Below are 288,358 nucleotides of genomic sequence, written 5' to 3' on the forward strand. Positions count from 1 at the left end.
TGGTATGACCTTCCCCTTTGGGCAGACGCTCTACCGCCTGTCCACGGAGGCGGTCCTGACATTCATAGAATACAGCTACAAGTAATTGCATATGTGTGATTTTATTGTTTATTGTGGACAGGAGAATGATTAAATAATAATGTTTTAGTTTGTGGAAATGAATTAATCTTATATAGGATCAGCATAAATGATTCAAACCAAGGAAGGCCCATTAATCCAACATTTTGTTCTATTTACAAAAGTGGTAAGATGAAAATATACGGAGGCTATTTCAAAAAGAAAGGACAATCCACATGGCAACAGCACTCCGCATCGTCAAATGGGTTTTATTTGTAAAAAACTCCTATTCTTATGACAACAAATCGGGGGAAAGCTCGAAATGTATTGCTGTGATGAAACCAATGGGCACGGGTATGGTGCTGATAAATCTAGAACCACGTACCAATGAACAAAACCAAGTGGAATCATGAGTTTAAACAACCGCACAGAGGATTCCAGCACACCTACGGGACGAAACTACGCAGCATATTGCGGCGCCTTAGACCACTGGACCACCCGCAAAATCATCTTGTTATGAAGTTACATAACCATGTATGATAATGCAGCATCGCCTAACGCTACTTCTTCTAAGAATAAACATTAAACAGCTGTAGCATGTATTTGCAGACCATTAAAATTACTATTAGTGAGTGAGTTACTGTTTAACGTCGCATCGGTATTATTTTAGCCATATAACGACCAGAAATTACTATTAAGTACGTGAAACAAAATTATTTCTGTATTCAGGTCAGTTAATTTTCTGTTTAATGTTTTGGATAAGATACACATTACATCACCAGTGTCAACTACAAATTAAAGCATGTCTTGTTTTCCAGTTCCAAATAAGTATAATGGATTCAAACTACATGTGAATGGCAATAGTTTCATGCCGCTTGCAGCAATCGTCCCTCCAAAAGCAACAGACTTTACACATTGTACCCAAATATGTAATCGAAACCGGACCATCGGCGTGACGAGCCAAAACCTTTACAACACTCCTACCCAGCTGGACCCCCACCTGTAGATATATGTTGTGCATGTGTATATTTTACTGGAATTTCTAGCTAGCTAGGCTTTCAGGGCTAGTGTGTGGTAGATCTTACGAAATGTGTTTTGCATTAGCCGTTGGCATGAAACATTATACCATACCTTTGAAACTAATCGCTATTCGATTCCCTGCAATTTGCATCTCAAATTAAGTTTGTGTATTGTATTATACTCATAGAAACAAACTCATGAAAAACGTTCTAATCGTTTATTTTTTACAAAGAGTTGCAATATTGCATGGGACATTTTTACATTTTGTATTAATAACTTCCTAAATGCGCGTTTAAGTGTTACAGTTCCAGCTACAGAAATGATCAAAACAATATGAGAAGCGTATACGTGCATTAAGAAATAAAAATAAACATGCCTTTATTATCAAAGGGAAATATCAAAGTAGCATAACATAACTTTGAGTGCTTTCCATATAAATTTGAAATGTTTCTGCTTTTTATCTCGATCAATGAGCAACATTCCATTAAAGAAAAATACTTTTCACTGACACTGTGTACTTTTTTCCATAATTAAACATTCCTTGCAATTTCATTTCCCTACTCAAATAGGAGCGACACAGCTTTTTGAAGGCGTAAAATGTTAATGTCTGGTAGCTAGTCCTTAATGTTTGATACTTTGCTCTTTCATAATAACCAGGACACAAACACTCCCCGACTGTTCATTACGCCCGCCTTATCTGTGTATGTTATCGCATAAAGCTGTCACACTAATGTTGATACGTTTCTATTGCATCCTTTATCGGTCTCAGATGTACCCTCAGAAACAAATATTGGTTTCCTATAATCAATACATGAGCATGTCTAATGCAAGTGGTGGATAGATGCTTTGATAGGAAATCTGTATCTTGTAGGCACATGGGTGTTCACTGCCTGTGTACATGGTGAGCATAATGTATGCAGTGAAGAAGATAGAAAAAACATTTTGGTAAGTATAGATGCTGCAACGAAATGAATAGTTGTCCTTTGACAGTGTGGGTGTTCTGTGCTTAATGTTGTGTCTGCTACGTGCATTACACTGCGAATACCAGTTTAAGGAATATAGAGAAATTGTGCACAACACACACTAAGCCACAGACACACGTGTCCTGAACAAAGTGAAACTTCAAAAGAAAAATAGAAAACCAATTAATTTAGAATATCCGCAATCTATGGGGGAAATGCTTAAACGAACTGGAAGAAAAAGTTACCTATTACAACGCCCAAGGGAGAACATAAGGATCAATTAGCGTTGAAAATCAATCCTGGGAAAAACCATCTCTATGATTACAAAACGCAGCTCTAGATACGTGATTCTAAATGAATTTCTACGTTGGTACATGTACCTATAGTTAAAAAGTTTCATTCTAATAAATTGTAATGGTGAAGTATACAAGTTTACGTATTGGAAAATAGATGGTTTTAGTTCGATATACATGTAGTTGAAAGGCATATCAATATTTGTGATCATTCGATACAAATAATCTTCACATATTTCCGTTGACAACATTAAGATTCCCTTCGAATATGGCAATATATTTAATATGAAAACAGAGCTAAAGTATTTCCTATCTGACTTACAGGATGTTCAATATAGTTTTATGGTTTATTGAAAAATAGAACCCTCCGTCTCCCCAAGCAGATAACATTACTGAACTCTGACGCTTCGTTATACCATGGCTCACGTCTCTTTCTCCATCGTATAAGTCGTGCAACCTCTTAAAACTTTTCAGAATAAAAAAAGCAAGTCCATTCCAATACTTTTGGAGTCTCCATTGATCATGACCTATCTCTCATATTCATATTCCCTCTCTATTTCTGAGGGAATGTAATTCGTAACGGTAATATATATTCTCCTAAGGAACCTGGAGATGGGTTAGAGGTACAGACTTGTCTGATCAGAGTGTAGAATTGCCGAGACTGTGTTATTACGCGTAATCAATACAATAATGTCTGAGAGATGAATCCCTTGGGGAATTAGCATCATTTCCCAGGGACACTGTTGCTACACGGTTTGTCTCTATTCATTTCTTGGTAATCTCATCACATTACCGTGGTACAGAGGTCGGCTTTGGTTGCAGATATCTTTTGATTTCTATTTAGAATGTCAAGTGAAATCAGATCGTGGAAATCAGTGAACGGTTGCAGTTGCGTCTCGTCTACCTGTCGGAGCAAGGTTCGGGACATATATTGATCATGAGCCAATTTGCAAGTTCCTTATCCTTTAAATAGGGATTTTGTTAGTGTATGCATTTATTCCGAACGTACATTGCTGGTGTCTTGGAAATTGCAAACAAACCACATGTAGAGAGCAATATAAATGTCCGATGTTGAGCTGTGGCTTACTCAGAATGACGCAATCGTGATGTCAAGATGTAAAATTGTTGATGTGTAAGGAGTTCCTGCGAGTGTTGTATAACATGCCGGTTTTAGGTTTGTTTGTTTGTTTTCTGTTTTATGCTGCACTCAGTAATATTCCAGCTGTATGACGGCGGTCTGTAAATAATCGACTCTGGCCCAGACAATCCAGTGACTGACATCATGAACACCGATCCACGCAATTGGGATACGATGACATGCATCAACCAAGTCAGCGAACCTGACTACCCGATCCCGTGAATCGCCTCTTACGACAAGCATAGTCGCCTTTAACAGCAAGAATGGGTTGCTGAAGACCTATTCTACCCCGGATCTTCACAGGCCCGATGTTAGGTAAACCAACTGATGTGTTTGTACTCATAAAACACGTAGCTCATAACAGCTCAACGAAAAGTGTATTTTCATATTTATAGAAGTAACCCTACAAGGGAGGGTTTGTTTGTTGTTTGACAAAGGTATTGTTGCAGCTATATGATACCGGTCTGTAAAAGTAGAATCTGGACTAGACAACCCAGTGATGAATATAATGAGCAGCATCTCACGTCGGGGTACGATGACAAACATTAAACAAGTCACTGATACTGACCACCTGATCCAGGGTACGGCATGCACAGCTAGGTTACAGGGGATCAATCAAATCCCGGAATCCCCAAGGCGATACTGAGTACTTATAAAAATATTTCATTAAATCCATGCATGAACACGCAAATATACTTTAACAATAAATTATGATTTCGTTATAGTGAATAAATTGTCTGGAACATATACGGAATTCATATTGAAAATGCCTCAACGAGATACGGGTTCCAATAAAACTGCATTGATGTTTCGAAAGGCACTGGGTTCGGCCCATGTAGTCCTGTCGCTATCTATGCCTCAGACAGGGCAGGTTCGATCGATCATTGTCGCATTTGCCGTTTTTCGGTGAGCTGTAATCTGACGTCTAAAGACGATCAATTACAGCAAAAGCTTTTGACGAATCATTGTCCTGCTCAAAAACACGATACAACAATTCCGAGTTTTCGTTTTCTTTTTAAGAACCGTTTATCAAGTGAGTATTGCATTCTGATATTTAATGCTTCTAATATGTACTCTGAGATCTACTAAACATGCATTCTATGACCATTTGCGTGTTGTGCTTAGGAACAATCATATCACTTGATATGCCAATAGGCATTACGTTAATGCTTCAGATCCATATAAATGCTACACCAGGACAAAGGACAAAGATCAATCTAATTCCAAGCTCTCCAACACTGACATGAAGTATTGAAATTTAATATTTCAAAAATGTTCAGGAACAATTCCCTTGGTGAACAAATAACCGTTTCCTAACGTGCCCCGGTTCAATATCACCGAATCAGCAATAACTATAGGTGAATCAATGTGTAGAAATTGGTGTTAACCGTTTTCCCAGACGGTCCTAGCTTCTCGAAAAGGACAAGAGATTCCAATTTCCTGGTATGGCTCCGGGCTAATACAAACCACCGTATCTATAGCCATAGGGCATGTAGTCAAGTTGAAAGACACCAACACCGTTCGTCAATATTTCTTTCGAACACTCCAAAGTTCTGATTTAATGGACCGTTTCGATTTTTGAAATGAACTTTCCGCTGTATGATATCAAGTTGAAATTGACGAAGGATATCTGTAAAGTTAGCTTGTTGCATTCATCCGCGGGATAATGCCGAGTAACATCTATCTTCCTTGGCGCTGCAAGATAAGGGTCAGGCAAAGCTCTCAGGGATTATCAGCGATCAAGGCTAGGAAATGCCGAATTGAAGACAAACAATGCAAGGTGAAGTACATTGATCAACGCTGTAATGAAGGACAATCTCTGGATTTTCTTTGTCAGTCATTTTAAAGGAGAATGGATAGCTCGGATTTCACACCACACTTTCGAACATTTGAGCCTCCTCCGGATCATATCAATTGCAGGAATTCTATCAGGACTTTTTGCTGATCAAGCATAATGATTAGCATCTAATGCAGCAATTTTCTGCTAAAAGGCAAAAAATATATTTTCGTAATTGATCTGTTTGAGCCTCTATAACCAGCATTTAAGGCTTTATTCACTTTAGCAAGGTTCTACTGTTCATGTTTTCTTACCGGATTTCATTAGATCACTGAGCGTAGATGTAGTACTAATGATAACCTGCATAGACGAAAATGGTCACCGACCGGGCTAAATTGCCAGATGTAAACTTGTTAGCACGAACACAACAAGATTTGGCAAAAGATAATTGAAATGCACAAATGGATTTTTCTCAATCACCCGTAAGCATATATATTCAGACAACGGAAAGTCCTTTATATAAAAAAAATATTACGACACTTCTTTTTTGAAAGGATAATAAATTCATGCTTAGCCAATTTTAGGATTCACTAAAAAATGGATTGTTATTCATAATAATATAATATTATTTTCGTTTGTGTTAATGTGTCTGTGCAACACACGCCCTCAACTTCTCAATTTTACTACAGCGACTAAACCTCCACCAAAGCATATTTTGTGTTTATGAAAAACTATCAAATAGTGATGATACCAGTTGTTCCCAAAAGGTGAGTAGCGGATCCTGCTCCACCTTTATTCATTCAAAAGGGGTAATTACAATTTGTTCCTGATTCGCCGGTGGTCATGGAGCACCATGCGTCAGCGTACATCACCATTTTCACTACATCGTTACCAGACTGAAAGCTATGATGGGTACAATTCCCAACATCGAGGCCATGAATATACATGCCACGGACATACGTAAATTATGTACATTTATAAGTAAAACATTAAGAGACATTTGAGAGTTGTGTCACAGTCAATATTTTCCCTCTACGTAATCCTATATTTCACAAGTATTCATTTTGACGCATCTTAGACAAAATGATGTCTGATGCAAATCCCTATTTTGACTTTTGCCTCTGCATGTGTTTGTAGCGCGTGCTACCGGTGGAGCAGGACACGGTATCATTTTCGCGAACACCTGGTATCATCATTGTGATCATCATATTTGATTGTGATCATATTGTAGGATACAGTCGGAATCGTACAATGGATTCCTATGATTATGTCGATTTTATTTTTAACCAGATCAGTGTTTCTTCAAATATACAAACTTATAAAAATAAATATGAATATAAAAAAGTATGATTTTTATTTAGCAACATTAAAAATTATTTACTCCATGAATTAGTCACCTTTTCGCTTCTCCCATATTATTAAATGAACAGTTAACTTTCAAAATGATGCTGAATTTTCTACCATGTTATCATAAAGAAAAACGCCGCCATATGCTCATCTGGTTTACAACATGCCTGGCATTAAAGATTAGTTCACATGGCTCCGTACATTCGATTTTTTTTCTCTTCATGTCCTTCACTCTCAAGCTTCCCCAACCCCTCCCCTAATTTTGGAGTCCCTCCTTTCCAACCAGGATCTCTTCATTTGCTGTCTCTTCACGTGCTCATCTTGAACCCCTTTTACTCAAAAAGGAGGTAATTTTCAAATCGTTGGCTCATTACGGCGTTGAGCTATAATTGCTTATATTGGCCCATTATTTTCTCGCCCAGCAAGCAGATTGCCACATGTGCTTGTAATGGCGGGGAAAATCTGTCAGGGAATATCACATTGGTCCAATTGACTGACAATAACTGCAATTCAGGATAGCGATTTCATGATTAGGTGATAGACTAGATTGCTATTAGTTAAGATTGGGACCAAGATATATCGTTTCTATGGGGAATCAATGCTTTTCGGGCAAATTTGTACCGAATTTCATGCCCATGTAATCTGTTCGTGCTACTTCATTGTAGAAACTTCAGAGTCCAGTAAAATTAAACTGACGGGGTGCCAACGATAATACGCCAAACACGGGTCAAGTCAATAAGCTGATCTTGAATCTAGCTCTTTTGGTAAAACTAACGAGTCAGCATATTGTCAGCTCAAATTTACATGCTTTTTTAACAGATGAAGATAGGTGAGAATTATGGTCTGAATAGTCCTTAAGGTTAGCGGGCACTTTGAATCCTGTTCAGTTTAATATGGTTACAAGCTTAAGGGCACCATACACGTGCAGGTTCTCAGAAGGTTATAATAATATGACACCTTTTATCATTAAATGAGTTTTAAACGTTTATTACATAGAATCGTTTTTTAATTTTTAGTTCTGATTAGAAAATGCCATTACGAACAGGTTTTTTTTCCGTTTCTCCATATTTTTTTCAGTTGTTTCTTGTAAGGCATATATGACAATACGGTAACATACGTGCATGTACCACAAACACAGTCATACAATCACAAACGCGTGAATAGTGTCACTCATTGATGTATAGAGTGAGTGCATTTGATAACACACAGTTTTGACCTATAGTTCAGTTTTAAGATGACAGGGCGTGGGATGAAATCCTGAAACCCCTCAGACGTTTACCACTTCGGTGAAGCTAACGAGCACGGGAATGGTGGTGACAAACCTAGAAACGATGAGATATGAGATATGAGATATGAGATAACCACCCCGATTACATGTTTCTGGCACGCATAAGGAACGCAATACGTTTAAAATGATGAAATCAATGTTAATACAGTAGATTACACATAGTAACTGATTCCTCGCACAGGCATTCGAATATTGGGAATATGCATGGTAGTTATTTTATTTTGCCTGGTAGGTATAAATCTAGTAGTAGTGTTGTATTTCGAAACCATCAAACAAATACAAAAAGTAAATTCGTTTTTTTAGTGTCATTGGTAGCTCTGGCGGCTGGTATCGGTATTTCCGTGGTTGATCATATCATTTCAACATTCGTTTGTGTACTTTAACACTCAACACTTGGTTAAATCTCGTTTGGTGGTCCCGTAGGCTACACGATGTGCGTACGTTGCCGCTTGTTTCAGCTCGAATTCCGATTTGTCAGCAATGCAAAACTACATGTACCTTTGAATGAAACAAAACTTGGTATTGCTTGTTCCAAGTGTCGATAGTGCGTAAAGATGCTATTTTATGGTATGTGTGCCATATACTCAAAAAGAAACGTAACTTTCATCAATCTCTTATGCATCATATATCATGATTCTTTATGTACAATCAAACAGTTAATGTCGACGTCATAGTTATACTTTCAAACTCAAATGATTATAACGTGTGTACTTATCGAAAAGAGACTATTTTGCAGTGGCTATAAACTAAGTAAGATCATACTATTTCCATATATACTGAACCACAAAAGAAACGTCCCCATGGATAGATATATAAGAAACCTTATTTTGTCCAAACACTGTAAATATACTTTGAGACATGTTAAAAAGAAGAAACTTGGCAAAACTGATCATCAAGGTTGTATGTGTCAAGTGTCAAATGTACTTAAAGTGAAACACAACACGAGTCTCTGAGAAAATCTCGTATCTCGTGTGTCCGCCATGTGCATTGATGCCTGCCGTGCAACGTCGAAACATGGAATGGATGAGTGAGTGAGTTTTACGCCGCTTTGAGCAATATTCCACCAAAATCACGGCGGGGACACCAGAAATTGGCTTCACACATTGTACCCATGTCGGGATTCGAACCCCGGATCTTCGGCGTGACGCTATAATCACTAGGCTACCCGACCGCCACTGGAATGGATGAGGCGGTTGAGCGGTTGATGAAGGTCAAGGGCACTTGAGCCCACACTCTGAGGAACGCCTGATGCAGTTCAGCTGCAGTTGTCGGCCTTGGTCGGACGTCATTTGCGGTTCAGTATATAACGCCATTGGTTTGTTATTTCTCTTGAAATAAGTTAAAGCATCTACAAAACTTGCTTGATCGATTTTTTGTTCGATATATTTAGGCGATGTAACGTATATGACAGAACCGTTATCCGGATTCAACTTTCGGCTTGTCTCGAACTTCGGATATCTCGGGTATTTGCGTGCCATAGAGGTTTCGATGAATTCAATTTCATACTTAGTCAAAGCTGAACAGGGCCTATCTCTGTTTGTAACTAAAATACTATTGTCTGGAATTTTGTAAGTTCAAATGCTAGATAGAAATACACGTATATATAATTAAATTTTCGTTGTGTTCATTGAAATTCCTGCATTTTGATTAGCTGACTTGGTCACGTGTTATTCATTCATTTCATTGCCCACCGAGGCAGACTACTTTAATTACAACGGAACGTCGGTAATCCCACAATTACAGTCGAAGGAATTCCCTTTCAGCTCACGTGTATTGTCATGCACAGGACATTTAGCGAAATTCATGCTTAATCATTGTCCAAAACACTCTTTGAGACCGAAGGCCGAGAGGGAATGAAATAGCAAACGTGCAGGCTCGCTCGCCAGTTGTTTCCTGCTCGCCTTGGTTCCGCAACTTTCATGTCTTCCGGTCTCATTTCTAGAAGCATTTTTCTAACTGTGTCTTCCCGTTCTCATGGAACGTATGTTGGAATCTGTCATTTGAAACAGCCGCCTTCTCCCAAACATATTTGTTCTCGTTCGTTACCGTTTGACTGTTGCAGTACTTCGCGCTTCTTGTCTTGATTGACATGTCCTATGAATTTTACTTTTATCATACTTCCCGTTGATTGGCTATTGACTTTGTAGGCATGGCATGTTATGTGCATAAATTAAACAGTGACCTGATTCATATCACGCCACAGTATGTATTCCAACACCCAGAATGTTTATCAATCTCGTCATTTTTGTCTGCTTTGATATGTACAACTTGTTTTGGTAAAACTATTTTTGATAAAACATTTTTTAGTTTTCGAATTTAATCATAAGCATTGACTGTGTATTCATACACTTTGCACATCGGTTTTTCGATTCATACCTCAATGAACCGAAAAGAATACACAGTCCATCCTTTAATATGTGGTAGATCAAAATAACTGTGCAAGAAACATTACGCCATTGGAATACTGTATACATGTATGTAAACAAATACACCTGTACATCATTTATATATTAGATGGGACTAGCCTCGGGAACATTGGCAAATTTGTTTTCAGATTAGTTTATGTTTTACACTAGCCATAAAAAACACATTAAAATACATTTGCCATGGATTTTTCCGAATCATTCATGATAATCACATGTACAAACACTTCGTCATTATTGCATAAAATCACATGAGAACAAAATTCGGTATATGTGGGAGACGAGTCAGTTCAAACACGAAGTACATCGTTGACTTATTTGAAAATGCACAGAACGTCGTTTCGTGACGTTTCAACGTAACATCACGCCGTCACTCTGGGTCGACACCAACAGACCTGCCCTACCAGGGACCGACCACGTTTTGGACTTCCACAAAAACGTCACGTCGGCACGATAATCATGTCCGTCTGGTTCACCTGCGAAATCGGTTTCAGACTACAACTTTGCCAGCCCGCGGCATCCCTGGCTTACGTTCGATTAGTGTAAGGACTGTGAAGAATCGATTACAAGGGCATACCATACGACAATGACATCCAGCTGCACGACCAGTTTTGCTGGTTCAGGTTACAGGACTGGATGTAAGTTCACTTCACAGATTGTTGAAGTTTCATCTTTACAACAGTGATGGCTGTCAGCGTGTTTATCATCTTCCCGAAGCAAGGGAGTTAACTGACTTTAAAAGTCCAGTTTCCACCCTTGCCGAACTAGACTGTAATTCCTGGGCTCGATCGTAGCGCCACCAGTGGTTATTAGGTGTCATGTCCCTTATGAGTCTCTCTTATGTACCAATCAGATTCCACCTCTTGTATCACTTGCATTTGTATCAAACAAAATGGCGACGCCCAGTCAAGATGATCTGATCGAAAATCCAGGTCTATAGTGTGATAAAACGGGCCTTACATCTCGAAGTGCATCAAGTTGCGTGAGCACCTTGATTAAAAATATGAAAAGATTTGGAAAATATTTGTTGACAAAGAGTTGGCGGTGTACATGCTTTGCAAATCCTGCAATCGACCGAAATCTACACGACAGTTTACTGACCGGATTTCGATTTCGTTGCGCGATTTTGATTAGACTATGCATAGACTCGTTAGTCCAGCCAAAATGTTACTCCATAATACCAGCCTACATTGTAGTTCGACAAGGGTGGAAACTGGATTTTTATAGACAGTTAACTCTCTTGCCTTGGGAAGATGCGTGTTTATCGGCGTCGGATGTAACGTTACGAAGACGTGTGTGTTGTTGAACGTGCTGCATTCGGGTCTGCGAGCGTGAGAGAGTGGGTGTCATCACTGCACATAAAATGCACAGGACCTCGCTGGTGGTCAGCGATGGCAATTTGGCAGAAGTACATGTACGTTACCGTGATGAAGCTTTTCCTTCTCACACTCTCCCGTTCTTTCAAACCCATGGAGATCACATCATTTTACAACAGGACAATGCACATCCTCACGTTGCACGTGTGGTCACTGGATAACAGAACATTCCCACACTTTCTTGGCCTGCTGTGTCGCCAGATCTGTAGCCTATTGATCATAAGTATAATGAAATGAACTTTGACGTTAACAGGACATGTGTTTGCACTGTCATGATGAATTCATATTTCATGGACATTAATATACAAATGTTTCTTTGCTTGTGTTTGTTTATTGTTTCCAATAATAGTCAATGATGCACATGAACTCTTACCTGCTTGTGTGACCGTGGCACGAAAATGTTCATTAAAGTTGAGGAACATGTAGACAACTCTAAGTTTGCTGAGGGTCAAGGTTTGGAGATAGACAAAATCATCCATCAAATGGAGATTGAAATATCCCAGTGCACAATGATAGAGTAACACCTGTAGGACTTCAATGTCTTAATGGGCAGACAGAGGCATGCAGTCATGGTCACAAGACCTGTCTTTGGATGCATCCTGACAGAATCGATGCAAATCATTTACAGAAAGCACAGCAACATTTGCTTCTGAGGATTGTAACAACTGAATGCACTTATGCCCCCTCAAAGATGTCGTTTGACGACGGAAGAATTGTGACCCTCATAGATGTCGTTTGACGACGGAAGAATTATGCCCCCTCAAAGATGTCGTTTGACGACGGAAGAATTATGCCCCTTCAAAGATGTCGTTTGACGACCCAAGAATTAGGCAGATGCATAGGCACACTGGAAATTTGGTCAACACAACATCACGTTGCAAACGTCTTTGGTGTCAGCCGAATTGTAATCAGCAGAGCATGGAATCGATACCAGACGTTTGGATCAGCTACCCACTGACATGCAGGTGGTCGACAGTGTTCAACACACAGTGGGAAGACCAATGTCTCGTGACCGCAAACACACTCAGAATCGACCTGGGAACGTCATTGGCGTTAACGTTTCTACCCAGGCAGTGCGTAATCGTCTATGGTCACGGTAGGCATTCATTCATATCCCAATTGGTCCAACATCACGGACAGGCTCGTTTGGATTGGACTGAAGATTACGTCAATTGGAAAGACTAGGACTGGGGTCCAGTAATTGTCACTGATGAATCGAGATGCTGTCTAGACTTCCCAGATCATCATGCCCGAGTGTGGCAAAGACAAGGATTTCAGGATTCCAAGACTGCTGTAGGGGGATCCCAATCAAGATTTGGGGTGGGAACAGTAGCTCTGAAAGAACCGATCCCCATGTCCTACAGCGGGGCACGATGATAGGTATGGGCTACAGGGATGACATTCGTGATCGGACTTCATCCTCATGGACGATAACGCACGACCTCATCGTGCCAGGGTCGTTGATGCCTACTTAAAGTAGGAGACCATTGTCCGCATGGAGTGGCTAGCCTGGTCACCAGACTCAATCCTATCGAACACATGTGGAACGAGCTGCAGATCTCCCCCTCACGACGCCCTGTCCTTCAAGCAGCTCTGCAGGAACATGGCAATGATTTTACTGAAGAGTGGAAAAACCTTCCCTCAGCAACCATCCAGACACGTATTCTGAGCATGAGACGACCGTGCCAGGCGGTAACTTCATCACGTGGAACACATGCGTGCTCCTGAGCGTTGTTTTTAGGACAATGAACATGTTTTCGTGATATGTTTACGTTTTCGTTTTGGTCAGATAACTTGCATGGGGACGGGTGATCTGACTGATTAATGTCCACACGTCATTTGTTGGCATTATGTTGAAAGTCTCATTAAAGGACATTACTATATTGTTCTGTGGCAAAATCGTTCTTTGTTTATTTATTATTACGCATAATTGTTCGTGATGCACGGGAACGTTTTACCTTTAACGTATACCAAATTAGCAGCTAATGTTTATTGAAATTACAAACAGACAATGTCTAAGTTCCCCTAGGTATCACTTACAAGATCAAGAGCTTGGCAGAAAATGGCCATCATATAACTCTGTCTTCCAGCTGTCATCACATTTAAATGGAGGTTCATGCACATGTATTTTGGTATAAGGTGCAGTTATAAAATGAAGTCAAGACCGAAGCACTATACTCGAAATGTGTCAGTAAAACTTGACATCTTCTGTCTCCATGACTGTTTCCTCCAGTGATATACTTTATTCAGCTCGACTTAACATGCAGTCGTGATGTCATTGAAACGTGACTGAAATAAGATACTTCTGTTTCTTCCATTTCGTTGAAATGTGACTGCTGTCTTCTAGCAGTACAACCATCGTCTTGGGCTGTTTTAATTAAAGATGAGGATGTGGCTTTAGATGCGGGGGCTTACTGGAGTTGGGTTTGTGTCAGGTGTTAACGATGACGCCGCCGCGTCTCGCAAGTGTCATAAGACGTTTAGAGCGGACGTAAGTACACATGTGTGACTTCAAAAACTAAATAAATAGACAGACCGATTAGATTGTGGCGCATTTAGAAAGATAAACCAAAAGATAGCTTAAGGACTGATTAACACTAAGCTATAACAACCAAGATAAAGCAGTGAGCTTTTAAGTAAGCATATGCCAGTTGGACTCACACGGCGTGAGTTGGTCTTACAGGCGAAGAATGTTAAAGACATTCTAGCTCCAGCTTCACAAGTTAGCTGCATTGACAGTAACTTGTCATTTCCAATCCACAGCTGACCCGATATAAATACACCGAGGTCAATATTATCACGATGCCCATCTACATAGATCAACAGACAACGGATCAAACCACCTGTTACGCAACCAGCTTCAGTCTTCAGTTTCAGGCACCGACGCTGCCGTACAAACTGGTATCCTCTTCGGGAGTATTTCCCAAAGAGTATGTAATAATGAACTTCTGTACGTGAGGTGGTCGACGTAGGTGACCCTACTCTCAGATAGCCTTTAACCCAAACCGGCATCCATGCTATCGAGTGTGTGTGTTTTTAACTTTATTCCGATACCACGGATTAGCATTTTAAATAACACAAGAAATATGACTATCATGATAAGGCGCAGCGTTTGCACTCTGAGAAAATTTGTTTCCACCACACGAAGAATCATGTCAGACAATAGACCCAGAATATGTAGAGGGCGTCATGGAAAGTGATTAAAACAAAATTCTTTGGAATATGCTCGTATACAGCCTCAGACCTATCCAGGCCAGCAAACCTGATCGTGTCCATTTTGGTAAAGCCAATGAAGTCATGTATATCATTGATTTTTTTGTCCCTTGTCCCTTTTCTTTCCCTTCAGGAAAACATGGCAAATGTTGTCACCTACCTATATTGAAGAAGTAAAACTATCCTTAACTGCAGGTGTAGTAGAAGCAGTACACTGGGTTATACTGGGAATATTAGTTGTATCACACGTATTTCGAAGATGAAGATTTCCACAAAAGTGTACGCTGTTTGTCCCATTTTTGCGCTGACTCTTCATGTGACAAACCATGTCATAAGATAATCGATTTTTCTTTCTGTATTGCAACACGAGTATTGTTGTTGATATAAGAAAGAAGTGTGTTTCGTCAGAAAATGAATGCAGAATACGACCGTTTTAAAAGGCTCTTTTACATGAAAATATATGGCTGGCAGTGCTGAACTTTTATCCAGTTACATATATGGATACTTTGTGTTGCGTCACAACTGTTAAATGTACATAGTCGTAAATGAATTGCATGGAAGTGTAACGTTCGTTACCGGGACGAGTCTGTTAGTGAATTACAGGAAGCTTTTAGATGTAAGGGCCCGAGTACTAGTCTTTCATTGATTGCTCATCTCGATGGAAGTAGCATATTGATTTCCACGCGCAAATGATATGTCTTAAGACTAATTACTGTAATCCTCTTTCAATAACATCCTTATAATCAGTTTCGTTTTTGTCATAAATTTTCATACATCATCAACGTCTCTTAACGTCAAAAGACAAAAGTAACATCTCACGTCCTAATTAACTACATACTAGTATCCATCTTGCTCACCAGGACAATGAATGAAAAATGATGACAGTAAAAAACGCGTTATCAGGGTTTGCGTAATGGCGGAGGAAAGCTCTAAGAAACACAAGTAGGAGACTGGTGAGTTCTGGTGAAACTCAGATTCTAGAAGCACAAGGTACATTTGAGCTTCGAACCTACAGCCATCGAATCCTGATGGCCAAGGTGTGACTCTGAATAGCAACATGAGGCGCCTTAGACCTCTTGGGAATATTTCCCTCAAAGATTTGAATAAAACCAGAATGATCATATATGGTGCTTCGAGAACAAGGATCAAAACAGTCAAATTTGGTATTCGAACCAATAACTAGCGGTTCTAAATTACTTAAGGAAGCTCTCACGAAGAGAACTGGTGCTTCAAGAACAAGGATCAATTCAGTCCAATGTTCTATTCGAAACCCAAACCAGTTTCATGAAAGCACTCAGAGCAGGGTTGATTCTACGAACGATCGATACAGCCGAATGTGGGATTCGAACCCCAAACTAATGGACCTAAGTGGTATGGAAGCAATTACCAGAAGTTATGGTGCCACGAGAACAAGGCTAAAAACAATATGATTTGTGATTCACACCTACAACCAGCGGTTCTAAGTAACTGAGGGAAGCACTTACGAGTAGGAGTAGTTTAAACGAGAACAGTTACCAATGCAGCCGATTTTGGAGTTCTTATCCAATATCCATCTCAGCGATTGGTGACGCTAAAGACGATTTAGCCACGATTTAGTAAAAATATCGCTGGAAGAACAATTGCACCAGGTGTTCCGTAATGACAATGTCCTGCCAGCATAACCCTTGACTTTTGAAGGCGTATATAGGTTACTAATAGGACGCCCCCAGGACATATTCCACGACCAGCAGACATAGCTACTATGTGGTGTGGGCCGAACCATCCTCACGTGGTCTGTTTCCTTGTTCCACCTGCATCAATAACTAATAGGCAGCAGTAGTGAATAGTCTGACCATCTTGTTCGGATGCCGGTTCAGAATACGTGCTCATGGTCAGTACTTCATGCTTGTCGTAATGGGAATCAGGCTCTGTTGATCGGGTGGGCAGCCCAAGGTTGTGTTCTTGGACGAGCCTCAAGAACTCCGTGATTGTCGTTAGACTGACCAAATGGTGATTGGGTGGTGTCAACTTCAATATGTTGACAGCAAAACGAATAATGACTTGAGCCACAGAATCGCTCTCGAACATAAATTAATATTTTTGAAGGTCTATCTTATTACTGAAATATGCTCTATATATGTAGATGACGGTGTATATACAACCGCCAATTCCAGGTGTAAAGTCATAACGAACCACGTTAAATCCCTGAGTAGTGGAATGGATTTTTGTTCAGTGAGTGAGTGAGTGAGTGAGTGAGTTTTGGTTTGGTTTGTTTTTTAACGCCGCACTCAGCAATATTCCAGCTATATGACGGCGGTCTGTAAATAATCGAGTCTGGACCAGACAATCCGTTAGTCGCCTTTCACGACAAGCATAGTCACCTTTTACGGCAAGCATGGGTTGCTGAAGACCTATTCTACCCCGGAATCTTCACGAGTGAGTGAGTGAGTGAGTGGATGGACGGGTGGACGAGTGAGTGAGTGAGTGAGTGAGTGGACGGGTGGGTGGGTGAGTGAGTGAGTGAGTGAGTGAGTGAGTGAGTGTTATGTCGGTCATACCAGCGTCGCGTATTGATTCCAGAGCAAAGTCAAGGCAGTAGTGTACAACACTGCACAACGCACAACAGGCCTGATACCGTTGTTCAATACCACATGAGCATTCCTAGAATCCATTGTTATGTTAATGATCACAGTAAGTGTGAAGAAGCCCGATAAGTAGAAGTCTTTAACTTGATGTGTCGATATATTCATAACAATGAAAGGTTCAAGTCTCAGCGGAAATCCAATGGCATTATGGGTTAAGTGCGACTATTTCTGACCGCCACCATTTGGCAGACGAAATGGAAAGTTTAAATACATGTTCACATCTTTTTAAATTTCTCAAATTTGTTTTTATGCGATAGGAATGGTCTTTTCAAACACTATTAAAGGTATTTACCTTTAGAGAATCCACATTGCTATGTATTATCAGATTAATATTTACACAGCATTTGGTATTGTCAGTGCGTCCTGAAACAACTGAAATGTTGTTTGAAACTAGGGTAACTCAACCAGTACCTTACTACTACTAACTGTGAAGCCCATTTCTGGTGTTCCCCGCCATGATATTGCTGGTATGTTGCTAACAGCGGTGTAAAACCATACTCACTCTCTCACTTACCAACTCCCTCCTGGGAGCGATTCCACCAAAAGATTCCACTCAAAAGTAAATGCTCATGGCGCTACATTATTATTACCCCGGTCAATGGTTCAGTAGACGTTCGAATTTCATTCTCTGGGAGTAAACAACCCAAACTGCCTCTGATGCTGAAGAAGGTTTACATCCACATCACCTCACCTACTGGCTCTTACCTCAGTTTTGAAAAAGACTGATCTATTCTTAAAACCATTATAGACTTTTTATGCATTAAAATGACATACGTTTGGAAAGGGCATTGCTATATTTGTTTTATGGAGATGTGTGTGTGTGGCTGCTTGTTCTTGTCCGGACTGATGCCGATTTATAGTGCCAGCACACTGAGATACCATGCTGCAGTTTAACATGAATACCCCATCCAGACACAGTATACTCCGCGCCGACCAGTCTTGGTTTAACCCCTTAATGCCGAGCGCCAGACAGGGTAACAACAAGAACCATCGTTTAACGTCTTTTAGTATGACGAGGACGGGGATCGAATCCCGGACCTTCCGCTCTCCGGTGGACGCTTTACCACTAGACCAAGAAGGCGGTCATCTGTTTTATGGGAGTAACATTAACACTACTCTTTTCCCTCCCTATATGCTCGTCGGTACTAAATATAAAGTTTCGCCATTTACAACTTTGGGACCGTCTAATTGCTGATTCTGTGCAGACTCGCCTATGACCCACCTTATGATAAAGCATTAACATTTTCAGAAGAGGTCTTCATTAGTTCTGCACCTATCCTGAACTATTGATTGGAAGTTGTCAAGCGTTGATGTATGGCACTCCTAGACGCCGTTGCTCAATGGCCAAATAACGAAAACTGCTTCAGGCGATGTCAAAATGTCGGTTGTAAGTCATGGTTTCTTTTCTCGGAGAGAAAGATGGAAACACTTGAAAGTGACATTTATTCATAGGTTTAAAAATTTAGTTGAAGGCAATTACTCGCGTGTAGTTGCTATCGTAAATCAAGCTGTATCCCTGCATTTAGGTCTTGGTGGGATATGGATATCCATGCGAAATCGGGGATATCCTTCGCCATGGATGGAGAAAGGTCAAGCAAACAGCCATGATATACAGGAGGGGCCCTCGTGGTCAAGGTGGCGTATGCTATTTGGGTTAAAATTAGGGAGGAAGTGAGTTTGGTTAACACCGCTTTGAATAGTATTTAAGATATATCACGGCGTGTCAGCTTGATGTGGGAGGAAAGCCTGCTGTGATGCATGATCTTAGACGTATACTACTTTGGTGAGACCCACGAGCTGATATTTGATGCTGACAAACCTAAAATCACAGTACGTTTCTGGCACGATTGAGGGACACGTCCTTAGACGTCTGGGCCATCTGTACCCTTGTTTTTTAAACTATATAATTCATGCTTCTGGTGCCTGTGACAAACGTCATTACTCTTATATACTCAAAAACAAAGGTTCCTGTGACACCAATATTTTAGTGTATTTTTCAAACAAGTAAAGTTTTGTTTTCAATGTTGTAGTACATGTATGGAATCAAGTCACGAAAACGCAACTACTACAGAAAAGCACGCATTCCATGCAAAAGTTTACTTTTATGCAAACCCCCTGCATTTCACTATCCAAGAATGGGTATAAAAACATGTGATTTAACGGGATTCCATATGTATTGTTTAGCATCGTGCTGACAACAACCACTCAGAAAAACAACAAAATTACGCAATTTTTCAACATTACAAAATGCCACGCATGTCCGAAAATGAGCGTCTGCGAGCCATTGGTACGCTTGAAGACGGATCGAGTCAACGTGATGTTGCAAGACAATTTAACGTCCACAGAAACCCCATTTGTTGTTTATGGTAACGTTGGCAACAGACGAATGCAGTCAGAGACCATCCTCGGAGTGGAAGGCCACGCATAACCAATAATCGACAGGACAACTTGATTCGAACAACACACCTACGAAATCGATTCCAGCCAGCAACAGTGACTGCAAGAAGCATCCCTGGCCTTCGACGAATATCTTCACAAACCGTACGTCGTCGCCTCAGATGTGCAGATTGTCGCCAGAAGACCCGCCAGACGTCCCATTTTTACAAGAAACCACCGTCAAGCACGTCTACAGTGGTGCAGATAGCGTCTACGCTGGACGGCCATGCAGTGGGGACAAGTTCTATTCACTGACGAGACTCGTTTTCACCTCAGCCACAGCGATGGACGGATTCGAATGTACCGACGTCGAGGTGAACGTTACGTCAATCATTGTGTCATGGAAGAAGATCGGTTCGGGGGCGGCACCGTTATGGTATGGGGTGGGATTTCAGCAAGACAGAGGACCCGTTTGATAGTGGTAGAGGGAAATCCCAATGGACAGCACTACCGCGACGAGATCATCGGCCCTGTTGTTCTACCGTTTTTGCATCGTCATGGCCCAAGCATTACCTTTCAACATGACAACGCCCGGCCTCATATTGCCCGACTTGTTCATGAATCTCTTCAACAAAACAACGTGAATGTCATCCCCTGGCCGGCTCGCTCCCCTGATCTCTCACCAATCGAGCACATGTGGGATGAGATGGATCAGCGCCTTCGACGTCAACCACGTGTTCCACAGACACACCAGGAACTTCGAAACATGCTCAAGCAGATATGGACAGATATCCCACAGGACTTTGTGCGACACCTGGTCAATTCCATGAGACGAAGATGTGTATACACACACGCTATTGATTTGTAAATTGACGTTTTGGCATGTTCATGGTTTATTTTTATGGAATCACGCATTTTCTGAAGTCAGTATGTCAAATTAAACTATTTGAACACTTACAGGAGTCTTTTATCTGTTGCAAACCGAATTTTTTTCAGATTTTGTAAAAACATAACTTTGCATTAAATCTTTGTCAGTGTCACATGAACTTGTGTTGTTTAGTATAGCACTACATGTACAATCACATTTCTGTCACTATAAAACGGAGTCGAAACTTAAAAAAAAGAGATTCATTCTCTGGACCCAACCTCAAATCAATATCATTTTAAGTCAATGTAGTTAGCGCAACCTTCTGTATTGCTAAAGCTTTACCAGCCTATAAAAGATCAAGTCTGGACCAGGCAACCCAGAGCCTGAAAGCATGGGAATTGATCCACGTCATCGGTACAGCTGACAGGCAAGTAACAGAGCCTGGGTATGTCATTCATATTAGAACGACCAGCAATGGGAGCCACGCCACAACGCGCCCATATTGAGGATGATTAATTCACGCATTGTGAGCTGCACCACACACGGGACACAAACAAGTTCAACATTTACTTTAAATTGGTTCGATATTGACGTTGTATTCATTAGTATTTCTAATTATCCTGACTTGTATTTCAGATCAGGCACCTTCGAGACCAAGACTATCTTGTATTGGAATAACAATTAAAGTTTGACTAGTGTTACTGAGGAATCAAAAATCCGTCTACAAAATGCAGATATGAAGACAGTGATGTTTCAAAACCAGAAAAGATAATAAGTTTACTATAGAAGAGGAACTAATTGTAATCATTTTCTGAGACACTTCTTTTGACAATGTTCCATTTCAGCTCCAATTAAATCTACAAGCTCGGCCAAAGAATATTTGTATTGACGTCACATGCCGCCATCAAAGGATGTTGTTTTCATTATACATATCTGAATAATTCATCCAGAAGTCCCTAATTATATCGAATGACGCTTGTACATTCGTATTTGTTCACAATCATTGGTATTTATGTAGAAGGCTGTTTTGTCAAGACTTTTGAAAGGACATTCACGATTTGATATAAATACTTCCAGAAAAACGGTCTTCATTGTTCGTTTGCATGTGGGCGACGTAATGAGTAAATATTGTTTTACCTGAAAGTTTTCCCGCTTATCAAGGTTATCTGTGAATACGTGATTCCTTACGGCAAAGCAGTGGCTGACGGCACAAGTAACGACCAACGACGTCGGGGTACGCTAAAACACAATCAACCAAACATATTGCATAAGCTTGATCCCCATTACAAACAGATGTGGGGAACTGGGGACCTACTCTGACGCTGTATCCTCACGGAATGAAAGTCAATAGCTCGAAGGATAAATGAATGCTACACCAGGCATCTATACAAGGTGCACATCGTGTGGCAGTGAACTGTGATTCTTATTATTTGAAAAGCAGATGCATATTGTTACACTTGAAAGCAATACTCTTGCACTGTTATGACGAAAGAGCACCAACACTACTGCACGCATAACTTCACGCACTAGTGACAAAACTGATGTCTGGTGCAATTCCCTATTTTGACTTGTTTAGAACCATATTTATGTATTCTTAAGTCTTTTTCGGTGAGCACACGACTTGCCTTTGCATGTGTTTGTTACGTGTACCGCCGTTTGGAGCAGGAAACGGTCACCTTTTCGCGAACACCTGGTATCATGTCTACTTGACAGTAATTAATGAACACATGCTTTTAATACATGGCATAGACATATGTTTGTTTGCTGTTTAACGCCGCACTCAGCAATATGCCAGCTATATGACGGCGGTCTGTAAATAATCGAGTCTGGACGAGACAAGCCAGTGATTGACATCATGAGCATCGATCCATGCAATTGGGATACGATGACATCCATCAACCAAATCAGCGAGCCTGACCACCTGATCCCGTCAGTCGTCTCTTGCGTCAAGTATGGGTTCCTGAAGACCTATGCTACCCGTGGTAGCCACCAGGGTTAAGACCTAAATCATATAGCGTGAGCGGGAGCCTGGTTCGCATCCCCATATGGGTACAAGATATAACCATATATTCTTATCTTCACGGGGCGGTGGGGTAGCCTAGCGGTTAAAGTGTTCCCTTGTCACGCCGAAGACCCAGGTTCGATTTCAAACATGCGTACAATGTGTGAAGCCCATTTCTGGTGTCCCCCGCCGTGACATTGCTGGAATAGTGCTAAAGGCGGCGTAAAACAATACTCAAACACTCTCATGTTCCCACCTTGGTACGGCTTGGTAAAATTGATAGATTCCGAGAGATATGTATCATATTTTACGAATGCTTCTAGCGTTCATCATTGGACATATTCTTATATTCTTGTCTTATTACTCAGGGGAAATGTCCGAGTAACACTCCATTCCTTAAACATGAGCCACATAACCGCACGATTCCACTCAGTGAACATTCAGATACATGTAGAAGCGGCAACTTTTTAGTTTTCCCGCTATATAAGCTTAATTTTGATCTTAAACCTACATTCACAAAAGCAACATTTCATTCATTAATACGGCGTTTTTTAGTGCGGCGTTAAACAACAAACAAAACACACAAAACCCTCTGCAAGGAAATGCTGTTGACATAAGTCACGAAATATACCAATCAACGTGACCCGTGAAGACCGGGGTAGAATAGGTCTTCAGCAACCCTTGCTTGTTGTAAAAGGCGACTATCCCCCCTTCAAATGTTGTATATGTAAGCATATTTATACATGTTTGTATTTGAGGGGGGATACGGGCAGAAGTATTACCTGAGCGTTTAATGAGTATACAAATATTTGAAAATACTTAATAGTTTTTTCACACCGTACTGTCACGTGTCGCCGAAGCTGAGGTTGACAGTTAGACGTCCTCAAATCAAACGATGAGGGTTAGAACCCGTGTAAAAAATGCACCATGAATGGAATACTGTCAGGGAAAGACTCGCGATATCGACCTTCAAAACGAGCTAAATATACCGAAAGTGAGAGAATTCAAGATCGTGGGAATGTCCCTTAAAGTATCCCACGTTTTGGAAACCTTGTGTCGAAGCAACCTGACAATAAGACCAAATTCCTGGCATAATAGAAGCACATTACTCGGTGGTATAATGCAGTGTTTTCCTTTGCACCAATAGACATACATTATACAGTGCACCTCATTAAACCGGACGGTAGCCTATCTGGACGGTAGCAAATCGTCCGCATATATATATATACGAGACAAGACATCAAGTGATTGACATCATGCGCGCAATTGGGACACGATGACATGCACCTGCCAAGTCTGACCACAGTCGCCTCTTACGGGTCGATATTGAATTGTAATGGCTGTATTCAAGTTGACGTTCCAAATGAAAGTCGACCGAATTGCGGATTTTTTTAACTCATGGAGTGCGGATTAACGAGGTTACACTGAAGTCTTTTTTTAACACTCAACAATACGGAGAGGTGTAATGGGGTTTTACTTCGCGTTCACTTATATAACGACGTGCATGCACATGAGCGTGCGCGTATGCCCGCTTGTGTGTGTGTGGTTGCTTGTACTAGTCCGGACAAATGACGCTTTTATACTGCTAGCCCACTGAAATGCCATGCCGCAGTTTAATATGGATACCCCACTCAGACACAGTGTACGTACCGATTCGTCTTGATTTAACCCCTAAATGCCGAACACCAGGCAGGGTAAAGACAAAAACCATCTTTTACAGTCTTTTGGTATGACGCGGCCGGGGACCGAACCCCGAACCTTCCACTCTCCGCGCGGACGCTCTACCACTAGACCACGGAGGCGGTCAAGTTCTTCGGGAGGACAATCACTTGAGAAAATGTTATGGTGAACACTTCAAAAATGACTTTTATTTTTGTCCAAGACAACTTTTCATCCACTCGTACACTCGTTAGTCGTTAGTGTGGTGTATGAGTTCGAATTTAAACACCGCTTTGAACAATGATTCCGTTAAATTATGGCGTGGATGTGGAAACTTAAGTGGATCTGAAATTAAAACACATACCAGCAAAAACCAAAGGGTATGGCGCTGACAAACCAAGAATCAGAATATATATGGGATTCGAACCCACAATCGCAGGTTTCTGGCACGTCCAAGAGACGCAACTCTGCACGGGGAACTTGGACACCTGTTAGAAGTCCCTTAGGCGCTCCTCAAACCTGAGGGTTTGAAGTCCAGTTCGAGTGAGGGATTCAGTTTTGGTTTAACACCGCTTTTAGCAATATTTCAGCTTTGGACACCAGAAATGGGCTTCACACATTGTACCAATGTGGTGATTCGAACCCCGGACTTCGAACGCTTTAACCATAAGGCTACCCCATCGCCCCGAATTCCAGTTCGATCGGATTACACGCTGTGATCCAACTGAGATACTGTTCAAAGTTGATTTAAACTCATTCACACACACTCTAAAAGTGATCACGAGTAATATATCTGTTTCTATACAGGGTTGCATCAAACTCCAGATTCCCACTCTTCTCCAGATCCACCTTGTTGTGGTACCACTTCTCCAGACAGTCGTACGCCAGGGGGTGGTGATCGTAGAAGAACTTGTTGACGAACAGCTCCGGGGCCTTGACAAGATTTGACAGGTCCCGAACCTCCATTATGCATATATTCCTGGCAATCCTGCCAGAACAGGTGTCTTGAGGGTACCACAGTTTGTAACGTCCTAGGAACATACGCTTGTCGTCATCCACGTCACCTGGGAAATAAAGATTATTACAACTCGTTAAAGGATCTAACTTGCCGTCTTTTAACAAACCATATTACTCGGTTGGCCAGCTTCTAAGACCATCATGAATTATATTGTTTTATGTGACGTCACTTGCTTGTCATGTCACAACTCGAACGTCGAGAACCACCTCCGTGGTAGGGTGCTAGTGTTTAAGGCACTTTAAACAAGATTTCGTTATCACTTCTGATATCACAGGGGGCACGGGTGGCCCAGTCGCATGAGGCGCCGCGATTCGCTGTGCAGAGTTGCGACCCTTGGGCACGCCAGAAACCTATGATTGTGGGTTCGAATCCCGGTTCGCCCCGATTATGTTTCTAGGTTTGTCAGCACCATACCCGTGCTCGTGGGTTTCACCGAAGTGGTAAACGTCTGAGACCTGCATCACTTCGGGCTTTCCTCCCACATTAAGCTGACACGCCGTGATATAACTGGAATACTGTTAAAATCGGCTTTAAACCAAACTCACTCACTCACTCTGATATCACATAACGTATTCACTGTGGTGTGACCCGGTCTTCCAGGACAGACTATTACTCATCTAGGTCGACCAGCGTTAGAATCAAAACAAAAGTGCTGGAGAATTTCAAAGAATAGTTCGTGGGTTAATACCAGTGTAAAATACACTCATTATTGTTCCAATATTTTCTTTAAATATAAGAGTTTTTTTCTGATATAATTATTAACTAAAAATATATGGAATGAAAATATGGATTAAGTTTCCATAACGTAGAGTATATCTACAAGCAAATCTAACAGTATCAAACTCATCGCACTCGGTGAATTCTATTGTCAAGCGGCCGCAGTACATAGCCGTACAAGTTATTATTATGTAATAATACAGCATCATTACCTTGTGACGTATCGTCGGTCAAGATTTACATACAGTAAACTACGGTTATAACGAACACGCTTATAACGAACTGACGGATATAACGAACTTACTTTTTTGGTCCCGACTATTTGCTGTAGTTATGCTGTATATATGCTTATAAAGAACCACGGTTATAACGAACTAAAATTAGTAGTCTCTTGAGTTCGTTATAACCGTAGTGTACTGTACACAATTCACTGACTAAGGAATCACCCAAAGTCAAAACGAGGTAAGTACAAAAGTCAGACATTCCCACCGGTCAATACCAAACGGCTTGATTGTAATCGTCCCTCTTCTGTTATTAAGGTATAATCAAGTTCCCAAACACGGATCAAAAGCTTGATGATAGTTTACGCGGCTGATTATCATCGTATCTCGACGGCGTATGCCTTTGCTCCTGCTGCCTTAGACGCGATAATAATACTATACAGATCAACGTGAAATTGATGGACCATTGATGATTGCGGCCTAGAACATCATTCACTCATTTTCTGGGTGAGCAAAAAGCCCAAAGCCACCCATAATGGTTGAAAACAGACGATTTTGATCGGGTGGTTTCACCAGGTGTCTTGGTTAACTGTGTGTCATCGTAACCCGACGACGTTGGTCGTTCAGTCAGTGGATTATCTGGTTCAGATTGAATTATGTCCTGGCCGCCTCCACCTGCATGTAGCTTGAATATTGCAGAGTTCGGCGTAACAAACCAAACCAAACAAAACAAACAACATACATCCTACCTGTGTAGGATCCCGGTACTTCCAGATGTGGATTGTAGTTGAGCATTGAGAAGAAAGCCTCGTCTGGGATCTGGACCTTCTTCACCCACTGCAACAACAACATCGCAGTGTCGTTGTGTAAGACGTAGTCGACGTAGCCACGGGATGCGACGATATGGACAGCGCCTTTCCGTGGCTTCAAACCAGCCGGAGGTACTCCTGCACTCGCCCACCGATCCATATTGGCCCTTCAATACACAAGGTGCGTGTGATCAAGTTTCATTTATTGCCTCATTGAACAGCATGTTAGTTGATCACCATAAACGATTTTGACATTCTCTTGTCGCTACACAGAGCTAAGGGATGACCTAAAACATGTTCTTAATATTACGATACATCCGATCCAAATCTGAATCGCACTTTATATGCTTGCAAAGTGCTTGCATCGCTACAACAAATGCAACATGATTCATTTCATTCGACACTTGTCTTCAAATACGAATACATATAGCTTAGGAAGATCCGGGTTAGAATAGGTTTTCAGCAACACATGCTTGCCGTCAAAGTCGACTGTTCTTGTCGTAAGAGGCGACTAACGGTATGGGTTGGTCAGGCTCACTGACTTGGTTGATGCATGTCATCGTATCCCAATTGCATGATTTCAACCGCTGGCTTGTCTGGGCCAGACTTGATTATTTACAGACTTCCGTCATATAGCTGGCATATTGCTGAGTGCGGCGTGCAACAACAAACGAACAAGAAAAACATATAGCTGAGATCGTGAAACCATGTATTTACTGATCGAGCTGTAAACGACCGATGACGAGTTTTTATCCGCCATTGCGCTGAGCGATGGCGGCCAAAATTCCACACCCTTTCGATGTATCCAACCTGATGAGTAAATGGAAAGTTGATCGAAAATATAAGTAGACATATTTGAAATGTGTGTTAGGAATTGTGTTGCAGTTTTTGTAAGATTACGATTCATGTAAATTATAGCAGGGTTGGTGGTGCGGTATATGTTTCCAATCGGGAATCTATTAGGAAAATACTATGGAACAGCACAGAGATACGATTACCTCAAGACTTGCTTATTTACAGACTGTCGTCTTACAGCTTGAATATTGCTGAATGCGACGTTAAACAACAGACACAAACAATGTTCAAGATTCTAACTACAAAGTGAGATTTTACCAACGCTTCCTTCTCATTTTCACCTTCACGAACCATGAGTTTTGCCTGAATGCATTGCTCCAGTGGACGTTTGTCATTTGGGTTACGTGTCGTGCAGTTATTTGCCGATAATACAGTGCGGCTTCGACTGCTCGTGCCTCAAGATTTACACTGATCCCTGGCCCAAGCTATTCGTGAGACGCGAATTTTAACATGGAAACCCCACTCCGGCTATGCTTGTCGTAAACGGCAACTGACGGGATCGGGTGGTCAGGCTCGCTGACTTGGTTGTTACATGTCATCGATCCCAATTGCGATGCTCATGATATTAATCGCTGGATTGTCTGGTCCAGACTCGATTAATTACAGACCGCGGTCATATTGCTGGAATATTTCTGAGTGCGGCGTTAAACAACAACCCAACAAACCTACCAACCTAGTTTACCGACACACCGACCAGCCCTTGTTTTATACCCTAAATGCAGACCGACGGGCAGAGTGGTATCTCTTACTGGTTTTGGTATGCCGCGACCGGGGATCGAACCACCGACCTTCCGCTCTCCAGGGAGATGCTCTAGACCAGGCTATGCTCGAAAACTCGTGACTGTACTTACGAGAACAATATCGTCATTATTATTTTTTGCAATAGTACTGTATATACTGATAAAGAATCGTGCAGTTCTTTGTTACACGTTATTTTCCCGATTGACATTCAAATGAGTCTTATATGTCCGAGCGAAGGTGCTCGAAATTTTAAGAACTGAAGCTTCGTGTTCAGCATGTAGCAATTTGATGTATATGAACGATCAGCTGGTAAAATCGCAGTGTATTATTTGATATACAATACAAGAGAGCCTTGAACGTGAAGCGAAACTTTAGCATGACGCCGAATTCTATATTGTATTTTAAAAAAGAAAATCTTAGTGTTTCAAAACGCAGAAATATTGTTTAAAACCCCCGAACGATAAACTGTTGCAATCAAGCGCACTCATATCATGACTTGCCCATACAAGCCGGGTAATGTTCCCTATCGACGGATCTTGCCGCGTACCCCGAAATCAGGGCTTTGGATCTATGACAGCCATTTATGTACAACTGATATAGATTGGTATATTTACTCACTCTCTGAACGTTCCCTTTATATCATTGGCACCATTGTACACTTTCAGAATCTGAACAAGTTCGTAGTTGGTTTTCAGGGGAAATTCCTGCCCCGTCAAATTAATGAAGTATCGCCATTTTCTGTTCTGCTTCCATAGCAGGTCCATGCAGAGCACATCTGGCTCCAGGACCGAGAAGGTCCCCCATTGCACATCAACCTGCACTGGGTGAACAAATACATTATCAAAACACTTGGCTATAGATAAAACCGCCTCTACGAACTCTTTTCTTGTCTTGGCGTCAATGGCTATACAGTATACGTTGTTCGGTCGCCATACCATGCGTAGTAATCTCTCCACCTGCTCAATATGTTTGTACACCATCATGCTAAATGCAATAGGGAAATCCTCTTCGTCTTTGGTCATTGTGTGATTGATATAGCCCGCCTTTTGCCTATATTCATGACATGCCTGTGTCTTCAAAGGATACATTTCATCCATGAGTGTGGATTTCAGAGATTTTGACATCAAATATTCAGCTTTTACAAGTTCATGTTTGTCACCTAAGATTATTTTGTTGCAAGAAACGTCTTCTTCTGATGAAGGGTAAAGTCCATGTGGTGTTCTCGAACAATTCTTCTTATGCAGACATGAACTGGTCTCCATACGCGATTGTGACTTATGAGTAATTATTTCCTCAGTGGGCGATGTGGCGTGGATGTTATCTAGGACAAAGAACACCGGTAGTGTGAAGACGATTGTCGTCACTATGGCTGTCTGTATCATCAGTAGTTTCATTCGCCGTACGAACATCCTGGCCATTTCTGGAAATACATATTTGAAACGTGTTTTTATTAATGTTTAATACATGTTATATCCTTGAGGGATTCGGATTAGAAAACGTCAAAAGCATCCTGTGATTGTCCTTGGAAATGACTTCATGGGTTGGATGATCAAACTGCGTGACTTGGTTGATTGAGTGATTAAGCGAATGGCTGCTTATAATATCAATCACTGGTTTGTCTTCCATACTTTATTGTTTACGGGCCGCCGTCATATGGCAGGAAAATGGTGCGTTACAACATTAAAAAACATTTTTTAACAGATTGATCACATTGCTGACACTGGCTATTTGTTGGCCATGAAATTGATGTACACATGTCATGGAAGCGATATACATGTATATGCCACCTGTGAAGATCCGGGTAAGAATAGGTCTTCAGCAACCAGTGCTTGCCGTAAACGGCGACTATGCTTGTTGTAAGGGGCGACTGAAAGGATCGTGTAGTCAGGCCCGCATGCATGTGATCGTACCCCAATTCCGTAGATCATTGCTCATGATGTCAATCACTGGATTGTCTGGTTCAGGCTCGATTATTTACACACCGCCGTCATATAGCTGGAACATTGCTGAGTGCGGCGTTAAACAACAAACAAACATGTATATGTAACTGTAAATAAAATTAATATTCTTTTCAACCTACAAGATATTGAAAGTAACACACGATACATGTAGACATTCAGGCAACATTAACTAAAAATAGTAGTAGAGCGTATTCCCATTATACAGATACCTGCAGATTATTACATATATTTCTGTTTATTATTAGAGGAGTCAGTTTGGTTTAACGCGGCTTTGAACAGTATTTCTTTTATAGACGTAGACATATAGTCACACGAATATTGGATTCGAACACATCAGCTCGCCTAAGGGAAGCGGCGCCTTTGACGTCTGGGCCACCCTCTGATAACATGAGCGGTGAAAAATGTTCACAGTGCACGTTGACGCGCAGTCAACCAGGACGCGTAATGCATCTGTCCGAAACTTATTTTCAGTGATTTTTTTAATATTACGACATCTATATTTCGGTACAATGAAAAACAATAACTGCACCTACCTACTTTCCGAATAAGTTACACAATGCTGAATGTTCAGAATGAGAATATGTCTCCAACCCCAATCCTATGCATGCCTTATAGAATCCGTATATCGCTTAAAATACATTGTAGAAGCGACACAATGTACGCGGTAGTGTGAAATCAAATCAATACTAAACGACGAAGTGTTTACACATTCATACTTCTGATTACACACAACAGAAGCAGCTTATGGTTAAACTTTGAACAGTAAAGGTGCATCTAAAAACGTCACGCGCAATCGATGCCAAACAATAAACCATAGCATTAGTTCCACGTGTTCACGGCAACCCCAGGGCAAGGTTGGTTAGCCCAGTGGTTAAAGCGTTGGCTTATCAAGTCTAAGACCAGTGTTTGAATCCCCACATCTATTAAGACCAACTTGGTGTCCCCATTTGTTTGTTTTCCAGTCAAGAAAGTTTGTTTTTGGTCGTTTGTTGTTTAACGACGAACTCAGCAATATTCCAGCTATAAGACGGCCGTCTGTAAATAATCGAATCTGGACCAGTCAATCCAGTGATTGATATCATGAGCATCGATCGACGCAATAACATAACATGTCGTTAGTCGCCTCTTACGAAAAGCATAAAGACCTATTTAACCCCGGATCTTAAGGAATCCCTGATCTTGGCTCAATTTTACTTTGGTTTTTATGAATATAACTTTAACTTTTAACTTTTTTTTCTGGGAATAAATCTTCGTGTATTCCCTTTCTAAAAGCGGCGTTAACTACCTTGTCTTTTGCCATCACGTTAATCAATAGATCCAGATTAGCTGAATAATTCCATTTGTAAAAGAAAATAATATGTCTTTTACGTACTGACAGGGTATGGTATTCGTACACAGACTTAAGCACCGTCAATGTTTTAAACAAATCAATATAAGAACGCCTCATGAAAACTAGAATAAGAATTGTCTTCAGCAATCCATGCTTGTCGTCAGAGGCGACCAATTGGATCGGATGATCAGGCTCGCTGACTTGCTTTGGTTGATGCATGGCATTGTATCCGAAATCGATGTCTGATGATGTCTTGCAATCCCTGGAATATCTGGTCCAGACACGACTACTTACAGACCGCCGTCATATGGATAGAGTATTTCTGTTAAACAACAAACAAACACACTACAAGAGCAGTTGATGAGTGAATGAGGTTACACATGTCAGCTGCAACAGTGGTTCAGTTCCATCTGTTGGAAGCGCAAGTTGTTTTTTCAAAATTTGAAAATATACAGGACCATGCCGATGGGCCGGGTTCGATTTCCCCATATGGGAACAAGGTGTAGAACTCATTCTTTCCATCCATCTGTATATGTGATCAACCATGAGATAAGGGACCTTACGGGAGAAAAATAACATATGACTTTTTATTTTAATCAAAACTACATTATCTCAGAACTATACAAAAACAATTCATAAGCTTCAATTCCTATTCATTACAGATATGCATGGCATCAAATATTGGGACTCATTTTCTGCAAAGTCCAATTTCCAAACTTATAACTGTTTATATAATGATTCAATTTTTAGATATCATGTCTGATTATTTAAAAGTCTACATGTATGCTGTAATGTTAGGAAATCATGTTTAATTACGTTACGTCTAACAAGAGAAAAATATGATATTTTTGTACAGTTGACACACATGGCGATTTACACGCAAGTAATTTGACGTTAAAAGCACGTACGTTGATAATATACACAATAGATTGTGTAAGTTAATATGACTTTCACGTTTACCTCTTAGTCCTGTTGAACGAGGAGAGGTTGCCACATTCGTGACTTATTAAGCCGAATAGCGACTCGTGCCCCTCTCGTGGGCATTTTTGCGATTGGGTTCCGTCTCATCGCAAACGGGCATAGTTAAACGATTTGTCAACTCGTTGCGTAATTATTCACGTATATTTTCCCGATGTAATATTAATACATTCCAGATGCTATTTAAAACAAAAAGGACATGGGCGCAACATTTTATTCATCGTACAAAATACATTTATCAAACATAAGTCGGCTGCAATAAATCGTAGTTTTAAAGGTAATATTAACGCATGCATTATTTAGCATTATATGTCTATACGACGTAAATATATTAAAAAAAACATCCTTCAAAAGAAAGTATAGTTACGCAATCTCCAGATTGGTATTGGACCAACACATTATATACTTTATCAAAACGTTACTAGGCTAAAAACAGTCTCTGAAACATTGCAAACCCAACGTCCAAAACACAACTATGATACCCGTATCAAATACATCACCATTGAATAACCGTTTTCGTGTTTGCTTCATTTTCAGACACCCTCAAACATGGGTGTATACTTTTTCCCCGGCCGTTTACATGAGTCTTAAGTCATTATCAACGGTTATGATATTATGTATAATTCTATGTTTGGTATAGTTGTGTCAAGCTTTCATTGAAATTAAGGGAAGACATCTCAATGATGACATATAGATGCGAGATATGTCATTTATAACACAAACCTACATATTATATGTTCAGAAATAAATAGATTAAACACATTTTTCAACAACATGTTGATTTGCTATACTACTTGAATAGACATTGTCCAATAATATGTTTAATCTGTAATTAGACATGATGCTATAACGTGGAAATGAGAAACGTTTCAGGTCAATATAGAAGCCAAGGCTTTAGTGACTCACATTGGATACATCTAAAATTCAAACTAAGTTATTCCTACACCAAGCACTTCAAGTACAATAGCAACGTTCTGGTATAGTTTGCGATAGAAACTAGCATCTTATGTATACCAAACGAGTCTGATACCTGATTTATTAGTTAAACAAAAATATAAATAGCTTTACCGTACATCAAGAAACATTTATGAAATTAAAGGTCATTCAATATCATAGCTTCTCAATATCATTCGGTAATCATCCAAAACTAATATGAACACATCTATATCATACAATATCAACATTATCTAGTTAAAGTAAACATACATACAACTGATGACACAAAGTATATCTCCGGGTGACATTGCACAAGGTAAAAGAATATCCTGAGCTATGACTGATTGATACAATGGATGCATGACACAGCATGTTCAGACCTTGTAAAGTTATCATAGCAAAATACCATTTTTATGATATTAGCATCATATTATAAGATAAGGCACCATGAAGACTAGCCAACTGGACGGTGTTCTCCAATGTCTCCTATATTAGAGTTAGTATATGTTCTGAAGACGGCCTAGTACTGTATTGCAGACATGTCGTGGACTGAGAACGGTCCTTCCTTGTTTTGTAACACATCAGGGTATTCTCCATAACCCCTTGTATCCAACGGTTGAAGGTCCACACTCACTAAACTGCTGTATGTAGTGTTGAGATCATTGTCCGACCAAATGCTTGACTCATTGTCAGGCGGTTCAGAAGTTGGAAGGTCTTTCACTGACGCTCTGAAAATATAGATTGGTGTTTGTACGCCGTGCAGTAAAATGCAATCATACGACCCGATCTAAATTTTGAGACAAATATAATTTTAGCAGAGCTGTTATAAAAGTCTTAAAATGACCCATGATTACTGTGATGTCGGGTTGGATGGTTTGTTGTTTAACGCCGCACTTAGCAATATTCTAGCTATATGACGGCGGCCTGTAAATAATCGATTCTGGGCCAGACAATCCAGTGATTAATATCATGAGCATCGATCCACGCAATTGGGATACGATGACATGCATCAACCAAGTCAGCGAGCCTGACAACCTGATCCCTTTCGTCGCCTTTTACGACAAGCATATTTGCCTTTTACGGCAAGCACCGGTTGCTGAAGACCTATTCCTACCCGGATCTTCACGGGTCTGTGATGTCGGGATGCTTTAATTTCAAAATTGCAGCCACCAGAAACAAAATTTCATGCGTGATCTTAACCTTGCCCTCAGCATATTGCGGGCGGTCGGGTAGCCTAGTGGTTAAAGCGTTCGGTCGTCACGCCGGAGACCCGGGTTCGATTCCCGACATGGGTACGATGTGTGATGCCCATTTCTGGTGTCCCCTCGCCGTGATATTGCTGGAATATTGCTAAAAGCGGCGTAAAACCATACTCACTCACTCACTCACTCACTCAGCATTTTGTAACGACTCATCAAGAGGGACGTTTATGTTGATGAATAGTATATAGTCTACCCGCATTATATATAATATAAAAACAAATACTTAAGGTTCGCAACCGTATACAAAGGTTGTATATTGAAACTGTTAGCTCGTACAGCTGAGAATTTGAGAATTGAGATTTTTTTGTCACATCATACGAAAAAGCCAATAATAATCACTAAAAATAATGTATTAACTATCAAGGTTTATCATTATATTGTATATATGTTTATTGACATACAAGGTTCGAATCCCTACTTCTCCCTGTATATAATCATTGGTTTGTCAACACCATACCTCTGGCCATTGGCTTCAACTCGTTGACGCACTCACTTATCATTGACGCACAAGCGTTAAAAATACATGAACTTACCCTTTCTTGCGACAGTAGATGACAGAGGCTATGGCGGCAATAGCGGCGATTAACCCTGCCCCCACTGTGCTGCTAATGCCGATAGCGAGATAGCTCAGAGTTGGTGGGATAGCTGAAATATAGATGATAGAATGCTACCGTCAAGTCTAGATTGAATGTAATGTGTATGTAGGGTTATGCTCATGGTAAGGTGTGGTTAGGGTCGATAGCTATCAGCATATTTTCCATCTTCATTCCGCTTTTTGGGGCGGTCGGGTAGCCTAGTGGTTAAAGCGTTCGCTCGTCACGCAGAAGACCCGCGTTCGATTCCCGACATGGGTACAATGTATGAAGCCCATTTCTGGTGTCCCCAGCCGTGATATTGCTGGAATATTGCTAAAAGCGGCGTAAAACCATACTCACTCACTCACTCACTCATTCCGCTTTACCGCTATGCGTTTGCTGCAACGTTCAGGGATAGCGGTGCAAGGGTGGCCAAGTCTACTAAGGCGCTATAAATCGCTCTCCACATTTGCCCCCCTTGGTCGTGGTAGGATCACGTGATACTGGATTCGAATCCAAGGTTCGCCTTGATAATGATCCTTTGTTTGTCAGCACAATATAACAATGTACAAAAAACAGACAACAAGACAACAAGTGAAATAAGTCGTAGAGCCACTAGACATCGGTTACTGCTGATAGTGACAATCTACAGCAATCTATGAGGTAAGAAATTGTTATAAAAAGTTATAAGAATTAACTTTCACTTTGTGTGAGTTCATTGGAATATGAACCTTCACAGAGTGAGGGCCAAACATTGTATGAACGTCATCGCAAGTGAAAGTCAATTCTTAAGTAAAGTACTAGATCGGACATATGATATGAACATCAATTTATACACGGAGCATGGCAAAGGCATGGTGTGACGATTGACCAAACAAACGGACAAATACACCTTTAAACTGCCGGTACGACGGCGCTACCGTCAGTATCTGTTGTGACCACCAATCGCCTGTAGCACATGGATTGAATAAGTGTCTGCATTCGAGACTGTAGTACTCTTGGCCATCCATCAAGCAGTACCTCCTCAAACTGCTAAAGTGTTTGAATGAGTAAAGGAGGTTTTACGCCGTTTTCAGCAATATTCCACCAATATCACGGCGGAGGACACCAGAAATGGGCTTCACACATGTACCAATGTGGGGAATCGAACTCGGGTCTTCGGCGTGACGGGAGACCACTGTAACCACTAAGCTACCCCAACGCCCCGTGAAGCGTTTGATGTAACGGTTATGCACTCCAACAACGTCGTCTCACAAATGTTCGATTGGCCTGAACGGCCACTGAAGTACATTTTTCATAGAACGTCCATTGTCACACGTGCATGACAAGCCTTGAACTATCTTGCTCTGGAAAATGTCCCTCTGAAGGCGTATAACTGGAACTAGTTGACGATGGAAACAGTGACGTTTCATTGCTTAACGAAATTCGAACAGAGGAAATAGTTTTAGATACATTGAAACGGATTCCTCAATTTTACAAGTCATCATCTCACCGGCTCGTGCGTACTGCTTAGAGTTTTGTTTGCGGTTTGTGACGAGGCAAGCCAACGTTTTAAACTAAAAAGGGCAAAACCATTTCCATGTCCGCAAGAAATCTTTACTGTCGAGTCGATTCCACGATTCCGACTGTATCATGGACATGTGTTTATGAATCCCTATCAAACAGTGATGTAGCTAGGTGTTCGCGGAAAGTTGAGCGAAAAGTTATCAAATGGTGTATCAAATGGCATGGTAGCACTTGTGAAATTCAATACTATTGATATCTACTTTGCCACAATTGTACAAATCATATCACCTGTGCGTTTCAATTTAGGAAGAGTATAATTGACTAGAAAAAACGATCAGTCATCTTGTCGGCAAACTCGACCAGCCAGATGCGCTGCTACTCACGTGGGTCTTCGCAATCAACTCCACCACATGTTCCGATCTTTGTCTCCAAGAGTGGATCTGTACAGTTCCGCCCACCATAGGCAGGTTCTGGGTCTGAGCAGTTTCGTTTCCGCACCAGATGTTTCGTTGTTACTGCTCCGCATGTGGCAGGACAGGGAGGGTCTATCCACTCCGACCACAGACCAGGTCTTCCGTCCACTGAACATGGATTCATATTTATCTTAATAATCAACTACGTCAAATATTTATAGAAGAGTGACTGTCAGACACCATTTGTTATTCCTTACTTCCACACGTGGAGAGGATTCTAGATAAAATTGATTAAACTTTACATGAATTAAATACTCATCGACAAAGGTTAACATAATTATTCATGTTGTTTTCATTGTATGAAGCGTAAATATGTCGACATAACCCTTTCTATATCCAATAGAAATCCCTGCTTACAGCAGAGTCGATTGTACAATTCCGACTATATCATGACCGTGTGTTTATGAATCACTATCAAATAATAGTAATGATACCAGGTGTTCAGGTGAGCGTATCCTGCTCCACCGGTGGCACCCGTCACAAACACGGGTAAAGGCCATTCAATTGTTCCCCCAGAAAGTCACAAGTCAAAATAGGGAATTGCATCGGACATTATTTTTGTCACTGATGCGTCAAATTTGGAAACATCCCATACATGTCTACTATACAACTTTTTGAAACGCTTTACTTAGGCTATGTAACCTTGATCAAACAACATATGTGCAAGAGTCGTATGTCGCTCTTTAAAATCTTAGTTTATTTAAAATAAAAGTCTCAAAAGATGCGAAATGTAAACACCAAAGCTGGAGCTAGAACTACTGGAATATTGCTCGACATGAAAGCATGCATTTGAGACGCGGGCATATTCTGGAATAAAAAGAAGCCCCAAATGGGAAGGGGCACGGTGGCCCAGTCGTCGGAGGCGTCTTAATCCGCTGTGTTTTCTTAGTTGTGCCAGAAAACTATGATCGTGGGTTCAAATCCCAGATTAACACAGTTTATGTTTCTAGATGTGTCAGCGCCAGCCCGTGCTCATCAATTTCATCGAGGCCGTTAAGACCTGACCACGTTGGATTTAGATCCAAATCAAGGTGACAGGCTAGCTTTATCGCGTATGCCCGAAAAGTATCAAGCCTCTGTAGTGACAACAGTGGTTGGTTGCGGGGACTATGATCCACGCCGTCAAGGAAGGATGACAGAACATCAGCCAAATCATGATCACACCTTACAACCAATAAATCTTATGAAAATCCACTCTGATGCTAGTCATGGAATAGCAGGGAGCTTTTTCACCCAGTGAGGTCGATTTATAGTCGACACACGTAATTCACGCAATATTCGCTGAGTTCATTGAAAATAATATTAAAAAAATCGTGGCCGATGGTGTAAGAACATTTCCGCGGTGAGACGTTTTGCTAACCTGGACATTCAGTAAAACTGCAGTCCCGAGAACGTTTGTCTTCAAGTGGTGCTGAGCATGTTGTACCATTTGCTGGTTCGAGGCAATCTCTGGTCCTTGTAACGACTCCCCTTGTTCCTCGTCCGCAAGTGGTGGGGCAGGAAATATTGCTCCACGATGACCACTCAGTTACGTTGTCATCGCCTACAATGTAAATCAAAGTGAGTGAGTGAGTGGATGAATGGGTGAGGGAGCGAGTGAGTGAGTGAGTGAGTGCATGTTCCAAAAAGAATTACAAGGAAGCTCCTAAAATACATTCTTTCTTTTAAAGAATTTTTTTTTTATTATTTGTAATAGCATTATTTGGAACCAAAACCCTGGTAATGTTGAAGGTCTGGGTTTTATTCCCAACTTGTACAAAACATGAAGCCAATTTATAGAGTCCTCTTTTTGACATTGCAGACATATTGCTAAACGTTGCGTAAAATCACACTCAGGCACTCACTCGCAATAACGAATTGTGACGATACAATGTGAGTAATTTAAGTTGTGTTAACGCTGAACATTGCAATCACATACCGATGCACAGCGGGATCTCACAGAAAGTTTGCTGGGTTTCAGATAATAGTTCTGTACAATTGTCTCCGCCATACATTGGAGAAGGGTTTGTGCATGTCCTGCGTCTACTCAGACTTGTTTTGGCAGAAATTCCGCATGTTCTTGAGCAGGGAACAACCGACCAGGCCGTCCACTTTGACCAACCGCCATGAACTGTAGAAAAATGCCCTGCTCTCCTGGTTACATAACAATTGGTGATGACACCGGGTGTTCACGAAAAGGGTAAGCATGCCCTGCTCTTGAGTAAAGAGTGAGTAAGGAGGTGTGAAACTATATGTAACAATTATATAGCATCGCGCATTTTGACAAGAGACAAACCACGCACCGTTTCCAATCTGACAAAACTATTAGAACACAAAGCGTGACGTCTTACTCCTACTCCAACACCACACTATTGTTTCAACCAATGATCTGTCTAAAATTATCATCGCTTTGCCATATCCACATGACATATCAACACATGGAGGGAAATTGCAGAATGTCTGACTGCTTTCCGTTAATGCGCCTACACAGTTCTGGCCTCCTTCATTTCGAACAGGGTTGTTGCAATCCCTACGTCTGCTCCAGAAAGGCAAAGTTTCGTCCTCCGATAATTGATAACTGAAAGTTGTATATGTACACTACAGAACTGTATGGCAAATTCGCCTTCACATACCACTACATGCAGGGACATTGCAGTGTGTCTGACTGGTTTCCATCAGTGCACCTGTGCAGTTCTTGCCACCAGCTTCCGGAGCTGGGTTGTTACAATCCCTACGTCTGCTCTGATTTCTCATGGCATCTAGTCCACATGTGACAGGGCAGGGTACGATTGACCACGATGTCCAGTTTGACAGCCCTCCATCAACTGCGAAGTATCAACATGGTCAACACAGTGATATGCTACCAATCCATATATTATCAATAATACATATAACAAATGTGTAGCAAATGCTGATGTTATGTTCATCCGACTATTTGCTGCGGATTGGGAAATCAGGAATGTTTTTTGTTTTGCACATAGAAAAAGAAACCAGTGTTGTTTAGTCACTGCCATTCGTTTTGGTGCTGCCCATGTCTCACCTGTACAGGGTGCGTCACATTTAGCAAAGTGACGATCTATCTGATGCCTTTAGAAATTGATACATAATGTTATCAGAATAGTCCAGGTATTTCAAAATGTAGTTTCATGAAAACAGTTGGCGATTGATTTACAGCATAAAATGGACATGGTTTTTAATATTTTATTTTGAGAACATGTGTCATACGAGCAAGTGTATCGGAGGCGGATTTGATATTCCACTCATATTACTTTGTTAACTTGTAGAAGCACTATTAATGCAAACAACTTTTACATACAAATTCGCTTTGTCAGAGCTGCTTCAGTCAAAGAGGAGAGGCGTTTCTATAATCCGATGGTGGACATATAGCACACACAATGTACATGAAATGAGTTTCTTCTCTGGGTAGAGTTGCTACATTTTATATACTGCAGTACATGAAAGTGTTACATTTATACATGGCTACACATTTACCTGGGCATTTAGGGAGGCCGCAGTTTTCCATTTGGGTTTCTGTTAGTGCGGCTGTACAGCTGGTATTATTGGCTGGCATAACACAACTTCTGCTTCTTTCCACGCTTCCCTCTTGGCCTTCACCACAGGTGGCTGTGCACGCCACAGAACTCCATTGGCTCCACTCGGTCACATTGTCGTCGCCTAGTGGTTGGAAAAAGCGAATCGTTTCATTGTTTTGTGCAATGCTTTTATATTTCTCTTGACAACATTTCCAGTATTTCTACACCAATGAATAAACATTAGAAAGTCAGTACAAAAGGCTTGGTCTGACATACATAATATATATGATCAATATAAGGAATGTGAATTTCTTCTTAAGGTTTGTCATACTCTTGCTTTATTTAGTTTAAATACTCCTGGTATCTTTACGACAGTCGCTCTACACGTCCAAAAGTTATGCGTATTTTAACTACTGCAAGTTGTAACAGACACATATTCAACAAACATATGAGAGTGCATAAGATTGTGTGTGATCATACAACTCTTAAGATGTCATCTGATCTTTGTGGTTCGACATATGACCAGAAAGGCAAAGTTTCGTCCTCCAATAATTTAACTGAAAGTTGTACATGTACACTACAGAAGTATAAACTGTAGGAAAAAAATGGCCTTCACATACCACTACATGCAGGGACATTGCAGTGTGTCTGACTGGTTTCCATCAGTGGACCTGTGCAGTTCTTGCCACCAGCTTCCGGAGCTGGGTTGTTACAATCCCTACGTCTGCTCTGATTTGTCATGGCATCTACTCCACATGTGACAGGGCAGGGTACGATTGACCACGATGTCCAGTTTGACAGCCCTCCATTAACTGCGAAGTATCAGCATGGTCAACACAGTGATATGCTACCAATCCATATATCATCAATAACAAATGTGACAATTGTGTAGCAAATGCTGATGTCATGTTCATCCGACTATTTGCTGCGGATTGGGAAATCAGGAATGTTTCTGTTTTGCACGTAGAAAAAGAAACCAGTGTTGTTTAGTCACTGCCATTCGTTTTGGTGTTGCCCATGTCTCACCTGTACAGGGTGCGTCAAATTTAGCAAAGTGACGATCTATCTGATGCCTTTAGAAATTGACACATAATGTTATCAGAATAGTCCAGGTATTTCAAAATGTAGTTTCATGAAAACAGTTGGCGATTGATTTACAGCATAAAATGGACATGGTTTTTAATATCTTATTTTGGGAACATGTGTCATACGAGCAAGTGCATTGGAGGCGGATTTGATATTCCACTCGTATTACTTTGTTAACTTGGAGACACACTAATAATGCAAACAACCTTTACATAGAAACTCGCTTTGTCAGAGCTGCTTCAGTCAAAGAGGAGAGGCGTTTCTATAATCCGATGGTGGACATATAGCACTCAGAGTGTACATGAAATGAGTTACTTCTCTGGGTAGGGTTGCTACATTTTATATACTGCAGTACATGAAAGTGTTACATTTATCATGGCTACACATTTACCTGGGCATTTAGGGAGGCCGCAGTTTTCCATTTGGGTTTCTGTTAGTGCGGCTGTACAGCTGGTATTATTGGCTGGCATAACACAACTTCTGCTTCTTTCCACGCTTCCCTCTTGGCCTTCACCACAGGTGGCTGTGCACGCCACAGAACTCCATTGGCTCCACTCGGTCACATTGTCGTCGCCTAGTGGTTGGAAAGAGCGAATCGTTTCATTGTTTTGTGCAATGCTTTTATATTTCTCTTGACAACATTTCCAGTATTTCTACACCGATGAATAAACATTAGAAAGTCAGTACAAAAGGCTTGGTCTGACATACATAATATATATGATCAATATAAGGAATGTGAATTTCTTCTTAAGGTTTGTCATACTCTTGCTTTATTTAGTTTAAATACTCCTGGTATCTTTACGACAGTCGCTCTACACGTCCAAAAGTTATGCATATTTTAACTGCTACAAGTTGTAACAGACACATATTCAACAAACATATGAGAGTGCATAAGATTGTGTGTGATCATACAACTCTTAAGATGTCATCTGATCTTTGTGGTTCGACATATGACCAGAAAGGCAAAGTTTCGTCCTCCAATAATTTAACTGAAAGTTGTACATGTACACTACAGAAGTATAAATTGTATGAAAAAAATGGCCTCCACATACCACTACATGCAGGGACATTGCAGTGTGTTTGACTGGTTTCCATCAGTGGACCTGTGCAGTTCTTGCCACCAGCTTCCGGAGCGGGGTTGTTACAATCCCTACGTCTGCTCTGATTTGTCATGGCATCTACTCCACATGTGACAGGACAGGGTACGATTGACCACGATGTCCAGTTTGACAGCCCTCCATTAACTGCGAAGTATCAGCATGGTCAACACAGTGATAAGCTACCAATCCATATATCATCAATAACAAATGTGACAATTGTGTAGCAAATGCTGATGTTATGTTCATCCGACTATTTGCTGCGGATTGGGTAATCAGGAATGTTTCTGTTTTGCAAGTAGAAAAAGAAACCAGTGTTGTTTAGTCACTGCCATTCGTTTTGGTGCTGCCCATTTCTCACCTGTACAGTGTGCGTCAAATTTAGCAAAGTGACGATCTATCTGATGCCTTTAGAAATTGACACATAATGTTATCAGAAGAGTCCAGGTATTTCAAAATGTAGTTGCATGAAAACAGTTGGCGATTGATTTACAGCATAAAAAGGACATGGTTTTTAATATCTTATTTTGGGAACATGTGTCATACGAGCAAGTGCATTGGAGGCGGATTTGATATTCCACTCGTATTACTTTGTTAACTTGGAGACACACTAATAATGCAAACAACCTTTACATAGAAACTCGCTTTGTCAGAGCTGCTTCAGTCAAAGAGGAGAGGCGTTTCTATAATCCGATGGTGGACATATAGCACTCAGAGTGTACATGAAATGAGTTACTTCTCTGGGTAGGGTTGCTACATTTTATATACTGCAGTACATAAAAGTGTTACATTTATACATGGCTACACATTTACCTGGGCATTTAGGGAGGCCGCAGTTTTCCATTTGGGTTTCTGTTAGTGCGGCTGTACAGCTGGTATTATTGGCTGGCATAACACAACTTCTGCTTCTTTCCACGCTTCCCTCTTGGCCTTCACCACAGGTGGCTGTGCACGCCACAGAACTCCATTGGCTCCACTCGGTCACATTGTCGTCGCCTAGTGGTTGGAAAGAGCGAATCGTTTCATTGTTTTGTGCAATGCTTTTATATTTCTCTTGACAACATTTCCAGTATTTCTACACCGATGAATAAACATTAGAAAGTCAGTACAAAAGGCTTGGTCTGACATACATAATATATATGATCAATATAAGGAATGTGAATTTCTTCTTAAGGTTTGTCATACTCTTGCTTTATTTAGTTTAAATACTCCTGGTATCTTTACGACAGTCGCTCTACACGTCCAGAAGTTATGCGTATTTTAACTGCTGCAAGTTGTAACAGACACATATTCAACAAACATATGAGGGTGCATACGATTGTGTGTGATCATACAACTCTTAAGATGTCATCTGATCTTTGTGGTTCGACATATGACCAGAAAGGCAAAGTTTCGTCCTCCAATAATTTAACTGAAATTTGTACATGTACACTACAGAAGTATAAACTGTATGAAAAAAATGGCCTTCACATACCACTACATGCAGGGACATTGCAGTGTGTCTGACTGGTTTCCATCAGTGGACCTGTGCAGTTCTTGCCACCAGCTTCCGGAGCGGGGTTGTTACAATCCCTACGTCTGCTCTGATTTGTCATGGCATCTACTCCACATGTGACAGGGCAGGGTACGATTGACCACGATGTCCAGTTTGACAGCCCTCCATTAACTGCGAAGTATCAGCATGGTCAACACAGTGATATGCTACCAATCCATATATCATCAATAACAAATGTGACAATTGTGTAGCAAATGCTGATGTTATGTTCATCCGACTATTTGCTGCGGATTGGGAAATCAGGAATGTTTCTGTTTTGCACGTAGAAAATGAAACCAGTGTTGTTTAGTCACTGCCATTCGTTTTGGTGCTGCCCATGTCTCACCTGTACAGTGTGCGTCAAATTTAGCAAAGTGACGATCTATCTGATGCCTTTAGAAATTGACACATAATGTTATCAGAAGAGTCCAGGTATTTCAAAATGTAGTTGCATGAAAACAGTTGGCGATTGATTTACAGCATAAAAAGGACATGGTTTTTAATATCTTATTTTGGGAACATGTGTCATACGAGCAAGTGCATTGGAGGCGGATTTGATATTCCACTCGTATTACTTTGTTAACTTGGAGACACACTAATAATGCAAACAACCTTTACATAGAAACTCGCTTTGTCAGAGCTGCTTCAGTCAAAGAGGAGAGGCGTTTCTATAATCCGATGGTGGACATATAGCACTCAGAGTGTACATGAAATGAGTTACTTCTCTGGGTAGGGTTGCTACATTTTATATACTGCAGTACATAAAAGTGTTACATTTATACATGGCTACACATTTACCTGGGCATTTAGGGAGGCCGCAGTTTTCCATTTGGGTTTCTGTTAGTGCGGCTGTACAGCTGGTATTATTGGCTGGCATAACACAACTTCTGCTTCTTTCCACGCTTCCCTCTTGGCCTTCACCACAGGTGGCTGTGCACGCCACAGAACTCCATTGGCTCCACTCGGTCACATTGTCGTCGCCTAGTGGTTGGAAAAAGCGAATCGTTTCATTGTTTTGTGCAATGCTTTTATATTTCTCTTGACAACATTTCCAGTATTTCTACACCGGTGAATAAACATTAGAAAGTCAGTACAAAAGGCTTGGTCTGACATACATAATATATATGATCAATATAAGGAATGTGAATTTCTTCTTAAGGTTTGTCATACTCTTGCTTTATTTAGTTTAAATACTCCTGGTATCTTTACGACAGTCGCTCTACACGTCCAGAAGTTATGCGTATTTTAACTGCTGCAAGTTGTAACAGACACATATTCAACAAACATATGAGAGTGCATAAGATTGTGTGTGATCATACAACTCTTAAGATGTCATCTGATCTTTGTGGTTCGACATATGACCAGAAAGGCAAAGTTTCGTCCTCCAATAATTTAACTGAAAGTTGTACATGTACACTACAGAAGTATAAACTGTATGAAAAACAATGGCCTCCACATACCACTACATGCAGGGACATTGCAGTGTGTCTGACTGGTTTCCATCAGTGGACCTGTGCAGTTCTTGCCACCAGCTTCCGGAGCGGGGTTGTTACAATCCCTACGTCTGCTCTGATTTGTCATGGCATCTACTCCACATGTGACAGGGCAGGGTACGATTGACCACGATGTCCAGTTTGACAGTCCTCCATTAACTGCGAAGTATCCGCATGGTCAACACAGTGATATGCTACCAATCCATATATCATCAATAACAAATGTGACAATTGTGTAGCAAATGCTGATGTTATGTTCATCCGACTATTTGCTGCGGATTGGGAAATCAGGAATGTTTCTGTTTTGCACGTAGAAAAAGAAACCAGTGTTGTTTAGTCACTGCCATTCGTTTTGGTGCTGCCCATGTCTCACCTGTACAGTGTGCGTCAAATTTAGCAAAGTGACGATCTATCTGATGCCTTTAGAAATTGATACATAATGTTATCAGAATAGTCCAGGTATTTCAAAATGTAGTTTCATGAAAACAGTTGGCGATTGATTTACAGCATAAAATGGACATGTTTTTTAATATCTTATTTTGGGAACATGTGTCATACGAGCAAGTGCATTGGAGGCGGATTTGATATTCCACTCATATTACTTTGTTAACTTGGAGACACACTAATAATGCAAACAACCTTTACATAGAAACTCGCTTTGTCAGAGCTGCTTCAGTCAAAGTGGAGAGGCGTTTCTATAATCCGATGGTGGACATATAGCACTCAGAGTGTACATGAAATGAGTTACTTCTCTGGGTAGGGTTGCTACAATTTATATACTGCAGTACATGAAAGTGTTACATTTATACATGGCTACACATTTACCTGGGCATTTAGGGAGGCCGCAGTTTTCCATTTGGGTTTCTGTTAGTGCGGCTGTACAGCTGGTATTATTGGCTGGCATAACACAACTTCTGCTTCTTTCCACGCTTCCCTCTTGGCCTTCACCACAGGTGGCTGTGCACGCCACAGAACTCCACTGGCTCCACTCGGTCACATTGTCGTCGCCTAGTGGTTGGAAAAAGCGAATCGTTTCATTGTTTTGTGCAATGCTTTTATATTTCTCTTGACAACATTTCCAGTATTTCTACACCGATGAATAAACATTAGAAAGTCAGTACAAAAGGCTTGGTCTGACATACATAATATATATGATCAATATAAGGAATGTGAATTTCTTCTTAAGATTTGTCTTACTCTTGCTTTATTTAGTTTAAATACTCCTGGTATCTTTACGACAGTCGCTCTACACGTCCAGAAGTTATGCGTATTTTAACTGCTGCAAGTTGTAACAGACACATATTCAACAAACATATGAGAGTGCATAAGATTGTGTGTGATCATACAACTCTTAAGATGTCATCTGATCTTTGTGGTTCGACATATGACCAGAAAGGCAAAGTTTCGTCCTCCAATAATTTAACTGAAAGTTGTACATGTACACTACAGAAGTATAAACTGTATGAAAAACAATGGCCTCCACATACCACTACATGCAGGGACATTGCAGTGTGTCTGACTGGTTTCCATCAGTGGACCTGTGCAGTTCTTGCCACCAGCTTCCGGAGCGGGGTTGTTACAATCCCTACGTCTGCTCTGATTTGTCATGGCATCTACTCCACATGTGACAGGGCAGGGTACGATTGACCACGATGTCCAGTTTGACAGTCCTCCATTAACTGCAAAGTATCAGCATGGTCAACACAGTGAAATGCTAGCAATCCATATATCATCAATAACAAATGTGACAATTGTGTAGCAAATGCTGATGTTATGTTCATCCGACTATTTGCTGAGGATTGGGAAATCAGGAATGTTTCTGTTTTGCAAGTAGATAAAGAAACCAGTGTTGTTTAGTCACTGCCATTCGTTTTGGTGCTGCCCATGGCTCACCTGTACAGTGTGCGTCAAATTTAGCAAAGTGATGATCTATCTGATGCCTTTAGAAATTGATACATAATGTTATCAGAATAGTCCAGGTATTTCAAAATGTAGTTTCATGAAAACAGTTGGCGATTGATTTACAGCATAAAATGGACATGTTTTTTAATATCTTATTTTGGGAACATGTGTCATACGAGCAAGTGCATTGGAGGCGGATTTGATATTCCACTCGTATTACTTTGTTAACTTGGAGACACACTAATAATGCAAACAACCTTTACATAGAAACTCGCTTTGTCAGAGCTGCTTCAGTCAAAGAGGAGAGGCGTTTCTATAATCCGATGGTGGACATATAGCACTCAGAGTGTACATGAAATGAGTTACTTCTCTGGGTAGGGTTGCTACAATTTATATACTGCAGTACATGAAAGTGTTACATTTATACATGGCTACACATTTACCTGGGCATTTAGGGAGGCCGCAGTTTTCCATTTGGGTTTCTGTTAGTGTGGCTGTACAGCTGGTATTATTGGCTGGCATAACACAACTTCTGCTTCTTTCCACGCTTCCCTCTTGGCCTTCACCACAGGTGGCTGTGCACGCCACAGAACTCCATTGGCTCCACTCGGTCACATTGTCGTCGCCTAGTGGTTGGAAAAAGCGAATCGTTTCATTGTTTTGTGCAATGTTTTTATATTTCTCTTGACAACATTTCCAGTATTTCTACACCGATGAATAAACATTAGAAAGTCAGTACAAAAGGCTTGGTCTGACATACATAATATATATGATCAATATAAGGAATGTGAATTTCTTCTTAAGGTTTGTCATACTCTTGCTTTATTTAGTTTAAATACTCCTGGTATCTTTACGACAGTCGCTCTACACGTCCAGAAGTTATGCGTATTTTAACTGCTGCAAGTTGTAACAGACACATATTCAACAAACATATGAGAGTGCATAAGATTGTGTGTGATCATACAACTCTTAAGATGTCATCTGATCTTTGTGGTTCGACATATGACCAGAAAGGCAAAGTTTCGTCCTCCAATAATTTAACTGAAAGTTGTACATGTACACTACAGAAGTATAAACTGTATGAAAAAAATGGCCTCCACATACCACTACATGCAGAGACATTGCAGTGTGTCTGACTGGTTTCCATCAGTGGACCTGTGCAGTTCTTGCCACCAGCTTCCGGAGCGGGGTTGTTACAATCCCTACGTCTGCTCTGATTTGTCATGGCATCTACTCCACATGTGACAGGGCAGGGTACGATTGACCACGATGTCCAGTTTGACAGTCCTCCATTAACTGCGAAGTATCCGCATGGTCAACACAGTGATATGCTACCAATCCATATATCATCAATAACAAATGTGACAATTGTGTAGCAAATGCTGATGTTATGTTCATCCGACTATTTGCTGCGGATTGGGAAATCAGGAATGTTTCTGTTTTGCAAGTAGAAAAAGAAACCAGTGTTGTTTAGTCACTGCCATTCGTTTTGGTGCTGCCCATGTCTCACCTGTACAGTGTGCGTCAAATTTAGCAAAGTGACGATCTATCTGATGCCTTTAGAAATTGACACATAATGTTATCAGAATAGTCCAGGTATTTCAAAATGTAGTTTCATGAAAACAGTTGGCGATTGATTTACAGCATGAAATGGACATGGTTTTTAATATCTTATTTGGGGAACATGTGTCATACGAGCAAGTGCATTGGAGGCGGATTTGATATTCCACTCATATTACTTTGTTAACTTGGAGACACACTAATAATGCAAACAACCTTTACATAGAAACTCGCTTTGTCAGAACTGCTTCAGTCAAAGAGGAGAGGCGTTTCTATAATCAGATGGTGGACATATAGCACTCAGAGTGTACATGAAATGAGTTACTTCTCTGGGTAGGGTTGCTACATTTTATATACTGCAGTACATGAAAGTGTTACATTTATACATGGCTACACATTTACCTGGGCATTTAGGGAGGCCGCAGTTTTCCATTTGGGTTTCTGTTAGTGCGGCTGTACAGCTGGTATTATTGGCTGGCATAACACAACTTCTGCTTCTTTCCACGCTTCCCTCTTGGCCTTCACCACAGGTGGCTGTGCACGCCACAGAACTCCATTGGCTCCACTCGGTCACATTGTCGTCGCCTAGTGGTTGGAAAAAGCGAATCGTTTCATTGTTTTGTGCAATGCTTTTATTATTTCTCTTGACAACATTTCCAGTATTTCTACACCGATGAATAAACATTAGAAAGTCAGTACAAAAGGCTTGGTCTGACATACATAATATATATGATCAATATAAGGAATGTGAATTTCTTCTTAAGGTTTGTCATACTCTTGCTTTATTTAGTTTAAATACTCCTGGTATCTTTACGACAGTCGCTCTACACGTCCAGAAGTTATGCGTATTTTAACTGCTGCAAGTTGTAACAGACACATATTCAACAAGCATATGAGAGTGCATAAGATTGTGTGTGATCATACAACTCTTAAGATGTCATCTGATCTTTGTGGTTCGACATATGACCAGAAAGGCAAAGTTTCGTCCTCCAATAATTTAACTGAAAGTTGCACATGTACACTACAGAAGTATAAACTGTATGAAAAAAATGGCCTCCACATACCACTACATGCAGAGACATTGCAGTGTGTCTGACTGGTTTCCATCAGTGGACCTGTGCAGTTCTTGCCACCAGCTTCCGGAGCGGGGTTGTTACAATCCCTACGTCTGCTCTGATTTGTCATGGCATCTACTCCACATGTGACAGGGCAGGGTACGATTGACCACGATGTCCAGTTTGACAGTCCTCCATTAACTGCGAAGTATCCGCATGGTCAACACAGTGATATGCTACCAATCCATATATCATCAATAACAAATGTGACAATTGTGTAGCAAATGCTGATGTTATGTTCATCCGACTATTTGCTGCGGATTGGGAAATCAGGAATGTTTCTGTTTTGCAAGTAGAAAAAGAAACCAGTGTTGTTTAGTCACTGCCATTCGTTTTGGTGCTGCCCATGTCTCACCTGTACAGTGTGCGTCAAATTTAGCAAAGTGACGATCTATCTGATGCCTTTAGAAATTGACACATAATGTTATCAGAATAGTCCAGGTATTTCAAAATGTAGTTTCATGAAAACAGTTGGCGATTGATTTACAGCATAAAATGGACATGGTTTTTAATATCTTATTTGGGGAACATGTGTCATACGAGCAAGTGCATTGGAGGCGGATTTGATATTCCACTCATATTACTTTGTTAACTTGGAGACACACTAATAATGCAAACAACCTTTACATAGAAACTCGCTTTGTCAGAACTGCTTCAGTCAAAGAGGAGAGGCGTTTCTATAATCCGATGGTGGACATATAGCACTCAGAGTGTACATGAAAAGAGTTACTTCTCTGGGTAGGGTTGCTACATTTTATATACTGCAGTACATGAAAGTGTTACATTTATACATGGCTACACATTTACCTGGGCATTTAGGGAGGCCGCAGTTTTCCATTTGGGTTTCTGTTAGTGCGGCTGTACAGCTGGTATTATTGGCTGGCATAACACAACTTCTGCTTCTTTCCACGCTTCCCTCTTGGCCTTCACCACAGGTGGCTGTGCACGCCACAGAACTCCATTGGCTCCACTCGGTCACATTGTCGTCGCCTAGTGGTTGGAAAAAGCGAATCGTTTCATTGTTTTGTGCAATGCTTTTATATTTCTCTTGACAACATTTCCAGTATTTCTACACCGATGAATAAACATTAGAAAGTCAGTACAAAAGGCTTGGTCTGACATACATAATATATATGATCAATATAAGGAATGTGAATTTCTTCTTAAGGTTTGTCATACTCTTGCTTTATTTAGTTTAAATACTCCTGGTATCTTTACGACAGTCGCTCTACACGTCCAGAAGTTATGCGTATTTTAACTGCTGCAAGTTGTAACAGACACATATTCAACAAGCATATGAGAGTGCATAAGATTGTGTGTGATCATACAACTCTTAAGATGTCATCTGATCTTTGTGGTTCGACATATGACCAGAAAGGCAAAGTTTCGTCCTCCAATAATTTAACTGAAAGTTGCACATGTACACTACAGAAGTATAAACTGTATGAAAAACAATGGCCTTCACATACCACTACATGCAGGGACATTGCAGTGTGTCTGACTGGTTTCCATCAGTGGACCTGTGCAGTTCTTGCCACCAGCTTCCGGAGCGGGGTTGTTACAATCCCTACGTCTGCTCTGATTTGTCATGGCATCTACTCCACATGTGACAGGGCAGGGTACGATTGACCACGATGTCCAGTTTGACAGCCCTCCATTAACTGCGAAGTATCAGCATGGTCAACACAGTGATATGCTACCAATCCATATATCATCAATAACAAATGTGACAATTGTGTAGCAAATGCTGATGTTATGTTCATCTGACTATTTGCTGCGGATTGGGAAATCAGGAATATTTTGTTTTGCAAGTAGAAAAAGAAACCAGTGTTGTTTAGTCACTGCCATTCGTTTTGGTGCTGCCCATGTCTCACCTGTACAGTGTGCGTCAAATTTAGCAAAGTGACGATCTATCTGATGCCTTTAGAAATTGATACATAATGTCGATGTATTTCAAAATGTAGTTTCATGAAAACAGTTGGCAATTGATTTACAGCATAAAATGGACATGTTTTTTAATATCTTATTTGGGGAACATGTGTCATACGAGCAAGTGCATTGGAGGCGGATTTGATATTCCACTCATATTACTTTATTAACTTGGAGACACACTAATAATGCAAACAACCTTTACATAGAAACTCGCTTTGTCAGAGCTGCTTCAGTCAAAGAGGAGAGGCGTTTCTATAATCCGATGGTGGACATATAGCAATCAGAGTGTACATGAAATGAGTTACTTCTCTGGGTAGGGTTGCTACATTTTATATACTGCAATACATGAAAGTGTTACATTTATACATGGCTACACATTTACCTGGGCATTTAGGGAGGCCGCAGTTTTCCATTTGGGTTTCTGTTAGTGCGGCTGTACAGCTGGTATTATTGGCTGGCATAACACAACTTCTGCTTCTTTCCACGCTTCCCTCTTGGCCTTCACCACAGGTGGCTGTGCACGCCACAGAACTCCATTGGCTCCACTCGGTCACATTGTCGTCGCCTAGTGGTTGGAAAAAGCGAATCGTTTCATTGTTTTGTGAAATGCTTTTATATTTCTCTTGACAACATTTCCAGTATTTCTACACCGATGAATAAACATTAGAAAGTCAGTACAAAAGGCTTGGTCTGACATACATAATATATATGATCAATATAAGGAATGTGAATTTCTTCTTAAGGTTTGTCATACTCTTGCTTTACTTAGTTTAAATACTCCTGGTATCTTTACGACAGTCGCTCTACGCGTCCAGAAGTTATGCGTATTTTAACTGCTGCAAGTTGTAACAGACACATATTCAACAAACATATGAAAATGCATAAGATTGTGTGTGATCATACAACTCTTAAGATGTCATCGGATCTTTGTGGTTCGACATATGACCAGAAAGGTAAAGTTTCGTCCTCCAATAATTAAACTGAAAATTGTACATGTACACTACAGAAGTATAAACTGTATGAAAAACAATGGCCTTCACATACCACTACATGCAGGGACATTGCAGTGTGTCTGACTGGTTTCCATCAGTGGACCTGTGCAGTTCTTGCCACCAGCTTCCGGAGCGGGGTTGTTACAATCCCTACGTCTGCTCTGATTTGTCATGGCATCTACTCCACATGTGACAGGGCAGGGTACGATTGACCACGATGTCCAGTTTGACAGCCCTCCATTAACTGCGAAGTATCCGCATGGTCAACACAGTGATATGCTACCAATCCATATATCATCAATAACAAATGTGACAATTGTGTAGCAAATGCTGATGTTACGTTCATCCGACTATTTGCTGCGGATTGGGAAATCAGGAATGTTTCTGTTTTGCACGTAGAAAAAGAAACCAGTGTTGTTTAGTCACTGCCATTCGTTTTGGTGCTGCCCATGTCTCACCTGTACAGTGTGCGTCACATTTAGCAAAGTGACGATCTATCTGATGCCTTTAGAAATTGATACATAATGTTATCAGAATAGTCCAGGTATTTCAAAATGTAGTTTCATGAAAACAGTTGGCGATTGATTTACAGCATAAAATGGACATGGTTTTTAATATCTTATTTGGGGAACATGTGTCATACGAGCAAGTGCATTGGAGGCGGATTTGATATTCCACTCATATTACTTTGTTAACTTGGAGACACACTAATAATGCAAACAACCTTTACATAGAAACTCGCTTTGTCAGAACTGCTTCAGTCAAAGAGGAGAGGCGTTTCTATAATCCGATGGTGGACATATAGCACTCAGAGTGTACATGAAATGAGTTACTTCTCTGGGTAGGGTTGCTACATTTTATATACTGCAGTACATGAAAGTGTTACATTTATACATGGCTACACATTTACCTGGGCATTTAGGGAGGCCGCAGTTTTCCATTTGGGTTTCTGTTAGTGCGGCTGTACAGCTGGTATTATTGGCTGGCATAACACAACTTCTGCTTCTTTCCACGCTTCCCTCTTGGCCTTCACCACAGGTGGCTGTGCACGCCACAGAACTCCATTGGCTCCACTCGGTCACATTGTCGTCGCCTAGTGGTTGGAAAAAGCGAATCGTTTCATTGTTTTGTGCAATGCTTTTATATTTCTCTTGACAACATTTCCAGTATTTCTACACCGATGAATAAACATTAGAAAGTCAGTACAAAAGGCTTGGTCTGACATACATAATATATATGATCAATATAAGGAATGTGAATTTCTTCTTAAGGTTTGTCATACTCTTGCTTTATTTAGTTTAAATACTCCTGGTATCTTTACGACAGTCGCTCTACACGTCCAGAAGTTATGCGTATTTTAACTGCTGCAAGTTGTAACAGACACATATTCAACAAGCATATGAGAGTGCATAAGATTGTGTGTGATCATACAACTCTTAAGATGTCATCTGATCTTTGTGGTTCGACATATGACCAGAAAGGCAAAGTTTCGTCCTCCAATAATTTAACTGAAAGTTGCACATGTACACTACAGAAGTATAAACTGTATGAAAAACAATGGCCTTCACATACCACTACATGCAGGGACATTGCAGTGTGTCTGACTGGTTTCCATCAGTGGACCTGTGCAGTTCTTGCCACCAGCTTCCGGAGCGGGGTTGTTACAATCCCTACGTCTGCTCTGATTTGTCATGGCATCTACTCCACATGTGACAGGGCAGGGTACGATTGACCACGATGTCCAGTTTGACAGCCCTCCATTAACTGCGAAGTATCAGCATGGTCAACACAGTGATATGCTACCAATCCATATATCATCAATAACAAATGTGACAATTGTGTAGCAAATGCTGATGTTATGTTCATCTGACTATTTGCTGAGGATTGGGAAATCAGGAATATTTTGTTTTGCAAGTAGAAAAAGAAACCAGTGTTGTTTAGTCACTGCCATTCGTTTTGGTGCTGCCCATGTCTCACCTGTACAGTGTGCGTCAAATTTAGCAAAGTGACGATCTATCTGATGCCTTTAGAAATTGATACATAATGTCGATGTATTTCAAAATGTAGTTTCATGAAAACAGTTGGCGATTGATTTACAGCATAAAATGGACATGTTTTTTAATATCTTATTTGGGGAACATGTGTCATACGAGCAAGTGCATTGGAGGCGGATTTGATATTCCACTCATATTACTTTATTAACTTGGAGACACACTAATAATGCAAACAACCTTTACATAGAAACTCGCTTTGTCAGAGCTGCTTCAGTCAAAGAGGAGAGGCGTTTCTATAATCCGATGGTGGACATATAGCAATCAGAGTGTACATGAAATGAGTTACTTCTCTGGGTAGGGTTGCTACATTTTATATACTGCAATACATGAAAGTGTTACATTTATACATGGCTACACATTTACCTGGGCATTTAGGGAGGCCGCAGTTTTCCATTTGGGTTTCTGTTAGTGCGGCTGTACAGCTGGTATTATTGGCTGGCATAACACAACTTCTGCTTCTTTCCACGCTTCCCTCTTGGCCTTCACCACAGGTGGCTGTGCACGCCACAGAACTCCATTGGCTCCACTCGGTCACATTGTCGTCGCCTAGTGGTTGGAAAAAGCGAATCGTTTCATTGTTTTGTGAAATGCTTTTATATTTCTCTTGACAACATTTCCAGTATTTCTACACCGATGAATAAACATTAGAAAGTCAGTACAAAAGGCTTGGTCTGACATACATAATATATATGATCAATATAAGGAATGTGAATTTCTTCTTAAGGTTTGTCATACTCTTGCTTTACTTAGTTTAAATACTCCTGGTATCTTTACGACAGTCGCTCTACGCGTCCAGAAGTTATGCGTATTTTAACTGCTGCAAGTTGTAACAGACACATATTCAACAAACATATGAAAATGCATAAGATTGTGTGTGATCATACAACTCTTAAGATGTCATCGGATCTTTGTGGTTCGACATATGACCAGAAAGGTAAAGTTTCGTCCTCCAATAATTAAACTGAAAATTGTACATGTACACTACAGAAGTATAAACTGTGTGAAAAACAATGGCCTTCACATACCACTACATGCAGGGACATTGCAGTGTGTCTGACTGGTTTCCATCAGTGGACCTGTGCAGTTCTTGCCACCAGCTTCCGGAGCGGGGTTGTTACAATCCCTACGTCTGCTCTGATTTGTCATGGCATCTACTCCACATGTGACAGGGCAGGGTACGATTGACCACGATGTCCAGTTTGACAGCCCTCCATTAACTGCGAAGTATCCGCATGGTCAACACAGTGATATGCTACCAATCCATATATCATCAATAACAAATGTGACAATTGTGTAGCAAATGCTGATGTTACGTTCATCCGACTATTTGCTGCGGATTGGGAAATCAGGAATGTTTCTGTTTTGCACGTAGAAAAAGAAACCAGTGTTGTTTAGTCACTGCCATTCGTTTTGGTGCTGCCCATGTCTCACCTGTACAGTGTGCGTCACATTTAGCAAAGTGACGATCTATCTGATGCCTTTAGAAATTGATACATAATGTTATCAGAATAGTCCAGGTATTTCAAAATGTAGTTTCATGAAAACAGTTGGCGATTGATTTACAGCATAAAATGGACATGTTTTTTAATATCTTATTTGGGGAACATGTGTCATACGAGCAAGTGCATTGGAGGCGGATTTGATATTCCACTCATATTACTTTATTAACTTGGAGACACACTAATAATGCAAACAACCTTTACATAGAAACTCGCTTTGTCAGAGCTGCTTCAGTCAAAGAGGAGAGGCGTTTCTATAATCAGATGGTGGACATATAGCAATCAGAGTGTACATGAAATGAGTTACTTCTCTGGGTAGGGTTGCTACATTTTATATACTGCAGTACATGAAAGTGTTACATTTATACATGGCTACACATTTACCTGGGCATTTAGGGAGGCCGCAGTTTTCCATTTGGGTTTCTGTTAGTGCGGCTGTACAGCTGGTATTATTGGCTGGCATAACACAACTTCTGCTTCTTTCCACGCTTCCCTCTTGGCCTTCACCACAGGTGGCTGTGCACGCCACAGAACTCCATTGGCTCCACTCGGTCACATTGTCGTCGCCTAGTGGTTGGAAAAAGCGAATCGTTTCATTGTTTTGTGCAATGTTTTTATATTTCTCTTGACAACATTTCCAGTATTTCTACACCGATGAATAAACATTAGAAAGTCAGTACAAAAGGCTTGGTCTGACATACATAATATATATGATCACTATATGAATGTGAATTTCTTCTTAAGGTTTGTCATACTCTTGCTTTATTTAGTTTAAATACTCCTGGTATCTTTACGACAGTCGCTCTACACGTCCAGAAGTTATGCGTATTTTAACTGCTGCAAGTTGTAACAGACACATATTCAACAAGCATATGAGAGTGCATAAGATTGTGTGTGATCATACAACTCTTAAGATGTCATCTGATCTTTGTGGTTCGACATATGACCAGAAAGGCAAAGTTTCGTCCTCCAATAATTTAACTGAAAGTTGCACATGTACACTACAGAAGTATAAACTGTATGAAAAACAATGGCCTTCACATACCACTACATGCAGGGACATTGCAGTGTGTCTGACTGGTTTCCATCAGTGGACCTGTGCAGTTCTTGCCACCAGCTTCCGGAGCGGGGTTGTTACAATCCCTACGTCTGCTCTGATTTGTCATGGCATCTACTCCACATGTGACAGGGCAGGGTACGATTGACCACGATGTCCAGTTTGACAGCCCTCCATTAACTGCGAAGTATCAGCATGGTCAACACAGTGATATGCTACCAATCCATATATCATCAATAACAAATGTGACAATTGTGTAGCAAATGCTGATGTTATGTTCATCTGACTATTTGCTGCGGATTGGGAAATCAGGAATATTTTGTTTTGCAAGTAGAAAAAGAAACCAGTGTTGTTTAGTCACTGCCATTCGTTTTGGTGCTGCCCATGTCTCACCTGTACAGTGTGCGTCAAATTTAGCAAAGTGACGATCTATCTGATGCCTTTAGAAATTGATACATAATGTCGATGTATTTCAAAATGTAGTTTCATGAAAACAGTTGGCGATTGATTTACAGCATAAAATGGACATGTTTTTTAATATCTTATTTGGGGAACATGTGTCATACGAGCAAGTGCATTGGAGGCGGATTTGATATTCCACTCATATTACTTTATTAACTTGGAGACACACTAATAATGCAAACAACCTTTACATAGAAACTCGCTTTGTCAGAGCTGCTTCAGTCAAAGAGGAGAGGCGTTTCTATAATCCGATGGTGGACATATAGCAATCAGAGTGTACATGAAATGAGTTACTTCTCTGGGTAGGGTTGCTACATTTTATATACTGCAATACATGAAAGTGTTACATTTATACATGGCTACACATTTACCTGGGCATTTAGGGAGGCCGCAGTTTTCCATTTGGGTTTCTGTTAGTGCGGCTGTACAGCTGGTATTATTGGCTGGCATAACACAACTTCTGCTTCTTTCCACGCTTCCCTCTTGGCCTTCACCACAGGTGGCTGTGCACGCCACAGAACTCCATTGGCTCCACTCGGTCACATTGTCGTCGCCTAGTGGTTGGAAAAAGCGAATCGTTTCATTGTTTTGTGAAATGCTTTTATATTTCTCTTGACAACATTTCCAGTATTTCTACACCGATGAATAAACATTAGAAAGTCAGTACAAAAGGCTTGGTCTGACATACATAATATATATGATCAATATAAGGAATGTGAATTTCTTCTTAAGGTTTGTCATACTCTTGCTTTACTTAGTTTAAATACTCCTGGTATCTTTACGACAGTCGCTCTACGCGTCCAGAAGTTATGCGTATTTTAACTGCTGCAAGTTGTAACAGACACATATTCAACAAACATATGAAAATGCATAAGATTGTGTGTGATCATACAACTCTTAAGATGTCATCGGATCTTTGTGGTTCGACATATGACCAGAAAGGTAAAGTTTCGTCCTCCAATAATTAAACTGAAAATTGTACATGTACACTACAGAAGTATAAACTGTATGAAAAACAATGGCCTTCACATACCACTACATGCAGGGACATTGCAGTGTGTCTGACTGGTTTCCATCAGTGGACCTGTGCAGTTCTTGCCACCAGCTTCCGGAGCGGGGTTGTTACAATCCCTACGTCTGCTCTGATTTGTCATGGCATCTACTCCACATGTGACAGGGCAGGGTACGATTGACCACGATGTCCAGTTTGACAGCCCTCCATTAACTGCGAAGTATCCGCATGGTCAACACAGTGATATGCTACCAATCCATATATCATCAATAACAAATGTGACAATTGTGTAGCAAATGCTGATGTTACGTTCATCCGACTATTTGCTGCGGATTGGGAAATCAGGAATGTTTCTGTTTTGCACGTAGAAAAAGAAACCAGTGTTGTTTAGTCACTGCCATTCGTTTTGGTGCTGCCCATGTCTCACCTGTACAGTGTGCGTCACATTTAGCAAAGTGACGATCTATCTGATGCCTTTAGAAATTGATACATAATGTTATCAGAATAGTCCAGGTATTTCAAAATGTAGTTTCATGAAAACAGTTGGCGATTGATTTACAGCATAAAATGGACATGTTTTTTAATATCTTATTTGGGGAACATGTGTCATACGAGCAAGTGCATTGGAGGCGGATTTGATATTCCACTCATATTACTTTATTAACTTGGAGACACACTAATAATGCAAACAACCTTTACATAGAAACTCGCTTTGTCAGAGCTGCTTCAGTCAAAGAGGAGAGGCGTTTCTATAATCAGATGGTGGACATATAGCAATCAGAGTGTACATGAAATGAGTTACTTCTCTGGGTAGGGTTGCTACATTTTATATACTGCAGTACATGAAAGTGTTACATTTATACATGGCTACACATTTACCTGGGCATTTAGGGAGGCCGCAGTTTTCCATTTGGGTTTCTGTTAGTGCGGCTGTACAGCTGGTATTATTGGCTGGCATAACACAACTTCTGCTTCTTTCCACGCTTCCCTCTTGGCCTTCACCACAGGTGGCTGTGCACGCCACAGAACTCCATTGGCTCCACTCGGTCACATTGTCGTCGCCTAGTGGTTGGAAAAAGCGAATCGTTTCATTGTTTTGTGCAATGTTTTTATATTTCTCTTGACAACATTTCCAGTATTTCTACACCGATGAATAAACATTAGAAAGTCAGTACAAAAGGCTTGGTCTGACATACATAATATATATGATCACTATATGAATGTGAATTTCTTCTTAAGGTTTGTCATACTCTTGCTTTATTTAGTTTAAATACTCCTGGTATCTTTACGACAGTCGCTCTACACGTCCAGAAGTTATGCGTATTTTAACTGCTGCAAGTTGTAACAGACACATATTCAACAAACATATGAGAATGCATAAGATTGTGTGTGATCATACAACTCTTAAGATGTCATCGGATCTTTGTGGTTCGACATATGACCAGAAAGGTAAAGTTTCGTCCTCCAATAATTAAACTGAAAATTGTACATGTACACTACAGAAGTATAAACTGTATGAAAAACAATGGCCTTCACATACCACTACATGCAGGGACATTGCAGTGTGTCTGACTGGTTTCCATCAGTGGACCTGTGCAGTTCTTGCCACCAGCTTCCGGAGCGGGGTTGTTACAATCCCTACGTCTGCTCTGATTTGTCATGGCATCTACTCCACATGTGACAGGGCAGGGTACGATTGACCACGATGTCCAGTTTGACAGCCCTCCATTAACTGCGAAGTATCAGCATGGTCAACACAGTGATATGCTACCAATCCATATATCATCAATAACAAATGTGACAATTGTGTAGCAAATGCTGATGTTACGTTCATCCGACTATTTGCTGCGGATTGGGAAATCAGGAATGTTTCTGTTTTGCAAGTAGAAAAAGAAACCAGTGTTGTTTAGTCACTGCCATTCGTTTTGGTGCTGCCCATGTCTCACCTGTACAGTGTGCGTCACATTTAGCAAAGTGACGATCTATCTGATGCCTTTAGAAATTGATACATAATGTTATCAGAATAGTCCAGGTATTTCAAAATGTAGTTTCATGAAAACAGTTGGCGATTGATTTACAGCATAAAATGGACATGTTTTTTAATATCTTATTTTGGGAACATGTGTCATACGAGCAAGTGCATTGGAGGCGGATTTGATATTCCACTCATATTACTTTATTAACTTAGAGACACACTAATAATGCAAACAACCTTTACATAGAAACTCGCTTTGTCAGAGCTGCTTCAGTCAAAGAGGAGAGGCGTTTCTTTAATCAGATGGTGGACATATAGCAATCAGAGTGTACATGAAATGAGTTACTTCTCTGGGTAGGGTTGCTACATTTTATATACTGCAGTACATGAAAGTGTTACATTTATACATGGCTACACATTTACCTGGGCATTTAGGGAGGCCGCAGTTTTCCATTTGGGTTTCTGTTAGTGCGGCTGTACAGCTGGTATTATTGGCTGGCATAACACAACTTCTGCTTCTTTCCACGCTTCCCTCTTGGCCTTCACCACAGGTGACTGTGCACGCCACAGAACTCCATTGGCTCCACTCGGTCACATTGTCGTCGCCTAGTGGTTGGAAAAAGCGAATCGTTTCATTGTTTTGTGCAATGCTTTTATATTTCTCTTGACAACATTTCCAGTATTTCTACACCGATGAATAAACATTAGAAAGTCAGTACAAAAGGCTTGGTCTGACATACATAATATATATGATCACTATATGAATGTGAATTTCTTCTTAAGGTTTGTCATACTCTTGCTTTACTTAGTTTAAATACTCCTGGTATCTTTACGACAGTCGCTCTACGCGTCCAGAAGTTATGCGTATTTTAACTGCTGCAAGTTGTAACAGACACATATTCAACAAACATATGAGAATGCATAAGATTGTGTGTGATCATACAACTCTTAAGATGTCATCGGATCTTTGTGGTTCGACATATGACCAGAAAGGCAAAGTTTCGTCCTCAATAATTAAACTGAAAGTTGTACATGTACACTACAGAAGTATAAACTGTATGAAAAAAATGGCCTCCACATACTACTACATGCAGGGACATTGCAGTGTGTCTGACTGGTTTCCATCAGTGGACCTGTGCAGTTCTTGCCACCAGCTTCCGGAGCGGGGTTGTTACAATCCCTACGTCTGCTCTGATTTGTCATGGCATCTACTCCACATGTGACAGGGCAGGGTACGATTGACCACGATGTCCAGTTTGACAGCCCTCCATTAACTGCGAAGTATCCGCATGGTCAACACAGTGATATGCTACAGTTTACCAATCCATATATCATCAATAACAAATGTGACAATTGTGTAGCAAATGCTGATGTTACGTTCATCCGACTATTTGCTGCGGATTGGGAAAACAGGAATGTTTCTGTTTTGCACGTAGAAAAAGAAACCAGTGTTGTTTAGTCACTGCCATTCGTTTTGGTGCTGCCCATGTCTCACCTGTACAGTGTGCGTCACATTTAGCAAAGTGACGATCTATCTGATGCCTTTAGAAATTGATACATAATGTTATCAGAATAGTCCAGGTATTTCAAAATGTAGTTTCATGAAAACAGTTGGCGATTGATTTACAGCATAAAATGGACATGTTTTTTAATATCTTATTTTGGGAACATGTGTCATACGAGCAAGTGCATTGGAGGCGGATTTGATATTCCACTCATATTACTTTATTAACTTGGAGACACACTAATAATGCAAACAACCTTTACATAGAAACTCGCTTTGTCAGAGCTGCTTCAGTCAAAGAGGAGAGGCGTTTCTATAATCAGATGGTGGACATATAGCAATCAGAGTGTACATGAAATGAGTTACTTCTCTGGGTAGGGTTGCTACATTTTATATACTGCAGTACATGAAAGTGTTACATTTATACATGGCTACACATTTACCTGGGCATTTAGGGAGGCCGCAGTTTTCCATTTGGGTTTCTGTTAGTGCGGCTGTACAGCTGGTATTATTGGCTGGCATAACACAACTTCTGCTTCTTTCCACGCTTCCCTCTTGGCCTTCACCACAGGTGGCTGTGCACGCCACAGAACTCCATTGGCTCCACTCGGTCACATTGTCGTCGCCTAGTGGTTGGAAAAAGCGAATCGTTTCATTGTTTTGTGCAATGCTTTTATATTTCTCTTGACAACATTTCCAGTATTTCTACACCGATGAATAAACATTAGAAAGTCAGTACAAAAGGCTTGGTCTGACATACATAATATATATGATCACTATATGAATGTGAATTTCTTCTTAAGGTTTGTCATACTCTTGCTTTATTTAGTTTAAATACTCCTGGTATCTTTACGACAGTCGCTCTACACGTCCAGAAGTTATGCGTATTTTAACTGCTGCAAGTTGTAACAGACACATATTCAACAAACATATGAGAAAGCATAAGATTGTGTGTGATCATACAACTCTTAAGATGTCATCTGATCTTTGTGGTTCGACATATGACCAGAAAGGTAAAGTTTCGTCCTCCAATAATTAAACTGAAAATTGCACATGTACACTACAGAAGTATAAACTGTATGAAAAACAATGGCCTTCACATACCACTACATGCAGGGACATTGCAGTGTGTCTGACTGGTTTCCATCAGTGGACCTGTGCAGTTCTTGCCACCAGCTTCCGGAGCGGGGTTGTTACAATCCCTACGTCTGCTCTGATTTGTCATGGCATCTACTCCACATGTGACAGGGCAGGGTACGATTGACCACGATGTCCAGTTTGACAGCCCTCCATTAACTGCGAAGTATCCGCATGGTCAACACAGTGATATGCTACCAATCCATATATCATCAATAACAAATGTGACAATTGTGTAGCAAATGCTGATGTTACGTTCATCCGACTATTTGCTGCGGATTGGGAAATCAGGAATGTTTCTGTTTTGCACGTAGAAAAAGAAACCAGTGTTGTTTAGTCACTGCCATTCGTTTTGGTGCTGCCCATGTCTCACCTGTACAGTGTGCGTCACATTTAGCAAAGTGACGATCTATCTGATGCCTTTAGAAATTGATACATAATGTTATCAGAATAGTCCATGTATTTCAAAATGTAGTTTCATGAAAACAGTTGGCGATTGATTTACAGCATAAAATGGACATGTTTTTTAATATCTTATTTGGGGAACATGTGTCATACGAGCAAGTGCATTGGAGGCGGATTTGATATTCCACTCATATTACTTTATTAACTTAGAGACACACTAATAATGCAAACAACCTTTACATAGAAACTCGCTTTGTCAGAGCTGCTTCAGTCAAAGAGGAGAGGCGTTTCTTTAATCAGATGGTGGACATATAGCAATCAGAGTGTACATGAAATGAGTTACTTCTCTGGGTAGGGTTGCTACATTTTATATACTGCAGTACATGAAAGTGTTACATTTATACATGGCTACACATTTACCTGGGCATTTAGGGAGGCCGCAGTTTTCCATTTGGGTTTCTGTTAGTGCGGCTGTACAGCTGGTATTATTGGCTGGCATAACACAACTTCTGCTTCTTTCCACGCTTCCCTCTTGGCCTTCACCACAGGTGGCTGTGCACGCCACAGAACTCCATTGGCTCCACTCGGTCACATTGTCGTCGCCTAGTGGTTGGAAAAAGCGAATCGTTTCATTGTTTTGTGCAATGCTTTTATATTTCTCTTGACAACATTTCCAGTATTTCTACACCGATGAATAAACATTAGAAAGTCAGTACAAAAGGCTTGGTCTGACATACATAATATATATGATCAATATATGAATGTGAATTTCTTCTTAAGGTTTGTCATACTCTTGCTTTATTTAGTTTAAATACTCCTGGTATCTTTACGACAGTCGCTCTACGCGTCCAGAAGTTATGCGTATTTTAACTGCTGCAAGTTGTAACAGACACATATTCAACAAACATATGGGAATGCATAAGATTGTGTGTGATCATACAACTCTTAAGATGTCATCTGATCTTTGTGGTTCGACATATGACCAGAAAGGTAAAGTTTCGTCCTCCAATAATTAAACTGAAAGTTGTACATGTACACTACAGAAGTATAAACTGTATGAAAAAAATGGCCTTCACATACCACTACATGCAGGGACATTGCAGTGTGTCTGACTGGTTTCCATCAGTGGACCTGTGCAGTTCTTGCCACCAGCTTCCGGAGCGGGGTTGTTACAATCCCTACGTCTGCTCTGATTTGTCATGGCATCTACTCCACATGTGACAGGGCAGGGTACGATTGACCACGATGTCCAGTTTGACAGCCCTCCATTAACTGCGAAGTATCAGCATGGTCAACACAGTGATATGCTACCAATCCATATATCATCAATAACAAATGTGACAATTGTGTAGCAAATGCTGATGTTATGTTCATCTGACTATTTGCTGAGGATTGGGAAATCAGGAATGTTTTTGTTTTGCAAGTAGAAAAAGAAACCAGTGTTGTTTAGTCACTGCCATTCGTTTTGGTGCTGCCCATGTCTCACCTGTACAGTGTGCGTCAAATTTAGCAAAGTGACGACCTTTCTGATGCCTTTAGAAATTGATACATGATGTTATCAGAATAGTCTAGGTATTTCAAAATGATTTTCATGAAAACACTTGGCGATTGATTTACAGTATAAAATGGACATGGTTTTTAATATCTTATTTGGGGAACATGTGTCATACGAGCAAGTGCATTGGAGGCGGATTTGATATTCCACTCATATTACTTTGTTAACTTAGAGACACACTAATAATGCAAACAACCTTTACATAGAAACTCGCTTTGTCAGAGCTCCTTCAGTCAAAGAGGAGAGGCGTTTCTATAATCCGATGGTGGACATATAGCACTCAGAGTGTACATGAAATGAGTTACTTCTCTGGGTAGGGTTACTACATTTTATATACTGCAGTACATGAAAGTGTTACATTTATACATGGCTACACATTTACCTGGGCATTTAGGGAGGCCGCAGTTTTCCATTTGGGTTTCTGTTAGTGCGGCTGTACAGCTGGTATTATTGGCTGGCATAACACAACTTCTGCTTCTTTCCACGCTTCCCTCTTGGCCTTCACCACAGGTGGCTGTGCACGCCACAGAACTCCATTGGCTCCACTCGGTCACATTGTCGTCGCCTAGTGGTTGGAAAAAGCGAATCGTTTCATTGTTTTGTGCAATGCTTTTATATTTCTCTTGACAACATTTCCAGTATGTCTACACTGATGAATAAACATTAGAAAGTCAGTACAAAAGGCTTGGTCTGACATACATAATATATATGATCAATATATGAATGTGAATTTCTTCTTAAGGTTTGTCATACTCTTGCTTTATTTAGTTTAAATACTCCTGGTATCTTTACGACAGTCGCTCTACGCGTCCAGAAGTTATGCGTATTTTAACTGCTGCAAGTTGTAACAGACACATATTCAACAAACATATGGGAATGCATAAGATTGTGTGTGATCATACAACTCTTAAGATGTCATCTGATCTTTGTGGTTCGACATATGACCAGAAAGGCAAAGTTTCGTCCTCCAATAATTAAACTGAAAGTTGTACATGTACACTACAGAAGTATAAACTGTATGAAAAAAATGGCCTTCACATACCACTACATGCAGGGACATTGCAGTGTGTCTGACTGGTTTCCATCAGTGGACCTGTGCAGTTCTTGCCACCAGCTTCCGGAGCGGGGTTGTTACAATCCCTACGTCTGCTCTGATTTGTCATGGCATCTACTCCACATGTGACAGGGCAGGGTACGATTGACCACGATGTCCAGTTTGACAGCCCTCCATTAACTGCGAAGTATCAGCATGGTCAACACAGTGATATGCTACCAATCCATATATCATCAATAACAAATGTGACAATTGTGTAGCAAATGCTGATGTTATGTTCATCCGACTATTTGCTGAGGATTGGGAAATCAGGAATGTTTCTGTTTTGCAAGTAGAAAAAGAAACCAGTGTTGTTTAGTCACTGCCATTCGTTTTGGTGCTGCCCATGTCTCACCTGTACAGTGTGCGTCAAATTCAGCAAAGTGACGATCTATCTGATGCCTTTAGAAATTGATACATAATGTTATCAGAATAGTCCAGGTATTTCAAAATGATTTTCATGAAAACAGTTGGCGATTGATTTACAGCATAAAATGGACATGGTTTTTAATATCTGATTTGGGGAACATGTGTCATACGAGCAAGTGCATTGGAGGCGGATTTGATATTCCACTCGTATTACTTTGTTAACTTGGAGACACACTAATAATGCAAACAACCTTTACATAGAAACTCGCTTTGTCAGAGCTCCTTCAGTCAAAGAGGAGAGGCGTTTCTATAATCAGATGGTGGACATATAGCACTCAGAGTGTACATGAAATGAGTTACTTCTCTGGGTAGGGTTGCTACATTTTATATACTGCAGTACATGAAAGTGTTACATTTATACATGGCTACACATTTACCTGGGCATTTAGGGAGGCCGCAGTTTTCCATTTGGGTTTCTGTTAGTGCGGCTGTACAGCTGGTATTATTGGCTGGCATAACACAACTTCTGCTTCTTTCCACGCTTCCCTCTTGGCCTTCACCACAGGTGGCTGTGCACGCCACAGAACTCCATTGGCTCCACTCGGTCACATTGTCGTCGCCTAGTGGTTGGAAAAAGCGAATCGTTTCATTGTTTTGTGCAATGCTTTTATATTTCTCTTGACAACATTTCCAGTATGTCTACACTGATGAATAAACATTAGAAAGTCAGTACAAAAGGCTTGGTCTGACATACATAATATATATGATCAATATATGAATGTGAATTTCTTCTTAAGGTTTGTCATACTCTTGCTTTATTTAGTTTAAATACTCCTGGTATCTTTACGACAGTCGCTCTACGCGTCCAGAAGTTATGCGTATTTTAACTGCTGCAAGTTGTAACAGACACATATTCAACAAACATATGGGAATGCATAAGATTGTGTGTGATCATACAACTCTTAAGATGTCATCTGATCTTTGTGGTTCGACATATGACCAGAAAGGCAAAGTTTCGTCCTCCAATAATTAAACTGAAAGTTGTACATGTACACTACAGAAGTATAAACTGTATGAAAAAAATGGCCTTCACATACCACTACATGCAGGGACATTGCAGTGTGTCTGACTGGTTTCCATCAGTGGACCTGTGCAGTTCTTGCCACCAGCTTCCGGAGCGGGGTTGTTACAATCCCTACGTCTGCTCTGATTTGTCATGGCATCTACTCCACATGTGACAGGGCAGGGTACGATTGACCACGATGTCCAGTTTGACAGCCCTCCATTAACTGCGAAGTATCAGCATGGTCAACACAGTGATATGCTACCAATCCATATATCATCAATAACAAATGTGACAATTGTGTAGCAAATGCTGATGTTATGTTCATCCGACTATTTGCTGAGGATTGGGAAATCAGGAATGTTTCTGTTTTGCAAGTAGAAAAAGAAACCAGTGTTGTTTAGTCACTGCCATTCGTTTTGGTGCTGCCCATGTCTCACCTGTACAGTGTGCGTCAAATTCAGCAAAGTGACGATCTATCTGATGCCTTTAGAAATTGATACATAATGTTATCAGAATAGTCCAGGTATTTCAAAATGATTTTTATGAAAACAGTTGGCAATTGATTTACAGCATAAAATGGACATGGTTTTTAATATTTTATTTTGGGAACATGTGTCATACGAGCAAGTGCATTGGAGGCGGATTTGATATTCCACTCGTATTACTTTGTTAACTTGGAGACACACTAATAATGCAAACAACCTTTACATAGAAACTCGCTTTGTCAGAGCTGCTTCAGTCAAAGAGGAGAGGCGTTTCTATAATCAGATGGTGGACATATAGCACTCAGAGTGTACATGAAATGAGTTACTTCTCTGGGTAGGGTTGCTACATTTTATATACTGCAGTACATGAAAGTGTTACATTTATACATGGCTACACATTTACCTGGGCATTTAGGGAGGCCGCAGTTTTCCATTTGGGTTTCTGTTAGTGCGGCTGTACAGCTGGTATTATTGGCTGGCATAACACAACTTCTGCTTCTTTCCACGCTTCCCTCTTGGCCTTCACCACAGGTGGCTGTGCACGCCACAGAACTCCATTGGCTCCACTCGGTCACATTGTCGTCGCCTAGTGGTTGGAAAAAGCGAATCGTTTCATTGTTTTGTGCAATGCTTTTATATTTCTCTTGACAACATTTCCAGTATGTCTACACTGATGAATAAACATTAGAAAGTCAGTACAAAAGGCTTGGTCTGACATACATAATATATATGATCAATATATGAATGTGAATTTCTTCTTAAGGTTTGTCATACTCTTGCTTTACTTAGTTTAAATACTCCTGGTATCTTTACGACAGTCGCTCTACACGTCCAGAAGTTATGCGTATTTTAACTGCTGCAAGTTGTAACAGACACATATTCAACAAACATATGAGAATGCATAAGATTGTGTGTGATCATACAACTCTTAAGATGTCATCTGATCTTTGTGGTTCGACATATGACCAGAAAGGCAAAGTTTCGTCCTCCAATAATTAAACTGAAAGTTGTACATGTACACTACAGAAGTATAAACTGTATGAAAAAAATGGCCTTCACATACCACTACATGCAGGGACATTGCAGTGTGTCTGACTGGTTTCCATCAGTGGACCTGTGCAGTTCTTGCCACCAGCTTCCGGAGCGGGGTTGTTACAATCCCTACGTCTGCTCTGATTTGTCATGGCATCTACTCCACATGTGACAGGGCAGGGTACGATTGACCACGATGTCCAGTTTGACAGCCCTCCATTAACTGCGAAGTATCAGCATGGTCAACACAGTGATATGCTACCAATCCATATATTATCAATAACAAATGTGACAATTGTGTAGCAAATGCTGATGTTATGTTCATCCGACTATTTGCTGCGGATTGGGAAATCAGGAATGTTTCTGTTTTGCAAGTAGAAAAAGAAACCAGTGTTGTTTAGTCACTGCCATTCGTTTTGGTGCTGCCCATGTCTCACCTGTACAGTGTGCGTCAAATTTAGCAAAGTGACGATCTATCTGATGCCTTTAGAAATTGATACATAATGTTATCAGAATAGTCCAGGTATTTCAAAATGATTTTTATGAAAACAGTTGGCGATTGATTTACAGCATAAAATGGACATGGTTTTTAATATCTTATTTGGGGAACATGTGTCATACGAGCAAGTGCATTGGAGGCGGATTTGATATTCCACTCGTATTACTTTGTTAACTTGGAGACACACTAATAATGCAAACAACCTTTACATAGAAACTCGCTTTGTCAGAGCTGCTTCAGTCAAAGAGGAGAGGCGTTTCTATAATCAGATGGTGGACATATTGTTAACTCAAAACTCCTTGTGGCTTCAATAACATTTAATCCACACCATTCAACATGACAGTACACAGCCATGTGCGCTTGTCTCGTCCGCGAGGGAGACACACAGACAGACTCCCTACGTCACATACAAAGTTAGTTTCCACAACTTGTGATATCGGTAGTTGCGTATCTGAGGGATATTGACAAATTCCCCTTTTCTTTTAAAATGACGAGCAAGCGCACTAATTAAAATATGGTTATTTACACTGACATTGATTTAAAAATACTAAAATAAAGTCCACATTTTTTTTTTTTTCCTTTTGTTGTTATTGTCACAAACATGATCAAAAATACAACTTTCACTAAATGTTCCATATTCACAAGTCTATGTTGTTGTGATCATGAGTTGTCCACTCTTGATGGTTTCAAGAAGCTTCATGTAAGGTGCGCCTTTCTTTGTTAGGCAATCTGACAACTGGTCACAGGATTGAACCCATACTACCTTAGAGATCTCACCTCTCTGTAGCATCTGTTTGATGCCTGCTATATCTATCCGGAGACGCTTCTCACTGACGGTCTTGGTGGAGTGCACATTTTCATAAAGTGACTTATTGTCAATATAACAGTCTATTGGCACAACATTTTTCTTAGATCCATTGTGCAGGATTTCACTCAAGAGATGGCCTAAATAACAAACAGAATCCAGACCATCCACCATGGCCAGGGCCTCGGCAGCAAGAGTACTCCTTACTACTCTTCGTATCTTTGTGGCTTTCCATGCAAGAGGACAGCATTTTCTGTCTTTTCCAATCAGAAAAATGATATATCCACCTGCACTGGACACTCCATCACTAAGATTTCCATATGAGGCATCACTGAAAACGCCAAGTCTCAGATCACATGGCATACCCATGTCTTGGAAACGTATCTTGCAGTCATCAGACTTCAACTTTTTTACAATTTTGTTGGCTTTTATCAGGTCTTCTACTGTTGGTTCTTTGATGCTTGTGCTCAGCTCCAGGGAATCAAACATGATGTCAGGCCTGGTTTGGTTAGCGATCCAACTGATCTGGCCAATAATGCTTCGCATCTGTGTAATTTCCTTATCTGTCAGATGAGCACTTTTCTGAGAGGCTCGTGCTGTGCTTATAGGAATCTTTGTCAGATTCTCTACATAGGATAGCTGGTCCATGATAATGGTTCCTTCCTGTTGGTGAATCTCAAGTCCGATGTATCTAAAGATTCCATGTGCTTGTTTGCTAATTTGAAACATCTGTCTCATTTCGTCAATCACTCTCTTCTCGAAGTATTCTGTTCCTGCCCAGATAAAGTCATCCACATGCATAAGAAATAGACCAGAAAGCTTGTCATTGTCATACCAGTAGAATAAGGCAAGGTCAATTTCTGAATGTCTGCAATTCAGTTTCTTTAATTCTTCACAAACTCTAAAATACCAAGTTCTTGAAGCATCACTCAGGCCATAAACACACTTTTCTAGTTTCCATAAGCACCCATCACTATCAGATTCTCTTGGAGGCTTTAGGAAGATTTCTCTGTCAATCTTTTTTCCTTGTAGGAAAGCAGCTTTAATGTCTATTGTTTTACACTGCCATGACATTAAGCATGCCATAGCCAAAACTGCCCTAAGTGTGTCTTTCCCAGCTGTTGGCGAATCACTCTGAATGTTTTGTTCTTCTTCAAACCCACGAGCTACCAGTCTTGCTTTCACTACTTTCTTGTTTCCATCCATCTTTTCTGTCACCACCCATCTAGTTGATATTGCTGACTGCCCTTGATCAGGTACTTCTTTATACACTTTGAATTGTTTCCAGTTTTCAAGCTCCAATGCCTTGGCGCGTGTGACATACTGATCATCATGTCGGGAGGATGCAATATTAACTTCTTCAATGTTGCTATCAGTTTCTGTTTCAAACTCCTGAACCTTTTGCCTAAATCTTGTGGCCATGTCTATGAGATGAAGGAAGTAGACACCGGTCTTCCAAAACTTCAGATCCATTGCCACCACTTCGTTAAACTTTGTCGCAAGAGGGAGAGAAACAACTGGTCGAGCTGGTGTCTTCTTGAATTTGAGACAAACATCACATTCCTGAGCTACCTCATCAACTAGTGCCTGATTAGTATCGTCCTTGATCCCAGCATCCTCCAGCAGCATCAAGAGTCGTCTACTTGATGGATGCGCAAACTGTCTATGCAATTTCAAAATCTTTTTTTTTTTCTCTTGCCTTGACTGCATACTTTGGGAATAAAGGACCTCGAAGGTTTGATTCACGTGCATTGTAGAATGTAATATCGGGATACAATAGTGCCCTGACGACGTACATTGCAGGTTGATTTCCTTTCCAAAAATCGAGGCTCTGTCATTTTCTAAATCCAGTACAACTTTGGCCGCTTTCATGGCTGGTTTTCCAAGTAGAAGAGGAATATCACTTTGTACCACATCAGTAGTGATTGTACAGTTGACACCTGCTATCTCACATGGGAAAGTTACTTTTGCAATAGATTTGAGGAGTCTTCCTCCCCCAAACTTGAAGATAGAGTCACTTTTGGTTCTATTTACTTGTCTCACTTTGTCATCCTCAAGTGTGTCTATATAGCAGTTCATCCAAGCTTCACCTGCAACTGTAGAACTGCATGCACTGTCCAAGACTGCAGAGTTTAAAGATTCATTAACAAGAACCTGTAATTCCTCACCCTTATTACCAGTAAACAACACAAATTCTTCTTGTTTGTCTTGAAACTTCCTCTTTTCCATATTTTCATATGAGTCCGGGCAGTCCTTGATAAAGTGATAAACTGACTCACAAACCTTGCATCGAAGAGGACGTCCATCATGTCCAATTGGATTCTGTACTCGCTGGTTGTCATATGGTTCACTTCGGAATCTGCGTCCGTGATTGTTTCTTGCCTGTGATCTGCTGGAATGGTTGTTGTTTCCTCTGCCAAAAAAACCATATCCACGTCTACCTCTTCTACTTCGAGTAAAGTAGGCAGTTTCCTCTTCCTCAACATTGGTTGTGTTGGTTGCGACATAAGTTGGTTCTGTCTTTATCTTAATTGCACCACTAACCTCAGATGGCGGCATCGCTTGCTTGCCAAAGAATTTCTTTAAGGACATGGCTGTTTGTTTAAACAATGTTGTATGATTTTCATAGTTGACACCAGTGAGAACAAATTGTCTGTCCTTATATTCAAGGCAAGCGTTTTCAAGTAACTTGAAAGCAAGCACTGATTCTGGAAGGCTCATGTTAAATTTTTTTGTTTTAATGTATAGCTTTTCAAATTCAGTGACATATAAGTCCATAGACTGATCTCTTGATCTTTTGTACCTGTCAAACTCTGTGTACACATCATATGCTTCTGAAAGTTCATCTTTCTTGTAAATATCATCCATAAAAGATATCAGTGTATTGACACCTTCCTTTTTGTTCAACATTCCAACACCCAGTTCATTGAATACCTTGTCACGTATCGAAATGACACCTTCATTCTCCGGTAATGATAGCGCTATAGCTGGCCCTTGTTTATCTTCAGGCAAGTCTGTCACTGTCTGCCACACTCTGACTTCTTCAACCCACCTCCCGTACGGCTTAGATTCCGTAAACACGGGTGGCACTCTGTAATTGCCCGACGCCATTTTCTTTTGTTTGTTTACTCACGCTGTCGCTGTAATTCTTCAAACTTCTCTGCTCACACTCTCTCGTAACCACGCTCTGCTACCATGTTAACTCAAAACTCCTTGTGGCTTCAATAACATTTAATCCACACCATTCAACATGACAGTACACAGCCATGTGCGCTTGTCTCGTCCGCGAGGGAGACACACAGACAGACTCCCTACGTCACATACAAAGTTAGTTTCCACAACTTGTGATATCGGTAGTTGCGTATCTGAGGGATATTGACACATATAGCACTCAGAGTGTACATGAAATGAGTTACTTCTCTGGGTAGGGTTGCTACATTTTATATACTGCAGTACATGAAAGTGTTACATTTATACATGGCTACACATTTACCTGGGCATTTAGGGAGGCCGCAGTTTTCCATTTGGGTTTCTGTTAGTGCGGCTGTACAGCTGGTATTATTGGCTGGCATAACACAACTTCTGCTTCTTTCCACGCTTCCCTCTTGGCCTTCACCACAGGTGGCTGTGCACGCCACAGAACTCCATTGGCTCCACTCGGTCACATTGTCGTCGCCTAGTGGTTGGAAAAAGCGAATCGTTTCATTGTTTTGTGCAATGCTTTTATATTTCTCTTGACAACATTTCCAGTATGTCTACACTGATGAATAAACATTAGAAAGTCAGTACAAAAGGCTTGGTCTGACATACATAATATATATGATCAATATATGAATGTGAATTTCTTCTTAAGGTTTGTCATAGTCTTGCTTTATTTAGTTTAAATACTCCTGGTATCTTTACGACAGTCGCTCTACACGTCCAGAAGTTATGCGTATTTTAACTGCTGCAAGTTGTAACAGACACATATTCAACAAACATATGAGAATGCATAAGATTGTGTGTGATCATACAACTCTTAAGATGTCATCTGATCTTTGTGGTTCGACATATGACCAGAAAGGCAAAGTTTCGTCCTCCAATAATTAAACTGAAAGTTGTACATGTACACTACAGAAGTATAAATTGTATGAAAAAAATGGCCTTCACATACCACTACATGCAGGGACATTGCAGTGTGTCTGACTGGTTTCCATCAGTGGACCTGTGCAGTTCTTGCCACCAGCTTCCGGAGCGGGGTTGTTACAATCCCTACGTCTGCTCTGATTTGTCATGGCATCTACTCCACATGTGACAGGGCAGGGTACGATTGACCACGATGTCCAGTTTGACAGCCCTCCATTAACTGCGAAGTATCAGCATGGTCAACACAGTGATATGCTACCAATCCATATATCATCAATAACAAATGTGACAATTGTGTAGCAAATGCTGATGTTATGTTCATCTGACTATTTGCTGAGGATTGGGAAATCAGGAATGTTTCTGTTTTGCAAGTAGAAAAAGAAACCAGTGTTGTTTAGTCACTGCCATTCGTTTTGGTGCTGCCCATGTCTCACCTGTACAGTGTGCGTCAAATTCAGCAAAGTGACGATCTATCTGATGCCTTTAGAAATTGATACATAATGTTATCAGAATAGTCCAGGTATTTCAAAATGATTTTTATGAAAACAGTTGGCAATTGATTTACAGCATAAAATGGACATGGTTTTTAATATCTGATTTGGGGAACATGTGTCATACGAGCAAGTGCATTGGAGGCGGATTTGATATTCCACTCGTATTACTTTGTTAACTTGGAGACACACTAATAATGCAAACAACCTTTACATAGAAACTCACTTTGTCAGAGCTCCTTCAGTCAAAGAGGAGAGGCGTTTCTATAATCAGATGGTGGACATATAGCACTCAGAGTGTACATGAAATGAGTTACTTCTCTGGGTAGGGTTGCTACATTTTATATACTGCAGTACATGAAAGTGTTACATTTATACATGGCTACACATTTACCTGGGCATTTGGGGAGGCCGCAGTTTTCCATTTGGGTTTCTGTTAGTGCGGCTGTACAGCTGGTATTATTGGCTGGCATAACACAACTTCTGCTTCTTTCCACGCTTCCCTCTTGGCCTTCACCACAGGTGGCTGTGCACGCCACAGAACTCCATTGGCTCCACTCGGTCACATTGTCGTCGCCTAGTGGTTGGAAAAAGCGAATCGTTTCATTGTTTTGTGCAATGCTTTTATATTTCTCTTGACAACATTTCCAGTATTTCTACACTGATGAATAAACATTAGAAAGTCAGTACAAAAGGCTTGGTCTGACATACATAATATATTTGATCAATATATGAATGTGAATTTCTTCTTAAGGTTTGTCATACTCTTGCTTTACTTAGTTTAAATACTCCTGGTATCTTTACGACAGTCGCTCTACGCGTCCAGAAGTTATGCGTATTTTAACTGCTGCAAGTTGTAACAGACACATATTCAACAAACATATGAGAATGCATAAGATTGTGTGTGATCATACAACTCTTAAGATGTCATCTGATCTTTGTGGTTCGACATATGACCAGAAAGGCAAAGTTTCGTCCTCCAATAATTAAACTGAAAGTTGTACATGTACACTACAGAAGTATAAACTGTATGAAAAAAATGGCCTTCACATACCACTACATGCAGGGACATTGCAGTGTGTCTGACTGGTTTCCATCAGTGGACCTGTGCAGTTCTTGCCACCAGCTTCCGGAGCGGGATTGTTACAATCCCTACGTCTGCTCTGATTTGTCATGGCATCTACTCCACATGTGACAGGGCAGGGTACGATTGACCACGATGTCCAGTTTGACAGCCCTCCATTAACTGTGAAGTATCAGCATGGTCAACACAGTGATATGCTACCAATCCATATATCATCAATAACAAATGTGACAATTGTGTAGCAAATGCTGATGTTATGTTCATCCGACTATTTGCTGAGGATTGGGAAATCAGGAATGTTTTTGTTTTGCAAGTAGAAAAAGAAACCAGTGTTGTTTAGTCACTGCCATTCGTTTTGGTGCTGCCCATGTCTCACCTGTACAGTGTGCGTCAAATTTAGCAAAGTGACGATCTATCTGATGCCTTTAGAAATTGATACATAATGTTATCAGAATAGTCCAGGTATTTCAAAATGATTTTCATGAAAACAGTTGGCGATTGATTTACAGCATAAAATGGACATGGTTTTTAATATCTGATTTGGGGAACATGTGTCATACGAGCAAGTGCATTGGAGGCGGATTTGATATTCCACTCGTATTACTTTGTTAACTTGGAGACACACTAATAATGCAAACAACCTTTACATAGAAACTCGCTTTGTCAGAGCTCCTTCAGTCAAAGAGGAGAGGCGTTTCTATAATCAGATGGTGGACATATAGCACTCAGAGTGTACATGAAATGAGTTACTTCTCTGGGTAGGGTTGCTACATTTTATATACTGCAGTACATGAAAGTGTTACATTTATACATGGCTACACATTTACCTGGGCATTTAGGGAGGCCGCAGTTTTCCATTTGGGTTTCTGTTAGTGCGGCTGTACAGCTGGTATTATTGGCTGGCATAACACAACTTCTGCTTCTTTCCACGCTTCCCTCTTGGCCTTCACCACAGGTGGCTGTGCACGCCACAGAACTCCATTGGCTCCACTCGGTCACATTGTCGTCGCCTAGTGGTTGGAAAAAGCGAATCGTTTCATTGTTTTGTGCAATGCTTTTATATTTCTCTTGACAACATTTCCAGTATTTCTACACTGATGAATAAACATTAGAAAGTCAGTACAAAAGGCTTGGTCTGACATACATAATATATTTGATCAATATATGAATGTGAATTTCTTCTTAAGGTTTGTCATACTCTTGCTTTACTTAGTTTAAATACTCCTGGTATCTTTACGACAGTCGCTCTACGCGTCCAGAAGTTATGCGTATTTTAACTGCTGCAAGTTGTAACAGACACATATTCAACAAACATATGAGAATGCATAAGATTGTGTGTGATCATACAACTCTTAAGATGTCATCTGATCTTTGTGGTTCGACATATGACCAGAAAGGCAAAGTTTCGTCCTCCAATAATTAAACTGAAAGTTGTACATGTACACTACAGAAGTATAAACTGTATGAAAAAAATGGCCTTCACATACCACTACATGCAGGGACATTGCAGTGTGTCTGACTGGTTTCCATCAGTGGACCTGTGCAGTTCTTGCCACCAGCTTCCGGAGCGGGATTGTTACAATCCCTACGTCTGCTCTGATTTGTCATGGCATCTACTCCACATGTGACAGGGCAGGGTACGATTGACCACGATGTCCAGTTTGACAGCCCTCCATTAACTGTGAAGTATCAGCATGGTCAACACAGTGATATGCTACCAATCCATATATCATCAATAACAAATGTGACAATTGTGTAGCAAATGCTGATGTTATGTTCATCCGACTATTTGCTGAGGATTGGGAAATCAGGAATGTTTTTGTTTTGCAAGTAGAAAAAGAAACCAGTGTTGTTTAGTCACTGCCATTCGTTTTGGTGCTGCCCATGTCTCACCTGTACAGTGTGCGTCAAATTTAGCAAAGTGACGATCTATCTGATGCCTTTAGAAATTGATACATAATGTTATCAGAATAGTCCAGGTATTTCAAAATGATTTTCATGAAAACAGTTGGCGATTGATTTACAGCATAAAATGGACATGGTTTTTAATATCTGATTTGGGGAACATGTGTCATACGAGCAAGTGCATTGGAGGCGGATTTGATATTCCACTCGTATTACTTTGTTAACTTGGAGACACACTAATAATGCAAACAACCTTTACATAGAAACTCGCTTTGTCAGAGCTCCTTCAGTCAAAGAGGAGAGGCGTTTCTATAATCAGATGGTGGACATATAGCACTCAGAGTGTACATGAAATGAGTTACTTCTCTGGGTAGGGTTGCTACATTTTATATACTGCAGTACATGAAAGTGTTACATTTATACATGGCTACACATTTACCTGGGCATTTAGGGAGGCCGCAGTTTTCCATTTGGGTTTCTGTTAGTGCGGCTGTACAGCTGGTATTATTGGCTGGCATAACACAACTTCTGCTTCTTTCCACGCTTCCCTCTTGGCCTTCACCACAGGTGGCTGTGCACGCCACAGAACTCCATTGGCTCCACTCGGTCACATTGTCGTCGCCTAGTGGTTGGAAAAAGCGAATCGTTTCATTGTTTTGTGCAATGCTTTTATATTTCTCTTGACAACATTTCCAGTATGTCTACACTGATGAATAAACATTAGAAAGTCAGTACAAAAGGCTTGGTCTGACATACATAATATATATGATCAATATATGAATGTGAATTTCTTCTTAAGGTTTGTCATACTCTTGCTTTATTTAGTTTAAATACTCCTGGTATCTTTACGACAGTCGCTCTACACGTCCAGAAGTTATGCGTATTTTAACTGCTGCAAGTTGTAACAGACACATATTCAACAAACATATGAGAATGCATAAGATTGTGTGTGATCATACAACTCTTAAGATGTCATCTGATCTTTGTGGTTCGACATATGACCAGAAAGGCAAAGTTTCGTCCTCCAATAATTAAACTGAAAGTTGTACATGTACACTACAGAAGTATAAATTGTATGAAAAAAATGGCCTTCACATACCACTACATGCAGGGACATTGCAGTGTGTCTGACTGGTTTCCATCAGTGGACCTGTGCAGTTCTTGCCACCAGCTTCCGGAGCGGGGTTGTTACAATCCCTACGTCTGCTCTGATTTGTCATGGCATCTACTCCACATGTGACAGGGCAGGGTACGATTGACCACGATGTCCAGTTTGACAGCCCTCCATTAACTGCGAAGTATCAGCATGGTCAACACAGTGATATGCTACCAATCCATATATCATCAATAACAAATGTGACAATTGTGTAGCAAATGCTGATGTTATGTTCATCTGACTATTTGCTGAGGATTGGGAAATCAGGAATGTTTCTGTTTTGCAAGTAGAAAAAGAAACCAGTGTTGTTTAGTCACTGCCATTCGTTTTGGTGCTGCCCATGTCTCACCTGTACAGTGTGCGTCAAATTCAGCAAAGTGACGATCTATCTGATGCCTTTAGAAATTGATACATAATGTTATCAGAATAGTCCAGGTATTTCAAAATGATTTTTATGAAAACAGTTGGCAATTGATTTACAGCATAAAATGGACATGGTTTTTAATATCTGATTTGGGGAACATGTGTCATACGAGCAAGTGCATTGGAGGCGGATTTGATATTCCACTCGTATTACTTTGTTAACTTGGAGACACACTAATAATGCAAACAACCTTTACATAGAAACTCGCTTTGTCAGAGCTGCTTCAGTCAAAGAGGAGAGGCGTTTCTATAATCAGATGGTGGACATATAGCACTCAGAGTGTACATGAAATGAGTTACTTCTCTGGGTAGGGTTGCTACATTTTATATACTGCAGTACATGAAAGTGTTACATTTATACATGGCTACACATTTACCTGGGCATTTAGGGAGGCCGCAGTTTTCCATTTGGGTTTCTGTTAGTGCGGCTGTACAGCTGGTATTATTGGCTGGCATAACACAACTTCTGCTTCTTTCCACGCTTCCCTCTTGGCCTTCACCACAGGTGGCTGTGCACGCCACAGAACTCCATTGGCTCCACTCGGTCACATTGTCGTCGCCTAGTGGTTGGAAAAAGCGAATCGTTTCATTGTTTTGTGCAATGCTTTTATATTTCTCTTGACAACATTTCCAGTATTTCTACACTGATGAATAAACATTAGAAAGTCAGTACAAAAGGCTTGGTCTGACATACATAATATATTTGATCAATATATGAATGTGAATTTCTTCTTAAGGTTTGTCATACTCTTGCTTTACTTAGTTTAAATACTCCTGGTATCTTTACGACAGTCGCTCTACGCGTCCAGAAGTTATGCGTATTTTAACTGCTGCAAGTTGTAACAGACACATATTCAACAAACATATGGGAATGCATAAGATTGTGTGTGATCATACAACTCTTAAGATGTCATCTGATCTTTGTGGTTCGACATATGACCAGAAAGGCAAAGTTTCGTCCTCCAATAATTAAACTGAAAGTTGTACATGTACACTACAGAAGTATAAACTGTATGAAAAAAATGGCCTTCACATACCACTACATGCAGGGACATTGCAGTGTGTCTGACTGGTTTCCATCAGTGGACCTGTGCAGTTCTTGCCACCAGCTTCCGGAGCGGGGTTGTTACAATCCCTACGTCTGCTCTGATTTGTCATGGCATCTACTCCACATGTGACAGGGCAGGGTACGATTGACCACGATGTCCAGTTTGACAGCCCTCCATTAACTGTGAAGTATCAGCATGGTCAACACAGTGATATGCTACCAATCCATATATCATCAATAACAAATGTGACAATTGTGTAGCAAATGCTGATGTTATGTTCATCTGACTATTTGCTGAGGATTGGGAAATCAGGAATGTTTTTGTTTTGCAAGTAGAAAAAGAAACCAGTGTTGTTTAGTCACTGCCATTCGTTTTGGTGCTGCCCATGTCTCACCTGTACAGTGTGCGTCAAATTTAGCAAAGTGACGATCTATCTGATGCCTTTAGAAATTGATACATAATGTTATCAGAATAGTCCAGGTATTTCAAAATGATTTTCATGAAAACAGTTGGCGATTGATTTACAGCATAAAATGGACATGGTTTTTAATATCTGATTTGGGGAACATGTGTCATACGAGCAAGTGCATTGGAGGCGGATTTGATATTCCACTCGTATTACTTTGTTAACTTGGAGACACACTAATAATGCAAACAACCTTTACATAGAAACTCGCTTTGTCAGAGCTGCTTCAGTCAAAGAGGAGAGGCGTTTCTATAATCAGATGGTGGACATATAGCACTCAGAGTGTACATGAAATGAGTTACTTCTCTGGGTAGGGTTGCTACATTTTATATACTGCAGTACATGAAAGTGTTACATTTATACATGGCTACACATTTACCTGGGCATTTAGGGAGGCCGCAGTTTTCCATTTGGGTTTCTGTTAGTGCGGCTGTACAGCTGGTATTATTGGCTGGCATAACACAGCTTCTGCTTCTTTCCACGCTTCCCTCTTGGCCTTCACCACAGGTGGCTGTGCACGCCACAGAACTCCATTGGCTCCACTCGGTCACATTGTCGTCGCCTAGTGGTTGGAAAAAGCGAATCGTTTCATTGTTTTGTGCAATGCTTTTATATTTCTCTTGACAACATTTCCAGTATGTCTACACTGATGAATAAACATTAGAAAGTCAGTACAAAAGGCTTGGTCTGACATACATAATATATATGATCAATATATGAATGTGAATTTCTTCTTAAGGTTTGTCATACTCTTGCTTTATTTAGTTTAAATACTCCTGGTATCTTTACGACAGTCGCTCTACACGTCCAGAAGTTATGCGTATTTTAACTGCTGCAAGTTGTAACAGACACATATTCAACAAACATATGAGAATGCATAAGATTGTGTGTGATCATACAACTCTTAAGATGTCATCTGATCTTTGTGGTTCGACATATGACCAGAAAGGCAAAGTTTCGTCCTCCAATAATTAAACTGAAAGTTGTACATGTACACTACAGAAGTATAAACTGTATGAAAAAAATGGCCTTCACATACCACTACATGCAGGGACATTGCAGTGTGTCTGACTGGTTTCCATCAGTGGACCTGTGCAGTTCTTGCCACCAGCTTCCGGAGCGGGGTTGTTACAATCCCTACGTCTGCTCTGATTTGTCGTGGCATCTACTCCACATGTGACAGGGCAGGGTACGATTGACCACGATGTCCAGTTTGACAGCCCTCCATTAACTGCGAAGTATCATCATGGTCAACACAGTGATATGCTACCAATCCATATATCATCAATAACAAATGTGACAATTGTGTAGCAAATGCTGATGTTATGTTCATCTGACTATTTGCTGAGGATTGGGAAATCAGGAATGTTTCTGTTTTGCAAGTAGAAAAAGAAACCAGTGTTGTTTAGTCACTGCCATTCGTTTTGGTGCTGCCCATGTCTCACCTGTACAGTGTGCGTCAAATTTAGCAAAGTGACGATCTATCTGATGCCTTTAGAAATTGATACATAATGTTATCAGAATAGTCCAGGTATTTCAAAATGATTTTCATGAAAACAGTTGGCGATTGATTTACAGCATAAAATGGACATGGTTTTTAATATCTGATTTGGGGAACATGTGTCATACGAGCAAGTGCATTGGAGGCGGATTTGATATTCCACTCGTATTACTTTGTTAACTTGGAGACACACTAATAATGCAAACAACCTTTACATAGAAACTCGCTTTGTCAGAGCTGCTTCAGTCAAAGAGGAGAGGCGTTTCTATAATCAGATGGTGGACATATAGCACTCAGAGTGTACATGAAATGAGTTACTTCTCTGGGTAGGGTTGCTACATTTTATATACTGCAGTACATGAAAGTGTTACATTTATACATGGCTACACATTTACCTGGGCATTTAGGGAGGCCGCAGTTTTCCATTTGGGTTTCTGTTAGTGCGGCTGTACAGCTGGTATTATTGGCTGGCATAACACAACTTCTGCTTCTTTCCACGCTTCCCTCTTGGCCTTCACCACAGGTGGCTGTGCACGCCACAGAACTCCATTGGCTCCACTCGGTCACATTGTCGTCGCCTAGTGGTTGGAAAAAGCGAATCGTTTCATTGTTTTGTGCAATGCTTTTATATTTCTCTTGACAACATTTCCAGTATGTCTACACTGATGAATAAACATTAGAAAGTCAGTACAAAAGGCTTGGTCTGACATACATAATATATATGATCAATATATGAATGTGAATTTCTTCTTAAGGTTTGTCATACTCTTGCTTTATTTAGTTTAAATACTCCTGGTATCTTTACGACAGTCGCTCTACACGTCCAGAAGTTATGCGTATTTTAACTGCTGCAAGTTGTAACAGACACATATTCAACAAACATATGAGAATGCATAAGATTGTGTGTGATCATACAACTCTTAAGATGTCATCTGATCTTTGTGGTTCGACATATGACCAGAAAGGCAAAGTTTCGTCCTCCAATAATTAAACTGAAAGTTGTACATGTACACTACAGAAGTATAAACTGTATGAAAAAAATGGCCTTCACATACCACTACATGCAGGGACATTGCAGTGTGTCTGACTGGTTTCCATCAGTGGACCTGTGCAGTTCTTGCCACCAGCTTCCGGAGCGGGGTTGTTACAATCCCTACGTCTGCTCTGATTTGTCATGGCATCTACTCCACATGTGACAGGGCAGGGTACGATTGACCACGATGTCCAGTTTGACAGCCCTCCATTAACTGCGAAGTATCATCATGGTCAACACAGTGATATGCTACCAATCCATATATCATCAATAACAAATGTGACAATTGTGTAGCAAATGCTGATGTTATGTTCATCTGACTATTTGCTGAGGATTGGGAAATCAGGAATGTTTCTGTTTTGCAAGTAGAAAAAGAAACCAGTGTTGTTTAGTCACTGCCATTCGTTTTGGTGCTGCCCATGTCTCACCTGTACAGTGTGCGTCAAATTCAGCAAAGTGACGATCTATCTGATGCCTTTAGAAATTGATACATAATGTTATCAGAATAGTCCAGGTATTTCAAAATGATTTTTATGAAAACAGTTGGCAATTGATTTACAGCATAAAATGGACATGGTTTTTAATATCTGATTTGGGGAACATGTGTCATACGAGCAAGTGCATTGGAGGCGGATTTGATATTCCACTCGTATTACTTTGTTAACTTGGAGACACACTAATAATGCAAACAACCTTTACATAGAAACTCGCTTTGTCAGAGCTCCTTCAGTCAAAGAGGAGAGGCGTTTCTATAATCAGATGGTGGACATATAGCACTCAGAGTGTACATGAAATGAGTTACTTCTCTGGGTAGGGTTGCTACATTTTATATACTGCAGTACATGAAAGTGTTACATTTATACATAGCTACACATTTACCTGGGCATTTAGGGAGGCCGCAGTTTTCCATTTGGGTTTCTGTTAGTGCGGCTGTACAGCTGGTATTATTGGCTGGCATAACACAACTTCTGCTTCTTTCCACGCTTCCCTCTTGGCCTTCACCACAGGTGGCTGTGCACGCCACAGAACTCCATTGGCTCCACTCGGTCACATTGTCGTCGCCTAGTGGTTGGAAAAAGCGAATCGTTTCATTGTTTTGTGCAATGCTTTTATATTTCTCTTGACAACATTTCCAGTATTTCTACACTGATGAATAAACATTAGAAAGTCAGTACAAAAGGCTTGGTCTGACATACATAATATATATGATCAATATATGAATGTGAATTTCTTCTTAAGGTTTGTCATACTCTTGCTTTACTTAGTTTAAATACTCCTGGTATCTTTACGACAGTCGCTCTACGCGTCCAGAAGTTATGCGTATTTTAACTGCTGCAAGTTGTAACAGACACATATTCAACAAACATATGAGAATGCATAAGATTGTGTGTGATCATACAACTCTTAAGATGTCATCTGATCTTTGTGGTTCGACATATGACCAGAAAGGCAAAGTTTCGTCCTCCAATAATTAAACTGAAAGTTGTACATGTACACTACAGAAGTATAAACTGTATGAAAAAAATGGCCTTCACATACCACTACATGCAGGGACATTGCAGTGTGTCTGACTGGTTTCCATCAGTGGACCTGTGCAGTTCTTGCCACCAGCTTCCGGAGCGGGGTTGTTACAATCCCTACGTCTGCTCTGATTTGTCATGGCATCTACTCCACATGTGACAGGGCAGGGTACGATTGACCACGATGTCCAGTTTGACAGCCCTCCATTAACTGCGAAGTATCATCATGGTCAACACAGTGATATGCTACCAATCCATATATCATCAATAACAAATGTGACAATTGTGTAGCAAATGCTGATGTTATGTTCATCTGACTATTTGCTGAGGATTGGGAAATCAGGAATGTTTTTGTTTTGCAAGTAGAAAAAGAAACCAGTGTTGTTTAGTCACTGCCATTCGTTTTGGTGCTGCCCATGTCTCACCTGTACAGTGTGCGTCAAATTCAGCAAAGTGACGATCTATCTGATGCCTTTAGAAATTGATACATAATGTTATCAGAATAGTCCAGGTATTTCAAAATGATTTTTATGAAAACAGTTGGCAATTGATTTACAGCATAAAATGGACATGGTTTTTAATATCTGATTTGGGGAACATGTGTCATACGAGCAAGTGCATTGGAGGCGGATTTGATATTCCACTCGTATTACTTTGTTAACTTGGAGACACACTAATAATGCAAACAACCTTTACATAGAAACTCGCTTTGTCAGAGCTGCTTCAGTCAAAGAGGAGAGGCGTTTCTATAATCAGATGGTGGACATATAGCACTCAGAGTGTACATGAAATGAGTTACTTCTCTGGGTAGGGTTGCTACATTTTATATACTGCAGTACATGAAAGTGTTACATTTATACATGGCTACACATTTACCTGGGCATTTAGGGAGGCCGCAGTTTTCCATTTGGGTTTCTGTTAGTGCGGCTGTACAGCTGGTATTATTGGCTGGCATAACACAACTTCTGCTTCTTTCCACGCTTCCCTCTTGGCCTTCACCACAGGTGGCTGTGCACGCCACAGAACTCCATTGGCTCCACTCGGTCACATTGTCGTCGCCTAGTGGTTGGAAAAAGCGAATCGTTTCATTGTTTTGTGCAATGCTTTTATATTTCTCTTGACAACATTTCCAGTATGTCTACACTGATGAATAAACATTAGAAAGTCAGTACAAAAGGCTTGGTCTGACATACATAATATATATGATCAATATATGAATGTGAATTTCTTCTTAAGGTTTGTCATACTCTTGCTTTATTTAGTTTAAATACTCCTGGTATCTTTACGACAGTCGCTCTACACGTCCAGAAGTTATGCGTATTTTAACTGCTGCAAGTTGTAACAGACACATATTCAACAAACATATGAGAATGCATAAGATTGTGTGTGATCATACAACTCTTAAGATGTCATCTGATCTTTGTGGTTCGACATATGACCAGAAAGGCAAAGTTTCGTCCTCCAATAATTAAACTGAAAGTTGTACATGTACACTACAGAAGTATAAACTGTATGAAAAAAATGGCCTTCACATACCACTACATGCAGGGACATTGCAGTGTGTCTGACTGGTTTCCATCAGTGGACCTGTGCAGTTCTTGCCACCAGCTTCCGGAGCGGGGTTGTTACAATCCCTACGTCTGCTCTGATTTGTCATGGCATCTACTCCACATGTGACAGGGCAGGGTACGATTGACCACGATGTCCAGTTTGACAGCCCTCCATTAACTGCGAAGTATCAGCATGGTCAACACAGTGATATGCTACCAATCCATATATCATCAATAACAAATGTGACAATTGTGTAGCAAATGCTGATGTTATGTTCATCTGACTATTTGCTGAGGATTGGGAAATCAGGAATGTTTCTGTTTTGCAAGTAGAAAAAGAAACCAGTGTTGTTTAGTCACTGCCATTCGTTTTGGTGCTGCCCATGTCTCACCTGTACAGTGTGCGTCAAATTCAGCAAAGTGACGATCTATCTGATGCCTTTAGAAATTGATACATAATGTTATCAGAATAGTCCAGGTATTTCAAAATGATTTTTATGAAAACAGTTGGCAATTGATTTACAGCATAAAATGGACATGGTTTTTAATATCTGATTTGGGGAACATGTGTCATACGAGCAAGTGCATTGGAGGCGGATTTGATATTCCACTCGTATTACTTTGTTAACTTGGAGACACACTAATAATGCAAACAACCTTTACATAGAAACTCGCTTTGTCAGAGCTGCTTCAGTCAAAGAGGAGAGCCGTTTCTATAATCAGATGGTGGACATATAGCACTCAGAGCGTACATGAAATGAGTTACTTCTCTGGGTAGGGTTGCTACATTTTATATACTGCAGTACATGAAAGTGTTACATTTATACATGGCTACACATTTACCTGGGCATTTAGGGAGGCCGCAGTTTTCCATTTGGGTTTCTGTTAGTGCGGCTGTACAGCTGGTATTATTGGCTGGCATAACACAACTTCTGCTTCTTTCCACGCTTCCCTCTTGGCCTTCACCACAGGTGGCTGTGCACGCCACAGAACTCCATTGGCTCCACTTGGTCACATTGTCGTCGCCTAGTGGTTGGAAAAAGCGAATCGTTTCATTGTTTTGTGCAATGCTTTTATATTTCTCTTGACAACATTTCCAGTATGTCTACACCGATGAATAAACATTAGAAAGTCAGTACAAAAGGCTTGGTCTGACATACATAATATATATGATCAATATATGAATGTGAATTTCTTCTTAAGGTTTGTCATACTCTTGCTTTATTTAGTTTAAATACTCCTGGTATCTTTACGACAGTCGCTCTACACGTCCAGAAGTTATGCGTATTTTAACTGCTGCAAGTTGTAACAGACACATATTCAACAAACATATGAGAATGCATAAGATTGTGTGTGATCATACAACTCTTAAGATGTCATCTGATCTTTGTGGTTCGACATATGACCAGAAAGGCAAAGTTTCGTCCTCCAGTAATTAAACTGAAAGTTGTACATGTACACTACAGAAGTATAAACTGTATGAAAAAAATGGCCTTCACATACCACTACATGCAGGGACATTGCAGTGTGTCTGACTGGTTTCCATCAGTGGACCTGTGCAGTTCTTGCCACCAGCTTCCGGAGCGGGGTTGTTACAATCCCTACGTCTGCTCTGATTTGTCATGGCATCTACTCCACATGTGACAGGGCAGGGTACGATTGACCACGATGTCCAGTTTGACAGCCCTCCATTAACTGCGAAGTATCAGCATGGTCAACACAGTGATATGCTACCAATCCATATATCATCAATAACAAATGTGACAATTGTGCAGCAAATGCTGATGTTATGTTCATCTGACTATTTGCTGAGGATTGGGAAATCAGGAATGTTTCTGTTTTGCAAGTAGAAAAAGAAACCAGTGTTGTTTAGTCACTGCCATTCGTTTTGGTGCTGCCCATGTCTCACCTGTACAGTGTGCGTCAAATTTAGCAAAGTGACGATCTATCTGATGCCTTTAGAAATTGATACATAATGTTATCAGAATAGTCCAGGTATTTCAAAATGATTTTTATGAAAACAGTTGGCAATTGATTTACAGCATAAAATGGACATGGTTTTTAATATCTGATTTGGGGAACATGTGTCATACGAACATGTGTCATACGAGCAAGTGCATTGGAGGCGGATTTGATATTCCACTCGTATTACTTTGTTAACTTGGAGACACACTAATAATGCAAACAACCTTTACATAGAAACTCGCTTTGTCAGAGCTCCTTCAGTCAAAGAGGAGAGGCGTTTCTATAATCAGATGGTGGACATATAGCACTCAGAGTGTACATGAAATGAGTTACTTCTCTGGGTAGGGTTGCTACATTTTATATACTGCAGTACATGAAAGTGTTACATTTATACATGGCTACACATTTACCTGGGCATTTAGGGAGGCCGCAGTTTTCCATTTGGGTTTCTGTTAGTGCGGCTGTACAGCTGGTATTATTGGCTGGCATAACACAACTTCTGCTTCTTTCCACGCTTCCCTCTTGGCCTTCACCACAGGTGGCTGTGCACGCCACAGAACTCCATTGGCTCCACTCGGTCACATTGTCGTCGCCTAGTGGTTGGAAAAAGCGAATCGTTTCATTGTTTTGTGCAATGCTTTTATATTTCTCTTGACAACATTTCCAGTATGTCTACACTGATGAATAAACATTAGAAAGTCAGTACAAAAGGCTTGGTCTGACATACATAATATATATGATCAATATATGAATGTGAATTTCTTCTTAAGGTTTGTCATACTCTTGCTTTACTTAGTTTAAATACTCCTGGTATCTTTACGACAGTCGCTCTACACGTCCAGAAGTTATGCGTATTTTAACTGCTGCAAGTTGTAACAGACACATATTCAACAAACATATGAGAATGCATAAGATTGTGTGTGATCATACAACTCTTAAGATGTCATCTGATCTTTGTGGTTCGACATATGACCAGAAAGGCAAAGTTTCGTCCTCCAATAATTAAACTGAAAGTTGTACATGTACACTACAGAAGTATAAACTGTATGAAAAAAATGGCCTTCACATACCACTACATGCAGGGACATTGCAGTGTGTCTGACTGGTTTCCATCAGTGGACCTGTGCAGTTCTTGCCACCAGCTTCCGGAGCGGGGTTGTTACAATCCCTACGTCTGCTCTGATTTGTCATGGCATCTACTCCACATGTGACAGGGCAGGGTACGATTGACCACGATGTCCAGTTTGACAGCCCTCCATTAACTGCGAAGTATCAGCATGGTCAACACAGTGATATGCTACCAATCCATATATCATCAATAACAAATGTGACAATTGTGTAGCAAATGCTGATGTTATGTTCATCTGACTATTTGCTGAGGATTGGGAAATCAGGAATGTTTCTGTTTTGCAAGTAGAAAAAGAAACCAGTGTTGTTTAGTCACTGCCATTCGTTTTGGTGCTGCCCATGTCTCACCTGTACAGTGTGCGTCAAATTCAGCAAAGTGACGATCTATCTGATGCATTTAGAAATTGATACATAATGTTATCAGAATAGTCCAGGTATTTCAAAATGATTTTTATGAAAACAGTTGGCAATTGATTTACAGCATAAAATGGACATGGTTTTTAATATCTGATTTGGGGAACATGTGTCATACGAGCAAGTGCATTGGAGGCGGATTTGATATTCCACTCGTATTACTTTGTTAACTTGGAGACACACTAATAATGCAAACAACCTTTACATAGAAACTAGCTTTGTCAGAGCTGCTTCAGTCAAAGAGGAGAGGCGTTTCTATAATCAGATGGTGGACATATAGCACTCAGAGCGTACATGAAATGAGTTACTTCTCTGGGTAGGGTTGCTACATTTTATATACTGCAGTACATGAAAGTGTTACATTTATACATGGCTACACATTTACCTGGGCATTTAGGGAGGCCGCAGTTTTCCATTTGGGTTTCTGTTAGTGCGGCTGTACAGCTGGTATTATTGGCTGGCATAACACAACTTCTGCTTCTTTCCACGCTTCCCTCTTGGCTTTCACCACAGGTGGCTGTGCACGCCACAGAACTCCATTGGCTCCACTTGGTCACATTGTCGTCGCCTAGTGGTTGGAAAAAGCGAATCGTTTCATTGTTTTGTGCAATGCTTTTATATTTCTCTTGACAACATTTCCAGTATGTCTACACTGATGAATAAACATTAGAAAGTCAGTACAAAAGGCTTGGTCTGACATACATAATATATATGATCAATATATGAATGTGAATTTCTTCTTAAGGTTTGTCATACTCTTGCTTTATTTAGTTTAAATACTCCTGGTATCTTTACGACAGTCGCTCTACACGTCCAGAAGTTATGCGTATTTTAACTGCTGCAAGTTGTAACAGACACATATTCAACAAACATATGAGAATGCATAAGATTGTGTGTGATCATACAACTCTTAAGATGTCATCTGATCTTTGTGGTTCGACATATGACCAGAAAGGCAAAGTTTCGTCCTCCAATAATTAAACTGAAAGTTGTACATGTACACTACAGAAGTATAAACTGTATGAAAAAAATGGCCTTCACATACCACTACATGCAGGGACATTGCAGTGTGTCTGACTGGTTTCCATCAGTGGACCTGTGCAGTTCTTGCCACCAGCTTCCGGAGCGGGGTTGTTACAATCCCTACGTCTGCTCTGATTTGTCATGGCATCTACTCCACATGTGACAGGGCAGGGTACGATTGACCACGATGTCCAGTTTGACAGCCCTCCATTAACTGCGAAGTATCATCATGGTCAACACAGTGATATGCTACCAATCCATATATCATCAATAACAAATGTGACAATTGTGTAGCAAATGCTGATGTTATGTTCATCTGACTATTTGCTGAGGATTGGGAAATCAGGAATGTTTCTGTTTTGCAAGTAGAAAAAGAAACCAGTGTTGTTTAGTCACTGCCATTCGTTTTGGTGCTGCCCATGTCTCACCTGTACAGTGTGCGTCAAATTCAGCAAAGTGACGATCTATCTGATGCATTTAGAAATTGATACATAATGTTATCAGAATAGTCCAGGTATTTCAAAATGATTTTTATGAAAACAGTTGGCAATTGATTTACAGCATAAAATGGACATGGTTTTTAATATCTGATTTGGGGAACATGTGTCATACGAGCAAGTGCATTGGAGGCGGATTTGATATTCCACTCGTATTACTTTGTTAACTTGGAGACACACTAATAATGCAAACAACCTTTACATAGAAACTCGCTTTGTCAGAGCTGCTTCAGTCAAAGAGGAGAGGCGTTTCTATAATCAGATGGTGGACATATAGCACTCAGAGCGTACATGAAATGAGTTACTTCTCTGGGTAGGGTTGCTACATTTTATATACTGCAGTACATGAAAGTGTTACATTTATACATGGCTACACATTTACCTGGGCATTTAGGGAGGCCGCAGTTTTCCATTTGGGTTTCTGTTAGTGCGGCTGTACAGCTGGTATTATTGGCTGGCATAACACAACTTCTGCTTCTTTCCACGCTTCCCTCTTGGCCTTCACCACAGGTGGCTGTGCACGCCACAGAACTCCATTGGCTCCACTTGGTCACATTGTCGTCGCCTAGTGGTTGGAAAAAGCGAATCGTTTCATTGTTTTGTGCAATGCTTTTATATTTCTCTTGACAACATTTCCAGTATGTCTACACTGATGAATAAACATTAGAAAGTCAGTACAAAAGGCTTGGTCTGACATACATAATATATATGATCAATATATGAATGTGAATTTCTTCTTAAGGTTTGTCATACTCTTGCTTTATTTAGTTTAAATACTCCTGGTATCTTTACGACAGTCGCTCTACACGTCCAGAAGTTATGCGTATTTTAACTGCTGCAAGTTGTAACAGACACATATTCAACAAACATATGAGAATGCATAAGATTGTGTGTGATCATACAACTCTTAAGATGTCATCTGATCTTTGTGGTTCGACATATGACCAGAAAGGCAAAGTTTCGTCCTCCAATAATTAAACTGAAAGTTGTACATGTACACTACAGAAGTATAAACTGTATGAAAAAAATGGCCTTCACATACCACTACATGCAGGGACATTGCAGTGTGTCTGACTGGTTTCCATCAGTGGACCTGTGCAGTTCTTGCCACCAGCTTCCGGAGCGGGGTTGTTACAATCCCTACGTCTGCTCTGATTTGTCATGGCATCTACTCCACATGTGACAGGGCAGGGTACGATTGACCACGATGTCCAGTTTGACAGCCCTCCATTAACTGCGAAGTATCATCATGGTCAACACAGTGATATGCTACCAATCCATATATCATCAATAACAAATGTGACAATTGTGTAGCAAATGCTGATGTTATGTTCATCTGACTATTTGCTGAGGATTGGGAAATCAGGAATGTTTCTGTTTTGCAAGTAGAAAAAGAAACCAGTGTTGTTTAGTCACTGCCATTCGTTTTGGTGCTGCCCATGTCTCACCTGTACAGTGTGCGTCAAATTCAGCAAAGTGACGATCTATCTGATGCCTTTAGAAATTGATACATAATGTTATCAGAATAGTCCAGGTATTTCAAAATGATTTTTATGAAAACAGTTGGCAATTGATTTACAGCATAAAATGGACATGGTTTTTAATATCTGATTTGGGGAACATGTGTCATACGAGCAAGTGCATTGGAGGCGGATTTGATATTCCACTCGTATTACTTTGTTAACTTGGAGACACACTAATAATGCAAACAACCTTTACATAGAAACTCGCTTTGTCAGAGCTGCTTCAGTCAAAGAGGAGAGGCGTTTCTATAATCAGATGGTGGACATATAGCACTCAGAGTGTACATGAAATGAGTTACTTCTCTGGGTAGGGTTGCTACATTTTATATACTGCAGTACATGAAAGTGTTACATTTATACATGGCTACACATTTACCTGGGCATTTAGGGAGGCCGCAGTTTTCCATTTGGGTTTCTGTTAGTGCGGCTGTACAGCTGGTATTATTGGCTGGCATAACACAACTTCTGCTTCTTTCCACGCTTCCCTCTTGGCCTTCACCACAGGTGGCTGTGCACGCCACAGAACTCCATTGGCTCCACTCGGTCACATTGTCGTCGCCTAGTGGTTGGAAAAAGCGAATCGTTTCATTGTTTTGTGCAATGCTTTTATATTTCTCTTGACAACATTTCCAGTATGTCTACACTGATGAATAAACATTAGAAAGTCAGTACAAAAGGCTTGGTCTGACATACATAATATATATGATCAATATATGAATGTGAATTTCTTCTTAAGGTTTGTCATACTCTTGCTTTACTTAGTTTAAATACTCCTGGTATCTTTACGACAGTCGCTCTACACGTCCAGAAGTTATGCGTATTTTAACTGCTGCAAGTTGTAACAGACACATATTCAACAAACATATGAGAATGCATAAGATTGTGTGTGATCATACAACTCTTAAGATGTCATCTGATCTTTGTGGTTCGACATATGACCAGAAAGGCAAAGTTTCGTCCTCCAATAATTAAACTGAAAGTTGTACATGTACACTACAGAAGTATAAACTGTATGAAAAAAATGGCCTTCACATACCACTACATGCAGGGACATTGCAGTGTGTCTGACTGGTTTCCATCAGTGGACCTGTGCAGTTCTTGCCACCAGCTTCCGGAGCGGGGTTGTTACAATCCCTACGTCTGCTCTGATTTGTCATGGCATCTACTCCACATGTGACAGGGCAGGGTACGATTGACCACGATGTCCAGTTTGACAGCCCTCCATTAACTGCGAAGTATCAGCATGGTCAACACAGTGATATGCTACCAATCCATATATCATCAATAACAAATGTGACAATTGTGTAGCAAATGCTGATGTTATGTTCATCTGACTATTTGCTGAGGATTGGGAAATCAGGAATGTTTCTGTTTTGCAAGTAGAAAAAGAAACCAGTGTTGTTTAGTCACTGCCATTCGTTTTGGTGCTGCCCATGTCTCACCTGTACAGTGTGCGTCAAATTCAGCAAAGTGACGATCTATCTGATGCCTTTAGAAATTGATACATAATGTTATCAGAATAGTCCAGGTATTTCAAAATGATTTTTATGAAAACAGTTGGCAATTGATTTACAGCATAAAATGGACATGGTTTTTAATATCTGATTTGGGGAACATGTGTCATACGAGCAAGTGCATTGGAGGCGGATTTGATATTCCACTCGTATTACTTTGTTAACTTGGAGACACACTAATAATGCAAACAACCTTTACATAGAAACTCGCTTTGTCAGAGCTCCTTCAGTCAAAGAGGAGAGGCGTTTCTATAATCAGATGGTGGACATATAGCACTCAGAGTGTACATGAAATGAGTTACTTCTCTGGGTAGGGTTGCTACATTTTATATACTGCAGTACATGAAAGTGTTACATTTATACATGGCTACACATTTACCTGGGCATTTAGGGAGGCCGCAGTTTTCCATTTGGGTTTCTGTTAGTGCGGCTGTACAGCTGGTATTATTGGCTGGCATAACACAACTTCTGCTTCTTTCCACGCTTCCCTCTTGGCCTTCACCACAGGTGGCTGTGCACGCCACAGAACTCCATTGGCTCCACTCGGTCACATTGTCGTCGCCTAGTGGTTGGAAAAAGCGAATCGTTTCATTGTTTTGTGCAATGCTTTTATATTTCTCTTGACAACATTTCCAGTATTTCTACACTGATGAATAAACATTAGAAAGTCAGTACAAAAGGCTTGGTCTGACATACATAATATATATGATCAATATATGAATGTGAATTTCTTCTTAAGGTTTGTCATACTCTTGCTTTACTTAGTTTAAATACTCCTGGTATCTTTACGACAGTCGCTCTACGCGTCCAGAAGTTATGCGTATTTTAACTGCTGCAAGTTGTAACAGACACATATTCAACAAACATATGAGAATGCATAAGATTGTGTGTGATCATACAACTCTTAAGATGTCATCTGATCTTTGTGGTTCGACATATGACCAGAAAGGCAAAGTTTCGTCCTCCAATAATTAAACTGAAAGTTGTACATGTACACTACAGAAGTATAAACTGTATGAAAAAAATGGCCTTCACATACCACTACATGTAGGGACATTGCAGTGTGTCTGACTGGTTTCCATCAGTGGACCTGTGCAGTCACTGCCACCAGCTTCCGGAGCGGGGTTGTTACAATCCCTACGTCTGCTCTGATTTGTCATGGCATCTACTCCACATGTGACAGGGCAGGGTACGATTGACCACGATGTCCAGTTTGACAGCCCTCCATTAACTGCGAAGTATCAGCATGGTCAACACAGTGATATGCTACCAATCCATATATCATCAATAACAAATGTGACAATTGTGTAGCAAATGCTGATGTTATGTTCATCTGACTATTTGCTGCGGATTGGGAAATCAGGAATGTTTTTGTTTTGCAAGTAGAAAAAGAAACCAGTGTTGTTTAGTCACTGCCATTCGTTTTGGTGCTGCCCATGTCTCACATGTACAGTGTGCGTCAAATTTAGCAAAGTGACGATCTATCTGATGCCTTTAGAAATTGATACATAATGTTATCAGAATAGTCCAGGTATTTCAAAATGATTTTTATGAAAACAGTTGGCAATTGATTTACAGCATAAAATGGACATGGTTTTTAATATCTGATTTGGGGAACATGTGTCATACGAGCAAGTGCATTGGAGGCGGATTTGATATTCCACTCGTATTACTTTGTTAACTTGGAGACACACTAATAATGCAAACAACCTTTACATAGAAACTCGCTTTGTCAGAGCTGCTTCAGTCAAAGAGGAGAGGCGTTTCTATAATCAGATGGTGGACATATAGCACTCAGAGTGTACATGAAATGAGTTACTTCTCTGGGTAGGGTTGCTACATTTTATATACTGCAGTACATGAAAGTGTTACATTTATACATGGCTACACATTTACCTGGGCATTTAGGGAGGCCGCAGTTTTCCATTTGGGTTTCTGTTAGTGCGGCTGTACAGCTGGTATTATTGGCTGGCATAACACAACTTCTGCTTCTTTCCACGCTTCCCTCTTGGCCTTCACCACAGGTGGCTGTGCACGCCACAGAACTCCATTGGCTCCACTCGGTCACATTGTCGTCGCCTAGTGGTTGGAAAAAGCGAATCGTTTCATTGTTTTGTGCAATGCTTTTATATTTCTCTTGACAACATTTCCAGTATGTCTACACTGATGAATAAACATTAGAAAGTCAGTACAAAAGGCTTGGTCTGACATACATAATATATATGATCAATATATGAATGTGAATTTCTTCTTAAGGTTTGTCATACTCTTGCTTTATTTAGTTTAAATACTCCTGGTATCTTTACGACAGTCGCTCTACGCGTCCAGAAGTTATGCGTATTTTAACTGCTGCAAGTTGTAACAGACACATATTCAACAAACATATGGGAATGCATAAGATTGTGTGTGATCATACAACTCTTAAGATGTCATCTGATCTTTGTGGTTCGACATATGACCAGAAAGGCAAAGTTTCGTCCTCCAATAATTAAACTGAAAGTTGTACATGTACACTACAGAAGTATAAACTGTATGAAAAAAATGGCCTTCACATACCACTACATGCAGGGACATTGCAGTGTGTCTGACTGGTTTCCATCAGTGGACCTGTGCAGTTCTTGCCACCAGCTTCCGGAGCGGGGTTGTTACAATCCCTACGTCTGCTCTGATTTGTCATGGCATCTACTCCACATGTGACAGGGCAGGGTACGATTGACCACGATGTCCAGTTTGACAGCCCTCCATTAACTGCGAAGTATCAGCATGGTCAACACAGTGATATGCTACCAATCCATATATCATCAATAACAAATGTGACAATTGTGTAGCAAATGCTGATGTTATGTTCATCTGACTATTTGCTGAGGATTGGGAAATCAGGAATGTTTTTGTTTTGCAAGTAGAAAAAGAAACCAGTGTTGTTTAGTCACTGCCATTCGTTTTGGTGCTGCCCATGTCTCACATGTACAGTGTGCGTCAAATTTAGCAAAGTGACGATCTATCTGATGCCTTTAGAAATTGATACATAATGTTATCAGAATAGTCCAGGTATTTCAAAATGATTTTTATGAAAACAGTTGGCAATTGATTTACAGCATAAAATGGACATGGTTTTTAATATCTGATTTGGGGAACATGTGTCATACGAGCAAGTGCATTGGAGGCGGATTTGATATTCCACTCGTATTACTTTGTTAACTTGGAGACACACTAATAATGCAAACAACCTTTACATAGAAACTCGCTTTGTCAGAGCTCCGTCAGTCAAAGAGGAGAGGCGTTTCTATAATCAGATGGTGGACATATAGCACTCAGAGTGTACATGAAATGAGTTACTTCTCTGGGTAGGGTTGCTACATTTTATATACTGCAGTACATGAAAGTGTTACATTTATACATGGCTACACATTTACCTGGGCATTTAGGGAGGCCGCAGTTTTCCATTTGGGTTTCTGTTAGTGCGGCTGTACAACTGGTATTATTGGCTGGCATAACACAACTTCTGCTTCTTTCCACGCTTCCCTCTTGGCCTTCACCACAGGTGGCTGTGCACGCCACAGAACTCCATTGGCTCCACTCGGTCACATTGTCGTCGCCTAGTGGTTGGAAAAAGCGAATCGTTTCATTGTTTTGTGCAATGCTTTTATATTTCTCTTGACAACATTTCCAGTATGTCTACACTGATGAATAAACATTAGAAAGTCAGTACAAAAGGCTTGGTCTGACATACATAATATATATGATCAATATATGAATGTGAATTTCTTCTTAAGGTTTGTCATACTCTTGCTTTATTTAGTTTAAATACTCCTGGTATCTTTACGACAGTCGCTCTACGCGTCCAGAAGTTATGCGTATTTTAACTGCTGCAAGTTGTAACAGACACATATTCAACAAACATATGGGAATGCATAAGATTGTGTGTGATCATACAACTCTTAAGATGTCATCTGATCTTTGTGGTTCGACATATGACCAGAAAGGCAAAGTTTCGTCCTCCAATAATTAAACTGAAAGTTGTACATGTACACTACAGAAGTATAAACTGTATGAAAAAAATGGCCTTCACATACCACTACATGCAGGGACATTGCAGTGTGTCTGACTGGTTTCCATCAGTGGACCTGTGCAGTTCTTGCCACCAGCTTCCGGAGCGGGGTTGTTACAATCCCTACGTCTGCTCTGATTTGTCATGGCATCTACTCCACATGTGACAGGGCAGGGTACGATTGACCACGATGTCCAGTTTGACAGCCCTCCATTAACTGCGAAGTATCAGCATGGTCAACACAGTGATATGCTACCAATCCATATATCATCAATAACAAATGTGACAATTGTGTAGCAAATGCTGATGTTATGTTCATCTGACTATTTGCTGCGGATTGGGAAATCAGGAATGTTTTTGTTTTGCAAGTAGAAAAAGAAACCAGTGTTGTTTAGTCACTGCCATTCGTTTTGGTGCTGCCCATGTCTCACATGTACAGTGTGCGTCAAATTTAGCAAAGTGACGATCTATCTGATGCCTTTAGAAATTGATACATAATGTTATCAGAATAGTCCAGGTATTTCAAAATGATTTTTATGAAAACAGTTGGCGATTGATTTACAGCATAAAATGGACATGGTTTTTAATATCTGATTTGGGGAACATGTGTCATACGAGCAAGTGCATTGGAGGCGGATTTGATATTCCACTCGTATTACTTTGTTAACTTGGAGACACACTAATAATGCAAACAACCTTTACATAGAAACTCGCTTTGTCAGAGCTCCTTCAGTCAAAGAGGAGAGGCGTTTCTATAATCAGATGGTGGACATATAGCACTCAGAGTGTACATGAAATGAGTTACTTCTCTGGGTAGGGTTGCTACATTTTATATACTGCAGTACATGAAAGTGTTACATTTATACATGGCTACACATTTACCTGGGCATTTAGGGAGGCCGCAGTTTTCCATTTGGGTTTCTGTTAGTGCGGCTGTACAGCTGGTATTATTGGCTGGCATAACACAACTTCTGCTTCTTTCCACGCTTCCCTCTTGGCCTTCACCACAGGTGGCTGTGCACGCCACAGAACTCCATTGGCTCCACTCGGTCACATTGTCGTCGCCTAGTGGTTGGAAAAAGCGAATCGTTTCATTGTTTTGTGCAATGCTTTTATATTTCTCTTGACAACATTTCCAGTATTTCTACACTGATGAATAAACATTAGAAAGTCAGTACAAAAGGCTTGGTCTGACATACATAATATATATGATCAATATATGAATGTGAATTTCTTCTTAAGGTTTGTCATACTCTTGCTTTATTTAGTTTAAATACTCCTGGTATCTTTACGACAGTCGCTCTACGCGTCCAGAAGTTATGCGTATTTTAACTGCTGCAAGTTGTAACAGACACATATTCAACAAACATATGGGAATGCATAAGATTGTGTGTGATCATACAACTCTTAAGATGTCATCTGATCTTTGTGGTTCGACATATGACCAGAAAGGCAAAGTTTCGTCCTCCAATAATTAAACTGAAAGTTGTACATGTACACTACAGAAGTATAAACTGTATGAAAAAAATGGCCTTCACATACCACTACATGCAGGGACATTGCAGTGTGTCTGACTGGTTTCCATCAGTGGACCTGTGCAGTTCTTGCCACCAGCTTCCGGAGCGGGGTTGTTACAATCCCTACGTCTGCTCTGATTTGTCATGGCATCTACTCCACATGTGACAGGGCAGGGTACGATTGACCACGATGTCCAGTTTGACAGCCCTCCATTAACTGCGAAGTATCAGCATGGTCAACACAGTGATATGCTACCAATCCACATATCATCAATAACAAATGTGACAATTGTGTAGCAAATGCTGATGTTATGTTAATCTGACTATTTGCTGCGGATTGGGAAATCAGGAATGTTTCTGTTTTGCACGTAGAAAAAGAAACCAGTGTTGTTTAGTCACTGCCATTCGTTTTGGTGCTGCCCATGTCTCACCTGTACAGTGTGCGTCAAATTTAGCAAAGTGACGATCTATCTGATGCCTTTAGAAATTGATACATAATGTTATCAGAATAGTCAAGGTATTTCAAAATGATTTTTATGAAAACAGTTGGCAATTGATTTACAGCATAAAATGGACATGGTTTTTAATATCTGATTTGGGGAACATGTGTCATACGAGCAAGTGCATTGGAGGCGGATTTGATATTCCACTCGTATTACTTTGTTAACTTGGAGACACACTAATAATGCAAACAACCTTTACATAGAAACTCGCTTTGTCAGAGCTCCGTCAGTCAAAGAGGAGAGGCGTTTCTATAATCAGATGGTGGACATATAGCACTCAGAGTGTACATGAAATGAGTTACTTCTCTGGGTAGGGTTGCTACATTTTATATACTGCAGTACATGAAAGTGTTACATTTATACATGGCTACACATTTACCTGGGCATTTAGGGAGGCCGCAGTTTTCCATTTGGGTTTCTGTTAGTGCGGCTGTACAGCTGGTATTATTGGCTGGCATAACACAACTTCTGCTTCTTTCCACGCTTCCCTCTTGGCCTTCACCACAGGTGGCTGTGCACGCCACAGAACTCCATTGGCTCCACTCGGTCACATTGTCGTCGCCTAGTGGTTGGAAAAAGCGAATCGTTTCATTGTTTTGTGCAATGCTTTTATATTTCTCTTGACAACATTTCCAGTATTTCTACACTGATGAATAAACATTAGAAAGTCAGTACAAAAGGCTTGGTCTGACATACATAATATATATGATCAATATATGAATGTGAATTTCTTCTTAAGGTTTGTCATACTCTTGCTTTATTTAGTTTAAATACTCCTGGTATCTTTACGACAGTCGCTCTACGCGTCCAGAAGTTATGCGTATTTTAACTGCTGCAAGTTGTAACAGACACATATTCAACAAACATATGGGAATGCATAAGATCGTGTGTGATCATACAACTCTTAAGATGTCATCTGATCTTTGTGGTTCGACATATGACCAGAAAGGCAAAGTTTCGTCCTCCAATAATTAAACTGAAAGTTGTACATGTACACTACAGAAGTATAAACTGTATGAAAAAAATGGCCTTCACATACCACTACATGCAGGGACATTGCAGTGTGTCTGACTGGTTTCCATCAGTGGACCTGTGCAGTTCTTGCCACCAGCTTCCGGAGCGGGGTTGTTACAATCCCTACGTCTGCTCTGATTTGTCATGGCATCTACTCCACATGTGACAGGGCAGGGTACGATTGACCACGATGTCCAGTTTGACAGCCCTCCATTAACTGCGAAGTATCAGCATGGTCAACACAGTGATATGCTACCAATCCATATATCATCAATAACAAATGTGACAATTGTGTAGCAAATGCTGATGTTATGTTCATCTGACTATTTGCTGAGGATTGGGAAATCAGGAATGTTTTTGTTTTGCAAGTAGAAAAAGAAACCAGTGTTGTTTAGTCACTGCCATTCGTTTTGGTGCTGCCCATGTCTCACATGTACAGTGTGCGTCAAATTTAGCAAAGTGACGATCTATCTGATGCCTTTAGAAATTGATACATAATGTTATCAGAATAGTCCAGGTATTTCAAAATGATTTTTATGAAAACAGTTGGCGATTGATTTACAGCATAAAATGGACATGGTTTTTAATATCTGATTTGGGGAACATGTGTCATACGAGCAAGTGCATTGGAGGCGGATTTGATATTCCACTCGTATTACTTTGTTAACTTGGAGACACACTAATAATGCAAACAACCTTTACATAGAAACTCGCTTTGTCAGAGCTCCTTCAGTCAAAGAGGAGAGGCGTTTCTATAATCAGATGGTGGACATATAGCACTCAGAGTGTACATGAAATGAGTTACTTCTCTGGGTAGGGTTGCTACATTTTATATACTGCAGTACATGAAAGTGTTACATTTATACATGGCTACACATTTACCTGGGCATTTAGGGAGGCCGCAGTTTTCCATTTGGGTTTCTGTTAGTGCGGCTGTACAGCTGGTATTATTGGCTGGCATAACACAACTTCTGCTTCTTTCCACGCTTCCCTTTTGGCCTTCACCACAGGTGGCTGTGCACGCCACAGAACTCCATTGGCTCCACTCGGTCACATTGTCGTCGCCTAGTGGTTGGAAAAAGCGAATCGTTTCATTGTTTTGTGCAATGCTTTTATATTTCTCTTGACAACATTTCCAGTATTTCTACACTGATGAATAAACATTAGAAAGTCAGTACAAAAGGCTTGGTCTGACATACATAATATATATGATCAATATATGAATGTAATTTTCTTCTTAAGGTTTGTCATACTCTTGCTTTATTTAGTTTAAATACTCCTGGTATCTTTACGACAGTCGCTCTACGCGTCCAGAAGTTATGCGTATTTTAACTGCTGCAAGTTGTAACAGACACATATTCAACAAACATATGGGAATGCATAAGATTGTGTGTGATCATACAACTCTTAAGATGTCATCTGATCTTTGTGGTTCGACATATGACCAGAAAGGCAAAGTTTCGTCCTCCAATAATTAAACTGAAAGTTGTACATGTACACTACAGAAGTATAAACTGTATGAAAAAAATGGCCTTCACATACCACTACATGCAGGGACATTGCAGTGTGTCTGACTGGTTTCCATCAGTGGACCTGTGCAGTTCTTGCCACCAGCTTCCGGAGCGGGGTTGTTACAATCCCTACGTCTGCTCTGATTTGTCATGGCATCTACTCCACATGTGACAGGGCAGGGTACGATTGACCACGATGTCCAGTTTGACAGCCCTCCATTAACTGCGAAGTATCAGCATGGTCAACACAGTGATATGCTACCAATCCACATATCATCAATAACAAATGTGACAATTGTGTAGCAAATGCTGATGTTATGTTAATCTGACTATTTGCTGCGGATTGGGAAATCAGGAATGTTTCTGTTTTGCACGTAGAAAAAGAAACCAGTGTTGTTTAGTCACTGCCATTCGTTTTGGTGCTGCCCATGTCTCACCTGTACAGTGTGCGTCAAATTTAGCAAAGTGACGATCTATCTGATGCCTTTAGAAATTGATACATAATGTTATCAGAATAGTCCAGGTATTTCAAAATGATTTTTATGAAAACAGTTGGCAATTGATTTACAGCATAAAATGGACATGGTTTTTAATATCTGATTTGGGGAACATGTGTCATACGAGCAAGTGCATTGGAGGCGGATTTGATATTCCACTCGTATTACTTTGTTAACTTGGAGACACACTAATAATGCAAACAACCTTTACATAGAAACTCGCTTTGTCAGAGCTCCGTCAGTCAAAGAGGAGAGGCGTTTCTATAATCAGATGGTGGACATATAGCACTCAGAGTGTACATGAAATGAGTTACTTCTCTGGGTAGGGTTGCTACATTTTATATACTGCAGTACATGAAAGTGTTACATTTATACATGGCTACACATTTACCTGGGCATTTAGGGAGGCCGCAGTTTTCCATTTGGGTTTCTGTTAGTGCGGCTGTACAGCTGGTATTATTGGCTGGCATAACACAACTTCTGCTTCTTTCCACGCTTCCCTCTTGGCCTTCACCACAGGTGGCTGTGCACGCCACAGAACTCCATTGGCTCCACTCGGTCACATTGTCGTCGCCTAGTGGTTGGAAAAAGCGAATCGTTTCATTGTTTTGTGCAATGCTTTTATATTTCTCTTGACAACATTTCCAGTATTTCTACACTGATGAATAAACATTAGAAAGTCAGTACAAAAGGCTTGGTCTGACATACATAATATATATGATCAATATATGAATGTGAATTTCTTCTTAAGGTTTGTCATACTCTTGCTTTATTTAGTTTAAATACTCCTGGTATCTTTACGACAGTCGCTCTACGCGTCCAGAAGTTATGCGTACTTTAACTGCTGCAAGTTGTAACAGACACATATTCAACAAACATTTGAGAATGCATAAGATTGTGTGTGATCATACAACTCTTAAGATGTCATCTGATCTTTGTGGTTCGACATATGACCAGAAAGGCAAAGTTTCGTCCTCCAATAATTAAACTGAAAGTTGTACATGTACACTACAGAAGTATAAACTGTATGAAAAAAATGGCCTTCACATACCACTACATGCAGGGACATTGCAGTGTGTCTGACTGGTTTCCATCAGTGGACCTGTGCAGTTCTTGCCACCAGCTTCCGGAGCGGGGTTGTTACAATCCCTACGTCTGCTCTGATTTGTCATGGCATCTACTCCACATGTGACAGGGCAGGGTACGATTGACCACGATGTCCAGTTTGACAGCCCTCCATTAACTGCGAAGTATCAGCATGGTCAACACAGTGATATGCTACCAATCCATATATCATCAATAACAAATGTGACAATTGTGTAGCAAATGCTGATGTTATGTTCATCTGACTATTTGCTGAGGATTGGGAAATCAGGAATGTTTTTGTTTTGCAAGTAGAAAAAGAAACCAGTGTTGTTTAGTCACTGCCATTCGTTTTGGTGCTGCCCATGTCTCACATGTACAGTGTGCGTCAAATTTAGCAAAGTGACGATCTATCTGATGCCTTTAGAAATTGATACATAATGTTATCAGAATAGTCCAGGTATTTCAAAATGATTTTTATGAAAACAGTTGGCAATTGATTTACAGCATAAAATGGACATGGTTTTTAATATCTGATTTGGGGAACATGTGTCATACGAGCAAGTGCATTGGAGGCGGATTTGATATTCCACTCGTATTACTTTGTTAACTTGGAGACACACTAATAATGCAAACAACCTTTACATAGAAACTCGCTTTGTCAGAGCTCCGTCAGTCAAAGAGGAGAGGCGTTTCTATAATCAGATGGTGGACATATAGCACTCAGAGTGTACATGAAATGAGTTACTTCTCTGGGTAGGGTTGCTACATTTTATATACTGCAGTACATGAAAGTGTTACATTTATACATGGCTACACATTTACCTGGGCATTTAGGGAGGCCGCAGTTTTCCATTTGGGTTTCTGTTAGTGCGGCTGTACAGCTGGTATTATTGGCTGGCATAACACAACTTCTGCTTCTTTCCACGCTTCCCTCTTGGCCTTCACCACAGGTGGCTGTGCACGCCACAGAACTCCATTGGCTCCACTCGGTCACATTGTCGTCGCCTAGTGGTTGGAAAAAGCGAATCGTTTCATTGTTTTGTGCAATGCTTTTATATTTCTCTTGACAACATTTCCAGTATTTCTACACTGATGAATAAACATTAGAAAGTCAGTACAAAAGGCTTGGTCTGACATACATAATATATATGATCAATATATGAATGTGAATTTCTTCTTAAGGTTTGTCATACTCTTGCTTTATTTAGTTTAAATACTCCTGGTATCTTTACGACAGTCGCTCTACGCGTCCAGAAGTTATGCGTACTTTAACTGCTGCAAGTTGTAACAGACACATATTCAACAAACATATGAGAATGCATAAGATTGTGTGTGATCATACAACTCTTAAGATGTCATCTGATCTTTGTGGTTCGACATATGACCAGAAAGGCAAAGTTTCGTCCTCCAATAATTAAACTGAAAGTTGTACATGTACACTACAGAAGTATAAACTGTATGAAAAAAATGGCCTTCACATACCACTACATGCAGGGACATTGCAGTGTGTCTGACTGGTTTCCATCAGTGGACCTGTGCAGTTCTTGCCACCAGCTTCCGGAGCGGGGTTGTTACAATCCCTACGTCTGCTCTGATTTGTCATGGCATCTACTCCACATGTGACAGGGCAGGGTACGATTGACCACGATGTCCAGTTTGACAGCCCTCCATTAACTGCGAAGTATCAGCATGGTCAACACAGTGATATGCTACCAATCCACATATCATCAATAACAAATGTGACAATTGTGTAGCAAATGCTGATGTTATGTTAATCTGACTATTTGCTGCGGATTGGGAAATCAGGAATGTTTCTGTTTTGCACGTAGAAAAAGAAACCAGTGTTGTTTAGTCACTGCCATTCGTTTTGGTGCTGCCCATGTCTCACCTGTACAGTGTGCGTCAAATTTAGCAAAGTGACGATCTATCTGATGCCTTTAGAAATTGATACATAATGTTATCAGAATAGTCCAGGTATTTCAAAATGATTTTTATGAAAACAGTTGGCAATTGATTTACAGCATAAAATGGACATGGTTTTTAATATCTGATTTGGGGAACATGTGTCATACGAGCAAGTGCATTGGAGGCGGATTTGATATTCCACTCGTATTACTTTGTTAACTTGGAGACACACTAATAATGCAAACAACCTTTACATAGAAACTCGCTTTGTCAGAGCTCCGTCAGTCAAAGAGGAGAGGCGTTTCTATAATCAGATGGTGGACATATAGCACTCAGAGTGTACATGAAATGAGTTACTTCTCTGGGTAGGGTTGCTACATTTTATATACTGCAGTACATGAAAGTGTTACATTTATACATGGCTACACATTTACCTGGGCATTTAGGGAGGCCGCAGTTTTCCATTTGGGTTTCTGTTAGTGCGGCTGTACAGCTGGTATTATTGGCTGGCATAACACAACTTCTGCTTCTTTCCACGCTTCCCTCTTGGCCTTCACCACAGGTGGCTGTGCACGCCACAGAACTCCATTGGCTCCACTCGGTCACATTGTCGTCGCCTAGTGGTTGGAAAAAGCGAATCGTTTCATTGTTTTGTGCAATGCTTTTATATTTCTCTTGACAACATTTCCAGTATTTCTACACTGATGAATAAACATTAGAAAGTCAGTACAAAAGGCTTGGTCTGACATACATAATATATATGATCAATATATGAATGTGAATTTCTTCTTAAGGTTTGTCATACTCTTGCTTTATTTAGTTTAAATACTCCTGGTATCTTTACGACAGTCGCTCTACGCGTCCAGAAGTTATGCGTATTTTAACTGCTGCAAGTTGTAACAGACACATATTCAACAAACATATGGGAATGCATAAGATTGTGTGTGATCATACAACTCTTAAGATGTCATCTGATCTTTGTGGTTCGACATATGACCAGAAAGGCAAAGTTTCGTCCTCCAATAATTAAACTGAAAGTTGTACATGTACACTACAGAAGTATAAACTGTATGAAAAAAATGGCCTTCACATACCACTACATGCAGGGACATTGCAGTGTGTCTGACTGGTTTCCATCAGTGGACCTGTGCAGTTCTTGCCACCAGCTTCCGGAGCGGGGTTGTTACAATCCCTACGTCTGCTCTGATTTGTCATGGCATCTACTCCACATGTGACAGGGCAGGGTACGATTGACCACGATGTCCAGTTTGACAGCCCTCCATTAACTGCGAAGTATCAGCATGGTCAACACAGTGATATGCTACCAATCCATATATCATCAATAACAAATGTGACAATTGTGTAGCAAATGCTGATGTTATGTTCATCTGACTATTTGCTGAGGATTGGGAAATCAGGAATGTTTTTGTTTTGCAAGTAGAAAAAGAAACCAGTGTTGTTTAGTCACTGCCATTCGTTTTGGTGCTGCCCATGTCTCACATGTACAGTGTGCGTCAAATTTAGCAAAGTGACGATCTATCTGATGCCTTTAGAAATTGATACATAATGTTATCAGAATAGTCCAGGTATTTCAAAATGATTTTTATGAAAACAGTTGGCGATTGATTTACAGCATAAAATGGACATGGTTTTTAATATCTGATTTGGGGAACATGTGTCATACGAGCAAGTGCATTGGAGGCGGATTTGATATTCCACTCGTATTACTTTGTTAACTTGGAGACACACTAATAATGCAAACAACCTTTACATAGAAACTCGCTTTGTCAGAGCTCCTTCAGTCAAAGAGGAGAGGCGTTTCTATAATCAGATGGTGGACATATAGCACTCAGAGTGTACATGAAATGAGTTACTTCTCTGGGTAGGGTTGCTACATTTTATATACTGCAGTACATGAAAGTGTTACATTTATACATGGCTACACATTTACCTGGGCATTTAGGGAGGCCGCAGTTTTCCATTTGGGTTTCTGTTAGTGCGGCTGTACAGCTGGTATTATTGGCTGGCATAACACAACTTCTGCTTCTTTCCACGCTTCCCTCTTGGCCTTCACCACAGGTGGCTGTGCACGCCACAGAACTCCATTGGCTCCACTCGGTCACATTGTCGTCGCCTAGTGGTTGGAAAAAGCGAATCGTTTCATTGTTTTGTGCAATGCTTTTATATTTCTCTTGACAACATTTCCAGTATTTCTACACTGATGAATAAACATTAGAAAGTCAGTACAAAAGGCTTGGTCTGACATACATAATATATATGATCAATATATGAATGTAATTTTCTTCTTAAGGTTTGTCATACTCTTGCTTTATTTAGTTTAAATACTCCTGGTATCTTTACGACAGTCGCTCTACGCGTCCAGAAGTTATGCGTATTTTAACTGCTGCAAGTTGTAACAGACACATATTCAACAAACATATGGGAATGCATAAGATTGTGTGTGATCATACAACTCTTAAGATGTCATCTGATCTTTGTGGTTCGACATATGACCAGAAAGGCAAAGTTTCGTCCTCCAATAATTAAACTGAAAGTTGTACATGTACACTACAGAAGTATAAACTGTATGAAAAAAATGGCCTTCACATACCACTACATGCAGGGACATTGCAGTGTGTCTGACTGGTTTCCATCAGTGGACCTGTGCAGTTCTTGCCACCAGCTTCCGGAGCGGGGTTGTTACAATCCCTACGTCTGCTCTGATTTGTCATGGCATCTACTCCACATGTGACAGGGCAGGGTACGATTGACCACGATGTCCAGTTTGACAGCCCTCCATTAACTGCGAAGTATCAGCATGGTCAACACAGTGATATGCTACCAATCCATATATCATCAATAACAAATGTGACAATTGTGTAGCAAATGCTGATGTTATGTTAATCTGACTATTTGCTGCGGATTGGGAAATCAGGAATGTTTCTGTTTTGCACGTAGAAAAAGAAACCAGTGTTGTTTAGTCACTGCCATTCGTTTTGGTGCTGCCCATGTCTCACCTGTACAGTGTGCGTCAAATTTAGCAAAGTGACGATCTATCTGATGCCTTTAGAAATTGATACATAATGTTATCAGAATAGTCAAGGTATTTCAAAATGATTTTTATGAAAACAGTTGGCGATTGATTTACAGCATAAAATGGACATGGTTTTTAATATCTGATTTGGGGAACATGTGTCATACGAGCAAGTGCATTGGAGGCGGATTTGATATTCCACTCGTATTACTTTGTTAACTTGGAGACACACTAATAATGCAAACAACCTTTACATAGAAACTCGCTTTGTCAGAGCTCCGTCAGTCAAAGAGGAGAGGCGTTTCTATAATCAGATGGTGGACATATAGCACTCAGAGTGTACATGAAATGAGTTACTTCTCTGGGTAGGGTTGCTACATTTTATATACTGCAGTACATGAAAGTGTTACATTTATACATGGCTACACATTTACCTGGGCATTTAGGGAGGCCGCAGTTTTCCATTTGGGTTTCTGTTAGTGCGGCTGTACAGCTGGTATTATTGGCTGGCATAACACAACTTCTGCTTCTTTCCACGCTTCCCTCTTGGCCTTCACCACAGGTGGCTGTGCACGCCACAGAACTCCATTGGCTCCACTCGGTCACATTGTCGTCGCCTAGTGGTTGGAAAAAGCGAATCGTTTCATTGTTTTGTGCAATGCTTTTATATTTCTCTTGACAACATTTCCAGTATTTCTACACTGATGAATAAACATTAGAAAGTCAGTACAAAAGGCTTGGTCTGACATACATAATATATATGATCAATATATGAATGTGAATTTCTTCTTAAGGTTTGTCATACTCTTGCTTTATTTAGTTTAAATACTCCTGGTATCTTTACGACAGTCGCTCTACGCGTCCAGAAGTTATGCGTACTTTAACTGCTGCAAGTTGTAACAGACACATATTCAACAAACATATGAGAATGCATAAGATTGTGTGTGATCATACAACTCTTAAGATGTCATCTGATCTTTGTGGTTCGACATATGACCAGAAAGGCAAAGTTTCGTCCTCCAATAATTAAACTGAAAGTTGTACATGTACACTACAGAAGTATAAACTGTATGAAAAAAATGGCCTTCACATACCACTACATGCAGGGACATTGCAGTGTGTCTGACTGGTTTCCATCAGTGGACCTGTGCAGTTCTTGCCACCAGCTTCCGGAGCGGGGTTGTTACAATCCCTACGTCTGCTCTGATTTGTCATGGCATCTACTCCACATGTGACAGGGCAGGGTACGATTGACCACGATGTCCAGTTTGACAGCCCTCCATTAACTGCGAAGTATCAGCATGGTCAACACAGTGATATGCTACCAATCCATATATCATCAATAACAAATGTGACAATTGTGTAGCAAATGCTGATGTTATGTTCATCTGACTATTTGCTGAGGATTGGGAAATCAGGAATGTTTTTGTTTTGCAAGTAGAAAAAGAAACCAGTGTTGTTTAGTCACTGCCATTCGTTTTGGTGCTGCCCATGTCTCACATGTACAGTGTGCGTCAAATTTAGCAAAGTGACGATCTATCTGATGCCTTTAGAAATTGATACATAATGTTATCAGAATAGTCCAGGTATTTCAAAATGATTTTTATGAAAACAGTTGGCAATTGATTTACAGCATAAAATGGACATGGTTTTTAATATCTGATTTGGGGAACATGTGTCATACGAGCAAGTGCATTGGAGGCGGATTTGATATTCCACTCGTATTACTTTGTTAACTTGGAGACACACTAATAATGCAAACAACCTTTACATAGAAACTCGCTTTGTCAGAGCTCCGTCAGTCAAAGAGGAGAGGCGTTTCTATAATCAGATGGTGGACATATAGCACTCAGAGTGTACATGAAATGAGTTACTTCTCTGGGTAGGGTTGCTACATTTTATATACTACAGTACATGAAAGTGTTACATTTATACATGGCTACACATTTACCTGGGCATTTAGGGAGGCCGCAGTTTTCCATTTGGGTTTCTGTTAGTGCGGCTGTACAGCTGGTATTATTGGCTGGCATAACACAACTTCTGCTTCTTTCCACGCTTCCCTCTTGGCCTTCACCACAGGTGGCTGTGCACGCCACAGAACTCCATTGGCTCCACTCGGTCACATTGTCGTCGCCTAGTGGTTGGAAAAAGCGAATCGTTTCATTGTTTTGTGCAATGCTTTTATATTTCTCTTGACAACATTTCCAGTATTTCTACACTGATGAATAAACATTAGAAAGTCAGTACAAAAGGCTTGGTCTGACATACATAATATATATGATCAATATATGAATGTGAATTTCTTCTTAAGGTTTGTCATACTCTTGCTTTATTTAGTTTAAATACTCCTGGTATCTTTACGACAGTCGCTCTACGCGTCCAGAAGTTATGCGTACTTTAACTGCTGCAAGTTGTAACAGACACATATTCAACAAACATATGAGAATGCATAAGATTGTGTGTGATCATACAACTCTTAAGATGTCATCTGATCTTTGTGGTTCGACATATGACCAGAAAGGCAAAGTTTCGTCCTCCAATAATTAAACTGAAAGTTGTACATGTACACTACAGAAGTATAAACTGTATGAAAAAAATGGCCTTCACATACCACTACATGCAGGGACATTGCAGTGTGTCTGACTGGTTTCCATCAGTGGACCTGTGCAGTTCTTGCCACCAGCTTCCGGAGCGGGGTTGTTACAATCCCTACGTCTGCTCTGATTTGTCATGGCATCTACTCCACATGTGACAGGGCAGGGTACGATTGACCAGTATGTCCAGTTTGACAGCCCTCCATTAACTGCGAAGTATCAGCATGGTCAACACAGTGATATGCTACCAATCCATATATCATCAATAACAAATGTGACAATTGTGTAGCAAATGCTGATGTTATGTTCATCTGACTATTTGCTGAGGATTGGGAAATCAGGAATGTTTTTGTTTTGCAAGTAGAAAAAGAAACCAGTGTTGTTTAGTCACTGCCATTCGTTTTGGTGCTGCCCATGTCTCACCTGTACAGTGTGCGTCAAATTTAGCAAAGTGACGATCTATCTGATGCCTTTAGAAATTGATACATAATGTTATCAGAATAGTCCAGGTATTTCAAAATGATTTTTATGAAAACAGTTGGCGATTGATTTACAGCATAAAATGGACATGGTTTTTAATATCTGATTTGGGGAACATGTGTCATACGAGCAAGTGCATTGGAGGCGGATTTGATATTCCACACGTATTACTTTGTTAACTTGGAGACACACTAATAATGCAAACAACCTTTACATAGAAACTCGCTTTGTCAGAGCTCCTTCAGTCAAAGAGGAGAGGCGTTTCTATAATCAGATGGTGGACATGTAGCACTCAGAGTGTACATGAAATGAGTTACTTCTCTGGGTAGGGTTGCTACATTTTATATACTGCAGTACATGAAAGTGTTACATTTATACATGGCTACACATTTACCTGGGCATTTAGGGAGGCCGCAGTTTTCCATTTGGGTTTCTGTTAGTGCGGCTGTACAGCTGGTATTATTGGCTGGCATAACACAACTTCTGCTTCTTTCCACGCTTCCCTCTTGGCCTTCACCACAGGTGGCTGTGCACGCCACAGAACTCCATTGGCTCCACTCGGTCACATTGTCGTCGCCTAGTGGTTGGAAAAAGCGAATCGTTTCATTGTTTTGTGCAATGCTTTTATATTTCTCTTGACAACATTTCCAGTATTTCTACACTGATGAATAAACATTAGAAAGTCAGTACAAAAGGCTTGGTCTGACATACATAATATATATGATCAATATATGAATGTGAATTTCTTCTTAAGGTTTGTCATACTCTTGCTTTATTTAGTTTAAATACTCCTGGTATCTTTACGACAGTCGCTCTACGCGTCCAGAAGTTATGCGTATTTTAACTGCTGCAAGTTGTAACAGACACATATTCAACAAACATATGAGAATGCATAAGATTGTGTGTGATCATACAACTCTTAAGATGTCATCTGATCTTTGTGGTTCGACATATGACCAGAAAGGCAAAGTTTCGTCCTCCAATAATTAAACTGAAAGTTGTACATGTACACTACAGAAGTATAAACTGTATGAAAAAAATGGCCTTCACATACCACTACATGCAGGGACATTGCAGTGTGTCTGACTGGTTTCCATCAGTGGACCTGTGCAGTTCTTGCCACCAGCTTCCGGAGCGGGGTTGTTACAATCCCTACGTCTGCTCTGATTTGTCATGGCATCTACTCCACATGTGACAGGGCAGGGTACGATTGACCACGATGTCCAGTTTGACAGCCCTCCATTAACTGCGAAGTATCAGCATGGTCAACACAGTGATATGCTACCAATCCATATATCATCAATAACAAATGTGACAATTGTGTAGCAAATGCTGATGTTATGTTCATCTGACTATTTGCTGAGGATTGGGAAATCAGGAATGTTTTTGTTTTGCAAGTAGAAAAAGAAACCAGTGTTGTTTAGTCACTGCCATTCGTTTTGGTGCTGCCCATGTCTCACCTGTACAGTGTGCGTCAAATTTAGCAAAGTGACGATCTATCTGATGCCTTTAGAAATTGATACATAATGTTATCAGAATAGTCCAGGTATTTCAAAATGATTTTTATGAAAACAGTTGGCGATTGATTTACAGCATAAAATGGACATGGTTTTTAATATCTGATTTGGGGAACATGTGTCATACGAGCAAGTGCATTGGAGGCGGATTTGATATTCCACTCGTATTACTTTGTTAACTTGGAGACACACTAATAATGCAAACAACCTTTACATAGAAACTCGCTTTGTCAGAGCTCCTTCAGTCAAAGAGGAGAGGCGTTTCTATAATCAGATGGTGGACATATAGCACTCAGAGTGTACATGAAATGAGTTACTTCTCTGGGTAGGGTTGCTACATTTTATATACTGCAGTACATGAAAGTGTTACATTTATACATGGCTACACATTTACCTGGGCATTTAGGGAGGCCGCAGTTTTCCATTTGGGTTTCTGTTAGTGCGGCTGTACAGCTGGTATTATTGGCTGGCATAACACAACTTCTGCTTCTTTCCACGCTTCCCTCTTGGCCTTCACCACAGGTGGCTGTGCACGCCACAGAACTCCATTGGCTCCACTCGGTCACATTGTCGTCGCCTAGTGGTTGGAAAAAGCGAATCGTTTCATTGTTTTGTGCAATGCTTTTATATTTCTCTTGACAACATTTCCAGTATTTCTACACTGATGAATAAACATTAGAAAGTCAGTACAAAAGGCTTGGTCTGACATACATAATATATATGATCAATATATGAATGTGAATTTCTTCTTAAGGTTTGTCATACTCTTGCTTTATTTAGTTTAAATACTCCTGGTATCTTTACGACAGTCGCTCTACGCGTCCAGAAGTTATGCGTATTTTAACTGCTGCAAGTTGTAACAGACACATATTCAACAAACATATGGGAATGCATAAGATTGTGTGTGATCATACAACTCTTAAGATGTCATCTGATCTTTGTGGTTCGACATATGACCAGAAAGGCAAAGTTTCGTCCTCCAATAATTAAACTGAAAGTTGTACATGTACACTACAGAAGTATAAACTGTATGAAAAAAATGGCCTTCACATACCACTACATGCAGGGACATTGCAGTGTGTCTGACTGGTTTCCATCAGTGGACCTGTGCAGTTCTTGCCACCAGCTTCCGGAGCGGGGTTGTTACAATCCCTACGTCTGCTCTGATTTGTCATGGCATCTACTCCACATGTGACAGGGCAGGGTACGATTGACCAGTATGTCCAGTTTGACAGCCCTCCATTAACTGCGAAGTATCAGCATGGTCAACACAGTGATATGCTACCAATCCATATATCATCAATAACAAATGTGACAATTGTGTAGCAAATGCTGATGTTATGTTCATCTGACTATTTGCTGCGGATTGGGAAATCAGGAATGTTTCTGTTTTGCAAGTAGAAAAAGAAACCAGTGTTGTTTAGTCACTGCCATTCGTTTTGGTGCTGCCCATGTCTGACCTGTACAGTGTGCGTCAAATTTAGCAAAGTGACGATCTATCTGATGCCTTTAGAAATTGATACATAATGTTATCAGAATAGTCCAGGTATTTCAAAAATGATTTTTATGAAAACAGTTGGCGATTGATTTACAGCATAAAATGGACATGGTTTTTAATATCTGATTTGGGGAACATGTGTCATACGAGCAAGTGCATTGGAGGCGGATTTGATATTCCACTCATATTACTTTGTTAACTTGGAGACACACTAATAATGCAAACAACCTTTACAACGAAACTCGCTTTGTCAGAGCTCCTTCAGTCAAAGAGGAGAGGCGTTTCTATAATCAGATGGTGGACATATAGCACTCAGAGTGTACATGAAATGAGTTACTTCTCTGGGTAGGGTTGCTACATTTTATATACTGCAGTACATGAAAGTGTTACATTTATACATGGCTACACATTTACCTGGGCATTTAGGGAGGCCGCAGTTTTCCATTTGGGTTTCTGTTAGTGCGGCTGTACAGCTGGTATTATTGGCTGGCATAACACAACTTCTGCTTCTTTCCACGCTTCCCTCTTGGCCTTCACCACAGGTGGCTGTGCACGCCACAGAACTCCATTGGCTCCACTCGGTCACATTGTCGTCGCCTAGTGGTTGGAAAAAGCGAATCGTTTCATTGTTTTGTGCAATGCTTTTATATTTCTCTTGACAACATTTCCAGTATTTCTACACTGATGAATAAACATTAGAAAGTCAGTACAAAAGGCTTGGTCTGACATACATAATATATATGATCAATATATGAATGTGAATTTCTTCTTAAGGTTTGTCATACTCTTGCTTTATTTAGTTTAAATACTCCTGGTATCTTTACGACAGTCGCTCTACACGTCCAGAAGTTATGCGTATTTTAACTGCTGCAAGTTGTAACAGACACATATTCAACAAACATATGGGAATGCATAAGATTGTGTGTGATCATACAACTCTTAAGATGTCATCTGATCTTTGTGGTTCGACATATGACCAGAAAGGCAAAGTTTCGTCCTCCAATAATTAAACTGAAAGTTGTACATGTACACTACAGAAGTATAAACTGTATGAAAAAAATGGCCTTCACATACCACTACATGCAGGGACATTGCAGTGTGTCTGACTGGTTTCCATCAGTGGACCTGTGCAGTTCTTGCCACCAGCTTCCGGAGCGGGGTTGTTACAATCCCTACGTCTGCTCTGATTTGTCATGGCATCTACTCCACATGTGACAGGGCAGGGTACGATTGACCACGATGTCCAGTTTGACAGCCCTCCATTAACTGCGAAGTATCAGCATGGTCAACACAGTGATATGCTACCAATCCATATATCATCAATAACAAATGTGACAATTGTGTAGCAAATGCTGATGTTATGTTCATCTGACTATTTGCTGAGGATTGGGAAATCAGGAATGTTTTTGTTTTGCAAGTAGAAAAAGAAACCAGTGTTGTTTAGTCACTGCCATTCGTTTTGGTGCTGCCCATGTCTCACCTGTACAGTGTGCGTCAAATTTAGCAAAGTGACGATCTATCTGATGCCTTTAGAAATTGATACATAATGTTATCAGAATAGTCCAGGTATTTCAAAATGATTTTTATGAAAACAGTTGGCAATTGATTTACAGCATAAAATGGACATGGTTTTTAATATCTGATTTGGGGAACATGTGTCATACGAGCAAGTGCATTGGAGGCGGATTTGATATTCCACTCATATTACTTTGTTAACTTGGAGACACACTAATAATGCAAACAACCTTTACATAGAAACTCGCTTTGTCAGAGCTCCTTCAGTCAAAGAGGAGAGGCGTTTCTATAATCAGATGGTGGACATATAGCACTCAGAGTGTACATGAAATGAGTTACTTCTCTGGGTAGGGTTGCTACATTTTATATACTGCAGTACATGAAAGTGTTACATTTATACATGGCTACACATTTACCTGGGCATTTAGGGAGGCCGCAGTTTTCCATTTGGGTTTCTGTTAGTGCGGCTGTACAGCTGGTATTATTGGCTGGCATAACACAACTTCTGCTTCTTTCCACGCTTCCCTCTTGGCCTTCACCACAGGTGGCTGTGCACGCCACAGAACTCCATTGGCTCCACTCGGTCACATTGTCGTCGCCTAGTGGTTGGAAAAAGCGAATCGTTTCATTGTTTTGTGCAATGCTTTTATATTTCTCTTGACAACATTTCCAGTATTTCTACACTGATGAATAAACATTAGAAAGTCAGTACAAAAGGCTTGGTCTGACATACATAATATATATGATCAATATATGAATGTGAATTTCTTCTTAAGGTTTGTCATACTCTTGCTTTATTTAGTTTAAATACTCCTGGTATCTTTACGACAGTCGCTCTACACGTCCAGAAGTTATGCGTATTTTAACTGCTGCAAGTTGTAACAGACACATATTCAACAAACATATGGGAATGCATAAGATTGTGTGTGATCATACAACTCTTAAGATGTCATCTGATCTTTGTGGTTCGACATATGACCAGAAAGGCAAAGTTTCGTCCTCCAATAATTAAACTGAAAGTTGTACATGTACACTACAGAAGTATAAACTGTATGAAAAAAATGGCCTTCACATACCACTACATGCAGGGACATTGCAGTGTGTCTGACTGGTTTCCATCAGTGGACCTGTGCAGTTCTTGCCACCAGCTTCCGGAGCGGGGTTGTTACAATCCCTACGTCTGCTCTGATTTGTCATGGCATCTACTCCACATGTGACAGGGCAGGGTACGATTGACCACGATGTCCAGTTTGACAGCCCTCCATTAACTGCGAAGTATCAGCATGGTCAACACAGTGATATGCTACCAATCCATATATCATCAATAACAAATGTGACAATTGTGTAGCAAATGCTGATGTTATGTTCATCTGACTATTTGCTGAGGATTGGGAAATCAGGAATGTTTTTGTTTTGCAAGTAGAAAAAGAAACCAGTGTTGTTTAGTCACTGCCATTCGTTTTGGTGCTGCCCATGTCTCACCTGTACAGTGTGCGTCAAATTTAGCAAAGTGACGATCTATCTGATGCCTTTAGAAATTGATACATAATGTTATCAGAATAGTCCAGGTATTTCAAAATGATTTTTATGAAAACAGTTGGCAATTGATTTACAGCATAAAATGGACATGGTTTTTAATATCTGATTTGGGGAACATGTGTCATACGAGCAAGTGCATTGGAGGCGGATTTGATATTCCACTCATATTACTTTGTTAACTTGGAGACACACTAATAATGCAAACAACCTTTACATAGAAACTCGCTTTGTCAGAGCTCCTTCAGTCAAAGAGGAGAGGCGTTTCTATAATCAGATGGTGGACATATAGCACTCAGAGTGTACATGAAATGAGTTACTTCTCTGGGTAGGGTTGCTACATTTTATATACTGCAGTACATGAAAGTGTTACATTTATACATGGCTACACATTTACCTGGGCATTTAGGGAGGCCGCAGTTTTCCATTTGGGTTTCTGTTAGTGCGGCTGTACAGCTGGTATTATTGGCTGGCATAACACAACTTCTGCTTCTTTCCACGCTTCCCTCTTGGCCTTCACCACAGGTGGCTGTGCACGCCACAGAACTCCATTGGCTCCACTCGGTCAAATTGTCGTCGCCTAGTGGTTGGAAAAAGCGAATCGTTTCATTGTTTTGTGCAATGCTTTTATATTTCTCTTGACAACATTTCCAGTATTTCTACACTGATGAATAAACATTAGAAAGTCAGTACAAAAGGCTTGGTCTGACATACATAATATATATGATCAATATATGAATGTGAATTTCTTCTTAAGGTTTGTCATACTCTTGCTTTATTTAGTTTAAATACTCCTGGTATCTTTACGACAGTTGCTCTACACGTCCAGAAGTTATGCGTATTTTAACTGCTGCAAGTTGTAACAGACACATATTCAACAAACATATGGGAATGCATAAGATTGTGTGTGATCATACAACTCTTAAGATGTCATCTGATCTTTGTGGTTCGACATATGACCAGAAAGGCAAAGTTTCGTCCTCCAATAATGAAACTGAAAGTTGTACATGTACACTACAGAAGTATAAACTGTATGAAAAAAATGGCCTTCACATACCACTACATGCAGGGACATTGCAGTGTGTCTGACTGGTTTCCATCAGTGGACCTGTGCAGTTCTTGCCACCAGCTTCCGGAGCGGGGTTGTTACAATCCCTACGTCTGCTCTGATTTGTCATGGCATCTACTCCACATGTGACAGGGCAGGGTACGATTGACCACGATGTCCAGTTTGACAGCCCTCCATTAACTGCGAAGTATCAGCATGGTCAACACAGTGATATGCTACCAATCCATATATCATCAATAACAAATGTGACAATTGTGTAGCAAATGCTGATGTTATGTTCATCTGACTATTTGCTGAGGATTGGGAAATCAGGAATGTTTTTGTTTTGCAAGTAGAAAAAGAAACCAGTGTTGTTTAGTCACTGCCATTCGTTTTGGTGCTGCCCATGTCTCACCTGTACAGTGTGCGTCAAATTTAGCAAAGTGACGATCTATCTGATGCCTTTAGAAATTGATACATAATGTTATCAGAATAGTCCAGGTATTTCAAAATGATTTTTATGAAAACAGTTGGCAATTGATTTACAGCATAAAATGGACATGGTTTTTAATATCTGATTTGGGGAACATGTGTCATACGAGCAAGTGCATTGGAGGCGGATTTGATATTCCACTCATATTACTTTGTTAACTTGGAGACACACTAATAATGCAAACAACCTTTACATAGAAACTCGCTTTGTCAGAGCTCCTTCAGTCAAAGAGGAGAGGCGTTTCTATAATCAGATGGTGGACATATAGCACTCAGAGTGTACATGAAATGAGTTACTTCTCTGGGTAGGGTTGCTACATTTTATATACTGCAGTACATGAAAGTGTTACATTTATACATGGCTACACATTTACCTGGGCATTTAGGGAGGCCGCAGTTTTCCATTTGGGTTTCTGTTAGTGCGGCTGTACAGCTGGTATTATTGGCTGGCATAACACAACTTCTGCTTCTTTCCACGCTTCCCTCTTGGCCTTCACCACAGGTGGCTGTGCACGCCACAGAACTCCATTGGCTCCACTCGGTCAAATTGTCGTCGCCTAGTGGTTGGAAAAAGCGAATCGTTTCATTGTTTTGTGCAATGCTTTTATATTTCTCTTGACAACATTTCCAGTATTTCTACACTGATGAATAAACATTAGAAAGTCAGTACAAAAGGCTTGGTCTGACATACATAATATATATGATCAATATATGAATGTGAATTTCTTCTTAAGGTTTGTCATACTCTTGCTTTATTTAGTTTAAATACTCCTGGTATCTTTACGACAGTTGCTCTACACGTCCAGAAGTTATGCGTATTTTAACTGCTGCAAGTTGTAACAGACACATATTCAACAAACATATGGGAATGCATAAGATTGTGTGTGATCATACAACTCTTAAGATGTCATCTGATCTTTGTGGTTCGACATATGACCAGAAAGGCAAAGTTTCGTCCTCCAATAATGAAACTGAAAGTTGTACATGTACACTACAGAAGTATAAACTGTATGAAAAAAATGGCCTTCACATACCACTACATGCAGGGACATTGCAGTGTGTCTGACTGGTTTCCATCAGTGGACCTGTGCAGTTCTTGCCACCAGCTTCCGGAGCGGGGTTGTTACAATCCCTACGTCTGCTCTGATTTGTCATGGCATCTACTCCACATGTGACAGGGCAGGGTACGATTGACCAGTATGTCCAGTTTGACAGCCCTCCATTAACTGCGAAGTATCAGCATGGAAAACAGTGATATGCTACCAATCCATATATCATCAATAACAAATGTGACAATTGTGTAGCAAATGCTGATGTTATGTTCATCTGACTATTTGCTGAGGATTGGGAAATCAGGAATGTTTTTGTTTTGCAAGTAGAAAAAGAAACCAGTGTTGTTTAGTCACTGCCATTCGTTTTGGTGCTGCCCATGTCTCACATGTACAGTGTGCGTCAAATTTAGCAAAGTGACGATCTATCTGATGCCTTTAGAAATTGATACATAATGTTATCAGAATAGTCCAGGTATTTCAAAATGATTTTTATGAAAACAGTTGGCGATTGATTTACAGCATAAAATGGACATGGTTTTTAATATCTGATTTGGGGAACATGTGTCATACGAGCAAGTGCATTGGAGGCGGATTTGATATTCCACTCATATTACTTTGTTAACTTGGAGACACACTAATAATGCAAACAACCTTTACAACGAAACTTGCTTTGTCAGAGCTCCTTCAGTCAAAGAGGAGAGGCGTTTCTATAATCAGATGGTGGACATATAGCACTCAGAGTGTACATGAAATGAGTTACTTCTCTGGGTAGGGTTGCTACATTTTATATACTGCAGTACATGAAAGTGTTACATTTATACATGGCTACACATTTACCTGGGCATTTAGGGAGGCCGCAGTTTTCCATTTGGGTTTCTGTTAGTGCGGCTGTACAGCTGGTATTATTGGCTGGCATAACACAACTTCTGCTTCTTTCCACGCTTCCCTCTTGGCCTTCACCACAGGTGGCTGTGCACGCCACAGAACTCCATTGGCTCCACTCGGTCACATTGTCGTCGCCTAGTGGTTGGAAAAAGCGAATCGTTTCATTGTTTTGTGCAATGCTTTTATATTTCTCTTGACAACATTTCCAGTATTTCTACACTGATGAATAAACATTAGAAAGTCAGTACAAAAGGCTTGGTCTGACATACATAATATATATGATCAATATATGAATGTGAATTTCTTCTTAAGGTTTGTCATACTCTTGCTTTATTTAGTTTAAATACTCCTGGTATCTTTACGACAGTCGCTCTACGCGTCCAGAAGTTATGCGTATTTTAACTGCTGCAAGTTGTAACAGACACATATTCAACAAACATATGGGAATGCATAAGATTGTGTGTGATCATACAACTCTTAAGATGTCATCTGATCTTTGTGGTTCGACATATGACCAGAAAGGCAAAGTTTCGTCCTCCAATAATGAAACTGAAAGTTGTACATGTACACTACAGAAGTATAAACTGTATGAAAAAAATGGCCTTCACATACCACTACATGCAGGGACATTGCAGTGTGTCTGACTGGTTTCCATCAGTGGACCTGTGCAGTTCTTGCCACCAGCTTCCGGAGCGGGGTTGTTACAATCCCTACGTCTGCTCTGATTTGTCATGGCATCTACTCCACATGTGACAGGGCAGGGTACGATTGACCACGATGTCCAGTTTGACAGCCCTCCATTAACTGCGAAGTATCAGCATGGTCAACACAGTGATATGCTACCAATCCATATATCATCAATAACAAATGTAACAATTGTGTAGCAAATGCTGATGTTATGTTCATCTGACTATTTGCTGCGGATTGGGAAATCAGGAATGTTTTTGTTTTGCAAGTAGAAAAAGAAACCAGTGTTGTTTAGTCACTGCCATTCGTTTTGGTGCTGCCCATGTCTCACCTGTACAGTGTGCGTCAAATTTAGCAAAGTGACGATCTATCTGATGCCTTTAGAAATTGATACATAATGTTATCAGAATAGTCCAGGTATTTCAAAATGATTTTTATGAAAACAGTTGGCGATTGATTTACAGCATAAAATGGACATGGTTTTTAATATCTGATTTGGGGAACATGTGTCATACGAGCAAGTGCATTGGAGGCGGATTTGATATTCCACTCGTATTACTTTGTTAACTTGGAGACACACTAATAATGCAAACAACCTTTACATAGAAACTCGCTTTGTCAGAGCTCCGTCAGTCAAAGAGGAGAGGCGTTTCTATAATCAGATGGTGGACATATAGCACTCAGAGTGTACATGAAATGAGTTACTTCTCTGGGTAGGGTTGCTACATTTTATATACTGCAGTACATGAAAGTGTTACATTTATACATGGCTACACATTTACCTGGGCATTTAGGGAGGCCGCAGTTTTCCATTTGGGTTTCTGTTAGTGCGGCTGTACAGCTGGTATTATTGGCTGGCATAACACAACTTCTGCTTCTTTCCACGCTTCCCTCTTGGCCTTCACCACAGGTGGCTGTGCACGCCACAGAACTCCATTGGCTCCACTCGGTCACATTGTCGTCGCCTAGTGGTTGGAAAAAGCGAATCGTTTCATTGTTTTGTGCAATGCTTTTATATTTCTCTTGACAACATTTCCAGTATTTCTACACTGATGAATAAACATTAGAAAGTCAGTACAAAAGGCTTGGTCTGACATACATAATATATATGATCAATATATGAATGTGAATTTCTTCTTAAGGTTTGTCATACTCTTGCTTTATTTAGTTTAAATACTCCTGGTATCTTTACGACAGTCGCTCTACGCGTCCAGAAGTTATGCGTACTTTAACTGCTGCAAGTTGTAACAGACACATATTCAACAAACATATGGGAATGCATAAGATTGTGTGTGATCATACAACTCTTAAGATGTCATCTGATCTTTGTGGTTCGACATATGACCAGAAAGGCAAAGTTTCGTCCTCCAATAATGAAACTGAAAGTTGTACATGTACACTACAGAAGTATAAACTGTATGAAAAAAATGGCCTTCACATACCACTACATGCAGGGACATTGCAGTGTGTCTGACTGGTTTCCATCAGTGGACCTGTGCAGTTCTTGCCACCAGCTTCCGGAGCGGGGTTGTTACAATCCCTACGTCTGCTCTGATTTGTCATGGCATCTACTCCACATGTGACAGGGCAGGGTACGATTGACCACGATGTCCAGTTTGACAGCCCTCCATTAACTGCGAAGTATCAGCATGGTCAACACAGTGATATGCTACCAATCCATATATCATCAATAACAAATGTGACAATTGTGTAGCAAATGCTGATGTTATGTTCATCTGACTATTTGCTGAGGATTGGGAAATCAGGAATGTTTTTGTTTTGCAAGTAGAAAAAGAAACCAGTGTTGTTTAGTCACTGCCATTCGTTTTGGTGCTGCCCATGTCTCACCTGTACAGTGTGCGTCAAATTTAGCAAAGTGACGATCTATCTGATGCCTTTAGAAATTGATACATAATGTTATCAGAATAGTCCAGGTATTTCAAAATGATTTTTATGAAAACAGTTGGCGATTGATTTACAGCATAAAATGGACATAGTTTTTAATATCTGATTTGGGGAACATGTGTCATACGAGCAAGTGCATTGGAGGCGGATTTGATATTCCACTCGTATTACTTTGTTAACTTGGAGACACACTAATAATGCAAACAACCTTTACAACGAAACTCGCTTTGTCAGAGCTCCTTCAGTCAAAGAGGAGAGGCGTTTCTATAATCAGATGGTGGACATATAGCACTCAGAGTGTACATGAAATGAGTTACTTCTCTGGGTAGGGTTGCTACATTTTATATACTGCAGTACATGAAAGTGTTACATTTATACATGGCTACACATTTACCTGGGCATTTAGGGAGGCCGCAGTTTTCCATTTGGGTTTCTGTTAGTGCGGCTGTACAGCTGGTATTATTGGCTGGCATAACACAACTTCTGCTTCTTTCCACGCTTCCCTCTTGGCCTTCACCACAGGTGGCTGTGCACGCCACAGAACTCCATTGGCTCCACTCGGTCACATTGTCGTCGCCTAGTGGTTGGAAAAAGCGAATAGTTTCATTGTTTTGTGCAATGCTTTTATATTTCTCTTGACAACATTTCCAGTATTTCTACACTGATGAATAAATATTAGAAAGTCAGTACAAAAGGCTTGGTCTGACATACATAATATATATGATCAATATATGAATGTGAATTTCTTCTTAAGGTTTGTCATACTCTTGCTTTATTTAGTTTAAATACTCCTGGTATCTTTACGACAGTCGCTCTACGCGTCCAGAAGTTATGCGTACTTTAACTGCTGCAAGTTGTAACAGACACATATTCAACAAACATATGGGAATGCATAAGATTGTGTTTGATCATACAACTCTTAAGATGTCATCTGATCTTTGTGGTTCGACATATGACCAGAAAGGCAAAGTTTCGTCCTCCAATAATTAACTGAAAGTTGTACATGTACACTACAGAAGTATAAACTGTATGAAAAAAATGGCCTTCACATACCACTACATGCAGGGACATTGCAGTGTGTCTGACTGGTTTCCATCAGTGGACCTGTGCAGTTCTTGCCACCAGCTTCCGGAGCGGGGTTGTTACAATCCCTACGTCTGCTCTGATTTGTCATGGCATCTACTCCACATGTGACAGGGCAGGGTACGATTGACCACGATGTCCAGTTTGACAGCCCTCCATTAACTGCGAAGTATCAGCATGGTCAACACAGTGATATGCTACCAATCCATATATCATCAATAACAAATGTGACAATTGTGTAGCAAATGCTGATGTTATGTTCATCTGACTATTTGCTGAGGATTGGGAAATCAGGAATGTTTTTGTTTTGCAAGTAGAAAAAGAAACCAGTGTTGTTTAGTCACTGCCATTCGTTTTGGTGCTGCCCATGTCTCACCTGTACAGTGTGCGTCAAATTTAGCAAAGTGACGATCTATCTGATGCCTTTAGAAATTGATACATAATGTTATCAGAATAGTCCAGGTATTTCAAAATGATTTTTATGAAAACAGTTGGCGATTGATTTACAGCATAAAATGGACATGGTTTTTAATATCTGATTTGGGGAACATGTGTCATACGAGCAAGTGCATTGGAGGCGGATTTGATATTCCACTCGTATTACTTTGTTAACTTGGAGACACACTAATAATGCAAACAACCTTTACAACGAAACTCGCTTTGTCAGAGCTCCTTCAGTCAAAGAGGAGAGGCGTTTCTATAATCAGATGGTGGACATATAGCACTCAGAGTGTACATGAAATGAGTTACTTCTCTGGGTAGGGTTGCTACATTTTATATACTGCAGTACATGAAAGTGTTACATTTATACATGGCTACACATTTACCTGGGCATTTAGGGAGGCCGCAGTTTTCCATTTGGGTTTCTGTTAGTGCGGCTGTACAGCTGGTATTATTGGCTGGCATAACACAACTTCTGCTTCTTTCCACGCTTCCCTCTTGGCCTTCACCACAGGTGGCTGTGCACGCCACAGAACTCCATTGGCTCCACTCGGTCACATTGTCGTCGCCTAGTGGTTGGAAAAAGCGAATCGTTTCATTGTTTTGTGCAATGCTTTTATATTTCTCTTGACAACATTTCCAGTATTTCTACACTGATGAATAAACATTAGAAAGTCAGTACAAAAGGCTTGGTCTGACATACATAATATATATGATCAATATATGAATGTGAATTTCTTCTTAAGGTTTGTCATACTCTTGCTTTATTTAGTTTAAATACTCCTGGTATCTTTACGACAGTCGCTCTACGCGTCCAGAAGTTATGCGTATTTTAACTGCTGCAAGTTGTAACAGACACATATTCAACAAACATATGGGAATGCATAAGATTGTGTGTGATCATACAACTCTTAAGATGTCATCTGATCTTTGTGGTTCGACATATGACCAGAAAGGCAAAGTTTCGTCCTCCAATAATTAAACTGAAAGTTGTACATGTACACTACAGAAGTATAAACTGTATGAAAAAAATGGCCTTCACATACCACTACATGCAGGGACATTGCAGTGTGTCTGACTGGTTTCCATCAGTGGACCTGTGCAGTTCTTGCCACCAGCTTCCGGAGCGGGGTTGTTACAATCCCTACGTCTGCTCTGATTTGTCATGGCATCTACTCCACATGTGACAGGGCAGGGTACGATTGACCAGTATGTCCAGTTTGACAGTCCTCCATTAACTGCGAAGTATCAGCATGGTCAACACAGTGATATGCTACCAATCCATATATCATCAATAACAAATGTGACAATTGTGTAGCAAATGCTGATGTTATGTTCATCTGACTATTTGCTGAGGATTGGGAAATCAGGAATGTTTCTGTTTTGCAAGTAGAAAAAGAAACCAGTGTTGTTTAGTCACTGCCATTCGTTTTGGTGCTGCCCATGTCTCACCTGTACAGTGTGCGTCAAATTTAGCAAAGTGACGATCTATCTGATGCCTTTAGAAATTGATACATAATGTTATCAGAATAGTCCAGGTATTTCAAAATGATTTTTATGAAAACAGTTGGCAATTGATTTACAGCATAAAATGGACATGGTTTTTAATATCTGATTTGGGGAACATGTGTCATACGAGCAAGTGCATTGGAGGCGGATTTGATATTCCACTCATATTACTTTGTTAACTTGGAGACACACTAATAATGCAAACAACCTTTACAACGAAACTCGCTTTGTCAGAGCTCCTTCAGTCAAAGAGGAGAGGCGTTTCTATAATCAGATGGTGGACATATAGCACTCAGAGTGTACATGAAATGAGTTACTTCTCTGGGTAGGGTTGCTACATTTTATATACTGCAGTACATGAAAGTGTTACATTTATACATGGCTACACATTTACCTGGGCATTTAGGGAGGCCGCAGTTTTCCATTTGGGTTTCTGTTAGTGCGGCTGTACAGCTGGTATTATTGGCTGGCATAACACAACTTCTGCTTCTTTCCACGCTTCCCTCTTGGCCTTCACCACAGGTGGCTGTGCACGCCACAGAACTCCATTGGCTCCACTCGGTCACATTGTCGTCGCCTAGTGGTTGGAAAAAGCGAATCGTTTCATTGTTTTGTGCAATGCTTTTATATTTCTCTTGACAACATTTCCAGTATTTCTACACTGATGAATAAACATTAGAAAGTCAGTACAAAAGGCTTGGTCTGACATACATAATATATATGATCAATATATGAATGTGAATTTCTTCTTAAGGTTTGTCATACTCTTGCTTTATTTAGTTTAAATACTCCTGGTATCTTTACGACAGTCGCTCTACGCGTCCAGAAGTTATGCGTATTTTAACTGCTGCAAGTTGTAACAGACACATATTCAACAAACATATGGGAATGCATAAGATTGTGTGTGATCATACAACTCTTAAGATGTCATCTGATCTTTGTGGTTCGACATATGACCAGAAAGGCAAAGTTTCGTCCTCCAATAATGAAACTGAAAGTTGTACATGTACACTACAGAAGTATAAACTGTATGAAAAAAATGGCCTTCACATACCACTACATGCAGGGACATTGCAGTGTGTCTGACTGGTTTCCATCAGTGGACCTGTGCAGTTCTTGCCACCAGCTTCCGGAGCGGGGTTGTTACAATCCCTACGTCTGCTCTGATTTGTCATGGCATCTACTCCACATGTGACAGGGCAGGGTACGATTGACCAGTATGTCCAGTTTGACAGCCCTCCATTAACTGCGAAGTATCAGCATGGTCAACACAGTGATATGCTACCAATCCATATATCATCAATAACAAATGTGACAATTGTGTAGCAAATGCTGATGTTATGTTCATCTGACTATTTGCTGAGGATTGGGAAATCAGGAATGTTTCTGTTTTGCAAGTAGAAAAAGAAACCAGTGTTGTTTAGTCACTGCCATTCGTTTTGGTGCTGCCCATGTCTGACCTGTACAGTGTGCGTCAAATTTAGCAAAGTGACGATCTATCTGATGCCTTTAGAAATTGATACATAATGTTATCAGAATAGTCCAGGTATTTCAAAATGATTTTTATGAAAACAGTTGGCGATTGATTTACAGCATAAAATGGACATGGTTTTTAATATCTGATTTGGGGAACATGTGTCATACGAGCAAGTGCATTGGAGGCGGATTTGATATTCCACTCGTATTACTTTGTTAACTTGGAGACACACTAATAATGCAAACAACCTTTACAACGAAACTCGCTTTGTCAGAGCTCCTTCAGTCAAAGAGGAGAGGCGTTTCTATAATCAGATGGTGGACATATAGCACTCAGAGTGTACATGAAATGAATTACTTCTCTGGGTAGGGTTGCTACATTTTATATACTGCAGTACATGAAAGTGTTACATTTATACATGGCTACACATTTACCTGGGCATTTAGGGAGGCCGCAGTTTTCCATTTGGGTTTCTGTTAGTGCGGCTGTACAGCTGGTATTATTGGCTGGCATAACACAACTTCTGCTTCTTTCCACGCTTCCCTCTTGGCCTTCACCACAGGTGGCTGTGCACGCCACAGAACTCCATTGGCTCCACTCGGTCACATTGTCGTCGCCTAGTGGTTGGAAAAAGCGAATCGTTTCATTGTTTTGTGCAATGCTTTTATATTTCTCTTGACAACATTTCCAGTATTTCTACACTGATGAATAAACATTAGAAAGTCAGTACAAAAGGCTTGGTCTGACATACATAATATATATGATCAATATAAGGAATGTGAATTTCTTCTTAAGGTTTGTCATACTCTTGCTTTATTTAGTTTAAATACTCCTGGCATCTTTACGACAGTCGCTCTACACGTCCAGAAGTTATGCGTATTTTAACTGCTGCAAGTTGTAACAGACACATATTCAACAAACATATGAGAGTGCATAAGATTGTGTGTGATCATACAACTCTTAAGATGTCATCTGATCTTTGTGGTTCGACATATGACCAGAAAGGCAAAGTTTCGTCCTCCAATAATGAAACTGAAAGTTGTACATGTACACTACAGAAGTATAAACTGTATGAAAAAAATGGCCTTTACATACCACTACATGCAGGGACATTGCAGTGTGTCTGACTGGTTTCCATCAGTGGACCTGTGCAGTTCTTGCCACCGGCTTCCGGAGCAGGGTTGTTACAATCCCTACGTCTGCTCTGATTTGTCATGGCATCAACTCCACATGTCAGAGGGCAGGGTACGATTGACCATGATGTCCAGTTTGACAGCCCTCCATCAACTGCATAGTATCAACATGGTCAACACAGTGATATGCTAGCAATACATATATTATGACTAATAAATGTGACAATTGTGTAGCAAATGCTTATGTTATGTTCATCCGACTATTTGCTGCTTATTGTGAAATCGGGAAAGGTTCAGTTTGCGCTAAGAAAAAGAAACCGAGGTGAGGGATTTGGTATTATTTGTTTACTTTCAGACATGTACATAGTTTGCTCTAGTCATCAAATTACCTAGGCTCCTCACATTGGAAGGTAAGTTAATAAGCATAGTGACTTTTTATGTCAATGACGGCTACTACCAGTATTCCAGGATATGATTATTGTTTTCGCGAACATCTGGTGTCATCACTGATTTACAGTAACCCATTGATACAATTTGCACCACTTCATTGCCTTGTATGCCAGGTGAAATCTGTTTTCGCAGAAAATCGAGACTGATTAATGTCTGATGTTCATTTTTATATTCAATTTTTGGCATTAAATATCAGCTGTAGAGGAAAATTTTCAGATAGGGTCAGTTTATTTTCATTTTCAACATCCATTTTTTAACATGATTATCTTTTCAACTTAATTCATGAGGCGTGAGGATTTATTTCCGCTTCAATAAGTGTCGCATGTTAAAGCACGTGAGTCGAAGCATGCAAATGAATGTATGTGTCAAGTCATTTGTCCTACGGTTGTTTTAAAAGCTGCAGCTGCAGCTGTACTTCACATAAAAAAAACGCCTACTGGTAACAGCAACTGTAACTTCAATCAAGAGCAACTTTTACTCTCAATTTTGACCAGATGTGATTCAATTGCCGTCTCACCCTGGTGCCATCAGTAGCTATGCCTAAGCCTTCCTCATTCTTTCCTGTGTTCCACGTTGTCCCTACATCTTTCCCTCCCGCAAGTGCCTACCACAATTTCGACCAACAAATTATCTAATTACCGGACATTCATGTGTACACGTCAACTAAACGTCCGACACAAAGAGCCGTTTTGTGGTTTCTTATTGCAATATCAGCACGTTCCATACACCTTCGTCCTTCAGCGTTCATTTCCTTAAACATTTTTGAAGGTGCTCTACTAAAGTTGATTTTACTGTGAATACACAGAACTAGAAATGTGATTAATACCAAATGTGTGTGTATGGTTTTTTTGTTCTTTTTTGTTCAACGCCACAATCTGTACCATTCCAGCTACATAACGGCTGGTGGTAAAGAATCCAATGATTTATATTTTTAGCATCAAGCCACGCCGTCGGGGTACGATGACAGGCAGTCAGCCAAGTTACCGAGCCTGACCACCTGATCTATTCTATCTGTCTGTAGGCTGTCAAAACATCGATGCATTCACACGCACGTGTTTGTCTGAAAATACTTTTCTATTTTGAGATGTATAATGGAATAAGAATCAAGCATTATTCAGTGTCATGTTAAAATTTAGTTATGTAGAATTTGGTTACGTCTAGTTCCTACGTTTCTTCTTTACAGTGTAGATTTGGTTTTACAAAAGAAAAGAACTGAACTAGGAATACAAGAATCCAGGGAAAAAGCCTCGTCTATTTGAAATTTAGAATTATGCATGATCCACAGTGACAACAAACTATCCACAAGCTTGTGTGACAAGAAGGGTGACTTTACCTTGATCATAGTCAACTTCCATTTATGTCTACGGTCTAAGGTACATTTCCGAACTTTTGAAGTGCGACAGAGTCTCTTCCTTCTGTGTCTATTTCAAAGAGCGTCATATGACTCTTGCTCTGAAGATGCTTTATCAGGATTACAACATTTTTGGAATTATTGAGCAATGTCAGTTGTGACGTGTGTCATTAATTACTGGAGTGTGTGTGGAATGGTGTATATGCTGAACATTAAATATACTCCCGAAACATTAGAGATTCATATGTTATTATATCTCTCATGTCAACGTGACATTTCAAAACTGAATTTCGTTCGTTTGTGTATATCTAACTTAAAATTATTATAAAATACAATGTTTAAACTTAAAATAGGAAACAAAATGAATAGAATCAATAAGAAATTTATTAAAAGGTTGGTGACAGTATTCTAAGGTATTCTAAGGTTTGTGGTTTTAGGTTTTTGACAATCGTATAAGCATCTGGCTATATTTGCCAAGGATTTCAGATTTCAGATTTCATCTAAAAAATTATCAACGATAAGCTATAGTTTAGTATCATTCTTGTTGAAGAGTACTGTTTCATTTTGTAACAATCACCTTCATTGGTGTTGTGACCAATCTATTAATTCGTATGACAATTTAAATGTACAGTTGTCGTAAGATGGTATATTACCAAAACGTTTGGCGACGTGATTCTACGTGTGATATTTATGTACAACTTATATCTGTTATGGGCGTTGCTATATGAAGTAAGGACAATAGTTTTTGATAAGCAGCTTCTTTCTTCATTAAAACAATCAGGAGCTACGTTTAGGTGAAGGTGAAAGTGTTTTTTGATTGTTTGTTGTTTAACGCCGTAAACATATTCTACAAGTCTGTAAATAACCGAGTATGGACCAGACAATCCAGTCTCTGATATCATGAGCATCGATCTACGTAATTGGGATACGATGACATGCATCAACCAAGTCAAGGACCCTGATCACCGTTAGTTATCCTCTTGCGAAAAGCATGGGTTTCTTAGGGGGTAAGTCTAATCCAAATATCATCTTTGTTTATTGTGATAATTTAGGGAATACTTAATCACAAATGCTTAAATTAAATTTGAAAAACGGAATAAGTGTAATACAGACGATGAAAAACCACAGGGGAAATCGTCCCGAAACGAAACATTCCGCCACTGTTGGGATCCCCATTTGTGCGATCCTAATTTCTCATTGGTAAGACAAAAGTGGTTTAAGGGGGCATCTTATGTGTGACACAAAAAATTGGTGAAAATATCATAAATCATAACCACACAACTTATGGATGAACTATATTCACATACACTGTACTGAGTGAAAACCTTTTGAAAATATATATTAATGAGTGAGTGAAAATATCAATCATTTGGGCTTTAAGAGAAATTACAGATAAGAAAAAGTATTCAACTGCGGCAAATTTGCAGACTGATTTTCAGTTTGTTCTCAATTCCGAGAGGGCTCTGCACTTGTTTTTTTTTCGCATACAAGATCAAGACCAGATCACAAACTTCCATTCGTTGGTAATGTTTCCAAAGAGGATGCCCGACCACCATTAACACCAAACACCTTATCAAGAAGTACAATATATCTCACTGAGCAGTCGGTCGACGCCAACAAATCATCTCGAGGGATGGAATCAAACTCTGTACAAATGTTGATTGAGATACTCCAGGTTGAGCAGGGTAATACTACGATCACCATCCAGTTCGTTTGATGCCACCCAAGAAGAAGAAGTTTCGAGGTCTAGACAATGCCCATGAGAGATAAGAGATAACTTCTTGCCAGTCAGTTAACAATTATCACAATGCTGTTTCACATTTTGTTTGACTGGGGTTTGTGTAAATTTGAGATGTCGCTAAACATTTTCTACAAATGTAAATAAGTATCCGCCGCGCCCGTACAGTGCTTGTATTTCCGCGTGCTCGACGAAATCTTCATGGAATGCATGCAGTCATTCGCTAATATCATGCCTCAGAGATGGCGTTTGAGTAAGCTTGACAGAGGGAGGACTCTGGCATGCACTTTTGCATGACGTCTTAATGTGTCCTCGGCTGTCATTCAGAGACTAGGGGAACGTTTTCAGCACACATGACAAGTGCAGTAATCACGTTGCCCTGGTCGTCCACAAATCATAAAAAGAACACGGAATCGACTCATCGTCCTGACGACAAGACGCCAACGCACCATTACTGCAAACGCTCTTAGATGCCGCTTAAGTTATTAAATCAGAGAGATATGTTTTAACAAATGACAGACATCTATTAATTCTAGAGGCATTTAATATAGTGATCCTAATAGTTCAATTTTATCAACAAATATGTATGAGAAAAGGTCTGCACCAACTAGAGGCCCTCCTATATATACAACTCTTTAACCTGTGATCACAGTTTCCTGTGCACCTGGCGTCGAAACGATTGATACCCTTCTTTACCTTCGGATGTCTTTGTTAATAAAGCATATGTAACATATGCTTGAGCAAAACATTACCTGGGCAGTCAGGGAGATTGCATTCTCTCGTGTCTCTTTCCAGAAGACGAGCGACGCAGTTAATTCCGTTGGATGGCGAAGTACAATTCCTGGTTCTGCTGGCAGTTCCGTTTATTCTTTTTCCACAAGTGACTGTACACACTGGCTCACTCCAATTCGTCCAGTCCGTAACGTTGTCATTACCTGAAAAGAGATATTAAGTTGGTATGTTTGCTTTCATTGACGCATCTTAATTGTGCATTTAACCGCTGTATTGTGACATCGTTCGTGAACCGAAATTCAGGCACTGTTGAAAAGAATGTTTGACTTTGTGTGAGTTCACTGGAGTATGAACCTTGTCAAGAGTGAGGGCCAACAGTGTGAATGTCAGCCTATGTCACCATTTGTCTACCTCGAAGGATGTAGGCCTTCTTCTATACACAATTTAATTGGGTACACGTGACTTTATGTTTACACTGACCACCATGCAAGAACCAGCTGTAAAGCGGAATAAAATAGTTTCCCTAAACGAAAGGTGACATGGGTATGTATGCTCAACAGGCTCCACAAGAGTGAGTGAGTGAGTTGGGTTTAACGCCGCTTTTAACATTATTCCAGTTATATCGCGGCGTATCAGCTTAATGTGGGAGGAAAGCCCGAAGTGATGCAGGTCTCAGACATTTACCACTTCGGTGAAACTCACGAGCATGGGTATGGTGCTGACAAACCTAGAAACATAATCGGGGCGAACCGGGATTCGAACCCACAATCATAGGTTTCTGGCGTGCCACCCGTGCCCCCAGGCTCCACAAGAATATCTGTTTATCTGTAGTTTATTTACAGCAAATGTATTCAAATAATAATATTATTGGATGGGAAACGTCCGTTAAGAACTACCTCAGGAAGTCAGTCAAAATGACAACGCTTCGTACTTCATTTACATCAAGTACAATTGGCAGACACGACAAACGTGACGGGAGAGATTTCAGGAGATTTTTAATGAACCTGGAGCGATAACATGTATTAGTCATAATTATCATCGGACCAATCACGGGAAGGTGATTATAAGGATGTGTACTAAGATAAATTCATAGATTGCCGTAGACACGGATCGAGTCAATACCATGATGCATTGAATGTACATTTCTTGGGTTGGTTCACTAGGATGGGTCGTAGCGAGGATATCTGTAAACGATGCATACAGCCAAACTCTCTGACGTTTCTCAATGTATGCTTAAAGCTGAGTACAAGATTAAAGGGTTTAAAGGATCAGAAATAACGCTTCTGTATCTATTCGTGCTAGGGAATTCCCAGGTACCCGTCCTGGAAGATATACTTGGTCCGCCAGTGTTTAGGTCATTTCAAGAATTCAGTCTCGCGAAACACGTATGAACGTCCAATTGTGTCGTTCATACATTTATGAACGTCAATTTTGCGGTCTTGTGATTGATTTGTTTGTCCGATGGAACAGCCGTATATCATATAAATGTCACATTAAATAAATGGTGTTTTTTTAAAAGATTACAGTATTCCTTTCAATAGTTTAACACTGTCATTGCATCGTTAAATGTAATTGTACAAACCTGAACAAACTCCTTAATGTACTGTTCACAACATTGTGTTATGGTATCCAAACTCGGGATATTAGGTTAAGTATTAGTTCCTGGTCCTGATCTATAAACAATGATAATAACGCTTTCGACCTGATAGTTGTTACTTTATAACATCCATATGTATATGCGTATCATATGTTTATGGCCATGTGTTAATTTTCGTTAGAAGTAAGCATTACGAACTAACTTGAGCAACGTGGAAGGTTACAAGGACTTGTAGCTGTTTCTTGCAAATGTTCCGTACAAAATAGACCATTATACGTAGGGGGTGGATTTGTACAAGTTCTTGTTCGAATGACAAATCCCTGGATATCTGTCCCACAGCGTTCTCCACACAGGGGTTTGCTCCAATCATCCCATTCAGATACCCCGCCGTCGACTGCAAGGTAGACGTTAAGGTGCCTATAGTACACTAGTTACTTTTCATCACCACATTGGAACATTAGACGGTCGTTAGTGAGAGGCCTTTGCAGTGAAAATTACTTTTAGGGGTGAGACTTTATATTTTATTCTCTGATATTGATAATGCTTGGAACTATTTAACTGAATCGGTAGTAAACGCGCGTACGTGAGATCTTTACTTCACTCCTCTGATACCACGACTGCCCTCATTCTATTGAATAAACTATTAACAAATCTGCGAATATTATTAAGTATATCCAATAATCCAAAACAATATGACATGCATAATACAACAGTGTGGCCAGGCTCAGATTGAAGGACAGTGCCCCTTTGGTTTAATGTGCTAAATGTTTAATTCTCTTGTGCTCTAAGGTCCGGTTAACTAAATAACCACTTTTGCTTTTATTGTACAAAACATGTTCTTGAGGTGCAAACACTCCACCTTATCTAAGAGGGCTGAAGCTGTGATCTATACGATTAATTGTGAATGTGGTTACTCGCACCTCAAACCAAGTAGATACCTGCCTGAAAGAACAAACGACTTCAACAGCCAAAGAAGACAGCAAATCAACCCTCTCAGGCCACCAGGAAACATTCAGAAGCCATCAAATTCAGTTTGACAAGTCCAAATCCTCTCAACCAAACTATAATAGGAATTGGAATCTCAGAAGCTATATAAATACGCCGTCTAAAAAATCTTGTCAACAGAGATAAAGGGAATTACAGCTCGTCTCCCCATGAAGATCTATTCAATTAATTTTCACATAGCAACCAAGCAGGGTGTCATAAAGTCCATCTGGCTTCATTGCATGTGTGCTATTTGATATTCTTACTGTCCATCTGGCTTCAGCCACTCATCTGTGTCCTACTTCGTATCCATAACCTGTTGTTGTTAATGTTAATCTGCTGCTTATCACAACATAATATGCATATATACCTCTCTTCCCTTGGTTGTATTCACTCTAACGTGATAACGGTGTACGGCTCTAATAAACGAGAAATGTTTTCCATAAAGTTGTATGTTTTCTTATTTACTCACCAATTTCTGGAATACCAATCACATTCGTACTTAAAGCTGCAAAGATTTAGCTTGGTTTATCGCTCAGTATTAAGACATCCTCAAACAGTTTGGTTCATCTGTTGTAAATGCTCCTTATTGCAATCGTTCTAGTGTGTACTTGTGCTACGCTATTATCGCCCTGTGACAATTGCGAGTGTGTGTGTGTGTGTGTGTGTGTGTGTGCATTAACAAACTTATTATACATTAGTTGGGCAACTTACTAAGGCAGTGTTGATAATTAATTCTTAAAACACTGGGAGAATTGTCCTCTTACCAACATCAAGAAATCTAAATCAAGACCACTTTCTTCACAATACCCACATGTATGTATTTACTCATGTATATAGACATGTCTAACGTGTATTTATCAAATATCGTTTTGAAACACAGTTTAAGAAACTTACTTGGACATTGATTGAGGAGACAGTTTCGAGTTTCGCTTTCATTGTAAGGCCCTTCACACATTGCACCGCCAAATTCCGGAGGTATACAATTTCTGATTCTGACAACCACTTTCGTGGCATTGTTGGAGCAGCTTACAGAACATTCAGGGTTATTCCATTCACTCCACATCGTGAATCTTCCGTCAACTAAAAAGTAAGCACATATGGCATTCAGTAAATGCAGGTGATACATGTATATCGTGGTGTGACCTACACGCTCAGCAGTCTGTTGCTTTATTTCTGAATAAGTGATAGCTCAATATTTCAATCCCCTCTTCGTCCACTGATACAACGCACTCCGAATTTTATGTCAGTTGGTTTTGGGCCTTTCTCACACACTTTGACATAAATATAACTTCATTTATTGTAGCTGGTGAGTCACTCTCAATCTGTACCATCAAAGACCATTGCTATTGTTGATTATTCAGGAACACCAAAACACCATCAGTCATACTGTAACAGGGAACGTCCGCCTAGATACGTATGCCTTGTCCGCAATTAATATTTAAATAATAGTTTTAAAGTAGTATGTGCCCTCTTCATCCCATGTCACGCGCAAACCTGTTAGCCTACATATATATTGGTTGTATACTCAACAATAAACGTTCCTGTGACACCAATATTTTAGTGTATTTTTCCAACAAGTAAAGTTTGGTTTTCAATATTGTAGTACATGTATGGGATCAAGTCACAAAAACGCAACTGCTACAGAAAAGCATGCATTCCCTGCAAACGTTTACTTTTATGCAAGCCCCATTCATTGCACAACCCAAGAATGGGTATAAAAACATGTGCGTTAACGGGATTCCATATGCATTGTTTAGCATCCTGCTGACAACAACCACTCAGGAAAACAACAAAATTACGCAATTATTCAACATTACGAAATGTCACGCATGTCCGGAAATGAGCGTCTTGGAGTCATTGGTATGCTTGAAGTAGGATCGAGTCAACGTGATGTTGCAAGACAATTTGACGTCCACAGAAACACCAGCGTGGGAGGAAAGCCTAAAGTGATGCAGGTCTCAGACGTTTACCAGTTCGTCGAAACCCACGAGCACGGGTATGGTGCTGACAAGCCTAGAAACATAATCGGGGCGAACCGGGATTCGAACCCACAATCAAAGGTTTCTGGCGTGCCCAAGGGACGCAACTCTGCACAGCAAATCGCGGCGCCAAAGACGACTGGGCCACCAGTGCCCCCGTGTCATGGAAGAAGATCGGTTCGGGGGCGGCAGCGTTGTGGTATGGTGTGAGATTACAGCAAGACAGAGGACCCGTTTGATAGTGGTAGAAGAAAATCTCAATGGACAACGCTACTGAGAGGAGATCATCGGCTCTGTTGTTCTACCGTTTTTGCGTCGTCATGGCCCAGACATTACCTTTCAACATGACAACTCATATTTCTCGACTTGTTCAGGATTCACTTCAAGAAAACAACGTGAATGTCATCCCCTGGCCTGCCCGCTCCCCTGATCTCTCGAATCGAATCGAGCACATGTGTGATGAGATGGATCGGTGCCTTCGTCGTCAACAACGTGTTCCACGGACACTCCAGGAACTTCGAAACATGCTCTAGCAGATATGGACAGATATCCCGCTTGGTCCATTCCATGAGACGAAGATGTGTTGCTTGCATCGCAACCAGAGGTGGACACACACAATAAATTGACATTTTGGCATTGTCATGTTTTTTGTATGAAAACACGCATTTTCTGAATTCAGTATGGCAAATTTAACCATTTGAACACTTACAGGAGTCTTTAATTAAATCTTATTCAATGTCACGGGGACTTTTGTTGTTCAGTATATCTAATTCACATGAATCTTCAAATTATTGAACAGAACATGGGTTTAAAATGGGTCCTTTCCATCTTGTCTCACTTGATCACTATTTCTCACAAATAAAAAGCTTGATTGAGTGCTGACATTGGTTCATCGAAAGTTATGAAATGTTACAGTAATTCGATAACCATGTGTAATGCGTGTAAGTTCTGAACTTCTGTGATCAATGAAAACATCATCTGAACATATTTTGTGACATATTTATTTAATAGGTTCCTTAGAAAGTTTTTTATTCTAAAAATATCAGATGACGGGAGAGCAACATTAACTGGGTTTTTCTTGAGTCCTTTATGGATTTATGGGTGTTTCCTTCACTCAGATTGGTGTGGTGTGAGTGTTGTGTTAATTTGCTTTTAAATATATATCAGTTAAATCACAGAGTGTAAGCATACAGTTTCGCAGACAGCCCAAAGCGATGCATGGCGAAGATGCTCAGCACATTTGCAAACGCTATAAAACAGTTAGAATAGGTATTTTCATCACGCTTTGTTCATGTGCAACATCTCCCATCAATCTAATATTCTTTAAATCTGTAGTCAAGTTGATACGTTCAACATTTGCAAAAAAGTTGACATTGTTTGAAATTGTTTTTCAAGTCATTTACAAAAATTATAAGTATGATACATACTTGGACATTCTGTGTGGTTGCAACTTCTGTTTGCACTCTCTTCAGAGGGTCCTGCACAGTTGGCTCCCCCAAACTGTGGAGGAGGTTCGGTGCAGTTCCTATTTCTAGAAACGATCTTCTCGGCTTCACGTCCACAGGTGACAGGACAGTCAGGGTTACTCCATTCACCCCATTCACTAAAACCACCATCAACTGCAAAACACAATCAAACGTTACTATTGAGATCTTAAATCATTTGATAAACGTTTCGTTTACCCAAATGAATGTTTTAGTGAGTTGTGTTTATGCTGTGTTCAAATGTGATGCAGTAACATCACAGAGTGTAAGCTTAATATTTGGCGGAGAGCCCAAAGCAGTACAAGTCGTAGATGTTTACCACTTTGATGATACACACAGAAACCGATATGGTGATGACAGAAACAGATCATAATCAGTGTGAATACAGGACAACGAAAAACATATATGGGAAATATATGGTTGCAGTTTGTTATGTCTACAGTAGCAATATGGTAAGAACCGATCAGCCCAGGTTAGGTGATTGACTTGTAACTTTATATTGTGTATAGGGAAGACTTCACCACGTTTAGTACAATTCTGGTAACAAAGTATTCCAACGTTGGTTGTACTAATAATTTACTTTACCTATACATAATTATTTTTACCAAGCAGAGCAAATATTTTAATTATACTATGCGACATTTACATACCATCTGTACAACTTCATAATAGACCATTCACCGTATTTCTTAAGCAAATGTGTTAGTGCTTCATAGTCCACAAATTATTAAACAATTAGAATAGTAACATTTATTATGCCTTGTTACTGTGCAAACCACATACTACTTTAAACATGTGCAACAAAAGGGGACATTGTTTGAATCTTTGGCTGAATCTATACGTTTTTCAAGTCAAAAACAAAGTTTATAAGAGATACATACTTGGACATTCTGTGTGGTTGCAACTTCTGTTTGCACTCTCTTCAAAGGGTCCTGCACAGTTGGCTCCCCCAAACTGTGGAGTAGGTTCGGTGCAGTTCCTATTTCTAGAAACGATCTTCTCGGCTTCACGTCCACAGGTGACAGGACAGTCAGGGTTACTCCATTCACCCCATTCACTAAAACCACCATCAACTGCAAAACACAATCAAACGTTACTATTGAGATCTTAAATCATTTGATAAACGTTTCGTTTACCCAAATGAATGTTTTAGTGAGTTGTGTTTATGCTGTGTTCAAATGTGATGCAGTAACATCACAGAGTGTAAGCTTAATATTTGGCGGAGAGCCCAAAGCAGTACAAGTCGTAGATGTTTACCACTTTGATGATACACACAGAAACCGATATGGTGATGACAGAAACAGATCATAATCAGTGTGAATACAGGACAACGAAAAACATATATGGGAAATATATGGTTGCAGTTTGTTATGTCTACAGTAGCAATATGGTAAGAACCGATCAGCCCAGGTTAGGTGATTGACTTGTAACTTTATATTGTGTATAGGGAAGACTTCACCACGTTTAGTACAATTCTGGTAACAAAGTATTCCAACGTTGGTTGTACTAATAATTTACTTTACCTATACATAATTATTTTTACCAAGCAGAGCAAATATTTTAATTATACTATGCGACATTTACATACCATCTGTACAACTTCATAATAGACCATTCACCGTATTTCTTAAGCAAATGAGTTAGTGCTTCATAGTCCACAAATTATTAAACAATTAGAATAGTCACATTTATTATGCCTTGTTACTGTGCAAACCACATACTACTTTAAACATGTGCAACAAAAGGGGACATTGTTTGAATCTTTGGCTGAATCTATACGTTTTTCAAATCAAGTACAAAGTTTATAAGAGATACATACTTGGACATTCTGTGTGGTTGCAACTTCTGTTTGCACTCTCTTCAAAGGGTCCTGTACAGTTGGCTCCCCCAAACTGTGGAGGAGGTTCGGTGCAGTTCCTATTTCTAGAAACGATCTTCTCGGCTTCACGTCCACAGGTGACAGGACAGTCAGGGTTACTCCATTCACCCCATTCACTAAAACCACCATCAACTGCAAAATACAATCAAACGTTACTATTGAGATCTTAAATCATTTGATAAACGTTTCGTTTACCCAAATGAATGTTTTAGTGAGTTGTGTTTATGCTGTGTTCAAATGTGTTTCAGTTACATCACAGAGTGTAAGCTTAATATTTGGCGGAGAGCCCAAAGCAGTACAAGTCGTAGATGTTTACCACTTTGATGATACACACAGAAACCGATATGGTGATGACAGAAACAGATCATAATCAGTGTGAATACAGGACAACGAAAAACATATATGGGAAATATATGGTTGCAGTTTGTTATGTCTACAGTAGCAATATGGTAAGAACCGATCAGCCTAGGTTAGGTGATTCACTTGTAACTTTATATTGTGTATAGGGAAGACTTCACCACGTTTAGTACAATTCTGGTAACAAAGTATTCCAACGTTGGTTGTACTACTAATTTACTTTACCTATACATAATTATTTTTACCAAGCAGAGCAAATATTTTAATTATACTATGCGACATTTACATACCATCTGTACAACTTCATAATAGACCATTCACCGTATTTCTTAAGCAAATGTGTTAGTGCTTCATAGTCCACAAATTATTAAACAATTAGAATAGTAACATTTATTATGTCTTGTTACTGTGCAAACCACATACTACTTTAAACATGTGCAACAAAAGGGGACATTGTTTGAATCTTTGGCTGAATCTATACGTTTTTCAAATCAAGTACAAAGTTTATAAGAGATACATACTTGGACATTCTGTGTGGTTGCAACTTCTGTTTGCACTCTCTTCAAAGGGTCCTGTACAGTTGGCTCCCCCAAACTGTGGAGGAGGTTCGGTGCAGTTCCTATTTCTAGAAACGATCTTCTCGGCTTCACGTCCACAGGTGACAGGACAGTCAGGGTTACTCCATTCACCCCATTCACTAAAACCACCATCAACTGCAAAAGACAATCAAACGTTACTCTTGGGTTCTTAAATCATTTGATAAACGTTTCGTTTCCCCAATTGAATGTTTTAGTGAGTTGTGATTGTGATATGTTCAAATGTGTTTCAGTTACATCACAGAGTGTAAGCTTAATTTTTGGCCGACAGCCCAAAGCAGTACAAGTCGTAGATGTTTACCACTTTGATGATACACAGAAACCGATATGGTGATGACAAAGAAAGGATCATAATCAGGGTGAATACGGGACAACGAAAAACATAGATTGGAAATCTGGTAAAGCTTATGTTATATATACATTTGCAATATGGTAAGAACCGATCAGCCCAGTTTGGGTGATTGAGCTGTAACTTTATATTGTGTATTGGGAATATGTCAAAACGTTTAGTGCCATTCTGGTAACAAAGTATTCCAACGTTGGTTGTACTAATAATTTACTTTACCTATACATAATTATTTTTAGCAAGTACAGCAAATACTTTGATAATACTATGCAATATTTACATACCATCTGTACAACTTCATAATAGACCATTAATCGTATTTCTTAAGCAAATGTGTTAGTGCTTCATAGTCCACAAATTATTAAACAATTAAAATAGTAACATTTGTTATGACTTGTTACTGTGCAAACTACATACCAATTTAAAAACATGCAACAAAAGGGGACATTGTTTGAATCTTTGGCTGAATCTATACGTTTTTCAAGTCAAAAACAAAGTTTATAAGAGATACATACTTGGACATTCTGTGTGGTTGCAACTTCTGTTTGCACTCTCTTCAAAGGGTCCTGTACAGTTGGCTCCCCCAAACTGTGGAGGAGGTTCGGTGCAGTTCCTATTTCTAGAAACGATCTTCTCGGCTTCACGTCCACAGGTGACAGGACAGTCAGGGTTACTCCATTCACCCCATTCACTAAAACCACCATCAACTGCAAAAGACAATCAAACGTTACTCTTGGGTTCTTAAATCATTTGATAAACGTTTCCTTTCCCCAATTGAATGTTTTAGTGAGTTGTGATTGTGATATGTTCAAATGTGTTTCAGTTTCATCACAGAGTGTAAGCTTAATATTTGGCGGACAGCCCAAAGCGCCACAAGCCGTAGATGCTTACCACTTTGATGATACACAGAAACCGATATGGTGATGACAAAGAAAGGATCATAATCAGGGTGAATACGGGACAACGAAAAACATAGATTGGAAATCTGGTAAAGCTTATGTTATATATACATTTGCAATATGGTAAGAACCGATCAGCCCAGTTTGGGTGATTGAGCTGTAACTTTATATTGTGTATTGGGAATACGTCACCACGTTTAGTGCCATTCTGGTAACAAAGTATTCCAACGTTGGATGTACTAATAATTTACTTTACCTATACATAATTATTTTTAGCAAGTACAGCAAATACTTTAATAATACCATGCAATATTTACATACCATCTGTACAACTTCATTATAGACCATTCACCATATTTCTTAAGCAAATGTGTTAGTGCTTCATAGTCCACAAATTATTAAACAATTAAAATAGTAACATTTATTATGCCTTGTTACTGTGCAAACTACATACCAATTTAAACACGTGCAACCAAAGGGGACATTGTTTGAATCTTTGGCTGAATCTATACGTTTTTCAAGTCAAATACAAAGTTTATAAGATATACATACTTGGACATTCTGTGTGGTTGCAACTTCTGTTTGCACTCTCTTCAAAGGGTCCTGTACAGTTGGTTCCCCCAAACTGTGGAGGAGGTTCGGTGCAGTTCCTATTTCTAGAAACGATCTTCTCGGCTTCACGTCCACAGGTGACAGGACAGTCAGGGTTACTCCATTCACCCCATTCACTAAAACCACCATCAACTGCAAAACACAATCAAACGTTACTCTTGGGTTCTTAAATCATTTGATAAACGTTTCCTTTCCCCAATTGAATGTTTTGTGAGTTATGATGTGTTCAAATGTGTGTTCAGTTACATCACAGAGTGTAAGCTTAATTTTTGGCCAACAGCCCAAAGCAGTACAAGTCGTAGATGCTTACCACTTTGATGATACACAGAAACCGATATGGTGATGACAAAGAAAGGATCATAATCAGGGTGAATACGGGACAACGAAAAACATAGATTGGAAATCTGGTAAAGCTTATGTTATATATGCATTTGCAATATGGTAAGAACCGATCAGCCCAGTTTGGGTGATTGAGCTGTAACTTTATATTGTGTATTGGGAATATGTCACCACGTTGAGTGCCATTCTGGTAACAAAGTATTCCAACGTTGGTTGTACTAATAATTTACTTTACCTATACATAATTATGTTTAGCAAGTACAGCATATACTTTAATAATACCATGCAATATTTACATACCATCTGTACAACTTCATAATAGACCATTCACCATATTTCTTAAGCAAATGTGTTAATGCTTCATAGTCCACAAATTATTAAACAATTAAAATAGTAACATTTGTTATGACTTGTTACTGTGCAAACTACATACCAATTTAAAAACATGCAACAAAAGGGGACATTGTTTGAATCTTTGGCTGAATCTATACGTTTTTCAAGTCAAAAACAAAGTTTATAAGAGATACATACTTGGACATTCTGTGTGGTTGCAACTTCTGTTTGCACTCTCTTCAAAGGGTCCTGTACAGTTGGCTCCCCCAAACTGTGGAGGAGGTTCGGTGCAGTTCCTATTTCTAGAAACGATCTTCTCGGCTTCACGTCCACAGGTGACAGGACAGTCAGGGTTACTCCATTCACCCCATTCACTAAAACCACCATCAACTGCAAAAGACAATCAAACGTTACTCTTGGGTTCTTAAATCATTTGATAAACGTTTCCTTTCCCCAATTGAATGTTTTAGTGAGTTGTGATTGTGATATGTTCAAATGTGTTTCAGTTTCATCACAGAGTGTAAGCTTAATATTTGGCGGACAGCCCAAAGCGCCACAAGCCGTAGATGCTTACCACTTTGATGATACACAGAAACCGATATGGTGATGACAAAGAAAGGATCATAATCAGGGTGAATACGGGACAACGAAAAACATAGATTGGAAATCTGGTAAAGCTTATGTTATATATACATTTGCAATATGGTAAGAACCGATCAGCCCAGTTTGGGTGATTGAGCTGTAACTTTATATTGTGTATTGGGAATACGTCACCACGTTTAGTGCCATTCTGGTAACAAAGTATTCCAACGTTGGATGTACTAATAATTTACTTTACCTATACATAATTATTTTTAGCAAGTACAGCAAATACTTTAATAATACCATGCAATATTTACATACCATCTGTACAACTTCATTATAGACCATTCACCATATTTCTTAAGCAAATGTGTTAATGCTTCATAGTCCACAAATTATTAAACAATTAAAATAGTAACATTTATTATGCCTTGTTACTGTGCAAACTACATACCAATTTAAACACATGCAACAAAAGGGGACATTGTTTGAATCTTTGGCTGAATCTATACGTTTTTCAAGTCAAAAACAAAGTTTATAAGAGATACATACTTGGACATTCTGTGTGGTTGCAACTTCTGTTTGCACTCTCTTCAAAGGGTCCTGTACAGTTGGCTCCCCCAAACTGTGGAGGAGGTTCGGTGCAGTTCCTATTTCTAGAAACGATCTTCTCGGCTTCACGTCCACAGGTGACAGGACAGTCAGGGTTACTCCATTCACCCCATTCACTAAAACCACCATCAACTGCAAAACACAATCAAACGTTACTCTTGGGTTCTTAAATCATTTGATAAACGTTTCCTTTCCCCAATTGAATGTTTTAGTGAGTTGTGATTGTGATATGTTCAAATGTGTTTCAGTTTCATCACAGAGTGTAAGCTTAATTTTTGGCGGACAGCCCAAAGCGGTACAAGTCGTAGATGCTTACCACTTTGATGATACACAGAAACCGATATGGTGATGACAAAGAAAGGATCATAATCAGGGTGAATACAGGACAACGAAAAACATAGATTGGAAATCTGGTAAAGCTTATGTTATATATACATTTGCAATATGGTAAGAACCGATCAGCCCAGTTTGGGTGATTGAGCTGTAACTTTATATTGTGTATTGGGAATATGTCACCACGTTGAGTGCCATTCTGGTAACAAAGTATTCCAACGTTGGTTGTACTAATAATTTACTTTACCTATACATAACTATGTTTAGCAAGTACAGCAAATACTTTAATAATACCATGCAATATTTACATACCATCTGTACAACTTCATAATAGACCATTAATCGTATTTCTTAAGCAAATGTGTTAGTGCTTCATAGTCCACAAATTATTGAACAATTAAAATAGTAAAATTTATTATGTCTTGTTACTGTGCAAACCACATACCAATTTAAACACATGCAACAAAAGGGGACATTGTTTGAATCTTTGGCTGAATCTATACGTTTTTCAAGTCAAAAACAAAGTTTATAAGATATACATACTTGGACATTCTGTGTGGTTGCAACTTCTGTTTGCACTCTCTTCAAAGGGTCCTGTACAGTTGGCTCCCCCAAACTGTGGAGGAGGTTCGGTGCAGTTCCTATTTCTAGAAACGATCTTCTCGGCTTCACGTCCACAGGTGACAGGACAGTCAGGGTTACTCCATTCACCCCATTCACTAAAACCACCATCAACTGCAAAACACAATCAAACGTTACTCTTGGGTTCTTAAATCATTTGATAAACGTTTCGTTTCCCCAATTGAATGTTTTAGTGAGTTGTGATTGTGATATGTTCAAATGTGTTTCAGTTTCATCACAGAGTGTAAGCTTAATATTTGGCGGACAGCCCAAAGCGCCACAAGTCGTAGATGCTTACCACTTTGATGATACACAGAAACCGATATGGTGATGACAAAGAAAGGATCATAATCAGGGTGAATACGGGACAACGAAAAACATAGATTGGAAATCTGGTAAAGCTTATGTTATATATGCATTTGCAATATGGTAAGAACCGATCAGCCCAGTTTGGGTGATTGAGCTGTAACTTTATATTGTGTATTGGGAATACGTCACCACGTTGAGTGCCATTCTGGTAACAAAGTATTCCAACGTTGGTTGTACTAATAATTTACTTTACCTATACATAATTATGTTTAGCAAGTACAGCAAATACTTTAATAATACCATGCAATATTTACATACCATCTGTACAACTTCATAATAGACCATTCACCGTATTTCTTAAGCAAATGTGTTAATGCTTCATAGTCCACAAATTATTAAACAATTAAAATAGTAACATTTGTTATGACTTGTTACTGTGCAAACTACATACCAATTTAAAAACATGCAACAAAAGGGGACATTGTTTGAATCTTTGGCTGAATCTATACGTTTTTCAAGTCAAAAACAGAGTTTATAAGATATACATACTTGGACATTCTGTGTGGTTGCAACTTCTGTTTGCACTCTCTTCAGAGGGTCCTGTACAATTGGCTCCCCCAAACTGTGGAGGAGGTTCGGTGCAGTTCCTATTTCTAGAAACGATCTTCTCGGCTTCACGTCCACAGGTGACAGGACAGTCAGGGTTACTCCATTCACCCCATTCACTAAAACCACCATCAACTGCAAAAGACAATCAAACGTTACTCTTGGGTTCTTAAATCATTTGATAAACGTTTCCTTTCCCCAATTGAATGTTTTAGTGAGTTGTGATTGTGATATGTTCAAATGTGTTTCAGTTTCATCACAGAGTGTAAGCTTAATTTTTGGCCGACAGCCCAAAGCAGTACAAGCCGTAGATGCTTACCACTTTGATGATACACAGAAACCGATATGGTGATGACAAAGAAAGGATCATAATCAGGGTGAATACGGGACAACGAAAAACATAGATTGGAAATCTGGTAAAGCTTATGTTATATATACATTTGCAATATGGTAAGAACCGATCAGCCCAGTTTGGGTGATTGAGCTGTAACTTTATATTGTGTATTGGGAATATGTCACCACGTTGAGTGCCATTCTGGTAACAAAGTATTCCAACGTTGGTTGTACTAATAATTTACTTTACCTATACATAATTATGTTTAGCAAGTACAGCAAATACTTTAATAATACCATGCAATATTTACATACCATCTGTACAACTTCATAATAGACCATTCACCGTATTTCTTAAGCAAATGTGTTAATGCTTCATAGTCCACAAATTATTAAACAATTAAAATAGTAACATTTGTTATGACTTGTTACTGTGCAAACTACATACCAATTTAAAAACATGCAACAAAAGGGGACATTGTTTGAATCTTTGGCTGAATCTATACGTTTTTCAAGTCAAAAACAGAGTTTATAAGATATACATACTTGGACATTCTGTGTGGTTGCAACTTCTGTTTGCACTCTCTTCAGAGGGTCCTGTACAATTGGCTCCCCCAAACTGTGGAGGAGGTTCGGTGCAGTTCCTATTTCTAGAAACGATCTTCTCGGCTTCACGTCCACAGGTGACAGGACAGTCAGGGTTACTCCATTCACCCCATTCACTAAAACCACCATCAACTGCAAAAGACAATCAAACGTTACTCTTGGGTTCTTAAATCATTTGATAAACGTTTCCTTTCCCCAATTGAATGTTTTAGTGAGTTGTGATTGTGATATGTTCAAATGTGTTTCAGTTTCATCACAGAGTGTAAGCTTAATTTTTGGCCGACAGCCCAAAGCAGTACAAGCCGTAGATGCTTACCACTTTGATGATACACAGAAACCGATATGGTGATGACAAAGAAAGGATCATAATCAGGGTGAATACGGGACAACGAAAAACATAGATTGGAAATCTGGTAAAGCTTATGTTATATATACATTTGCAATATGGTAAGAACCGATCAGCCCAGTTTGGGTGATTGAGCTGTAACTTTATATTGTGTATTGGGAATATGTCACCACGTTGAGTGCCATTCTGGTAACAAAGTATTCCAACGTTGGTTGTACTAATAATTTACTTTACCTATACATAACTATGTTTAGCAAGTACAGCAAATACTTTAATAATACCATGCAATATTTACATACCATCTGTACAACTTCATAATAGACCATTAATCGTATTTCTTAAGCAAATGTGTTAGTGCTTCATAGTCCACAAATTATTGAACAATTAGAATAGTAAAATTTATTATGTCTTGTTACTGTGCAAACCACATACCAATTTAAACACATGCAACAAAAGGGGACACTGTTTGAATCTTTGGCTGAATCTATACGTTTTTCAAGTCAAAAACAAAGTTTATAAGAGATACATACTTGGACATTCTGTGTGGTTGCAACTTCTGTTTGCACTCTCTTCAAAGGGTCCTGTACAGTTGGCTCCCCCAAACTGTGGAGGAGGTTCGGTGCAATTCCTATTTCTAGAAACTACTTTCTTGGCTTCACGTCCACAGGTGACAGGACAGTCAGGGTTACTCCATTCACCCCATTCACTAAAACCACCATCAACTGCAAAACACAATCAAACCTTACTCCGCCTTAGTAAAGAGCTTTTTTATTCTGTGCACTTAGAGCACTATAAGATATAGTTACGTTTCATATACCTTGTACTTATTGCTGATTGCAATTAATTCCTAACATGTGGAGTAAAGATGATATTGTCTGAAAATGTAGTTTACCCGACCATTTCAAAGGCATGTTGTGCAAATGAATATATGGTTGTCTTTGCAATGGGCAAACTCCTTCAATGTGAATTTAAAAACATGAAGAACACCGTACATGTCTTAGTGTACCAGATACCTTTACCCACAGGTTGTGTTTGGTACTTAATAACGTCACAACCGCAACAGCTCAAAGGCAACTTTTTGAGGACACGTCGGATTGTGTATCTCGCTATTACATTTCGTATTTGTTTAAACGTGCTGTTATTTTTAGGACGTAAACACTTTTAAAAGCTAACCTAAGCAAGTCCGAAAATGTCAGTTAAAGTGGATTACACGTGTTGACGTAATGTAACAGCGTTTCAGAATCCAAATTTTTGATCAGCCAGACATGCATAGCACACTGGATGAATATTGAGCATTAATTTGAAGTTAGTCATTCGGAATCAGAATGTAAAAAACATATGCGCCCTCGCTTTAGACATGTTGAACTTTGGCTGGCGAGAGGTGTTCATGGAGCGACTGTGGACAGTACCGCCATGTATAGGGCCGTAATTGACAGGCATACCAGCTGAATGTGTTTATCCTCAAACTCCCGAAACCCGTTTCCCACTGTATAGCAAAACGACGTGTTTGTCTTTACTTGATAGCCGCAGATGTAATTTAAACTGAATATATCCTTTTAGGTTCAATATAATCAGTACATTGTCTGGTCATGATTCTGTTCTTTACATGCCACGTGTTTTTAGTTTGTGAGTAGCGTGTGTCACCAGTCTTTCGAAAACACCAGATGTCAGCGCTTATTTTGCGTGATCAATTCATGAATTAGTTTCGATTATTTACCGGCAGATAATCGATACTGTTTATCCTCTGACGTTGACGCTTTATATTTACATTCATGTGTCCTCGACTGCATGATTTGACCTGTCACAGCTTAATGCTACTGACCCTTACCACAACTACAAATGTGAGATCCACGAAACCTCTCCACAGGGTTTCATGTAAGAATTCATGTTCCCACCTGCGGCCGTCATAATTATTTTATGTGCAAATTCGGTGCACACGTGTAATATGTATCCCGTTAGTGAACAAATGTTGTCATGATCAAGTCGGAATACTACCATAATCATGTAAAAATCCGGACGCGTCCGGTTGGGAGCCGATGGTGATCCGGTCGCGAACCCGACTGAATAAGTTCTTATTACATAGCGAGGGGCCGTCGGATAGCATGGTGGTTAAAGCATTCGATCGACAAGCTGAAGACCCGGGTTCCATGCCCGACGTAGGTACAATGTGTGAAGCCGATTTCTGGTATCCAACGCCGTGATATTGCTGGAATATTGCTAAAAGCAGCTTAAAACCACCCGCACTCACTCACTCACTCACTCACTCACTCATTACCTAGTGCCGGAAAGGGTTTATACCTTTATGCATGAACATGCTAAACTCTCATGTTTCCGACACAAATAACTCAAGGGGGCTACATTTTGTTGATATATTCGGTCACCTAATGCCTTTGTAATTTTACGGCTGGTATCATTATGGAAGATATGACTTTTATAGCATTTTACTTATTATCATCTCAGTGTTATTACAGTTCAGCATATGAAAACACTGCGATAGGTTTGATCTTCTAAAACAAGCGTTGTATATGTAATCACATCCACATCGTGTTGACTCACTGCCCGTCAACTGTAAATTGATAATCTTGTGATCTGATTAAGTGAGTTCTGTGAGCAGATTCCCTCGAATTATGAGTTTGGCTTTCCCGGGACTATCTGATATTCAAGTATGGCGTTAAATGTGCCCCTGTATAAACCTATACACTAAAGCTGATCACACGTATCTATTGTCGTTAATGTATATATGATATATATTTCCTACATGTATTTCGTGCATGTATATTGAAGTAAATTCTCAAAAATATATCCCACAAACGTTCAATATTTAGCAAAAACATTTGGTTTTCAATTTTGCTTACTATTATCCCACACGACAAGCGTATGGAAAAACTTCATTCATTGACCCATAGACCATTTGTTACTCAAATTTTGCGACAATAGATAACGTTTTATTTCCATCTTCATAGGTTGTGAGCCATCTGTCAAACACTGAAAGCAAATGTCATCTGAAGTTTACACAGAGAGAAAATGCTGGACTTTGACATCCCCATCGGTACCTATTGTGCTCCCCTCTTTGCTGATCTGTTTCTGTACATATGAATCGGAATTTCCACTCTGATTGGGCATTTCAAACCATGGGAAATTGACCAAATAAATTTAAGTTAGAGTGTAATTAATAAGAAATAATTCACCATGATGTCAACGGTACACGTTTTCAATGTTTGATATGTTCACGTGGCTAAAGCGTCTCTCTACTATATAATCTTCAGATGCTTAGCAGGAAGCCGTGAATTAAGATCTAATTAAAGGGGTTGCTATTTATGTTCCTACAAAAGTCTACGTCTATTGCTGAGTGTGTGAAACGATTGTGAAAAACTCAATTAACAGTTCACGTCTTCAACTATCTTTTTTATGGATAACAATAGAGCGGCTGTACATAATGTCGATATCTAATATATTAAATACACGAATCATGGTCGTTGTTTATCATACAATAAAACACTGCTGCGCCTCTCATAGTTTATTCTCGCTGCAGTGGTTTATTGTACGATAACCAACTCCTACTCGTCGTTTATTTCTAAAATACACACACATATGCTTATCTATTTGTTATTTTTTTCTCAAGAAGATTTATCTAATCAATTTTAAATAACAAAATTATATGTACCACAACATAAACATATATAGATCATGAATAATTAGTGGACAGTGAACTAATTACGCGTTTATATTGAAAGTAGATTGTAACCTTACAAAATTCACCTTACACTCCTCTAAATGTTAACTGGCATACCCAATGCGCATCTCTATCAACTTTATAAAACATTTAAGAACAGTGTGTACCCGTACAGATTCCATTTCCTTTTAACTTTGATCACTGGTCAAACATCTCACTGTTTACATTGAGTTTCTTAATTTGTTTATCTGGATACTTTGAACAACGAAATTTTGCATTTGCATGGTAGTTGGCAGCAGTAGACATACCTGGACAACGAGCGACTTCACACGATCTGACGACGATCTCCTGCACTGGTTCAATGCAGAATGATCCACCATTGGCAGGAACAGGGTTGTCACATGGGCGCAGCCTTAATGATACTCCCGTCACATTCTCCCCACATGTTGGACACCGTGGAGTGTCCCACTCTCCCCATTCTGACACTCCACCAACAACTGTGAAAACAAAAAATAATTTCAAATGTTTGAAAATGGTTACGAATTTAGAACGTTGAATAAATGCATATTCTACATTTACATGCGATACATCAATCGTTTCTAGTATTCATACAGTGACAGAAGAACCAAAGTTAATGAACTAAGGAAATATAAGGTTGGTAGTGTCAAGAGGTAGAATTTAAACGTACCAAAGTGTCACTAAAATAGACAAGACAAGGGTACGCGTAAAAGAGTAATTAAGTCCATTTCTTTTCACGATCAATTTCAGTTGCAATTATGCATAATCGCAGAATATCTTATAACAGTTTATACAAACAACACGCAACATCTACCACCAAGAGAAACATATTAAATTGTTCTTTATTGTGTCCTACCTTTAACTTTCAATATGTTTGTACTTGGAGTCGTAATATGTATATCAACACCTGAATTGTAATCCACAATATTCTTAATCTACAGTGGTATTGGAACAAATATTGGTGTCTTTTATTTGTCGTGTCAAGTTTAACTTAACCATGTCGTTTTCCTGATTACATATTTCAGTCATGGAAAGAGTTCAATGTATATAAAAGCAAAGCTACAGCACCTGGACATGGAGATAGATTTGTGCATTTCCCATTTCTTTCCTGAGAAGTTGAACCATCACATGGAATCCCACCATTAGATGGAGAAGGATTGTCACACGTCCTATTCCTTCTCTGTAAAGTTTCCACATCGACTCCACAAGTCTCTGGGCAGGAAGCCTGTGTCCATTCACTCCACTGACTAAACCTGCCATTCACGACTTGACCTAAGACGAATCAACCGATAACAAAAGATAGTGTTTGAGACAGTGTGCTCTTTGTATATACACATGAATATGCTGCAGCGACATATTCAAGCGACATCGACTGATTGTGTTTTGTTTTTATTAACAAAAAAAAACTGTCTTCAAACATTCCCAGAGTTCAAGTTGCTGACCAGACAATACGCCATCGTCAGCATGCAGCTAATCAGCATGCTCGGCGACCCTGTGTCGAAACATGTTAGCCAAACACCAATGGAGTTTAGAGCCTAGATACTGGGGCAATCACTGATGGTCTCGAGGAATGTTTTCAGATGAGTCCAGATTCACTCTGGACCTTCTAGATAGATATGCCTTTAACAAAAGTCATGCGAACGTGAACGTAAGCCAACATGACAGATTTGGGGGTATGTCTGTAATGACATGCGACGGGATCACCATGGAACGGGAACGCCACTGCACATTATTTATGGAAGGATTGCTACATTCTGGTGCCAATAGTTGTGCCGTTTGCCCGCCATGCTGGTTCACATATTGTTTTTTCAAGGCGATAATTATTGTCCCCAACGAAATAACTACCCCCCAGTCCTTCCTTTTCCTTCGTCATCCATTACCATATATAAAATAGAACACGTGTGTTTTCAATATAGACGGCAATGTATCATGACAACATTTATCAAGAATATATGATTTTACATAAATGCGTTCTTATGTAAGGATCTATAAAAGTTCATATTTTGAACTCAATTCTGGTTGAGACATGATAAATTAAACAATGCCTATATCTGTTATACGTGTAAGACAGAGAGCAAATATTATTGTTTTACCTGGACATAGAGAAATGCCTTCACATACGTCAAACTTTTGTTGATAATAGGATCCTTCACATGACTTTCCACCATTTAATGGCACAGGGCTATCACAACGCCTGTATCTGTTCAGCACCTTTCTAATCTGCACTCCACATGTTTCAGGGCATGGATCAGCAGTCCACTGGCTCCATTGGCTGTAACCGCCATCAACGACATCATCTTAAAGGGAAAAGTCACAGGTTCCAAATGCTCATCTATCGCAAATGAGTATTATCACATTCTGAACATTATCAGCAGTAAAATAATTATATAAAATCCAAGTTAAAATAATACTTAAATATTCTTCAGAACGTTTGATGTAATATTCTTCTTTCTATTATGATTATGTTTGCTAGTTGTCTTTGCATCATGAACGGAAATCGAAATACACCAACGGATTGGTAAACTCTAGCCAACTGAATGCATGGAAGTAATACTTCCTCGTTTGAATTGTATGAAGTGCGTTAATATAGAGTAGAATATCTATCAGCTACATTACTTGGACACGGAGGTATGGAACACTCCATGGATGTTGATTCATAGTTGATACCACTGCATGGAAGTCCACCGTTTTGTGTTGCAGGGCTGTCACATGACCTGTTTCTCCAAATTTCAACGGTAACTCCGACTCCACAAGTCTTTGTGCACGTCGCTCCAGCCCACTGGCTCCATTCCCCATAACCACCATCAACTATGTCACCTTGAAAAGATATTACTCGGGCCTTAACAGCTCATATAACAGGTAGTTTGTGGTTCAACATAAAAAACATTTGCCATATACTTGGGTGCTGTCCAAGTTCTATTGGTATAATAACGCTATAACGGAATAAGGATGTATGTATTACGCGAACTCGTGTACCTGGATTAGGAATTAGGATGTGAGGTTGTATAAAGTGTATAACATTATTAAAATGTATTCTTTAACAAACGTTTAGAGTTCATGTTATTACGACTCGCATCATGAGTAAAGGTCGATGGTTCAATCATTGTGTAAACATAATTGAAATGCTCACCTTTTCGCGAAAACCTATTTCAATGTTTGGTTACTTTATAAACACTTGATTCATAAACACATGCCCATGATATAGTCGGAATCATACAATCAACTCTGCTTCATTCAGAGATTTATACTGGACGTGGGAAGGGATATGAAGTTTTCTATATGTATTAATGTTACACTGCCAGTAAAAGACAAGTAAAACCTACCTGGGCAAGGTACAACACCCTCGCAATCAATTTGTCGTGCTTCGTTAGACGGTCCTTGACAAGGCAATCCCCCATTTTGTGGTGCCGGGCTATCACAGGATCTATTTCTCCTTCCTACTGTCTGAACCTTGACTCCACAGGTTAGTAAACATTGATCCGCAGTCCATGGGCTCCACTCTCCATAGGTGCCATTGATAATGTCATCTTAAAAGTAGTGAGTGGTGTGTGGAAATATATCGACATGAAACTCAAACTGCATCTTCGATTAACGATAGCAAACAAAGATACAAATGTTTATAAGCTAGTGCATACAAAATATCAATAAACAATATTTTGAAAAATAGTTAAAAACGTACGTAGTAATAAAATGATTTCATAGAATATTACGTTTAACATTTACCTTGAAAATATTTACTCAAGGTGTTGACTGATGTTCATATCATTTCGTGATCATCTCTTCCCTCAATTTTATTCAAGGTTTGGTACATTCGATTCTCTGAAGCCTAAGTCCTTAATTCACCAGTGTTCATGTGTTCAACAAAAGTGCACAACACAACTCGGGATTTCCCGTCACACCGTTATATAACTGTAATACTGTTCATAAACGTTTTAATCTCAAACTATCTCACCCTCATTGAAATATATATCGATAAAATCTGTTATGAAGTTCCCCTTCAGTGTTACAGATACCGACTCATCCTTTACCTGGACAAGGAGGTATGTCGCATGGACTAGTCTTTTCTTCAGAATGGGAACCTTGGCAGTCAAGGCCACCATTTTGTGGTTTAGGACTGTCACATGTCCTATTTCTCCTTCGCACGTATCTAACATTGAGGCCACAGGTTGTAGGACATTCTCCCCACCACGAACTCCATCCCCCAAATGCACCATCCATTGGGATACCTTAAACATATTTTGCTCAAGATATTATTAAATGTATATACTATTTCTTTAGCATCTTATTTATTCTGATATATTTCTCCCTTAAACATGAATATCAACTTCATATTTATAGCCAACAATGTCATTGCATGCTGAAACAAACAATGTATATTTACCATGTATGGTGGAAGTGTTACAACGATACCACCTGTGTGAATATAACAAAATGCAACACATATAACGTACATGTAGTAAAGATCGTTGAATCAATTGCTCAATGATATAAGTGACGACTTAAAAACATACTGATGAAACAGTATTATTCAATTGGAGCATGGTACTTTAGAGACAAACGTATCAAAAACAACATATTTTTCAAACATTATTATATGAGCGCAACGTCATATACCCTTACCACAGGACTCAGGTATATTGTCACACAGTATCCGTGAAGACTCCTGCGGCAAAAGTCCTTGTTCCACACAAGTTGTTCCATTGCCCTGACGTAATGGGTTGTCACAGCTCCTCAGTCTCGTTCTTGTGCCGGTCACATTTACTCCACATGTTTGGTCACATGTGACATCACCCCATTCCTGCCATTCGGAGACGCCACCATTTATATCTGAAGATGCAGCAGAAAATGGAGATGACACATGTTCTTAAAATGTACAATTATCCTGTAGGTGTTACTGGTCGGGAATTTATATCATCTTACTTGCTGTAGGGTGTCCTCTTTTCTGTATGTCACAACTGACCTTTTTGAAAGGAACATGTTTTACACTGATACCTTGCCCTTAGAATAACCTTCAAACTTGGAATTTACCTATCTTTTATAAGGTCAGTTTGGCAGCAAATGCATGGTGTACATACTCATCTCCAAATACATACTCAAATGCAAAAGGGGTGGTAGTGTAACCTGGCTATTTAAGCGTTGATGTCCGGGTGTTACATCTTGTTCAATCAATCATTATATTTCGGTAACCACGGATACAATGTATAACGTAAAATGAATGACGAGAGACTATTAACCGAGTGTGTTTTCCTGTCGTAAAAATCATAAATTAGAAATGCAGATTGTATCCTGCAGAAAGACAAAGCCACACTGAAAATACAATCAACCAGGTGTTGTCAGGAGCACACTGAAACTCCGTCGTCAATGTCAGAAAGACAAACTCCTCGCCAACATCGGGGTGTTCCCAGCCATCTCAAAATTGAAATTCCGGGTGGTTAGCTGAATGATGACAACTTATAATCGCCTGATCAGTGACTTGAACTATATATGGTGGCATGGAGCAAGTGAACAACGATTTGCTTGGCTGTTCGGGCTCGATTTTATCACACCTGATTTCTGATTATTCGATCCTGGACTTGTGTATCTGACCCGGGGCCCCTGTTTGGGACCGAGCATTAATATTTTTTTTATCTGCAGAAACCTTCTCCAAAATCTGAAAATCACAGACTGAGACACATTAAAGATATTGGATACTTCTTGCTGATTTCTACCAAGTTGATGAATGCCAATAATATCCCTAAGGCGTTCATTGTATACGAGGAACTGCCAATTTGACCAAAAATACTGAATTAAAGCAAGATAAGATTATATATCTCAAGTGTTACTGTTGAAAATCAACAATACTAATGGAATGAACAAAGTGCTTAATATACCAATAAGCGGGGATCAGAAAGTCCTCATGTATGGGAGATATAATGGAGAAATCACAAGACAAATATATTACTTAATTTAACTAAAATTATCACATTCTAGGACAATTATTGCTTGTGGACTTTGGGAAAGCCTTTGACACTAGCGATTGATCTTTTATTCAAACAGCATTTGATTTATTTTTGGTTTGGCCGATTCAGTTAAAAGTTTCATGAGCACCTTTTTAAAATGGTACACAATCGTGCGATAATGAAAATGGATAAAAAAAATAATATCTAGAGGATGTTGTAATGGAGACCCCTTCTATTCATACATATTCATTCTTTGTGCACAAATACTGGCAATGTTGATATGAAACGATCAACATATCAAGGGAATAGAAATAGGAAATATTGAGTATTTACTATCACAATTCGATGATGACACCAACTGGTTTCTTGATGGTTTCGAAAGACGCCACGTAAACATGACACAAGGAGAATAATATGGATAGGATCAACGAAAAGATAAAAAGGGAAATTATGTCAACAGCACAAGGTTAGTTGGAGTCATAAACAATTTAAAAGGAGAGTGAAAGCTTAATGACAAGATAGTCAATAACAAATAGAAATCACATGTGAAGAAATACAGTGTGAAAATCGTTGATACCTCCCAAACACATTCATTTCTTTTCAGCAATAGCTGACACACCTGGCTGTGTTATAAATCAGTTTCAGGCTACGTTGGTGAAACAAGTCAGATTAAACATAAAGAAGTCTTATGATATGTGAAAATAAAGATGGAGAGACGATTGAAAACATATATTGGCTGCGTTCAAAAGTGAGCTCTATCTAGAGTGATTTAGAAAAAAGTATCTTAAATACAACACAGGTCAAAATTAAGATTACTGAAAATGTTCTGTTAATAAGCTTAAATTAAAATTGTAAATTATTTAACAAACCGCCTTCATTTAACCAGCTTTAAGAAGAACTCACACAAAATCAATACACTAGCAAACACACTGCATCAATTTATACAAACACGAACCTCTTCCAAACAGATGGTCAAATTGATATATGAATAGAACAACGTCCTCTATTTTAATTTATTGCTTCAGTAACCACAGTATATTAAGTACATACTGTTAACAACAGCAAAGTAATTATTACTTTCTTATATTCAAATTTCTTATGAAAAAATAAGTTAATATATTATAAAGGAGAAAATAGTGTCAACCAGTAAAATATGTAAAATGTCTTCGGATTAGGTCCTCTCGTAACTCAGTAAGATAAATAAAAATAAATAAAAAATAAAATCACAAACAATTCATAAGAAATCTCTGCTAAAAGGATACATATGTGTTTATAAATCGATGTCAAATAGTGATGATACCAGTTGTTCGCGAAAAGGTGAGAATACCTTGCCCCACCGTTGGCACTCGTCACAATGACACGCAATGGTAAATCAAGGGTTCAGCTGAACAAACACGGGAAGTTAATGAAGAAGTCATGGTGCATCGGAGATCGTTTTGGTCGCTGATGCGTGTGCCAATGCAAATGTTCCGATATGACTACAGATGTTACCATTCTCTTTCAATAAATGAAATTTCCATTTCAACCCTTTCCAAACAAGTGAGTGAGTGAGTGAGTTGGGTTTAACGCCGGTTTTAACAGTATTCCAGTTATATCACGGCGTGTCAGTTTAATGTGGGAAGAAAGCCCGAAGTGATGCAGGTCTCAGATGTTTACCACCACGAGCACGGGTATAGTGCTGACAAACCTAGAAACATAATCGGGGCGAACCGGGATTCGAACCCAAAATCATAGGTTTCTGGCGTGCGTTAAGGACGCAACTCTGCAGAGTGAATCGCGGCGCCTTAGACGAGTGCAAATGCGAATGTTTCGATATGACTGCAGCTGTAATCATTCTCTTTCAATAATGCCATTCCATTTTAACCCTTTTCAAACAAGCAAAACCAGAATTACATTTTGTACAAATAATGCGTTGTTCTATCTGATACACACATCATCAGAATATACATTAAGAAAAGGAAAACCCAATGCATTACAGAGCAATCATCATGTTGAAATATTGTTTGACGTTCAGTCGACTCTATGTAAATAGAGGTCATTCTACACATTGACAGGTTTGTACGAGCGTTCATACCATGTCTTTTTTCCAAGGATTTTCTCTATATGCAAATGCATGTAAAATAAATAAAAGCGACACAAATCATAATTGTGAGACATCTCTACAAAAAGTGTACTGTGTACGATTCTGACTTTATCGGCCCGTTGATATTCCGGGTATGAATGAGTCTCATGAAAGTTATGCTTGTCGTGCGAAGTGACTGAATGGCTGTATTGTGAAGCTGTAGTTGACTATTTTGGGTGCGTTGGACGTTGTCCATTTTGTGAAACTTGTTTGTCTGCTTCAGGATCGATTATTAACAGTCCGCCGTCTTAGAGCTGGAGCGTTGCACACAATGGCGTTAAGCAACAAACGGAGTGAATGCACACGTGCTCCTTTCACAACATGCAATTATTAATCAACCATTACTCTATTACGGGTTACAGGTTATCACAGACACACCTGTCTGATAACTCGCACATCTGAAATCGGGTGTAGACCGTAACTCAGAATACACGATAGCATTTTTCACTAGAGGCATAACTGGTTTCCTCAGATTCCCTTATGGAGTTGAACAAGAACTGATAGACCTTTTTACCAACAAAAGACCACATGCATGTTTATAGAGCACAGAACCAGGTAATAAAAGACGTCGTTTTGAAGAACGTTGTTGTATTAATGTTCGGGAATCACCATAGTTCTTCTTTCAAAAGTATGAATATACATGTACCAACAATACATACATGCTTCCGATTCACCCGATTGTAACATGAGGCTACAAACATTTTGAGGCCACCTGCAGAGTGAAAGGACCCGGAATGGACTATGTAATATCTAACGAGTTATCCGGAGTTCGATAACAACAGAATTATGGAATCACCGACAACAGTCTTTTAAATAAAACATGGTGCTGTTTATGCTCACGCAGATTTTACACAGTAATACATCACTCGTACATTTGACAGGCATTGAAAGCATGTAGTACAGCAACTTCGTAAGCTTGCATTAGGTGGGCGCCCCTGAAGAAAACTGAACAAGCCTTGCATCTGTTTCATTCTACACAGCACGTTCCTATAATGACGTCATATCGTTCATTGTGAGGCAAAGGAAATAATGTCATAGTCGTATATAGAAAGCGCCAAATTCCAAGCTCTCTGTTTAATATATTCTTTTCGTAGGTTTCTATTGTGTATTCTGCACTGAATGTATTGCCACACATGATTTGAATAGTGTAGTGCTGCACCTTCGCTTTGTGTAACCTACACATACCTATTTATATATGCATACCAACACTGACTGAAAAAGAAGTTATATTCTTGAAGTATGTATTCCTTCTGCGGAGATGCGGCCGTCAAATCGTCTGTTTCAATTTGAGGGGGGTTAATTGTGATTTCATAACCTTTGATTGATCTGAATCGAGTCATTTCCCAATTCATGGTAGAATTATTCTTTTTACGATGAGCTTCCTGTGTCAAAATCTTCTCTCAGCACTAATAAATCGTCCTTTGCAAATCACATTCTTGGCATTTAGATCGCTTCATGAAACGCGACCCTGCAGGCCACGCCCAATGCAAAGTAGCGTAACGTCGTTTTTCATGTTCAAACTTCCCCGTAGATGGTAATTAGTGACATAGAGTTGTAGTTAGTAACACATACATAGACTCTAAAATACCGAAACAATGCGTTCCACACTATAATGTATTGTTTGGGTTTTTGCAGGTGTTAGGTTACAGTTTTTATTTGGACGACACAGCCTCATCTCGATTACTTCTAAAGGATTTTTCCACGTGGGTATGTACCAGAAAAAAACTATACACAAGACACGTTCATCCTGAACCAAGGCTCATGTAGCTGAAATCCCATGACAACGAGTAAGTATTGAATACAAAGGACAGTAGATTCTGAAGAATGACATAGTTGCACAACTCGCTAAGAGTGTCTATCAAGACAAGTTATGCATCTGGTTCACATGCGTTTGGCAACCTTTCTCGAAAACACAATGTAACTAGTGAGTATAAGATCATAATGTACATATTTTTAAGGCAAAGTTATAGAGAAATATTATTTGGTCTAGGTTCAATACGTCTGTCAAAATTGTAGTTGATTACCAATAATCCTAATCAGACATTCATACATGAGATGATCCTCAAGCCACTAGCCCCCCGTTTGACAAAGGGCAGTTACTCCAGCAGACAGACCGATGGATTGCCGTGAAAGGCAATTAAAAACACCCATTGCGTATATGTTGCTTCGCCACAGCTTAAGAAAGAAATTTCAGTTGGAACTATATTGGCTAGTGTCACTGTCCGACTGACACATCACTCACCCTCAGACGTAATAAATATTAATGCGCGCATTCCAGGAAAACTTGCAATGTTTCGGTATTGTTTGTGAGAGAGGGAAAGCGATTTTGAAGCACAGAATTAAAGAATGACATTATATGATAAATGGGTTATCACGCGTGTGTGTTTGGGGATGGTAAATATCCTGCATTAGGAATAAACACTATGTATTTAGCTCGCCAAGGCTCGCTAAATACAATGTTTATTCCTAATGCGGGATATTTACCATCCCCAAACTTACTCGCGTGATAACCTCTATATACGAGCTGTTTTAATATTTAGTTCTATGTTCGTTGTATGTAGTATCTGATTACAATCGAGGGGTATATTCATGAAAATGAGAGCAATCGATATCGCGATTATGTATTAGCCATCATGCTTTGCTTGATAACCATATGCAATTCAACTGAGCTAGTGGTAATCAGGGGGCGTATTCAGAACAAAATCTCATGAGACGTTTCTTAAGGATACTGTTACCTCGCTAAGAAATAGTCTGAGAGTTACGCTTAGAAGTGTAGCCAAAATGGCTCTGACAGTAGTTTTTTGCTAAGTGCAAAGTGAAATCCGAGAGTAACGTTTGAGGGAATTTCCATCGTTTCTATGGTAAATCAAAGACATACTCTTTGACTTTGGAGTAAACCTTGCATTCCATGTCGTGTGTCATGCGATCCAGTAACACAAAAAGATTCACAAATTGAGTGTTTCAAAGAACATTAATAATAACTTATGATATACCAAGGTGACAAATTCGTTATTTACCCAAATGAAGTCTCGTTGTACGGCGTTAATGAGTCTATATAAATTATCATTGTTTTGACTCACTTGAAATGATCGAGGTGGTGAAAAATAAACATTTTCTTCCCATTACGCTAAAGAGTCAATATTTATTTCTTTATTTATAATTTTGTAATGTTTAGTATACAAGTATACATGGGACGAAAGGCCGGGCACATAATCGCGAAATAGACGTTAATAAGCGAACAAACTACACAATTTGATATTCAATTTGACAGTATTCTTGACATCGACTATTTCCACATTCCTTGGGAAAACCCTGGGAAAATCAGTTGATCAATGATGACTACCACTTGTAATCGCTATAGGTTCATGAACTACTTCGGAAATATCTCCAGTCACGTTTATCATGTCGGCCATTTTGACTTCTTGATGTAAATATAGTACAAGGCGATAGCTATCACCGTGACTGCCTTGAAATCGTAACATGCCTTTTCCGATCAAATGATAATAGTATTTGAATATATTTGGCGTAAGCAAACTGCAAAATATGTCTCTGTAGAACAATTCATTCATTCATTTACCTGGCGTATATATTGCCTATCTAATCTGGATCGACGTTTGCGACGACGCCATCCTCAGCCGCAGACCTAACCAGCTTTGATTTTGGCTTTTCTGGACGAGTATCAGAACATTCGAAAACCTGTAATCCGGAATTTGATTCAGTCTATGGGAAGACGATCCAGACAATCATTACCGCTGATGGTGGTCATAACCGTTACTGACAGTGTTTAACCTTGATCTTTCTTCATGTGTCATTTGTTATACACTGCCTCTTTCCTTTGTGATCTCAACATGATTAACATTGTTTTGTTCCTAATTGATATGAATAAAATAAGCATATTCTTCAGGGTTACATTTCGTGTTTCTTAGAATTGTATCAGATTTAACACCATTTAGGTACTCTGAGAATGGCTATGAATATAGTTTTCTGTCAGAAATATCACAATTGCTGTTTCCGTAGTCATTGCGAACATATGGTCATTGTTCCTTAAACCATAAGGCGATTGTCGAGTAAAACAACACAAAATTGCATTTTCACAAATTTTATAATCTCATACCATTCTTCCGTCAGCACCCCTATTCTAACGCTGAGCAACATATCATACGGGTCTTAATGTGTTGTTTCCGCTTTCTGTCATACATTTACATCAAAAAGCATTTGATTAATCTTCACAAAAACAAGTATCCTACCAGTAGAAATCCGACCCATGTCTTATATGTACATCTGTTCTTGTCTTGTAGATGGCGGTCGGGTAGCTTAGTGTTAAAACGTTCGCTTGTCTCGCCGAAGACCCGGGTTCGATTCCCGACATTGGTACAACGTGTGAAGCCCATTTCTGTTGTCTCCAGTCGTGATATAGTTGCAACATTGTTAAACGCGGCGTAAAACCATACTCACTCACTCTCTCAATTGTCTTGTAGATATCTAAAGTGAACTAAAGTGAACTTACCCTGCGAATAGGAACAGCCAATCAACACGAGGAATATCCATAGAATTGCCGATTTATCCACAAATGACATTGTACATTTATATTTCTACATTATTCACAGTACATGGGAAAGAAGTAGGTGGCGACTGACGCCGTAGAAATTCTCGTTTGAACTGAATAGCGCAAAAGCGTCGATCTATTTAGGTACTCATTACAAATACACGCAGTTAAAACGGCAAGTGATCTTTAGTTTGATATGAATATAAAAAAAAACAATCTTGCATATGCGTGGCCTGTAAGGTACAATAAACGCTTTTCTTGTTCATATAATAATAAAGATTCTTTAGGCAGGCGACGCCCATGCATGAATGGACCATTTCAATGAGTTTAAATCGCCCTATACCGTTGATCAGCGCCTGCATTTGTGAATCTGAATGGTACCGCATTGTTCAACGGCATGCAGTGGGCAAAGAAATGTGAATATAATGTAAACGTATAGTGCATGTGGGAATACCTTGCAGACATTGTACAACCACTATCACGACGTAAATGCAACGAAACAAGGGCGTTAAGATATCAATGTTGTACATATCCAGATTGAAAATTAAAAGTTTGGAGAAAGAGAGGGTAACCCCGAAAACAACAAGGAAACACCAAAACATATTTTTTAAAGAAATACCACAACATTAAAAGGCACCAGTTCAGCGTGTGTCTAATATATATGCAAAGTTGCGTAATAACATATTAAACGCTTTCTGAGCTATGCGTATTTGAGTCCGGTTTGTTGCCAAGTAAACACTACCATTATTTTTTTTTTAAAATACCGAATCTAAAAATGGCACCAGTTCAACATGTGTGAGAAAAATATGCAAAGTTTCGAAACAAATTATAAAACGGTTTCCGAGTAATGCCCCAGAAACGAAACGTTCCGGTCGGACGGAAGGACAGCACCCATGCCTATTTCCCCCTCCTCCTGCGTGGCGGGGGATAATAATCATTCTCGAATATCCGCCTAAACAGATTCCTTTAGATGTTAAAGGCAGAATAACTGTGAAATGTATATGAATATATCGCGAAAAGGGTGAGCACGTGAGCACCCTCCACTCACAATTGGCATGAAAACGTATGTATTATCTGACGCCGCACAGCAATACTCCAGTCATGCGACAACACTGTAAACAAATCAGACAATTAAATGATGGACCAGAAAATCCAGTGACATAACAGTGCATTTACTAATTTTTTGGAAGCTAAATACAATTTGGTAATATGGAATTAGGTCTTTTGTGTACAAATGAAGTCTTGGCTAGGCATTTAGATGATGAAGGAGCAAGAAGTAAGACGCAGCTCTGAAACGTCGTGACAGAGAATAAAAAGAAGTTGCTCTGCATAAAAAAGTGTCAAGTATTCATATTGTGAAGAAGTAAAGACATTCTGCTGTTTATAAATAAAGAAACATGTCACAGAAATATAGTCGTTTTGAAACACAGTGTGGTACAGTTTTAATGTCACGGTCGAAACATTTCGTTGAAGCTGACTCAGCATAATTGCTACTAAGCTTATGATTAAACTCCACCAGCAGAAAACTCGACCCATATGACACGTCAACGCCAGAGAATAACTCGCTAATCCACTGAAACAAATTCCATTGGTTGTAAAAGGCAAATTAGCCGTGGACATTATAAGATTGGGTCACTGAAATTCGGTGACCACCAGGTGTTCGCGAAAAGTGGAAGCTTGTTCTGCACTACCGAAGCACCTGATATAACTTATTGTTATCTATTTGACACATTATCGTCTGACTGTGATCATGAAAAACAGTACTGAAAATGTCTTAAAGGCTAACTGATGCATGCCTAGCATCTTGTGTTCATAATCAAATTATCAAGTTACGTTTTGTGAGTTTGGGAATAAATTGTCCATGCGTTTATATCAGTATGCATGTATCCCACATGTTCTCTACAGACATGCGTTTGTAGTACTAAGTACCAGATGTACAAATATTATCAAAGCGTAATATAAATCGATAAACTAATTCACTCGCGGTGTCACTTTTGGCATCTAGTGTATGAAATGAAGCATGACCGATTCAAATTAGTCCTCGCAAATACCCGCTTAGAAGTAGGCGGCAATCCTAAATCCTTTAGGAGGTTACGGTTTTGAAACTCAAACACAATGACACTCATTAAAATGCGTTTATCGTGCTAGTTGACTTGAACACAGGAACGGGGCTGTTATTTCCAGCTAGAGCGAAATACCAACCAAAAGAGTTCATTCAGTGTAATCCAAACGCCAAGTCGCGAGGGCATTCATACTCGCCTTTCTATCAAATGAAAAGAAACAATATATGCACAATAAATGCACAGACGCCTGCAGTCGTCACTCCATAGCGATACGTGTTTACAACTGTGGTTGTGACTAATGGAGCTACTTCGGTTATTTTGTCATGTTATGTGATGCACTTGTCTGATTTGCACCAACTTTTGTATTGCCAAAGTGACACTGCGATTGAAATTTATTTTTGTGGTGACAAATTGTGCTCCTGCAATTATTTTTCGTGTTTTCTGTATGGACTTGACCAATTTAAACTAACATTTGTATTGAAATGTCCACATCTAAGAATAATTTGATGTATGACAAAATAGGCATGAAACCTCTACCGTCCGTCACAATTTACAAGCTGTCGCTTATCCTGTTACGTCTCGGTTTGTCTTTTCCAAATGCATTTAGACATGTTGTCAGTCCTGATCATCAGTTGTAAGACTATTTGTTTGGAAACTTTAGGTTTAGAGTCATGGGATTCATCCGAATGGTGTTGATATCTCAAGGCTAAAAGACAATTCCCTTTCTGTGTTTTTTTGGTACACATATATTATCTTGAGAAACAATCACATGGGATTATCAATTAGGGATTATGGAAACATGTACAAGTATTAGTCATACATTTTCCACTCCACTTTTGTACTGGGTTCGAAAGCAGGATATTCAGGAGGATATTGGTGAGGTGGAGGACATAGAGGCATTTCCAGGTTATGTGTAAGTACTGACAATTGACATATTAGATTCCATTATCACCAGATCAAACATTTTTTACATCACTAGTGCTTTAAAAATAACAAATCAGTTGGTCTTGATGGCATTCTTAGTGAATATCTACCGTAAAACATTCGTCTGCTGTAATAATACCTTATTTACATATATTATTTCACAGCATCAAAACGGTGTTCTCCCGGAATGCTGGTTTACTGGAACACTATTCCCTTGCATAAAAAGAAGATGCCTCTGTTCCTTATAATTATTAGACAATAAGCCTAATTTACATTAGTAAAACTTTGACATCACTTCTTTAACAAAAGACTAGTGTATTTTGCTTCAATGCTTAGGAACATATCTGAAGGTTATTCAACTATTGATAATTGTGTAATTTTAAATGCTATTATTAAGAGTCACCTTTCACGTTCGAGGGGTTTTTGCAGCAGTGATTGAGTTTTCTTGTGCATTCGACTCCATTTCAGAGTAATTCTTTAACAAAAATGAGTACTAAAATGGGTGAAATGTTACAATCTATCTACATTATTCTTTCATTCAAACAAGAGCGTTTTTACACCACCGATTGTTTCATGGGTGTGAGGCAAGGACGTATGCTTAGTTATCTTCTGTTCCAGTTTCGTAAACGAATTTGTTGGTGACAATGAACAAACATGTCGTTTTGATGTTCAATTACATCCTGATGTTACTCATATTGTTCTCCCATTTGCTGATGACTTTATGTCGTTTGACAATACTGTTAACAATCTACAAGCAAGGTTAAATATATTGCTTGATTACTGATGTAAATGGAAAATGTCAGTAAATCTATCGAAAACCCAAATAGTTGTTTCGAAAAATATAGTTTTCAAAAATGGTATCATGATGGAAATGCAATTGTGTTTCTGGATACAGCTCTGTTGGCATGTATTTTAGTAATAGACTACTGTGGACGCAAGCTGTAAATAATATTGCAATTCAAGCAAGAAAGGTGGTTGTGGTCTTGTTAAACTGTATACATTCCTTAAAACCATAATCGCCTCACTTTTACTTCAAATTATAAGATACAAAGATAACACAAATACAAATGTTTGCGCATGTCAATATGCATGAATCTAATGCCAATATCGATAGAACACAAATACTCCAACTTTGATGACATGAATGTTTCTAAAAACTGCTAAACATACGTTTTGTTCTATACTATTTGCACCTAAATGGTATTTCGTTTGTACAAAAGGCTCATGGCCTACAAGTACTGAATGGAGTTTGATTTTGATTTCACTTTCCACGTACCTACTGGATTTGAAAGTTCCATAAAATTATGTGCAAAGAGAAATATATTGCTGGGTTCAGCAACTGTACATCAAAGATTGACCATAATCTGTAATACTTGACGTTCTTTATGTCAACATAAAGTTTTTGAGACAAGCGGAATTAATACCATGTGGAGTCTTAGGAGCTCAACGGAGTTCTTATTATTCTCATAAAAGGACCAAGTTTATTATGTAAAATCATTTGATTTTCCAAGTTTGCACATCACTTGTCCATGCAACACACTTCTTTTTGTGATCTATGGGGCATTAAAATAGATATAGGTTCATCTCTTTCTTCAAATATCCGTAACAGATTGTTAAAAAGTAAAGTAAAATTTAATGTCACCTGAAGTTTACTGACAAAACAATATGTGAGATTCTGAAATTCCTCGTAAATAACATCTATGTGAAATTTGGGGAAAGGGCAGTCCATACTGAGATAGTCTATACTTTGTTGATATTGTTAGAAGGAATTATTAATTAAACATTTCAATTGAGAATTTTGAAAAGCCCAATATGTACGACGAATACAGACCACGTTTGTAAAAGAATGAATGGCAAAGAATGTTTCAAAACCCGTCTGAGGTATATCGTGGCTTTCTACAAGTAGAACATTTGATATTCATTTGAACCCACGCTATAGTCGTGCGGGTGTTACTCTATGAAAATGTCATTCGCCTGTACACTTATTACGACATGTTTCCAATCAAACGAATTCTTTGATGATATATTTAAAGGCGCTGCAACATGCAATGACTCTGTATGCTTAAGATGGGCGTTATCTGTGGCTTTCTTGCGAATGAACTGAAGACGTTGAACATGTATTTAGTATCGCGAGGCATTGAATGCCCATAACGATTTCATTGTTAAGTGTCAGCTTTGAAAGTGAACAAAGATTTACCTAAGGCTGATATTCACCCTTTTATGTTGTGTTACATTTTAGGTGTTCGTGTGTTCAGTCATATCGTATCATCGTTCGTATAAGTCTCATAAATGCATCATATGTACGCGTTCACTTACCCAAACAGTTATACAAGAATCTTCAGTTTCCTTGTAAATGACATTGTATCACAAACGTCATTCCATAATTACTAGAGGTATTGAAGTCGGCAAAGATATCTTAATGCCAAGCATATCTAGTATATGCACTATATTACAAGCCATGACATTTATCTCCAAGATGGAAAGTGACTAAACGATTAATATTTTCGTGAATAATGACTACATGTTCAATAGTATATTTATTATATCAACAAATGACCATGGTTATCAAGGATTTAAAGTTATTTTGTTCACACTATGTTCTGTAAGATAAATATATCGGATATGTATTTCCAATAATCGAAATATTTGGTCACCTGAACCATCTTTTGCTTTACAGTATTCATTCAACCAGCGAACACAGTCTTATGAATGCCTTCCGGTATCAACGACGATGCCACAATGTACATTGGCTTTGTATGTTATATTCAAATAATTGTAGTGTTTGTCTATATTACATGGTAAAACATTATTCATATGTAATTAAAAGTGTATTTTAATGCGATGTTACTTTGGATCATGTTAATAAGTATTCAACTTAACGTGATGTGTGTTTGTTTGTTTGTTTGTTTGTCGTATAACGTCATACAGCGATAATACAGTTATATGACGACGGTCTGTAAATAATCGAGTCTGGTTCAGACAATCCTGTGATTTATATCATGAGCATCGATCAACGTAATTGGGATACGATGACATGCATAAAGCAAATCAGCGAGCCTGACTACCTGATCCCGTCAGTCGCCCCTTATGACAAGCATATTTGCTTTTTACAGCCACCAAGGGTTGCTGAAGACCTATTCTACACCGGATCTTCACGAGTCTCAGCTTATCTTGAATCAATTAATTCGTTTCGTCTTATCTGGCAAACCCGCTATCTACATAAAGATCACAGTATAGAACTGTTTTGTCCCTCAAAGTTTTACCAATAATAGTTACCTTTATTTACATAAATCACCCCCTGATAAATGGGTATATGTCATTTTTCGTTCCAATGAGCATCACCTGAGCTCTATAAGTAAATGATGGAATATGAGCCAAACAAATCAGTGGTTGATATCAAGAGCAAATATCCTCGGCTGTTTAACGAACATCTATTGTCTCCTCAAAGGGTGATAGTCGTCACGCAGACATCCTGTGCAGCAATGTTTCCATGAAGATTGTGGAAACAATGTTGTTTTCACTAAAGCAAGCACCGCTCGGCATACAACACATTGACTTAATTACAAATGCGAAACGTATACATGACCATTTTCAAGTAGATGTGAAAGTCAGAACTGTCAACCATCTGTGCAGACTGAAATACAGAAATCGCTATATACACACTGTGTCAGCGTGTCCCTGACCAACATAGTGTTAAATGGTGGTCGCCGCTTGGCGCCTCTATACTGGTTGCAGTATGAGTTGACTGTGGGTTATCAAAGCCGATCGACCAGCTATTGAAACGTTTATTTGAAAATAAGTATGCCACTAAACAGTAACAGTGAATAACTGTTTCAAATGAATAAACCTCGCCCTGCCAGCGTGTATGGTGTCTATGATCCCACACATTGGATCTACACAAAAGCACACGAACACTACACGCTGCTACTTGTATAGCCGATTCTCAGAACTGACAGTGTTATGATCTCTACTGACAGGTTCGACAAAATGCAAGCATTTGAATGTCTCTCGTCTTGTAGCGTTCAGTACAACGTGTTATTCCCATGCAGTTGATAAAACCCGTGGTTCCCTGTGTACATACATAATACAGGATCTAGTTTTGTAAAGGGCTAATATCAGTTGCAGTATATTTTGAAAACAGTTGTAAACGCTATTTGGAAATAGGGCATTGTTCGTACTTTGTTAAGCAAAGTGCCAAAGGGTATAGTTATGATAATTAATAATTATTAGGGAAATTAAACTAAAGAAATAATTAATAACAGAGATAACCCCACTTAACATCAAGGCAAATACGAAACGTCCACCTGAATGCATTGGATCGCCTTCTTAAGTAGAGGTCAAACTGAATTATTGTGCGTTGTGTACACAGTGACTGAAAAACAGAAATAGCTGTATACAAACTGTGTCAGAATGAACACTTTGCAAGATTTTCCAGTTTGTTTAATGGTAATCCCCGCATACCGTCTCTTTAGTGGTTGTGGGATGCATTGATCAGCGATGGTAACGACGATCGACATGCAATTGAATAGTTTACTTGAAAAGTACCTGTATGTATGCCTGTTACTGGTAATGTTGAAAAGCTGGTTCAAAGGAAACTTCGCCCTGTAAACATGCATGACGTCTATTATCCAATTCATTGTATCTACACTACAGCACACGTACACTGCACGCTGCTACTTGCACAGCCGATTATCAGAACTGACAATGTACTAATCTTTCTTAACGTGTTCGACAAATTGAAAGCAGATGAATGACTCTAGATCTCGTCTTGTAGCGTTCAGTACAACGTGTTACACCCATTCAGGTCATATAATCAGTTGCACATCGTATCTATTTCATAACTACGTTAGGAGCTACTCATGTAAAGGGTTAATATCGGTTGAAACATAAGTTAAAAACACTTGTAAACACTATTTTAAAATGGGGCATTGCTTGTACTCTGTTCGCAAAAGACCTTTTTTCATTGGCGACAGCAAACATATAACTAAGATATTGACAGATTGTAGGGAGACTACCACATAAAACTACGGACGATGCCATAATAAGCAAAGAAAATTATCCGAAGGATGCCAAGAACGGATAATTACACGAAGGGAATCAAGAGTACTGGGTTGATGAATGTTGAGTGAGTGTGTGGTTTTTTTTAACAGCATTTCATTTATATCACGGCGTGGCAGTTTGATGTGAGAGGACAGCCTGAAATGATGTAGGTCTTAAAACTTTATTGCATTTGTAAAAACCAACGAGCAACCCTACAAACACCAAACACGGCGAAACAGGAGCCACTGTTTCTGGCACGCCCAAGGGACGCAACTCTTGACAGCGAAATGCGCCTTACATGTAGTTGTGTAGGAGAGTGGTGGCCAACATTGTTGATGAATCTACAGGGAACCTCAGGCAATACATTGGATATGACCAATGCTTGTATTTAATATGTAAATATATGTGTGAAGTATAACACGTCTTGTATAAACGGAATCAGCAGTATGTGGTTTATTTAAAGGTTAATCGGATTACTGGATTACTTTTTGTTAGTTTTATTGGTATGACTTAACACGTTGAAAGAGTGCTGTTATTGGCCCGCCGCTGGAGACATGGAATAATTCTACAATGGCCTTGTTCTACAAAGCGATCTTAGTGCGGGGTGTTCCCACTTTGCCGGCAGGTATTGTCTAGGGTAATTAAGGTAATCTCCCGGGATAATCAACAAACAATGGAAGGATTAAACACAGATTAATTGACTGACTGCCGGCAAGGTGAGGTAGCTCTTATTCCAAATGATTACCATATCAACCATTTCTTTCACATCATTCTTTATTTTCATATACAATTTTATATACATTTACATTTGCAAATCATACATTATATCACAACAATAAAATATTACAATCCAACCAGATGGGAGACGGCATCTCCATATTCCATCATTGTCTTGCTATCATTCGGAAGACAGACTTTCAGGCGGTCTATTTCATGCTCCAGTTGGTGACACTGTTTCTTCTTGGGGCGTTTCTTACAACCAGACTGGAGCTAACTGATGGTCACTTCTATCATTGATTGTTCAGATTTTATAAGGGTGATGAACCTGAAGATGTTGGGATGGTTGGTGGTCATTTTGTTGATTCTTGTGTGCCACCCCTCAACATGATTCGTGGTTCGTGGACCTAGCGTGTCAAAATGGTTCCACATATTTCTGTCTTCTCCCTCAACCCACTGCTCAGTTACGTTATCAGCAAACTTCGAAATTGAAGGGTCTTCCATGTTAGCAGCTTCAAGGGTATTGAACCAGAAATGTTCGATATCTTCAGGTTTCAGTAGAGGTAGGGCACAAGCTCTCCTCTAGAACAAGTTCACGTTTGGGTTGTTTGCAAAGGCACTTTGCAGACCACACTTCTGGACATTGCGTAATCCGACTAATGCAGATTAGATTTAATTAATCCATATAATCTGCCGGCAAAGTGAGAACAAACCCATAGTGCAACCATACGCTACTTAGCCTTTGTGGAATGGGTCCCAGGTAATCCGGAGTGGCAGTTAGTGCCATGACGATGGGTACCCTGACAATTTTGTATTAACTAATAAAAAACCTTTGATTCGAATTTCCAATATTAGCTTTAGAAGTAACACTCGTTATAAGTAATATGTCGTTGTTCTTATTCAGCTGTGTCTTCAGAACAATTACCGGCAATGTACTTCGGTATTATCTCAATGTATATTAATAAATAATAAACGGAATATTTGTTGAAATTGATGTCTAAAGTTATGTTTGGATAATGTTCATTAATATCAATGATTTAAAATATATGAACACTATTTATGAGAACAGAGCATCTGATTCATTTAGTTACTACGGATACATGTGCAGGCTCTTTTATCTCAAGTCAGGGGTACAAAATAATCTTATTCTCAAAAAGAAAACAAAACTCAGCATTTGAGAAACAAATGGAAGATGAAACATATACACATTTTGATGTAAGTTGCCTATACCTAGGGCTAGGGTATGTTGTTCGTTATCGGTAGCAAATACTCTCATGCTCTGCCCTATCAGTAGGATGCGCCTTGAATGAGAACATGCCCTGTCCCATTGGAAGCACCTGTTAGGAACCTGAACATGCACTGCACTATCGCGAGTACTTGTAATGAGTGTAAGCATGGGTAGCACCCATAAGGAGCATGGGAATGTCCTGCCTTCTCTGTAGCACTTGGCATGAGTGTGAGCATGTGCTGCCCTACCGGTAACACCTGTCAAGAATGCGAGCACGTTCTACACCATGAGTATCACCCGTAATAAGTGTGAGAATGTTTTCACCTATGTAAAAGTGTGAGCATGTCTTGCTAGCATGACCATTGTGAGACCATGTCCTGTCCAATCGGAAGTACCCGTCATGTGTGTGATCATGTCCTGCCCTATCGGGATCACTTGTCATGGTTGTGAGCAGGTCCTTATAATTAGTGGGTCATTTCCCATCGTCATAAAACTTGATTCTAACATATCTTGTAATGTTGGAAATTTAAAGATATTTCGGAGTATCCCCTACTTGTTGTGTAGTGTAAGGATCACTCACTCAAGGTGATCACAAATGTGGCGGGGTCAAGGCACCGTCTGTAATAAGGAGGGTTTGGAAACAATATCGCCGAGGATACTCTGAAATCAACAAACAAATCAACAACTTCTCTTTTTGTCAAGTCATCTTTATTATATGAGCGTATATTGTCACGTTGTGCGAGTATCTCTTATTTCAACATGTAGCTAACTTAACACATTCGCTTGTGACAATTCTCACGGGTACTGACATTCTCCATGCAAATTAGTATCATATAAAAGTTTGCGTTACAAAACATTCATCTAACAACAAACTTTCAAATAATCCAATCATAATTCCTGCCTATTAACTTGATCGATGGACGAAATTGCACTGACATTATTTTCCCGATCTGATGTGTTTACGGGTGCTGATGGATGATCTCCCCTGAATTAAGGGGAAGCTCAAACTAACCACTGCAACCGACACAGTGGAAACTCTTCTCCATGAGTAAGCAACATTCAGTGTTACATATAGTTCATGATCACATGCAGCTCAGTCTCAGCACAACGACAGTTTTCTTTAACAGGGCCTTGCTTTGAATAATGATCTAAGATGTCCAAGCAATGTATGTTAAGTTTGGAGATTTCATGTTCACATTTAAGAATCACCCTGTGACCTCACTCTCAAATATAATCGGGAACATGGATGGACCAGACGTCTAAGGCGCCGCAGTTAATTGTGCAGAGTTGTGTCCCTTGGGCACGCCAGAAATCCATGATTGTGGGTTCGAATTCCACTTCGCCCCGATTACGTTTCTAGGTTTGTCAGCACCATACCCGTGCTCGTCGGTTCCTCGAAGTGGTTAACGTCTAAGACCTGCATACATTCGGGCTTTCCTCCCTCATTAAGCTGACACGCCGTGATATAACTTGAATACTGTTAAAAGCGGCGTTAAACCCAACTCACTCACTCAAACATAATCTCCTGTAGACGTAGGGAATGGAGAAATATAGTTCACTCAAAGTAGATATTGCACAGAGACTATACAGATATTGACTATCACTGCCCTATGAACCTTACTTGTTTTTCTCATCACTAACACATGCATTTTGAACTATTGTGTTATCCATCACTGACAGATGATACTTGTTTATTTTACCAAATTTGTCTAACACACTTCAAAGTACAAACATGTAGGACAATGAGGACTATCTCTGAATTATGCGGGGATGTAATTGATACTGACACTTTAAATGCAAAGGATACCAAGCATTCAACACTGAATGAATTACTTATTGCACTGGAAGGTGAAAGAACTAGTTGTGTGACTTCTGTTAGTTAGGTAAGCTGACACAATTATGCCTATTGCCACGTATCTGGACAAAATAGCTTCAACTAATCTGATACTTGTTCTGCTGACTCTGCATACGCCTTGTCTACAATGGTTATTGCCGGTAACACTTGTTGACCCAATAGCCTCTTATGGGATGAATAAGAACTATTCAGTATAAAGTTTTTTAGTCATGATGATTCGTCTTACAATACATATGTACAATGCATTATCATGGCCATAACCACACATGTTGTGAGACAGTTGTAGACCGTCGCTAGTGAACATGGATAACAGTGGAATAAACAGAGGTGTGTATATATATGCCGACAGTCTAGAGAAGAAGAAGAAAAAGAATAAGAAGAACTTGAGAAAGAACTTGAGTGCATAAGAAGTTGCAGGAATATATGTTGTCCTACTTTTAAAATACCAACGTAAGTTACCATAAGAGCTCTAAGTATGTGTCTCAACATGGAAGCTGTGGAAATGAGGAAAGCAAAGTTAGAGAAGGAGAATGGACAACGAGGGAGAGGACGAAACAAACTACAAGACTTTTAAAAGCAGTTATCCTTGTTAACACCATATGCAATATAATATGACGAGCTTGATATCAGACGAACACTGGCGCAATTTTGATGTGGGGTTGTACCTTCAAGGCTCAAGACTGGCAGTTACGAGAACTTGCCCCGGAAAAAGACAATACTTTTACTATGAAGACAAGAAGGATGTTGAAACACATCTTTTACTGCACTGCCCAGTGCGCAACACTGTCAGAATCCCACTTTAAAAAAATTACATTACACTCTCTGATCAGGAAAAACTGTATCCTAGTTTAGCCAACCCACTGTGTGATTATGTAAGTGCCTAAGCCTACAAGGATGATTTAGAAATTAGAAAATTCACATTATTGAACATGTTAGATTTGTTATATAAACACAATACATATATATATATATATATATATATATATATATATATATATATATATATATATATATATATATATATATATATATATATATATATATATTCACATTTAGGGTCATTTTAAACATATGTACAGAGTTGTGTTAGAATGCATTATATTTTAACATAGTCTGTCAGAACTCCGGAAGGAGATGCTTGTATATTTATATGTAATCATTTTTATGCTACTTATTTCTGTATATATACAGGGTGATACCACCTAACTGTCGGCCCGTCGTCTTCCATCGTTTATTTTAGGGTGAATGTATCTAAATACTGTATGACATTCAGATGACATCATTAAGCGTAGGCGTACAGTAGGAGATCAGCTAATGCCACGTGACATTGGCTGTGAGGGAGAGGTTGAGGTCGTGGGTCACGATACTCAGTGATGGTGAATGAGTTTGGGCGTGTTGATGATGCATACATGTCAATCTTAAACAAGATTAATTTGGAATTCGGATACACAGTATACAAGAATAGTGAATATACCCCAGAGATTTAATGGGCGTAAAAGGCAAAACAGCAGTGAAAATTACATGAATGCATCATACATCATCACCAATGATTTCTGTCCACTAGCAGAAACATCAGCCCTAAGTAGACAAATAATGCATATGGCTACATTTAATGAGGTAAATGAATATCTAATTTGTAAACGAACATTTATTTCACAATATAAACCATAGTAGGAAGGTGGTTTAAGGGATAAATACAACAGATTTCGTATGTGTCAAATAAATTATCAAATAATTTTAACAAAGAGTTGGACAATATCATGATCAATGAACAGTTTACATTCACACACAAAACAACATACAGGTGATACGTATCCTGATACGTATATTCTTACGGCTTTTGAATCATCCATTTAGCGTGAATATTATAAGTAAGTAAAATCTTGGGATATTTGATCTTTATTGCAGATGGATGACAACTGTATGTTAAAGTTGAGATCAGGACAGAGTGTCTGTGTGTAAGGTGGAAGTAAACACTAGGTAGTAGCAGAATGGTGCAGAAGATGTGCGTTGATGTCCTTGACGTTGAGCTGAAATAACAATGAGAGGGGTGCAGAGTAATGCGATTAATGAAATGCCCTATTTTGAACGAAGAAATTCATTTTTATACAATTTCTCCCAAAACAGTATATACTTCACTGAACATAATCCCCCTTGACACAAGAGAAACCATAAACGAGCAATGAACATACATATGTCAATCTCAAATGAACGCCTTGTATAATGGGTAAATCAGCGAGGTAAAGCCCCCTGTGTATTGGTGTATGTATACAAACTTTCAAATAATCCAATCATAATTCCTGCCTATGAACTTGATCGATTGACGAAATTGCACTGACATTATTATCCCGATCTGATGTGTTTACGGGTACCGATGGGTGATCTCCCCTGAATTAAGAGGAAGCTCAAACTAACCATTGCAGCCGACACAGTGGACACTCTTCTCCATGAGTAATTCCAGGATACTGACAGTAAGGGCAGACACCAGGCCTTCTTGCTCCATATAGCAACCTTCAGTGTTACATATAGTACATGATCACATACAGTTCAGTCTCAGCACAACGACAGTTTTCTTTAACAGGGCCTTGCTTTGAATAATGATCTAAGATGTCCAAGCAATGTATGTTAACTTTGGAGATTTCATGTTTGCATTTTAAGAATCACCTTGAATTGTCACCTTACTCTCAAATATAATCGGGGGCACGGATGGACCAGTCGTCTAAGGCGCCGCAGTACGCTGTGCAGAGTTGTGTCCCTTGAGCACGGAGTAAAAAGAGGAAATTGCGTCAGACATAATTTTGGTCACTTATTTAGAATTTGTGGTGTGTGGATAGTTCTTTGTGACTCTCACTCTTCATGTACAGATCTAAATACAAAATAGATTAGGCGGATTCACTTGCCTCTTTTATTTCTACTTTAAGTGGGTAAATAAATGGAATGGAATTGGCTACTTGGCTATTATTGAACAATTAGATAATAATAATCATCATAATATTACCCGTCTATTCGTATTCGTTTGGTGCTGTTGATTGGACGAAACAAGAAATTCAGGATATTGACACCCTTAGACAAATAAGTGAGTTAAAATTTTAACTTTAATGCATCGGCATTATTTCAGCCATATAGCGACCCCTAACATGAAGAATCATCACGTCAGACAACAGATCGCACCACCCGCGGTCTTCCCTCAATCGCTTATATTTGCCAATTATAATGGGAGGGAGTGGTTTGATTAATGGTGGAGGCTCTTTAAGATAGGATTGTTTTGTGCACTTTTGCACATATTTATTGGTCTGATGATCCTCTTGTGAAGCATGTCATGATGAAAACAAGGCATTTCACAGTTTCCTTAAACGAACCATGGATATGGGACATAATTTCAATGTTAATGTTGATTTTGTTGGTAGTTCTGTGCTGCTGGATGAAACTGAAATGAGTGTCAACCAAGCTAGGTGTCATATAATATCCCAGACTCATACGTTATCTGAACGAATACTGCATCTAGTTTATATGCAGTATGTTGAGAGGATCAGCAACCGTGCAGATTCCTTCGTTAGGAAGAAGTCGGCGGGCCTAAAAAGCCGAAATGCTCAGGGCCAATAACTTCCCACTCGAAAACGTTATCTGTGTCCAATATTTTTTCACACATTGTGTAATCAGCAACATACAGTCAAGTGAATCAGTCATACAGTCAGTAACAGTACTACTGTGTTAAACGTTGCTTGATTAGAAAACATATTCCACTAACAATGTTTTTCCTTTTTTTTATTACGTCTTTGAATCGTTATCTAGCGTGTAGTTGTCCGATTGTAAATCACAAATGTTAATACTACCTAATTTCGTTTATCCGACATGCTCGTTAATCCGACCTAATGATATGAACCCTAAAATGTCGGATTAACGGGACTTAACTGCATGACATTTGCTTTCATTTTTGACAAATTGTCTTGAACCATTGAAGATTGAGATGTCATTATATCTTGGGCACCGCACTTAGTGATAAATGTTCCAACAAATGCCATCAAGGAATGAAGTTTATCATCAAGGTTGTTGTGTGGGACAAATATCTTCTGTAAATATGAAGAAAGTCCTTCCTTGATTGAATTACGAATTATGGTTAATCGTTGAGACATTTACCCTGCCATTTATTTCTCGTTGCACGGAATTTTTTATGGAGTCCTGGTACTCTGGAAAACATTTGACTGGGACAGAAAGAATTTATTCCAATTCTGTTTCCTCTCCTTCAGTTTGTTCTTTCTGCCAATGGTAACAAAGACTTATTCAACACCAAGAGCCTGGTGGACTTAAGTCCCGAGTTTTAAAGCTACTAAAGTAATGTTTAGGCCGAGACATAAAACTGCCCCCAACTGTGTTTTTCAAAACGAACATATTTCTAAAACGTATTGCTTTACTTATAGGTAGCAAGCCATCTGTTCGTGTTCAAAGCGGACACAACTAATAATTGACATCGTTTTCAGTTTCAACAAAATCAGCAAATTCGCTAGCGTGTCACTGGATTTTCGGATCCATCACTTTATTATAATTATTTAGAGGTCTTCGTCGCAAGACAGGAGAACCGCTTTTCAACGTCAGGAAAGAAACAAACACTTACATTCTTGTGCCAATTGTGCCAGTGGCGGGTGCTACGTGCAGGGCAGAACATGCGTTATTCGCGTGTCTGATAATGATTTAACGTTCACGTTTTATCATGAGTGAAAAATAGCCAAAGATCAGTGAGATGTTTTTCGTGATTTCAAGAGGCAACATATTCATCTAGTTTCCCTTGAATGATGTTAAGTGTTTCGTAACATTCTGCATTTCAGGTTATTTTCAACTTTCAGTGAGTGAGTGAGTTAAGATTTATAGTCACATCAGCAGTATTTCAGCCATATCGTGACTAAATCCAGTTTACAATAATAATACATAATTATAGACGATAACATCTTTCGACAAAGGACAGTAAAAGCACTAGATTACGACAGGTATAGATTTACAACAAGTATACAACCATATCATTGTGACTTTTGTAAAAATACATTGTAAAAATGGGCTATAAATCACCAGCAACCAACGTTAGGCCACCATACTAGGGACTGTCAAAGAAGTACAACAATGAACCATTTTGCAGACTTTTTTACCATGGTCAGCGTTTCGCTGACATTCATGAATCTACATTTATCAGATTTCTAGATCTTCGACAATTTGTGTTTAGATTGTAATTGAATATTATCAAAGTGAGAAAACATGAAATAGCGACTGTTGTAAATCGTGTATGCTGGCGAAAATGTATTTTTTACATTCGAATAGGCTTATTCCTAAAACGCTTTGCTTCTGTTAATTTCGCACAGTATTTCCCAACGTACTGCGTAAATATTGTTGAATTGTCAATTCACCTGTTGTAACAGTTCATCATATATTCTTAAAATAATTGATTTTGTAACAGGTTGCCTCTTTTGTTTAATAAGCAACAATTAAGTCATTTATTTCTAACAAACGACGACGTGATTGCCATGTGTAGCATCCAGAAAATCTAATCGTGGAAATGAGTGTTAACATTCCCGATGTTCATGAATTACCCTTGAATCATTAGGTCACATTTTTCAATTGTTATTGACAAATCAGGATTCATATCTAATAGAAATAGATCCAAATTCGTTAATCAACGGTGGCCATTTTTGCTGACGTGCTGTCCCAGCAAAATGCAAACATTATCTAAAATACAATCGTTTCCCATCTGAAATGTATTTCAGATTAAGGTGAAAGGGTTGTAGCGTCACGATGTATTCGAGACAAGTGGAACAAATACCATGTAGATCTGAAACCAGCGAAGGATTTGGTTCAATTTTTGTCAAATCAATATGTTTTCACTTTGTTAACAAGAATACCACATGAAAAACTTAACAACAACTTCATACCTCATTTCACGAATCATTTCCCACATCGGGGCACGGGTGGCCCTGTCGTCTAAGGCGTCCCTTTGGCACATCAGAAACCTATGATTGTTTGACGTCTGAGACCTGCATCACTTCGGGCTTTCTTCTCACATTAAGCTGACACGCCGTGATATAACTGGAATACTGTTAAAAGCAGCGTTAAACCCAACTCACTCACTCACTCATTTCTCACATCACGTGGTGACCATAGACAACATATAGTTACTAATTCTATCTTCAAAGGTTCATCACAAATTGTGAAAAATGAAAGCAAATGTTATCTGAAGTTTAATGAGAACACAATATGTGAAATGCTTGACTTCCTCAAAGATAACTTTCATGTTGAAATTGGAGGTGGGACATTTAGATAAAAACTAGAGATCACAATGTACATAAATTGTGCTCCACTCATTGCTTATCTGTTTCATTATGCATATGAGTCAGAGGTTCTGCTTGGATAAGCATCATCAAAACAAGAGGCTTAGGTCAAGACGTTTTACTCAAGCTTCAGGTATATCCACTGATTTACCAACTTTGCTAGAAGAAGGTAGGACGGTCTCATCTGTTTCATATGCTGATCTATGCATAAAGAAACAGAGTAACAGAAAAGTTTTGAGGTACGATCAAGCATGCTCTTTCTACAAAGATTTCAACGCGTGTCATACGACTCTTTCTCAAAACTTGTTTGATCAGGGTTACAATATTCCAGGTCATAGGAAAGCTTTAAAAAAATCTTAATGTAGACATTTAAGAGAGTTTCCACATTTGATGTAGAAGCGACCGCAATGACCTAGTAGTGATTCATAATCACATGGTCAAGATTAAGTCGGAATCCTGCAATAGACTCTGCTTTAACCAGACATTTCTTATGATTATGGAAAGATTTTGTCGCTTTTATTTACATCATTATCGTTGTTGCCTAGTCACCTTTGTTGGTCTCACATGTAGGTATCTTTTAGGTTACGTGTTTTGTGAATTCAAAGATGCATGGGTCAGCAGGGTAGCCTATTGGTTAAAGTGTTTGCTCGTCCCACCGAAGTACCGGGCCCGATTTCCTAATTGTGTAACGCCCATTTCTGGTGTCCCCCACCCTGATATTGCTCCAATATGAATGACTACGAGAGAGTTGCTACATGTGAATAGCTTGTGCTGCTGAAACGAACTGCCTCTTGCGACTCCCAGGTTAATGCAGTAGATTAGCACACCCTTGATTATCAGATTGGATAGGTTTCTGAGATTTATGCTTGCTTACTTAATTTTACTTCCCATGTGCAACGGAGAGAAGTATACCTTATGAATTGTGAATTTGCACTTACTCCTTACTCTAGATATCGAGGATGAATCAGCAGGTCTTCTTCAAAACAAGGCTTTGGAGTGGCTTATATTTTCTTTCTTAACGCTGATCAATCATCATGTTGCTTCAGGACTGGATCGTGGATATGATAAGGAGTGTACTGCAAAAGACAAAAAACATACTTATCTTCGAAACAACGCCATGGTGACATCATAGATATGTACGGATAACATGTGGCATGTCACGTTGCAAACAAGTTTGAAACTTATAACTGATTTCCTTCTTGTGAAGGACTTTCACATTGTATTATGTGTATTAAGCTAATTTGGAAATGTTACAGTTAACGAAAGAATATATCTCGGCCCATAAGTATTCATTCCAGTCGAATGGCCAAAGCATCCATGCAATACGTACATTACAGAACCATGAACATCTAAGGTAACTTTGGTCACATGGCTATCGACCGGCACTTCCGGTTGGACATCTCTACGGTTGAATCGATGATGTTGACAGGTCTATTGCGTTGTGTCTTCGACTTGAAGTGTAGGTGTAGCTTACGATTGTGTTCATTCATGTGAAGAAGAATTTCAAATTTAACACAGCAGAGATTATGTACATTCATTCATTAAACAATACAATATATCGCATAGCAAACGTTGTTAAATATTTGTTATACAGATAATCATACATGTATAGAACAATTTAAAATAAGGCATTGCAAAGATGATGTACATTCATTCATTCACCATTGCAATATATCGCCCAACAAACGTTTTTGTATATTGTTTATACAGATAATCATTCACAATACGAAATAGCGAAGATTGTCAACATTAATGCATGAAATAATTCAAAATATACGAGTCATAAGATTGTGTACGGTAATGTAATGAATAATTTATTATGTAGCAAAGCAAAGATTGTATACATTCATGCATTGAACAATTCAAATTATAGCAAAGCAAAGATTGTGTACATGCATGCAGTATATCATCAACATTATGTCCTGGCAAAGAGTGTGTATACTAGTATTGATACATAGAATAAATGAAGATATAGCATAGCAAAGGTTGGGTACCTCCATCCATGAAACTTTACAAAATTACCATAGTATAAACTGTGTAAATTTATACATAGTACGATTAAAACATACAGTAAAGTAAATATTGTAAAGATATATTATGCTCATACCTGACACAGGAGAACAATTATACTTATTAGATGCATCAATAATAACAACATACAGAAGTTTTGTAATCAAATCTAAGGATGTAGCAAATATATTTCAATGTTCAATGTATTTAAATGGTTGATTTGGTAAATGCAAAAATATCAAGCATGGTGTCAACAGCGATGCAGTAATAATAACATCACATGTCATTGAAGGCAAGTTAGGAAAGCTGGATAAGTTAGCTGGAAGACCTACAGCTGTAGGTGAGCTCTATTATTCTATATCTTGTTAAATTGGAAAGAAGCGAAACATGCAGTAAGCATCAGTGTTCACATTCAAAACTTTCATCTCTCACACGGACATTTACACCGTTGGAGTGGGACATCGTACTATGCTATATAGGCAAGGAGGTACTCATTTCTGGTTCTACAGTAAACAGAATATATCAGAACACAACATCAGAACTTTGCTTATCACCCAGAGAGTAAATTATTATGATAAATCAAAGGTAAACAGACACTCTTTTTCTTCTGTAATTTGTATACATGGATGCAAACATGAAATGTCAAAACCAGAAAATGACCCATCTCGAACATCTACCGTAACAGATCCTATTGGGCATAAACTGCCTCAAATAGTGGTGAAACATATATGAACAGATCACTGAACATCAGTGATGACAACAAGAGTTCATGAAAAACTAAGAATGTCCAGCCCAAACGGTAGCATCCAAGCCGCAATTACGGTTTCAGATGGATGGACACTTACCTGGACATATAGGGAGGCCGCAGTTTCCCATTTGGGTTTCTGTTAGTGCGGCTGTACAGCTGATATTATTGGCTGGCGTAATACAACTTCTTCTTCTTTCCATGCTTCCCTCTTGGCCTGGACCACAGGTGGCTGTGCATTCTGCAGCACTCCACTGGCTCCACTCGCCAACATCGTCGTCGCCTAGTGGTTGGAATAAGCAAATCGTTTCATTGTTTCGTGCAATGCCTCTATATTTCTCTGGAGAACATTTATATCATTTCTACACAGATGAATGAACATTGGAAAGTCAGTACAAAAGGCTTGGTCTCACATACATAATATATGTGATCAATAAAAGGAATATTTTCCCTACATATTTCCCTCCCACAAAGGCCTACCACAATATCGACCAACGGCTTATCTAATTCCCGGACATTTATATGTAAACGTCAACTCAACGTCCGACACAAAAAGCCGTTTTGAGTTTTCTTACCTGCGTTCATTTACTTAAACATTTCTGAAGGTGCTCCACAGATTGTTGATTTTATGTGAATACAGAGAACTAGAAATATGATTAAAACCAAATGTGTCTGTATGTTTGTTTGTTCTTGTTTGTTTAACACCGCAATATGTAACATTCCAGGTAGATGACGGCTGCACATAAACAATCCAGTGATTGATGCTTTTAGCTTCAAGCCACGCCGTCGGGGTACGATGACACGCTGTCAGCCAAGTTTCCGAGCCTGACCACCTGATCCATTCTCTCTACACACATATAGACTATCTCCACATCGATGCATTCACACGCACGTTTTGGTCTGAAAAGACTGTTCTATTTTGAGATGTATAATTGAATAAGAATCAATTATTATTCAGTGTCATGGTAGAAGTTTGTTATGTAGAATTTGGTTACGTCTAGTTGCTACCTTTTTTCTTTACAATATTGAAATGTTTTTAAAAAAAAAGAACTGAACTAGAATCTAGAACTGGAACTACAAGAATCCAGTGAAAAACAACCCTCGTCTATTTGACATTTAGAATTATGCATGATTCAGAGTGACAAAGAGCTATCCACAAGATTGTGTGACAAGAAGGGTGACTTCAATTTGCAGATAGTCAGTTTCCATTTATGTCAATGGTATCTACATTTCCGAACTTCTGGAGTGCAACCGAGTATCTTCCACATGTGTCTATTTCATAGAGCTTTTGCTTTTGCTCTGAAGAGCCTTTATCAGGATTACAACATTTTCGACATTATTGAGTAATGTCAGTTCTGTATAACTAGAGTATGTGTGGAATGGTGTATATGCTGAACATTAAATATACTCCCGAAACATTTGATATAAATATTTTATCATATCTCTCATTTCAACGTGACATTTTAAAACTGAATTTCGTTTGTTTGTGTATATCTAACTTAAAAGTATTAGGTATAAAATTGTGTTAAACGTAAAATAGCAAACACAATTAATAAAATTAATAAGAAGTAATAAAAGGCTGGTGGCAGTATTCTAAGGTAGTCTAAGGTTTGTGGTTTTTGGCTTTTGTCAATTATATTAGCATCTGGCTATTTGTCACGGATTTCAGATGAATTTCATTCACCGAAAAGATTATCAATAATTATCTACAGGTTCTTATAATTCTGATTGAAGAGTACTGTTTCATTCTGTAACTGTACGAACAGAAGACTTTGTCTGACGTTTCAAATTATTAAAAGTTTAACATAAGTATAATATTTTAAAATATCAACATAAGTTCTCAAGTGTCCTTGGCTTAATAAGTAAATCACTTCCACCGACAATTTAATCATGTGTTATAACTGAGGTAAAGGGTTCAAGCCCAGCCAAGCTCCTAAACTTTTGCAGTTTTTAAATTTAATCTACATCCTGGCTCCTGATCACATGATCACAAGCACATGTTGTGAATAGGACAGAAGGCCTCCATGTTGTCAAGAGGGTTCACGGGTGGTTTATGGCAAAACATAGATGTTACTTTTTGTTTCCTTGCCTTTATATTGTCTTCATGTACAAATGAAACATTTGATTTAAATTGTTATTATTATGCAACTTGGAATTAGATTATTGGTATACTTTAAAGGGTACAGGTTTGTGTTGAAAACTTAGCAAGTGTTTTGTTTCTCGTTGTAGTTTTCTGAACCCCATCATCACCAACGAATGTCTAATAACCGTAACGCTAACGCTGTATCTTTGTGGTAACGATCAGCTTCATTTGTGCAGTGACCAATCAATTAATTTGTATGACAATTTAAATGTACAGTTGTCGTAAGATGGTATATTACCCAAACTTTTGGCGATGTGATTCTACTTGTGATATTTATGTAAAATTTATATAATTTATAGTCGTTGCTATAGTAAGGACACGATTTTTGGATTAGCAACTTCTTTCTTCTTTATTACAATCAGGAGCGATGTTTAGGTCAACTTCCCTACCGTCAACAAGCAAGTCACCATCCAACTTTTAAATTGTTTGATTGTTTATTGTTTGACGTCGCACTGGGCAATATTGCAGCTATATGCTACCAGTCTGTAAATATTCGAGTATGGCCCAGACAATCCAGCCACTGAAATCATAAGCATCTATCTACGCAATTGGGATACGATGATATGTATTAACCAAGTCAAGGATCCCGTTAGTCTAGTCCGAATAGCATATTTGTACATTGTGATACTTAAGCGAATACTTAATCACAAATGCTTGAATCAAATTTGAAAAACGGAATAAGTGTAATACAGACGATGAAAAACGACATGGGAAATCGTCCCCCAAACGAAATATTCTGCCACTGTTTGGATCCTGTGCGATCCCCATTTGTGATTGGTAAGACAATAGTGGTTTAAGGGGGCATCTCATGTGTGACACAACAAATTGGTGAATATCTCATAAATCATAACCACACAACTAATTGATGAACTATAAATATACAAGGGGTGTGGCGAGGCACAGGTTGAAGGACAGTCCTCTTTTGGTGTAATATGGTAAGTTTTTAATTCCCTTGTGCTTTAAGTTCCGGTTAACTAAATAACCACTTTAGATTTTATTGTACTAAACGTTCTTACGGTGCAAACACTCCATCTTATCTAAGAGGGCTGAAGCTGTGATCGATACGATTAATTGTGAATGTGGTGACTCGCACCTCAAACCAAGTAGATACCTGCCTCAAAGAACAAACTTCAAACAAGACTCAACAGCCAAAGAAGACAGCAAATCAGCCCTCTCAGGCCACCAGCAAACATTGACAAAGTCCAAATCCTCTCAACCAAACATAGGAATATAATAGGAATCTCAGGAGCTATGGTAATCCGCCGTCACAGACATCTTGTCGACAGAGATAAAGGGAAAAAACATCTTGTCGACAGAGATAAAGGAAATTACATCTCGTCTCCCCATGAAGATCTATTCAACAAGTTTTCACATAGCAACAAATCAGGTTGTCACAGTTTTTAATCTTTTTTAATCCTTTTAGTCATTATGCTACTGTACATCTTGCTTCATTACATGTGTGCCATTTGTTATTCTTACTGTACATCTGGCTTCAGCCAATCATCTGTGTCTTACTTCTTGTTGTTAATGTTAATCTGCTGCTTATCAAAACATAGTTTGCATATATACCTCTCTTCACTTGGATGTAGTCCCTTTAACTTGATAACAGTGTACGAAACTACATCGAAACGTCGCTAATCAACGAGAAATGTTTTCCATAAAGTTGTACGTTTTCTTATTTACTCATCCTCATCCTTAAGACATCCTCAAACTTCAGTTCATCTTTTGTAAATGCGCCTTATTGCAATCGTTCGAGTGTGCACTTGTCCTACGCTATTACCACCTTGTGACAATTACGAGTCGGCATTAATGTAGGTCAAGCGTCACCCTAGCGTAGGCGGCAAAATCACTGGTTCAGCCTGTGACCAAAAGCACAGGCTTGGACTAGGTAGTTCAATTTCCATGTGAACTGATCGATTGCAAGAACATTCAGTTATTCTGCAAATATCCTGCTCTTACCATTTTATGTTGACAACAGTTTTCTAATCATTATATTATTCATGAATCAATATCTTATCTTAAATACCATGTTCGTGGGTTATATTTGATGACACATTGTGCTTTACTATTTTGGCGCAAGTTGGACGGTTTGAATTACCAAAATTTGAGAAATATGTCCAACAGAGTTATATCAATTTATTAGCTAATAATTAACTCATACACACTGGTAGAGTATCACATTCCTGTTTTTTTCAACATATTTTCCAAATCAAGAATATTGTCTCCACCCTTTCCATACATATGTGTATGTGCATTTACAATTTTGATAATTAATTCTTAAAACACTGGGAAAATTTCCTCTTATCAACATTTTTTTCTAAACGAAGACCATTTTCTCCAGCCTACCCACATGTATGTAGATTTATTCGTGTATATAGATCGATCTAACGTGCATTTATCAAATATCGTTTTGAAACGCATTTTAAGAAAATTACTTGGACATTGATTGACGAGAGTTTCGAGTTTCGCTTTCATTGTGAGGTCCTTCACATATTGCACCGCCAAAATCCGGAGATATACAGTTTCTGATTCTGAAAACCACTTTCGTGGCATTGATTGAGCAGGTTACGGAACATTCAGAATTATCCCATTCACTCCACATCGTGAATCTTCCGTTAACTGAAAGGTAACCACATATGGCATTCAGTAAATGCAGGTGATGCATGTATATCGTGGTGTGACCTACACGCTCAGCAGTCTGTTGCATTATTTCTGAATGAGTGATTACTCAGTATTTTAATCCCCTCTTCGTCCACTGATACAACGCGCTCCCGATTGAAGTTTTTATATCAGTTTGTTATTTGGCCTTTCACTTACACTATGACATGAATTTGATTTCATTTATTGTAGCTGGCGAGTCACCATCAATCCTTCTCTACTGTATCATCAAAGATCATGGCTATTGTTGATTATTCAGGAACACCGAAACACCATCAGTCATACTGTATTAGTGAACGTCCGATCAAATACGTTCCACTTTTCCGCAATTAATATTTAAATAATAGCTTTTCATCAAGTGCCCTTTTCATCCCATGTCACGCACACCTGTCAGCCTGCAGATACATTGGTTGTATGTAAATCACATGAATCTTCAAATTATTGAACAGAGGATATACATGTGCTTAAAAATGGAACTTTTCCATCTATTTTCACTTGCTCATTATTTTCAGAAATAAAAAGCTTGATTGAGTGCTGACACTGGTCCATCGAAAGTGATGAAATGTTACAGTAATTGGATAACCATGTGTAATGCGTGTAATTTCTTAACCATGTAATCAATGAAAACAACATGTGAACATATTTTGGGAAATATTTATTTCTTCATATTTGCGATCAGAGTGATCTGAGAAGTTTTATTTATTCTAACCATATCGCATGATGGGAGAGCAAAATGAACTGGGTTTCTCTTGAATCTTTGAATCGATTTATGGGCGTTTCCGTCACTCAGAGCAGTGTGTGGGTGTGTTGTGTTCAGTTAAATCACAGAGTGTAAGCATAAAGTTTGGCAGACAGACCAAAGCGATGCATGGCGAAGGTGTTCAGCACTTTTCCAAACGTTATCAAACAGTTAGAATAGGTATTTTCACGCGTTATTATTGTGCAACATCTCCTATAAATCTAATATTCTTTAAATCTGTAGTCATGTTTATACGTTCAAGATTTGCAAATAAGTTGAAATTGTTTGAAATTGTTTTTCAAGTCAAATACAAAGATTATAAGTATGATACATACTTGGACATTCCGTGTGGTTGCAACTTCTGTTTGTACTCTCTTGAGTTCTTTAATCATTTGAACAAACTTTTCCTTTACCCAAATGAATGTTTTAGTGAGTTGTGATTGTGATGTGTTCAAATGTGTTTCAGTTACATAACAGAGTGTAAGCTTAATATTTGGCGGACAGTCCAAAGCAGTACAAGTCGGAGATGCTCACCACTTTGATGATACACAGAAACCAATATGGTGAGGACAAAGAAAGGATCATAATCAGGATGAATACGGGACAACGAAAAACATAGATGGGAAATCTGTAAAAGCGTATGTTATGTATACATTGACAATATGGTAAGAACCGATCAGCCCAGTTTAGGTGATTGAGTTGTAACTTTATATTGTGTATTGGGAATACTTCACCACGTTTAGTACAATTCTGGTAACAAAGTATTCCAACGTTGGTTGTACTAATAATTTACTTTACCTATACATCATGATTTTTACCAAGTACAGCAAATACTTTATTAATACTATGCAATATTTACATACCATCTTTACAACTTCATAATAGACCATTCAACTTATTTCGTAAGCAAATGTGTTAGTGCTTCATAGTCCACAAATTATTAAACAATTAGAATAGTAACATTTATTATGCATTGTTACTGTGCAAACCACATAGCACTTTAAACATGTGCAACACAAGGTGACATTGTTTGAATCTTTGGCTGAATGTATACGTTTTTCAAGTCAAATACAAAGTTTATAAGAGATACATACTTGGACATTCTGTGTTGTTGCAACTTCTGTTTGTACTCTCTTCAGAGGGTCCTGTACAGTTGGCTCCCCCAAACAGTGGAGGTGGTTCGGTGCAGCTTCTATTTCTAGAAACTATCTTCTCGGCCTCACGTCCACAGGTGACAGGACAGTCAGGGTTACTCCATTCAACCCATTCACTAAAACCACCATCAACTGCAAAACACAATCAAACGTTACTTTTGAGTTCTTTAATCATTTGATAAACGTTAACTTTACCCAAATGAATGTTTTAGTGAGTTGTGATTGTGATGTGTTCAAATGTGATGCAGTTAAATCGCAGAGTGTAAGTTTAATATTTGGAGGATAGCCCCAAGCAGTACAAGTCGTAGATGCTTACCACTTTGATGATACACAAAAACCAATATGGTGAGGACAAAGAAAGGATCATAATCAGGATGAATACGGGACAACGAAAAACATAGATGGGAAATCTGTTAAAGCGTATGTTATGTGTACATTGACAATATGGTAAGAACCGATCAGCCCAGTTCAGGTGATTGAGTTGTAACTTTATATTGTGTATTGGGAATACTTCACCACGTTTAGTACAATTCTGATAACAAAGTATTCCAACGTTGGTTGTACTAATAATTTACTTTACCTATACATCATGATTTTTACCAAGTACAGCAAATACTTTATTAATACTATGCAATATTTACATACCATCTTTACAACTTCATAATAGACCATTCAACTTATTTCGTAAGCAAATGTGTTAGTGCTTCATAGTCCACAAATTATTAAACAATTAGAATAGTAACATTTATTATGCATTGTTACTGTGCAAACCACATAGCACTTTAAACATGTGCAACACAAGGTGACATTGTTTGAATCTTTGGCTGAATGTATACGTTTTTCAAGTCAAATACAAAGTTTATAAGAGATACATACTTGGACATTCTGTGTTGTTGCAACTTCTGTTTGTACTCTCTTCAGAGGGTCCTGTACAGTTGGCTCCCCCAAACAGTGGAGGTGGTTCGGTGCAGCTTCTATTTCTAGAAACTATCTTCTCGGCCTCACGTCCACAGGTGACAGGACAGTCAGGGTTACTCCATTCAACCCATTCACTAAAACCACCATCAACTGCAAAACACAATCAAACGTTACTTTTGAGTTCTTTAATCATTTGATAAACGTTAACTTTACCCAAATGAATGTTTTAGTGAGTTGTGATTGTGATGTGTTCAAATGTGATGCAGTTAAATCGCAGAGTGTAAGTTTAATATTTGGAGGATAGCCCCAAGCAGTACAAGTCGTAGATGCTTACCACTTTGATGATACACAGAAACCAATATGGTGAGGACAAAGAAAGGATCATAATCAGGATGAATACGGGACAACGAAAAACATAGATGGGAAATCTGTTAAAGCGTATGTTATGTGTACATTGACAATATGGTAAGAACCGATCAGCCCAGTTCAGGTGATTGAGTTGTAACTTTATATTGTGTATTGGGAATACTTCACCACGTTTAGTACAATTCTGATAACAAAGTATTCCAACGTTGGTTGTACTAATAATTTACTTTACCTATACATCATGATTTTTACCAAGTACAGCAAATACTTTATTAATACTATGCAATATTTACATACCATCTTTACAACTTCATAATAGACCATTCAACTTATTTCGTAAGCAAATGTGTTAGTGCTTCATAGTCCACAAATTATTAAACAATTAGAATAGTAACATTTATTATGCATTGTTACTGTGCAAACCACAAAGCACTTTAAACATGTGCAACACAAGGTGACATTGTTTGAATCTTTGGCTGAATGTATACGTTTTTCAAGTCAAATACAAAGTTTATAAGAGATACATACTTGGACATTCTGTGTTGTTGCAACTTCTGTTTGTACTCTCTTCAGAGGGTCCTGTACAGTTGGCTCCCCCAAACAGTGGAGGTGGTTCGGTGCAGCTTCTATTTCTAGAAACTATCTTCTCGGCCTCACGTCCACAGGTGACAGGACAGTCAGGGTTACTCCATTCAACCCATTCACTAAAACCACCATCAACTGCAAAACACAATCAAACGTTACTTTTGAGTTCTTTAATCATTTGATAAACGTTAACTTTACCCAAATGAATGTTTTAGTGAGTTGTGATTGTGATGTGTTCAAATGTGATGCAGTTAAATCGCAGAGTGTAAGTTTAATATTTGGAGGATAGCCCCAAGCAGTACAAGTCGTAGATGCTTACCACTTTGATGATACACAGAAACCAATATGGTGAGGACAAAGAAAGGATCATAATCAGGATGAATACGGGACAACGAAAAACATAGATGGGAAATCTGTTAAAGCGTATGTTATGTGTACATTGACAATATGGTAAGAACCGATCAGCCCAGTTCAGGTGATTGAGTTGTAACTTTATATTGTGTATTGGGAATACTTCACCACGTTTAGTACAATTCTGGTAACAAAGTATTCCAACATTGGTTGTACTAATAATTTACTTTACCTATACATCATGATTTTTACCAAGTACAGCAAATACTTTATTAATACTATGCAATATTTACATACCATCTTTACAACTTCATAATAGACCATTCAACTTATTTCTTAAGCAAATGTGTTAGTGCTTCATAGTCCACAAATTATTAAACAATTAGAATAGTAACATTTATTATGCATTGTTACTGTGCAAACCACATAGCGCTTAAAACATGTGCAACACAAGGTGACATTGTTTGAATCTTTGGCTGAATGTATACGTTTTTCAAGTCAAATACAAAGTTTATAAGAGATACATACTTGGACATTCTGTGTTGTTGCAACTTCTGTTTGTACTCTCTTCAGAGGGTCCTGTACAGTTGGCTCCCCCAAACAGTGGAGATGGTTCGGTGCAGCTTCTATTTCTAGAAACTATCTTCTCGGCCTCACGTCCACAGGTGACAGGACAGTCAGGGTTACTCCATTCAACCCATTCACTAAAACCACCATCAACTGCAAAACACAATCAAACGTTACTTTTGAGTTCTTTAATCATTTGATAAACGTTTCCTTTACCCAAATGAATATTTTAGTGAGTTGTGATTGTGATGTGTTCAAATGTGATGCAGTTAAATCGCAGAGTGTAAGTTTAATATTTGGAGGATAGACCCAAGCAGTACAAGTCGTAGATGCTTACCACTTTGATGATACACAAAAACCAATATGGTGAGGACAAAGAAAGGATCATAATCAGAATGAATACGGGACAACGAAAAACATAGATGGGAAATCTGTTAAAGCGTATGTTATGTGTACATTGACAATATGGTAAGAACCGATCAGCCCAGTTCAGGTGATTGAGTTGTAACTTTATATTGTGTATTGGGAATACTTCACCACGTTTAGTACAATTCTGATAACAAAGTATTCCAACGTTGGTTGTACTAATAATTTACTTTACCTATACATCATGATTTTTACCAAGTACAGCAAATACTTTATTAATACTATGCAATATTTACATACCATCTTTACAACTTCATAATAGACCATTCAACTTATTTCTTAAGCAAATGTGTTAGTGCTTCATAGTCCACAAATTATTAAACAATTAGAATAGTAACATTTATTATGCATTTCTTACTGTGCAAACCACATAGCACTTTAAACATGTGCAACACAAGGTGACATTGTTTTCAATCTCTTGCCGAATCTATACGTTTTTCAAGTCAAATACAAAGATTATAAGAGATGCATACTTGGACATTCTGTGTTGTTGCAACTTCTGTTTGTACTCTCTTCAGAGGGTCCTGTACAGTTGGCTCCCCCAAACAGTGGAGGTGGTTCGGTGCAGTTCCTATTTCTAGAAACCATCTTCTTAGCTTCACGTCCACAGGTGACAGGACAGTCAGGGTTACTCCATTCACCCCATTCACTAAAACCACCATCAACTGCAAAACACAATCAAACCTTACTCCGCCTTAGTAAGAGCTTTTTTTATTATGTGCACTATTAGAGTAGTTATGTTTCATATTCCTTTTACTTATTGCTGATTGCAATTAATTCTCAACATGTGCAGTAAAGATGTTAAATTGTCTGAAAATGTAGTTTACCCGGACCATTTCAAAGGTCAATGAATATGTGGTTGTTTTTTGCAATGGGCAAACTCCTTCTATGTGAATCTAAAAACATGAAGAACACTTTTAAAAGGTGACTTGATAAAGTGATTGGAGCACGTTGTTTTACTGTGAAGTCATTTCTGCATAAATTCACATGTCTTAGTGTACCAGATACTTTTACCCACAGATAGTGTTCGGTACTCAATAACGTCACAACCGCAACAGCTCAAAGCCAGCTTTTTAAGGAAACGTCGGATTGGTATCTCGCTATTACATTTCGTATTTGTTTAAACGTAATGTTATAATTAGAAGCTAACCTAAGCAAGTGCGAAAATGTCAGTTAAAGTGGATTATGCGTGTTGACATAATGTAATAGCGGCTCAGATTCCAAGTTTTTGAACAGCCAGATATACAAACAACACTGGATAAATAGTTAGCATTAAAAGTTAGTCATTCGGAATCAGAATGTTAAAAACATATGTGCCCTCGCTTTAGCCATGTTGAACTTTGGCTGGCAAGAGGTGTTCATGATGCGACTGTTGACAGTGCCGCCATGTATAGGGCCATAATTGACAGGCATACCAGCTGAATGTGTTTATCCTCCAACTCCCGAAACCCGTTTCCCACTGTGTAGCAAAACGACGTGTTTTTCTTTACTTGATAGCCGCAGATGTAATTTAAACTGAATATATCCTTTTAGGTTCAATATAATCAGTACATTGTCTGGTCATGATTCTTTTCTTTACATGATACGTTTTTTTAGTTTGTGAGTAGCGTGTGTCACCAGTTTTTCGAGAACACTAGATTTCAGCACTGATTTTCCGTGATCAATTCATGAATTAGTTTCGATTATTTACCGGCAGATAATCGATATTGTTTATTCACTGACGTTGATGCTTTATGTTTACATTCATTTGTGGTCGACTGCATGATTTGACCTGTCACAGCTTAATGCTAGTGACCCTTACCACAACCTCCACGAAACCTCTCCACAGGGTTTCATGAAAGAATTTCTGTTGCCACCTACGGCCTTCATAATTATCACATGTGCACATTCGGTGCACACGTGCTATATATATCCCGTTAGTGAACACCTGTTGTCATGATTAAGTCGTAATACCACCATAATCATGTAAGAATCCGGTCGGGTTCAGTTGGGAGCCGACGGTGATCCGGAACGCGATCCAGTTGCGATCCGTTCGCGAACCAGACTGAATAAGTTCTTATTACATAGCGAGGGGCGGTCGGGTAGCATGGTGGTTAAAGCTTTCGATCGACAAGCCGAAGACCCGGGTTCGATGCCCGACGTGGGGACAATGTGTAAAGCCGATTTCTGGTGTCCAACGCCGCGATATTGCTGAAATATTGCTAAAAGCAGCGTAAAACCATACTCACTCACTCACTCACTAACTCATTACCAAGGGTAGTTACCTTATGCATGAACTCAATAAGAACATGTTAGACTCTCATGTTTCCGACACCAATAACTCAAGGGGGCTACATTTTGTTGATATATACGGTCACCTTCTGCCTTTGTAATTTTCGGCTTGTATTATCATGGAAGAAATGACTTTTCTGGCATTTTTACTTAATATCATCTCAATGTTATCACAGTTCAGCATATGAAAACACTGCAATATGTTTGATCTTCATACACAAGCGTTGTATATGCAATCACATCCAGTGCGTTGACTCACTGTCCCGTTAGCTATAATTTGAGAATCATGTGATCTGATTAATTGTACGTTTGTTTACTGCATTTCATGTACTTGTATTTGCACTTTCTGGGCAATTCGTTAATATCACAAGGCATATGTCTACTAATGTAGTTTTGTATGCTTCGGTTAAATCATAAAAGTCTATGAATTATCGGTTCACCACATTCACGGCCGAGCCATCGACGTGGCGCTCGTGGTACCAACAGAAGAATCCCTCGAATTATGAGTTTGGCTTTCCCGGGACTATCTGATATTCAAGTATGGCATACAATGTGTCTTTAATGCACATGTGATATATATTTCCTACATGTATTTCGTGCATGTATATTAAAGTAAATCTGAAACATAAATCTCATAAACGTTCAATATTTTGCAAAAACATTTGTTGTTGTTTTTTGCTTACACAGAGAGTTAAATGCTGGACTTTATGTTTCTGTACATATGAATAGGAATTTCTGCTCTGATTGAGCATTTCAAAACATTGGAAATTGACCAAATACATTTAAGTTAAAGTGCAAGTAAAATGAAACAATGTACAGCGATGTCAAAGATAAACGTTTTCAATGTCTGATATGTACAAGTGGCTGTAGCGTCTATCTACTACTTAATCTATCTTCAGATGCTTAGCAGGAACTGGTCAATCAAGATCTTATTAAATGTGTTGCTATTTCTGTTCCTACAAAAGACTGCATTCATTGCTGAGTGTGTAAAACGATTCTGGATAACTAAAATAACCTTCACGTCTTCAACTATCTTTTTATGACTAACAATAGAGCGGCTGTACATAATGTTCATATCTCATATATACTGAACCGAAAAAGAAACGTCACCCCAAGTAACATTGCATGAAAGTTGTCATTTAAATATCTGCCTAATTTTTTTCAAAGTTTCTAAAATTTAACAGTACCTTATCCGGGAAAATGAAATTTGATGATAAAAAAAGCAAAGATGACAGTAAAACCGATCGCCCAAACGCATCACGTCAACGGCCGTGGTAACCCGATGCACGTGAGTTCCGTGCAAATCAAAATGGACATGCGTTCCCTCGTTTCTTGCCCAATAAAAATCCACCCAGATTGGATAACATTCATTCGTTATTGAATTGCTACCACCCGGCAAGTAGCCAATGCATTTCAAGTCCACGTAAGGACCATGTAACTGCTGCGGAAACTGCTCGACAGACCATTGGGACACACCTGCGACACATTAGTGCGGACACTGTGCGTCGACGATTGACGAGCAGACACCTCCACTGTCACAGGCCACATCGAGGACCCATTCCGACACCACGTCATCGCCCGAACCGTCTTAAGTGGGCAACACAGCACCAGTATTGGCGCCACCAGCAGTGGAGAAGAGTCTTCTTCCCAGACGAGAGCAGTTACTGTATCTCAACAGCAGATGGCAGAGAGAGAGGGAGAGAATCTGGCTGCGCCGTGGGGAATGTTATTCGGATGCTTGAGTTGTTGAGAGAGACTCGTTGGTTGGTCCAAGCATCATGGTGTTGGGTGGAATTGCTCTTGCACAGAGGTTCGGCCCTGTGGTCTTCAAGAACATTGATCCAGGGAGAGGCGATGGTGTCACAGCAGCTCGGTACATTGATCAAGTGTTGAGACCACACGCCATACCTCTTTTGGCACGACGCCGCAGTTTCAGCATGATAACGCCCGTGACCACACTGCGAGAGCAATAAGAGACCTCCTCCTGCTCTCGGTCCCGATTTAATTCCCATTGAGAATCTGTGGGGCGAGATTCAAAGACGGCTGAATGATATCCGACCAAGGGCGACAACTGTAGCTGAACTGCATCAGGCGTTCCTCAGAGTGTGGGCTCAATTGCCTATGGCCTTCATCAACCGCCTCATCCATCCCATGTATCGACATTGTATGGCAGTCAGCAATGCACATGGCGTTATATGTACAACAACATAAACATATAATTGAGTGAGTGAGTTAATATTTAAAGTCACATCGGCAATATTTCAGCCATATAGTGACCATAAACATATAAAGATAATGAATAGGTAGTAGAGAGTGAACTAATTACGCTTTTAAATTGAAAGTAAATTCTAACCCTGGTTTCACTGTATTCATAACACAATTCACATTACACTCCTCTAAATGTTAACTGGCATACCCAATGCACATCTCTATCAACTTTATAAACATTCCAGAACAGTGTGAACCCGTACAGATTCCATTTCCTTTTAACTTTGATCGCTGGTCAAATATCTCACTGTTTACATTCAGTTTGTTAATTTATTGATCTGGATACTTTGAACAACGAATGTATTTCTAAGAAAACAACTTTTAATGTCCAACATGGTTCCGTCGTACTATGCTACTGCTAATTTTAAACACTCTGGATTTACGATTTTGTATTTGCATGGTAGTTGGCAGTAGCTCACATACCTGGACAACGAGCGACTTCACACGATCTGACGACGATCTCCTGCACTGGTTCAGTGCAAAATGATCTACCATTGGCAGGAACAGGGTTGAAACATGAGCGCAGCCTTAATGATACTCCTGTAACATTCTCCCCACATGTTGGACACCGCGGAGTATCCCACTCTCCCCATTCTGACACCCCACCATCAACTGTGAAAACAAAACAAACATTTCAAATGTTTGAAAATAGTTACGAATTTGGAAGATGCATAAATGCATAATCTACATTTATATCCGATACATAAATTGTTTCATTCATACAGTGACAGAAGAACCAAAGTTTAAGAACTAAGGAAATATACACGGTTGGTAGTGTCAAGAGGTGGAATTTAGTCATATCACAATGTCACTAGAATAGACAAGACAAGGTTGCGTGCAAAATAGTAATTATGTCCATTTCTTTTCACGATCAATTGCAATTATGCATAATCGCAGAATATCTTACAAGCAAAACACAACATCTACAGCCAAGAGAAACCTACTAAATTCTTCTTTCTTGTGTCCTACCTTTAACTTTCAATATGTTTGTACAATGAGTTCATTAGTGATCGTAATATGTACATCTTCATCTGTATTGTAATTCACCATATCCTGAATGTACAGTGGTATAGGAACGAATATTGGTGTTTTTTTATTTGTCGTGTTAAGTATAAATAACCCATGCCGTTTTCCTGATTAAATATTATAGCCATGGAAAGAGTTCAATGTATAAAAAGAAAAGCTACAGCACCTGGGCATGGAGATAGATTCGTGCATCTCCAATATCTTTCCTGAGAAGTTGAACCGTCACATGGAAGCCCACCATTGAATGGAGGAGGATTGTCACATGCCCTACTCCTTCTCTGTAAAGTTTCCACATCGACTCCACAAGTCTTTGGGCTGAAAGTCTGTGTCCATTCACTCCACTGACTAAAACTGCCATTTACGACTTGACCTGAGACGAATAAATCGATAACAAAAGATGGTGTGGGAGACAGTGTGCTCTTTGAACTCAGTATATACAAATGGATATTCTGCAGTGACATTGACTGATTGTGTTTTGTTTTTATAAACAAAGACAAACTAGCTTCACACATTCGTACAATGACGAGATCGCATGATAAGATGGATTGTTTCCTGGAAAATACACACCAACACGTTCCTCCCAGGGAATCAAATGTGTTAAAAATACTTATTGTTGGAACACGTACACTTGCCCTCTTTCGCCATCTATGCAAAGTATAAAACGTTTGATCCCTTAATTACATACAGTTTCTACAACTACATGTCACTGTGAACGTTTAATAACTAACTTTGGAACAAGTTTTTCCAGACTTTGGAACAGGTTTCTGCAGACAAGAATTGTGCACACGGTTTGCAACGCATGTCCACTATCAAGTCGCTGTTCACTTGCGGCAGTTTCTTAACAGACAATACGCCATCGTCAGCATTCAGGTAATTATAATCAGCATGCTCGGCGATCCTGTGTCGAAACATGTTAGCCAGACACCATTGGAGTGTGAAAGTATATAAACTAGGGCAATCGCCGATGGTCTCGCGTATATTTCAGATCGTCCAGATTCACTCTGGACCTTCTCGATAGATATGTCTTTAACGAAAGTCACGCGAACGTGAACGCGCGGGATCACCATGATTGCCAGAACGCCACTACATATTGTTCATGGAAGGATTACTACAGGGACAACATGCTGGTGCCAAGGCAATCATGAGTGTTAGAAATACTTATTGTTGGAACACGTGCACTTGCCCTCTTTCGCTATCTATGCAAGGTATAAAACGGTTGATCCCTTATTTATATACAGTTTCTACAATCACATGTCACTGTGAACGTTTAGTAACTAACTTTGGAACAAGTGTTTGCAGACTATAGAATAGGTTTCTGCAGACAAAAAATGTGCGCAAGGTCAACAACACAAGTCCACGATCATGTTGCTGTTCACTTGCACCATGACATCAGAGTTCAAGTTTAAGGAATAGTGTATGTCAAGTTGTGTAGACACGTTTTATCTCCCCTTAAAACAACTTTTTTGTAAAATACGTGTGCGGTCGATACCATATATAAAATAGAACACATGTGTTTTCAATATAGTCGACAATGTATCATGACAACATGTATCAAGAATATATGATTTAACAGAAATACGTTCTTATGTAAGGAGCTATATATTTTGAACTCAGTTCTGGTTGATTTTAAATACAGGATAATAATGCCTGTATTTGTAATACGTGTTATACAGAGAGCAAATATTATTGTTTTACCTGAACATGGAAGAATGCCTTTACAAACTTCAAACTTTTGTTGATAATAGGGTCCTTCACATGGTTTTCCACCATTTAATGGCACAGGGCTATCACAACGCCTAAATCTGTTCAGCAGCTGTGTAATCTGAACTCCACATGTTTTAGGGCATGGATCAGCAGTCCACTGGCTCCATTGGCTGTAACCGCCGTCAACGACATCATCTTAAAGGGGAAAGTCACAGGTTTCAAAAGCTCATCTATCGCAAATGAGTATCATCACATTCTGAACATTATCAGCAGAAAAATAATAATAAAAATAATGCTCATATATTCTTCATATACTTGTTGCTATCAGGATTATTTTTGCTAGTTTTATTTGCATAATGAACGGAAGTCAAACTACTCCAACGGATTGGTACACTCTAACCAACTGAATGCATGGAAGTAATACTTTCGCGTTTGAATTGTATGAAGTACGTTAGTATAGATTAGAATATCTGTCATATCCATTACCTGGACACGGAGGTATGGTACACTCCATGGATGTTGATTCATAGTTGGTACCACTGCATGGAAGTCCACCGTTTTGTGGTGCAGGGCTGTCACATGACCTCGTTCTCCAAATATTAACGGTAACACCGACTCCACAAGTCTTTCCGCACGTCGCTCCAGTCCACTGGTTCCATTCTCCATAACCACCATCAACTATGTCACCTTAAAAAGATATTACTCGGGTCTCAACAGCTTATATAAAATGTAGGTAAGTTGTCGTTCAACATAAAAAAAAACATTTGCCATATACTAGGGTGATGTCCAAGTTTTATTAGTACAATAACGCTTACTTACAATAACGCTTGAGCTCGGAATAAGGATGTATGTATTAAGCGAACTCGTGTACCTGGATTAGGAATTAGGTAGGATATGAGGTTGTATAAAGTGTATAACATTATTAAAATGTATTCTTTAACAAACGTTTAGAGTTCATGTTATTACGACTTGCATCATGAGTAAAGGTCGATGGTGCAATCATGGTGTAAACATAATTGAAATGCTCACCTTTTCGCGAAAACCTATTCCAATGTTTGGTTACTTTATAAACACTTGATTCATAAACACATGATATAGTCGGAATCATACAATCAACTCTGCTTCATTCAGAGATTTATACTGGATGTGGGAAGGGATATGAAGTTTTCTATATGTATTAATGTTACACTGCCAGTAAAAGACAAGCAATACCTACCTGGGCAAGGTACAACACCCTCGCAATCAATTTGTCGTGCTTCGGTAGACGGTCCTTGACAAGGCAATCCCCCATTTTGTGGTGCCGGGCTATCACAGGATCTATTTCTCCTTTCTACTGTCTGAACCTTGACTCCACAGGTTAGTAAACATTGATCCGCAGCCCATGGGCCCCACTCTCCATAGGTGCCATTGATTATGTCATCTTAAAAGGAGTGAGTGGTGTGTGGAAATATATCGACATGAAACTCAAACTGCATCTTCGATTAACGATAGCAAACAAAGATATAAGTATTAATAAGCTAGTGCATACAAGATATCAATAAACAATATTTTGATAAATAGTTAAAAACGTACTTAATAATATCTTGATTTCAGAGAATATTATGTTTAACATTTATCTTAAAAAAGTTTACTCAAGGTGTTGACTGATGTTCTCATACCATTTCGTGATCATCTGCCCCTCGAGGACAGACCCGTGAAGATCCGGACCAGAATAGGTTTTCAGCAAACCATGTTTTCCGTAAAAGGCGCTATACTTGTAAAAGGCGATCAGGTGGTCAGGCTCGCTGACTTGATTGATGCATGTAATCGTATCCCAGTTGCGTGGATCGATGCTCATGCTGTCAATCACTGGATTGTCTGGTCCAGACTCGATTATTTACACACCGCTGTCATATAGCTGGAATATTGCTGAGTGCGGCGTTCAACAATAAGCAAACCAAAACCCTCGAGGATAATTCAAGGATCAATAAGTTCGATTCGTAGAAGCCGAAGTCCTTTGTTAACCAGTGGTCATGTGTTCTACAAAAAGTGCTCAACACAACTCGAGATTTCCCCTCACAACATTATGTAACTGTAATACTGTTCATAATAGTGTTAATCTCATACGTATTCACCCTCATTAAAATGTATTTCGATAAATTCTGTTATAGGCACCCCTTCAGTACAAAAACCATGTTTGAAATAGACACATCATGATGACAAATTCCGATTCTTTCTTTACCTTGACAAGGAGGTATGTCGCATGGACTCGTCTTTTCTTCAGAAAGGGAACCTTGGCAGACAAGGCCACCATTTTGTGGTTTAGGACTGTCAAGTGTCCTGTTTCTCCTTTGTACGTATCTAACATTGAGGCCACAGGTTGTTGGACATTCTCCCGACCACGAACTCCATTCCCCATATGCACCATCAACTGGGATACCTTTAACATATTTTGCTCCAGGTATTGTCAAATGTATATAATATGTCTTGCGCATCTTATTTATTCTGATACATATCTGCCTTAAACATGAATATCAACTTCATACTTATAGCCAACAATGTCATTGCATGCTGAAACAAACAATGTATATCTGCCATGTATAGTGGAAGTGGTACCACGATAACCTATGTGAATATAACAAAATACAACACATTCAACGTACATGTACTTAGGATCGTTGAATCGATTGTTCAATGATATAAGTGACGACATAAAGACATACCGATGAAACAGTATTATGCAATTGGAGCATGGTACTTTAGAGACAAACGTATCAAAAACAAACATATTTTTCAAACAATCATATATGAGCGCAACGTCATATACCCTTAGCACAGGACTCAGGTATATTGTCACACAGTATCCGTGATAACTCCTGCTGCACAAGTCCTTGTTCCACACAAGTCTTTCCATTGCCCTGACGTAACGGGTTGTCACAGCTCCTCAGTCTTGTCCTTGTGCCGGTCACATTTACTCCACATGTTTGGTCACATGTGACATCACCCCATTCCTGCCATTCGGAGACGCCACCATCTATATCTGAAGATGCAACAGAAAATGGAGATGACACATGTTCTCAAAATGTACAATTATCCTGTAGTTGATTCTGGTCGGGAATTGATATCATCTTACTTGCTGAACGGTGTCCTCTTTTCTGCATGTCACAACTGACATGTTTTTAAGGAACATGTTTTACACTGATACCTTGCCCTTTGACAAACCTTCAAACTTGGAATTTACCTATCTTTTATAAGGTCAGTTTGGCAGCAAATGCATGGTGTACGTAATCACTTCCAAATTTTTAGGACAATTCAACGTTATGTGAATGCTATGATATTTTATGTTTTATTTTGCTTTATGATGTCAGACATGTGGAGGACATTTCCAAATTTGAAGCATCAGTGGCATAACTTGTATCCGATGCAATTCCCTATTTTGACTTGTACCATTGTTCCATGTTGTGAACAATTGCCTTGCCTTTGCATGTGTTTGTGACGTTCGCCATCAGTTCAAATGATGAGGAAAATCGCACTTTTAATCAGCATAATGAAAAAAATCCAAAACGATTATCAATAATATGGCAATAGGAGTAGTATACAACCGCCTTCCACTCAAACTGTTCTTCCAGGAAATTGAGTTTCCTCATATATCAATAGATTATTTAAGTATTGACTTTCACTTTGGCGCCGCGATTCGTTTTGCAGAGTTACGTCCCTTGGACACGCCAAAAACCTATGATTGTTGGTTCGAATCCCGGTTCGCCCCAATTATGTTTCTAGGTTTGTCAGCACCATACCCGAGCTCGTGGGTTTCACCGAAGTGGTAAACGTCTGAGACCTGCCTCACTTCGGGCTTTCCTCACACATTAAGCTGACACGCCGTGATATAACTTGAATACTGTTAAAAGCGGCGTTAAACCCCACTCACTAACTCACATTGTATCGCAAGCTCCGACGTTCATACAGTTTGGCCCTCATTCTATGAAGGTTCATACTCCAATGAACTCACACAAAGTGAAAGTCCATTCTTATAATTTTGGTATCACAATTTCTTACCTCAAAGGTTGTTGGCGGGAGAGGTTTCCGAAGTTGTTATAAAAAAACGTGGCGGTTACATGTGTTAGCCATCATTTATCAACTGGCCGATCATTGAAAAGTGGTCCAAATGTGCCAAACAGACACTTGGGTAAATTCAAAGATTGATGGGGACGGTCACTGTGAGCCTAGACACGGATCGAGTTGATACTACGATAGTTAAGATGTGCATCTCTTCGTTTCGTTCATCAGGAAGGGCCGTAACGAGGGTATTCGTGAACAAGCATGCAGTCAAACTCACTGATGTTTCTCAATGAATACTGAAACGCTGAGTTCAAGATTAATGGTTCTAAATGATCGGAAAGAACGCTTCTGTGTGTTCTCGCGCTAGGGAATTCCAAGGGGAATGTGGAAATAGTCAATCAATGTTTACATCATTTCAGAAACACGGCCTCGTGTCAAATTGAGCCGTTCATACAATTATAAACGTCAATTTCGCAGTGATGTGACCGACCTCTCGTCCAATGGAAAAGCCGTATATCGTGTAAACGTCAAATTAAAAAATCATTTATCAGTGGACCTCAAACGGAACTTCCTGATTTTCAAGTGAACATATTGTTATGAGGAAAACCTCACACTTATGTGTCAAGGAACATGCCATTGCTGTATTCAAATGAACAAAGGCAGATAGAATTGTTCTTCCCATTTGAAAAAGAAGAAGTAAAAGATGTCATTACTGGCAGGGACTGGTAATTTTTACATGATGGGGAAGGTGAGAGGATTTTGATGCTCTAACTGACTGAAAATAACTCCCCTCCCCTAATTCTTGTCATGAATATTGTGGATACCCCTCCAAAAGTCCTTGTACACTTCCTCATGATGCACTCAAAGTATGTGTATTATTGTTTTATGACCTTTCCCTGACTCACTCTGACCTAACCCCCCCCCCCCCCCCCCCCCCCCCCAACACACACACACACACACACACAAACACACAGCACTACCACACCACCATTTTCAGTAAACCCCATTAAATATAATAAACTATCACGCCCTGTACATTCTTCTCGTGTAATTGCCATCTACACAGCTCAAGGAGCGGTGTGTCAAATTTGCTCGCTGTAATATAAGCGACTGAACGATCTACAGGCCGTTCCAGTTACGGTTACCGTCGCCGCGTTTAAAGTAAGGCACGTGAAGGTGTTGTATTCGTCTACAGTTAGGCATTCGGGCGTGGTACGTAATTTCGTTCCTTGTCGATAACAAGTGGTACTCTGCTAAATTTGATATGCTTGGAACCTACATGTATGTACCTAACCCGGGGCAGGATAGATATAGCATAGAAAAACACTGGTTGCCCTGGTTGATTTACTTCTCGGTCGAATTTCAACAAACATGATATTATCAAACACACTTTCTACCCTGTCCTTTGAATTGTGCAATTTCATACGCACTGACAAGTCTATCAGTTTTATCAGTCAACATTTTCCTCAATCTGATACTATTCAAATGGTAATGACGGCATCACGAAATGTACAAAGCTAACATAATCGTGTGTATTTTCCTCAAATGGAATATGAACAAGAATCTAGTTCGATACCACCTCGCTTGGGTTGTTTGTTATCTATGACTGTTTTCCTGACTTTGTGAAGCATGCTTTAGTACGTGTATGTACTAATTCCATCTTTGAAACCCTGTAATGCGGTCCATTACCACCGGAAATAGAAAGATAGAAAGTTTACCCTACATTATACAACTTGACCTTTTGATCACAGTATATTTCTGATTCAGTGTGACCAGTTATGTTAAGTTTTGTTCGCTATCGTAGAGATTGGCTGTTAAAGCGTATTGCTTTCTTTAGAATCAATGCATATTGAGCTGCTGTGTGTTAGGATTAAACAAGCATTTAGTTGCAACTATGTATTTAATGTTCTAGGAATTACATACCCCCTGGCCGTATTTGTATAATGTAATTTGCAAATGTAAGTATTTAATATATGTATTTTATCATTTTATTTAAATACGATAAACAGTGACATTATAAAGTGGTATTTAGGGAGTTATGGGAGTTATGTCCAAGAAACGATACCAAGTATTTGAAAGGTTATGGAAGAAACATAAAACCATATAGAAAATTCATATTGGTATTTTTCATTAGAGCAATCTTTTAACATCAGGTGTACAAACATTCATTCCAGTTAACCTTTAACTATGCAGACGGACAGGCCCATAAAGACGTATGGGGTCAAGAATGAAGGTCACAGTCATAACACATGACGAGGCAAATATAAAATGTCAGGATACTCCTCATAATGTCACGCTAATATCGTAAAAGTATGTGCACTTTGAACATTAATGCACGCCAGAACACGTCGACAGGCTGATGACGCCAATTGTCGTTGTTGTTCCAATTGCTGGTGGTTGACTATTCATCAAACCGCACCAATACATTGTGTAACTCCATGACATTTGGCCAGTCAACGCCTTAACGTCATAGTATTAGTACTCACGTACAAAGCATAAACACACATCCATCCTATATGAGAAACCACGGCATATGGTAAAAAATATAAGCATGGCTGACTTGCATTGTCTATCAAACAAATATAAATCAAGGCTTCCCGCGCGTTATTGAAAAATGCTGCATTGAAACCCAGCCCTTTTCTTCCATTTGGTGCCTTTTCCTTATGTTACATATTTCGCGACAGGCTGTTAATGATACTGATATTGTTTCATTATCACAGTTTTTGCTATCTTAACTTCGGAATTGTTTGATTTCATAGTCAATCTAAACGCACCTATTTGCGTTTTTTATTTATTGTTTACTTTTTTAATGTTACAATACCATGATCATGGTCATGATATTAACATCTATTTCCTAAATATCACGTATATACGAATATCATCCCACATAGACAAAAATAATCTGTTTTGTCGTAATAGATCGACAAACAGGCTTTCTTATTTACTCTCAAAACAGTGTCATTAATATCAAGACCATGCACGTTACATAACAACACTGAAAAAGAATACAATAAACGTGTATATGTGAAATGAAGGAAATAGATGTTTAAACCAGAACGGCTCAATAAGCTGAACGGACTGATCGCAACGCGTAGTGATGCTTGGTAATGTGTATCTGGGCATAACATAGGAAGGAGCTGTTCATATTCAAATACATAGACCTGATTTATTATTCTTTAAAGATTGTTTTTGGTGTGATTGAAGCAAGCGATGTTCCGATTTCTTCTTGTCATTCTACCAATGAACATTCGCCATCTGAACATGTTTTTGCAATACAAATTGCATCGTCTGCATAATGTAATTTAAGTTCAGGCATACCTATATTTAATACATGTACAAATGTAGCTGTTGAAGTCAAGGGCGGCAGCTCATATAGTGTCATGCTTATTACCCAGATACAGATTGAACATTCGTGAGTTTTTTCTGGTAGCCAAAGCAATATAAACGAGTAGGTAAGAGTTGGCAGACGCCGTTTGTATGTTTGGAGAATTATCATATTTAATCAACCATACATATTGCACGTCTGTATGCGTGTGATTTCCTTTGATATCTTCAGTAAACTAAAGTTAACATACCTTGTGAATTGGAAAAGCCAATCGAAACGAGAAATATCCAAAGAATTGCTGATTTATCCGGAAACGACATTGTTCGCATTTACATTTCTACATTATCCTCAGTGTGTGGTGACTGACGTCGTAGGATTTCACGTATGAACCGAGACACGCACAAGAGTTGCTTTAGTAATGCTCTCCCTACCAGCACACACAGTTGAAATGGCAATTTGATATGAATGTACAAGCTCGTACATATGCTAGTTCTTTATCTGCAATAAAATCAATATTCGCTTTTCTTGTCAGTTACACAAACGTTATTTCAGGTAGGACCATGCATGAATGAAAGTGTTCTCTCTGCGGACAAAACCTGATTCAACACACTATGTAAGTCAATGTTTAACCGGGGCGATCGGGTAGCCTAGTGGTTAAAGCGTTCGCTCGTCACGCCGAAGACCCGGGTTCGATTCCCGACACGGGTGCAAAGTGTGAAGCCCATTTCTGGTGTCCCCCGCCGTGATGTTGCTGGAATATTGCTGAAAGCGCGCGGAGTAAAACCATACTCACTCACTCACTCAAAGTCTAACCCGATTGTCAATTCGAGTCAGTTCAATATTACTAGTGTCATCTAGCCCAAGGCGTTTACACTTGTTATTGTCCAACAGTCAAATGTGTATTCTACTGTTCTACTGCGACTACCGCCTATAGATTTTGTTGACTCCTCTGATACATGTTGTAGGGGCGGTAGGATAGCTCGTATCCTCCCGAAGTAACTCTATGCCAAAATCACTGCAGTGTAATTCAACAAAGATAATGGTCCAGTGTCTGTCACCTTAAAGCCCAAGAAAGCCAAGTGTTTAAACATTCAATCGTCCCAGAAAAGGCCAGGGTTAGATTCTCAAAGTTGGATCTGTGAGGCCATTTCTGGTGCACCATACACGCACCACGCACCATGCACCACGCACCACGCACCACGCACCACGCGCCACGCATCACGCATCACTCAACAATCATCACTGATTGTTGGAATATAGCTAAACGGGCGAAAAACCATACTAACTCACTCGCTTATATATGCACAGTTCTTTTAACTATCAGGTGTATGGGCGGCCATTCGGTCAAAAAATACAAAGTTGAAAAGAGGACAAAAGTACGCAATTAAGGTCAAATATTACGAATAAAGAACTAAATGTTACTACTAAGGGTCAAAATACAACACAAACAGACGCCGGTTAAACATACAAAGTTGAAATAAATGTCAAAAGTACGCATTATTAACAGTCAAATGTTACGAAAGAACGTCAGTGAGCACGAAAGGACGTTTTCAATAAAGAACGTCAGTGAGCACGAAAGGACGTTGACAATAAAGAACGCCAGATGGCGGTGCAACTTGTAAGACATTCCGAGTTAAATCGGCTTGTACCGCCGTGTATATGATGACTGAATGCCAAGGTGCACAATGTATTACGTCATTCCTCGTACACTCACCGTCTGACGTCACATATATATATATATATATATATGCATGTATTTAAAATGTATAATGTACACATTGTGTATAAACATGTTGCGTTTAAGTTTATTTTTTAAGGGCCTTTTCATAAATACAGTATACTGTGTAATCCAACATCTGCCTAACATTAGTACATGTATTACCTTTATTAGTACATGTATTAACCAACCTAAAGGGCACGTACACATGTTACAGGATGTTGTGGACAGCACAATGAAATCAAAACGCCACGCGTTGGGGGTATTCATACACGAATTCCTGTCACATGAAAAGAAACAGCAGTGGCGCAATAGCACGAGACCTCCCGTCGTCACTCCCTAACGATAACTGTTTACAACTTTTGTTGTGGCAAACTGTGCTCTTGTAGTTATTTTTTTTTCGTTTTCTGTATTATACCTTATCTTATTTTCAGTTACGTTTGTATGATTGTTTTCACGTCTGAGAGACATTATTGTATGACACAATGGGCGTGACAAGTCTATCTATTTATCTAAACACACGTGCGCGCAATACAAATAATATATCTTACTCTATGGGAATTATATCAGCTGTCCTTTATCGTGTTACGTCTTCATCTGTTATTCTAATGCAAATAGCAATGCCAACAGTTCCCATGTTGTTTTCAGATGCAGAATTGACTTGCCTTTGCGTATGTATGTGACAGGTGTAACCAGTGGATCAGGATACGCTTAATTGTTCACGAACACCACATGTCGTGAGGGTATTCATGCACGATCCCTGTCACATGATAAGAAACGGAATTGGCTCAATAACACGAGATCTGCCGTCGTCACTCACTAACGATAGCTGTTTACAACTTTTGTTGCGGCAAACTGTGCTCTTGTATTTTTTTAGTTTTCTGCATTAGACCTATCTCATTTACAGTTACGTTTGTATGACTGATTTCCACGTCTTAGAGACATTATCAATCTATTATTGAGTGCGTTGCTTTGACACCCCGTTGAACAATATTTAACCTTTTTTATGGCGTGTCAGGTGAAAAGGGTTAACTTATGAACTTCGTAGAAGTTTGATACTTTGGTGAAACCACCGAGCACGGTTATGGTGATAACAAACCTAGAAATATAATGAAGGCGAACCGGAATTCGAACCCTCGACCATTGGTTTATGGCACGCCTAAGGGACGTAACTCTGCACAGCGAAATGCGCCACCATAGGTGAGTAGCCACAAGAGCCCAACATAGGCAAGAACGCGAATTATTATGCAGAGTCCTGATATTTGCACAGTGTGCAATTAGTGATTCTCGAAGCTGATTGGTCAGTGAAACAACATGCATTGGACGACGGAACTATTTGTTTCTCATTGATTCACAAATCAAGTGCATTCATTAATATGTTTCACTTGCAACAATCTCACTGATTCGAGATTTTTAAGCCAAGAAGATAGTTTCATATCAACGACTTGATTCCACATGTTGTAAACAAACATGGCGGACCATTTGACACCTGTCAAAGTAAATGACCTCGTTAAAGTGGACGGAGATTTGACAGTAAGAGTTATGCACATAACTCTACCTCTGAACACATTTAATGTCTTTGTTGTCAAAACTGCATATGGCCAGATTGAAGTTCCAAGATTCCGATTGCGAGTTTTGCGAGAAACTGTTTCTTGTGCGCCAAGATCAACACCACCAAGTCCGGGTTTGCAGTGTCTATGCTAAAGAACCTTTTCGAAACCCCGAATTCAAACACCAGACTTAATGCTGACAGGTTTGCCTTTGTGAACGATGATGACATCAATAAGTTGCCAATAATAACTGCCAATGATCATGAAAACACAATGAACAAGATTAATCTTGATATGAATTTAGTGCACAAATCTATACAGGAATACATGACACAAGAAAGGTTGAAGACATTAGCCCGGTAAACTTAACATTATTCTCTGTAAAAGTTTTATTTCGCCACGCAAATCAGATGGTTCAGAATACAAACCGTCTACTTTGAAGGGGATCAAGGGTAGCATAGAGCTTGACCTCAAGCGAAAAGATTACAAACATCTGCTTATGGAATCTATGCACTTTGCTAAACTGAGGGGGGTTTTGAAATCAAAACAAAAATCATAAAAAAGCAAGGCAAAGGAAACTTACCTCAGCGATCTGATCCTGTGTCCGACATTGAACTGAATAAGCTCAGTGAATGCGGCCAGCTTGGTACTAAGTCTGCAGATACTGTGGTGGAACAGAAAAGTCTACAGTCTACTTTGGACTCAACACTGATGACGATGATAAGGACTATTTACAGTATTTGGAACGTCAGTCAAAAACATGACCGGGTGATCAATCCCATGACACGACACCCAAAGGCTGAGCTCAACCTGGGGACGAATGTGTGGGATGTTCGCCCGCTGGTCTTTTGCAATGACAGTCCATTTTGTCTTGTACCTTACACACTGTTTGGGTTAAAATTAGGAAAAACGTGGTTTAAACGCCAACTTGTTGGCAGAAACAAACTGGGCTCCCTCGTGAAGACCATGCCACCCAGGGCTGGACGGTCCACAGACAAAAAGGTTGATGAACCACAGCCCTAAAAAAAGAATGATTCGAGTCACTCCACTTTCGATAGTCATCTACCGGTCCCAGAGAGACAAATACTCATTGATTGACTCTGAGTAGTCTATAGAACTTGTTGTCCGGAATAAACTCGCAACACCAGTTCTGTTGTCGTTCCAGATTCAGCTGTCTCATATCTGATACAGGTTTTGCGTCTTCTATACCCTCTTCTCTGAGCGACGCGACGAAACGGCGGCTGTCTCAATGACAAAATCTTGCTAATAACAACAAGCCTTGATTAGCAACCTTGCCCGCTTTCAACAGTGTGATCTACTCAGTGTACACTATGCAAATCAAACATAAACTTAACTGACAATGTGATCTTTAACGTTGTGTTGCCAGTACTATTTTTCATGCGGAACAACATGTTAACTGCGAAACGCGGTTGGGGTGACAGTAATGTTGCATATGCGGATTGATACAAAACAGCTGATTCTTGATCAGCGATAGTAATTTTCTCAGCCGTACCCCCGAATGGGTAATAAATAGAATACCCCACTTGGTACGCGTGATTACGGAAAATAAGTCACTCGTAAAAGTACTATTTTGTTACTCGCTGAAGCTCGGAACTTACAACATTAATTTCACTCGTGACATATTTTCCGTAAACACTCGTACCTCATGGGTTATTCCATAAATATATCAAAACCTTTCTTCTTCAATGCATCTGATAATTTCACCTTACACGATTCCTTAGTTTGTACCGAACGAGAATTGTTTGATATTTCTATCTATTCATACCAATGACACCATACCAAACTGTCTCGGCCATGCCGTGGCGATCCGACAGCATTGGACGCTTGATCACCCTCCTTGACCTCAAACCTGCGCATTTGAATGATTTCTCATTGTCCGTGATGACATTTGTCTCTGGGACACACAGTTCTTCTTCAGAAAGTTATTTGCGCCAAATGGTTTTCGCCTCACCAAGCGGAGCGGGTCGCGATCTTCGCGTGCTGATGTCTCACGAGGTCGCCAGACCTTGGACGGCCGTTTACCGATGTTTGTGTGTCAGTCAGCTTATAACCCAATGGAGGTGACCGAGCTACGACGAACAACTTCAGAACATTTAGGAGATAAACGTACTGTGTTTGAAATTTAGATTAATATTAGGACGAATTCATAGCCTCTAAATTTCATTTGAACCCGAACGCGTTGCAGTATTGTATAAGTGCACAGTGAAGCAGTCATAAAATCAGACGCATTTTTCAAGTTAAAATGATAATGTCTAATCAAATCGAGTATTTCACGTGGTCATGGTAGAATACTACATTAATCATGCATATTTTTCACTACCGTTTGCGCACAGATAATGTTTAACAAGTGAGTGGTTTTCTTGGACGAAAAACATGCACAGGCTTTGCGTATCAGACATTCAGATTTTAGCTATGCACTGTTCATAATTTTCAGGGGGTGCTCAACATTTTATTCAGCCATAATAATCACAAACGAAAGTGGAGACTACATGTTTTTAAGATCTTTACGACGTATTACATTTTCTTGAACAGACTAAGTAGTATTTTGTTCATTTAAAAGTTAATCTGAATGCCGGTGCATATTGGTGCATTTTCGACACAGCTGGAATATTCGATTCAATTAGTTTTTGTACGTAAAAGAGTAAGTGACACTTACAAGGCCAAGGTTGTCCATTAGGGGCCCTCTCAAAGGGGCTTCACCACGACATGACTTCCTGTGCATAATTTGTTGCGTCCCTTAGGCACGCCAAAAACCTATGATTGTGGGTTCGAATCCCGATTTGCCCCTATTATGTTTCTAGGTTTGTCAGCACCATACCCGTGCTCGTGGGTTTCGCCGAAGTGGTAAACGTCTAAGACCTGCATCACTTCGGTCTTTCCTTCTAGATTAAGCTGACATGCCGTGAATATAACTGGAATAATGTTAAAAGCAGCGTTAAATCCAACTCACTCTCTATCGTTTGCGTGGCAGCTATCAGCACACTGCAACACAGACAATCAATCTATGATGATTTAATATACGATGTATGATACGTTTGAAGCATGCATTGTAGAAATTGTTACTGAATCTATATAAACTACACACTATTTACAATGTTTGACGTCCGCCCGGAGAGCGGAAGGTCCGGGGTTCGATCCCCGACCGCGTCATACCAAAAGACGTTAAAAGATGGTACTTGTTGTAACCCTGTCTGGCGCTCGCGATCGGCATCAAGGGGCTAAAACAAGGACTGGTCGGCTCGGAGTCAGTATACTGTGTCTGAGTTGGGTATTCATGTTAAACTGCGGCATGGTATCTCAGTGAGCTAGCACTATAAATCGGCATCAGTCCGGACTAGTACAAGCAGCCACACAAACACACACACGTATTGGACGTCGCTATATAAGTGCAATAATCTTGGACGCGACGTTAAACCCCATTTCACCTCACCTACAATGTTTGACATTGCATACAAATCCTTTATTTACACAATTATAAGAATCTACACATTCCCTCAAACATTCAATCACAGAAATATAGAAAAATGATGAGAAGCATATATAATGTTTACTGAGCCTTATTTCATAACAAACTTAGCAATATGGCAACACGATCACAGTACCATTGATAAGCATTTTAAAGATACTGAAATAACATTACACATAACTCAGAAAACATTAGTTATATTATTATACAAATGCATTCATAAATATCAGCTCGTAATTTTATATAATTAACCTTCACTATCGAATTATTTATCCCAAAATCTGTCCAAGTCCAACATGCTGTCTGACTTCCAAAGTGGTGCTGTGTCAAGGGCAAGATGGAAAAAAGCACAGTTTGAACAAGCCCCTGAAAACAAGGCTTAGGTTAGAACGGGAGAAGAACCAATGACACAATCATTGACAAACCCAACCATCCTTTACTTTATAAGTAAACTAGTCCAAGATTAGCAGTATGTGGTTTCGTTAAAAGGTTAATCGGAATACTGGTAAATATCGATGAATCACTACTTTTTGTTTGTTTGATTAGGTACGATATTGGTATAACTTCTACACTTTGAAAGAGGAATATTATTGGCCCGCAAATATTGTGCGTTGCCTGTACCTAAAGTATGTTGTTCTCTATCCCAGCACTTGCTGCATGTCCTGCCCAATCGGTAGCACCCGTCATGGCTGTTACCATGTCCTGCCCTATCGGAAACACCCACCATGTGTGTGAGCATGTCCTGCCCTATCGGAAACACCCGTCATGTGTGTGAGCATGTCCTTCCCTATCGGAAACACCCGTCATGTGTGTGAGCATGTGCTGCTCTATCGGAAACACATGTCATGGCTGTTACCATGCCGTGCCCTATCGGAAGCACCCGTCATCTGTGAGATCATGTCCCGCCCTATCGGAAGCACCCGTCATGGGTATGACCATGTCCTGCCCAATCTGTAGCACCCGTCATGTGCGTGACTATGTCCTGACCTATCGGAAGCACCCGTCATGTGTGTGACCATGTCCTCCCCAATCTGTAGCACCCGTCATGTGTGTGACCGTGTCCTGACCTATCGGAAGCACCCGTCATGTGCGTGACTATGTCCTGACCTATCGGAATCACCCGTCATGTGTGTGACCATGTCCTCCCCAATCTGTAGCACCCGTCATTTGTGTGACCGTGTCCTGACCTATCGGAATCACCCGTCATGTGTGTGACCATGTCCTCCCCAATCTGTAGCACCCATCATGTGTGTGACCGTGTCCTGACCTATCGGAAGCACCCGTCATGTGCGTGACTATGTCCTGACCTATCGGAATCACCCTTTTTGTGTGTGACCATGTCCTCCCCAATCTGTAGCATCCGTCATTTGTGTGACCGTGTCCTGACCTATCGGAAGCACCCGTCATGTGCATGACCATGTCCTGACCTATCGGAATCACCCGTCATGTGTGTGACCATGTCCTCCCAAATCTGTAGCACCCGTCACGGGTGTGAGCATGTCCTGCCCAATCGGAGTTACCCATCATGGTTGTGACCATGTACTGCCCAATCAGAAGCACCCATCATGGTTGTGACCATGTCCTGCCCAATCAGAAGCAGCTATCAGGGTTGTGACCATGTCCTGTCCTATCGATATCACACATCATATGTGTGACCATGTCCCGCCCTATCGGTAGCAACCGTCATCTGTGTGACCATGTACTGTTATTCGATATCACCGATCATGTGTGTGACGATGTCCTCCCCGATCGGTAGCACCCGTCATGTGTGTGACCATGTCCCGCCTGTTAGGTAACTCCCATGATATGTGTCACCATGTCCTGCCCTATCGGTATCCCTTGTCAAGTATGTGAGCAGGTCCTTAGAGTACCGTTTCCAATCTTATCGTCCTTCTAGATCGTTGACGGTCATGACATCTACTGGCATACGTCACTACTGGTTGTTATTTTGTTCTCAATACGTTCAAAGTATCATACAACTATTACTAGACGCTAATACATCTTGTAATGCTGGCAATTGTAACTTATTTCGGAGTATCCTCTACTTTTTATGAAGTGGAAAGATCACTCAAGATGACCACAAATGTGGCCGGGTCAAGTTACCATATTTAATAAGGAGGGTTCAAATCAATATCCCCGAGGCTACTCTGCAATCAACAAACAAATCAACAACTTCTCTTTTTTTAAATCATCTGTATTGCATGAATGTATAATGTCACGTTGTGTAGGTATCTAATATTTTGACAAAATCCGTGTAGCTAACTGTACATATTCGCATGTGACTATCCTACGGTGGAGCCCTGTGTACTAAAATTATCCATACAAATTAGCATTATATAAAAGTTTTCGTTAATAAAACATTCACCTAAGTAATAACTTTCAAATAATCGATTAATAATTTCTGCCTATTTGAAAGAAATCAGTGAAATAATCATACGATTAACTTCATCGATTAACGAAATTGTACTGACATTATTTTCCTGATCTGATGTGTTGGTGTGACGGGTACTGGTGGGTGATCTCCACTGAATTAAGAGGAAGCTCAAACTAAGTAAACCATCGCAACCGACACAGTGGATACTCTAGATCTTCTCCATGAGTAATTCCAGTAAGGGCAGCCACAAGGCCTCTGCTCCAACCTTCAATGTTAGTATAGTTCACATGCAGTTCGGTCTCAGCACAACGACACTTTCCTTTAACAGGGACTAGCCTGAAATAAAAATCCAAGATGTCCAAACAATGTATGTTAAGTTTGGGGATTTCATGTTCACATTTTAAGAATCCCCTTGTCACCTTACTCACAAACATAATGGGGGCACGGATGAACAGTGGTCTAAGGCGCTGCAGTTCGTCCCTTGTGCACGCCAGAAATCTATGTTTGTGGGTTCGAATCCCGGTTCGCCACGATTATGTTTCTAGGTTTGTCAGCACCATACCCGTGCTCGTCGGTTTCTCGAAGTGGTTAACGTGATCACTTCGGACTTTCCTCCCACATTAAGCTGACACGCCCTGATATAACTGGAATGTTGTTAAAAGCGACGTTAAACCCAACTCACTCACGCAAACATAATCTCCTATAGACGTAGGGAATGAAGAAATATGGTTCACTCAAAGTAGATATTGCACAGAGATTATGCAGGCATTGGCCATCACTGCCCTGTGAACCTTGCTTGTGTTTCTCATCACTAACATATGCACTTTGAACTATTATTGTGTTATCCATCACTGACAGATGAAAGTTTACCAAAATTGTCTACCACACTTCAAAGTACATCCTACATATTGGACAATGAAGACATATCTCTGAATTATGTGGGGGTATAGTTGCTACTGTCACTTTAAATGCAAAGGATACCAAGTATTCAGCACTGAATGAATTAGGTATTGCAGTGGAAGGTGAAAGATAACTAAAACTAGTTGTGTGACTTCTGTTAGGTAAGCTAACACAATTATGCCTATTTCCACGTACCTGGACAAAATAGCGCAATATATATATTATTATATACTTACATTACAATATATTCACATTTAGGATAATTTTAAACACATGTACAGAGTTCTGTTAGAATGCATTATATTTTTACATAGTCTCTCATAACTCCGGAAGGAGTTGCTTGTATATTTATATGTTATGATTTTTATGCTACTTATTTCTGTATTTATACAGGGTGATAGTAAAATTAACCACCCAACTGTCGGCCTGTCTGTCTCCCATCATTAATTTTAGGGTATATGTATCTAAATACTGTATGACATTCAGATGACATCATTAAGCATGGGCGTACAGTAGGAGATCAGCTAATGCCACGTGACGTTGGTTGTGAAGAAGAGGTTGAGGTCGTGGGTCACGATACTCATCGATGGTGAATGACTTTGGGCGTGTTGATGATGCAGACATGCCAATCATAAACAAGATAAATTTGGAATTCGGATACACAGTATGCAAGAATAGTGAATATGCAACGTCTACCCCAGAGAATAATTTGTTTCGATTGTTGCCAGAAACAGATTTCAATGGGCGTAAAAGGCGAGAGAGCAGTGAACATTACATGAATGGATCATAAATAATCAATAATGATTTCTGTCCACTAGCAGAAACATCAGCCCTGAGTAGACAAATAATGCATATGTCTTCATTTAACTAATGTGGTAAATGAATATCTAATTTGTAAACGAACATTTATTTCACAATATTAACCATAATTAGGAAGCTGGTTTTAAGGATAAATACAACAGATTTCGTATGTGTCAAATAAATTATCAAATAATTTTAACAAAGAGTTGGACAATATCATGATCAATGAACAGTTTACATTCACACACAAAACAACATACAGGTGATACGTATCCTGATACGTATATTCTTACGGCTGTTGATCATCCATTCAGCGTGAATATTATAAGTAAGTAAAATCTTGGGATATTTGATTTTTATTGCAGATGGATGACAACTGTATGTTAAAGTTGAGATCAGGACAGAGTGTCTGTGTGTAAGGTGGAAGTAAACACTAGGTAGTAGCAGAATGGTGCAGAAGATGTGCGTTGATGTCCTTGACGTTGAGCTGAAATAACAATGAGAGGGATGCAGAGTAATGCGATTAATGAAATGCCCTATTTTGAATGAAGAAATTCATTTTTATATAATTTCTCCCAAAACAGAATATACTTCACTGAACATAATCCCCCTTGACACAAGAGAAACCATAAACGAGCAATGAACATACATATGTCAATCTCAAATCAACGCCTTGTATAATGGGTAAATCTTCGAGGTAAAGCCCCCTGTGTATTGGTGTATGTATACAAACTTTCAAATAATCCAATCATAATTCCTGCCTATGAACTTGATCGATTGACGAAATTACACTGACATTATTATCCCGATCTGATGTGTTTACGGGTACTGATGGGTGATCTCCCCTGAATTAAGAGGAAGCTCAAACTAACCATTGCAGCCGACACAGTGGACACTCTTCTCCGTGAGTAATTCCAGGACACTGACAGTAAGGGCAGCCACCAGGCCTTCCTGCTCCATATAGCAACCTTCAGTGTTACATATAGTTCATGATCACATACAGTTCGGTCTCAGCACAACGACAGTTTTCTTTAACAGGGCCTTGCTTTGAATAAAGATCTAAGATGTCCAAGCAAGGTATGTTAAGTTTGGAGATTTCATGTTTGCATTTTAAGAATCACCTTGAATTGTCACCTTACTCTCAAATATAATCGGGGGCACGGATGGACCAGTCGTCTAAGGCGCCGCAGTACGCTGTGCAGAGTTGTGTCCCTTGAGCACGGAGTAAAAAGAGGAAATTGCGTCAGACATAATTTTGGTCACTGATTTAGAATTTGTGGTGTGTGGATAGTTCTTTGTGACTCTCACTCTTCATGTACAGATCTAAATACAAAATAGATTAGGCGGATTCACTTGCCTCTTTTATTTCTACTTTAAGTGGGTAAATAAATGGAATGGAATTGGCTACTTGGCTATTATTGAACAATTAGATAATAATAATCATCATAATATTACCCGTCTATTCGTATTCGTTTGGTGCTGTTGATTGGACGAAACAAGAAATTCAGGATATTGACACCCTTAGACATATAAATGAGTTAAAATTTTAATGCATCGGCATTATTTCAGCCATATAGCGACCCCTCACATGAAGAATCATCACGTCAGACAACAGATCGCACCACCCGCGGTGTTCCCTCAATCGCTTATATTTGCCAATTATAATGGGAGGGAGTGGTTTGATTAATGGTGGAGGCTCTTTATGATAGGATTGTTTTGTGCACTTTTGCACATATTTATTGGTCTGATGATCCTCTTGTGAAGCATGTCATGATGAAAACAAGGCATTTCACAGTTTCCTTAAACGAACCAAGGATATTGGACATAATTTCAATGTTACTGTTGATTTCGTTGGTAGTTATGTGCTGCTGGATGATACTGAAATGAGTGTCAACCAAGCGAGGTGTCATATAATATCCCAGACTCATACGTTATCTGAACGACCACTGCACCTAGTTTATATGCAGTATGTTGAGAGGATCAGCAACCGTGCAGATTCCTTCGCATGGAAGAAGTCGGCGGGCCTAAAAAGCCGAAATGCTCAGGGCCAATCACTTCCCACTCGAAAACGTTATCTGTGTCCAATATTTTTTCACACATTGTGTAATCAGCAACATACAGTCAAGTGAATCAGTCATACAGTCAGTAACAGTACTACTGTGTTAAACGTTGCTTGATTAGAAAACATATTCCACTAACAATGTAACATAACAATATGAATATTTTCTTTTTCCATTTTTTAATACGTCTTTGAATCGTTATCTAGCGTGTAGTTGTCCGATTGCAAATCACAAACGTTAATACTACCTAATTTCGTTTATCCGACATGCTCGTTAATCCGACCTAATGATATGAACCCTACAATGTCGGATTAACGAGACTTAACTGCATGACATTTGCTTTCATTTTTGACAAATTGTCTTGAACCATTGAAGATTGAGATGTCATTATATCTTGGGCACCGCACTTAGTGATAAATGTTCCAACAAATGCCATCAAGGAATGAAGTTTATCATCAAGGTTGTTGTGTGGGACAAATATCTTCGGTAAATATGAAGAAAGTCCTTCCTAGATTGTATTACGAATTATGGTTAATCTTGGAGACATGTACCCTGCCATATATTTCTCGTTGTACGGATTTGTTATGGAGCCCTGGTACTCTGGTAAACAGTTGACTGGGACAGGAAGAATAATAATTTATTCCAATTCTGTTTCCTCTCTTTCAGTTTGTTCTTTCTGCCAATGGAAACAAAGACTTATTCAACACCAAGAGACTGGTGGACTTAAGCCCCGAGTGTCATTAAAAGCTACAAAAGTAATGTTTGGGCCGAGACATAAAACTGCCCCCAGCTGGATGGCAAAACGAACATATTTCTTAAATGTTTTGCTTTACACATAGGCAGCAAGCCATCTGCTCCTGTTCAAAGCGGACACAATCATAAATTGACATATCGTTTTTAGTTTCAACAAAATCAGCAAATTCGCTATCGTGTCACTGGATTTTCTGATCCATCACTTAATTATTTAGAGGTCGTCGTCGCATGCCAAGACCCCCGCTTTTCCGCGTCAGGAAAGAAACAAACACTTACATTCTTGTGCAAATTGTGCCAGTGGTGGGTGCTACTTGCAGGGTCTGGTAATGATCTAACGTTCACGTTTTATCATGATTGAAAAGCAGCAAAAGATCAGTTTTTCGAGAATTCAAGAGGCAACATATTCATCTAGTTTCCCTTGAATGATGTTAAGTATTTCGTAACATTCTGTATTCCAGGTTATTTCAAACTTTCAGTGAGTGAGTGCGTTAAGATTTATAGTCATATCAGCAGTATTTCAGCCTAAATCCAGTTTACAATAATAATACATAATTATAGACGATAACATCTTTCGACAAAGGACAGTAAAAGCACTAGATTACGACAGGTATAGATTTACAACAAGTATACAACCATATCATTGTGACTTTTGTAAAAATACATTGTAAAAATGGGCTATAAATCACCAGCAACCAACGTTAGGCCACCATACTAGGGACTCTCAAAGGAGTACCATAATGAACCATTTTGCAGACTTTTTAACCATTGTCAGCGTTTCGCTGACATTTATGAATCTACATTTATCAGATTTCTAGATCTTCGACAATTTGTGTTTAGATCGTAATTGAATATTATCAAAGTGAGAAGACATGAAATAGCGACTGCTGTAAATCTTGCTACAATATGCAGGCGAAAATGTATTCTTTACATTCGAATAGGCTTATTCTTAAAACGCTTTGCTTCTGTTAATTTCGCAGCGTATTTCCCAATGTACTGCGTAAATATTGTTGAATTGTCAATTCACCTGTTGTAACAGTTCATCATGTATTCATAAAATAATTGATTTTGTAACAGGTTGCCTCTTTTGTTTAATAAGCAACAATTAAGTCATTTATTTCTAACAAACGACGACGTGATTGCCATGTGTAGCATCCAGAAAATCTAATCGTGGAAATGGGTGTTGACATTCCCGATGTTCATGAATTACCCTTGAATCATTAAGTCACATCTTTCAATTGTTATTGACAAATCAGGATTCATATCTAATAGAAATAGATCCAAATTCGTTAATCAACGGTGGCCATTCTTGCTGACGTGCTGTCCCAGCAAAATGCAAACATTATCTAAAATACAATCGTTTCCCATCTGAAATGTATTTAAGATTCAGGTGAAAGGGTTGTAGTGTCACGGTGTATTCGAGACAAGTGGAACAAATACCATGTAGATCTGAAACCAGCGAAGGATTTGGTTCATTTTTTGTCAAATCAATATGTTTTCACTTTGTTCACAAGAATACCACATGACAAACTTAACAACAACTTCATACATCATTTCACGAGTCATTTCCCACATCGGGGCACGGGTGGCCCTGTCGTCTAAGGCGCCGCGATGCGCTGTGCAGAGTTGCGGCCCTTTGGCACATCAGAAACCTGTGATTGTGGGTTCGAATCCCGGTTCGCCCCGATTATCTTTCTAGGTTTGTCCGCACCATACGGGTGCTCGTGGGTTTCACCGAAGTGATAAACGTCTGAGACCTGCATCACTTCGGGCTTTCCTCTCACACTGAGCTGACACGCCGCGATATAACTGGAATACTGTTAAAAGCAGCGTTAAACCCAACTCACTCACTCACTCATTTCTCGCATCACGTGGTGACCAAAGACAACATATAGTTACTAATTCTATCTTCAAAGGTTCATCAGAATTTGTGAAAAATGAAAGCAAATGTTATCTGAAGTTTACTGAGAAAACAATATTTGAAATGCTTGGCTTCCTCAAAGATAACTTTCATGTTGAAATTGGCGGTGGGACATTTAGATAAAAACTAGAGATCACAATGTACATAAATTGTGCTCCACTCATTGCTTATCTGTTTCATTATGCATACGAGTCAGAGGTTCTGCTTGGATAAGCATCATCAAAACAAGAGGCTTAGGTCAAGACGTTTTACTCAAGCTTCACTGATTTACCAACTTTGCTAGAAGAAGGTAGGACGGTCTCATCTGTTTCATATGCTGATCTATGCATAAAGAAACAGAGTAACAGAAAAGTTTTGAGGTACGATCCAGCATGCTCTTTCTATAAAGATTTCAACGCGTGTCATACGACTCTTTCTCAAAACTTGTTTGATCAGGGTTACAATATTCCAGGTAATAGGAAAGCTTTAAAAAAATCTTAATGTAGACATTTAGGAGAGTTTCCACATTTGACGTAAAAGCGACCGCAATGACGTAGTAGTGATTCATAATCACATGGTCAAGATTAAGTCGGAATCCTGCAATAGACTCTGCTTTAACCAGACATTTCTTATGATTATGGAAAGTGTTTGGTCGCATTTATTAACATCATTATCGTCGTTGCCTAGTCACCTTTGTTGGTCTCACATGTAGGTATCTTTTAGGTTACGTGTTTTGTGAATTCAAAGATGCATGGGTCAGCAGGGTAGCCTATTGGTTAAAGTGTTTGCTCATCACGCCGAAGTACCAGGCCCGATTTCCTAATTCTGTAACGCCCATTTCTGGTGTCCCGCATCCTGATATTGCTCCAATATGAATGACTACGAGAGAGTTGCTACATGTGAATATCTTATGCTGCTGAAACTAACTGCCTCCTGCGACTCCAAGGTTAATGCAATAGATTAGCATACCCTTGATTATCAGATTGGATAGGTTTCTAAGTTTTATGCTTGCTGACTTAATTTTAGTTCCCAGGTGAAACGGAGAGAAGCATACCTTATGAATTGTGAATTTACACTTACTCCTTACGCTAGATATCGAGGATGAATCAGGTCTTCTTCAATACAAGGCTTTGGAATGGCTAATATTTTCTTTCTTAGCGCTGATCAATCATCATGATGCTTCAGGACTGGATCGTGGATATGATAAGGAGTGTACTGCAACAAACAAAAAGCATACTTATCTTCGAAATGTATGGATAACACGTGGTATATCACGTTGCAAACGAATTTGAAACTTATAACTGATTTCGTTCTTGTGAAGGACTTTCACATTGTATTATGTGTATTAAGCTAATTGGGAATTGTTACAGTTAACGAAAGAATATATCTCGACCCATAAGTATTGGATCCAGTCTAATGGCCAAAGCACCCAGGCAATACGTACGTTACAGAACCATGAACATCTTAGGTAACATTGGTCACATGGCTATCGACCGGCACTTCTACTGTTGAATCTTTGATGTTGACAGGTCTATTGTGTTGTGTCTTCGACTTGAAGTGTAGTTGTAGCTTACGATTGTGTTCATTCATGGGAAGAAGAATTTCAAATTTAACATAGCAGAGATTATGTACATTCATTCATTAAACAATACAATATATCGCATGGCAAACGTTTTTAAATATTTGTTTTACTGATAATCATACATGTATAGAACAATTCAAAATAAGGCATAGCAAAGATTATGTTCATTTATTCATTCACCAATGCAATATATCGCACAGCACACGTTTTTGTATATTGTTTATACAGATAATCATTCAAAATACGAAATAGCAAAGATTGTCAACATTAATGCATGAAATGATTCAAAATATAGCAGTGATAAGATTGTGTATATTAATGCAATGAATAATGCATGATGTAGCATAGCAAAGATTGCATACATTCATGAATTGAACAATTCAAATTATAGCAAAGCAAAGATTGTGTACATACATGCAGTAGATCATCAATATTATTTCCTGGCAAAGAGTGTGTATACTAGTATTAATACATAGAATAAATGGAGATATAGCATAGCAAAGGTTATGTACTTCCTTCCATAAAACTTTACAAAATTACCATAGGATAAACTGTGTAAATTTATACATAGTACGATTAAAACATACAGCAAAGTAAATATTGTGAAGATAAATTATGCTCACACCTGACACAGGAAAACAATTATACTTATCAGATGCATCAATAATAACAACATACAGAAATGTGTTATTAAATCTAAGGATGTAGCAAACATATTTCAGTGTTAAATGTATTAAAATGGTTGATGTGGTAAATGCGAAGATATCAAGCAAGGTGTCAACAGCGATGCAGTAATAATAACATCACGTATTTATTGAAGGCAAATTAGGAAAGCTAGATAAGTTAGCTGGAAGACCTAAAGCTGTAGGTAAGATCTATTATTATATATCTTGTTAAATTGGAAAGAAGCGAAACATGCAGTAAGCATCAGTGTTCACATTCAAAACTTTTATCTCTCACACAGACGTTTACACCATTGGAGTGGTACATCGAACTATTTTATATAGGCAAGGAAGTACTCATTTCTGATTCTACTGTAAACACAATATATCAGAACACAACATCAGAACTTTGTTTATCACCCAGAGAGTAAATTACTATAATAAATCAAAGGTAAATAGACACTTTTTTCTTCTGTAATTTGTATACATGGATGCAAACATGAAATGTCAAAACCAGAGAATGGCCCATCTCGAACATCTACTGTAACAGATCCTATTGCGCATAAACGGCCTCAAATAGTGGTGAAATATATATGAACAGATCACTGAACATCAGTGATGACAACAAGTGTTTACGAAAAACTAAGAATGTCCAGCCCAAACGGTAGCATCCAAATGGCAATTACGGTTTCAGAAGGATGGACACATACCTGGACATATAGGGAGGCCGCAGTTTCCCATTCGGGTTTCTGTTAGCGCGGCCGTACAGCTGATATTATTGGCTGGCGTAATACAACTTCTTCTTCTTTCCATGCTTCCCTCTTGGCCTGGACCACAGGTGGCTGTGCATGCTGCAGCACTCCACTGGCTCCACTCGCCAACATTGTCGTCGCCTAGTGGTTGGAACAAGCAAATCGTTTCATTGTTTCGTGCAGTGCCTCTATATTTCTCTGGACAACATTTCTATCATTTCTACACTGATGAATGAACATTGGAAAGTCAGTACAAAATGCTTGGTCTGACATACATAATATATGTGATCAATAAAAGGAATATTGTCCCTACATATTTCCCTCCCACAAAGCCCTACCACATTATCGACCAACGGCTTATCTAATTCCCGGACATTTATATGTAAACGTCAACTCAACGTCCGACACAAAAAAGCCGTTTTGAGTTTTCTTACCTGCGTTCATTTACTTAAACATTTCTGAAGGTGCTCTACAAAAGTTGATTTTATGTGAATACAGAAAACTCGAAAAGTGATTAAAACCAAATGTGTCTGTATGTTTGTTTGTTCTTGTTTGTTTAACACCGCAATATGTAACATTCCAGGTAGATGACGGCTGCACATAAACAATCCAATGATTGATACTTTTAGATTCAAGCCACGCCGTCGGGGTACGATGACACGCTGTCAGCCAAGTTTCCAAGCCTGACCACCTGATCCATTCTCTCTACACACATACAGACTATCTCCACATCGATGCATTCACACGCACGTTTTGGTCTGAAAAGACTTTTCTATTTTGAGATGTATAATTGAATAAGAATCAAGTATTATTCAGTGTCATGGTAGAAGTTTGTTATGTAGAATTTGGTTACGTCTAGTTGCCACCTTTTTTCTTTACAATATTGAAATGTTTTAAAAAAAAAACTGAACTAAAATCTAGAACTGAAACTACAAGAATCCAGTGAAAAACAACCCTCGTCTATTTGATATTTAGAATTATGCATGATTCAGAGTGACAAAGAACTATCCACAAGATTGTGTGACAAGAAGGGTGACTTCAATTTGCAGATAGTCAATTTCCATTTATGTCAATGGTATCTACATTTCCGAACTTCTGGAGTGCAACCGAGTATCTTCCACATGTGTCTATTTCAAAGAGCGTCATATGGCTTTTGCTCTGAAGATGCTTTTATCAGGATTACAACATTCTCGACATTATTGAGTAATGTTAGTTCTGACGTGTGTCATATTAATAACTAGAGTATGTGTGGAATGGTGTATATGCTGAACATTAAATATACTCCCGAAACATTTGATATAAATATTTTATCACATCTCTCATTTCAACGTGACATTTTAAAACTGAATTTCGTTTGTTTGTGTATATCTAACTTAAAAGTAAAAGTATAAAATTGTGTTCAACGTAAAATAGCAAACAAAATTAATAAAATTAATAAGAAGTTTATTAAAAGGCTGGTGGCAGTATTCTAAGGTAGTCTAAGGTTTGTAGTTTTTGGCTTTTGTCAATCATATTAGCATCTGGCTATATTTGTCACGGATTTCAGATGAATTTCATTCATCGCAAAGATTATCAATGATTAGCTACAGGTTCGTATAATTCTGATTGAAGAGTACTGTTTCATTCTGTAACTGTACGAACAGAAGACTTTGTCTGACGTTTCAAATTATTAAAGGTTTAACATAAGTATAATATTTCAAAATATCAACATAAGTTCTCACGTGTCCTTCGCTTAATAAGTAAATCACTTCCACCGACAATTTAATTATGTGTTACAACTGAGGTAAAGGGTCCAAGCCCAGCCAGGCTCCTAAACTTTTGCAGTATTTAAATTTAATCTGCATCCTGGCTCCTGATCACATGATCACAAGCACATGTTGTGAATAGGACAGAAGGCCTCCATGTAGTCAAGAGGGTTCACAGGTGGTTTATGGCAAAACATAGATGTGACTTTTTGTTTCCTTGCCTTTATATTGTCTTCATGTACAAATGAAACATTTGATTTAAATGATTATTATCATGCAACTTGGAATTAGATTATTGGTATACTTTAAACGGTTCCGGTTTGTGTTGAAAACTTACCAAGTGTTTTGTTTCTCGTTGTAGTTTTCTGAACCTCATCATCACCAACGAATGTCTAATAACCGTAACGCTAACGCTGTAACTTTGTTGTAACGATCACCTTCATTTGTGCAGTGACCAATCAATGTATTTGTATGACAATTTAAATGTACAGTTGTCGTAAGATGGTATATTACCTAAACTTTTGGCGATGTGATTCTACTTGTGATATTTATGTAAAATTTATATAATTTATAGTCGTTGCTATAGTAAGGACACGATTTTTTGATTAGCAACTTCTTTCTTCTTTATTACAATCAGGAGCGATGTTTAGGTCAACTTCCCTACCGTCAACAAGCAAGTCACCATCCAACTTTTAAATTGTTTGATTGTTTATTGTTTGACGTCGCACTGGGCAATATTGCAGCTATATGCTACCAGTCTGTAAATATTCGAGTATTGCCCAGACAATCCAGTCACTGAAATCATGAGTATCTATCTACGCAATTGGGATACGATGATTTGTTTTAACCAAGTCAAGGAGCCTGATCCCATTAGCATGGGTTTCTTAAAGTTTAAGTCTAGTCCGAATAGCATATTTGTACATTGGGATACTTTAGCGAATACTTAATCACAAATGCTTGAATGAAATTTGAAAAACGGAATAAGTGTAATACAGACGATGAAAAACGACACGGGAAATCGTCCCCCAAACGAAATATTCTGCCACTGTTTGGATCCTGTGCGATCCCCATTTGTGATCGGTAAGACAATAGTGGTTTAAGGGGGCATCTCATGTGTGACACAACGAATTGGTGAATATCTCATAAATCATAACCACACAACTAATTGATGAACTATAAATATACAAAGGGTGTGGCGAGGCCCAGGTTGAAGGACAGTCCTCTTTTGGTGTAATATGGTAAGATTTTAATTCCCTTGTGCTTTAATTTCCGGTTAACTAGATAACCACTTTAGATTTTATTGTACAAAACGTTCTTACGGTGCAAACACTCCATCTTATCTAAGAGGGCTGAAGCTGTGATCGATACGATTAATTGTGAATGTGGTGACTCGCACCTCAAACCAAGTAGATACCTGCCTCAAAGAACAAACTTCAAACAAGACTTCAACAGCCAAAGAAGACAGCAAATCAGCCCTCTCAGGCCACCAGCAAACATTGACAAAGTCCAAATCCTCTCAACCAAACATAGGAATATGATAGGAATCTCAGGAGCTATGGTAATCCGCCGTCACAAACATCTTGTCGACAGAGATCAAGGGAAAAACATCTTGTCGACAGAGATAAAGGAAATTACATCTCGTCTCCCCATGAAGATCTATTCAACAAGTTTTCACATAGCAACCAATCAGGTTGTCAAAGTTTTTAATCTTTTTTAATCCTTTTAGTCGTTATGCTACTGTACATCTTGCGTCATTACATGTGTGCCATTTGTTATTCTTACTGTACATATGGCTTCAGCCAATCATCTGTGTCTTACTTCTTGTTGTTAATGTTAATCTGCTGCTTATCAAAACATAGTTTGCATATATACCTCTCTTCACTTGGATGTAGTCCCTTTAACTTGATAACAGTGTGCGAATCTACATCGAAACGTCGCTAATCAACGAGAAATGTTTTCCATAAAGTTGTACGTTTTCTTATTTACTCACCACTGTCTGGAATACCAATCAAATTCGTACTTAAAGCTGCAAAGCTTTAGCTTGGTTTATTGCTCAGAGTTAAGACATCCTCAAACTTCAGTTCATCTTTTGTAAATGCGCCTTATTGCAATCGTTCGAGTGTGCACTTGTGCTACGCTATTACCACCTTGTGACAATTACGAGTCGGCTTTAATGTAGGTCAAGCGTCACCCTAGCGTACGCGGCAAAATCATTGGTTCAGCCTATGACCAAAAGCACAGGCTTGGACTAGGTAGTTCGATTTCCATGTAAACCAACTGATTGCAAGAACATTCAGTTATTCTGCAAATATCCTGCTCTTACCATTTTATGTTGACAACAGTTTTCTAATCATTATATTATTCATGAATCAATATCTTATCTTAAATACCATGTTCATGGGTTATATTTGATGACACATTGTGCTTTACTATTTTGGCGCAAGTTGAACGGTTTGAATTATCAAAACTCCATAAGTTAAGATAGCTTTGAAAAGAATGACGCCCAGTGTAACTTGAGAAATATGTCCAACAGAGTTATATCAATTTATTAGCTAATAATTAACTCATAAACACTGGTAGAGTATCTCATTTTCCTGTGTTTTCAACATATTTTCCAAATCAAGAATATTGTCTCCACCCTTTCCATACATATATGTATGTGCATTTACAAAATAATTGTTAGATGGGCAACTTACTTAGGCAGTTTTGATAATTAATTCTTAAAACCCTTGGAGAATTTTCCTCTTATCAACATTATTTCTAAATGAAGACCATTTTCTCCAGCCTACCCACATGTATGTACACTTAGTCGTGTATATAGATCGATCTAACGTGCATTTATCAAATATCCTTTTGAAACGCATTTTAAGAAAATTACTTGGACATTGATTGACGAGAGTTTCGAGTTTCGCTTTCATTGTAAGGTCCTTCACATATTGCACCGCCAAAATCCGGAGATATACAGTTTCTGATTCTGACAACCACTTTCGTGGCATTGATTGAGCAGGTTACGAAACATTCAGAATTATCCCATTCACTTCACATCGTGAATCTTCCGTCAACTGAAAGGTAACCACATATGGCATTCAGTAAATGCAGGTGATACATGTATATCGTGGCGTGACCGGCACGCTCAGCAGTCTGTTGCAGTATTTCTGAATAAGTGATTACTCAGTATTTTAATCCCCTCTTCGTCCACTGATACAACGCGCTCCCGATTGAAGTTTTTATATCAGTTTTTTTTTTTGGCCTTTCACATATACTATGACATGAATTTGATTTCATTTATTGTAGCTGACGATTCACCATCAATCCTTCTCTACTGTATCATCAAAGATCATGGCTATTGTTGATTATTCAGGAACACCGAAACACCATCAGTCATACTGTATTAGTGAACGTCCGATCACATACGTTCCACTTTTCCGCAATTAATATTTAAATAATAGCTTTAAAGTAGTATGTGCCCTCTTCATCCCATGTCACGCGCACCTGTCAGCCTGCAGATACATTGGTTGTATGTAAATCACAAATTATTGAACACAGGATATACATGTGTTTAAAAATGGAACTTTTCCATCTATTCTCACTTTCTCATTATTTTCAGAAATAAAAAGCTTGACTGAGTGCTGACACTGGTTCATCGAAAGTGATGAAATGTTACAGTAATTGGATAACCATGTGTAATGCGTGTAGTTTCTGAACCATGTAATCAATGAAAACAACATGTGAACATATTTTGGGAAATATTTATTTCTTCATATTTGCTAACAGAGTGATCTGAGAAGTTTTATTTATTCTAACCATATCGCATGATGGGAGAGCAAAATTAACTGGGTTTCTCTTGAGTCTTTGAATCGATTTATGGGCGTTTCCGTCTCTCAGAGCAGTGTGTGGGTGTATTGTGTTCGGTTAAATCACAGAGTGTAAGCATAAAGTTTGGCAGACAGACCAAAGCAATGCATGGCGAAGATGTTCAGCACTTTTCCAAACGTTATCAAACAGTTAGAAAAGGTATTCTTGTGCAACATTCTCCAATAAATCTAATATTCTTTAAATCTGTAGTCATGTTTATACGTTCAACATTTGCAAATAATTTGAAATTTCTTTTCAAGTCAAATACAAAGATTATAAGTATGATACATACTTGGACATTCTGTGTGGTTGCAACTTCTGTTTGTACTCTCTTCAGAGGGTCCTGTACAGTTGGCTCCCCCAAACTGTGGAGGGGGTTCGGTGCAGTTCCTATTTCTAGAAACGATCTTCTCGGCTTCACGTCCACAGGTGACAGGACAGTCAGGGTTACTCCATTCAACCCATTCACTAAAACCACCATCAACTGCAAAACACAATCAAACCTTACTCCGCCTTAGTAAAGAGCTTTTTTATTATATGCACTTAGAGCACTATGAGATTAGATACGTTTCATATACCTTGTACTTATTGCTGATTGCAATTAATTCTCAACATGTGCCGAAAAGATGACATTGTCTGAAAATGTAGTTTACCCGGACCATTTCAAAGGTCAGTTGTGCAATATATGGTTGTTTTTGCTATGGGCAAACTCCTTCTATGTGAATCTAAAAACATGAAGAACACTTTTAAAAGGTGACTTGATAAGGTGATTCGAGCACGTTGTTTCACTGTGAAGTCATCTCTGCATAAATTAAATGTCTTAGTGTACCAGATACCTTTACCCACAGGTAGTGTTCGGTACTAAATAACGTCACAACCGCAACAGCTCAAAGGCAACTTTTTGAGGACACGTCGGATTGTCTATCTGGCTATTACATTTCGTATTTGTTTAAACGTGCTGTTTTATTTAGGACGTAAACGCTTTTAGAAGTTTACCTAAGCAAGTGCGAACATGTCAGTTAAAGTGGATTATAAGTGTTGACATAATGTAACAGCGGCTCAGAATCCAAGTATTTGAACAGCCAGATATGCAAACCACACTGGATGAATATTTAGCATTAATTTGCAGTTAGTCATTCGGAATCAGAATGTACAATAATATGCGCCCTCGCTTTAGACATGTTGAACTTTGGCTGGCAAGAGGTGTTCATGGTGCGACTGTGGACACAGTACCGCGCGCCATGCATAGGGCCAAAAATTGACAGGCATACCAGCTGAATGTGTTTATCCTCCAACTCCCGAAACCAGTCTCCCACCGTGTAGCAAAACGATGATATTTCTGAAGTGTTTGTCGTTACTTGATGGCCGCAGATGTATTTTAAACTGAATATATCCTTTAAGGTTCAATAGAATCAGGACATTGTCTGGTCATGATTCTTTTGTTTACATGCCACGTTTTTTTATTTAGTGAGTAGCGGGTGCCACCAGTCTTTCGAAAACACCAGATGTCCGCACTGATTTTCCGTGATCCATTCATGAATTAGTTACCATTATTTATCGGCAGATAATCGATACTGGTTATTCTCTGACGTTGACGCTTTATATTTGCATTCATTTGTGGTCGACTGCTGCAAGATTTGACCTGTCACAGCTTAACGCTGGTGACCCTTACCAGAACACAAATGTGTGATCCATGAAACCACTCCACAGGGTCTCATGAAAGAATTTCTGTAGCCACCTACGGCCTTCATAATTATTGTATTAGCAAATTTGGTGCACACGTGCAATATATATCCCGTTAGTAAACAACTGTTGTCATGATCAAGTCGGAATACTACCATCTTCATGTAAGAATCCGGTCGGGTCCGGTTGGGAGCCGATGGCGATCCCATACGCGGTCCGGTAGCGAACCATACTGAATAAGTTCTCATAACCCCGCGAAGGGCGGTCATGTAGCCTGGTGGTTAAGGCGTTCGCTCGTCAAGCCGAAGACCCGGATTCGATTCTCGACATGGGTACAATGTGTGAAGCCCATTTCTGGTGTGCACCGCCGTGATATTGTTGGAATATTGCTTAAAGCAGCGTAAAACCATACTCACTCACTCACTCATTACCATGCGACGTAAAGGGTTGGTACCTTTATGCATGAACTCAAGAAGAACATGTTAGACTCTAATGTTTCTGAAACCAATAACTCAAGGGGGCTTCATTTTGTTGATATATTCGGTCGCCTACTGCCTTTGTAATTTTCAGCTTGTATTATTGTGGAAGGTGTGGTTTTTATAGCATTTTTACTTAATATCATCTCAGTGTATTACAGTTAAGCATATGAAAACACTGCGATATTTTTGATCTTCTTAAACAAGCGTTGTATATGTAATCACAACCACACCTTGCGTTGACTCACTGCCCGTTAGATGTAAATTGATAATCTTGATATCTGATTAATTGTACGTTTGTTTATTGCATTTTATGTATTTGCACTTTCTGAACAATGTATTATTATGGAAGATATGAATGTAATCTCAATGTTATTACAGTTCAGCATATGAAAACACTGCGATATGTTTGCTCCTCTAAAACAAGCGTTTTATATGTAATCACATCCACACCTTGTGTTGACTCACTGTCCGTTAGCTGTAATTTGATAATCCTGTGATCTGATTAATTGTACGTTTGTTTACTGCATGTTATGTATTTGCACTTTCTGGGCAATTCGTTAATATCACAATGCATATGTCTACTAATGTATTTTTGTATGCCTCGGTTAAATCATAAAAGTCTATGAATTCTCGGTTCACCACATTCACGGCCCATCCATCTATGTGGCGCTCGTGGTACCAACAGCAGATTCCCTCGAATTATGAGTTTGGCTTTCCCGGGACTATCTGATATTCAAGTATGGCGTTAAATGTGCCTTTGTATAAACCTATACACTTAAGCTGATCACACGTTCCTATTGTCTTTAATGCATATATGATATATATTTCCTACATGTATTTCGTGCATGTATATTTCAGTAAAATCTCAAAAATAAATCTCATTAACGTTCAATATTTTGCAAAAACAATTTTTAATTTAGCTTGCTATTTTCCCACACGACAAGCTTATGGAAAAACTTCATTCATTGACCCATAATGCATTTGTCACTAAAAATAGCGACCATTGATAAAGTTGTATTTCCATCTTCAAAGGTTGTAAGCAATTTGTCAAACACCGAAAGCAGATGTCATCGGAAGTTTACATAGAGAGAAAAATGGTGGACTTTGACATCCCAATCGGTTCCTATTGTGCTCCCCTCTTTGCTGATCTGTTTCTGTACATATTGATCGGAATTTCTGCTCTGATTGAGTATTTCAAAACATGGGAAATTGACCAAATAAATTTAAGTTAAAGTGCAAGGAACATGAAATAATGTACCACGATGTCAACGATAAACGTTTTCAATGTCTGTTATGTACACGTGGCTGTAGCGCCTATCTTCTACATAATCTATCTTCAGATGCTTAGCAGGAACCGGTCAATCAAGATCTAATTAAAGGTGTTGCTATTTCTGTTCCCACAAAAGGCTGCACTCATTGCTGAGTGTGTGAAACGATTGTATGAATAACTAAAATAACAATTCACGTCTTCAACTATCTTTTTATGACTAACAATAGAGCGGCTGAAAATGATGTTGATATCCCATATATACTGAACCGCAAAAGAAACGTCACCCCAAGTAACATTGCATGAAAAGTTGCCATTTAAATATCTGCGTATTTTTTTTCAAAGTTTCTAAAATTTAACATTACCTTATCCGGAAAAATGAAATTTGATGATAAAAAAAACAAAGCAGATGACAATAAAACCGATCGTCCAAAGGCATCACGGCAACGGCCGTGGTAACCGGATGCACGTGAGTTCCGTGCAAATTGAAATGCACATGCGTTCCCCCATTTCTTTACCAATAAACATCCACCCAAATCGGATAACATTCATTCGTTATTGAATTGCTACCACATGCCAAGATTGACAAGAAATCAGCGACACCAAGCCCTTACACGATTGCAAGCTGGAAAAACCACCCGGCAAGTAGCCAATGCATTTCAAGTCCACGTACAGGCTACAGCAATGGTACCAGACCATCAACATACAAAATACAAAATACAGCAGCACGTATCGCCAGAAAGACAATGGACTCCAGTAACACCTGCTCTGATGTCGCTGCACTGGTTACCACACAAAAAAAGAACTGAATTCAAAATTCCAACCCTAGCCTACAAATGCTACATGGAAACAACCCCATTATATCTCACCTACTACTGCCTAAATACAATCCTTCCAGATCTCTCCGTTCTCAGAATAACCACCTGTTACAAGTCCCTGAAACCCGTCTCAAAACCTTTGGTCAGAGATCTTTCCATTTCTGCACTTCTTCGCTATGGAACAAACTACCATCTGATCTTAAGCTGTCGCCATCGTTTTCATCCTTTAAGGCTCATCTGAAAACACACCTTTTCACACAACACACTAAAACAATGTAGCGCCATGTGCATTAACTTGGTGAATGGTATCTGGCGCAGTATAAATGGACTATTATTATTATTATTATTATTATTATTATTATTATTATTATCAACACTATAGATCACCAACCCGGTAGTGGAAGACCAGGGGTCACCACCCGACGTCAGGATCGTCCGAATGTGCGACGGCATCTTCAAGATCGCTTTGTTACTGCTGCGGAAACTGCTCGACAGACCATGGGGACACACCTGCGACACATTAGTGCGGACACTGTGAGTCGACGATTGACGAGCAGACATCTCCACTGTCCTAGGCCACATCGAGGACCCATTCTGACACAACGTCATCGCCGGGACCGTCTTCAGTGGGCAACACAGCACCAGCATTGGCCCCACTAGCAGTGGAGAAGAGTCCTCTTCTCAGACGAGAGCCGTTACTGTATCTCAACAGCAGATGGCAGAGAGGTTGTCTGGCTACGCCGTGGGGAACGTTATTCGAATGCTTCTGTTGTTGAGAGAGACTCGTGGGTTAGTCTGAGCATCATGGTGTAGGGGGGAATTGGTCTTGCACAGAGGGTCGGCCCTGTGGTCTTCCAGAACATCAATCCAGGGAGAGGCAATGGTGTCACAGCAGCTCGGTACATTGATCAAGTCTTGAGACCACACGCCATACCTAATTTGGCACGTCGCCGCAACCACGAGTTTCAGCATGATAACGCCCGTGCCCACACTGCGAGAGCAACAAGAGACTTCCTCCAGCAGAATGGCATCAGAAACATGCAGTGTCCTGCCCTCGGTCCCGATTTAAATCCCATTGAGCACCTGTTGGACGAGATTCAAACACGGCTGAATGACGTCCGACCAAGGCCGACAACTGCAGCTGAACTGCGTCAGGCGTTCCCCAGGGCTCAAGTTCCTATGGCCTCCATCAACCGCCTCATCCATTCAATGTATCGACGTTGAACGGCAGTCACCAATGCAGATGGCGGACACACAAGATACTGACTTGTGATGCCATTTTCTCAATTTTCTCAGAGGCTAGTGTTGTGTTTCATTTAAAGAAGATTAGACTTTTTAATTTCAAACTTGATCAGTTTTGCCAAGTTTCATCTTAAATATGTCTCAAAGTATGTTTACCGTGTTTGAACAAATAAGCTTTCTCTTATATCTACCCATGGTGACGTTTCTTTTGAGATTCAGTATATTAAATAAACGATAGGTAGTCGTGGTTTATTATACAATAAAACACTGCTGCGCCTCTCATAGTTTATTCTCCCTGCAGTGGTGTATTGTACGATCAACAACTCCGACTCGTCGTTTATTTCTTACACAAACATACAAATGCTTATTTATTTGTTAGTTTTTCTCAATAAGGTTTATCTAATCAATTATAAATAACAACGTTATATGTACCACAACATAAACATATATAGATAATGAATAGTTGGTAGAGAATGAACTAATTATGCTTTTAAATTGAAAGTAAATTCTAACCCTTGTTTCATTGTATTTATAACAAAATTCACATTACACTCCTCTAAATGTTAACTGGCATACCCAATGCGCATCTCTATCAACTTTATAAACATTCCAAAACAGTGTGTACCCGTACAGATTCCATTTCCTTTAAACTTTGATCGCTGGTCAAACATCTCACTGTTTACATTAAGTTTGTTAATTTGTTGATCTGGATACTTTGAACAACGATTTTGCATTTGCATGGTAGTTGGCAGAAGTACACATACCTGGACAACTAGCGACTTCACACGATCTGACAACGATCTCCTGCACTGGTTCAATGCAGAATGATCCACCATTGGCAGGAACAGGCTTGTCACATGGGCGCAGCCTTAATGATACTCCCGTCACATTCTCCCCACATGTTGGACACCGCGGAGTGTCCCACTCTCCCCATTCTGACACTCCACCATCAACTGTGAAAACAAAACAAAAAATTCAAATGTTTGAAAATGGTTACGAATTTGGAAAGTTGCATAAATGCATATTCTACATTTATATCCGATACATCAATTGTTTCTAGCATTTATACAGTGACAGAAGAACTAAAGTTAATGAACTAAGGAAATATACAAGGTTGGTAGTGTCAAGAGGTGGAACTTAGTCATATCACAATGTCACTAAAATAGACAAGACAAGGGTGCGTGTAAAAGAGTTATTATGTCCATTTCTTTTCACGATCAATTGCAATAATGCATAATCTCAGAATATCTTATAATAGTTTATACAAACAACATACAACATCTACCGCCAAGAGAAACATACTAAATTCTTCTTTCTTGTGTCCTACCTTTAACTTTCAATATGTTTGTACAATAAGTTCATTTGTGATCGTAATATGTACATCTTCATCTGTATTGTAATTCACAATATCCTGAATATATGGTGGTATAGGAACGAATATTGGTGTCTTTTATTTGTCGGGTTAAGTATAACTAAAATATGCCGTTTTTCTGATTGAATATTATAGCCATGGAAAGAGTTCAATGTATATAAAGAAAAGCTACAGCACCTGGGCATGGAGATAGATTCGTGCATTTCCCAGTTCTTTCCTGAGAAGCTGAACCGTCACATGGAAGCCCGCCATTAAATGGAGGAGGATTGTCACATGCCCTACTCCTTCTCTGTAAAGTTTCCACATCGACTCCACAAGTCTCTGGGCAGGAAGTCTGTGTCCATTCACTCCACTGACTAAAACTGCCATTCACGACTTGACCTAAGACAAATAATTCGATAACAAAAGATACTGTTCGCGACAGTGTGCGCTTTGAACTCAGTATGTACGAATGGATATGCTGCAGCGACATCGACTGATTGTGTTTTGTTTTTATAAACAAAGACAGACTAGCTTCACACATTCGTACAATGACGAAGTCGCATAATAAGTGGGATTGTTTCCAGAAAAATACACGCAACACGTTCCTCCCAGGCAATCATGAGTGTTAAAAATACTCATTGTTGAAACACGTATACCTGCCTTCTTTCGCCATCTAGGCAAGGTATAAAACGGTTGACCCCTTAATCATATACAGTTTCTACAACCACATGTCACTGTGAACGTTTAGTAACTAACTTACAAACAAGCGTTTGCAGACTATAGAACAGGTTTCTGCAGACAAAAATTGTGCGCAAGGTCAACAACACAAGTCCACGATCAAGTCGCTGTTCACCTGCGCCAGGACCTCAGAGTTCAAGTTCAAGGAACAGTGTGTGTCAACTTGTGTAGACACGTTTTATCATCCCTAAGAAGAATTTTGTTTGTAAAATACGTGTGCGGTGGATACCATATATAAAATAGAACACGTGTGTTTTCAATATATCAACAATGTATCATGACAACATGTATCAAGAATATATGATTTTATAGAAATACGTTGTAATGTATGGATCTATAACAGTTTATATTTTGAACTCAATTGTAGTTGATTTTAAAGACATGATAATAATGCCTTTATCTGTAATACGTGTTAGACAGAGAGCAAATGTTATTGTTTTACCTGGACATGGAGGAATGCCTTCACATACGTCAAACTTTTGCTGATAATTGGATCCTTTACAGCGCTCACCACCGTTTAATGGCACAGGGCTATCACAACGCCTAAATCTGTTCAGCAGCTTTGTAATCTGCACTCCACATGTTTCAGTGCATGGATCCGCAGTCCACTGGCTCCATTGGCTGTAGCCGCCGTCAACGACATCATCTCAAAGGAGAAAGTCACAGGTTTAAAAAGCTCATTTATCGCACATGAGTATTATCACATTCTGAACACAATCAGCAGTAAAATAATAATAAAAATAATACTCAAATATTCTTCATATACTTGTTGTTATCAGGATTATTTTTGCTAGTTTTATTTGCATAATGAACGGAAGTCAAACTACACCAACGGATCGGTGCACTCTAACCAACTGAATGCATGGAAGTAATACTTCCGCGTTTGAATTGTATGAAGTACTTTAGTATAGAGTAGAATATCTGTCAGCTCCATTACCTGGACACGGAGGTATGTTACACTCCATGGATGTTGATTCATAGTTGGTACCATTGCATGGAAGTCCACCGTTTTGTGGTGCAGGGCTGTCACATGACCTGTTTCTCCAAATATTAACGGTAACTCCGACTCCACAAGTCTTTGTGCACGTCGCTCCAGTCCACTGGCTCCATTCTCCATAACCACCATCAACTATGTCATCTTGAAAAGATATTACTCGGGTCTCACCAGCTCATATAAAATGTAGGTAAGTTGTCTTTCAACATATAAAAACATTTGTTATAGTTGTTGTATGTGTATGATAAAATTAAAAAGATGAATGTACGTGTGTGAACTAGGTAAATATGATTGTATTGACAGAACAAAAACAATAACGCTTGAACTAGGAATGAGGATGTATGTATAAAGTGAACTCGTGTACCTGAATTAGGAATGAGGTTGTATGTGAGGATGTATAAAGTGTGTAACATTATTAGAATATATTCTCCAACATTTTTTTACGTTTACAGTTGTTAGCAGTCGTCATTAGAACTTGCATCACGAGTAAAGGTCTATGGTGCAATCATGGTGTAATCATAATTTTAGAAAAGAAGAAGTTACATGCGCAGCATGTAGGATGTATAAGAGCTCATACATCAGTTCGATTTTGAGGACATTTCAACGTTAAATAATTTGCTATAATATTTTTGTTTTATTTTATTTTATGATATTAGCCATGTAGCGCACATTTCCAAATTTGACGCATCAGTGACAAAAATGATGTCAATGCAATTCCTCATTTTGACTTGTACTATATGTTCCCATGTTTTTTGTGAACAATTGATTTGTCTTTAGATGTGTTTGTGACGAGTGCCCCCATGGGGCAGGATACGCTCACCTTTTCGCGAAAACCTATCTCACTACTTGGTTACTTCATCAACACCTGATTCGTAAACACATGCCCATGACATAGTCGGAATCGTACAATCGACTCTGCTTCATGCAGAGATTTATACTGGATGTGGGAACCCAGATAGCAGTCAGACGTTGGGCCAACGTTATCACTTACGTTGGGCCAACGTTGGCTATCAACGTTGGCCCAACGTCATTTTGACCGGCGGCCCAAAGTTGGGCCAACGTTGGTTGAACATCGTTGGGTCAACGTTGGGCCAACGTTTCTTTGCCAACGTTGACCCAACGTTGGGCCAACGTTGACCCAACGTTGGGACAACGATGTTCAGCCAACGTTGGACCAACGTTGGGCCGCCGGTCAAAATGACGTTGGGCCAACGTTGATAGCCAACGTAGACCCAACATTGATGGCCAACGTTGACCCAACGTTGGCCCAACGTTAGATTACGCCTTTTTTATTCCTCACTACCTCCCAGGCTGCCTGAAATGTTTGTACCGGTCTTGTTAAGACATCAGGTAACAAGCAATACGTTCTGCAAGCTAAATTCATTCTGAACACTATCCATGAAAGAGCATGCCAATGAAATTTGCTCTCTTCTGGCAGGGTACCTCAGCATGCATAGTTTGAAATATGGCCAAGAAAAAAATTCCAAATGTTTTAAATTACATGTACAAGTTAGTGATATAATATTTACTTTCCCCAAAACTTTTCAAGACATTGTGCAAATTGTTCACAAATGTTTCAACACTATTAAAAGATATATGATTTTCCCATGAGTTTGCAAATTAAAAACCATCATCCAGCAGACAATAAGCCCGGCACAAATTGAAACATATTTCTTGGCCTTACCCCATACCTTCAGCACTGAGGAGCAACGCTGAGACAAGCAAAATAGTCCATGCGTCATATGTCCTATGATCCATATCCTTGATCCATTAAAAAATATGACAGGAACAAAGTGACAATAAAATTCTGGTTTCAGTGACCTTTATTTATTAGTTAAATGACAAGTCAGAACTTGGGCTGAGTGGTTGAGGAGCCTTTTCAACCATCAGATGTAAAGTGAGAAGAACTTATCACAGGGATGATCTTCAACTGTATCCATGGTCTTTCCTCATTGTGCCTAGCTAACTGAATAAAAATCAATGACACAAATATAATAAAAATGACAAGGCAAGGAACATATTTTTGAGATAAACAAATGGTTGCATTCCCCCAAATAATAATGTGATGTCTGAAAAAAAGTTTCAGCAGTGCTACCTCCACCCTCCAAGTCATAAAACTGTTAAAAACTGGGAAGGCAGCATGGACAGTAATACCATAATGCTCTTGGATCATACATAGGCAGAAAAGCTATTGATACTGAAATGAACAAGGGTAACGACTAGTTCATTTTTCAAAGTTCAAAACATGGAAAAAGCATAATTATCAAAATCAAACTTTGCACTGCACTTCTCCTATTGGAATAGAAACTACTCCAACTTGGAAAAGAATCCATGTATTTCTTTTCAAGTTATAGGTTCCACAAATGTTGAAGAAAATAATTCTAAGTTCAAAACATGTAAAAAAATCATACTATTTTATAAAATACCCATATTAAAATCAACCTTTGCCATGCATCTCTCCAATTAATATAAAAAGTGTTCCTTAAATTTGGACAGAATCCATGTAGTACACTACTGCCTAAAAGTTCATTCCCCTAAAACGCGTTGAGAACGCGTGTAACACGCATGTGACACTGGTGCTCAACGGGTTGCACACGGGGTTAGCACCCGTTGCACACGGGTGTGCAACGGGTGTGCAGCGCGTGTGCAACCCGTTGCACACGCGTGTGCCACTCGTGTAACACGGGACCGGGTTCCAGTTGAAGTTGACAAAATTATCAAATGAATAGTGAGATAAAACAAAACAGTGAGATGTGAAATTTGAGTTAATAAGCGGCCATTGAGCTGTGTTCACCGGACCGTAAATACAAGGTCGGCCCGTCTTAATTAGTGTTCGGTTGTTAGACTTTTAAGGCATGAACCATTCCACTGGGGTCCCGTCATTGTCGTTAGCCGACAGTAGAACAGTAGTGAATTTAGATGCGAGTTTATTGCTAGGGGAACCACCGTGTTGACACGATTGTCGCGGGTTGGTAAATGTTCGCCATTAATAAAATGATTGTTTGTGGATTACGAACATATTCATTTGCCCACACGAGTCATTCCATTTGATTGCAAATATAACTTTTTTCGTTCGCAAAATTTATGCTTTAGACAGTGCAATTATGATATAGCCGTCACCACTACTAATGCCTCATTATTTCACGTAGGAATATGTCCCATTTCCCCACACCCCACTTTCTGTTTTGTATTTTGAAAGAATAAATAAAAGAAGGTTTTGTGTGGAACACTTTTATACTAATTATAAGAGGATGTTGTAAATGAATATGAACAGCCATGCTGTCTGACTGTTGATAGAATTTGAGATCTTCACAATCACCGGGTGTGACCATGTAGACAGAATCTCGTTAGGGTTTGTGATTTTTACATTTGCCCAATGACCATAGTGAATATTGCTGGGGATACCAAACGTAACAGTTAATTATTAGAGGTTGTGAGTGAGTACCTATACCACGTACATAGGATATATTTAGGATTTTAATCCTTCTTTGAGAGGCATTTAGAAGTTGGAGTACTACGTTAGGATAAGATTTATGGGTGACTTTAATCCTTTCTTTCTCTGTGGGTAATCCTTTCACGTTGATTGGAGGAAGTCACTCAACCAGGTCATGATAGGTCGTGAGTTTACTCACTAACTACTGTGAGCGTTTTGGGCATAACATCTTTTCTTGTATAAACATAGAAACGATGCTCACTCACTCACTGTTAATCTTCTGCAGTTTGCTGGCAAAGTGGGAATAAAACCTCAGTGTCAAAGACGATCAAACGGAGACTTTAACGCTCACCATCCTACATGGAGCATAGACGATAAAATAGATAATCATGGCAAATTAATCTCCGAATGGATAGAAACAAACGACCTAGTACTCCTTAATAGCAACCAACCCACGAGGTACGATAAGATAAACCAAAAAATGTCGGCTATCGACCTAACCATATGCACCGCAGATCTAGCCCAAAGCACTCAATGGGAAGTGCACGACGTCCCGCTAGGTAGCGACCACTTCCCCATAAACATAACCATAGGAAATACAAACGTACCAATCCAAACAGAAAACCAAGAACCAAAATTCCATTACAATAAAGCTAACTGGGACCAATTCCAAGATATCTGCAACGAAGCTAACTTAAACGAAATAGAAAATAAGGATCCAGAAACCTATTGTAAAAACCTAACAGACTATATAATAAACGCAGCCAAAACCTCCATCCCCTTCAAAACATCTAAGACAGGCAAACCGACGGTACCATGGTGGAATGAGGAAATAGAACAGACTAGACGAAAACGTAAATCAGCCTTCAATAAAGCAAAACGCGACTACAAATATTTAAACATAGCCCACGAACTAAACCACCAGGTTCAAAAACTAGTCCAAATAGCCAAAAGTAGAGACTGGAAAAAATTCTGCGAAGGTATAAATAACCGTACAGATGCCAGAACGGTCTGGCGCAAAATCCACGCCATTAGAGGCTTAAAACGACATAAACAAAACCCTGACATTAACAACTCAACCAACCCCGCCCAAAAAGCAAATAATCTCGCCAACCACTTTTCGGCCGTTAGCAGGAACAGCAACTTCAGCCAAAAATTCCAAGATAAACTTAAAACAGAAAACAAACCCACAAAAGAACCAAACAATAACAATCTAGAAATAAATCAACCCTACACAATGGAGGAGCTCCTCTACGTAATCCAAAACAGGAAAAAGGGCACAGCCCCAGGATTAGACCTAACCTCTTACCAAATAATTAAAAAACTCCCCCTAAAACTACTCCAGGCACTACTCAAACTATACAATCTCATCTACCTAAACGGACAGGTTCCTACTCCCTGGAAACAGGCCCTAGTCATACCAATCCCTAAACCTAATAAACCAGCTAATCAAGCTAACTCATATAGGCCAATATCCCTAACTTCAAACTTATGTAAAGTAATGGAATCAATGGCTAAAAATAGATTACAACATTACTTAACCCAAAATAACATCATAAACCCAGATCAAAGCGGTTTCACTCCTGGCCGCTCAACCCTAGATAACCTCGCCCGACTAGAACAAGATATTAAGACAGGACAACTAAATAAACAATATACCACAGGCATCTTCTTAGACTTCTCTAAAGCTTTCGACATGGTATGGCACGATGGGCTAATAAAAAAACTTAAAAAAATAAGACTCAAAGGTCAAATAATAAACTACATCCAGGACTTCTTAAACAATCGTAAAATAACCGTGGGTATAGACCAAACTCTATCGGACCAATGTCCCCTAGAAAATGGCACTCCACAGGGCAGTATCCTCAGCCCCACCCTCTTCAATATAATGATAAACGATCTATTCGAGGGTCTATCCCCTAAAGTAAACACATCAAAATTCGCGGATGATGGAGCCATCTGGATCCGCACTAAAAGCATGAAAATGGCCAAAAATCTACTCCAAAAATCTCTTAATAAAATACAACAATGGGCTGACAAATGGGGCTTCTCCCTTAACTCAGAAAAAACAACAGGAATAGTATTCAAACATAAAAACATGAAACCCGCCTCCCCAATCCTCCAGCTAAACAATCAAACAATCAAATTTCAAAAACAAACCAAATTCTTAGGACTTATTTTCGATGAACATCTCACCTGGGATGCTCACATCCAAAACCTAACAACTAAATGCAGTAAAGACCTAAACACCCTAAGATGCCTAACTGGCTCTAACTGGGGAGCCTCCAAAGATACTCTCCTCTCTCTCTACATATCCCTAATTAGATCAAAACTAGACTACGGCTGCGCCATATACAACACCCTAAACAACTCTCTATCTAAAAAACTTGACTCAATACAATATCAGGCCCTCAAACTCATTACACGCACCCAACATGGCACCTCCTACACTTCACTTCAGGCCTTAACAGGAGAAATGCCACTAAGTCTACGCAGGGAACAGCTAAGCTTAAATTTCTGGGCCGCGTCCCAATCAAACCCTCTCATCCAAAACTTAATAAACCAAAACATCAGCCCAAAAAACCAAGCTCTAGCTCGTAAACACCCCTTACTTACCCCAATATCCCAAAGAATAACAAACTACCTAAATGAACACCAAATTAAAAATCTTAAACAAAACTGCAAACAATCAAATATCTTCACCCCTAAACTTAAAATACCCAAAATAGACACAACACTAGCTAGCCAAATAAATAAACAAACCGACCCAAACATAGCTAAAACTACCACACTAGCATACATACACAAAAATTGGCCAAATTGGTGTCACATTTACACGGACGGATCCTCAGATCCGACCTCCAAACACACGGGTTTCGGAGTCCATACCACACAACCAACTAAAACCACACAATCCTTCCGACTCCCAAATAACCAATCAATATTCACGGCAGAACTAATGGGCATGGCCTCAGCCCTCCACAATCAAGAATCCAAAAAACACCAAAAAATCCTAATACTTACTGACTCCCTAAGTGGACTACAAGCCCTCCAAAACAAAAATACCAAAAACCGACCTAAATTAATAAATCAAATACTTAAAAGCTCCAACGACCTAACAAAAGCAGGCAAACAAATAACCTTCTTGTGGATACCCGCCCACGTAGGAATATACGGTAATGAAAACGCCGATAAAGCAGCTAAACTATCCCTCAAAATCCCAGAAATAAGCTTAAACTTACCCATCTCAAAATCAGAAATTAAAAGTGTAAACAAACAAAAAATCACAAAAAAATGGCCTAACCTATATCTAAACTCAAATAGCCAAATCAAAAGAGTGCTCAGCAAACCACTAACCAAACCAAAAATTCTCCATCCATCAAAAAAAATCGACAGAGTAATCACTAAACTCCAAACAGGACACACCAACCTAAATAACCACCTAAAAATTTTTAAAAAACACACTACAGGTAACTGCCCACACTGCAAACAACCAGAAACCCCAGAACACGCACTCATCCACTGCACACACTACCTAACACATCGAACCGCATTACAAACCACCCTCAATCTAAACAAGGCTCTCACTCTAGAAGCAATACTAAACCCACAAAATAAACTAGAAAACTTCAAGGCCTTAGGCGTATTCTTAATAAAAACGGAACTAATAAAACGCATCTAAAACCATAATAACCTACCAAATCAAAGTCACACAAACAAACAATCATCCACCACACCCAGCTCCCTTAGTTCTCCTCCCCAACCCCATCGGCATATATTCCAAATCTCAAAATTCCCAAATTATATATAAGCAACCCCTAAAGCCCCCTCTTGGGTTGCACAGACCACCCTCGCCCCTTTCGGAAACACATTAAATGGCCTGGCCGGGCCCGTGTGCGAAATACGCATCAGTCGGAAAGCGCACGTTAAATCTCCAAAGTAAGTAAGTAAGTACGATCAAACTTAGTTCGAATCCTTGTTTATATGTGACATCTCCCAAATGGGGACATGTTCATAAACTTGGCAAGTGATGATGAATTTTAATATTAATATTATTATAGTTTATGAAATTGTTAATAAAACTTTAATAAAATTGTGCTTCACTCTCACGAAAAATATATTGTCTGTGAGTAAATTTATATGTCACGTTTCATCGGCATTTTTCAGTGATATTGGGACTACATGAAACATGGCTAGTTTTAAATTTCTGATACAGGTGCTTGACTGACAGTAGTTCATGATCAATTAGATATGTTTAAATCAGTCAAGTTTGCAACAATAGATGAATAAGTTGATACATTTGGACCGCAGTTACCGATTAACAACTTAAGACGTAGAGACAGGGAGGAGATATATAACCAAACCTATGGTCCTGTTGAGACAGTTGACAGTTAGAACGTTGGATTAAATGACAGTAACTAATTTGAACATTCCCCAGTAATATCATAAAATACATCATAACTCATAACAGTCCGAGAAACAGCTTCCAGCCATATACTGGTATTGAAGGGACAATCGCTTTTGACAGTTTAAAAATAAACTCACTTTAAGGTGCTTGGCAAGTCAAAACTGACCTCCCTGAATATGTTATTTAGGTTTGACAGCAACTATGCTTGTGGATTTCAGAGATAGACATGATTTGTTAGCTAGATGTTATTACAATAAGCGAAAATGTCTTAAAAGTCCACAGTTTGGTTAATAGTACAAACAGTGTGTTATAGATCTATCAACGTTTTCTTTTATTGAACATAATATTTGCACTATATTGCTGTTAGCTGTAAATAATCTAGCCTCCCCATGTACGTAACTTACATATATTTACGTATGACCAGAAAGCAAGTAAAGTTCTGGTAGATAAGTACCTCGTAGATTTAACGTGCGCTTTCCGACTTAACCTATCTCGCACACGGGGAAGCACTTATACTATTAGGGTAAAAAAGCGTAATGATTAAGTAAAGAAGTGCACCCCCCCCAAAAAAAAATATATATATAAGTTTATAGCCTATTCTATTAAAGTTAAGGGGGTTGGGGTTTGGCTGGGTGGGAGTGGGTGATAAAAGAATATACAATAATATGGAAAAGTTTGGGCGGAGGGAGGGGGGGGGGGGGTGTGGGGGCAAGCGTGGGAAGGCACGGCGTCGGCTGGCGAGCATGTGTGGCTAGAAGTATAGCGGCGGTATCCTTCTAGTAGTCTCTTGGTCAGCTTCTCATCCTGGGGGTTGGAATTCTGGTAGAGACTCTTGGCAAGAAAGGCGGCGGTATTGGCGACGAAGTGGTTTGAGGTCGGTACGCCATTACTCTGGAAGAAGTGGTACAGGTCTGTGTAGTTTGTGATGTCGTACTCGATGTCCTGTCACCCCTTCTTGTGCACCATGACGAAAGAGATGTTCCTTTGGGGTGTTGATCTGGTCAACCTTGAGATCCGGCCGGGCCTTGTAGTGGTTGATCGGAATGTCTGACGTTTCCACTAGTAATTAAAGTTCTTTGGTATGACCTCTTTTATCCCTGCTGACGTTATCCTAATGTTCAATTTCAGTCTGCCTCACCAAGCGTAAGAAAGCATTGTACATGTTCTGATAAACCACACTGATGCAGTTAAGCAAATGAATATTTGCTGTGGGCAAATATCTATTTTCTATATATGTATTTGTGGATATGAAGCATTCTAGTTAATTGTGGATACACTGGGCAGACAGAATTGTGTTTATTTCCAGGCCATCCTGATCGTCGTTTACTACTATAATGTGTATGTTTTGAGGCAAGATCAAAGGCGCCGCACAGCATTTGTTAGATAACAGACGGGGTCGTCCGTTTCGCTTTAAACAACCACCCCACCCTGTCTGTAGGAGTTATATAATCGGTGCGCAAATAACTGTGTCAAGTCCACTGCCGGGCTGGTGCGGTGTCAGTGTCAGCGATGAACATGAATGCTCAAAATATAGACCTGTAGCACTCACAAGTTGCTCAGCCAAAATATTTGAAAAGTGTATATTCAATTCTCTGATAACAGAAAATATAACCTTAGAAATAGATTAAACATACCAACAATCAAATGTAGAACACAGACCTATGCTTAACAATAATTTCTTCTGGATATGATCAACCTGCGGAACCCTCTATCCGATGAAGTAACTAATGCTCGCTCATTAAAAGAAATCAAATCATTAATTAATCGTTCTGATGCAATTACTAATAAAAAAATTGACTTCAAATATTTTCGTAGATCATGCCAAATTGTCCACTGTCGCCTTAGGCTCGGATGCAGTGACTTAAACGATGATAAGTTTAGACGACATGTATCAGACATACCACACTGCACTCGTGGATATCAACTTGAAGATGCAATTCACTTTTTCTATAACTGTCACAAAATACGATAATATCAGAAACAATGTGTATTTCTACACACATGGGTATGGTCTAAAAATGATATTACGTGACAGTAGTTAATCAGTTCTACAAACATGACTCTTCTTAAATCAGTTCACGACATCATTGTCAAAAGCAAAAGGTTTGAGTAGCTTAATTTTATGCATGTAGTAAAAGAAAACTGCATTACCTTATTTCACAGACACCACTTGCTTCAGCGTATTGGCTTCGTGTATTTCATTTGTGCATTTTGTATGTTTATGTTCATCACTCTCTTATATATATCCAGCTGTTGTTAAGTTGTTACCTGGAGAGGTATTACATAAGCGAGTTTTGCTTGTTTACCGATCCAGATTTCTTTTGAAATAAAAATACGCAACAAGGCTAACCCTAAAACACATGATTGTAAACCATTCAAAAAGGGGCACTAATCTCTGGCTTCTTCTCGGGTGTCGGACTCAAACTCATTTATTCTTAGAATAACATGACATACAATTATCTACAATTTTTATTATGTACAATTTAACAAAAATAATAAAAATAGGATACGTGGATACTAATACAATTTACCAATTGTATTGTACCCATTGTTAAGGAATTTAGACAGGCCTTTTAGATTTCTTACACTGTTAGTGGTCATAATTTTCTTAAATGTTTGGAAACTTAAGATATTGCTTATTTAAGAGTTCATATCGCCATTGGTGAAAAGCTTCACATTGAAATAAATAATGCAATTCATCTCCCACAGCGATAGATTCACAGAGTGGACACTGGCTGTCTTCCCTGGGAATGTTCAGCCACCGACCTGTTTCAACTGGTAATCCTTGGTTAGAAAGTTATGACTTTAATTTTGAGAGCAGTAGATATTTCGCAAATGAAGGCTGATTCTTCAGGTAATACGACCTTTGGATTTCCGCTTGGGCTTTCTAGCTGCCGTGAGTCAATTTGCTCGTTAACGCAACCGAGCGTGACAAGAGACTGGGCTACCAGTCTGCTAAATAAGCTTACGCATTTTTGAAAACTGATTGGTTACCCGTGATCTATGAAGATTTCAACAAAGGGCGCATGGTAATTAATTTCTTCAGCCTAAACAAACAGACAAATAACGGCGAAAGCTCACCGAGTGTCGTTATTTTGAAATACCCCTGATTGTTACAGTTTAATAATAAAAAAGTATCCATGAGTGAAAGCATTTGCGGATTTCGGATTGCGTGGATGATACAATTACTACTCCCTTGTTGTCATCCACATTTTCTGGTATAACCCTACACTTGTGTATTTGTCGTAATTCTCTTGCTGCTCAGTTAATGAATTTATAACATGTATACTTAGTTGTAGCACCACTCAGATTATAAAGGTTCAAATTTGGTCTTTCTTGTACCTGGGGTAATTATTCAATCTAAATCCAGGTTTGAAGTGAGGTGGAATGTGAGTTATGTGATATGCACGCGGCAGCCCAGCAAGAGATGTAGGGTCAGTTCCTTTACTTTTTTTGTAAATCAACTGATCATTCCCAGACATCAAAGCATCAACAGGAAATACGTTGATTGATTAATTACTGTTATCTTGCAGAGTGGATACGTCAAAAGTAAGTGTTTACATGTGAAGGTAGGTTTACTAAACCTAGGCAATACACTCATATCATGGCTTGAAGTACAGATGTAAAAACAACATACTTTGTTCAAAGGGTAACAGATAATACACTGACTAGTTGTTCATTGTTATCTAACTCAATATATGTTTTAAAGAACCGTGGACATTATAAAAATAGTTGTCACGTGGGCTTTCTCAGCTAATTTGGCACCTATGTGAAACAATTGAAACAAACTAGGTGATCAGTTAAGAAACAAACACGGGTTATAATATTCGATACATTTAAATAACGTTTAAAAACGATATATTCAATTTTTTTAATATATTTCATATATATTCCAAATATTGTTTCCAAATAATTATTATTAAAGTATTTGATTCTCACATAGACATTTGACATCGAATAAGTATTTTTGTACAGCTGCAGACGCAATGGATATTGTTCCTTTATGTTGATATTCCCGGATACATTATAACTTTGTTAGGTTGTAATAATGATATTTGCATTTTGTTTTCAATCATTCGCTGCAGCTTTGAACAGAATCATTCTTGTTCCTTTCCGTTTGGTTGGGAAGTTTTTCGATATGCAATAGACGTTGTTTTCGCAAGTATTTTCTTTTGTAAGCGTGTATATGTTACAGTCAATGTGTAAAATATGATTCACTCAGGCAATTTATTAAATATCTAAATATTTCAGTCATTTTACAAATTGACTGAATAGTCCATTCATTTATTTAACCGACTGAATAAAAATGATAAAGACGAGCAAAAAGAGCTTATACATATCACAATAAATTAATTATGCTAAGAAAAGAAGCCAAACAATACAGAACTGTACTTGGTGATGAGATTAAACATAAACATATATTTGGAATTCGTTATCATATTAATAAAGATGGACATATTTTTCAGTTAATTTGTAAAATAAACTGAATATTTAGGCGTTTAATAAATTTCCTTAGTGAAATCTGTTTACATTTTGAATGTAAACATATACACACCGTAAAATAAGCAATGTTCAGATGAAATATTTACTTTGTGTTGCAAGTCAAAATAGTGTACCCGAAGATCGCACAATTACCATGCAAGTGACTTACAAAAACTGCATCACCATTACCGATGCTCCCCACAAATATACCTACATTTCCAAAACTGTATTGCATTTTTGTTGATCAATGTGACCATACGTCCTTCTACTTTCAATAAAAATGCGCTTACGAATGGCGAGCACAGGTCGCGAACAAGTCTAGATTTCTGCTATATCATCCGGGTGCTCACTGGGAAAATACAGTAATGCACAGGTAACAACTACTCCCGCGGAATTGCTTTAGAACAGTGCTCTTTTGTACGTTGAAATACTATATATTGTGAATGCCAAAATGATGTATCAAGGATCAAGTAGAAGATACATTGACCGCAGCGCTGGGAGTTTATTCAACAGACCCGTGAAAATAACACTGCTGTATCTTATTATTTATTTTAGATGACGCAGTCAAAGCTCACTTCTCCTGGCGGCCATTATCGAACGGCCAGCTAAAACACAACCCTGTGCTTACGTCTACAGGTCTCTTCCTGTAGTACGGTAATTAGTATTCTCTCCCTCAAGAGTATCCTCAATTATATAACCCACCCTCATTAATTACATGCTGCTCTTTTCCAGCCTCACGGCTATGGAGCTGAGATAAAGAGTCCAAGTCATCATAAAGTAATTAGGGTCCAATAAAAACAATGCACCGCCAAATCTCATACATATTATCACTGAAAGTCGTACTACAGACGGTTAATGTCAAATCACAATAAAAGCATTTCAATTGCAATAACATGTTCCAGGACCATGTATTCTCTTAACACCATCGGATTTAGAAGCAATGGTCGTAAAAAACAAGACAGATCTATTTAAACACAACAGTATTCATGTTATTTCCACAAAAGCACATAAAGGAAGGAGACATTAGCAAATACATGTGTATTATGGTCAAAAGTTTAATTCCCCCTCTAATGAGTGTGTCACGCGTTGCACACGAATGGCGGACGGGGTGCACACGGGTATCACACGCGTGACCAACCCGATGCACACTGGTTGCGTAACGCGTTGCCCATGCATGTAAGGGGAATGAACTTCTAGGCAGTAGTGTAGTTTTCAAATTAATGGTAGCACAATAGTTGAAGTAAACAATATTCTAAGTTCAAAACATGAAAAAAGTTATATTTTCTTAGAAAATACACTAATCAAAACCAAACTTCGCACTGCACCTCTCCTATGGGTATAGAAACTGTACTCCTTATTGGAAAAGAATCCATGAAGTAGTGTTCAAGTGATAGGTCGCACAAAGGTTGAAATAAGAAGAAATATTCAAAGTTAAAAACATTAAAATAATCATATTTCTGTCAGCATATATACATATCAAAATCAAACTTTGCACTGCACTCACACACAAAAATGTCTTTGGAATGAAGGACGGATGGATAAACTTTATCAACCCGCCCTGTTAGATTGGGGCATAATTAAGAATCATCCACATTTTTATTATTGAAGATGTTTGTATATATTATTGCATCATGCATACCTTTCTGGCTGTGATGTACTTTAAACAAACATGCTTCCCCAATACTGTAAACTCCACCTGAAAGAAAAATAGAAACCAGCAGAGATAAATCTCATTTACTAACAGTATGTTGTCAGCGGTGTTAATTTTGGCAAATAGTTTCATCAACCAATAGAAATCAACTGTAATTATTCAAAAGCAGTAACTTTGCCTTTCTGCATTGCAAATGCAAAATAGCATATGTTGGCAGAGTTTCTAAAATCTGATGTGAAAAATAAACAAATAAATGAAAAATATATATTTCCAAATAAAATAAATAGTTCTCATGTTGCAAGCATGAATGTTGAATATGATTATGAACTGACCTTCCAATCAGTTATAGAACTGTTAACACTTTGTGGTATTTAATTAAAATCGTGATTATAGATTCTATTTAATTTTTTTTTTAAATAACACCAATATTTTACATATTAATATGCCAGAATATTTATATATGTTCTAACATTTACAGAGATAGTGACGTTGGGAAAATTAACAAAATGCGATATCTGAGACAAAATAAGACGAAGTTGAAACATCTCTGTAAATATTTATTGAAATGATTTAGTGACTATTTCGTACCCAATCTAATCCAATACGTTCCCTTAGTTTTAACCATAACTCCCCGTAGTAGTAAATCATTTCTTAATATACACAAATAAATAATAATCAATCCCTTTCAAATAACAACAAACACGATCCCACGGCCACTGATTGGTGATCGAAAACTGAACTCGCGGTGTTGCCGACAAGGAAAAGCTCCATACATGGATCAGCAGGAGTCTGCATGGTATTATTATATCATGTACACGGAATGCTTTGAGTTTTAGAAGCCTCGTTCTCAGTTCTTCAGTTTAATTCATCTTTTTCACCGTAAAGTTAATTGTCACAAGCGATAACGAATTTCACCTTTTCAATTGAGTTTGCTTGTTATTTTTAAACATACGCGAGAATAGAAACAACCAGTATTCATTTACAAATACCATAGTCAGTAGTCATGTGGTTGCTCGCTGTCCGGTGACCTCCAACTGTTAGAAACAGCTAAGATCGACACTGCAACTTACGAGATACGGTGCACATTTCTTTGCACTATCTTGTCCTCTCGATCACGACAAACTTTATGATACGGACAAGCTCCATTTTTTTGGAAATGCTGGTAATAATATGCCATATTAGCAAGCAATCAGAGTGACATATTCCTATTCGGCTTCGGTCATGAAGTTAGGGAACGTGGTGTTTTCAATTTCTGGAAAATAATAACTCGTGTTGATATTTCTGAATGAACAATGGTTGTTTTTTCTCGGGTACTGTTGGAACATTATAACAAGACATTAATTAAACACTTACCTCTATATATATTCGAAGAAAACAGTATTCCGATGATCAAGCCTGTGCTTGTGTCGCGTCGTCTGCTCGTCGAGAGGCGCAAAAACGCAGCGCCCTCTATGAGAAGCTGTCAATTAAGAGTAGCGCCCCATGGAAATAATTTCCGAAATGCGACCTGACGTTGAAACAACGTTGGGCCAACGTATGAAATCCGACCGCGACATTGCCAACCTTTGCCAACGTTGGGCCAACGTCTGAATGCTAACTGGGAATGGATATGAAGTTTTATATATATAATAATGTAACACTGCCAATAAAAGACATGCAAAACCTACCTGGACAAGGTGCAACACCCTCGCAATCAATTTGTCGTGCTTCGATATACGGTCCTTGACAAGGCAATCCCCCATTTTGTGGTTCCGGGCTATCACAGGATCTATTTCTCCTTTCTACTGTCTGAACCTTGACTCCACAGGTTAATAAACATTGATCCGCAGCCCATGGGCCCCACTCTCCATAGGTGCCATGGATTATGTCCTCTTAAAAGGAGTGAGTGATGTGTGGAAATGTATCAACATGGAACTCAAACTGCATCTTCCATTAACGATATCAAACAAAGGTACATATGTTGATACGCTAGTGCATACAAGATATCAAAATACAATATTTTGAAAAATAGTTAAAAACGTACTCAATAATATCTTGATTTCATAGAACATTATGTTTAACATTTACCTTAAAAATATTTCCTCAAAGTGTTTGAAATAGACACGTCATGATGACAAATTCCGATTCATCCTTTACCTGGACAAGGAGGTATGTTGCATGGACTAATCTTTTCTTCAGAATGGGAACCTTGGCAGTCAAGGCCACCATTTTGTGGTTTAGGACTGTCACATGTCCTGTTTCTCCTTCGTACGTATCTAACATTGAGGCCACAGGTTGTAGAACATTCTCCCGACCACGAACTCCATTCCCCAAATGCACCATCCATTGGGATACCTTAAACATATTTTGCTCAATGTATTATCAAATGTATATACTATTTCTTGAGCATCTTATTTATTCTGATATAATTCTCCCTTAAACATGAATATCAACTTCGTATTTATAGCCAACAATGTCATTGCATGCTGAAACAAACAATGTATATTTACCATGTATGGTGGAAGTGTTACCACGATACCACCTGTGTGAATATAACAAAATGCAACACATGTAACGTACATGTAGTAAAGATCGTTGAATCAATTGCTCAATGATATAAGTGATGACTTAAAAACATACTGATGAAACAGTATTATTCAATTGGAGCATGGTACTTTAGAGACAAACATATAAAAAAAACTAAAAAAAAAACTGTTCAAACAATTATATATGAGCCCAACGTCAGATACCCTTACCACAGGATTCGGGTATACTGACACACAGTATCCGTGAAGACTCCTGCGGCACAAGTCCTTGTTCCACACAAGTTTTTCCATTACCCTGACGTAACGGATTGTCACATCTCCTCAGTCTCGTTATTGTGCCGGGAACATTTACTCCACATGTTTGGTCACAAGTGACATCACTCCATTCCTGCCATTCGGAGACGCCACCATCTATATCTGAAGATGCAATAGAAAACTGAGATGACACATGTTCTTAAAATGTACAATTATCCTGTAGGATATCTACGAGCATGGTGACGTTTCATTTGTGGTTTAGTATGTATGCGATCAATACAAGGAATAAGAATTTCTTCATAAGGTTTGTCATACTCTTGATTTCTTTAGTTTAGATAACTCTAGCATCTTTATGATAGTCGCTCTACACGTCCAGATGCAATGTGTATTTTAACTGCTGCTAGTTGAGTGCAGAAGATCGCGAGTGATCTTACCGCTCTTACGATATCATCTGTCCTTTGTGGTTCGACATATGACCATAAAGGCACAGTTTCGTCCTCCGATAATTAAACTGAAAGTTGTACATGTACACTGCAGAAGTGTAAACTGTATGACAAATTGGTCTTCACATACCACTACATGCAGGGACATTGCAGTGTGTCCGACTGGTTTCCGTCTGTGGACCCGTGCAGTTCTTGCCACCAGCTTCTGGAGCAGGGGCGTTACAATCCCTACGTCTGCTCTGGTTTGTCATGGCATCTGCTCCACATGTGACAGGGCAGGGTACGATTGACCACAATGTCCAGTTTGACAGCCCTCCATCAACTGCGAAGTATTAACATGGTCAACACAGTGATATGCTAGCAATCCATATATTATCAATACTAAATGTGACAAATGTATAGCGAATGCTGATGTGGTGTTCATCCGACTATTTGCTGCCTGTTGTGAAATCAGGAATGTTTGTTTGCACGAAGTAAAGGAAATCAGTGTTGTTTATTTACTGATATTCGCTTTGGTTCTGCCCATGTCTCACCTGTTCAATGTTCGTCAACTATATTAAAGGGACGATTGATCTGATGCCTTTAGAAAGTGAGACAAAATGCTATCAGGATATTCCATGCATTCCAAAATGTAGTTACATAAAAAAAAGTTGGCGATTGATTAACATCATCAAATGGACATGGTTTTTAATATCTTTTCTGGGGAACTTATGTCATACGAGCAAGTTAATTGGAGACGGATTTGATATACCACTCGTATTCCCTCCTTTGATAACTTTGAGACACACTATTAATGCAAACAACATTTACATACAAACTTGCTCTGTCAGAGCTGCTTCAGTCAAGAAGGAGAGGCCTATCCATAGTCTGATGAAGGAAATATAACACTATGAATGTACATGAAACAAGTTACTTCTCAGGGTAGGGTTGCTACATTTTATATACTGCAGTACATGAAAAAGTGATACAATTAAACATGGCTACGCATTTACCTGGACATTTAGGGAGGTCGCAGTTTCCCTTTTGGGTTTCTATTAGTGCGGCTATACAGCTGATATTATTGGCCGGCGTAATACAACTTCTGCTTCTTTCCACGCTTCCCTCTTGGCCTAGACCACAGGTGGCTGTGCATACTGCAGCACTCCATTCGCTCCACTTGGTCACATTGTCGTCGCCTAGTGGTTGGAATTAGCAAATCGTTTCATTGTTTCGTGCAATCGCTCTATATTTCTCTGGACAACATTTCTATTATTTCTACACAGATGAATGAACATCGGAAAGTCAGTACAAATGGCTTGGTCTGACATACATACTATATACTCAACAACACAAGTTTCTGTGACACCAATATTTTAGTGTATTTTTCAAACAAGTAAAATTTGGTTTTCAATATTGTAGTACATGTATGGCATCAAGTCACAAAAACGCAACTGCTACAGAAAAGCAGGCATTCCATTCAGAAAGTGACAAGCCCCATGCATTTCACCACCCAAGAATGAGTATAAAAACATATGCGTTAACCGGATTCCTATGCATTGTTTAGCATCGTGCTGACAACAACCACTCCGAAAAACAACAAAATTACGCAATTATTCAAAATTACGAAATGCAACGCCTGTCCGAAAATAAGCGTCTGCGGGCCATTGGTATGCTTGAAGCAGGATCGAGTCAACATGATGTTGCAAGACAATTTAACGTCCACAGAAACACCATTTGGTGTTTATGGCAACGTTGGCAACAGACGAATGCAGTCAGAGACCATCATCGGAGTGGCAGGCCACTCGTAACCAATAATCGACAAGACAGCTGGATTCGAACAACACACCTACGAAATCGATTCCAACCAGCAACAGTGACTGCAGGAAACATCCCTAGCCCTCGACGAATATCTTCACAAACCGTACGTCGTCGCCTCAGATGTGCAGGGATTATCGCCAGAAGACCCGCCAGACGTCCCATTTTTACAGGAAACCAGCGTCAAGCACGTCTACAGTGGTGCAGACAGCGTCTACGCTGGACGACCATGCAGTGGGGACAAGTTCTATTCACTGACGAGTCTCGTTTTCACCTCAGCCACAGCAATGGACGGATTCGAGTGTACCGATGTCGAGGTGAACGTTACGTCAATCATTGTGTCATGGAAGAAGATCGGTTCGGGGGCGGCAGCGTTATGGTACGGGGTGGGATTACAGCAGGACAGAGGACCCGTTTGATAGTGCTAAAGGGAAATCTCAATGGACAGCGCTACAGCGACGAGATCATCGGCCCTGTTGTTACCTTTCAACATGACAACGCCCGGCCTCATATTGCTCAACTTGTTCAGGATTCTCTTCAATAAAACACCGTGAATGTCATCCCCTCGCCGGCTCGCTCCGCTGATCTCTCACCAGTCGAGCACATGTGGGATAAGATGGATCGGCGCCTTCGACGTCAACCACCTGTTCCACAGACACTCCAGGAACTTCGAAACATGCTCGAACAGATATGGACAGATATCCCACAGGACTTTGTGAGACGCCTGGTCCATTCCATGAGAGGAAAATGTGTTGCTTGCATCGCAACCAGAGGTGGACACACACTCTATTGATTTGTTAATTGACACTTTGGCATCTTCATATTTTTTTCTGAAATCACGCATTTTGTGAAGTCAGTATGGCAAATTAAACCATTTGAACACTTACAGGAGTCTTTTATCTGATGCAAACCGATTTATGTAGTTGAGATACCTCTGGTATCTTTACGACAGCCGTTCTACACGTTCAGAGGCAATGTGTATTTTAACGTCTTCTAGTTGTAACAGACACATATCGCACAGCCATATGAGAGTGCAGAAGATTCCGTTTGATCATACCGCTCTTACGATATCATCTGTTCTTTGTGGTTCGACATATTACCATAAAGGCACAGTTTCGTCCTCCGATAATTTAAACTGAAAGTTGTACATGTACACTACAGAAGTATAAACTGTATGACAAATTGGTCTTAACATACCACTACATGCAGGGACATTGCAGTGTGTCCGACTGATTTCCGTCTGTGGACCCGTGCAGTTCTTGCCACCAGCTTCTGGAGCAGGGTTGTTACAATCCCTACGTCTGCTCTGATTTGTCATGGCATCTACTCCACATGTGACAGGGCAGGGTACGATTGACCACAATGTCCAGTTTGACAGCCCTCCATCAACTGCGAAGTATTAACATGGTCAACACAGTGATATGCTAGCAATCCATATATTATCAATACTAAATGTGACAATTGTGTAGCAAATGTTGACGTAGTGTTCATCCGACTATTTGCTGCCTTTTCAGAAATCAGGAATGTTTCTGTTTGCACGTAGTGAAGGAAACCAGTGTTGTGTATTAGCTGAGATTCGTTTTAGTTCTGCCCATGTCTCATCTGTACAATGTTCGTCAAATATACCAAAGGGACGATTGATCCGATACTTTTAGAAAATGATACATAAAGTTATCAGGATATTCAATGAATTTCAAAATGTAGTTACATCAAAAAGAGTTGGCGATTGATTAACATCATAAAATGGACATGGATTTTAATATCTTATTTTGGGAACATATGTCATACGAGCAAGTTAATTGGAGACGGATTTGATATTCCACTCGTATTCCCTCATGTGATAACTTGGAGACACACTATTAATGCAAACAACCATTACATACAAACTCGCTCTGTCAGAGCTGCTTCAGTCAAGAAGGAGAGGCCTTTCCATAGATTGGTGGTGGAAGTATAGCACTAAGGGTGTACATGAAACGGGTTACTTATCAGGGTAAGGTTAACTTTGCTCCATTTTATAGACTGCAGTACATGAAAAAGTGATACAGTTACACATGGCTGCACATTTACCTGGACATTTAGGGAGGTTGCAGTTTCCCATTTGGGTTTCTGTTAATGCGGCTATACAGCTGATATTATTGGCCGGCGTAACACAACTTCTGCTTCTTTCCATGCTTCCCTCTTGGCCTTCACCACAGGTGGCTGTGCATGATGTAGCACTCCACTGGTTCCACTCGCCAACATTGTCGTCGCCTTGTGGTTGGAATTAGCAAATCGTTTCATTGTTTCGTGCAATGCCTCTCTATTTCTCTGGACAACATTTCTATCATTTCCATACAAATGGATGAACATTGGAAAGTCAGTACAAATGGCTTGGTCTGACATACATAATATATGTGATCAATACAAGGAATATGAATTTCTTGATAAGGTTTGGCATACTCTTAATTTCTTTAGTTTAGATACCTCTAGCATCTTTACGACTGTCGCTTTACACGTGTAGAGGCTATGTGTATTTAACTGCTGTTAGTTCAAACAGACACATCTCGCACACCCACATGACAGTACAGAAGATTGTGTGTGATCACACGCTCTTACGATATTATCTGTTCTTTTCTGGTTGGACATATTACCATAAAGGCACAGTTTCGTCCTCAGATACTCCAAATAAAGGTTGTTCATATACACAACAGAAGCAGGGGCGTTATAATCCCTACGTCTGCTCTGGTTTGTACTCCACATGTGACAGGACAGGGTACGATTGACCACGATGTCCAGTTTGACAGCTCTCCATCAACTGTGATAATCAAACTGAAAGTTGTACATGCACCTTTCAGAAGTATAAACTTTATGGCAAGCAATTACACCCATTCATTCTTAGCTGTCGTGACTGAATATGTCCTTTCGTGGACAATGTTAACCAAAAATATACACATTTTACATGTGTTCATTACAATACTTTTGTGGAGGAATTACATATCCACTATGTCTAGCGATGTACAGAAGTATTTCTAAATACATACACACAACATTGTTTTAATATTCGAACCCTGTGGGGATTCCCAGGTTGCCTGGGTTGGTTGGTCAGGTTCGGTGAACAGGAAGTCTGCGTGCAAGGGTACCCCGACGACGTGGGTCCTTGCTTACAGTATGAATTTATGGTTTGCCTGGTCGATTATGTACACAGGTATATGTAGCTGAATACAAAATATATGCTGGACATACGATACAACAGCGTTGGTATAATTGGTATTTCACTGAAGATATTATTTATGAATAACATTGCCTCTTACAGGTTTAATAAGACAGAATATATGTACGTCACCAATTTAGGTTGTGTAAAACCACTACATTACGTTAATGTTCCATTAACAGTGTTTGTTCGTATCTAATGCTGATATGTATACGACAGCGTTCTTTCAGTGTAATGAATGCTAGAGCAAGGGCTTTCTTTTTACAAATTTGTAAATAATTTGTTTGCATACCTTGATTCAATATTTTAGGGAAGTTATTTTATTGTAACTGGAATTTTACTACCAAAGAGTTTGCCAGCGTGTTGATGCTTTTTTCTTCTTGTTGTTTTTATTTGTTTTCTTTTAGTGGCCCATGCAAACTCACGTATTAGAGTTACCTCCCATACTGTTTACAGTCCAAACAGCGCTTGACACTTTCGTTACCTCTCGGTACAGAGAGCTGCGCTGTGAGGAGCTGGTTTGTATACAATTATACTCTTCCGGCATAATTCCAGCCGCTGCGTGGTAGCAATTTGCCTACATAAGAGCAACATAGAAGCGAAACGAGGGCAACGTGAGACCTCCTTCTGCGACCTGCCTTGTCTTGTTTACTTACAACTGCTTCCAAAATTGTTTCCTGGACTCCAAAACCGAGCATGTGCCTTCATCATGATAATCAATTGGGACAAATGCTGAACATTCGTGAGTGCACTGACTTTTGTAATAGTGCCTATTATTTATTGCCGCTGCACATATTTTGACCCGTTGTATTATCTTTTATGACTGTAGACCTAATCCAGTGTGTTTCAAGATCATTTGTTAATTGTTCATCGATCCTTTTTGGTTATTTACTAATTTCACAATTTAGTTCTGTACCTATCGAGTTCTGGGTTATTCTTTTCGATTGAATTTCGCAGTCATGATATTACAATGCATTAAATCGGAATATCTGCTCCAATGGGCAATAATTGGTAATATTTTCCTCGAAATTATGACCATGCGAGAACAATTTTTTTCTTATTCCCTCATAATGAAAGTTTGAACCAATGCATATCAAACACATTGTCTCTTGCTGGAATGTCATACAGGTAGCATAAGTGGCGTCAAACCCCATGCATGGACCCGAGTTTTAAGGCCTAACTTTGGTTGGTGATGATCTGCAGCCCGTTTTTATACTTTCTCCCATAACAGGGCTTGATCTTCAATCGCCAGCAGTGGTTTATTCGCAGTGGTTTATCTTTTTCACCCAATCTGATTGGCTGGCTGAGAGTGGAGAGTTGTGTCATCGCGTTTTGATTGACTGGGTAAAAATAATTGACGGCGCTATTTTCGGATCGGGGATACCCAAGGTCGTCTAGTGCAGGAAATCCCCAGTTGGAAAAACATTACCGTAGTGACGATGTTTCCATCTCCGAGAGGCAATTTGTGGTGGAAGAAGGGGTGTGACATGTGGAGATATATCAGAGAATTTCGGCTTCCCAATCTACCAGATTCAGTTGTAGAACGAGAAGACGGTAACCGAAGCGAGATACGGCAATGATATTACGGGACCAGGTGAGCCACTCCAGTACATTCTTTACTAGGCGTTTTCAAGGCTAATAACAAAGCTAATGAAACAGTTAATTAATTCATCTAAAATACCGATGAAATAGTGAAGCAAACCATATTGTTTTTGGTATTGTTTAAAAAAATAACTATCAACCACATAAGAAATGTCACGTTATAACGGAGTGTTGATCTAGAGCCGATCGATCAAAAACATATTTCATAGTTATATTAAAATAATAGAGATTTAAATTACATATTTTAAGAAAATAAACACTCAAATAATTTGGATCCAAAGCAATACTCAATTTTAATGCAGGAAACGCCCAATCTTTGCCGGACAGACAGTACATCTCAAAGATGTTTTGCAACCACAGCAGTTGTTTCCCCTTTCAACAGTAGGAGTGAGTGAGTAAGTTGGGTTTAACGCCGTTTTTAACGGTATTCCAGTCATATCGCGGCGTGTCACCTAAATGTGGGAGGAAAGCCCCAAGTGATGCAGGTCTCAGACGTTTACCACTTCGGTGAAACCCACGAGCACGGGTATGGTGCTGACAAAGCTAGAAACATAATCGGGGCGAACCAGGATTCGAACCAACAATCATAGGTTTCTGGTGTGCCCAAGGGACGCAACTCTGCACAGCGAATAGCGGCGCCTTAGACGAATTGGCCACCCGTGCCCCCTCAACAGATGGAGTTTATCCAGATATATATTATAATTAATGTATTTTGGCCTATAATTATTTGGTGTTTTTTAAACATGAATATTTCAATTATTTAAACATACTATCTCAGAACAATTAAGAAACTCATTATGAAAAAAACAACATTACCACGTTTAAACTTGAATGTATTAAGTCATACCTAAATCTTTTAATTTTTCTTAACTATTTTGATGTCTTATAGGGAGCAGACAAAATGATGAAGATAAAGATGGTGGGCCCTCGTCAACCTTATTCAGTATTTTTTTCAAAAACAATATTTCTTTTTCATTTTCAACAATGATTTACATTTATGCATCTTAAAATATATTTTGTATTTTAGATAGGATGAAACAATCTCAAAATTGATTTCATATTATTACTTTTAGGTAGAAACTCAATATCACAGTTAATTATTTTCAGAATTAAAAGACAATACAGAGTATTAAAGACATGTAGAATTATGTTTGTCTTAAGTATATTATTTAAACCAAAGATTTATTATTTTCCATGCTCACTGAAAAAAAAACTTCTTTAATAATGCAATTGTTATATTATCACAGCAGATAAAGAGCCCCAATATGCATAGCTAACTTTATTTTAATGATAATTATTTAGCTTTTCTTGGGATGATACACTGGACATATGACAAATAAGAAATGTATTTTTTATGTATTATTCTCCCATTACAAGGTTTACAGTGGTTATTTTTTTCACATAATTTAATTGGCTGCCTGAGAGTGGAAAGCTGTGTTGCTATTCTAATCAGAGATCATAAATTATTCTAATTTGTAATGTGTAAATTTTCAGAACATGGTAAGTAAATAAAATCTCAAATTTATTGGTGATGAAGAAATGACCAACAAGAGGTTGTCATATAACATTTTACCCTAAACCTCATTTCTTAAGATTAGCAATATGTCTAATTTTGATTTTAATACTTTATACAAAAAAGTCATATATGAACAGGTTACTAAAATATATATTTATTATGAGTCTTGTTTTCATGAAGATAAAAAGAAGAAAATGTTAATTTTAAATTACCTATTATCAGTAAGTCTTAATTTATATTCTGATAAACTAAGAAAAGAATTTAGTTTGAGGATAACTGTTGCAGTAATATAACAATGTAACATTCACAAGGGTATTAAACTGCAAATGTTTGTATAACTATTGAAATGATAATATATTGTTTACATATATCCTATGTATTTATGTTTCACATACAGTAAAGTATTGTGCTTGTCAAATTCACAATGTTTCTTGTCATTCACAAATATGGGGAAATTAGCTAACTCATTTAGTAACATTTTTGGTGTTATGATGTTAAATATTATGTTCAATAGAAAAAACGCATGTGCTCACCATGTCCAGGAACAAAACAAAACAAAAACAAAAACAGATGAAATAATCATCATTTAGCATATTAAATTATTCACTGTAAAATTAGTTTTAAAGAGAAAAATTCGATAACAAATATAACAATCCATTGATGGATTTGAGAAGATTTACCTAGCAGTAATCTGTAATGCCTGAGTTGGTATTTATAGATTCTTGCCTGATCAATCCTGCTGACAGTTCCTTGGGCCCTTGTTTTTCGTAACAATATTTCACAATATTTAAAACAATATTTAATTTCCTCTTAATTGGGATTATAACATTTGTTTCTAGCGGACAAATAAACGAATAACTTACTTACATACACTAAAAATGTGGGCCTATTTAGTGTTGCGCATTGAGAATGATAGTCACGGCGAGACGGATGTAAATAAAGGTATGGGCCGAGTAATCCAAAATCATTTACAAATATCAAATCACATTACTAATTATCAAAACGTTACACCCATCAGCTGTTGATAGTTAACAAAAAACATAACATGAATGCGAACAAGTGGCTTGCCTGTCACGGGAAAACTCGTGTGGGTTGTCTTCGCTAGATCCTTTTTACCTGATAATGGTGTCAGTTGTCTCACTGAGCATATTCGAAAACGAGGCTGGGGGGAATCCCGAGTGGTAACTGAACACGGGAAATCTTCAACTACGAGTTCGACTTTTTATGGCGTGTTGTTATGGGAGAAAAAGGATTAGCCACTGTGTTCCGTTGTTACCGAAACATCTACACACGAGTGAATAATCTGCCACGATTAGAACTCGGAAAAGCCTCGTTTTAATCGTGAAAGATAAATCCCTCGTGTGTAAAACGAGGTTTTGCCGAGTTCTAATCGTAGAAGATTAATCACTCGTGTGTAGATGTTTCGGTAACAACCGAACACAGTGGTTAATCCTCTATGTATTTGGTTTTTGTTTGGTTCGTTGTTGAACGTCGCACTCATCAATATTCCAGTTATATGACCAAATTCATCAACCTTCTTCTTTAACAAATAACACCGTCGGGGATGTCTGTCATCATTCATTTTATTAAGTGTACAGCAGTATTTACCAAAATTCATATGATAGCCACCTTCAAACCCTATCTTCAACATTCAACCAATACTGCAAAATCGCCGTGCTAGATACATATTTACTCAACGTCTCAAACAAATTAATTAGTGTGAAAAGTTTTGACACTGACAAGCTTTGCAACCCCAAATCTCCAAATTGAATCGTGCTAATTTGATGATCTAGATACTTTGAACAACGACGTTTTATCTGAGAAAACACCTTTTAATGTTCAGCTTGGTTTCGTCGTATTATGCTATTGCTAATTTCAAATACTCTGTATTTACGATTTTGCAGTTACATGGTAGTTGACAGTAGTACACATACCTGGACAAGTAGCGACTTCACACGATCTGACGATGATCTCCTGCACTGGTTCAATGCAGAATGATCCACCATTGGCCGGAACAGGGTTGTCACATGGGCGCAGCCTTAATGATACTCCTGTAACATTCTCCCCACATGTTGGACACCGCGGAGTGTCCCACTCTCCCCATTCTGACACTCCACCATCAACTGTGATAACAAAAAATAATTTCAAATGTTTGAAAATGGTTACGAAAAAAGTTGAATAAATGCGTACTCTACATTTACATCCGATACATCAATCGTTTCTAGCATTCATACAGTGACAATAGAACCAAGGTTAATGAACTATCACAGTGTCACTAAAATAGACAAGACAAGGGTGCGTGTTAAAGCGTAATGATGTCCATTTCTTTTCATGATCAATTTCAATTGCAATAATGTATAATCGCAGAATATCTTATAACAGTGTATACAAACAACTCACTACGTCTATCGCCAAGAGAAACATATAAAATTCGTCTTTATTGAGCCCTACCTTTAACTATCAATATGTTTGTACAATGAGTTCATTAATGGTTATAATATGTATATCTTTACCTGAATTGTAATCCACAGTATTCTTAATGTACATTGGTATTGGAACAACTATTGGTGTCTTTTATTTGTCAAGTTTAACTAAACCATGCCGTTTTCTTGATTAAATATTATGGTCATGGAAACAGTTCAAGGATATACAGAAAAGCTACAGCACCTGTGCATGGAGATAGATTCGTGCATTTCCAATTTCTTTCCTGAGAAGTTGAACCATCACATGGAAGCCCACCATTAAATGGAGGAGGATTGTCACATCTCCTATTTCTTCTCTGTACAGTTTCCACATCGACTCCACAAGTCTCTGGGCAGGTAGTCTGTGTCCATTCACTCCACTGACTAAGACTGCCATTCACGACTTGACCTGAGACGAATAAACTGATAACTAAAGATACTGTTCGAGACAGTGTGCTCTTTGAACTCAGGATGTACAAATGGATATTCTGCAGTGACATCGACTGATTGTGTTTTGTTTTTACAAACAAAGATTAACCAGCTTCACACATTCGTACAATGACGAGGTCGCATGATAAGGGGGATTGTTTCCTGGAAAATACACACCGACACGTTCCTCCCAGGGAATAAGGTGTGTTAAAAATACTTATTGTTGGAACACGTACATTTGCTCTCTTTCGCCATCCACGTAAGGTATAAAACGGTTGATCCTTTGATTATATACAGTTTCAACAACCACGTGTAACTGTGAACGTCTAGTAACTAACTTTTGAACATGTTTTTGCAGACTTTGGGACAGGTTTCTACAGAAAAGAAATATGCGCTAGGTCAACAACAAAAACGATCAAATCGCTGTTCACTTGCGCCAGGACACCCGAGTTCAAGTTTCTTACCAGACAATACGCCATCGTCAGCATGCAGCTAATTATAATCAGCATGCTCGGCGACCCTGTGTCGAAACATGTTAGCCAAACACCGACGGAGTTTAGAGCCTATACACTGGGGCAATCGCTGATGGTCTCGAGGAATGTTTTCAGAAGAGTCCAGATTCACTCTGGACCTTCTAGATAGATATGTCTTTCACGAAAGTCATGCGAACGTGAACGTAAGCCATCATGACAAATTTGGGGGTAGGTCTGTAATGACATGCGGCTGGATCACAGTGATTGCCAGAACGCAACCACAGCAAAAAAAGTGTAGGTTTCCGTCTTCCGGATACCTTCCCATTTTGGATCCGGCCCGGATACCTTCCGGAAACCTTCCGGAAACCTTCCAAAAAAAATGTCAAAATTTGGGGGGTGCATTTTGTTCACTTAAGTGTGAAACACATAAAAAATTAACTTGAAAATACCAAGCAATTTGAAGGTTGTTGAAGGCATCTGGAAGGTTTCCGGAAGGTATCCGGATGCAAATTTTCTTCATGACTTGCTTCTGGTAAATAATGTTAGCCTGTGCATTACAGATACCTGTTGTAATATTCTGTGTTATTTTAATGGTAAATATCCTCCTAAAACATTTTTGGAGAAGAAAATTGTTCAATTTCATATTTTGTCCTTTTTGGATGTTAATGGTATTTAATGAACAAACATCAGTTCTTGTATAATGATATCCTTAAATTTCATGTCCGGACTTCCAGTTTGTACTGAGAAAAAGAAAAAGTCATTGACAATGTGCTCACTTGGGCCTTTGGTCCTAGTGAGATGATAATAAGACTATTTGTAACGGTACATGTACTTGTTATATCCAAAATACTAACTTCATTGACATTTGCCTCACCCTAGTTTTATGGTACTACAGTAAGCTCTTCCTCAGTTACTGTGAATTATTTTATTAAAAGGGATTGACAGTTAATTTGACACTGGAGTTGTAACCACTGCACATATATGTGTATTCAAATAATATAACAACGATGTGCTTAATACTTCACAAATATCTCCAGAAATAGGCATTTTAGTTATAATTGCAGAAATACTTTATGAATGACCCCTTCACTGTTGCCTTGATCTTACACTTCAACCCCTCATGAGTTATCACTTTTGAGTGTGAATTTGACCTTCAATATCAGTGATAAATATTTCAAAAACATTTCAAAGAGCTATCCAGCACATAAACCAAATATGCAGTCCTTTGGTAGAATTCAACATATCATTGACCAAAATATGGAAGTAATGTAACCAGTATATGTATAAGAGTTACTAAGACTTCTGTAGAAAAGGCAATTTAAGGGAAAATGTAGTATATATAGATCACACACGACCTTTTTCCAACTTCGACCCCTGCCCAAAGGAAGAGTTAGACCACAAACAAACTTTTTGTCTGGTTGTGACTTTAACCTTTGACATAACAGATCAATGTGTCATCAGACGTTTTCAGAGCAAAGGAAACATGTGTTATTTATCTTGAGATGCCCAAGCAATGCATGGTTTCATAAGATAAGTGTGGCTATTAAACTGAGGCAAAATCATGAAACATCCCCAATTACACAGCTGGTAAATGAAACATAAGCAACAATCAAATTATCAATTTCTTTTATTCATATGCCTATAGTATATCGCACATTGAACAGTGTTCACATGATGGTTCCTGATGCAGTATGCAATTTCATCCTATTCTTCAATACTCATAACAGAGTGTGATAACTGTTCGCTTGACAGTACCTATGGATTATGTTCACCAGTTCAGATAACTTACTTTCCCTCAGTCCTCCTTTTCTTTCTATATTGCCATGGATGAACAGGAACCAGGATGAGGGGATAACAGTTAGACTCTATCTCTGCTGCATTGTGTTAGTAGAATTGTGAACTTTCCATTTGGTGTTTGGGTCCACATTTAAAGACAATAAGTCCCATTTATCATTCCTTTCAAGTGTTTACAAGAATTTCCTGAATGTCCTGGAAGAATTACACTCCAGCTTGGCATTGGTTGGTCTTCTCACATTAGCCAGACCAGCCTTTGTGTGTCCCAGTACCATTTGGTATACAATTTCTCGGTCGGCCTCCACTGAAATAACAGGACCCTCATCATCGCTGTCTGCAAATCACCTCTGATATCTGAAGGGGTGCAGCCTCTGTTTAGGACTCCCTTGTCTGGTCCTTCCAGACTGTCAACCTGGAGTACTCATCCAGGGATCTCAAGCAGGACTTCAGTTTCTGCAGCATTATGTAAAATGATTTTAGCAATCAAAAAGAATTGTTGCCACATGTACTTACAGATAGAAGGCAGCAAAATCACTTAAGTTGTCATATTTGAGTCTTGTTATATGCTAAACATTTAAGATAATCACATCTCAAATCTCAACCAGACAAACCAGTGACTAATGTTATGAACTCGGTCCAGACAAACCGATGATAACTATTATGGACAATATCCCACATCACTGTGGTATGATTACATGTGATCAATGAGCCTACTCAATCGCAACCTTATCTATTAATGAGGCTTGGAATGCTGGGAATCTTTTAAAGAGATGTCATTTAGTGATTGTTTCAACTCATCAACATGGAAAAAATATATATTCACAATCCTTGTCATATAGCCAAACTATTGCTGGATGCAGTGTTAAATAAATGATTTGGCTTTAACACTGCTTTGAACAGTATTCCAGATATATCACCGCATGTTAGTTTGATGTGGGAAGAAAGTCCTAAGTGATGCAGGTCTTTGATGAATCCCACGAGTATGTGTATAATGCTGACAAACCTAGCAACATAATCGGGGAGAACCAGGATTTGAACCCATGACTATAGGTTTCTGCTAAGCCCAAGAGATGCAACTCTGCACAGAAAATTGTAGTGCCTTAGATAATAGGACATCCGTGCCTACAGCGGTAAGGAACAAACTGAAGACATATTTGCAAAATAACCATATGAACCAAACAGAATAATTTCAAAATATTTACCACTCACTGTTGCTCTTCTATGGTCTTTCTTTGCATTGATGCTGCACGGATGACTGTCTCTTTTATTCATCCGGACATTCTACAAACATAAGTAGCATTCACATCACAGAAATGTCCAAACTGTACATGTTGTACATTTGATTCAAATGAAAAAACCCCGGTTGTGATTCCGACTTAGAACTACCCTAATCATAATAATTCATGTCAAACATTCAGAGATGACATTTATCCCCATATTTAACAAATGTTAAAACAATATTTTGACAACAAAGTCAGGGTCATTCAACACATACATTACATAGGAAATAACTTGTTCGACAATGCAGAGAGATCCTCACCGAGGTGAATATCATTCCATGAATTATTGCCACATTTTCTTGAAATGCAGATTAATGCAATGCAGTATTTACTTTTATTTCTAGGCTATTTGTTTGGCTTTTCCATGGCACTGTTTTGACAGAGATCTAACCTTGATATGACACTTTGTTCAGAAATGATATAAATAAGAGAATACTTTATTATTCCAGAGAAAATCTGGGTTACATAGTAAAAGCACAGAGAAACAAGTATAAGATTCATGATTAAAGTTAAATACACTCGACCCGTGAAGATTCCGGGGCAGACTAGGTCTTCAGCAACCCATGCTTGCCGTAAAAGGCCATTATGCTTGTCGTAAAAGGCGACTAACGGGATCGGGTGGTCAGACTCTCTGACTTGGTTGATGCATGTCATTGATCTAAATTCCGTGGCTCGATGCTCATGATATGAATCACTGGGTTGTCTGGTCCAGACTCGATTATTTACAGACCGCCGTCATATAGCTGAGTGCGGCGTTAAACAACAAACCAACCTAAATACACTCATACATACACACACAAACACAACATCCAAACACCAGGGTTAGAAATTGGCACTAATCATTTTGACATTGTAAAGGTTTTGCTTTATGCTATCATTTTAGGACTAGTGGACTGAAAGTGTTAGTTTCTACCGCTGCAAACACTAATCAACTAATGAATTGAGTGGTCAGACTAGGTTGTCATCATACTCTGAGGGCATGGATCTTTGCTGAAAATAACAATCACTAGATTGCCTGGTCCATGTTCAATTATTTACAGGCTGCCATCACAGAGCTGGACTATTGTGAGTGTGATGTTTCACATTACATTGAAATATACCATGATGAATACATGTAGTTTGTATTTATCACAAACAAAAATACTCACTCAATACTTGGTATCCTCCCTGAGGATGTCTGTGAACCTCCCCACAAACCCTGAACATGCTGAAACAGAAAACAACTAACTTGTCTTTATCCTTTCAATGTTTCAGTGTGAATTTGTTAAAGATTGATAATCTGTCATTATTCATTGTAATCCATATCTCACTTTCAGGTGGTTCAGGTGGCAACACATGATTGGAATTGAATGCCACGTTTTGTTTGACATGCACTTTGCAAGATTTATACCCTTGGTAACTAACCCTCATCATCAAATCCCAGCGTTATGTTGAGAATAAGGACACGACCCTTAAAAGTCCTGCACCTGTAGCTCTTATGCAATCCCAAATAGAAATATCATGTCACAACAAACACTTGATCATAATAATAACAAAGGGTTTCCGAAAACAACAAAACTAAAAGGGCCCTTGACGTTTACAGTAGTAACATGGAGATCAGGAAAATATCTAAATCAATCCATTCCATAAGATCTCTGTATAGAAATCATGGAACATTATGTCTCGAAGCCCTGCTACGTACCTGGCATCTGCAAGCTGCTCTTCCTTCCTTCGGCTGTCAATCGAGTTTTCGAAATACTTGACGTCCTTGTTGTGGATGGCTCAGGTGGATTTCGACCGGGATTTCCGAGTTAGAGGTGATTGAGAACAATGTATCGATAAACGAGGTAAGCATATCGCAATCAAGGATCACGGTGTACATCGATTACACGAGGTTTGAGTGTTTGTTTACATTTGTGTTCCAAAATGGCGCCCTCGGCCATACAGGGAATTATGGGTAGACTTGCTTGTCCCGGAATAACACGAGTTGGTCACGAATGACGAGCGGTCATTTCTGCAGCAGTTACGGAAAGAGACGAGGTTGGCCGATTACAGTTCATACAGGCCATATTGGGAGCCGCGGGGATTTCGACAGTGTGTATTAGGAAGTATACCTATGTGGTGTATGGAATATGCGTTTGCCTACCATGCCAGGCAGTGTGACAAGGGATATCCCAGCGGATGTAATATTCCTACAGCAGAAATGTTTCACAACCTCGATTGCAGGGAGCTGAAGATGTGACATATTCAGACAGAGACCATAATACATAGACTGTTATATGGTCTCTGATTCAGGTAAGGAATATGTTAATAATATTGATCACGTATTAAAGTTATTTATCTTCTGTAAGCCACTTATTCTGTTTTATATATGTTAGTAAATGTGTGATTTAATTTTTGTAGGATAAGCAATCTACCTAACTTATGTTAATCCTTGCTAATGTATATGATGTAGAAATATGTTTGCTTATTTATATTCCTTTATCTAGATACTCTATAGTGACTCATTTTTTTAGTTCAAACCGTACTGACTAAACTTACTTTTGCAGGTGTGAATAATCAAGAACAAATTAAATGACAGGAGTTTTGCAACAGTGAACATTGTGAAGTGGAAGATAAGACATTTGAAAGGTATGGATATTTTCACTTGAACTTGTTGAAGAATACCGTGATGACAACTTTATCATGTTGGGAATTTTGGCGGTGGGGTAGCCTAGTGGTTGAAGTGCTGAAGACCAAGGTTTGATTCTTGTCATGGGTACAATGTGTGAAGTCTATGTCAGGTGTCCCTTGCTGTGGTATTGCTAAAAACAGCGTAAAACCATACCCACTCATTTGGGGATTCCGGGTTGGAATTGGTCCCCATCAACCTATGCTAGTTGTAAGAGAGGGTTATACTATAAAGGGAAATAGCACCTCGCCTACTATTGCCTGGTGAAAACAGCGCCTTGTTATTTTTTTTACCTTGGGTCTGAATATGCCCGAATACATGAAATTAAACTTGCATGGTCACTTGTAAACACAAATAACTGAGAAATGTTCAAAAAGGTTTACATTAAAAACTAGCATCTACTTGCCGACTCTGATTTGGAGATGCAACTAAACTTATTGTGAAAATATAATATGCTTTGATTTCTTTGAAGTAAAATAAATGCAATTAAACTTGCAAACACAAATAATTGTTAAATGTTAGTCACCTAAAAATAGTTTACATTAGAAATTAGCCTCTGCTCAAATTTACTCATGATTCTGATTGGGAGGTGCAACTAAACTTATCATTGAAAGATCACATGCTTTGAAGTTTTAAGTAGCTTTACTCAGATTAGCTCAATGTCAAGCTGAACCTGAGTCTGGCAAAAATGTCAAGAAACTGGACAACAGGTATACTATATATGTCATATTTATTTTAGTAAGTAGGAAATAAATAGTAATTTTATAGAAATTTCATTTATATACATTTCGGCCAGGAATCAACATGTCTCTCCAGATAACAGACAACAATTAGTAGCCTTTTTTGCCAAATCAAGGTGCTGTTTTCGTTGGAGAAATCAGTGACATTTTGCTGAGGTGCCGTTTTAGCCTCACCCATAAGAGATAACCTAATAGATCAGGTGATCAGGCTCAGTGACCTGGTTCATGGCATCTGACAGTGACCATCTAACAGTGTGGATTGATGTTCACAATATCAATCACTGGATTGTGTAGAATTTTGGGCCTACCTTTAGAATACAGTACCTAACTTTTCAAACAGGTCACAGTATCCTGTGATGTAATTCGTAGTATTCTGTTGCCTGGCACACTGGCAAAACAATGCATTGTGATGTCAGGGGTCATTGGATGTGCATATATATGCTCTTTTCAGTGGTCTATCGTCTCCACACACTATGTTGTTGCATGAGTTTAAATATTATTTGTTTACTAAATATTGTTTTAGGGTAAACAAGCAAAAACTTATTTGAATACCGCTCCAGAATTAGAATACAATATGATATGACAAAAGTACAGTCAAGGAATACAATTATATACATGTTCTTATTATAGAAACTACGTTGTCGGCGCTGTCAGGTCGCATTTATAGTAGTAATAGTGTACTGCAATATACGGCAAGGAATAGTATTATAAATTTAAGATGCTATGTACAATCACAAAACCTATTGGATAGCTGAATGTAGTCTTCTACTGATTTAAGAATTTCTAAGTTTATTTTTGACGTCCTTTCAGGATTACCTAATAGAATTGAATTTAGATCATATCCCTTAACATAATAGTACATATTCTGTCTTAAATCATTGTAATTTGGACATATGAGAAAGAAGTGAAGTGCATCTTCAGTGTGATGGCCACAGCTACATGCAGGATTATCTTATAAATATTGCCTGCGGATGCACATTTTATAACAAGTGCTTGTTTATTTTCTATATACTTTTATTTCATTTTTTACTTATTACAGTGGTTAAAATGATTATAAATATAAATTGAAACTAATAATGTGCAATAAGCGGGTTATAGCTGAAACGACACCTTAGCAAAACAGCACTGACTGGCGAAATACTCGCCGAAAGCGATAATGGCGATTATTACTTGACGAAATGACACCTTATTTTGTTTTTTATCTTGGTAAAATAAATGAAATTAAACTAGGATTGATAACTTGCAAAGACCAATAATTGTGAAATGTTAAAACAAGTTTACAATAGAAATTAGCCTCTACTCCAACTTATCCTATACCCGACTCAATTTATTGTGATAACATGCTTTGAAGTAAAATATATGGAATTAAACACACATCGTCTCATACAAACACAAATGCATGTAGTTGTTAAACGTTGAAACAAGTTTACCTTCGAAATTAGTCCCCTACTCCAATTTACTCACCGACTCTGATTGGCAGACACAATGTATTTTTCACTTTAAAGTTTAAAGTACTCAATGTCAAGCTGAAACTGTATTTAAGAATCCTAACATGGTGCAATTTTTCACAATGGCCTTTCGATGTGTCATTTGAACATGTTGAAAGGTTTTACAAGGGATATTTGTAACCCAATACTTTCCGTAACGGGCGACAATGCTCGTCTAAAGAGTTGACTAACGCCATCAGGTGGCGATCAGGCTCGGTGACTTGGTTGATGCATGTCATTGATCCCAATTGTGTGGGTCGATGCTCATGATGTCAATCACTGGACTGTCTGGTCCAGACTCGATTATTTACATATAGCCAGAATATTGCTTGAGTGCGGCATAAAACAGCAAACCAAATCATAAGTGTGTAATAAATGATTTGAAATTAGCAAGTTTAATGTGACCTTCAATCACTACAACCTGATCTGAGTCTTGAAAAGATATGACTTTGATTCAGTGAAAATTTGCATCATGATAGTTTCAACTGTAGATACAGTTAATTTGTTTTTTGTACAGTTTCTGTTTATTCAATATATATTTTGTCCAAATAAGCTTTGCCTCTTCACCAACCCTATTCCTCTTTTGGAATAAATAGTGTCTAATAATTCAAACACCATCACCATCATCCTAGTGAACACAACAAAGAAATGCACATCAAAAACGTCATTATTATTATTTCTGATCTCTGATAAATTAGAAAAAAACTGTTATCCAGCAAGATACATTTCCTTGGTCCCAAGAAGCATGTTACATAGTAAACTGACTCGATAACTGAATAGCAGTTGTAAAGGCACAACTGACTAAGCCGTCACTACTCAATTAAGTAATTAACAGACAATTGCAAGTACTAATACCCACCCGACACTAATTGCCCTGTTAATCCCTAGTCCACAATGAGTTGACATTGAGTTCATTTTGCTAATTAGCTGTTTTTAGAGTAGCAAGGTAATAAACATCAAAGGTGGGGCAGGCTTTGATCATGTGTTCTGTAGAAGAGATGATGTCACTTGTTTTATGTTTATTTAGGATTAGCTACATCCCTTGATGCTACCAAGGCAGCCCTTGAGATTATCAGACAGTTTGGCTAGACACAAACTGATGTCTCCCTCGTAGCACACTATGTGTCAGACACAGACTTTGACCACTCTGTGCAGATGCATATCAATGCATAAAGAACATTGGGTAGATGATTCAACAATTGCACACAAGTCAAAGTTGGGTTTCACTGTATTTAGAAACAGACGATGGATCCAAAACTTTATAACAGTAATTATGATTAATTTAAACTTTGCCAGGCCAATATTTTGGCAGATTTGCATGTTATTGTTAATCTTCATTTAGTTAATTTTAAAAAAAGATAGGATGAATGATAAAATATGATAATGAGTCATGAATATTTGAATTCAGATCAGAACAAACAGGGAGGGTCACCCCAAAATGTGAGAGTCTCTAGGGGAGACTTTTGACAAAACGGACAATAAAATATAAAGTGCTTTGCATTTTCTTTCAGTGAGGGTTGTGTCAAAAATGAATGAGAACATACCGGTAATACATGACCGGCCCCTTTAATGTAATATACATAGTTTTTAGTTGATGGTTCAGATTGTACTTTTCAGTTGAATTTCTTATCACTGTCTATGATGGACTACCAATTAACGGTAGATATTTAATATCCATAATAACTTAGATAAATGCTTCTACAGTCTCATCCTAATTTGTCAAAATTTGAATTTCAATATAGCTTCCATTAATGAATTAATGAATTTGGTGAGAATATCTATTGTCTGAATTCCTAATATACTTTCTTTTGTATTTGGTGTGCAAGGGTAGCCTAGTGGGTGAAACAGTCTCTGAAACCCGGGTTCAATTCACCACATGGGTACAATGTGTGAAGCCCATAGCTGGAATATTGCTAACAAGCTGCATGAAACTATATCAACTCACTCGCTCATTATGTTGTATTTTGAGATCACTTACATGACATGTGTTTTGATAATTATGAATAGTTGCATTTATGTATTTATGTATAAGAACCTATGTAACTTAGTTTTGCATAGTCTTGTTTACCCTTCCTTACATTTTGATGTAATGCAAACACTCAAGCAAAATTCAGGTGAACCTTGTGGTATTGTTTTCGAAGACCGCATACATTTTTGTATTTTCTGAACACTTTTCTGTTTGCAATGGCTTATTTACATGTTCAAAGATTGGTTAAATATCAGTTGCAAGATAAATTGTCAATACCTCACTGTTTGAGAAAACAACTTTAAACATTTGTAAATTTATATGTGTGTGTTTCATAACTTTTGACTAACAAGTTTCTAAAGATGTTATGAAATGTTTCAGGTACCTGGATTTCACAATCTGACACCAGCTACATTTAAGAAGATCTTGCTCACACAATTCAGACAAGGGACTCGCCGGAAGATGAACAGTACTCCTGATAACAACCAACAGATTCACCTCAGAAAGTGATGATTCTGAATGAATAATGCCACTAATGTGACTGTAGGTGGTTTTATTATGACACTAATGAAGTCTGAATGAATTTATGCCAAAGCACTGTGACTATGTCCAGGTTGTGTACACCGATGCTGACCATACAAATCTGAATGACCTTTGTGGTTTACTGCAGAAACATAATTGACTTTAGATATTCTTCTTCAATAAAATTCTTCTGAGATTTGACTAATTTGTTTATTTAGAAAATGGCATTGAAGCGTCTGTTCTGTAAGGCCTTGCAAACACCACTGGTTACTTTATGCTAGTTCCTCTTCTTGCTTGATCAAATTTCAATTTGTGATATGTACCAATGAAATGCCATATAATCAATAAATAAGATTTTTTTCCAAAAACATGATTTGTTTTGCTTCATTAGCATAAAGATATATAATACTGATCAGCCATAACATAGGTGCTGAACAAATATGAAATGTACTAATGCCCTGTATGTTTTCCTACTATAAATACTTAACAAAAGTTGTAGTTCCACCATAGTAGACAAATGACATTGATATTTTTTCTGTACTTTATTTAGGTGTTTTCTATGGATGCCATTAGTCTTATGCACCAATTTGGGACAATTGTATTCTGTTTTATATTCCCATGAAACTACACTGTCCCGATATAACAAGTACTGATACCGTTCCAAACTAATCTGTTAATCTCACCAGGGCCAAATGCCAAATCACATAGCCAATGACTTTCCATTTTTTTCTGAGTGAGAATGCTGTTTTGCCACTTTTAGCAATATTGCAACAATATCATGGTGGCGGACACCAGCAATAAGCTTCACACATTGGACCCATGTCGCAAAACAACTTGTGAACAATGCATGCCCACATATCTCAGTTTGAGGAGGATATTTACCATTAAAATAACACAGAATATTACAACAGGTTCCTGTAACTTTTTCTTTTTCTCAGTACAAACTGGAAGTCTGGACATAAATTTAAGGATATCATTATACAAGAACTGATGTTTGTTCATTAAATACCATTAACACCCGAAAAGGACAAAATATGAAATTGAAAAATTTTCTTCCCCCAAATTTTGACATTTTTTTTGGAAGGTTTCCGGAAGGTTTCCGGAAGGTATCCGGGCCGGATCCAAAATGGGAAGGTATCCGGAAGACGGAAACCTACACTTTTTTTGCTGTGAACTGCACATTGTTTATTACGGATTACTACATACTGGTACCAATAGTTGTGCCGTTTGCCCGCCATGCTGGTTCACATATTGTTTTTCAAGGCGATAATTCTTGTACCCAACGTAATTAACTACCCCCTAGTCCTTCTTTTTCCTTCGTCATCCATTGCCAGATATAAAATAGAACACGTGTCTTAACAATATAGTCGACAATGTATCATGACAACATGTATCAAGAATATATGACTTAACAGAAATACGTAAGGATCTATAACAGTTTATATTTTGAACTCAGTTCTGGTTTATTTTAAAGACATGATAATAATGCCTATATCTGTAATACGTGTTAGACAGAGAGCAAATATTGTTTTACCTGGACATGGAGGAATGCCTTCACATACTTCAAGCTTTTGCTGATAATTGGATCCTTTACAGCGCGCACCACCAGTTAATGGCAAAGGGCTATCACAACGCCTGTATCTGTTCAACACTTTTCTAATCTGCACTCCACATGTTTCAGGACATGCATCAGCAGTCCACTGGCTCCATTGGCTGTAACCGCCATCAACGACATCATCTTAAAGGGGAAAGTCACAGGTTCCAAAAGCTCATTTATCGCAAATGAGTATTATCACATTCTGAACATTATCAGAAGTAAAATAATTAAATAAAATCCAAGTAAAAATATTACTCAAATATTCTTCAGAACGTTTGATGTAATATTCTTGTTTCTATTATGATTATGTTTACTAGTTTTATTTCCATCATGAACGGAAATCAAAATACACCAATGGATTGGTAAACTCTTGGTAAACTGATCATGAATGCATGGAAGTAATACTTCCGCGTTTGAATTGTATGAAGTACGTAAATATAGAGTAGAACATCTATCAGCTACATTACCTGGACACGGAGGTATGGTACACTCCATGGATGTTGATTCATAGTTGGTACCATTGCATGGAAGTCCACCGTTTTGTGGTGCAGGGCTGTCACATGACCTGTTTCTCCAAATATCAACGGTAACTCCGACTCCACAAGTCTTTGTGCACGTCGCTCCAGCCCACTGGCTCCATTCTCCATAACCACCATTAACTATGTCACCTTGAAAAGATATTACTCGGGCCTTAACAGCTCATATAACAGGTAATTTGTCGTTCAACATAAAAAAAAACATTTGCCATATACTTGGGTGCTGTCCAAGTTCTATTGGTACAATAACGCTATAACGGAATAAGGATGTATGTATTAAGCGAA

At 39.1% G+C, this 288,358-nt stretch overlaps 12 protein-coding genes and 6 long non-coding RNA genes across 19 annotated transcripts; 1 reads left to right on the plus strand and 17 right to left on the minus strand.

The window, feature by feature from the left end:
- Window positions 1-25,191: 25,191 nt before the first annotated feature.
- On the minus strand, window positions 25,192-29,806 carry LOC139462689 (beta-1,3-galactosyl-O-glycosyl-glycoprotein beta-1,6-N-acetylglucosaminyltransferase-like). Its single transcript, XM_071244517.1, has 3 exons — window positions 29,403-29,806; window positions 27,129-27,355; window positions 25,192-25,487 (listed from the first exon to the last, which is right to left on the minus strand). The coding sequence occupies exons 1-3, from the start codon at window positions 29,804-29,806 to the stop codon at window positions 25,192-25,194; spliced, it is 927 nt and encodes a 308-aa protein (XP_071100618.1).
- A 3,454-nt stretch (window positions 29,807-33,260) lies between these two features.
- Window positions 33,261-48,135, minus strand: LOC139462690 (A disintegrin and metalloproteinase with thrombospondin motifs adt-1-like). The gene is made up of 15 exons (XM_071244518.1): window positions 48,015-48,135; window positions 47,353-47,535; window positions 46,495-46,686; window positions 45,833-46,015; window positions 44,975-45,166; window positions 44,314-44,496; window positions 43,456-43,647; window positions 42,795-42,977; window positions 41,938-42,129; window positions 41,277-41,459; window positions 40,418-40,609; window positions 39,166-39,348; window positions 37,716-37,913; window positions 35,785-35,896; window positions 33,261-34,717 (listed from the first exon to the last, which is right to left on the minus strand). Exons 1-15 carry the CDS (start codon window positions 48,133-48,135, stop codon window positions 34,510-34,512), a joined length of 2,697 nt encoding a protein of 898 aa, XP_071100619.1. The 3' UTR covers window positions 33,261-34,509.
- Window positions 48,136-48,819: 684 nt separating this feature from the next.
- Window positions 48,820-58,747, minus strand: LOC139462247 (A disintegrin and metalloproteinase with thrombospondin motifs adt-1-like). The gene is made up of 14 exons (XM_071243846.1): window positions 58,627-58,747; window positions 57,966-58,148; window positions 57,108-57,299; window positions 56,446-56,628; window positions 55,601-55,792; window positions 54,939-55,121; window positions 54,081-54,272; window positions 53,419-53,601; window positions 52,574-52,765; window positions 51,912-52,094; window positions 51,054-51,245; window positions 50,392-50,574; window positions 49,534-49,725; window positions 48,820-49,055 (listed from the first exon to the last, which is right to left on the minus strand). Exons 1-14 carry the CDS (start codon window positions 58,745-58,747, stop codon window positions 48,820-48,822), a joined length of 2,607 nt encoding a protein of 868 aa, XP_071099947.1.
- A 671-nt stretch (window positions 58,748-59,418) lies between these two features.
- Window positions 59,419-69,368, minus strand: LOC139462249 (A disintegrin and metalloproteinase with thrombospondin motifs adt-1-like). Its single transcript, XM_071243847.1, has 14 exons — window positions 69,248-69,368; window positions 68,588-68,770; window positions 67,731-67,922; window positions 67,071-67,253; window positions 66,214-66,405; window positions 65,554-65,736; window positions 64,696-64,887; window positions 64,035-64,217; window positions 63,170-63,361; window positions 62,511-62,693; window positions 61,653-61,844; window positions 60,992-61,174; window positions 60,134-60,325; window positions 59,419-59,654 (listed from the first exon to the last, which is right to left on the minus strand). The coding sequence occupies exons 1-14, from the start codon at window positions 69,366-69,368 to the stop codon at window positions 59,419-59,421; spliced, it is 2,607 nt and encodes an 868-aa protein (XP_071099948.1).
- A 683-nt stretch (window positions 69,369-70,051) lies between these two features.
- Window positions 70,052-84,328, minus strand: LOC139462691 (A disintegrin and metalloproteinase with thrombospondin motifs adt-1-like). Its single transcript, XM_071244519.1, has 15 exons — window positions 84,313-84,328; window positions 83,776-83,967; window positions 83,116-83,298; window positions 82,259-82,450; window positions 81,599-81,781; window positions 80,742-80,933; window positions 80,082-80,264; window positions 79,225-79,416; window positions 78,565-78,747; window positions 77,708-77,899; window positions 77,048-77,230; window positions 76,191-76,382; window positions 75,531-75,713; window positions 70,765-70,956; window positions 70,052-70,287 (listed from the first exon to the last, which is right to left on the minus strand). The coding sequence occupies exons 1-15, from the start codon at window positions 84,326-84,328 to the stop codon at window positions 70,052-70,054; spliced, it is 2,694 nt and encodes an 897-aa protein (XP_071100620.1).
- Window positions 84,329-84,579: 251 nt separating this feature from the next.
- On the minus strand, window positions 84,580-94,530 carry LOC139462250 (A disintegrin and metalloproteinase with thrombospondin motifs adt-1-like). The gene is made up of 14 exons (XM_071243848.1): window positions 94,410-94,530; window positions 93,750-93,932; window positions 92,893-93,084; window positions 92,233-92,415; window positions 91,376-91,567; window positions 90,716-90,898; window positions 89,844-90,035; window positions 89,184-89,366; window positions 88,327-88,518; window positions 87,667-87,849; window positions 86,810-87,001; window positions 86,150-86,332; window positions 85,293-85,484; window positions 84,580-84,815 (listed from the first exon to the last, which is right to left on the minus strand). Exons 1-14 carry the CDS (start codon window positions 94,528-94,530, stop codon window positions 84,580-84,582), a joined length of 2,607 nt encoding a protein of 868 aa, XP_071099949.1.
- A 683-nt stretch (window positions 94,531-95,213) lies between these two features.
- LOC139462246 (A disintegrin and metalloproteinase with thrombospondin motifs adt-1-like) lies at window positions 95,214-105,149 on the minus strand. The gene is made up of 14 exons (XM_071243845.1): window positions 105,029-105,149; window positions 104,369-104,551; window positions 103,512-103,703; window positions 102,852-103,034; window positions 101,995-102,186; window positions 101,335-101,517; window positions 100,478-100,669; window positions 99,818-100,000; window positions 98,961-99,152; window positions 98,301-98,483; window positions 97,444-97,635; window positions 96,784-96,966; window positions 95,927-96,118; window positions 95,214-95,449 (listed from the first exon to the last, which is right to left on the minus strand). Exons 1-14 carry the CDS (start codon window positions 105,147-105,149, stop codon window positions 95,214-95,216), a joined length of 2,607 nt encoding a protein of 868 aa, XP_071099946.1.
- Window positions 105,150-105,832: 683 nt separating this feature from the next.
- LOC139462251 (A disintegrin and metalloproteinase with thrombospondin motifs adt-1-like) lies at window positions 105,833-115,768 on the minus strand. Its single transcript, XM_071243849.1, has 14 exons — window positions 115,648-115,768; window positions 114,988-115,170; window positions 114,131-114,322; window positions 113,471-113,653; window positions 112,614-112,805; window positions 111,954-112,136; window positions 111,097-111,288; window positions 110,437-110,619; window positions 109,580-109,771; window positions 108,920-109,102; window positions 108,063-108,254; window positions 107,403-107,585; window positions 106,546-106,737; window positions 105,833-106,068 (listed from the first exon to the last, which is right to left on the minus strand). The coding sequence occupies exons 1-14, from the start codon at window positions 115,766-115,768 to the stop codon at window positions 105,833-105,835; spliced, it is 2,607 nt and encodes an 868-aa protein (XP_071099950.1).
- Window positions 115,769-116,451: 683 nt separating this feature from the next.
- On the minus strand, window positions 116,452-126,386 carry LOC139462253 (A disintegrin and metalloproteinase with thrombospondin motifs adt-1-like). Its single transcript, XM_071243852.1, has 14 exons — window positions 126,266-126,386; window positions 125,606-125,788; window positions 124,749-124,940; window positions 124,089-124,271; window positions 123,234-123,425; window positions 122,574-122,756; window positions 121,717-121,908; window positions 121,057-121,239; window positions 120,200-120,391; window positions 119,540-119,722; window positions 118,683-118,874; window positions 118,023-118,205; window positions 117,165-117,356; window positions 116,452-116,687 (listed from the first exon to the last, which is right to left on the minus strand). Exons 1-14 carry the CDS (start codon window positions 126,384-126,386, stop codon window positions 116,452-116,454), a joined length of 2,607 nt encoding a protein of 868 aa, XP_071099953.1.
- A 683-nt stretch (window positions 126,387-127,069) lies between these two features.
- Window positions 127,070-152,047, minus strand: LOC139462692 (SCO-spondin-like; the record flags this gene model as incomplete). Its single annotated transcript, XM_071244520.1, has 22 exons — window positions 127,070-127,305; window positions 127,782-127,973; window positions 128,639-128,821; window positions 129,299-129,490; window positions 130,156-130,338; window positions 130,816-131,007; window positions 131,673-131,855; window positions 132,334-132,525; window positions 136,663-136,845; window positions 138,442-138,633; window positions 140,121-140,306; window positions 142,633-142,824; window positions 143,571-143,762; window positions 144,509-144,700; window positions 145,447-145,638; window positions 146,383-146,574; window positions 147,319-147,510; window positions 148,249-148,440; window positions 149,185-149,376; window positions 150,121-150,312; window positions 151,057-151,248; window positions 151,993-152,047. Coding segments are annotated over 22 exons (4,089 nt in total), but the record flags the coding sequence as incomplete, so codon positions are not given.
- Window positions 152,048-152,061: 14 nt separating this feature from the next.
- On the minus strand, window positions 152,062-156,554 carry LOC139462269 (uncharacterized). The gene is made up of 3 exons (XR_011653024.1): window positions 156,380-156,554; window positions 152,929-153,120; window positions 152,062-152,184 (listed from the first exon to the last, which is right to left on the minus strand). It is a non-coding gene; the product is annotated as an uncharacterized lncRNA (long non-coding RNA).
- A 3,571-nt stretch (window positions 156,555-160,125) lies between these two features.
- Window positions 160,126-168,791, minus strand: LOC139462264 (uncharacterized). Its single transcript, XR_011653018.1, has 3 exons — window positions 168,658-168,791; window positions 160,710-160,916; window positions 160,126-160,315 (listed from the first exon to the last, which is right to left on the minus strand). It is a non-coding gene; the product is annotated as an uncharacterized lncRNA (long non-coding RNA).
- A 13,066-nt stretch (window positions 168,792-181,857) lies between these two features.
- LOC139462263 (uncharacterized) lies at window positions 181,858-188,402 on the minus strand. Of its 2 annotated transcripts, none has more exons than XR_011653016.1 (5): window positions 188,165-188,402; window positions 187,773-187,910; window positions 183,206-183,278; window positions 182,939-183,034; window positions 181,858-182,553 (listed from the first exon to the last, which is right to left on the minus strand). It is a non-coding gene; the product is annotated as an uncharacterized lncRNA (long non-coding RNA). The 2 variants fall into 2 exon arrangements; XR_011653017.1 differs by having other exon boundaries at window positions 183,188-183,278.
- A 6,378-nt stretch (window positions 188,403-194,780) lies between these two features.
- LOC139462694 (coadhesin-like) lies at window positions 194,781-210,872 on the minus strand. Its single transcript, XM_071244521.1, has 10 exons — window positions 210,860-210,872; window positions 209,572-209,784; window positions 204,459-204,647; window positions 203,676-203,849; window positions 199,970-200,161; window positions 199,032-199,223; window positions 198,096-198,287; window positions 197,160-197,351; window positions 196,224-196,415; window positions 194,781-194,785 (listed from the first exon to the last, which is right to left on the minus strand). Exons 1-10 carry the CDS (start codon window positions 210,870-210,872, stop codon window positions 194,781-194,783), a joined length of 1,554 nt encoding a protein of 517 aa, XP_071100622.1.
- A 14,238-nt stretch (window positions 210,873-225,110) lies between these two features.
- Window positions 225,111-226,196, minus strand: LOC139462265 (uncharacterized). The gene is made up of 3 exons (XR_011653019.1): window positions 226,097-226,196; window positions 225,830-225,925; window positions 225,111-225,444 (listed from the first exon to the last, which is right to left on the minus strand). It is a non-coding gene; the product is annotated as an uncharacterized lncRNA (long non-coding RNA).
- A 20,550-nt stretch (window positions 226,197-246,746) lies between these two features.
- LOC139462695 (properdin-like) lies at window positions 246,747-263,138 on the minus strand. The gene is made up of 3 exons (XM_071244522.1): window positions 262,949-263,138; window positions 262,480-262,683; window positions 246,747-246,982 (listed from the first exon to the last, which is right to left on the minus strand). Exons 1-3 carry the CDS (start codon window positions 263,136-263,138, stop codon window positions 246,747-246,749), a joined length of 630 nt encoding a protein of 209 aa, XP_071100623.1.
- Window positions 263,139-276,541: 13,403 nt separating this feature from the next.
- LOC139462268 (uncharacterized) lies at window positions 276,542-279,827 on the minus strand. The gene is made up of 3 exons (XR_011653023.1): window positions 279,724-279,827; window positions 278,498-278,576; window positions 276,542-277,748 (listed from the first exon to the last, which is right to left on the minus strand). It is a non-coding gene; the product is annotated as an uncharacterized lncRNA (long non-coding RNA).
- An 899-nt stretch (window positions 279,828-280,726) lies between these two features.
- LOC139462267 (uncharacterized) lies at window positions 280,727-286,219 on the plus strand. Its single transcript, XR_011653022.1, has 3 exons — window positions 280,727-280,849; window positions 281,104-281,185; window positions 285,800-286,219. It is a non-coding gene; the product is annotated as an uncharacterized lncRNA (long non-coding RNA).
- The last annotated feature ends 2,139 nt before the right edge of the window (window positions 286,220-288,358 follow it).

This window comes from Haliotis cracherodii, unplaced genomic scaffold, assembly GCF_022045235.1.
Source record: "Haliotis cracherodii isolate W230 unplaced genomic scaffold, xgHalCrac1.p SCAF_15, whole genome shotgun sequence".
Classification (NCBI taxonomy): domain Eukaryota; kingdom Metazoa; phylum Mollusca; class Gastropoda; order Lepetellida; family Haliotidae; genus Haliotis; species Haliotis cracherodii.

Coding starts and splice junctions, on each gene's coding strand:
- LOC139462689 (XM_071244517.1), bottom strand. CDS start 29,806: ATGACCAAAGACGAAGAGGATTTCCCTATTGCATTTAGCATGATGGTG. Junction 27,356..29,402: donor ATAAAGGGAACGTTCAGAGA/GTGAGTAAATAT, acceptor TGTGTATTGAAG/GGCCAATATGGATCGGTGGG. Junction 25,488..27,128: donor AGTACCGGGATCCTACACAG/GTAGGATGTATG, acceptor TTTATTTCCCAG/GTGACGTGGATGACGACAAG.
- LOC139462690 (XM_071244518.1), bottom strand. CDS start 48,135: ATGACAAATCAGAGCAGACGTAGGGATTGTAACAACCCCGCTCCGGAA. Junction 46,687..47,352: donor CGGCCTCCCTAAATGCCCAG/GTAAATGTGTAG, acceptor GATACTTCGCAG/TTAATGGAGGACTGTCAAAC. Junction 42,130..42,794: donor CGGCCTCCCTAAATGCCCAG/GTAAATGTGTAG, acceptor GATACTTCGCAG/TTAATGGAGGGCTGTCAAAC.
- LOC139462247 (XM_071243846.1), bottom strand. CDS start 58,747: ATGACAAATCAGAGCAGACGTAGGGATTGTAACAACCCCGCTCCGGAA. Junction 56,629..57,107: donor CAATGTCCCTGCATGTAGTG/GTATGTGAAGGC, acceptor TCCAACCACTAG/GCGACGACAATGTGACCGAG. Junction 54,273..54,938: donor CGGCCTCCCTAAATGCCCAG/GTAAATGTGTAG, acceptor GATACTTCGCAG/TTAATGGAGGGCTGTCAAAC.
- LOC139462249 (XM_071243847.1), bottom strand. CDS start 69,368: ATGACAAATCAGAGCAGACGTAGGGATTGTAACAACCCCGCTCCGGAA. Junction 64,218..64,695: donor CAATGTCCCTGCATGTAGTG/GTATGTGAAGGC, acceptor TCCAACCACTAG/GCGACGACAATGTGACCGAG. Junction 61,845..62,510: donor CGGCCTCCCTAAATGCCCAG/GTAAATGTGTAG, acceptor GATACTTCGCAG/TTAATGGAGGGCTGTCAAAC.
- LOC139462691 (XM_071244519.1), bottom strand. Junction 80,934..81,598: donor CGGCCTCCCTAAATGCCCAG/GTAAATGTGTAG, acceptor GATACTTCGCAG/TTAATGGAGGGCTGTCAAAC. Junction 76,383..77,047: donor CGGCCTCCCCAAATGCCCAG/GTAAATGTGTAG, acceptor GATACTTCGCAG/TTAATGGAGGGCTGTCAAAC.
- LOC139462250 (XM_071243848.1), bottom strand. CDS start 94,530: ATGACAAATCAGAGCAGACGTAGGGATTGTAACAACCCCGCTCCGGAA. Junction 88,519..89,183: donor CGGCCTCCCTAAATGCCCAG/GTAAATGTGTAG, acceptor GATACTTCGCAG/TTAATGGAGGGCTGTCAAAC. Junction 86,333..86,809: donor CAATGTCCCTGCATGTAGTG/GTATGTGAAGGC, acceptor TCCAACCACTAG/GCGACGACAATGTGACCGAG.
- LOC139462246 (XM_071243845.1), bottom strand. CDS start 105,149: ATGACAAATCAGAGCAGACGTAGGGATTGTAACAACCCCGCTCCGGAA. Junction 103,035..103,511: donor CAATGTCCCTGCATGTAGTG/GTATGTGAAGGC, acceptor TCCAACCACTAG/GCGACGACAATGTGACCGAG. Junction 100,670..101,334: donor CGGCCTCCCTAAATGCCCAG/GTAAATGTGTAG, acceptor GATACTTCGCAG/TTAATGGAGGGCTGTCAAAC.
- LOC139462251 (XM_071243849.1), bottom strand. CDS start 115,768: ATGACAAATCAGAGCAGACGTAGGGATTGTAACAACCCCGCTCCGGAA. Junction 112,806..113,470: donor CGGCCTCCCTAAATGCCCAG/GTAAATGTGTAG, acceptor GATACTTCGCAG/TTAATGGAGGGCTGTCAAAC. Junction 108,255..108,919: donor CGGCCTCCCTAAATGCCCAG/GTAAATGTGTAG, acceptor GATACTTCGCAG/TTAATGGAGGGCTGTCAAAC.
- LOC139462253 (XM_071243852.1), bottom strand. CDS start 126,386: ATGACAAATCAGAGCAGACGTAGGGATTGTAACAACCCCGCTCCGGAA. Junction 122,757..123,233: donor CAATGTCCCTGCATGTAGTG/GTATGTGAAGGC, acceptor TCCAACCACTAG/GCGACGACAATTTGACCGAG. Junction 118,875..119,539: donor CGGCCTCCCTAAATGCCCAG/GTAAATGTGTAG, acceptor GATACTTCGCAG/TTAATGGAGGGCTGTCAAAC.
- LOC139462694 (XM_071244521.1), bottom strand. Junction 199,224..199,969: donor CAACAACACAGAATGTCCAA/GTATGCATCTCT, acceptor TGTGTTTTGCAG/TTGATGGTGGTTTTAGTGAA. Junction 196,416..197,159: donor CAACAACACAGAATGTCCAA/GTATGTATCTCT, acceptor TGTGTTTTGCAG/TTGATGGTGGTTTTAGTGAA.
- LOC139462695 (XM_071244522.1), bottom strand. CDS start 263,138: ATGGATGGTGCATTTGGGGAATGGAGTTCGTGGTCGGGAGAATGTTCT. Junction 262,684..262,948: donor CAACATACCTCCTTGTCCAG/GTAAAGGATGAA, acceptor ACTCCTTTTAAG/AGGACATAATCCATGGCACC. Junction 246,983..262,479: donor GGGTGTTGCACCTTGTCCAG/GTAGGTTTTGCA, acceptor TATCTTTTCAAG/ATGACATAGTTGATGGTGGT.